The 232359-nt window shown below is 44.0% G+C and overlaps 1 protein-coding gene across 1 annotated transcript; it reads left to right on the top strand.

The window, feature by feature from the left end:
- Positions 1 to 28682: 28682 nt before the first annotated feature.
- TYRO3 (TYRO3 protein tyrosine kinase) lies at positions 28683 to 202636 on the top strand. The gene is made up of 19 exons (XM_066608303.1): positions 28683 to 29346; positions 97191 to 97386; positions 99558 to 99658; positions 103958 to 104131; positions 111640 to 111726; positions 126373 to 126488; positions 140034 to 140211; positions 155137 to 155279; positions 155758 to 155902; positions 163830 to 163959; positions 166286 to 166386; positions 166910 to 167005; positions 167172 to 167252; positions 169121 to 169213; positions 173037 to 173158; positions 174497 to 174606; positions 189233 to 189392; positions 191542 to 191678; positions 195877 to 202636. The coding sequence occupies exons 1-19, from the start codon at positions 29277 to 29279 to the stop codon at positions 196283 to 196285; spliced, it is 2649 nt and encodes an 882-aa protein (XP_066464400.1). The 5' UTR covers positions 28683 to 29276; the 3' UTR covers positions 196286 to 202636.
- Positions 202637 to 232359: the final 29723 nt, after the last annotated feature.

The raw sequence follows: 232359 nt of genomic DNA on the forward strand, positions 1-232359 counted from the left end.
CTGTCGGCCGTGAAAACGCCGGCCGATATACACTAGTGTAAATAATCCCATAGAGAAAATAGGGGTGTGGCTTTGCATAAGAGGCGTGGCCTGTCATAAAAATTTGCCACGGCACTATCTGCACCATTACAGTTGCCCCTGTCTTTTTTGTTCAAAAGTGGTGAGGTATGCATTTATGCTGCGTTATAGACAACTAACTAACCAGGTAACTTTCGTGCAACAAATAAGAAAAAAGGTATCAAGCTTCAGGGATAAATACTTGTTTTCTGGCAGCTAAACGTGGCTTAAAGACGTTCGGAGCGTTATCATAACTTTCATAAATGTGCTGAAAACAGCACTATGAGCAACCTACTAATGTACTGCGCATCAATACCAAAGTCCTCTTCTGTCAAGCAATCAACCCCATAATAAATACTGGGGGGAAACTTATGAAGGCTTTTTGCCAGTTTTCTAGCATTGAAAAGTCACACAATCTTGTGCAAGGGACAATTGCGCAAAATTTTTCAGCCCTTTGTGCCAGACCCATCACTTTTTGTGGGCAGGACTTGATGGGAGGGGTCATGGTCACCCCGGGCCGACAGATTTTTGTATAATTTATGCCACCTACTGTAAAAGCACAGGAGCAATTATTGTTGGGACGACCTGTCAGGCATTTGCACCCAACAAATCATCCTGTATAAAAGGGCCCTTATTAGCAAATTTACAAACTTTCAAGTGTTTGCAAAAAAGAAACTATCAAAGAAGAACAATTTAAATAGTTCAACACTATTTGTATAACAAATTCTCCAAATTCAGCACAAAATGCCGCATATAATGACTATTGCAATCTCAGAATTATTCAACCACCTAATGTAGTACCCCAGAGTTAGGGGCCCACAACACAACCATTGCTACCTCATGTAGAGTGTGTTTGGATATTTGTAAATGTGTGTAATTATCTGTATATTACCTTAAGGCCTCATGTCCACGGGTGGGTCGGATTCCACATGTGGGAGCCCGCAGCGGAATCCAACCCTGCCCGTGGCTGGCGACCCTGCGTACCTGTGCTTGCCTTTTTCACTCAGGAATAGCACATGTCAATGTCCTGTGTTCAGCACGTAGATCGGATGTCCAAGTGCTGCCCAATGCAAGTTGCGCCCGAGAATCTTGGGTACAAATCTTTTCTTGCCCACGTCCAAATAGCCTTATCCAGTAGCCCAATTTGTTTACTTACCTTTGTTTTCCAGCATGTTTAAGAGCGCTCTTTAATCATAGGTAAATGGCACAGGAGTCTTCTAAAAACAGTTCAATTATATATAAGCAAGCAGTGAAGTGCGATGACACATCATTTCCATCTGTGCACTCTCCTGTTAAGTCACAAGTGCAATATCCAATATTAATTGACTACTATAAGCTATACTCATTTTGTTGACACACACACCACTTCCCTAAATCATGATATTGTAATAATGTCTGATTGGAATCATGTCATACTCAACTTTGCCAGCGGAGGGCAGCAGTATCCATAGAGAAGCTAGTGTAGAAATTGCTCACCTCTTTATGTGGCAGTGTCAGCGCTCGGGTATGATGGTCACAGTGGAATAACAGACCTTCTCCATCTACCTGCTAGGGTTCCATTTGCATTATATTTGACTTCTAGATCCTTTTTAACATTTTTGAAATAATCAATACTAATCTCTTTAAGATTCTAGACAGGATCTCAGGTAAATTACGTGAATACTGACAAAATGATTCTAAATACATCTTTCAACCCCAAAAATGAAGATCATAACATTAACATCAATGGCAATAGGTAGAATGTCACTTTAGAACTGTGCCCTCTCCACAGTATCACTGTGATGAAGTTAGGCCCCTTTCACACTTGTGCCAGAATTTCAGTTGTTCAGATGTGTTCTTGGAGCCAAAGAATGACAATACTGGCACCGTCAGATGCACATCGGACCTGTCTGGCCTCCGGCACGCCAGCTGAGGTTTTCCCGGATGAAATATAGCACACTGCGCTATTTTGTTGAGAGTTTTAGGCCAGGTCTATGCCGGAGGCTCTGAATGGTCTTACCTGCTTTTGAGCTCAGCAGACATGCTGGATATACACAGGGAAATCCGCCCCAACCGGCGAGGCAGGATGATCCAAAACAGCCATTCTGGCACTGTTTTTCTTTTTCTTTTTTTTTAATGGAATTCACCATATGGGGTAAATAACATAAGATTTAAAAAACGGTCGTTATGAACACTTTGATACGAAATTTGTGGGGTTTTACATTTGCGATTTGACAATATTAAATGAAGATTTATTGTAAAAACTGCGCTTTTTGGATTTATTTCTTGGGGGGAGGGGTTTATACATGAAAACATTTTTTAGCATTTTCTTTTCTTACATTCATGCGGCTACAAGGAGACCTGACGATGCAATTGTTTTGCACAACATTAGAAGAGGTTTTTTATTGATGGAAATTAAATAAAATGCTGTTTTTATGCAGGAAACCACAGACGTACCGGAGTTTTGTTTCTACTGCAGTTTACAGTGTAGTTGCACCTATCCATGCGCCCGGCGGGAAGCGTATTGATGGGTCAGCTGGTGATTGGAGTTGCATTTGTATTGCAGTATAGACATGAAATCTGGCTTCTTTGTTGGCTGTTATTCAGGTGGCCCTGGCATCCCATTCCCCGACTCTGCTACTCTGCTATGTCACTCAACAGTAAACAAATGTGCCAGTTCCACTGCCTCTCACGGGTCTCTGCAGCTCCCAATCTGTTGCCTGGCAGAGGTGTCTGCAGACTCTGGCAGGCAGCAGACTCTGACTGCAGATACCTCTGGCAGGCAGCAGACTCAGAACTGCAGATACCTCTGGCAGGCAGCAGATTGGAAACTTCAGACATTTCTGGCAGGCAGCAAACTTGAAACTGCAGACACCTGTCACACTTGCTGCCTGCTAAAGGTGTCTGCAGTTCTGAGTCTGCTGCCTGCCAGAGGTGTCTGCACTTTTGAGTCTGCTGCCTGCCAGTGAAGTGTCTACAATTCCCAGTCTGCTGCCTGCCAGAGGTATCTGCAGTTCTAAGTCCACTGCCTGCCAGAGGTGTCTGCAGTTCTGAGTCTGCTGCCTGCCAGATAAGGTTGGGACATCAAAAACCGATATATCGCTAATGCTTTGGCGATACTTTTCATTGATATGGTTATGTCCGATATGTCGGTAACATGGATAGTTTAAGGCGATATAATATGGATTTTTGTAAAGATGAAACATGTCTTGTGGTCTGGTGACCATATTTTCTTTCTTTACATTCTGTCCTTTCCTTTGTGTTGTACAGGATGTAGTTTTGCTCGCGGCACTAATGAACTTATAAACAAGTTCTAGAAACTTTTGGAAAGTGTGAGGTGACTCTTTGTCACCAATAAGGTTTGATCCAGGCAAAACGACTCTCAGAAACAGTGGGGTCTTAGGCCCCTTCTCCACATGCGTTTGTTCATCGGGTTATACGCAGGCTCTGAACGCTTGCGTCTAACCGATGGCTTGGGCAATGCTTTCTAAATGAAAGCATTTCCACATTCAGATGGAGGGCTGCGCTGAATGCACGAAGGTCGCGTCCAGAAAAGGAGATGCGACATGTCGTGTGTTCAGCGTCTAACGCGAACGCAGTGCCCATAGAAAAGATAGGAGACCCATCTAACGCAATTACAATTGTGTTCGGGGCACTGCGTTCGCGTTACCAGGCCTCAATTTTTTTTAGTAATAATATCTTTCTGTAGTTGCTACTTCGGTTCCTGAAGAAAGAATGTTTTCAAGAGCTGGTGAAATTCTGTCTGCTGGAAGGAGCATTGTGAAGGGAGAGCAGGCCAGCAAATTAATATTTCATGGCTCATTAGATAACGATGATTGGGGCAAATGATTAAAAACTGTTTTTCATATCCCTAATTTTAATTATATGTTTTATCTGTAGTTTTTTTTTTCATTTGTAACTGTAATATATTTTCATGTTATTAATAGTTATAGGTTAATAATAAATTCAACAGTTTAAAGTTTTAAAAGAAAACTATAATTTCTTTTGTTGATTGTGTTGCTTTATTAACCCTAGACCTGTTTTATTTTATACAGCATTTTAAAAAGTCGATATATCGAAAGTTTTCCACCGATATTTTACACTAATCGATAGTTTGTTCAGCGATAGTCGATACTATCGACTATCGATATTTTTGTGTCGATATCCCAACCCTACTGCCAGAGGTGTCTGCAGTTTTGAGTCGGCTGCATGCCAAAGGTGTCTGCAGTTCCCAGTCGGCTGCCTGCCAAAGGTCCTTGCAGACTCTGGCAGTCAGCAGACTTAGAACTGCAGACACCTCTGAGAGGCAGCGGACTCAGAACTGCAGACACCTCTGGCAGGGAGTGTACCGCGAATTGCAGACAGCTCTGGCAGGCAGCGGACTCAGAACTGCAGACACCTCTGGCAGGGAGTGAACCGTGAATTGCAGACAGCTCTGGCAGGCAGCGGACTCAGAACTGCAGACACCTCTGGCAGGGAGTGAACCGCGAATTGCAGACAGCTCTGGCAGGCAGCAGACTCAGAACTGTAGACATATCTGACAGGCAGCGACTAAGAACTGCAGACACCTCTGACAGGCAGCGACTAAGAACTGCAGACACCTCTGGCAGTTCCAATTCCACTGATTTACAGAGGTGTCTACAGTTCTGGGTCTGCTGCCTGTCAGAGGTGTCTGCAGTTCTTAGTTGCTGCCTGTAAGAGGTGTCTGCAATTCTTAGTCGCTGCCTGTCAAAGGTGTCCACAGTCACAAGTTCACTGCCAGAGGTATTTTTTACCTTTTAGTGCATTATTGATCAAGTTAAATAAAAATTGTTTTCATGATATTTGACTCCAGCAGCCATAGATCTGTCGCTGGCTTAAGATGTTCAGGCTGTTTGTAATCTGGACTTCCTGATCACTTAATTGGTGGCAGCTGCATCAGATTGTCAAAAAGCAGCAGATTCATACTCCTAAAACACTTTTTGTCTGTGTTCTTCAGCTATGTATGCCACAGATAAATCATATATAGTATCTGATAATAAACCATAGATATTTCATAGATTATGATGAACTCTAGGTCTCTCCATTGTTGTCACATAAATCGTAAATAGTTTGCGGTCAGTGATGACATACCAGTGATTCAACCATCCTTTTGGACAGGTAGTTTCAAGGTGGCATGAATTGCTGAGCCATTTACTAGACATGCTGCAACTCCAGTTAATGCACATACAAGGCTGTGTCCTTCATCGTATGCTGTGAGCTGGGTTAAGGAAACAGCATGGGACTGGGGACAGGCATAGAAAGGGTTAAGGAAAGCGAACGCAGCGGTGGGAGGAGCTAGGACAGGAAGAGAAGAGGGAGGGGAGCGGAAGAAGAAGACCAGAAGACGAGAGACACGAGGAGAAGAAGGAGGATAGGAGCGGAGAAGACGGAGGTGAAGACGAACAACAGAAAGAAAGAAAGCAATAGAAGACAGAGAGAAGAGCAAAAACAGCTGAAGACCAGAGCAGCACAGCAAGGGTTAAGCGGCTGCAGTTCGGGCACAGCAAGTAAGAAGAGGGGAGATCGCAGAGCCGTCGGAGAAAGGGAGAAGCCGCAAGACAAGAATGGAAGACTTACAGTTGAAGATCCGTCAAGCAATCGAGCGTGATGGTGCCGGATGGCTGGAGGACTTGCTCGTCAGCTGCAGGTCAGGGTCGGAGTCCGGGAGGCCGGTGGATTCGGCAGCACGGGAGCCGGAAGCTGGAGAAGGAGCGGCACAGGAGGGGGATGCCAGGCGAGGCCGCCCGAAGAGAAGAAAAAACCCCCTGGCGTGGCTCAGCCCGAGTACCGCCGCAAAGAGAGGCGGCCGGAAGAACAGTCGCGGCGGTGAGAGGATGCCGGGAGCAGGACGCGCCATGCAGAAATTGGCACCAAATTCAAACCGCGCGGCGGGAAGAGTGCCCGCGGTGGAGCCACGGTCACCGCCAGCTGGCAGTCCGACATGAAGAAGGGTGCAGGTGGCAGCATCACTTTCATGCTCCGGCCCAAGGGACCAGCGCGCGGCAAGGCGCACGGCCTCCGAATCCAGCCTAAGGGTGGAACAGCAAGGATGGAAAGAGTCACGCGGAGGCACGCAACAGGAGCGCAGGCATACCCAAGAGGGCGGCGTAAGCGAGCAGCAGGCGCAGGTAGGACCTACAGGGGCGGGTTGCAGAGCACCAGCGAGGCGAGGGGACAGAGGCCGCAACGTTGCAGCACCCAGCCGTAACGTGGCTGGGGGTAGGGGGAGGTATAGCCCGGCCTCTAGTACTGTGAGCAGCATAGGCAGCAGGGCGGACAGCAAGCAGGGTAGCAGGAATAGGGGGGATGCAACGGATGGGAGCGGGAGCATTTTTTCGGACCGCTCACCAGAGAGCCCCACGCCCGCGGGCTACCTTGACCACCCCCCCTCTCAGGGCCATGGTCGTCAACCCCCCCAACAACACCCCAACCCCAATGTGTTCGCACACGTACCTTTGAGTCGCGAGCACAGAAATTATGGGGCACGCATGAACCCCCCCTCGCATCAATTAGATTGCGCGCCCCCAACCTCACATAGGCGCTGCTATGTTAACCCACGTTTCGTGGGGGCTCTTTCCTCGGGGGGAGGAGAGTCGTCTTACAGCTATGTTAGTCGCGCCAGTAGCAACAGGCAAGGCCAGGGCGCTAAGCGGAGACAGAGGGAGAGAGCGAGGAGAGAGAGATATCAGCGCAAGCGCGAGAGAGAGCATGTTAGGCTAGTTGCAGAGGCAAGTAGAGGTAGGTGGAGAGCAAGTAGAGAGAACGAGGGCGACGGGTTCAGTGGTCCGGAGCATCGGCACCAACCGGAAACCTACCATCAGGCAGATGCTTTGCCAACAGCCCCGGATAACAGGGAGCTCATACGCCGCAGGAGGCGGGATGTTTCGCAAGAGCGGCCGGAACGGGGCCACCTTGGAGTAGAACAAGGAAGGAGGGCTCGAGAGGCTACACACGGGAGTGCAGCCATCGCCCGGCAGGGGCAGAAGCCCAGGAAGAAGGCCGGCAAGGACCACGCCCTTGGCAACGCCGGAGGTCGGTCAAGCCGGTGAGTCGAACTATTTAAACGCTTGGAAAAATGTGATGGATTCCGCCAAGGCGGCTGATAAAAGTGATTTAGTTATGGTGTTAAAATCGCTGTTGAGCAAGGTGGATCAAAAAGATGGGTTTTCAGTGTCCTGCGGATCCCCAGGGGGCGTGGGCCCGCCTGCGGGGCAGGAGGTGGGAGGCTCATCAGCCGGTGGTGATGTGGACCCTTTGGAAGGGTTGAGATATGCAGACTCGTTGTTTTGTGGTGTTGCCCCGTTAGAGGTCGGTTTGTCGGACGAGCTGTTGGAAAAAATACGCAAAGGTGTATACGTGGATATATGATCCTTGCTATCGGCGGACCACGTGATGGTTGACAAAGAACGGGTCTCGGAGCGCGGAGCGGATAAGAAGCCCAAAGTCGCTAAGACTTTTGGCAATTGGCTGCAGGCGTATATGGTGCTGGCATATGTTGCATGCCAGCACCAGCCGAAAAAAGGTCCAGAGCTTATGGTGTACCTTAACACGATATTCAGCGCATATAAACTACACGGTGGCGCCGCTTGGTGGAGCTATGACGAAGATTTCTGGCGCCGGGTTTCGGGTATCAATCACATAAGCTGGGCGTCAAAAGCCACCGACGTCTGGATACAGCTTATTCTAGCGCAGCGCCTGCAAAAAATGACATTTCAAGGGGGAGCCGCGGGGGGCGGGCAACAGCCCCCTGCGGCCTCCCCAAGACCGAATAGCTCTTGTTGGCTCTACAACGAGGGCCATTGCAGGTTTTATTCCACCTGCAAGTTCAGACATGAGTGTTCTGTCTGCGGGGGTCAACACGCCGCGGTGCGTTGCTTTAGGAAGCAAAGAGCATCAGCCACTGGGGGCAGTGCCAGTGGAGCACCGAACCCCGGTGAGAAGCCAATACCTCTTCCAGTGGCTCGACAAGTACCACAGGAAGCAGGAGGCAAGAATCCTTAGACAGGGTTTTACCGACGGTTTTGTTATTCCTTTTATGTTCCAGCCCGCGTCCACGTTGTGTCCAAATCTAAAATCAGCGACGGACAACATAGAATTAGTTAAAGAAAAAGTTCAAAAGGAGGTAGCAGCGGGCCGCATGGCGGGCCCTTTCGAGGAACCGCCATTTGTTAATTTGCGGGTCTCCCCGTTGGGGCTAGTCCCCAAGAAGGAGGCCAGCAAGTTTCGCCTGACACATCATTTATCGTTCCCAAAAGGTGAGTCGGTAAATGATGGCATTTCAAAGGAGCAAGCTTCGGTTGCTTATGCTTCTTTTGACCAAGCAGTGTCCCTGGTTAGAACGGCGGGAAAGCGAGCCCAGTTAGCAAAAGCTGACATTGAGTTAGCTTTTCGGCTATTGCCAATTCACCCAGAGTGCTTTCATCTACTGGGTTGCAAAGTGGACAATCAATTCTTTTTTGATATGTGTCTGCCGATGGGTTGCTCCATTTCATGTTATTATTTTGAGCTCTTCAGCTCCTTCCTGGAGTGGATGCTCAAATACGAGTCGGGCATCACAGCGGTTACACATTATCTTGATGATTTTTTGTTTATAGGAACGGAAGCATCGGGCTCGTGCGGGGTCTTGTTACACACGTTCCAGAAACTGATGCAACAGGCGGGGGTTCTGTTGTCTGAGGAGAAGACGATGGGCCCAGTCAGCAGGCTGATTTTTCTTGGGATCGAGATCGACACCGAGGAAATGGTCTTCAGGTTGCCGGTAGATAAAATAGCCCGCCTGCGGCAGACGGTAAAAGAAGTTGCGAGCTGTAAGAGGGCCACGCTGCGTCAGGTTCAGGTCCTGATGGGTTTATTGAACTTTGCCTGCAAAGTGATACCCATGGGCCGCGTTTTCGCCAGAAGGCTATCACTAGCGACAGTGGCAGTAAAAGAGCCCCACCACTTTGTAAGGATCACACAAGGAATCAAAAAGGATTTACACAGTTGGAGTATTTTCTTGGAGTCCTTCAACGGGCAAGTGGTATGCCCCAAGGAGGAGTGGGCTGGACCCGAGCTCTGCTTGTTCGATGATGCAGCAGGGTCGGTCGGTTTTGGTGTAATTTTCCGGAACCACTGGTGCAGGGAACCTGGCCAGTATCCTGGATGGAGAGGCAATGGAATAAAGATATCACGCTCTTGGAATTTTTCCTGCTGGTGGTGGCTTTGGAGTTATGGGGCGAAGAGCTCCAGGACCATAAGTTATCTTTTGGTCTGACAATGCGTCGGTGGTGCAGATTATTAACAGGCAGTCGTCGGCTTCCCAGCCGGTGTTGGCGCTTTTGAGGCACACGGTTTTACGATGTCTACAACGGAATATATATTTACGTGCAAAGCATGTACCGGGCTATAAAAATCTAGCAGCTGATGCACTCTCTCGTTCGCAGATGGAGTGTTTCAGGGAGCGGCACCCACAGGCGGACGCCGAGGGGGTACGCTGCCCGCCTTTCTTGTGGAATCTGGCCGAGCAGAGCTGCTGAAGCTTGTCGAGACATCGGTAGCGGTCGGGACGTGGAACAATTATAATGCGGTCTGGCAGAAGTGGTTGATTTTGGTCGGGGGTTGCATGGCAGGGGGCGATAGGGCCCGCTCGGCAACACTGGATATGCTAGCGGCTTTACGGAAAAAAGGGTCTTCGGTCGACGCGGCTAAAAAACACCTGGCAGTTGTGGCGGTTTTATTGAAATTACATGGTTTCGTTGATGTTACAAAGGATTTCGTTTTCCGCCAGATCGTGCGGGGTTGGAAGAAGGACAAGGTCCGGGTGGACGCTCGGCGTCCGATAACTTATTTGGTGTTGTGTAAGTTGTTAGATGCTTTGGAAGCCACCTGTGCGAACGGTTCGGAAACTTTGTTGTTTAGGGCGGCGTTTTTGCTCGCGTTCTTTGCAGCCTTGCAGATCGGAGAACTGGCGGGCTACTGTGGAATGACGTGGTTACAGTCGACGGGTCGTTACGCGTAAGGATAAGAAAATCTAAGACCGACGTGTACGGCAGAGGCGAGTGGGTGACCATCAGCCGGCTTGGCTCGCAGTGGTGCCCAGTCAACACGGTGGTACATTACATGTCCGCCAGGACAGCCGGAGAACAATTTTTGGTACATGCGTCGGGTCTACCGCTCACACGTTTCCAATTTTCGGCGGATTTACGGGCAGCAGGTTTCAACGCGTCGGATTTTGGAACGCACTCTTTTAGAATCGGCGCAGCCACATCGGCGGATGCGGGCGGTATGAATGAAGAAGGTTTAAAAAAACTGGGTAGGTGGAAGTCTCAGGCATACAAATCTTACGTTAGACCAGATCTGATGGTGCGCGATTTTAGTTAATAGTTGCCTCAGTGCTTAAGGTTATGTTTCGTGTTTAGAATAGGTTTTTGCCCGTGTATTTTTTGTTCTTTTGTTTTTCTCAGCCGCGGAGCCGTGGAAGGCGTGCATCGTGGGGCACTCTTACGTCTATTGGGCCCAAAGGAGGGCAGCGGTGCGGCCATTGGGAGTGGACTTGGGCCTAACCGGTACACCCGTAACCTGGCACGGAGTCCAGGGGCTATGATGGCCCGACATGTTAAAACTGGTAACGGACATAAGCAGGTATACCCCTCGGAGAGTGGTTTTGGTCGTTGACGCCGGGGGAAATGACCTCGGTAAGATGAAGACCTGGCTATCATGAGACAGGACATTTTACGGTTCCGGGAATGCTTTCAAGGAGTGATAATCGCGTGGTCTGATATAGTAGCGCGAAGACACTGGAGAGGAGCAAGAAACGTGGAGGCAATAGAGAGAGTGAGGAAATTAGTTAATATGAAAATGTCGCAGTTTGTTCAGTCCATTGGGGGGGGTGGCGGTTCGTCACTGGGAGCTAGAAGATAAAGAGATGGGGGCATTGAGGGAGGACGGAGTCCACCTCAATGATCTGGGACTAGATACATTTATATCCGGCTTGCAGGATGGTGTAGAGGCAGCTCTAGCTATGGTAAGTGGAGTGGGACGGAATGAGCCGCAGTAATACGGCACATCCTGTGTGGCCTGGAATTAGTCCATGCTGGTTAGGGATTATAGAGGAAGGTTTGCAAGCCAAAGGACCGGGGCTTACGAACGTCTTCGGGGACGGTTTACGGACTGATAAAGTTAACCTTCGGACAGCATGAATAGTTTTTTGAGAAAGTTAGGATTAATGTTGTTACCATATGTTATTTAATAAAGCTGTGGCCTACCCCACGTTTGTTATCAGCAAGAAGTGGTGGACATAATCTTGTTTATTAGGTAAGAGAGCTGTTAAATACGTTATTGTCCCCAGTCTCGTATGCTGTGAGCTGGGTTAAGGAAACAGCATGGGACTGGGGACAGGCATAGAAAGGGTTAAGGAAAGCGAACGCAGCGATGGGAGGAGCTAGGACAGGAAGAGAAGAGGGAGGGGAGCGGAAAAAGAAGACCAGAAGACGAGAGACACGAGGAGAAGAAGGGAGGATAGGAGCGGAGAAGACGCCCACCCACCCGCCCGGAAGGTCTGGGCTAGGGAGGAGAAAGAACTGTGTTAGGTGGCAATTTTTGTTTTTCTTTTTTCTTGTTTTTTTTCAGAAGTTGTCACAGCTAGTGGTTGGCCCGGAATTAGTCCATGCTGGTTAGGGATTATAGAGGAAGGTTTGGAAGCCAAAGGACCGAGGTTAACGAACGTCCTCGGGGACGGTTTACGGACTGATAAAGTTAACCTTCGGACAGCATGAATAGTTTTTTGAGAAAGTTAGGATTAATGTTGTTACCATATGTTATTTAATAAAGCTGTGGCCTACCCCACGTTTGTTATCAGCAAGAAGTGGTGGACATAATCTTGTTTATTAGGTAAGAGAGCTGTTAAATAAGTTATTGTCCCCAGTCCCTAACATCTGTTGAAGTGATTCTATGGCAGGTTCAACAGGAATGTCTTGGCCACACCAGCTCCAACAGATACAAAACTATGCAAAGTAATTAACATAAGAAAAGACATAATGTGATTGCAAATGGATCTGGATAAGTTGGGGGCAGAAAAGTGGCAAATGAGGTGTAACACTGATAAATGTAAGGTTCTGCACATGGGCAGGTAAATACACTTCACCATTACACAGTAAGGGAAACCACTAGCAAACGCTGACAGGGAAAAGGACTTGGGGATTTTACTTAACAATAAACTTAACCCTATAACGCTATAGGACGTATAGTTACGTCCTGCAGCGTCGGGATATTTATGAAGGAAGATCTTGCTCTATACGGCCCAGGTGATGGCTGTTTCTTACAGCCAACACCCGGCTCATCGGAGCTGTTAACCCTTTAAATGCCACTGTTGATTCTGACAGCAGCATTTAAATCCGCCAGCCGATTTTCGGAGGCTCCGTACACCCCTTCCACGATGAGATCGCAGGGAGACATGCAGATGTCATGGCAGCTGGGTGCTTTCTGGAAAACCCCAGGGCTGTCATGGCAGATTGCCTATCAAGCCACATTCTTGGGATGGCTTGATAGAATGCCGGTCCGAATACAGTATGAAGTAATGCTATGGCAATCAAAGTATCACAACTTGTTGTCCCCTTCTAGGACTAAGAAAAAAAGTAAAAACAAGATTAATAAAATTTTACTTATAAATACTTATAAACTTATAATAACTTTTTAAAAAGTAATAAAAGTAAAAAAAAAAAAAAACTTTTGCCATATTTATAATAAAACAAAAATACATATTTGGTATCACTGCGTCCATAAAAGTCTGATCTATCAAAGTAATGCATTATTTACCCCGCACGGTGAATATCGTCCGAAAATAAAAATAAAGAATGCCAGAATTTTGATTTTTGGGTCTCCCTGTCTGCAAGAAAAAATATAATAAAAAGCGATCAAAAAGTTGTATATATTCAAACATGGTACTAACGGAAACTACAGGATGTACCGCATAAACTGAGCCCTGGTACAACGATGTCGACGGAAAAATAAAAAAATTACTGTGGTCAGAAAATGGCAACAGAAATAACTTTGAAAAAAATAAAAGTAGTACAGCCAAAAAAAACTATAAAAGTTTGGTATCGTAGTAATCATACTGACCCATAGGATAAAGTTATCTTGTTGTTTTTGTTGCAGTGTGCACACCGTAGAAACAAGACACACTCAAAGATGCAGGAATTTCATTTTTCTTCCATTTCACTCCACTTGGAATTATTTAAAAGTTTTTCAGTACATTGTATGATACATTAAATAGTACCATTAAAAATACAACTCGGCCCGCAAAAAATAAGCCTTCATACAGCGACGTCGATGGATAAATAAAGAATTATGATTTTTTAAAGGGCAGGAGGAAAAAACGAAAATGGGGGAAAAAAAGGGGGCATGTCCTTAAGGGTTTAATTGTAGAAACCAATGTCAGGCAGCTGTCAAGGCAAATGAGATCATTGGGTACATTTTGGGGACAAAAGAGGTCCAGGGGCACATGATGAGAACATTGTTCTTCCTCTTTACAAGTCACTGGTCAGACCACACATGGAATATTGTGTACAGTTTTGGGCACCGGTACTCAAGAACGACAAATGCAAGCTCCCTCCATGCTTTTCGGTTTTAGCACTGCTTCCTTTAGTTTGTTGATATCCATGCCAGTATCAGCTTTGAAGGTATCAAGTATAAATATATCAGGTGACAATACAGAGATATCTCCCATGATCTATTTATACCTAGGACTATGGCTGTAACAATGGCGCACCCTCTACGTCTAGAGGAAAGAAGGTTTTTACATTGCCATAGAATGGGGTTCTTTACTATAAGAGCAGTGAGACAATGGAACTCTCTGCCTGAGGATGTGGTGATGGCGAACACGATGAAAGAGTATAAAAAGGGGCCTGGACACATTTCTTGAGCGATACAATATTACATGTTATAGTCACTGAATACTTCACAAGGGTTGTTGATCCAGGCATTACTCCGATTGCCAGATTGGAGTTGGGAAGTAATTTTTTCCCCAAAAAAAGGAGAATTGACTTTTGCCTCATTGGGGTTTTTTGCCTTCATCTGGATCAACATTGGAGGGGTATTGTGGGTGCTACACTGTATTAAAATGCTCGTGTGGGAGATAGAGAAAATAGTGAGATATATATTAGACAACAGGTGTTCAGTCAGTACTTGAAATTGATGTGTTAGGAGTAGAGATGACCGAGCGTACTCGGCCACGCCCCTTTTCCGCCCGAGCACCGCGATTTTCGAGTACTTCCGTACTCGGGCGAAAAGATTCGGGGGGCGCCGTGGGTGAGTGGGGGGTTGCAGCGGGGAGTGTGGGGGAGAGGGAGAGAGAGAGGGCTCCCCCCTGTTCCCCCGCTGCTACCCCCACTCTGCCACGCCTCCCCCCCGCCCCCGGCACCCCCTGAATCTTTTCACCCGAGTACGGAAGTACTCGAAAATCGCGGTGCTCGATCGAGTAATTACTCGAAACGAGTAGGTTCGCTCATCTCTAGTTAGGAGCATTAGGATTTGAGCAACTTTGTTAAGGGTCAAATTGTGGTGGCTAAACTGCATCGGAGCATCTCCAAAAAGGCAGGGTTTGTTGGGTGGTCCTGGTACCAAAAAGGGTTTAAGGAAAGACAACCAGTAAATTGTTGAGAGGGTCAGCAACTCCCAAGGCTCACTGATGCACATGGGGAGGGAAGGCTAGCCCATCTAGTCCAGTTGCACAAAAGAGCTACTATAGTACAAATGACTGGAAATGTTAATGCTGGCTATGATAGAAAGGTGTCAGAAGACACAGGGCATCACAACTTGCTGTTTTTGGGGCTTCGTAGGTACAGCAGGGGCATAGCTAAAGGCTCATGGACCCAGGTACGAAAGTTTATCTTGGGGCCTCCCAACTTCTCTTAACGCAGAGGTGTAAGCTTCTGGGCCTCAATACAGAACCTGTAACAGGGACCCCAACTATAATGCTTTATTCATAGTACTGGGCTCCCTATATGGAGAAGAGAGGCCTTATGGGCCCCCTAAGGCTCCTGGGCCTGGGTGCAACCGCATCCCCTGCATCCCCTATAGTTACGGTAGTGGGTACAGGCTAACCCTATCCACTACTGAAAAGGCCACAATAGGCATGTAAGCATCAGAACGCCATCATGGAACAATGGTAGGAAGTGGCCTACTTTGATTAATCACATTGTCTTTAACATTATAGGGACAACTGAATAAGTACGTGTAATTTATCAGGGAAGGAGAAGACTCCAGGATGAACTATGAGAAGACAAGCTAATAGAGGCAGTGTGATGCTATGGGCAATGTTCTGTTGAGAGATCTTGGGTTCTATTCATACAAATGTTACTTTGGCATATACGTTGTTGCAGAGTACAAAAACCACTTCATCGCAATAGAATTTCCTAATGGCAGTTGCCTCTTTCAGCCAGATAATGTATCCTGTGGGATGTGCTAGAAAGCATATCCGATCCATGGAGGCTCCACCTGCCAACTGGCAGAACTCAAAGGAACTGCTACTAATGTCTTGGTACTTGATACCACCAGAGATTTTCAGAGGTCTTGTGGTGAACATGACACTACGGGTCAGAGCTGTTTTGGTGGCACAAGAGGATTTTACATAGAATTAGGGCTCAAATCCATGAGCGTTTCCTCACCCAATCCCACTATGATTATAATCACAAGTACAGCACCCGTTGATTTCAATGAGAGCCATGCTTCTAATTATGGGCGCTAGTCGCTACACAGGGCTTGGAGCAGCGGCTTCCTCTCTGACCCCGATGTATCCCGGCGGGTGCTGCCTGGATAACCCAATTTAAAGGAATTCTACTCACCCTGCCTGAAGCTCCAGCCCAGCAGCGCAGTGCAGAGTCTGTGGACGCTGACCTCTTTTGACTCCTGATGTCTGTGCCGAGGTGAAAGGTCAGCAGTCACAGACTCAGAAGCAGCTGCTGCTGCTGAACTGGAGCTGCTAGCGGAGTAAGTGTAAAGCCTATAGGGGTGCTGCCCGGCCAGAGACCAATATAGGAGTTGCATTGTTGGGACTAGTATGGGGGTCACTATTAAAACTAGGGCCAATATAGGGGACACTGTTACTACTGGGGCCACCATGAAGGTCACTGTTCCTACTGTGGCCACTACGGGAGTCACTTACTACTGTGGCCACCATTATAGGGGTCACTATTACTACTGATATCACTATGGGGGTCACTATTACTACCAGAGCCACTATGGGGTCACTGTTACAACTGTGGCCACTTTTATGGGGCTCGCAATGTGCATTTTCACAGCAATGCAAGGCTGTTTTCTGTCAAAAACACCTCCTAACACTTTAATAAAGCAGTGGTGCTCCGGTGCAACTTTTAGTCACGTAGCAGGATCAGCAAGTGTTTCCCATTGTTTTCAATGGGCAACCTTGTATCCCACTCGCGTGCACAAAATTGCTCATGTAAATAAGTCCATTAAAAAGAATGGAGTTTATATTTGCGCATCCTGCAATGCACAAAACTAGCGTGATATTCTCGCTCATGTGAATGTAACTCAACAGGTCTGAAAACACTGAAGCAGCAAACTTTGTGAAAATCAAAATTTGTGTCAGTCTCAAAACATTTAATCACAGCTGTATTTTCCCACGGTGCAGAAAAATCGCTGGTACAGATTTTGATATGGATATGGGTGCATACGCTCGTTGATGCACAACATATTTGCGCTATGAACAAGGTAGATTTGCGTGCATATCGGCACTTTTTACTGTACTTTTTGCACGTGCAAGACAGGGATTTTTGTGCACAGAACACGCAAATACATCTGTGTCAAATCACCCTAAAGCCTCATGCCCATAGCCGGGTCAGATTCTGACTGCGAAATCTCGCTGCTGAATCAGACCCTGTGCCCCGACATTGACCCCCACGTACTGGTCTTGTCTCCTCTCTCTGCTTTGCGGATGTGCCGGCTCATGCACCGCCACACATTTGCAGTGCAGAGAGTCACGATGGCAGAGATCCACCACGACTCGCCGCAGGATGGACGGCTTCCATTGGCTGCAATGGAAGCCGTCCGTGCGACCCTCCCACTAGAATAGGACATGCTGCGATATTTTTTTCTCAGACTGTTCTTCCATTTAAAAGATGGCACATATAAATAAAACCATTTTAAATTATATGCTTTATTTTAGTTCAATTTTCAAAAATCAGACAGAAAAAAACATTTGTATCCTAAGGCTGCTTCCACGCGACTGAGAAAATCGCACGAGATTTGTTCATTGCGAGAATGGGGTCATACACATGAGTGATTTTTCCTCACATCACAGGACTAAATCATGGCACGTTCTGACTTTGGGCGTTCTCTCGCATCGCCCATTGTGTTCGAAGGGGCCATAAAGCATCACACGGTGTGTGAGGTGCGCGCTGGTGCGATGCATGGAATCTCATCGAAAGTAGGCCCGATATCGCATTCACCCATGTGAAATTAGACTTAGGCCGCTTTCACACAGCCAGGAAAATCATGCAAGATTTGTGCTTTGTGAGACACATAAATCTTGCCCAAATATGAGCCCCATTGTTTTGAATAGAGTCATACATTGGAGTCATTTTTTCCCCGCATCACATCGTGGGAAAAAATCGTGGCATGTCGTATCTTTGGGTGTTCCCTCAGAACACATCACCCATTGTTTTCAATAGGGCCGACAAGAGCATTGCATGGCGTGTGTGATGCGATGTTTCCAATGAAAACAATGGGAACCACCTGCCAGTCCTCCGCATTGCTACTTTCCTGATGCGAGGGAAGTTTCCTTTTTATGGGAGGCAGTTTTGACATAAAAATGCCTTGCATCCATGGTGAAACGATATCACACTCGCCCCATGTGAAATTAGCCTTAAAGGGATGTTGTCAGGTAATCAGACAACCTTTTAATGCAAGAAACTGGGGTAAATTAAAGTGGAAATCTACGCCATCTGGATATCCAAATCTGGATATCAGTTTGAGATGCATGAGAAGTTACACGTGCCTAATCTATTGATACGCATTAATAAATTACTTGCAAATTTCTTGAGCGCACTGGGGGAATATATCATCAGAGAAACTTTTGATGTCATTTTCCTGGCGTGCTCTTTCTTTCCCCTCTCCATTGCAAAATGAACCAAATTTATCATACTGTTGCAGGATGTTGATACATTTGTTGCATTTATTTATGTGTAGATATCTTCCTACACTTTTAGGGCTCCTGTCCACAGGCGATTGTGCATTGCATTACTCGCGGAGATAATCCAGCCGCAAGTAACACAGTGCACGCTTTCCATAGCATTGCTATGGAAGACGCAGCCTCCTGTCCACGAGCGGAGAATCACAGCGATTCTCCACTCGGGGGATTCAAATCGCGGCATGCCGCGATTCTCTGACAGATAGGCTCACCGCAGAGAACTATCAGTTCTCTCCCCTGCTCCCCGGCGGCGGAATATCGCTACTGATACTCCGCCTCGCCCACGCCTTACACCACCCATTTATTGGAGTGAGATTGCTCCAAACTTTTGCAACTGTTTAAAATGTCTCAATTGTAGAGATGAGAGAGCACCAAAATGCTCGGGTGCTCGTTACTCGAGACGAAATTTCCGCGATGCTCGAGGGTTCGCTTCGAGTAACAAACCCCATTGAAGTCAATGGGCGACTCAAGCATTTTTGTATATCGCCGATGCTCGCTAAGGTTTTCATTTGTGAAAATCTGGGCAATTCAAGAAAGTGGTGGGAACGACACAGCAACGGATAGGGCAGGCGAGGGGCTACATGTTGGGCTGCATCTCAAGTTCCCAGGTCCCACTATTAAGCCACAATAGCGGCAAGAGTGCCCCCCCCCTCCCAACAATTTTTACTTCTGAAAAACCCTCATTAGCAAGGCATACCTTAGCTAAGCACCACACTACCTCCAACAAAGCACAATCACTGCCTGCATGACACTCCGCTGCCACTTCTCCTGGGTTACATGCTGCCCAACCCCCTCGCACGACCCAGTGTCCACAGCGCACACCAAAGTGTCCCTGCGCAGCCTTCAGCTGCCCTCATGCCACACGCTGGCCTCATAGCCACACCACCCTCATATCTATTTATAAGTGCGTCTGCCATGAGGAGAAACCGCAGGCACACACTGCAGAGGGTTGGCACGGCCATGCAGCAACCCTCTTTAAAAAGGGCGGGGCGATAGCCCATAATGCTGTACAGAAGCAATGAGAAATTTAATCCTGTGCCACCTCCATCAGGAGCTGCACACGTGGGCATAGCAATGGGGAACCCATGTGCCACACACTATTCATTCTGTCAAGGTGTCTGCATGCCCCAGTGAGACCGGGGTTTTTTATAAATAGTCACAGGCAGGTACAGCTCCGCAATGGGAATTCAGTGTGCACCCACAGCATGGGTGGCTCCCTGGAACCCACCGGCTGTACATAAATAAATCCCATTGCATTGCCCATCACAGCTGAGATAACGTCAGGTTTAATGCAGGTGGGCTTCGGCCCACACTGCATGCCCCAGTCTGACCGGGGTTTTTAATACATAGACACTGGCAGGTACAAATCCCTAATGTGAAGTCCCTGTGGACCCACAGCAAGGGTGGCTCCCTGGAACCCACCGGCGGTACATAAATAAATCCCATTGCATTGCCCATCACAGCTGAGGTAACGTCAGGTTTAATGCAGGTGGGCTTCGGCCCACACTGCATGGCCCAGTCAGACTGCGGTTCTTTGGAAGTGGACACATGCAGTTACAACTCCGTGTGGACCGACAGTATGGTTGGGTCCCAGGAAGCCACCGGCGGTACATAAATATATCCCATTGCAGTGCCCAGCACAGCTGAGGTAACGTCAGGTTTAATGCAGGTGGGCTTCGGCCCACACTGCATGGCCCAGTCAGACTGCGGTTCTTTGGAAGTGGACACATGCAGTTACAACTCCGTGTGGACCGACAGTATGGGTGGGTCCCAGGAAGCCACCGGCGGTACATAAATATATCCCATTGCATTGCCCATCACAGCTGAGGTAACGTCCGATTAAATGCAGGTGGTCTTCGGCCCACACTGCATGCCCCAGTCTGACCTGGGTTTTTAATACATAGACACTGGCAGGTACAAATCCCTAATGTGAAGTCCCTGTGGACCCACAGCATGAGTGGCTCCCTGGAACCCACCGGCGGTACATAAATTTGTCCCATTGCAGTGCCCAGCACAGTTGAGGTAACGTCAGGTTTAATGCAGGTGGGCTTCGGCCCACACTGCATGGCCCAGTCAGACTGGGGCTCTTTAGAAGTGGACACATGCAGTTACAACTCTGTGTGGACCGACAGCATGGGTGGGTCCCAGGAAGCCACCGGCGGTACATAAATATATCCCATTGCAGTGCCTATCACAGCTGAGGTAACGTCAGCTTTAATGCAGGTGGGGTTCGGTCCACACTGCATGGCCCTGTCAGACTGGGGTTATTTAAATGTGGACACATGGAGTTACAACTCCGTGTGGACCGACAGCATGGGTGGGTCCCAGGAAGCCACCGGCGGTACAGAAATATATCCCATTGCATTGCCCATCACAGCTGAGGTAACGTCCGATTAAATGCAAGTGGTCTTCGGCCCACACTGCATGCCCCAGTCTGACCGGGGTTTTTAATACATAGACACTAGCAGGTACAAATCCCTAATGTGAAGTCCCTGTGGACCCACAGCATGGGTGGCTCCCTGGAACCCACTGGCGGTACATAAATATATCCCATGGTCGTGCAGGGCTGGGACAGCACATCGGGAAAAGTAGTGGCGACTGGGAACCGAGTATCGCGGGGCCGCCGCCGCCATCATGTTTTTGAAAGCCTCTGTTTCCACAAGCCTATACGGCAGCATCTCCAGGCTAATCAATTTGGCTATGTGCACGTTTAATGCTTGAGCGTGCGGGTGCGTGGCTGCGTACTTGCGCTTGTGCTCAAACACTTGCGCTAGCGACGGCTGGACGGTGCGCTGAGAGACATTGCTGGATGGGGCCGAGGACAGCGGAGGTGAGGGTGTGGGTGCAGGCCGGGAGACGGTAGTGCCTGCGTCCTGAGAGGGGGGTTGGATCTCAGTGGCAGGTTGGGGCACAGGGGGAGAGGCAGTGGTGCAAACCGGAGGCGGTGAATGGCCTTCGTCCCACCTTGTGGGGTGCTTGGCCATCATATGTCTGCGCATGTTGGTGGTGGTGGCTCCTGGGCTGATCTTGGCGCGACAAACCTTGCACACCACAGTTCGTCAGTCGTCTGCACTCTCAGTGAAAAACTGCCAGACCTTTGAGCACCTCGGCCTCTGCAGGGTGGCATGGCGCGAGGGGGCGCTTTGGGAAACAGTTGGTGGATTATTCAGTCTTGCCCTGCCTCTACCCCTGGCCACCGCACTGCCTCTTCCAACCTGCCCTGCTGCTGCACTTGCCTCCCCCTCTGAAGACCTGTCCTCAGTAGGCTTAGCAAACCAGGTGGGGTCAGTCACCTCATCGTCCTGCTGCTCTTCCTCTGAATCCTCTGTGCGCTCCTCCCTCAGACTTACTGCCCTTACTACTACCTCACTGATAGACAACTGTGTCTCATCGTCATCGTCCTCCTCACCCACTGAAAGCTCTTGAGACAGTTGCCGGAAGTCCCCAGCCTCATCCCCCGGACCCCGGGAACTTTCCAAAGGTTGGGCATCGGTCACGACAAACTCCTCCGGTGGGAGAGGAACCATTGCTGCCCATTCTGGGCAGGGGCCCCGAGAACAGTTCCTGGGAGTCTGCCTGCTCCTCAGAATGTGTCATTGTAATGGAGTGAGGAGGCTGGGAGGAAGGAGGAGCAGCAGCCAGAGGATTCAGAGTTGCAGCAGTGGACGGCGTAGAACTCTGGGTGGTCGATAGATTGCTGGATGCACTTTCTGCCATCCACGACAGGACCTACTCACACTGCTCATTTTCTAATAAAGGTCTACCGCGTGGACCCATTAATTGTGAGATTAATCTGGGGATGCCAGAAACGTGCCTCTCTCCTAATCCCGCAGCAGTCGGCTGCGATACACCTGGATCAGGAGCTCGGCCTGTGCCCACACACTGACTTGGGCCTCCGCGTCCTCGCCCGCGTCCACATCCTCTAGGCCTGCCCCTACCCCTCAGCATGGTGTATTACCAGTAGTGCAGAAACAGAACGCTGTAATTAAATGTGCCGCTTATTGGCCTGTGATGGAGGCTGACTTCGCTTACGGAACGCACAGCAGAGCCAGGAAAGAATTTTGCGCAAGCCTGTAGTGAGACGTAAGTGCCTATCACTGAGCTAGTGGAATTCACAGCGCAGAAGCAGTCAAGTGTCCAAAGGCCACTAGTAGGCCTTAAGTATTTTGCTTCTATTTTTTTAAAGGCTGATCTGAGACAGCAGACAGATACTGTAGGCAGCGTATATATGTATACTGTTTCCCTCTGGATGGGATGATGGCGGTGATGTAACGGGCAACGCAGAGCCAGGAAACAATTTTGCGCAAGCCTGCTGTAACACTTAGCTGCGTATTAATTAGGACTACTACCCCCAGCAGACACGCAGTACACTCAAGACGGTCACAGGCAGCCCAAATATAGTATTTTTCCCAAATTTGTTTGAAAAAGCCCACTGCCTATATAGACAGAATATCTCTTTCACCTTTCCCACTGTCCCTGCCTCACCAGTACTGGCCCTATACTATGTACAATGACTGCAGACTGAGGACGCAATGCTCTGCACGCCCGATATAAAAAATAAAAAAAAATGCGCAACACTGCTAAAAGCAGCCTCAACAGTACTGCACACGGTCAGATGTGGCCCTAAGAAGGACCGTTGGGGTTCTTGAAGCCTGATATTACACCTAACACTCTCCCTATAGCAGCAGCAGCATCAGCAGCACTTTCCCTGATCTATGTCAGAATGCATCTGTGGCGAGCCGCGGGCGGGGCAAATTTAAATACTCGGGTGACACCTGATCTCCCCAGCCACTCACTGCAGAGGGGTGGGATAGGGCTGGAACATCACAGGAGGAAGTTGTGATGCCTTCCCTGTCTTTCTATTGGCCAGAAAAGCACGCAAATGTCTCAGAGATGAAAGTGAAAGTAACTCGAACATCGCGTGGTGCTCGTCTCGAGTAACGAGCATCTCGAACACCCTAATACTCTAACGAGCATCAAGCTTGGACGAGTACGTTCGCTCATCTCTACTCAATTGATAAACTTGCCTGAAAACCTCGCAGCACAAAATCCCGTCCACTTTTGGCACTTATATGCCATAAATGGAAGTTTACCTCCTGCGGCTGGACTAACACTGTCAGATCAGGAATTTCTAGAGGCAATCCCAACAAGTGCAAGAAATGAAAGACCTGATTGATCTGAAAGTTCTCTGCCGCAGGAGGGTTTAATTTGGCCTGAAATTGAGCAAGTGATAAAAGATGGGATCCCTCTACAAAATGGGCCAGATCCGTCAACTCATTATTCTTCCACCACTGGAAGTGAACCAGATCCTGACTCCGTGGGAATTTTGTGCTAGAAATTATGGGCAGCACCCGTGAGGGTTTTGATGATAGATGGTATCTGAAGCAGTTGTTCCTCCAAACCTGCATTAAATAATACGTAACAGGCAAGTTTCACATAAATTGGGGACCGTGGGACCGTTCGTCCACGTCAGGTTTGGGTATGTATTAGGGGCTATTCTGGCTGCCTCTCTGTCTACCTATAACGGGACTGTGGTGCCTTCCAAGGTCTCTATTAGAGATGAGCGAACGTGCTCGGCCACGCCCCTTTTTCGCCCGAATACCGCGATTTTCGAGTACTTCACTATTCGGGTGAAAAGTACTCGGGTGCGCCGGGGGGCAGGGAGAGGCGTGGCGGCGTGGGGGGTAGCAGCGGGGAACAGGGGGGAGCCCTCTCTCTCCCCCTCTCCCCCCCACTTCCCGCTGCAACCCCCCGCGCCGCCACGGCGACCCCCGAATTTTTTCGCCCGAGTACGGAAGTACTCGAAAATCGCGGTATTCGGGCGAAAAAGGGGCGTGGCCGAGCACGTTCGCTCATCTCTAGTCTCTATCCATTGAGCCAATCTTACCGCAGTATAGTATTTTTTCAAATTAGGGACAGAGAGACTTCCCTTACTTTTATGGTAATACATGAGGGAGCTCTTAATCCTAGGGCGCTTATTGACCCAGATAAATCTAAATATGAATAGTTGAAAATTTGCGAATACTTCTCTAGGGATTGGGGTAGGTAGCGTCCAAAATAGATATAATATACGGGGTAATAAATTCATTTTTACTGCATGAATCCTTCCCACCCAGGATAGTAGTGGATCATCCCATTTAGTCAATTCTGCTGAAAGTTTCTGAATCATAGGTGGATAGTTCCACTTATATAGGGTGGCCAGGGAAGGGGTCAGGTTTATGCCTAAGTAGGGGATATATTGGGGTTGATGCTGGAAACCAAAATTCAAATCAATGAGTTTAATTAGGGACGGTGGAGAATATAGGCAATATCACATTTGTCTGCGTTTATTCTAAGCCCTGTGAGATTTGCCCAGTTATCTAGTAACCCTATTAAGTTAGGCAGAGATGTTAGCGGTTCGGTCAGGGTGAGTAATAAATTGTCCGCACATAAAGTTAGTTTATAGTCCACTCCCCCTATATTTACCCCTTTTATATTAGGATTTTGCCTAATTGCAATCACGAGGGGTTCAATTGCCAATGCAAATAGTGCCGGCGAGAGAGGGCATCCCTTGCGAGTACCCCTTTTAATTGAAATAGGGGATTCCTTGTTTGTGGGAAGTTTTAACCAGGTAGGGGGGTAGAGTAAAGAAACCTAATAGCTTATGTAAAGGCCCCGTCAAATCCCGTTAACCTCAGAATATAAAACAAGTACTCCCACAACAGGGAATCAAAGGCTTTTTCTATATCTAGTGCCAGGAGAGTTACCGGGACATTGAAGCCTTTGAATAGTCAATTATATTTAAACCTTTACGTATATTGTCCGGGACCTGTCTAGCCGGGATAAACCCCACCTGGTCCTTGTGGACCAGATCTGGAAAAAAATTGATTGATGGTTTGCTAAAAAATTTTGTAGTCAATATTTAATAAAGAAATGGGCCTATAATTCTTGGGGTTAAGGGGATCTTTATTAGCTTTAGGGATAACTGTATGGTTTGAATTTAAGAACTCCTGGGGCGGGATGTCCCCCTTCATCAATGTCTGAAACAAACTCTGCAAAGGCCCAGTCAAAGTATCTTTATATGCTTTATAATATAGTGCTGTAAGGCCATTAGGGCCTGAAGACTTTCTTAATTTCAAGTTATCAATGGCCTTGGTGATTTCCTCAGAGGTGATATCCATATTCAAGCATTCTCTTTGATCTTGGGAAAGAGTGGGTAGCGGGAGATTTTCCAGAAAGTTATGTCCTAGATTTTCTATGTTACCCATATGTTCTTTATAAAGCGACGCGTAATATTTAGCGAAGGTATCGTAGATTTTATCTGGATTGGTGGTGGTCATATTATGTGGTATATAAAGTTTGAAAACCCAGTTCATTCTTTGTCTCCCTCGCAGTTTTGATGCTAATAGTACCCTGTCCATTGAAGTGCCCTCTCCACCTTTTCCGACAGAAGGGTGTTAAGCTGTAGTTTAACATCTTTGATTTCTTTGGTCTTGGCACTCGAGGGAAGGCATTGGTTATAGGTTTCCAGTAAAAATAGCCTTCTCTCCAGGGCCAAAAGGGCCTGGGACTTCTTTTTTTTTGAGAGGCCAAGCGAATCAACTGACCTTGAATGTATGCTTTATGAGAAAGCCATATCCAGTGAGGATGCCGATTCCCGAGTAGAATTATGACCAAAAAATTCTGACTGGAGATCTGTGCCAAAACATTAGGGTCCCGGACCAGGGCTTCGTTCAACCGCCATTTAAATATGGGTTTGGGAGTCTCTTCACATTGAATCACTGTGAGAACTAGGTCATGATCTGACCACACACACGGGTAGTGCCTGGTGATTGTAAGAACCGGCAGGAGGGACGTGGAGAGCAAAATATAATCTAGCCTAGAATATGTCTGACTAGCTGATGAGAAAAAAGTGTATCCCCTGTCATTCCCATGAACGTCCCTCCAACTATCTTCTGGTGCCAGTATGGACAGCTTGTTTTCCCAATCTTTCCGTTGATGTACTGATAATCTATCCAGGCTATTGTTTGACCTATTCAATGTTACAGAGAAAGGAAAGTTAAAATCTCCCACCCATAAGATTTGATAATGGGAATATGTGTGGAGTTTGTTAGCAATCAATATGATGGTGGGCAAGGGATTCTCCGAGGGGACATATATACGCTGCCCCTTCTTCCGGGACGGAAGCTAGTGCACTAAGTTCCACCCCATCCCGCCCTCTCCCATTGCAAGAAGTGGCGAGGAGTGGAGAGGTAGTGGGAGCTCAGTGCACTAGTTCCCATCCTGCCTCCTCCCCTTGCAGAAAGGGGCAGCGTATATCGGGCTGGAGTGAAAACCCAACCGATATACGCCCATCTGAATAAGCCCTTAGGCTGTTCTCACGCATAGTTCAGAAAACACTGCGCATTTTCCACGATTTTGTGTGGCTTTTTCAAACGCATGTTACAGCGTTTCACAGCATTTTAAATGCACCCCATCACTGTGATGGGTGATCAGGTGTGTTAAAAAGAGCTAAAATGCGTGAAGACAGAGCAGACAGCGGTCTAACGCAATGCTTCTAATGAGGTCTATGAGGCCCCATTGAAATCAATGGCGGCATTGTACCACGGTTAGCTCAGTGATCAGGACGTCACGCTAATCGTAGTAAAAAGTGTTATGTGTGAGTATGGCCCTAAGGGTGGATTCACACGAACGTATATCGGCTCGGTTTTTACGCCGAGCCGATATATGTCGTCCTCATCTGCAGGGGGGGGGGGGGGGGAGGATGGAAAAGCCAGGAGAAGGAACTGAGCTCCCGTCCCCTCTCTGCCTCCTCTCCACCCCCTCTCCGCCCCTCTGCACTATTTGCAATGAAAGGAGGCGGGGCGGGGGCAGGGCTAAGTTCTGAGAATTAGCCCCACCCCTGTCCCACCTCTCCTCATTGCAAATAGTGGAGAGGGGGCGGAGAGGGGGCGGAGAGGGGGCGGGGGCTCTTCCAGCCTCCCCCCCTGCAGAGAGAGACAACGTATATCGGCTCGACGTGAAAACCGAGCCGATATACGTTCGTGTGAATCCACCCTAAAGTTGTAAAGTTCAATACTTTTTTATTCTTTAACAGTCCCCTTCACACGAGCACAAGCCCCTTTGCGCATGCCTTAGTGCTGGCTTAGTGCCTTATTTGCAGGCTAAAAATTTTTTTTTGCATCAGCGTATTATAAAGTACTTTTTGCGCCCTCAATGTATGTTTATTTGTGCGCAATAAACAAAGACGCACTGATTGAAATGGCTAATTAGTCTTAATGAGATCCAGATGTATTCTTTCTCCAGTGGAATTATACAGTGTTGCACGCATCTCCTGCATTTTGTGCGTGTATTTGCACACCCGCCATTGACTTCTATGGGGATCTGCAAATACGCAGAAAAATAGAGCATACAAATTTTTTTTTTTGCACGTGACTGAAATGCATGCGCAAACTATGGAAATTTCAGCAAACCCATTGAAATCAATGGGTTTCATTCTCTTTACATTACGTGCGCAAATTTTGCACACGCAAATACACCTGTGTGAAGCTGACCCAATGCGTTTGATCACAAAAACCGTATATATTAAGATTATTGAGTCGTACAGCCATATGGTTCTATTAACTGCAATGTTTAAAGAAAAAATATGTTTCCATACTTGTTTTGTAGGACAGAAAAGCACAGCAGACTTCGCTTTTCAATCCCACAAAAAACCACACTGAAACCTATGCCTTGCAAAACGTATGCATTTGATACATTTAAGCGCTACATTTAGGCGGGGGGAGGGGTAAAAAACGTGTGCATTTCACATATGAATCAACTATGGACAGGAGCAGCACTGTTTTTGAACGCAACAGCCATGTTTTTCTAATCCTGGACAACCCCTTTAACCCTCTGAGCACCAGTGCTTTATTGTTGGCATGCTTTAACTATGTAAAACTATGCTTTGGCAGCTGATGGGTTAATGGCAGCATAATGCAGTGCAGTGCTGTGTAATCAGCAGCGTCTGTCATCACACAGTGGAGGGCTGGGAATAAGCCTGATATCTCCCCAACCAAGAGCTGCTGTATACATTGTTGCAAGCAGAACTGTAGTTGGTAAGTATCAGTACAGGGTTTTTTTGTAAGTATGTTCCTTTAATGTCTCCTGTGCAAACTGGTTGCAGAAATTCCAATGACTGTCCCATTTACCTGAATCAGACTTGCAGAAATCCATGCACATGCTGCAGAAACAACCCCATTCTCATGTACAGCAGAGATTTTCAATTGCAGACATTTCTGCCACAAATCTGCCGCACGTGATTATACGTAACGCATAAACCCTCTCATCGGCTAAATAAGTTAAGGCACATGCTGGCAAAGTCCTACAGTAGAAATCACGGACTTTGTCAACTCCTCCAGCACTCTAGAGCTGAGCTACTCCTCCTAGTCACGTGACTGATGACATAACGTCGTCATAGGTCCTTTAGCCCACTGGCATCTACCTCGTACAGACAGCACTTTGTATTGCTCAGGAAAAGGAGGAGACGTCGGAGTTCTGTGTGGAAGGAGCTGGGATTCTGCGTCTATTCGTACTGTACACTCGCCTTCGTGGAGATGCCTCGGATCCATTTGCAACGTGGACTGTTGTAGGACTGAGTTAAGGTATAGAGTGTAGGTTCGTTGACAGGAGGCACGATACAGGGTTGTCTCTGCTGTGAGATTCTCCTGCCATAGGTAAAACATGGGGGGCTGCTAGCTGACTTCGACGGTTGCCATGCATCTCTTCTTCTAAGCATTATCATACGTTAACTTGGATATCTGAGATCTCGAGCCTGTAGAGCCGTATACATCAATGAGGTTGCCGACCACCAGTAGCATGCACCACTACCTTCCATGGTTGCTTGTAGGAGTCATTGATCAGCTGGAGAAGTTGATGGCTAGGAGCTGAACTGAAGATCAAGGGTTAGCTGATCCTTAGATCAGGCATTGACTCAAGTGCTGACTTGGATTTAGTTCCTTTAACAGACTTTGCCGGACACGGTGAAGCCCACAGGAGGATGGATGGATGGTGAAGAAGCATGATCTATCCCGGCCTGGCTAGCCTCATCAAGGGGCTCCTTCTAGCTATTGTAACACTAGGATGTGCAGGTAAGATGAGGGCAAGAATTGGGTCAGTTTAAGGGAGGGAATATTACTGGGTTAAGGGATATAATTCTTCAAATTCTTCAGGACTGAGCTAAGGCTCCTACCAAGTGATACTTGGTCTTGCATGTCAACGATTAATTAAATTTCCGTCCCTGCTGTGTCCTTTATTGCAACTTGATGGAGCAATAAAGATAATTCCGTATGTCCAGTTTAAGTGTCATCAATTATTGTTACAATAAGAATGAATAGTGACATTTCATGACTGCAACCAAGTACGAGGTCCTCTTAGCTCCTGGTGATATAGGGCTAGTTACTACCACTACTAAGACATTACAGATTCCTTTCTATCAGAGCAGGTTTTGCAACCGTACAATGGAGTTTACTGGCATGGTGTCTGCCTTAGAGAAGTGTAGTGATTGCTACAGAGAAAAGTGTTTCTGTGGTTTAAGATTACAAAAGAATCCAAGGTCTTAGTTGGAAGAATTGGGGAAAACTGCTGCTTAGAGATTGCATGTGCTTTAGCTGCAGAATGGAGGTTGAACCCTCATTTAAATCTTGGTATTTGTATAGCGCCAACTTATTACGCAGCGCTTTCAGGTAATTATTACTTAATTACCCCCCCACCAAGCTGGGTTCTCATTTTACCGACCTCGGAAGGATGGAAGGCTGAGTCAACCTTGAGCCGGCTACCTGCATGTCGGGATCAAACTTGCAACCTTCAGGTCGTAGGCGAGAGCTTACAATCTGCGCCACACGAGGCTCATATAGGTCTACATTGACCTGGAGATGTTGTCAATACATTTCAATAATGACCTAGAAGTTCTTGTTAGATCTTAACTTAGAGGTAGATTTAAATTTCACCTGTTTCATACTTTTGTGTAATTAAGGCTTTATTGTTGAACCTTTAAAGGGGTTGTCCAGATGTAAACTACTAATGGCCTGTCGCTAGGATAGGCCATCATTGCAAGGATCTGCAACAAACAGCTGTTTGCCTGATTAGTGTTCTACTGTACTGAGCTTATTGCTGCAGGAAGCAAAAGGCTCTGTTCCCACTGCAGTGGCCAGGCTTAGTATTGCATGCAAAGTTCCCATTCAGTTCAATGCTTGCAATACCAAGCCTGACCGCTGCAGTGAGAACAGAGCTGTTAGTTCCTTAAGAAATCCGCTCTGTGCATGAACTCGCCAGTCCAAAGAACAGCTGATCTACAAATGATGGGCTATCCCGTGGATACGCTACCATTAGCTTACAAGTGTACACTCCCTTCAAAGCAGCCCTCTAGTTTTAGGACAAAAGTCTATTCCAGGACTACAGGGGGAATATTACCTGCAGGTCTCGGCCATTCCTTATACTGCTGAATCCAGGTCCCATTTTGGTCATCCAAAATGGCTGCAGTAATTTTCTAACTACATAATGCATACTTTGCACTGCACTCTGGTTATCCAGGACTGCTTGTGTGAACAGTAATGGTCAATCAGAGCAGGTATAGTGCATTGGTAGTCTAACATGGCTTGAAGGGCTGAAAACGGACCCAGAGATGGGGGATTGGAGCAAGTAATGTACCCCTCAAGGATAGAGTTTTGTCCTGAATCTGGAAGGTAACTTATGGGTAAGTTCACTTGTGGCAGACTTGTTGCAGATATTTCTGAAACTGTTTCATTCATCTGAATGGGGATTATAAAGATCCATTTACATGTTGCAGAAATGGCCGCATCAAGACATATGGAACCAGCTTGTTTTTTGCTATATGCAAAAAAAACCCCACAGTTCTCTAGAAAAAAAACCTGCAATCTAAAGGCTTTGAATTTATTATACTTGGAACGGTATTTCACTATAAAGCTGATCCGATCCGCTCATAGTTCACAGTCAATATTTCTGACTTGACTTGTGTGCAGTTCTAGGTAGTGCAGATATACAAGTACACCCAAAAGCAATAGTGGAGATTGATTACTAGCGTCGTGGGATGCATGCATTCATTAGTTGTGGAAATGCCGAACATTGCACTAAATTTATTAGACTTGCGTAAGTGGCAATGATAAATTTGGTGTAATCTGCTAGGCATGTTCATAGCACCTCATAGCTGGCATGCATACCATATTCCCCGGTATGATGCCCCAGAATGTGGTGCACGCCTGTAGTAAATGTGGCACGTTTTATGACTCCCCCTAGCCCCGTCCTCTTTCTTGACATTTTTTTTAAACTAAAATACATAATAAAGTTGGCAGCCAGCATATAGTTAATTTATTTTTGCCCAGTTGTGTCCTACAATGGCATAATGCATGGCAGGCACTTATTGCTATGCAACCAGGCTAGAAGTCTTACAAGAAGAAATGGCTGAGCCAAAACGATGGATACTAACAAATGTATTACCTGTGTTGATATGAGACAATGTTTCAGTAAATATTGATGATAAAAGGTTTTATTTTAGATCCAAAGGGCAGTCGTTGTTTTTGTTTCTTTTTTCTGCTTCTGAGCAGCATTAATTGGAAACACTGTATATCCTCCTTAATAAATACATTTGTAGGTCTACTTAAGGGGCATCGGTATGTTGCCCAGCAAGGTCTCAAGGTCCCATTGTGACAGCAAATGGTTACGTAGCTGCTGTCTAATGATGGCAATATGATAAAATATTAAATATCTTTCTCCTTGGTTAATGCTATGAGTCATACTCACGCTGCGCCTCTGTAGTCAATACCGTATATGTGTTCAGCTTCCTAGGTGAGTGATTTGGAGAGTTGAGGTAGGAATAAGACTAGTCCCTGACCTTTCCGTCTCATGTCCAATAAATCAAGTCCAGTGCTGCCCAACCTGGCACAGCTGGTCTTGAGGTCTAACAAGAAAATGATTAGTCTCTATGGCATTTGATAGCAGGTCTGGCAGCAAGCAAGATTACTAGCAATACATCTGTGATTCTGATTCAAGGTATTGATTTGTGGTGTATGTTTTAGTATAATATAATGGGAACCAAAATGTCTTCTTCACTAGACCCTCAAGTGTATTCAATAACCTGTGTAGATACTAATAACCAGCTATACTAATATAGCCTGAGGGTGCATCTATGGATTATGAGCTGCCTAGCCATACAAGACAATGCTTATGGACTCTTTCGCCTATATATCACTACAGTATACATAAGGTTAAACCATTTCATGACCAGTTTTACCTCTTTATATATTACCAGGCATGGGTAGATTTGTGGTCAGTAACTGGTTAAACAATGGAGATCAGCAGTTTCTTTGCTCTCCACTGTTTGAATGGGAGTGTGACTATGATCGGCAGCCACACTTCTGTTCCTGATCACATGGACACAACAGATGTGACCGGACAATCTTGGTGATGTAATAGTATTTTACTGCACTAACACACACCCATTGGTGAAGTAATACTGTGGAGTAACTGGAATGTGTTCTTGAATTGATCTGATTTCTTACATGAGTAATATGAGCTTGGTGATGACAAATGGAATGGCAGTCATAACCATATCCTTAGGACCCACACTGATGCATACCATTGCCATAGAGAAGGGGTGTCAAACACCCTTTTACCTATATCGGCCTTATAGTTGCCGTCAAAGTACATTACACACGTTTTTACCCACAATACAGACAGCTTAAACACCATTGATTTCACTGGGGTATTCAGACATACGTTTTTGGTCTGTTATAGAATGAATTTACCCATTAAAGTCAATAAGATTGCTTAAACATGCATGATACTTGTCGACTTACACGTGAAAGCAGTAGACATGCCTTGGAGGGTGACTGGGTAGGGCTGTCAGAACTATGCCAGTACCTGTGAGTTGCTGAACAGAGCGGTGTAGAGATCTGTGCCGGAACTTCGACTCCAAGATGGCACCTATTCCCTCTGCTGGCGCCACCCACTCAGCCGAGCACTGGGACAGTAAAACACATTGTATGGCGTGCGATGCGAGGTTTCCCATTAAAAACAGTGGGACACACTTTCCAGTTCCTCCGCACTGCGTCTGAAAGCCACGTCGTAAGATTGCTACTTTACTGGACTGATAGGCTTTTTTTGACACAACTCCTCGCATCGCAGTCAAAGTGCACATAAGCGAGCACGATAACTCGGCCTGATATTTTACTCGCCCTTGTGTAGGTAGCCTTAGTGGGTTGTCTCCCAGCTTTCCACAATTTGGCAGAAATATCTATATTATTAGGGCTCATTTAAGTGGCCTTATGCTTGGGCTGTATACTGTTTGTGTATTCCATGGACATCACATGGCACCATACCAACCTTTTGAGGCCATTCACAGAAGTTGGTCAGTGTGAAAGAAATTGCTGCTTGTTCTATTCCCATCCATTTTCATACATGCAGTGTGCAGTGTCTGTGACTATTGGACAGCATACAGACAAGTTGTGCTTAAAGGGGTTGTCCCGCGCCGAAACGTTTTTTTTGTTTGTTTTTTTCAATAGCCCCCCTGTTCGGCGCGAGACAAACCCGATGCATGTGTTGAAAAAAAAAAAACCGGATAGTACTTACCCAAATCCCTGCGCTCCGGTGACTTCTTACTTACCTTGCGAAGATGGCCACCGGGATCTTCATCCTCGGTGGACCGCAGGTCTTCTGTGCGGTCCATTGCCGATTCCAGCCTCCTGATTGGCTGGAATCGGCACGTGACGGGGCGGAGCTACGAGGAGCAGCTCTCCAGCACGAGCAGTCCCATTCAACACGGAGAAGACCGGACCGCGCAAGCGCGTCTAATCGGGCGATTAGACGCTGAAAATTAGACGGCACCATGGAGACGGGGACGCTAGCAACGGAACAGGTAAGTGAATAACTTCTGTTTGGCTCATAATTAATGCACAATGTACATTACAAAGTGCATTGATATGGCCATACAGAAGTGTATACCCCCACTTTGTTACGCGGGACAACCCCTTTAAGTTTCCTGGTTGGTTGTTTGTATACAGCCTGCAGTAACCTGTCCTGTCTTGTCAGAAGTCTTCACTAAGCTTATGGATTCATGAACAGAATGCCAGAAGTAAAGAATGAAAACTGCTAAAGATTGCATATGCTTGTGAAGTGTGGCCACAGACCAAAGCAGCCCCATTATAATGGCTCAGAGTAAGGGCTCCTTCATACTGTTGATCACAATATTCCGTGAGCAAAACCCTTTTTCTCGCAAAATCATCGCTGCTGCTTTCTCATGGGTGCGTGTTTTGTTTTTTTTTGTTTTTTTTTTCTTTAAAACGTGACAGTCAATAGGACTTTGTAATGTTAAAAACTCATTGCATCAAACGAAAATCGCAAGTTTGTGTGATGCAATATAAAAAAGGCTCTGTAGGGAAGCATAGGTGATTTAGAAACAAATCTGGGATATGACTGGAAGCTGTAAAGAGTTGTGTTGTCACGCGAGTATGCAAGTTATAAATGTGAGTGCAAGAGAAGAGTGAGGGATTCCATTGTTTCAACAGTAGAGTGTGGAAGGAGAATGTCAGCCACATGGTGGGGGTACCTTCAACCCTCATGTGTTGAAAATGGAAGAGGAAGAGAGGTAACCTGATGACCTAGTTCCAGGACCCCTGTTGAGAGAGAGAGAGAGAGAGAGTCTGCTGTGCAGTGTTCAGAAGCCCATCCAAAAGTGAGTGTAAGTGGAGTGATTCATCCTCCTCTGGTGTGTGGACCATGGGCCCAGTGCCATTCTGTGTTGTTCTCCTTGACCTCCGTAATTTGTCCTTCCTGCACTGGTGTGAGAATTTGTTTCCTGCAAGTAGTCCAGTCATTGATCGTTGTCAAGTTACTCATGTGTGGACTCTTTCTTTTCCCATCGGACATCCTATGGAGTAAGTAACGGTGGCGTCGCCCATGACATTTCTTCAAGTTCGCTACACCACCTATTCAGGTAACCGCTGCCTCAGGGTTGCCTGGAAGAGTCCTGGTGGCGCCTTTGCCAAGGTTACACGCGTCCCTCAAGGGAGGAGTTGGTAGTGCCACCGTGACATCCCTAACAACTACGCCCGCCATCTTCTCAGTGGTGTGCCTTGTGTCTTAGTCATTGCAACAAGTTTAGAGGACGCTTCAGAGTCGTCTTGGCCGGTGATGTCACCTGTCAGATGCCATGGCACTGAATCAGTGGCCACAGTGAGCATATTTTATAAAGTTTTGGGCCTGCGGGTCCAAAACTATATGCAATCTAAAAAAAAAAATTACTCTGACAACCCTTTTAAGTCATGTTCACATCTGCACTTGAAGCTCCATATGGAACCTCTGATGTAGATCTGACATAAAAACCTGGACAAAATGGCACAGCATGCTCTGCTATTACATCCTGGAAAATGTCAGGCCGGACAGATGCCAATCGTAATTGGGGTCCATCCGACACTGTTGTTATTTGGCATATGCTGGATCTGGGACTTCTGGCTTATTTTGTGGTTTTCTTCAAGGGTGGAGCTAAAAGATTGGAAATGCCATTGCAAGACTGAAATGGGTCATAACCTGCATAAATACAAGGAGGAAAAAGATTCAAGCTAATTAAATGATCTATAGTCAATGAACCAGAATTTAGCTGACATTTTTTCTGTAAGGTTTTAGGAGTGCAAGCATTAAAGGGAACCTGTCCTCAACTATGAGCGCCATAAACTAAGGTGATGTGGATTCTGGGAGCCTCTTGTCATATTCTACCTGTCCTCCATTCCTGGGGTATCCTCTGGCAAAGTCAATGTGCACACACAGCAAGCTGAGATTCACAGTCATGAATGTGAATACACATTCACAATCCTCTGAAAAGAGCCAAGCTTACTGTGCACGTGCTGACCGCCAGGTGAGTATGAAGAGTCTCTCCTGACTTCATGTTACCAAAGATAAGAAAGTTACCAGCACTCCAATGCAACCAACGAGGAAGGGAAAAGAAATAGAATAGGGCACTTACTTTGCAGGGCACATGCAACCCTAATCTAATTCCAACCATAATATGAGTTGTGGACCTTCCTGGGTTATCCAGTGATTATCCTGGACTGTGACGTACCAGTGCCCTATATGATGGCCCAGTAACGTCGGGTGAGTCAATTGTTCATTTTTCTCATCCTCATATCCCTAATACACCTAACCTCTGGAGCGCTACCTACGTCTTGCAGACTTCATGTTAACTAAACTATAAGCACCAAAACTTGTGTGCATGGTGCTTATAGTTGATGATGGGTTACCCATAAGACTGATTTCACTTCTCATTGGCAAATAATTCAGACTGTATTGGGGGGAAAAAAAGTAGAAAATCACAGTAATCAGGGGTGGGTCAAGATTGGTGGCAGCCCCTGGTCTCCACATGGCTGATGAGAGAATCAAGGAAGTACAGGATAAGACTAGGTATTGGGGCTCTTTTGACAATTGTTCTTCATATTAGCCTATGATAGTAATTGCATACATTAGTTTCTCACTTTCTGACTCGGTTTCTGGGAATCCCACCTAGATCCCCCACTGAAATAAACTCATTCGGCCATTCCCCTTTCTAGCTGAAGTTACATAAATGTGCATGTCAGACAATCTGAGCTTGTGTGTTTACAGATATTTTCTATTTCTGTTATTTTAGAATGGTCTTTTATTCTGATTTTGCTACTTTTGAGCCATTTATCCTGGTGATTGTTGGTTTTGTATGTGTATCTAATATTAATAATGTATTGGCTCCATACTGTGTATGGATACAAATCCTGAGCACTGAAATCCCAAAGAAAAAGTTCACTGTACTATAAGCATTTTTTAAATATGGGTGCATTTACACTCATATCTGAGGATGTATTGGGGTGGGTGTGTTTTGAAGGGGGGGGGGACAATCCATGAGTCAGACGGGCTCAGATTGCCACTAAACCCGCAAGCTTCTGTATACCACAAAGCAAAAATGATTTACTGACAAAGAAGCAGAAAATAGCTGAAAATATCATTTGAAATTCCTCTTTTTGGGGGCAGCATCCTATAAGTTAGGCCGCCTGCAGACGAGCGGAAATCCTGCCGCGGGATTTCCCGCGGGATTTCCGCCGCTGAAAGTCTGCATAGGAGTGCATTACAATACGCACTCCTATGCAGACGGCCGCGGTTTGGCCGCGCGAAATCTCGCGCGGCAAACAAACCGCGGCATGGTCTAATTTCCTGCGGGGCATGCACTCACCTGGCCGCCGGCTCCGGTCTGCGCATGCGCCGGCTGCGCGGCAGCCGGCACATCAAAGAGCCGGGGCCGCCAGGCGCGGGTGAGTACGCGCTCGTCCCTGCAGGCTCTGGGGTCGGATCGCGCGGCGAGATTTCTCGCTGCCGGATCCGACCCGCTCGTCTGCAGGCGGCCTTAGACTACAGTTGTGACAATGAAGAGAGTGCCTAGTTTACAGAAACAATTTCAGATGCTGTGCTAGGGAATTCTGAATTAATAAGTAGGGTCCCCCATTTGGGTCTCAAGCCTGAATGGAGAGCAATTACAAAGGGTGTTTCTATATTGCATGCACAGTCAATAAATGGGGGTAAATGGCTTCACATATGCTGTTTGAAAAAAAGGAGTCTCCCCACAAGTAACTTATGTAGTGTCCCAGAATACCATCCTGGTCCCCTCCATTAATGTCATACATGTTTATCCCATGTGGATGCACTGTGCAAGTCATATCCAGTCTGTGTGTTGCACAGCTTTGGCGCTTGGGAGGTTAACTTTCATAAAATCATAGTCTGCCTGTAAATGTATCAGTCTGTCATGTCATGTGGTATGACTGAAGGTATAAATAGGAGTGCATTAGAGTGGGAAAGGGAGTCCATCTTCTGAACTTTCATCTGGTCTGCTGCCTAACACAGAGCCACATGGAAGCACCTTCAGCTTCTTTGTGGTGAAGATGGAGGAGAAGGAGAGCTATCCAGTAGCAACTGCATCTTGGATGTGAGTAAGCCCAAAGCCTAAGAGAGAGCCTTTGTAAGTAACTATTTCTGGCAAGACCCAGTGCAGAGGTACAAATTCAGACCCACAAGTTTTGCCTGCCCTGCTGTCCAAAATTAGGATCACCGCGCAGAAGTAAGCTTCAGGTCCAACCCACGCATCTCTAGTGCGGGGTGCAAATCCTAGAGTGAGCCCAGTACTATGGATAAAGCACTATAGTTGGGGGGCCCTGTTACAGGTTTTGCATTGGGGCCCAGCAGCTTCAAGTTTCGCCTCTTATTAGCACTGTACCTTTTGGGGAGGCTCTACAATTATGTCAAAACAATTCATTTTACCAGTAAAGAGCCTGGGTGATGAAAATCTCAATTGCACACCACCAAAACTTGAATATCTGGATACTGGTTGTCAGTCTATCTGTTCTTGTTGGTGGTCTCTATCCCAGTAACTACTTGGCATTTGCGGTCAGTGATTGCAGCTAACACATCTTTAGATGATCGGCAGACCTTGCATTGCAACATCTGGGTAGCGAAGTCATATTACCCTCTCTTGTTCAGGAAAACCCAGTTCTCCAGCAGCAAGGGTGCAGTGTACTCCTCACAGGGCTCTTTGCAAAAACTGCTGAATCGCACTATAGCATATGCAATAGGACCTGCCTGTTATACCCAGCCCTTCAGCCAATCAAGAGGCAGCTCATTCCCACTTAATCCACAGCAGCAAAGTTGGAGTTAAAAAGTCATGTGACCCCCCCCCTCTGAAGGTTCTAGAAGAAACGTATATAAAGTTCAGCAATAATGTAGATGTATATGCATGCGTATTTAACCCCTTACCCTTGCTCTGGAGGACCCAGCACATCCGTGCCATACATGAATAGCCTGTTGATATTAATGGTCACCATGTCAACAATGCTTGAGAGAGATAGATAGATAATTTATTATAATTTCACCCCCACTCCTCCTCCTGTGGTTGCACTGCAGGGATATTGAAAACTTGCTTGTGGGAATTCATTCACCGATTGCAACTGTCCCAATTGCCTAGTATCCTGTGATCAACTTGTTGTCTGCAATGGAGTTCAAACAATATCTTATTCCACCCATTCAGATGTTTCAAACACAGAGACTGCAGTATTCAAAGCCATGATGTGGGGGTTGGTGGTGAGTCAAGCTGGTAATACCGAAAGCGGTTGACAACATAAAGATGAAAATCTATTCTTAAATGGGTTGTAAAATATTGATAACTTGTCTTAAGGATAAGCCATCAATAGATTGGTGAGTGTCTGGCATTCGGAATTCCCGCTGTTTACCAAGCTCGGGCACTAAACAGATTTCTGCAGGAAGCAGACGGCTATGTTTTCTCTCTGCAGTTGCAACGGCTGAGCAGCGACTCAAGGAACGTACCATAGTATTGGTGGCAGGAAGGCCTGTTTTGTCACTGTGATGCCAGCACTCCAACTGGACCCTCGGGGGTGAAATGACGATGAAATAAATGAGTCGAGTCCAGTAGTTTATTAGTAATCTGGGAGTATGCAGATTTACTGACTTTGGTATTTTGCAGTCTAATTGAATTCACAATGTTTCACAACAGTACTTTGAACAGGTACACGCAATTGCAGTAGTAAGCAGGCAATTGAACACAATGAGAAATACAGTAACCTTTAACTTCATTAGGACCAGACTTCCAACAATCTCTCCTCTCCTTTACTGAACGAACTTGACAAATTCCCCACTGGTTGATTTAGCTGAAGGATTGATTTGAGTTTAGTGAAGTGTAGATGAAGCAGAGGGCAAAGTGGCTGTAAGGCTAATCCTGGCTTTGAGTTCACTGGGTAGCTATGACTCAATGATAGAAGAAGGCCGACCTCGGAAAGGCTATCCTTCCCTCTGCTCTGGGATGCCAAGGGAACAGGTTCACACCACGCTCAACCTTAAGAGAAAAAGTGCTGCACTGCTGACTTGCCTCTATACGCGTACCTCCTCCTCTCTGACACGACTGACTGCAACCTCTCCTCTCTCACACCTGGCTGAGTCTGCCTAACTGCTCACTGTCACTCCCTTTTATCTCAAGCTTGGCTACTGCAGAGAGAACTGAGCTGTCTGCAGAAATCTGCTCAGTGATATTTTGTGAATGTATAGTTTCCTGACCAGCTCAGTGACTCTCTATAGACTAGCAGATTGTGTCCTTATTTTCCTGTCACTACTCTGTACTCAAAGGTTGTTTCAAACCCTTGATATCTTGCTCCCACCCCCCCACCCCCTTCATATTAACATTCAATACAACATGTACATAACTTATTCTGCACTGCAAGCCATATTTTGTGTATTTGCATTGATTAGCACAAAAGTAAGATTTCGCTTGATTGTAGTGATGTGACATCATTTCTGTACAATTAGAAAACATTTGTGAACCCTTTTAGAATTATCAGGATATCTGAAAGCGCATGTAATAAAAATGCTAATCACATTGGGAAGATCTATTAAAGGGGTTTGTCTCACGAACCTTTCCATATACTCTATTAGGGCACTTTGATATATAGACCCCCCCCCCCCCTAAGAGTCAGAATGGAGTCATATAAGAGTAGCTTCTGTTCTAGCAGACCTGGGCCAACCGGATGGACCCAGCCTGAAACGTGATTCACGGCCCAATATCGCATTCGCCATGTATGTGAAACTCGTGGATACAAGACTTGCATGTGAAAACGGCCTTGCATCACAGCGGGGATGAAAGCAATCCCCACAATGGCTGACACAGCCATGGCAGAGGATTGCAGAGTTCTCCCAGTGCTTTCAATGGTGATATAGCAGAAAGATAGGACATGCTGCAATCTGTTTCCTGCATAGCATTGCATTGCGGTGTCATGCAGGAAAACCTCGCCCATGTGTATGATCCCATTTAAAAGAATGGGTTCCATATTTGTGCATCTCGCAAAACACAAATCTCGCACATTTTTTTTGCCAGGCATCCTTAGAGAGAGTTTGTTCCGAGGGTAGTATTTCCAGTCACCAAACCTGAATGGTTGTTGTCGAGAATTTGACTATTCTGAACATAACCTTGTTTTCCAGGCACTACAAATTAATGTACATTTTGCGTGCTTCACCATTACTCTGACTCCTGGAGCTCCTCCTTCTCACTATGGACAGCTGAACTACGCGACGGACTACAACTACAAGCTTTGTTCGCAGTACGACGGGGTGGGAGTGTAACTATCTTGCTGTACCTTACTGTGATGCCAGTCTACAGAAGGCCATAAGCTACAACCACAATCATTCACTATTTCACCCTTGTAGCGGAGCGGATGGGAGTCAGAATATTTAGCCAACTAAATAGAAGACCCGGACAGGCACGCAGAAGACCTAGATGGAGTAAGCAGTATCCTCAGCTGCAGGCAGGGTTGGATTCAGCTGCAGGTTTCCACATGCGGAATCCGATCCGCCCGTGGACATTGGGCCTTAGGGTAAATCCACATGTGGCAGATTTGTTACCAAAAAAAGTGTAGGTGTCCCATTTTTATCTGAATCAGGCTTGCAGAAATCCATGTACTGGCCACCAAAACAACTGCTTTCATGAAACTGATTTTTCTAGTTGTACGAAGTTCTGCAACAGAAGTGCAAATGAATTTGCCTTTGTACTTCTCCCATTCACAATGTGATACGTAGCAGTAAACTGCTTTATATTTCTGCTGTATCTTAAAAGCTGTATGCCTTTCATGGAGGATTTATGAAATGCTGAAGAATGCTTGTAGGACTCCATGTTAAAACCACTTCTTCTATTTTTTTTTTCTTATAAACCAACATGCTAGAAGCAGAAAATAATTATAACTTATGTAATGCATTTTACCTACCACATTGGCACACCCAGACAAAGCTGCAGAATCAGTCTTATTAAATATAATTAGAACTGTGTGCCTGTCTCTATTCTGCATAGGGCTCTGCTGATATCTCTAAAGGAGTTGATGTACCTCTGATTGTAAACAACGTTCCATATTTCAATAGTGCAAGCAAATATAAGTAACTTGTTAAAGTGGTTTCCATGCAATTTATTTAATTAGTTTTTTTATTCATGACGTAGCTTTGTGTTGGCCCATCAAAAGTTAATCCACCGCTCAGGACCTGGACTAATGCTGTTATGGTGCCTGCTGTCACCAGGAAAACACAAGGTATGGAGTTGGAAGCGGATCACTTTGACCCCCCCCCGTGTAGTGGCTGGCGCTGGTAATTGCAGCTGTCAATGGTTTTCAATGGGAGCTGTGTCTGCAATTTCCAGCACCAGCTACTACAGAGGGGTCAGAGTGATCTGCTTACACTGCATACCTTGTGTGTTTTGCTGGTGACAGTGGGCATTGGAACAGTTGATTGGTTGGGGTTCCAAGTGGCAGATCCAAGCCAATTAGCTATTGATGACCTATCCCCATGATGGGTCATCAATAGAGATGAGCGAGCGTACTCGGATAAGCACTACTCGCTCGAGTAATTGGCTTTATCCGAGTATCGCTGTGCTCGGGTCTAAAGATTCGGGTGCCGCTGCGGCTGACAGGTGAGTCGCAGCGGGGAGCAGGGGAGAGCGGGCGGGAGAGAAGGAGAGAAAGATCTCCCCTCCGTTCCTCCCCGCTCTCCCCTGCAGCTCCCCGCTCCGTGCCGGCACCCGAATCTTCAGGGACGAGCACAGCGATACTCGGATAAAGCAAATTACTCGAGCGAGTAGTGCTTATCCGAGTACGCTCGCTCATCTCTAGTCATCAACAAAAGTTGCCTGGAAAACCTTTTAATAAATCCTAAAAAGAAAAATGCCTTTCTCCACTTACCAGGATCTCTTCCTCTTCCCTCCTGCCTTCATAGAGCGGTATTCCCATAATAAACCTTTACTCCTAAATGATGGGTGATAAATATTTGATCACAGGGGTTTGCGCTGCTGGGATCCCCACCATTCATGAAAACAGGAGTCCTATGTCCCCCTTTCCTGCACCCCCGGCATTGAGGAGGAGCTTGAATGGAAGTGGCAGCCGCGTATGTATGTTGCTACTTGGTTCCACTCTATGTGGCTGCTGAAGAGAAGCAGAAGATGGGACTTTAATATTTCTGGTCTGTGACTGACACTCTGTTCAAGCTCATCCTCACTACAACAAATGCAGTGAGAAGGGAAGGGAGGGCACGGGACCCCCCCCCCCCCCCCCATTCTCATGATCAGTAACGTCCCAGTGACTAGACATATATCGCCTATCCCTTGGATGGCTGATAAATGTTAATTCTAGGAATACACTTTGAAGGAGGCGTGTGGAGCAGGACAGGGACATGAGTGGGGAGAGAAGAATTTTCTCGAATAGGATTCACTTGTACTATTGATTTATGAAGGGTTTATAACCTGAGGTATGATGCAAGTACACCCAGAGGTGAGGCACTTGCCCTTATTTGCTAAGCATAAATTACTACTATGCCGTTGTATGCTGCTACTGACTTGGCTGGTTTGACCAAAGTCTGCTATCTACTTGTACAAAACTACTGTGTATTAACTTCATGAATTTTCCATCTCTGAAAGATCAAAGATTTATTCTTGAGGGGAAAATAACCCAAGATTGTCAATTAAAACCCTTATCTTCTATCACTTGTCTGTTAGAGAATAATTGTGATAAATCTTGGCATAGAATACGATTTGCTTCCCAGTAATTGGAACTTTCATCAACTCCTGTTAGTCTTTATCTACCATTTCCACTAATGAGACTATCTAGCAGACGTGTGTGACCCTCTCCTCGTAATATGCAGCATAATAATGTGATTTTATCTGTCAGAGAAATAGATTATACTGTATAACTTGCCCAGTGCACTTTGTGATCATTGGAGAACAATTGAAAGAAGGCTGCTTGGTTTAATTCATTTCTGCAACCTCAGCACATTTTTGTCAGCAGATGGGGGGGAGCATGTAATGTTATATTAAAAAAAAAACAACAAAAAACGAATGCAGATAAGGTCTGGATTCTGGACCATGGTGCAATTTGGCAAGGTAACAAGTCCAATCACTATTAGGGAAATAAAGCATTGCACAGTTCCATTGACCTAATTGGGTTGCCCATGGGCTTGTTTAAAAAGTCTGACACAGAAGGCAGCTGTAGGGGTATTGTTCCATCTTCTCATTTGCATATTTCCCAGAGGAGCATGGATGGCCTTATAAGTCTCCTCACACCTCCTATGTGCTCTCTGTAAGGAGAAACTAGACCCTTCCTGATGCACGTCTATAGGCCTCTCACTAACCAACCCAGGAACTTATTGCACACTGATGAGGGGCAATCGTCCTGAAATGGCTGTCTGCACATAGATATTCTGGCTTTCGCACACAATTCCCAGTCATTGGTTTTTAAACAAGCCTTATATTGACTTGCAGGAATTCTGCCTTTCAATAGGTGGTGCTGCAGAGGTATCATTCTATCTTCCCATTGGCTGCCCATGTAATGCATGAATGAGCAGTGTCCTTCACGGCAGTGGACACCCTTAATAGCTGCCCCATGCTTCAGCTAGTAGTTGAGTCCCTAGTGAGGCCTTCACTGTTAAGCAATTATGATTTAATAGGGTATTTTAAAGATTTATTTTCCAAAGTAGACGACCCCCTTAGAGACCTTTTCAGATGGAATAGAGTTATTCTGCAAACGCAATGAAATTTGCCATCAGATTCTGAATGTCTAAATGCGGAATTGCGGTCTGAATTGGGTTATTTTCAATTCCACATTGAGATCTTAGACATGCTATTTTTGCTGAGAAAAATGGCTTAATTCTGCATTAATATCTGCAGACTTACGGATTTCAGTGTGGATTTTCACAGTGGCAAATTCTGCTGTGTTGTGGAGCAATTGCATCCTGTGTGAGAGCCTTAAAGGAAGGACTTGGGGTAAGTTCACCTATGGTGAAACTGGAATTTTGGCTGCGAAATTTCACAAAGTACAGTACAATGTAAGTGCCAAACCCCATTCACCTGCCGCTGTAAATGGCAGTGCTGCAGCTTTTCAAATCTACAGCATTCTTTGCAGTAGAAAAGCAACAGAGTTTCACTATGAATTTTGCAATGCAATGAGTGAAATCTGCAACATGGCCATTCTGTTGTAGAAAATTATTCCACATGTGTGATCTTATTCTTGCTCATCTTTCCTGTAAGATCAATTTCTGGCTTTGATTTAAAAAAAATAAAATAAAATGTATGAGAAATTGTCACAAAAAACTATGTGTGCGCCCTCCTTCCCTTCCTCCCTTCCTGCTCTAAGCAGACTTCTATGTAGGGAAAGTGACAAGTCATACTGGAGAGAACTATAGTTTCCTCTAGAAAATAAACTGTATTGTTGGGTAATGTGATGTTGCATAGTCTTCCAGCAAAACACACAAACAAACTGTGGTTCCACCCGGGCCCAGGAGCCTTCAGCCCCATTGACACGCAAAGATGATCTCTCAAAATTCGTTCAAAAGATAGGGAGAATGACAGTTTGAGCGATCATTTTGCATAAGCTGCTAATGGGCACTAATGCCCATTAGCAGCTTATTGCCTTAATTTGCATGTAAATGAGCCTCTTCGCTGTATGCAGAGAACAGCAGGTGGTCTGTTATCTGCATACAGCTGTTTTGTTCTGCCTTGGGACTGCAGCTGAATACAATGTTACCAGCATTCTCATGGAGAACTGCAGCGTGCCGTCTCTGCTATCAGCTCTCCAGCCAAACAATGGATTATAAAAACCAACTAAAAATAATTGTTCGGATTGTATGGTAGCATTTACATGCAACGATTATCACTCAAAAGACATCGTTTGAGCGAATTATGAGCGATAATCGTTGCGTGTAAATGGGGCTTTAGTGGGCCTAGTACTATGAATAAAGCAGGATAGTTGAGGGCCTTGTTACAGGTTTTGCATTGGGGCCCAGGGTGAAGTTACGCCTCTGCATTAAGAGAAGTTGGGACTTCCAAAGATAAACTTTTGCACCCCGGCCCATGAGCCTTTAGCTACACCCCTGTATATGTGGATATTTATCTTTTTATTTTATTTATTTATTTATTGGTGATAATTTGAAAATAACGGGGAAGTGAAAAGTGCGACTTTCTCTGCCGTGCTTTCACAAGACTTTTTGTTTTTTTGTGTGTGTGTTTAATTCCTCTTTTTATATGCAAAATGAATTAATTTTAGTAACTTTTGTCCCATGTAGCTCATTATCTTCTTAAGGAAGTTTATTTTCCTTTTTAAGCTTCCTGTAAAAATGAAGCCAAGAAAAAACCTATTATAAGAACGCATCAGAGATATGCAGCAGAACGATAGACTATGCATTCTTAGCCCATGCACAGAAATGTAAGGCATTCTTTGTAGAAATTTCCTTTTGTGGTATTGAGGATGAAGATAATCTGCTTGTAGGACTAGTATCAATGTACACTTTGAAAACACTTTCATAATTTATCATGAAAGAACTGATCTCTTCTATTGTTCTTGGGGTACGTGCGTGTGGGCTTTTTTCCATCTATTTTTCCTACTGAAAATTCGGATAGCAATGGCACCCATTCATTTGAATGGGTGCATGCACACGGGCTTTTGTTTCATTTGCTCTGACTGGTAGTACAAGTAAAGAAGAAAAAAATCGCAGCATGTCCTATTCTTAGCAATTGTTTTTCTTTTCTTTTTTTTTCCGGCGAGAATAGAACGTGCGGTGTTGAGCACATGGAGAGTACGTCAGATGCGAGTTGCGGCCAAGAAGCTTTTAAAATGTCCGTGTGCAGTTAACCAGGGGCGTAACTATAGAGGATGCAGGGGATGCGGTTGCACCCGGGCCCAGGAGCCTTAGGGGGCCCATACGGCCTCTCTTCTCCATATAGGGAAACCAGTACTATGAAAGCATTATAGTTGGGGGCCCTGTCACAGGCTTTGCATTGGGGCCCAGAAGCTTCAAGTTAAGGCTCTGCAGTTAACCTTAGTTCCTAAAAATATTTGCCCAAAATCCTCTTCAGTGGCCCAAGCCAGTTTTCTTTTTATGTTTCGATAATTCCCAAACAAGCGAGAATTCTTTATACTCTTGAAACGCAATTGTTTTTCACATTCATCCATACTTGTCACTGAAATGAGTATCTCCCCCTCCCAAAAAATAGAATACATTTCTCTGATTCTTTGTGCTGAATGTGTAACAATAGGCTTAGACTGATGAATTTTTATTTCTTTTGTTTAATGAACACTAGCCTAAAATCCCCTATTTATTTTTGCAACTTTGTAGCCCGAGAGAGTTGCACAGAACCTCATGGCCTAAACAAGTCTTTTATTTTAGGAATCCTCTTTATTTTAAAGACTATTTTAAAATGGCTGCAAATTTTAAAAGGGGTGATTACCACATAAATTATCTCCTACCCACAGGATCTCTACTGAGACCCCACGGATCCGGAAAACAGGGGTTCTATGTCCCTCCTCACTGCAGGCTTGCTGCACTCCCCGCAGTGAGGAGGAGGTTGAATGGATCGGATTGCGCGGTTTCGCTCCATTCACTTTTAACGGGATTTCCAGAGACAGGTGAGTACAAGTGCTCTGTAATTTGTCACTCCTATGGAAGTCAACAGAGTTTTTGCCATGCATGTTTTCTAGCTTTCCATTCAGTCTGACATCCCAGCGGCCTGGTTGGGTCAGGCCACTGGGAATCGGAAGCCTGTGAGTTCTGACAGCAGGAAGCCTACAGAGGTCTTTGGATGTAGAAATGCTGCAGAATTTGTTCCCTGCCTTTTTTTTTTTTTTAAACGGCCTTGTCCTTTTTATAACTAGGCAGGTAAAATCATACGTCGTGACAAGCCCCGCCCCATGGCCACACCTCTCTGTCCCACTTTAACTCTGGCAAAATCTGGTCAACTTGCCTACCTTCTAGTCTGAAAGGCTGCATGCTTCAGTGAAGAACAGGCAGGTAGGAATCTCATAAACTATGCTTTGGGTATCAAAACTGAAGTAACAGCGAGTGGTACTTAATACTCACTGGACACCCTGATCCAGCGCTGTGTGCCCTATGAAGTTGGGCCAGGAGAGGGAGCGGGGAAAGGCAGGAGGCCGGTGTTTGCCAATGCCAGTCTCAGAAGCACTATCCGGGGAGGAGCGCAAAAGAGAAGCATGTGGGCACCATGTTGAAGCACTGTATTTGAGCCTTATAGAGGCTTTACATAGAGGGTTAAGCACCCCCACCTCCCAAGCACGCGAGAAGTGTTTTGGCACCACAGGGGTGCGCTATAAATGGAGACAAGCTGCGTTACAGCTCGAGGAGAGCAGAGTGCAGCAGCCGTGTCATGGCATCGCACATTTTTGGGACATCATATCTGGCTGTATCCCCATGCTGGGGAGCAGCCATGGACCAAGAGAAAGACCCAAGGGCCCTGACATCACTGGGGGCTGAAGATGGTGACCTGCCTGCACTCCTGGGGCGTCCTGCAACACGCAGGAGGAGAGGAAGACTTCCTCCCCGTATTGCTGGACACCATGACGGCTGTGGGGGACATTTGCCATAGGCGATGTAGCGTCAGAAAAAAAAAGGTTTTATTTAGCGCAAGTTGACTTTGACCCCTGATAATGTATGAGATAAAATCCCTGGTCAGAGTGTGGGTAAAATGAACTCTGGGGACTGTGATATAGTTAGCATAATGGTGCCATAGTTTTGGGAATGCAAGGCCTTGCATGAGGGGTTATTGTGTCTTTAAGGGGTTATAAAGTGCTGTGTATAAAGTGTAATGTATATGAGGTGTATGAAGTGTTAATGGCGCAGTAACGCGAGAGCGGCAGTACTGATCGTGACTTCGGACATGTAATGCAATACAGAAACTGCTAGAAGATAATGAAACAACTTCTGGATTTCTGTGACCTCAGACGTGGGAATGCGTCTTGTAAGTAGGAATGCTGCTCTTATGGGGCATTTAAGGTTGTGGTCTAAGGCCACATTGATGATGTATGTAGCAGTTACAGCCCAGTAATAAGATGTAAATTATGAAGAATGCCATGAACCTTGCTGCTGCCAGGACGAGCTATAGAGCAACAGAACAAGAAAAATGTTTGGAAGAGATGCCACATGATGAAAAGGTTTACTGTCGCTTTTAAGTGAGGGAGTTTATGCTACCCATTTATTACATTACATTTTCCTTCTGTGGAATATAATTTGTTTGATTCAACTGTTCAGTAAAGTTATATTTTTATGAAATAAGAATGTTGTGCCTCTGTCTCTCATCCCTCCGCCATCCTGACCATGTGTAGTACCCCAGAGTTGTAGTCCCACAGCACTTTTATAGCTACCTTGTGTGGAGTGTGTGCGTATTAACGGTTTCTTGTGTATTGGCCATAATGAGTCATCAAGCGTTCGTGTCTGGTGTCTTCACAATCTAATACTGCATGACTGTGCAGAGTTCACCCTAACTCACTCTGTTACCTGTCAATTACCCATAGCTAGGACTGGGATTGGGTAGTGAGGATACCCTTAGCTCAGGATTGGTTAGGGGGGGGGGGAGAGTGTAAAAGGCAGAGCATGGGTGGGGAAGTCTAGTTGAGTGAGGAGGCGGAGTCTAGCTTAGGCTAGCCTAGTGTGGTCTAGACTCGGTGTGGAGAAAAGGAGCCCAGTCATGAAGGAAGCCTAGTTGTAGTCAGCAGGAGGGGAGTGCAGGAGGCCAGAAAGGAGTCCCCCCCCCCCCCCCCCCCCCCCCCCCCAACCTTGCCAGAAGAAATCTGAGACGGGGCACACCCCATGGAGGCTGTCGAGAAAGCAGACCCCGTAACAGTGAGTTATCTTGTCCCTACAAAGTCAGAAGTCAGAGTGTCACAGGAGAGCCTGCACTATTCCCTCCATTTCTGCACAAATTATCTTTCAGTACATCACCCACTCAACCTAGCCTGGCAGCCTCGTTCAAGAAAGGACTGAAGGAATTAAAGTATGTTGCTTAGCTTACTCCTCAAGTTGTTTGAGAATTCACTACTGCTAATTGAAGATTTTAACCCTTGTATTTAGTCTGCAGATTCTAGTAAACTGTTTGCCTTTGGTTTTACTGGTTCTTTCATGGACTGGTCTCTTTATTTCATCACTGCAACACCCTCATCCAAAGGCACTGGCGTCACACCGAACTTAAACTAGTTATTTTCACCAAGAACTCTATTGCAATCCCTCCTAGTGCAAGAGCCACAATTTTAAGTTGGGTAGCAACCACCATGACAGTCAGAGTTAGCGCACCAACTCGGGCTAGTCCCTCCGACTTCTTCTGCTTGCTGCAGATATCGCACCGCGACTGGTGTCGCAACACTACAGGAGGCTCTGGCTGGCCAATCAAAACAGATATAGCGCCTTATACTAACAATTCCTACTAATGCAGACGCGATTTGGACATCTTTGTTAGCCCCAAACCGGAGAGTTGCTTTAAAGACTCTTGCTTTTGTACTAAGTGCCTGCAGAAGCCCTCGTAAACCGTGACATGGATACATACATATTTTCTGGTTCTTCTTCTTCTTTTCTCTGTTCCCCTCTTAAATCAAAACACCGGCTCTTATTATCATTGCTCTTAAAATATTGCAGATGTCAGTGACAGTAATAAGCCCCCCTGTTGCTTATAACAGGTTGCTGCTCTAGCATAATCTCCAGTCATATTCCCGGTGGAACACATTAAAGATCAGTCATCATCACCTCTTGTCAATGCATGGCAAGAAGCAGCAGAGAGATGTCGGCAGTGCCCAGCTGTAAACTGTGGGTGGCTGCATTCATTCCTTCAGTCCACCCACAACATAATGCAGAAGAGGTGGATGGGATCCTGGGCCTCTGTTTCTGTAATATCCTAATGAGCTACTTTCTAGCTTGAACTGATGGCAGAAGCCCAACAAACTGAAACAACAACACTCGGCATGGTGTTTCACATTGTGCTCCTACATATACTCTGTACAAGAGAAAGTGTGCAGTCTATCATTAAAAGAAGAAAAACATGTAATGAAATCCTCAAGAATGAACTCGAGTTTTAGATGTAATATTCTCCCATCGGTTCTCATCCATGTTCTTCTATAAACGGTGCAGTAAGATGGTGTTTTGTGCTGGTGGAGCAAAGATACTCAACGTTCAGGTTTTTACAACAGATGCTTATGTAATCTTGAAAAGAGACAACCAGAAAATGAGCTATTGTCACTTCCTTCCTTGGCATAGTATGTGAAGTCAACTGTATGTCGTCAGCTCCACCTCAAGAATTGCAAGAATCCGCTCTTTTCTCACCGTGGATGCGCTAAAAACGCTCACTGTTGCCCTCATCCACTCCCGGTGCGACTTTTATTTTTTCATTATAACTCTCTGCCAGTTGGCCTTCTCCGCATCAGACTCTCCCCTCTTCAATCCATCCTGAATGCAGCAGCCAGGCTCATCTACCTGTCCTGCCGCTACTCTGATGCCTCTGCTTATGCCAGTCACTGCACTGGCTGCCGTTGAATACAGAATCTAATACAAACTTTCGACCCTTGCAACAAATAAGATGGCTGCACGCCGGAGATAGGGCCTTATCAATAGTACTTCAAAGACAGCGGTCCGACAGCAACAGTGGTGTATTATCTCCCAAGTGGGACTTCTTTATTCTCCTGGGGTAGCTTGACAAAGGCTCTGACATGAGCCGAAATGTCGCTGCTGTTGTGCATCTTTTGAAGAATAAAGAAGTCCCACTTGGGAGATAAGAATACATCACTGTTGCTGTCGGACCTCTGTCTTCAAACTCCCTACCCTCATTCACAAAGCTCTCCATAGCACTGTGCTGCCCTACATTGCCTCCCTCATCTCAATCCACCACCCAACCGGCGCCCTCCGCTCTGCTAATTAAATCAGATTAAGCGCCCCTATCATTCAAACCTCTCATTCCCGCCTCCAAGACTTCTCCTGAGCAGCACCAGTCCTCTGGAACACGCTACCAAAAACTATGCGAGCAATCCCCAACCTACAAAACTTCAGGCGTGCTCTAAAAATGCACCTCTTCCGGGAGGCACACCATATTCCCTAAACCAAACCCCTCTGTACTGCGCCTGATAACATGCTCCATGTCCTGATTGCAATCCCTGCTAGCCGCAATAAACCCCCCCCCCCCTGCAGTCATACCGATTCGGCCCCTATACGACTCAATTTAACCATTGTCTATATGTATAGCATCCCTCACTCTCCACCTCACCATACCGTACACATCTCCAGCCCCTTTACTTTCTGCATCACCCCATTATTTGCAGTATTTAAGCTTGATAGAGACAGTAGGGGTGAGATGCTCTATCAACTGATAACTAGATGTAACTGTGGTTTTTGTTTCTGTTCCCCCTGTTTTTGTAAGCGCTGCAGAATATGTTGGTGCTATATAAATAACGATTAGAGATGAGCAAACGTACTCGTCCAAGCTTGATGCTCGTTCGAGTATTAGGGTGTTCGAGATGCTCGTTACTAGAGGCAAGCACCACGCGATGTTCGAGTTACTTTCACTTTCATCTCTGAGACGTTAGCGCGCTTTTCTGGCCAATACAAAGACAGGGAAGGCATTACAACTTCCCCCTGCGACGTTCAAGCCCTATACCACCCCCCTGCAGTGAGTGGCTGGCGAGATCAGGTGTCACCCGAGTATATAAATCGGCCCCTCCCGCGGCTCGCCACAGATGCATTCTGACAGAGATCAGGGAAAGTGCTGCTGATGCCGGAGCTGCTATAGGGAGAGTGTTAGGATTGATTTTAGGCTTCAAGAACCCCAACGGTCCTTCTTAGGGCCACATCTGACCGTGTGCAGTACTGTTGAGGCTGCTTTTTGCAGTGTTGCGCTTTTTTTTTTTTGTATATCGGCCGTGCAGAGCATTGCGTCCTGCAGTAATTTTACATAGTCCAGGGCCAGTAGTGGTGGTGAGGCAGGGACAGTGAAAGACATATACAGTCTATATAGGCAGTGGGCTTTTCCAAAAAAATTTGGGAAAAAAAATCTATTTGGGCTGCCTGTGACCGTCCTCAGTGTACTGCGTCTCTGCTGGGGGTAGTTGTCCTAATTCATACGCAGCCAGCTAAGTGTTACAGCAGGCTTGCGCAAAATTCTTTCCTGCCTCTGCTGTGCGTTCCGTAAGCGAAGTCAGCCTCCAACCACAGGCCAATAAGCGGCACATTTAATTACAGCGTTCTGTTTCTGCACTACTGGTAATACAGCATGCTGAGGGGTAGGGGTAGGCCTAGAGGACGTGGACGCGGAGGCCCAAGTCAGGGTGTGGGCACAGGCCGAGCTCCTGATCCAGGTGTATCGCAGCCGACTGCTGCGGGATTAGGAGAGAGGCACGTTTCTGGCATCCCCACATTATTCTCACAATTAATGGGTCCACGCGGTAGACCTTTATTAGAAAATGAGCAGTGTGAGCAGGTCCTGTCGTGGATGGCAGAAAGTGCATCCAGCAATCTATCGACCACCCAGAATTCTGCGCCGTCCACTGCTGCAACTCTGAATCCTCTGGCTGCTGCTCCTCCTTCCTCCCAGCCTCCTCACTCCATTACAATGACACATTCTGAGGAGCAGGCAGACTCCCAGGAACTGTTCTCGGGCCCCTGCCCAGAATGGGCAGCAATGGTTCCGAATCCTCTCCCACCGGAGGAGTTTGTCGTGACCAATGCCCAACCTTTGGAAAGTTCCCGGGGTCCGGGGGATGAGGCTGGGGACTTCCGGCAACTGTCTCAAGACCTTTCAGTGGGTGAGGAGGACGATGACTATGAGACACAGTTGTCTATCACTCAGGTAGTAGTAATTGGAGTAAGTCTGAGGGAGCAGCGCACAGAGGATTCAGAGGAAGAGCAGCAGGACGATGAGGTGACTGACCCCACCTGGTTTGCTAAGCCTACTGAGGACAGATCTTCAGAGGGGGAGGCAAGTGCAGCAGCAGGGCAGGTTGGAAGAGGCAGTGAGGTGGCCAGGGGTAGAGGCAGGGCCAGACCGAATAATCCACCAACTGTTTCCCAAAGCGCCCCCTCGCGCCATGCCACCCTGCAGAGGCCGAGGTGCTCAAAGGTCTGGCAGTTTTTCACTGAGAGTGCAAACGACCGACGAACAGTGGTGTGCAACCTTTGTTGCGCCAAGATCAGCCGGGGAGCCACCACCACCAGCCTCACCACCACCAGCATGCGCAGACCTATGATGGCCAAGCACCCCACAAGGTGGGACGAAGGCCGTTCACCGCCTCCGGTTTGCACCGCTGCCTCTCCCCCTGTGCCCCAACCTGCCACTGAGCTCCAACCCCCCTCTCAGGACACAGGCACTACCGTCTCCTGGCCTGCACCCACACCCTCACCTCCGCTGTCCTCGGCCCCATCCACCAATGTCTGTCAGCGCACCATCCAGCCGTCGCTAGCGCAAGTGTTGGAGCGCAAGTACGCCGCCACGCACCCACACGCTCAAGCGTTAAACGTGCACATAGCCAAATTTATCAGCCTGGAGATGCTGCCGTATAGGGTTGTGGAAACGGAGGCTTTCAAAGGTATGATGGCGGCGGCGGCAGCCCCGCGCTACTCAGTTCCCAGTCGCCACTACTTTTCCCGATGTGCCGTCCCAGCCCTGCAAAACCACGTCTCCCGCAACATTGTACGCGCCCTCACCAACGCGGTTACTGCCAAGGTCCACTTAACAACGGACACGTGGACAAACACAGGCGGGCAGGGCCACTATATCTCCCTGACGGCACATTGGGTGAATTTAGTGGAGGCTGGGACAGAGTCAGAGCCTGGGACCGCTCACGTCCTACCCACCCCCAGAATTGCAGGCCCCAGCTCGGTGGTGGTATCTGCGGCGGTGTATGCTTCCTCCACTAATCCACCCTCCTACGCAACCTCTGTCTCGCAATCAAGATGTGTCAGCAGTAGAACGTCGCCAGCAGTCGGTGTCGCGCGGCACGGCAGCACAGCGGTGGGCAAGCATCAGCAGGCCATGCTGAAACTACTCAGCTTAGGAGAGAAGAGGCACACGGCCCACGAACTGCTGCAGGGTCTGACAGAGCAGACCGACCGCTGGCTTGCGCCGCTGAGCCTCCAACCAGGCATGGTCGTGTGTGACAACGGCCGTAACCTGGTGGCGGCTCTGCAGCTCGGCAGCCTCACGCACGTGCCATGCCTAGCCCACGTCTTTAATTTGGTGCTTCAGCGCTTTCTGAAAAGCTACCCACGCTTGTCAGACCTGCTCGGAAAGGTGCGCCGGCTCTGCGCACATTTCCGCAAGTCCCACACGGACGCTGCCACCCTGCGCACCCTGCAACATCGGTTTCATCTGCCAGTGCACCGACTGCTGTGCGACGTGCCCACACGGTGGAACTCTACGCTCCACATGTTGGCCAGGCTCTATGAGCAGTGTAGAGCTATAGTGGAATACCAACTCCAACATGGGCGGCGTAGTGGGAGTCAGCCTCCTCAATTCTTTACAGAAGAGTGGGCCTGGTTGGCAGACATCTGCCAGGTCCTTGGAAACTTTGAGGAGTCTACCCAGGTGATGAGCGGCGATGCTGCAATCATTAGCGTCACCATTCCTCTGCTATGCCTCTTGAGAAGTTCCCTGCAAAGCATAAAGGCAGACGCTTTGCGCTCGGAAACAAAGGCGGGGGAAGACAGTATGTCGCTGGATAGTCAGAGCACCCTCCTGTCTATATCTCAGCGCGTTGAGGAGGAGGAGGAGCAGGAAGAGACAGCTTGGCCCACTGCTGAGGGTACCCATGCTGCTTGCCTGTCATCCTTTCAGCGTGTATGGCCTGAGGAGGAGGAGGAGGATCCTGAAAGTGATCTTCCTAGTGAAGACAGCCATGTGTTGCGTACAGGTACCCTGGCACACATGGCTGACTTCATGTTAGGATGCCTTTCTCGTGACCCTCGCGTTACATGCATTCTGTCCACTACGGATTACTGGGTGTACACACTGCTTGACCCATGGTATAAGGAGACCCTTTCCACTCTCATACCCGAAGAGGAAAGGGGTTCGAGAGTGATGCTGTACCACAGGACCCTGGCGGACAAGCTGATGGTAAAATTCCCATCCGACAGCGCTAGTGGCAGAAGGCGCAGTTCCGAGGGCCAGGTAGCAGGGGAGGCGCGGAGATCAGGCAGCATGTACAGCACAGGCAGGGGAACACTCTCTAAGGCCTTTGACAGCTTTCTGGCTCCCCAGCAAGACTGAGTCGGTGGGAGCACTGTAAAAGGATGGTGGGGGAGTACGTAGCCGATCGCACGACCGTCCTCCGTGACGCCTCTGCCCCCTACAACTACTGGGTGTCGAAGCTGGTCACGTGGCCTGAACTCGTGCTGTATGCCCTGGAGGTGCTTGCTTGTCCTGCGGCTAGCGTCTTGTCAGAGAGGGTGTTTAGTGCGGCTGGGGGAATCATCACAGATAAGCGTACCCGCCTGTCAACCGACAGTGCCACCAGGCTTACACTCATCAAGATGAACAAAGCCTGGATTTCCCCAGACTTCTCTTCTTCACCAGCGTACAGCAGCGATACCTAAACAATACGTAGGCTGCACCCGCGGATGGAAGCATTGTTCTCTATAACCATCAAAAACGTGGACCTTTTAGCTTCATCAATCTGTGTATAATATTCCTCCTCCTGCTCCTCCTCCTGAAACCTGACATAATCACGCCGAACGGGCAATTTTTCTTAGGCCCACAAGGCTCAGTCATATAATTTTTGTAAACAATTTTTATACGTTTCAATGCTCATTAAAGCGTTGAAACTTGCACCTGAACCAATTTTTATTTTAACTGGGCTGCCTCCAGGCCTAGTTACAAATTAAGCCACATTAACCAAAGCGATTAATGGGTTTCACCTGCCCTCTTGGTTGGGCATGGGCAATTTTTCTGACGTACATTAGTACTGTTGGTACACCAATTTTTTAGGACCCTCGCCTACAGTGTAATCCAATAAATTTTTTGCCCACCTGCATTAAAGCTGACGTTACATCAGCTGTGATGGGCACTGCAATGGGATATATTTATGTACCGCCGGTGGCTTCCTGGCACCCACCCATGCTGTCGGTCCACACGGAGTTGTAACTGCATGTGTGCACTTCTAAAGAACCCCAGTCTGACTGGGGCATGCAGTGTGGGCCGAAGCCCACCTGCATTAAACATGACATTACCTCAGCCGTGATGGGCAATGCAATGGGATTTATTTATGTACCGCCGGTGGCTTCCTGGGACCCTTCCATGCTGTCGGTCCACACGGACTTCACAATAGGGAGTTGTACCTGCCTGTGTCTACTTATAAAGAACCCCAGTCTAACTAGGGCATGCAGTGTGGGCCGAAGCCCACCTGCATTTAATCTGACGTTAGCTCTGCTGTCCAGGGCACTGCAATGGGATACATTTATGTACAGCCGGTGGGTTCCAGGGAGCCACCCATGCTGTGGGTGCACACGGAATTCCCATTGCGGAGTTGTACCTGCCTGTGACTATTTATAAAAAACCGCGGTCTGACTGGGGCATGCAGACACCTTGACAGAATGAATAGTGTGTGGCACATAGGTTCCCCATTGCTATGCCCACGTGTGCAGCTCCAGATGGAGGTGGCACAGGATTGGATTTCTCATTGCTTCTGTACAGCATTGTGGGCTATCGCCCCGCCCCTTTTAAAGAGGGTCGCTGCCTAGCCGTGCCAACCCTCTGCAGTGTGTGCCTGCGGTTCCTCCTCATGGCAGACGCACTTATAAATAGACATGAGGGTGGTGTGGCATGAGGGCAGCTGAAGGCTGCGCAGGGACACTTTGGTGTGCGCTGTGGACACTGGGTCGTGCGCGGGGGGGGGGGGGGGTTGGGCAGCATGTAACCCAGGAGAAGTGGCAGCGGAGTGTCATGCAGGCAGTGATTGTGCTTTGTTGGAGGTAGTGTGGTGCTTAGCTAAGGTATGCATTGCTAATGAGGGCTTTTCAGAAGTAAAAATTGTTGGGAGGGGGGCCCACTCTTGCCGCTATTGTGGCTTAATGGTGGGACTTGGGAACTTGAGATGCAGCCCAACATGTAGCTCCTCGCCTGCCCTATCCGTTGCTGTGTCGTTCCCATCACTTTCTTGAATTGCCCAGATTTTCACAAATGGAAACCTTAGCGAGCATTGGCGATATACAAAAAATGCATTTTGGTGCTCCCTCATCTCTAATAACGATCATTATTATAATAATTTAACCAGAGACAAAACCACCCCATTGAAAGATCTGAAAGTGACTTGTAGGAATGCTGCCTTCCAATAGGTAGTGCTGTAGAGGCGTTGTTTCCTTGGTGGTTCCTCAGCCCTCCATCCTTCCGAGTTCGGTAAAATGAGTACCCAGCTTACCGGGCGGTAATAAACAAAATACCTGAAAGCGCTGCGGAATAAGTTGGTGCTACACAAATAACAAGTCCCCCTTCCTTTCCCTTTTCCATTTAGCTTTGGCTTGCATTCCCAGGCCTTGTTACAAGGCCTATTAAAAGGTGTGACATTGACTTGCAGGAATGCAAGTGCTTGTAACAATGACCGGGAATATAAACCAAAGCCACAGTCTTCTCTAGAAGGAAAAGATATCCATGCACAATTGGACTGTTTTTGGGGGGGTTTTAGGGTTTTTGCCCCTCATCAGCAATACAGTAGGTTGCTGGGTGAAAGGCCTATGATGTGGTTCAGGAGGGGTAAAGTTTCTCCTTGGATACTACACTTTGTGTCCTCTCTTCCTACGTTTGCCTTGGGGCCATTTTTTATTTTGAGAGATGTTCCTCTTTGAACACTTGTGGTCTGTCTCTTGAGCAGTCCCCACCACTTCCTATTGTTGGGAGAACATCTGTTATTGGTAGTCAAATGGAAGAGGGAACCTACGGAATCCTTCTAAAGGGTTGGCTAGTCTGATATGGGGATTTCACCGCTGAGACCCCCACTGGTCATGAGAACGGGGCTTCCATGTCTTCTTCTGTCACTGCTGGGATGCTTCTCACACTGAATGGAGCAATGGCCAGGCATGCACAGCTGACACTCCATTCATTTCAATGGGGCTTATGAAAATGGTGAAGCACTTGTGCCTCAGCTATTTCCAGTAGCCGCATTGAAAATGAGTTGAGCAGCACTATCCGTGCATGGTCATCACTCCATTAAATCTCTTCCTCACTGAGGGGTAATACAGCGAGCTTGCAATAAGGACGGTGGAAACAAAACCCCCGTTCTCAGGATCAGTGGGTGTCTCAGCGGTGAGATGCCTACTGATCAGACTTTTATTACCTATCCTATGGGCAATTAATAAAAATGAATTCAGGTACAATCCCTTTTAATCCACCCCCCCCCCCCCACCACCACCACCACCACCACCACCTTCACCCCACTTCTTCCTTGTCCATGGCCTGTGTGATATTTAAGATCATCCGCTTGTTTCTGGAGGTGTTGCAATGCCAGACCCCCCCCCCCCCGCCCCAAGCAAGAGCAGCCGGTTGACCAATAAGTCAACATATTTTAGATCAGTTTTGTGCATCCTTTTGGCTTTCCATCTATCAAACTGCAACACCCAGCATGCCCAAGGTTTGGAATTGTGTATTAAATGGATGCAAATCATGCATGAAAATAGCAAAAATGCAAGAAAATCATCAAGATTGCGCACTCCCATGTGACTATCAGCCTTACGGTGTCTCATATTGTACTTAATGCATGATTAGGGTGCCATTACACGAGCACTAGCGTTACCTTTTTCCCAACAATTGCTAGGTGGCACCTTTTGAGCGTGTGCTGCCCGGCAATTAGCGCTATTACAGCCAGCGCTCATGTAATAGCACCATTACTTTATACAGCAGCTAATTGACATTGTACATATGCTAACAAGCAATGCAGTTGATTTTCTGTTGCTCGGTATTGTTAGTGGCCTTGAAAGGCCAGAGAGAATTATTTATATATATATTTATAATTCGCTGTACTTCTTGGCAATGCCTAGCCTTCACGAGTGAAGTAATGTGAGGGTAGGCTGTATCATGTAGGTTACAGAGGGCACTATTTGTCAAGTCAACCCAGGTTTCTATTAATATGTTATAATGGTCATTTGCAGTATGTATATAGAAATCGTGACTCACCGAGGTCCTCTGAGGCAGCTTCTATAGTTAACACAATTCAGGCATTTATCCTGAAATCACCCTTGTTGTATGACTACTATGGGAAGCTCATCGCTGCTAAACCTGCACTGGTAGAACTGCCGCTAGCATTTATATTCAGGAAAAGGACTGTCTTTGTTTCAGTGAGATGTAACTGATGGAGAGATCCAGAATAAGTTCTGGCAGATAATCTATACCTAATGCAGTTTATACAAATGGTAATATTGATGGCTTGCGCACGTGTGTGTGTATGTATGTGTGTGTGTGTGTGTGTGTGTATGTATATAATATATAATATATAATATAATTATATATTATACCAGTGCATATTGTAAAGTAAGCAAACACATGGCAACAAATAGCATTTTCTAAAGTAAAAAAACACAGAACTTTAGCCTGACACTCCATCGCATCCCTGGTAAAGTTATATTGTATCACCTTCCCAAATCATATCTTATTGATTCAGAGAGAATGCTCCCACTCCTCCGCATAAACCCCACCCATGAGGGCCTATAGTTAGAAGATTTTCCAGTAAAAGGGCAATATTACCTGTAAACTTCTAGTCATTGGCCCTCGCAGGTGCGGTTTCTGCAGAATGGGACCATACCCTAATAGCAAGTGTAGTCATCCCTTTTTACCCTATTTCACACCAGTCTTAATAATAGAAATGGGGCTGCTTCATGTACAGCCTAAGGCCGCCTGTACACGGGCGGAAATCCCGCCGCGGGATTTCCGCCACTGAAAGTTTGCATAGGAGTGCATTACAATATGCACTCCTATGCAGACGGCCGCGGCATGTCCTATTTTTGTGCGGGGCACGCACTCACCCGGCCGCCGGCTCCGGTCTGCGCATGCGCCGGCACATGAAAGAGCCGGGGCCGCCAGGTGCGGGTGAGTACGCGCTCGTCCCTGCAGGCTCTCGGGTCGGGTCCCCCGGCGAGCATTCTCGCTGCCGGATCCAACCCGCTCGTGTGCAGGCGGCCTAAATGCTACAGAATTTCTGCACCATGTATCGTACAAGCCATGGGGAGGAAACTTCTAAACTCTCAATAATAAATATGCAGCATGCCTATTTATGCTGCAGATTTCATCCCTTGCAATACAAAAGTTAAAATCCACAGCAGGTCCGAAAATAAAATGGAGAAATACACAAACCTCAAACTTACAGACTTTATAAATTCTTTGTGCTGCTGAGGGTGAATGAAAAAGTGGTGCACACTTCAGCTATAGGTCACCCTCCTCAAATGTCACAGATTTCTGTTAATGAGACAGATGGAACAATACCTCTGCAGCGCCACCTATTGCATGGCAGCATTCTTTTAAATAAATGCTTGACCCTTTATACAGGTCTGTAGAGCAATGATTGGGAATTGAAAACCAAGCCATAATCCATACACAGACAGTTGTTTCAGGATTTTTGCGCCTCATCAGTGTGCAATAGGATCCTGGCTTGGCTAGTAAGAGGCCTATGATGTGAGTTGGGAGGGGTAACATTTCTCCTAAAGGAGAGCACCTAGAAGGTGAGTGAGGAGACTTATAAGGCCATTCATGCTCCTCTGGGTAATGTGCAAATAAGGAAGATGGAATAATACCTCTGCAGCGCCACCTATTGGATGGCAGCATTCCTTCAAATAAATGCTTGACCCTTTATACAAATCTGTAGCACAATGATTGGGAATGGATTCTGGCTTGGAGCATGAGCAGCTTGAACAGCTGCTGGCTGTTTGCAATGAGAGGGGGCAGGATGGGGCAGAGCTGGTTGCGAAGCTCTCGTCCCCTCCCATTGCTGGCTGCCGAGAGGGGGTGGGAGCTTAGCACATTAGCTCCCACCCGTCCTGCCTCCTCCCCTTGAAGAGGGGAGGGAAGGTGGGAGGCAGCTTAGCAGAGCTAAACTGTCTTACCCCGCCCGACGACAATGCGGGTTCGGCATATATGCGCCAGACTCGGGCCTTCTGAATGGGCGCAAAAATGTTAAATTTGTGCGCTCGTTCAAGCGTCTTTACGGCGCCACCTGAAAACACCTTCAGCTGTGTGAATAAGCCCTTATGCTGAAGATGGTTCTTAATGACATTGGCTGGATGTTTAGGGTCGTTGTCCTGCTGCAGAATACATTTGGAGTCAGGCAATGTCTATTTTTGGGAAAAAGAAATTACTTTGCAGCATTTATTTCCACACCTGCCCAAAACCTTTACACAGTGCTGTATACAGTCATAATATATTATCACACTGTGGAATGGTGTTTTGCACTGTTAGGCATCAGTTCATTACCAATTTAAAGCCTCAAACAAATTTGTGGTCAAATGGATCTGTCTTGAACAAAACAAATAGGAAGAGCGAAGTGATGACAGATTCGCAGTCTTATGCTCATAAAGAGCCAGGTACAGATGCTGATTGTCAGTTCAGTGTTGACAGCTTGATATTGAAGATAACTCTTTTGCATGTTAATCCGACTATTCTTGTCTTTGATACTGGCATAAATCCTGGAAATAAACATAAAGCATCAAGAAACTAGCAAGACGCTGACATGGTGTATAAATGGTAACGATCTCGTCAGAACATCCTAGAAGATGGGGTCCCATTCATATGCATCCCTCTGTAGTGTTCCTCTTGAAGGCAGCATTGCAAACAAGTAATCTCTTGTTTCAGATCTTTTATTTATAAAGAGTCAATGTATTCTGTTCTAGGGGAACATATCAATGAAACATGAAGATTGTATGGTGCCCTGGTGTTACATACTTGTACAATAGAGCAGTCCTGTTGTTGGAAGGATGGGATTAAAACAGTCGGCACCACTGTCTGGCATTTATGTCCTCTGACCCCTACCAACCACTAATAAAGTATACCTCTCAGAACCAGTTTATAATCCTGGATCTGAAGCTTTGAGGACGGGCACTGAAAAATCTAATCAATGTTTCAAGAATGGTAACTCTCTGAGGCTATTTTAAGGACCATATTCTCAACCGAGTCGAAAATACAGCTGCAAGTGCATAGATTGTCAAAATCAATATACTGTAGTCTATCGTTAACTGCTTATCTGCCATGACTTGTGAAGTCTCTGTTCATATCCCCTGCTTCTGACACCTATGACTAGTCTAGACTCTGGCCCATGCACTCATCTTACATACACACTAGCAACACGTGACTCGGGTGCAACCGCGAAAGGTTAGTCTCTCAGCTACTCAATCTTGGGCACAGCTTCCGCTCGGACTAGTGATTTGAGCATAGATGCCACCGTCCCTGGAGAAAGCCAAGGGACCTGCATACACATACCCACACTGCTCTCCAGCAATTAAAGGGTTAACCCCACTGAAGGCTTAGGGTCACAGCCACAAGGTTTGCGCATTTCAAAGTTTGTAGACTTTAATACAAAAAAATGCAAGTGCTTATAAAAAATAAAATAAAGCTAAAAAGCCAAAATAAAATGGCATACAAGAAATGCAAAACTGTTATGAAAATGGAGAAATACACAGAAACCTCAAACTTTACTGGCGTTCTAAAGTTTGTATTCCTGAGGGTGGATGAGAAATGGTGCACATCTCGCCTGCAGGCTGACTTCCTGAAATGTGACACATTTCTTTTGTACCACACATCTGTTAGTTCTCAGTACCTGACTTTGTTGCCTATTAGTTCATTAAGCAGAACCCTAGATTAGAATTGGACAGTGAGGTAATAAGGGGTTAAAACGATAAAAATTAAACAGTGCATTGTCCTCTGTATTCCCCTTTCACCAGAATGGGGGATTCTCACCTTGGATAAACGGAGGTCTATCTGCCTGTCTTTTTTTTTTTTTTTTCTTCTTCTTTTTGACGTTTGTCTGATCTTCCTCTGAACCAGTTTTAGGCTGCCTGTCCACAGGCGTATTGTCATTGCGTTCGCCGTGGCGATAATCCAGGTGCGGGGAACGCAGTGAACGCTTTCCATAGCGTTGCTATGGAAAGCGCAGCCCTCCTGTCCACGAGCGGAGAATCATAGCGATTCTTCGCTCGCGCCCGGCAATTCGCAGCATGCCACGATTCTCTGTGGTGAACCTATCTGCTCAGTGCAGAGAACCATCAGCTAGCTCCTGCTCCCCGGTGGCAGCTTTCCGCCGCGGGATATCGCTACGCCTGTGGACAGGCAGCCTTAGGTAACAAATATGGTACTCCCCTCCATCGCTCTTTCATGTAGTAAAACTTCATGGCCAGTTCATAGGGCTTGCCAGATGAGACCAAGTTAACCTAGTGGGCACTGGCGTAACTATAGAGGATGCGGTTGCACCTGGGCCCAGGAGTATTAGGGGGCCCATAAGGCCTCTCTTCTCCATACAGAGAGCCCAATGCTATGGATAAAGCAGTATAGTTGAGGGCCCCGTTACAGGTTTTTGCATTGGGGCCCAGGAGCTTCAAGTTATGCCTCTATGTTAAGGGGTTAACAGAAGTTGGGGGCTGCCCAAGATAAACTTTTTGCCCCCAGACCTATGAGCCTTTAGCCACACCCCTGCTTGTGGGTGTTAAGTATGAATAATACATATTACACAAACATACAGTTATGTTGTCATATCTCCATTTTAGTAGGACTTCAACTTTGGTGTTATCATTGTAAAAACAGGACATGGCGTCAATAAGATCTAGTAGAGTATTTGTGAATTGCCCCTTAAAGGAAGCGAGGAAAGAAAAAAGTAAAAGCCAGGAAGCGAGCAAAGAAAAAAGTAAAAGCCCCTGCAAATCTTGGAAAACCTAAAGAGCTGTACTACTGGCATCACTACGCAGCAATGGTAGCTTTAATGCCAGGAGGACAGTACATGGCCACTGATTGGCTGCAGCAGTCATAAGCGGTGTGGATCAGCATTGCTGCTGGCTTATAAAAGAACAAGTGGGGTACTGCTAGAGCTTCTGTACCGAATTGCCAAGGGATGGCACAGGTGAGTACTGTTATGTTCTAGAAGACTTGCCGGATATTCAGATTTGCTTCTTGGATAACCCCTTTAAGAAATTGCCCCTAAGCAGCAAGTTCTTTGCTCCAAAGTCTGCTCCATACGTGGCTGTGTTCTCCTAGACATTTTGTGCCCATTATTGTGTGAAAGTCTGTATATCTTGTTAGAACCATATTGTTCAAACTGAAAGAGTATTTCGTTGTCCACTCCTGTCAAAGTGGAAATGCATACGATTTGTTTCTAATAAAGGTTGTTGACAACAAAAATAGCTGCCATTACTGCTTTATGGGGTTGTCACGTCGCGCTTCTATCGCAGCTCATCTGGATCACTGCAGTGTTGCTGCAACATACCAACCAATCACTCTCATGTCTATAGATTACACATTTGGATCCAATAGTCATAGGACACAAATATGGTGTGAAGCTGCTTTTCAAATGGATTTTTGTAGAAGTAGTCTTCTGTATTTTTGGAAGAATTCCTCGTTTTTGCTGTGTGATCTGGGCCTTGCAGTTAATGTACAAAGCATACATCTAAAGTTATTTCCAAGCCTTTTTTGCTGGTAATAGAAAATGATAAAGTCTGAGAGTAGATCTGCATTGTGGCATAAAGGTTCTGTGTTCTGCCTTTTTGATTCAAGGCGTCTATCTGGATACAATGTCGAATATACACTAGATTGTTTTCATGGTAGGGGAGAAAATATTCATATTGTTCTTGTGTTTTTTGGTTTGTTTTTTTTTTGCAACATGGATTCCAAGTGTGGAGGAGGGTAGTGTAGGGTCCAAAATCAACAGAGATTAGAAATGGGTTGTAAGGTGACCAGATTTTCCCAGGGTCAAAGCTGGACTGAGAGGTGTGTTAAGGGGGGGAGGGGGCATAACATGACGTATTATTTTACCTCCATTATAAAAAGTACAGCGCCTACAGAAGAGGAGGTAAGGGAGAGCACCGCATAATATGAAATCGGCTGCAGATACGCTGCTGATTTCCAGTCACAATCCACACCGATTGACTGACTGACATTCCGCAGCATTTCTGCCATGTGTAAACAAACCCTTAGTCCTCATATCCACAGGGAAATTCGGGCCCTCACTGATGCAGAATCCCGCAGCAGGTCCCTCATTTTCTGCAGACATGAGGCCTGAAAATCATTTATAGTTACCTGAGCGGATCCTGCTGGTCTCCTCTCCGTCGTGGCCGGATCTGCTTTCTTCAGCCCGGCGGATGTGCTTGGCACACCGGCAGCGTGCCGCGCGCATGTGCCAAACACATCTTTTCTTTTTTGAACTCCTGCTTTCCCGCTGTCAGGGTAATTCTAAGTACAGCACCAATCAGGCCCACCCCACTTGCCCCGCTGCCGGCTGTAAAGAAGAGAACACCACACAGAGGTCTGGTATAGTTCCTCACACGGGGACATGACTGCGCTGCCCTTTATTACAGATTACATGAGATCTTCTACCCTTTGGTCTCCTCACTAGAAATGGGTGATGGGCTCATTGGCTAAAATTCACAGCATAACCATATATGGGAAGTCCGGATTTCCGGCCTGAGACAGTGAAAGTTCAGATGCATAGTTGAACGGTCTTCATCTAGATATAGCGCTTCTGGGAAAACGGCCAAGTACACGCGGCCTTCGTGTCTGGTTATTCCTTGTGTTCAAGATACATTTTGTCTTCGCCTTGCAAGGCCTCTTCGCATATCTGATGTAAGGCGACATATAAGTTTTTTCTCATTTTAACTTTGAATAGAACTTGCATACAGGTATAAAAGCATAAAGAACATATGGCAATATATACATATACCCTCACACCGCGGCACAGCACAAATACAGCTGTGGATGTGCCGTGGGACCAGACGGCTCCCCCTTCAATGGAAGCCGTGGGAGAACCGCACAAAATGGAGCATGCTGTGGGTGTTTTCCTGCACGTGCGATCTGCGCGTCAGGGAAAAATGACACCTGCAGGTATTTAATTACCTGCGGTTGTCTAATGATTCCCTATGGGCACAGATAATGCGTGCGGGACACCTGCGCAGATTTAATAGGCCCAATGTCCACGGGTAAAATGAATTTAAGTCCGCTTGAGGGTATGCTGCCATGTGCAGAGTGGCCTCAGTAGTAATAATGTCCCCTATATCAGCGCCAGTAGTAATAGTGACCCCCACAGTGTCCTCAATAGTAATACTATTACCACTGGGACTGATATAGGGGACACTAATACTAAGTGTCCCCTATATCAACCCCAGTAGTAATAGAGCCCCCCTGCAACCCATATATTTGCCCTCCTCCTGGTCTTCAGAGTGCCACTGCTCCTCTTCTAAGTGTGTGCGCCTGCAGCAGCGCCGCCGCTTCTCCTCTCCTTCTGCGGAACCAATGAGGAGAGGTCAGGGGAGGAAGGTCCCGGATGCACACACTGATGTCAGTATGTGTGCATCCAGCAGCGGCGCCACAGAGAGATTACCAGCCGAGGAGCCATGGCACCTGGCTGGTAATCCCTTTAATGGTGATCCCCGCGTCCCAAAGCAGGACAGACATCCTGAAAGGGGAACAAATGGCTGTCCAGCTTGGGACCCTGGAGAAAGCAGGGCACAGGGTCCTGAAGTGGGACTGTTCCACCTAAATCAGGATGTATGGTCACAGAGTTTTCTGAAAATATATGTATACATTTTCCACATGATTAACTGCATGCATATGCAACATGCCGTCAAATAGGCACTGATCTGTTTTGTGTCCCCCCCCCCCCCCCCCCCCCCCCCCCCAATGTTTTAAAAACCCCTTGTCATATACAGTATTGTACTTGTTCTGCAGACTTGGAAGTGCGGAATAACCAACTGTAAACATAGCCTGAAAAGGGAACCTGCTAATTTATTGTGCAATGTGGCTAAAGCACTTCAAAGAATCCCTTTCTGTTAGATTCCCCTGATGATAAATGGATTAGAGGGACGTACTTCTGCTTGTACCTCCAGATCAACCTTTTAATCTGTGGTGCTGGTCAATGTTTTTTTAATGCAACTATCTGGGAAATGAAGCATTATATAGTGGTTATTAAAATCCATACGTTGGTATATTACATGGCCAAGTCCTCCAGGGCAAGAGTCATTCTGCATTAGTTGCTCTACCTTTTTTAGTAATAAAGGTCCTGAATGGTAGTCCCTATCTCTATTCAAGGGGTTGTCCATTTATGAGCTAAATATTCCATCAACAGCAGTCGGCAGGGTCCTAAACTCAGGACCATCGTCGATGAGCTGTATGCCAGGCCACTGCAGTTAAGCATGGGGCTGATTTCTGCTAGAAGCAGACAGCTCTGTTCCCACTGCCATGGACCAGCTTAGTATTGAGGACCAAATCCCCATTCATACTAATTGGAATTTAACCTGCAATACCAAGCCAGGCAATTGTAATGGAAATGGAGCTATCAGCTTCTTGGCAGAAATCTGCAGCCAGCTGGGCAATGTGTGCACCAAGTGGCAGCCTCCTGCTTAGCCTGCAGATAGGCAATCAATAACTCATAACTGGATAACTTTAATTCCTGGATTCCCTAAAAGGATATTTTAAATTGGCTTTTATAATCCAAGTAACCCCTTTAAATTTGACCCCCCCCCCCCCCCAATAGACCACTGTGTGATGTACAAAAACGCGTCTATTTGGAATAAGGTGCTTTTTGCAGCTACTCTCCAGTTTAGCTAATAGTTGAGCATTAGAACTAAATCCTTTACTGAGGATGATGTTTTAGTTTTCCTTTTTTACCAAACAATCCTGGTAAGCAAGGCTATCACATAATTCTAGGGGTGAGCTGGGTGGGAAGCCATGTGCCCCCCTGGGCTGGTCCCGCAGTAGACATTTAGGGCCGTTCTCCCGCTAACCTGTGAATCTTCACTGGAGTAAGCACAGCATTAGCGGGGCTGCTTCTGCTCATGCTGCCATTTCAGGAAAATAGCAGTGCGTGAATCGGGGTAATGGACGCGTTCCCTGGCATTGACTGCCCTGCCCCCCAATATAGCGCATAGGCATCACAAGCCCAGGCCACACTTCTGAGGATCGGGGAAAATTGAGTCTGCGGAGGAAGCTGCTGCACAGTATGCCCTCCCAACAAGTGCGTGCCGCTGATGCATAAAGCAAGGAGCACAGATGGCTGCAGGGCCCTGGTGGTAATGAGTCTAATATTAGGAGTTCAATATTACTGTTAACAAGTCTCAGATCATATAATTTTCTGTGCTTTTATATTAAAACTTTAGGGTTATCTCAGTTTTTAAAAATTGATGCTCTCAGGATAGGCCAACAATATCTGATTGGGGTGGCTGACTCCCAGCACCATCAGCTGTTTGAAGGGGCCCAGTGCTGGTGCAAGCTCCTGTTGGCTCCTCAATGCTTACATCTGATTACAAGCTTAGCCATTAACAGAATGCTGTTTTTTGTAACACTATACTGAATACTGCAGTCCTGTCCACTTCAGTGGAACAATGCTGCAGTACTTCCTACAATGCTGCAGTACTTCCTACAATGCTGCAGTACTTCCTACAATGCTGCAGTACTTCCTACAATGCTGCAGTGCTTAGAAAATCCGCTATGAAAAGTATGGCATTCTGAGGATGAACAAAATCGTAATCTGATATAAACATTGAAGAGACTGCAGTGCTCATACCCGCACCAGAGCCCCTTCAAACAGCTAATCAGAGGGGGTCTCAGGTCAACCTCCCCATCCATCAGATATTGAAGTTTTATATATGCTTTTGTAAGTACTAAAAGAAAACTCATTTGTTCTTGTGTCGCCATATTCTGAGAGCCTTAGGCCTCCTGCACATAGGCGGGTCGGACCCTGCATGCAGGATTCCCGGTGCCCGGACGCATGACCCCCAGCTTATCTGTCCGGCAGCTTCTGCACACGCTGCGGATGTGTCGGCCGGCACTCCATTGTGCATGCGCAATAGCCGCCGGTGCTGGGGGTGATGTGTATCCTGAGATACATCCGCAGTGTTCACTGGAAGTGCCACAGGACGGACAGCTTCCATTGATTGCATGACGCGGGTATAACGGATCTAGGCCCTGTGACCTGACCCAACCACCCGTTTTCCCCACCTTAAAGAAACACGTTACAACTTCTAACTTTGGATAATTTGGCCACAGCAGCCATTTATTATAAAATTATTTAACAATTTGTATAAAAACATCCTAAAATAACAACCCGTCCAACCAACCAAAAAACCCCGTTAGAAAAAATGTTAGGGGGGAAGTCCCTGGAGCCTCAACCACCGCTATCGCCTCACCCACAGGGACGAATTTTGTATTGCCTCCCGCCGCACTCCACCTATCCGACTCGGGAGACCAAAATTCTATCCCGCTACCGCCGACTCAGGAGGGAAGGAACACCCGGTTGCCCCTAGTCGCCGACCTCCCGACTCAGAGACCCGCTAGCCGTTCCGATGCTAGCTCCACCGTCTCTGCAGGGACTCCGGCCTGACAGAGTCGAGAGGCGACAGACTACCATACACCCTATGAACGATGGGTGTGGGGGAGGTAGCTCAGAGCTCCCGCCTTCACCCCACCCCTATTACAGCTGACTCCAAGGATCCCCCCCTTTAAACGCTGCTATGACAGTATAACCCGCTAACCTCCCCACCCCCCAGGCTAACTAACCCGTGAACCCCCCCCCCCCCAATTACTGAAATAAGGGCGGGTGGGTGGGACTTCCTCTCTGCCTGTGCTTCTGCTCCTTGCTGTCGGTTGCTGCCCTGCGGTCTGCTATTCCGGCGCTTCTATAGAAGCCGGCCGGGCGTAAGCCACACAAAATCGCATGCTGCGATTTATTCTCCTTCTCGAGCAGAAAATCACAATTTATTTTCACGCTCGTAGAGATGAAATGGCGTTTTGCCATTTGAATACTATAGGCTGCATTTGCTGCGGAGTTTGGAGGCAGACGCCTGCTGTGGCCTCCGCAATGCAAATACGCATTAGGCCCAATGTCCGCAGGCGGATTTTAATTTTAAAATCTGCACGTGTTTCCTGTGCGGAAGGTCCACACCTTTTGCCGCCCATAGGGATGCATTAGCATCCGCACGGCAAGTAAAAGCATGCTCCATTCTCCTGCGGTTCCCGAAGTCAATGGAAGCCGTCCGATGCACGGCACACCCGCAGCTGTCACTGTGGCTGTGCCGTGGATCTGCAGGAAAGCAGGGGATTCAAAAACAAAAAAAGATAGCTCTGCGCATGCGCTGGGCGCGTTGGCCGACGCTCCCTGTCCCATCTGCCGTGCTGAAGAAAGAAGATTCGGCAAGCTCAGAGGATACTCGTGCTAAAACCGGAGAGGTAAGAAACTGTCTTTTCCTCCCTATGTCCACGGGCACTCTCTAATGCTACTGCAGGATTCAGCAGTGAAATCCGTGCGTGCAAGTGGACATGAGGCCTTAAAAGGGTTTTCCAGGCACTACCCACTGTCAGTACCAGTATATATCAAGATTGGAGCAGAAGCTGAAAGAAGCTGAAATCAATGGGACCCCAGCCTGCAATTACGAGCATCGGCCACTAAACGGGGGTTGGAGCAACAGCTTCTGCTCTGACCCCAGTATGTCCCAGCTCTGGCAGCAGACGCTGCCTGGAAAACCCCTATTATTATTACTTTTTTTTTTTTTTTATTCTCCATTGATGGAGCTATGTGGGGGTATCTTTTTATTGTGTGACAAGCTACCGTTTTCATTGGTATCATTTTTAGGGTGCATACAACTTTTCGATCCCTTTTTTTGTTAGGTGGAAAAAGTAAAATACAGCATTTATGTAAAAGTTCCTTTTCACTTTTATTTTTGTGGGATAATGTGATAAGTTTCATAGCATGGGTCATAATGAAGGCAGTGACACCAATTTAGCATAGCTTTTGTAGTGCAGTGTATTGTGTGTCTGCCTCTCGGCATTTTATCACCAGGTAGCCTAATAAACCATGTCTGGCTCAATTAAGTTCAGGCCATCGCACAAGGATACGTTATCTGCGTGACCTGTGTAATCTCCTGTTCAGCCATGTTCATAGGACAGTAAGGCTGGGTTCACACAGGGCGGATTCCCGTCGGAAATCTCGCGGTTTGGCAGCAGCAAAAACCGCGAGATTTCCGCCGGGAGAACCGCTGCGGTTTAAGCCACGGCGGCTTTGAAGCGGCCCGGCCGCTTGCTTTTCTGTTGCGGCTGGCGCTCCCATAGAGGAGAGCACGGCCGCGACGAAAATAAACAAAAAAAAATAGACATGCTGCATCTTCTGAAACCGCGGTTTCAGCCGGACTTACCGCAGCGGATTGGCCGTCCCATGTGGACGAGGTTTCTGAGAAATCTCGTCCACATGGCTGGCTAATCCCGAGGTTAGCGGCCGCGGGCGGATTAAGCCGCGGCAAATCCGCCCTGTGTGAACCCAGCCTAAGGGTATACCCAAACTGGAATTTTAGGGAGCAGCCAGAGAGTAGCGGTTCTGGCTACTTCGTTGAGTTCTCTTTTTGTAGTTTTTGTGGTTGTAAACAGTTCAATTATATGCAGTCCTAACCTGAAAACACTACCAGCAATGCTGGATTTAAAGTCTTATGTCTTATCAAAGGGAAATGGGTTGAAGATTTCCCATCTTGAGGCCTTGCCCCATCCAAAATTCTTCCTATTGCCTGCTGTTTTAAAGCTCCCAGGGGTGGCTGAATTTTACTGAAATGGCCAAGCAACCTGTGCTACGCTGTTTCTGTAATCCCATAGAAGTGTGTCTCCATATCTCACATGTTATAGAAACTATGTTCACCGCACTATGGTGTTTTACATGACTCCCATTCACTTATATGGGCGTTATGTAAATAGCATGACTCGGGGTGCTCAGCTGTTTCTATACAACCCAGTCACCTCTGAGTGTCTAGATGCAGTGGCCAGTGGAGTAAGTGGCGGGAAGTGCTACAGCCCCAAAATGGGAATACCCCCTTAAAAGATGGGCCACTGTTGTGTGTTTGCCCCCCAGGTTAAAATTTGCCAGCCAGCCAGCCATGCATGATTGAGGCGAGAATGTTGCCTGCCTGATTTCTGGGTGGATTTGTTTTGGAAAGTGTTCTTGCATGGGGAGGAGACCACAACATGATTCATAGAAGTCTTGGATAAGACATTGTAATTAGAGATGAGCGAACACCAAAATGTTCGGGTGTTCGTTATTCGTAACGAACTTCCCGTGATGCTCGAGGGTTCGTTTCGAACAACGAACCCCATTGAAGTCAATGGGCGACCAGAACATTTTTGTATTTCGCCGATGCTCGCTAAGGTTTTCATGTGTGAAAATCTGGGCAATTCAGGAAAGTGATGGGAATGACACAGTGACGGATAGGGCAGGCGAGGGGCTACATGTTGGGCTGCATCCTAAGTTCACAGGTCCCACTATTAAGCCACAATAGCGGCAAGAGTGGGCCCCCCCCCCTCCCAACAACTTTTACTTCTGAAAAGCGCTCATTAGCATGGCATACCTTTGCTAAGCACCACACTACCTCCAACAAAGCACAATCACTGCCTGCATGACACTCCACTGCCACTTCTCCTGAGTTACATGCTGCCCAACCGCACCCCCTCCCCCCCACAGCGCACACCAAACTGTCCCTGCGCAGCCTTCAGATGCCCTCATGCCACACCACCCTCATGTCTATTTAGAAGTGCGTCTGCCACGACGAGGGACCGCAGGCACACACTGCACAGGGTTGGCACGGCTAGGTAGCGACCCTCTTTAATAGGGGCGGGGCGATAGCCCACAATGCTGTACAGAAGCAATGAGAAATACAATCCTGTGCCACCGCCATCAGGAGCTGCACACGTGGGCATAGCAATGGGGAACCTATGTGCCACACACTATTCATTCTGTCAAGGTGTCTGCATGCCCCAGTCAGACTGGTTATATGCACCTTAACAGTAACCGCGTTGGTGGTAATGTGGTGGTGACTGCGGACCTAGTACCACGGTTGTATTTTGTTGGTTTTCGGAATGTGGCCAGGATTAAGTGGGCCGTGGCGGGGGGATGGTGGGGGGGCTCTCTTGTAGTGTCGGTAAAGGTGAAATTCTTGGACTGCCGCCAGACGAACCAATGCAAAGGCATTTGCCAACAATGTTTTCCCTGTTGGAGGAGGAGGGGGATGTTTTTGAGGCACTACGTGTCCTCTCCACGTGTCCGTGGTTATATGCACCTTAACAGTAACCGCGTTGGTGGTAATGTGGTGGTGACTGCGGACCTAGTACCACGGTTGTATTTTGTTGGTTTTCGGAATGTGGCCAGGATTAAGTGGGCCGTGGCGGGGGGATGGTGGGGGGGCTCTCTTGTAGTGTCGGTAAAGGTGAAATTCTTGGACTGCCGCCAGACGAACCAATGCAAAGGCATTTGCCAACAATGTTTTCCCTGTTGGAGGAGGAGGGGGATGTTTTTGAGGCACTACGTGTCCTCTCCACGTGTCCGTTCCATGTAAGCAATAGTAGCACTCAAGACAGGCCCCAGTAACAATTCTGAAGCAGCAGTATAGCGGGAGCGCAGTCTTCGTTCCATGTAAGCAATAGTAGCACTCAAGACAGGCCCCAGTAACAATTCTGAAGCAGCAGTATAGCGGGAGCGCAGTCTTCGTTCCATGTAAGCAATAGTAGCACTCAAGACAGGCCCCAGTAACAATTCTGAAGCAGCAGTATAGCGGGAGCGCAGTCTTCGTTCCATGTAAGCAATAGTAGCACTCAAGACAGGCCCCAGTAACAATTCTGAAGCAGCAGTATAGCGGGAGCGCAGTCTTCGTTCCATGTAAGCAATAGTAGCACTCAAGACAGGCCCCAGTAACAATTCTGAAGCAGCAGTATAGCGGGAGCGCAGTCTTCGTTCCATTTCAGTAGCCTTAGTATAGCCAAGGCACAAGTGACATTTATGTAGCTAAAGTGTAGGCCAACCCCACACACCTTTCTGTACCATGAGTGCAGGCGAAGAACATAGAAATTACTATGATTACACTGTAGGTGAGGGCCCCAAAAAATTGGTGTACCAACAGTACTAATGTACCTCAGTAAAAATTGGCCATGCCCAACCAAGATGGCAGGTGAATCGCTTTGGTTAATGTGGCTTAAGTGGTAACTAGGCCTGGAGGCAGCCCAGTGTAACGAAAAATTGGTTCAAGTTAAAGTTCCAACGCTTTTAAGCTAATTGAAACTTATAAAAATTGTTCTGAAAAATTATTTGAGTGAGCCTTGTGGCCCTAAGAAAAATTGCCCGTTCAGCGTGATTACGTGAGGTTTCAGGAGGAGGAGCAGGAGGAGGAGGAGGAGGAATATTAGACACAGATTGATGAAGCACAAATGTCCCCGTTTTGGATGGTGAGAGAGAACGTAGCTTCCATCCGCGGGTGCAGCCTACGTATTGCTTACGTATCGCTGCTGTCCGCTGGTGGAGAACAGAAGTCTGGCGAAATCCAGCCTTTGTTCATCTTGATGAGTGTTAGCCTGTCGGCACTGTCGGTTGACAAGCGGCTACGCTTATCGGTGATGATTCCCCCAGCCGCACTAAACACCCTCTCCGACAAGACGCTAGCCGCAGGACAAGCAAGCACCTCAAGGGCATACAGGGCTAGTTCAGGCCACGTGTCCAGCTTCGACACCCAGTAGTTGTAGGGGGCAGAGGCGTCACCAAGGATGGTCGTGCGATCCGCTACGTACTCCCTCACCATCCTTTTACAGTGCTCCCGCCGACTCAGCCGTGACTGGGGAGCGGTGACACAGTCTTGGTGGGGAGCCATAAAGCTGGCCAGGCCCTTAAAGACTGTTGCACTGCCTGGGATGTACATGCTGCTCGATCTACGCACATCCCCTGCTACCTTGCCCTCGGTACTGCGCCTTCTGCCACTAGCGCTGTCGGCTGGGAATTTTACCATCAGCTTGTCCGCAAGGGTCCTGTGGTATAGCAACACTCTCGAACCCCTTTCCTCTTCGGGAATCAGAGTGGGCAGGTTCTCCTTATACCGTGGATCGAGCAGTGTGTACACCCAGTAATCCGTCGTGGCCAGAATGCGTGCAACGCGAGGGTCACGAGAAAGGCATCCTAACATGAAGTCAGCCATGTGTGCCAGGGTACCTGTACGCAACACATGGCTGTCTTCACTAGGAAGATCACTATCAGGATCCTCCTCCTCCTCCTCCTCCTCAGGCCATACACGCTGAAAGGATGACAGGCAATCAGCCGGTGTACCGTCAGCAGCGGGCCAAGCTGTCTCTTCCCCCTCCTCCTCATCCTCCTCATGCTCCTCCTCCTCCTCCTGTACGCGCTGAGAAATAGACAGGAGGGTGCCCTGACTATCCAGCGGCATACTGTCTTCCCCCGCCCCCGTTTCCGAGCGCAAAGCAGCTGCCTTTATGGTTTGCAGGGAATTTCTCAAGATGCATAGCAGAGGAATGGTGACGCTAATGATTGTAGCATCGCCGCTCACCACCTGGGTAGACTCCTCAAAATTACCAAGGACATGGCAGATGTCTGCCAACCAGGCCCACTCTTCTGAAAGGAATTGAGGAGGCTGACTCCCACTGCGCCGCCCATGTTGGAGTTGGTATTCGACTATAGCTCTACGCTGTTCATAGAGCCTGGCCAACATGTGGAGCGTAGAGTTCCACCGTGTGGGCACGTCGCACAGCAGTCGGTGCACTGGCAGCTTAAAGTGATGTTGCAGGGTGCGCAGGGTGGCAGCGTCCGTGTGGGACTTGCGGAAATGTGCGCAGAGCCGGCGCGCCTTTACGAGCAGGTCTGACAAGCGTGGGTAGCTTTTCAGAAACCGCTGAACCACCAAATTAAAGACGTGGGCCAGGCATGGCACGTGCGTGAGGCTGCCGAGCTGCAGAGCCGCCACCAGGTTACGGCCGTTGTCACACACGACCATGCCCGGTTGGAGGCTCAGCGGCGCAAGCCAGCGGTCGGTCTGCTGTGTCAGACCCTGCAGCAGTTCGTGGGCCGTGTGCCTCTTATCGCCTAAGCTGAGTAGTTTCAGCACGGCCTGCTGACGCTTGCCCACCGCTGTGCTGCCACACCGCGCGACACCGACTGCTGGCGACATGCTGCTGCTAACACATCTTGATTGTGAGACAGAGGAGGAGGAGGAGGAGGAGGGTGCTTTAGTGGAGGAAGCATACACCTCCGCAGATACCAGCACCGAGCTGGGGCCCGCAATTCTGGGGGTGGGTAGGACGTGAGCGGTCCCAGGCTCTGACTCTGTCCCAGCCTCCACTAAATTCACCCAATGTGCCGTCAGGGAGATGTAGTGGCCCTGCCCGCCTGTGCTTGTCCACGTGTCCGTAGTTAAGTGGACCGTGGCAGTAACCGCGTTGGTGAGGGCGCGCACAATGTTGCGGGAGACGTGGTCGTGCAGGGCTGGGACGGCACATCGGGAAAAGTAGTGGCGACTGGGAACTGAGTAGCGCGGGGCCGCCGCCTCCATGATACTTTTGAAGGACTCCGTTTCCACAACCCTATACGGCAGCATCTCAAGGCTGATGAATTTTGCGATGCGGACGGTTAACGTTTGAGCGTGCGGGTGCGTGGCGGCGTACTTGCGCTTGCGCTCGAACACTTGCGCAAGCGACGGCTGAACGGTGCGCTGAACTACACTGCTGGATGGGGCCGAGGACAGCGGAGATGAGGGTGTGGGTGCAGGCCATGAGGCGGTAGTGCCTGTGTCCTGAGAGGGGGGTTGCATCTCAGTGGCAGGTTGGGGCACAGGGGGAGAGGCAGGGGTGCAAACCGGAGGCGGTGAACGGCCTTTGTCCCACCTTGCGGGGTGCTTGGCCATCATATGTCTGCGCATGCTGGTGGTGGTGAGGCTGTTGGTGTTGGCTCCCCGGCTGAGCTTTGCGCGACAAAGGTTGCACACCACTGTTCGTCGGTCCTCAGGCGTCTCTGTGAAAAACTGCCAGACCTTAGAGCACCTCGGCCTCCGCAGGGTGGCATGGCGCGAGGGGGCGCTTTGGGAAACACTTGGTGGATTATTCGGTCTGGCCCTGCCTCTACCCCTGGCCACTGCACTGCCTCTTGCAACCTGCCCTGCTGATGCCCTTGACTCCCCCTCTGAAGACCTGTCCTCCTGAGTAAGCGTTGCACACCAGGTGGGGTCAGTCACCTCATCGTCCTGCTGCTCTTCCTCCGAATCCTCTGTGCGCTGCTCCCTGGGACTTACTGCCCTTACTACTACCTCACTGCAAGACAACTGTGTCTGATCGTCATCGTCCTCCTCACCCACAGAAAGTTGTTGAGACAGTTGGCGGAAGTCCCCAGCCTCTTCCCCCGGACCCCGGGAACTTTCGAATGGTTGGGCATCAGTGACGATAAACTCCTCTGGTGGGAGAGGAACCGCTGCTGCCCAATCTAAGCAGGGGCCCGAGAACAGTTCCTGGGAGTGTTCCCGCTCCTGAGCAGGTGTCATTGTAGTGGAGTGAGGAGGCTGGGAGGAAGGAGGAGCAGCAGACAGAGGATTCGGATTGGCAGCAGTGGACGGCGCAGAACTGCGGGTAGACGATAGGTTGCTCGAAGCACTTTCTGCCATCCAGGACAGGACCTGCTCACACTGCTCATTTTCTAATAACCGTCTCCCGCGTGGACCCATTAATTGGGCGATGAATGTGGGGACGCCAGAAACGTGCCTCTCTCCTAATCGCGCAGCAGTCGGCTGCGACACACCTGGATCAGGAGCTTGGCCTGTGCCCACACCCTGACTTGGCCCTCCGCGTCCTCGGCCGCGTCCACGTCCTCTAGGCCTACCCCTACCCCTCAGCATGCTGTATTACCAGTGATTTGATTTCACAGGCAGGAAATAAATTGGCGCAAGACTGCAGGCCAAATATAATTTTTGCCCTTTTTGGAAAACGAAAGGCCCCACTGCCTCTAGTGAATGAATTATCTAAGTTTAATAACTGTGCTGTGTCCCTGCTTATGTGTCACAGAACGTGAGGGTAGCAGAGTTATTAACTGTGGCAGAGCAGGTATTTTTTTTCCCAATTAAGGAAAGCAAATGGCGAACCCAGCAGTAAAGCGTAGCTGGGTGCGTATGATTTAGCAATGTTTTTCACGCAGCTCACACGTCTCCACAGGCGTAAGGACGGACAGAGGCTGGACAAATAGATTTGTTTTCAGTTTTTTCCCACCAACAGGCAGCACTGCGTATATTCAATGAACCTGAGAAGTTTAATAACTGTGCTGTGTCCCTGCTTATGTGTCACAGAACGTGAGGGTAGCAGAGTTATTATAACTCTTGGAGAGCAGGTATTTTTTTTCCCAATTAAGGAAAGCAAATGGCGAACCCAGCAGTAAAGCGTAGCTGGCTGCGTATGATTTAGCAATGTTTTTCACGCAGCTCACACGTCTCCACAGGCGTAAGGACGGACAGAGGCTGGACAAATAGATTTGTTTTCAGTTTTTTCCCACCAACAGGCAGCACTGCGTATATTCAATGAACCTGAGAAGTTTAATAACTGTGCTGTGTCCCTGCTTATGTGTCACAGAACGTGAGGGTAGCAGAGTTATTATAACTCTTGGAGAGCAGGTATTTTTTTTCCCAATTAAGGAAAGCAAATGGCGAACCCAGCAGTAAAGCGTAGCTGGCTGCGTATGATTTAGCAATGTTTTTCACGCAGCTCACACGTCTCCACAGGCGTAAGGACGGACACAGGCTGGACAAATAGATTTGTTTTCAGTTTTTTCCCACCAACAGGCAGCACTGCGTATATTCAATGAACCTGAGAAGTTTAATAACTGTGCTGTGTCCCTGCTTATGTGTCACAGAACGTGAGGGTAGCAGAGTTATTATAACTCTTGGAGAGCAGGTATTTTTTTTCCCAATTAAGGAAAGCAAATGGCGAACCCAGCAGTAAAGCGTAGCTGGCTGCGTATGATTTAGCAATGTTTTTCACGCAGCTCACACGTCTCCACAGGCGTAAGGACGGACAGAGGCTGGACAAATAGATTTGTTTTCAGTTTTTTCCCACCAACAGGCAGCACTGCGTATATTCAATGAACCTGAGAAGTTTAATAACTGTGCTGTGTCCCTGCTTATGTGTCACAGAACGTGAGGGTAGCAGAGTTATTATAACTCTTGGAGAGCAGGTATTTTTTTTCCCAATTAAGGAAAGCAAATGGCGAACCCAGCAGTAAAGCGTAGCTGGCTGCGTATGATTTAGCAATGTTTTTCACGCAGCTCACACGTCTCCACAGGCGTAAGGACGGACACAGGCTGGACAAATAGATTTGTTTTCAGTTTTTTCCCACCAACAGGCAGCACTGCGTATATTCAATGAACCTGAGAAGTTTAATAACTGTGCTGTGTCCCTGCTTATGTGTCACAGAACGTGAGGGTAGCAGAGTTATTATAACTCTTGGAGAGCAGGTATTTTTTTTCCCAATTAAGGAAAGCAAATGGCGAACCCAGCAGTAAAGCGTAGCTGGCTGCGTATGATTTAGCAATGTTTTTCACGCAGCTCACACGTGTCCACCGCCCGTAAGGACGGACACAGGCTGGACAAATAGATTTGTTTTCAGTTTTTTCCCACCAACAGGCAGCACTGCGTATATTCTATGAATAATAACTGTGTTGTGGCCCTGCCTATACAATTCTTTCCCTGCAGTATCAATGGAGGGTGGAATGCTCTGCAGAGGCGATTTTGAGAAGCCCAAAAAAAATGCAGCACAGCCAACAGCAGCCTGGACAGTACTGCACACGGATAAATATGGCCCTAGAAAGGACCGTTGAGGTTCTTGAAGGCTACACTCACTCCTAACACTCTCCCTGCCTATGCAGCACTTCTGTCCCTAATGCCAGGTGCAACGGTCTGCAGAGGCGATTTTGAGAAAAAAAAAATCCCACTGCTAACAGCAGCCAACACACAGCTATCAGTGGCCCTAATAAGGACCTTTGGGGGGTCTTGAAGCCTACACTAACTACCAATTCTTTCCCTACAGCAGCTCCGGTATAAACAGCACTGTCCCTCATCTAACTCACACCGCATCTGAGGCGAGCCGCGGGAGGGGCCGACTTTTATATTAGGCGAACACCTGATCTCGCCAGCCACTCACAGCAGGGGGGTGGTATAGGGCTTAAACGTTGCAGGGGGAAGTTGTAATGCCTTCCCTGTCTTTCAATTGTCCAGAAAAGCGCGCTAACGTCTCAGGGAAGGAAGTGAAAGTAACCAGAACACCGCATGGTGTTCGTCACGAATAACGAACATCCCGAACACCCTAATATTCGCACGAATATCAAGCTCGGACGAACGCGTTCGCTCATCTCTAATTGTAATACAATTGCTGTTCTTCTAGTTCTGAAGACCTTGCAACACAAGTTACATTTTTATCACTTTACGCAGCGGTCCACAGCTGCCAACTAGATGGTTTCAGATAACACTGCTCAGAAATTACCAACTAATTGTCAGTTATTTAGCCAGATACTACAGAAAACATTTGGAAACAATTACTAGAGATTTGTCATTTTTTTTTCCCTTTTACTGGAAGTATGGAGAATTTGGAAACCTCAAGACTTCTATTAAATAGTAGCATAAGCAAATCTAATATACTGAATGCATTTTCTAACCACTGGAATAAACCTGCAACTCAATTTTCTGTTAATACTTAAAAAATGAAATTGAAAATCATAACTGACAATGAGCACAAGTGATACAGAAAAGTCCTCCAGAATAAATCGGCTATAAATTCTCTTTTTTTTTTCTGTAGAGTAAATTATTATTTTACTCTGCTGTCATTAAAGAGAAAGCTTATATACGATCAGGGGCGTAACTATAGGGGATGTGTTTGCACCCGGGCCCAGAAGCCTTAGGGGGCCCATAAGGCCTCTCTCCTCCATATAGGGAGCCTAATAGTATGAATACAGCATTCTAGTTGGGGGGCCTGTTAGAGGTTTTGCATTGGGGCCCTTAATCTTCAAGTTACGCCTCTTTATACGGTGTACATATTTTTTACATTGAGACACTGAAAACTCTTACAGTAATAAGGTCTGCATTTGCGCCAATCGTATACAACCGGAGACAGTCCTCTGTGTGCATGCATGGCTGCTACATTCTGCATTCACTGATGCACGGCAGTAAATTCCGCACATCGACTGGTTACATTGAAGCAAATCTATAGAGTACAAAGTTTCGAGTTTGTATAGCTTTTTCAGGCCCTTGGGTAACTCTGCAACATTCTTCTTTATGCAAAAGGCACCACATTGTCATGGGCATGGTCCTTTAGTGCCTGAAGGAGATCTGACTGCAAGGTACATTAATTTAGTCACAGCACATGCTTATTGGTGCTTTGTGACCCAACTACTTCACTTGCATGCAGGCAACTAAAAGTGGACTGCTCCTATGCATGTAGCAAAGTACTGCCAAATGGGTGCGACATTTGGGAAAGTGCTTGTGCCCTTAAATTCTATCAATCAGCAGGGGTACCAGGACCCAGCTGTTCACATCTGGCTCATCTCTATGACATCGCAGACGTTGGATTGCAAGGCAAGTATATTTTTAAATGACTTTCTACAAGGTTAATGTACGAATGGAATTTCTAATGAATAGTCATAAGGTATACTATGACTAAGACATTTATGTGACATTTAGGTGGATCACAGTACAAGATCGACTGCAGATAACCTACTATTTTTAAATATTCATATGTGGCAGAAATTTATGGAATAGTCCCAATCTTGTGCGTGCTGTAAGCAATAACTGCATTCAGATGTAGGGATCTGCTTTTAAATGAGAGCTATGGAAATGGAGTTGGGCTGAAGATCTTGGCTGTTTTTCATATTTACCAGCCGGGTGGCTGGTAACTATAGCAGTGATTTCCCATCTCGGCAATGAAAAGCCAAGGTGATGGAATATATCTGGTGGAATTTTCCTACCATCAAAACTGTGGGATGAAGTTCTCAATTTATCTCCCCTATAAAAGTGTATTGAACACCCAAACTACGAGAGAGATCGATCTGGTCTTGATGATCCTAGAAGCCATATCTCTTAAGAAATGTGTTTTTGGACTTTTTTTTTTTCTTTTCTGCTCTGAGAATGCTTGACCTCAGATTTTGAAACCTAAATGGCTCTCCAACCCAGATACTGGGTGGAGAAATTTTACAGAATTATGTGTGTAGAAGAGAACGCCTCCGATTCAGAGCCTTTCTCACTATGGTCCTCTTGGAATCAGTTTTGCACGTCCCTACCATTTAACGCTTGAATAGAAGTAGTGCCTCTTTCCTAGACTCTAAAGTCTTACTGCTGAGACCGACAGCTTCATTACTACCACATTATTCTCACCAGAAACCTGCTGAAACGGAGACCTATTGGCCCTCATTTATAGCAGTTTTATATAATGGTGGAGATGGCTCCCGTCCAGTGGTTCCATCCTGATCCTATTTTTTTGTTTTTGGGGTGGAGGAATATTTTAGACAAATCCCCTAGATAAAACATAGGAGCTGGGTAATCTTTTTCACAACATGTAGAACAACTATGTAACTTTCTTACCATTCGCCCATTGTCTTGGCACCAAGACACAAGTTGCAACAACACGTCTCCACCTCTTGAAGGTGACCTAAGTTTCATTCAGACTGATATTTTTGACTCCAGTGCTGGTACACCCAGTAAATTTCTCTTAGACCACCTTCACGTGGGCATATTTGCACACGCAATATGCAGAACACATTGATTTTAAATATGTATTACTTTCTGTGCATTTCGATTGCGCAAAAGAACGCAGCATGCTCTATTTCCCTGCGCATTTACGCACCCAAAGTGCCCCCAGACGTCAATGGAAATGCGCAAATGTGTGCACAATACGCTAGGAGATGCGTGAAGCACTGTAATTGCGCATGAAAAAGAAAACCTCTGGGAATTGGCGTGTGGATAAGCTCTGATACCCTAAAAGGCGCTGTTTATTTTTATTTTTTATTTATTTCTTAATCTGTGTGTGGTAGATGAGTTAGGCCTCCTTCCCACGAACGGATTTCCGCCGCGTAATTCGCGGCGAAAATCCGCTGCGTTGCACGCAGCTATTAGGTTCTATTGAACCTAATAGCTCCATGCTCACGATGCGTAATTCCACCGCGGAATTACGCACCGCGATTTCTCCCGTCCTCACCCGCAGCATGCTCTATTTTCTGCGGGTGAGGACGGGCTGTACGCACTGACGGCTTCCATTGCAGTCAATGGAAGCCGTCCATTCACGCTATCTCCCGCTGTAACCAGCGGGAGATAGCGTGAAAAAACGCTTTCCCGCCCACCGCCGAGCGTCATATGACGCCAAATGACGCGGTCCGGCCGCGTCACGTGACACGGCTGGTGACGCGAGAGCGGTGGGCGGTGACGAGCGGTGACGAGCGGTGACGCGGCGGTGGTGGGCGGGGAAGCGATTTCACGCTATCTCCCGCAGGTAAGTATAGGGGCTCTGGGGGGCGCCGTGACGGGCTTCACAGCGGAATATTACGCTGCGGAGCCCGTCACGCTCGTGGGAAGGAGGCCTTAGGCCTCCTGTCCACAGCCGATAATCCACATGCGAGTAACACAATGAACCCTTTCCATAGGATAACTTCTCATCTATAAAAAAACATGAGTGACGTACAGACATGACATGCGTGCTGCACTTTGCGCTGAACATATGCAGCACAAAATAATTTATGCCATTTACAGTGAATAAAGGGAACTTTAAACCTGGAGCTTCAGATCGTCACCTTGAAACTGTTTAAAATCTCCCTTTGTATTCAGAATTAATATTGATGTTACATATCTGAATCATTTCTGATTACGTTCCCCCGGTCCTCTGAGTATCTGAGTAGTCACGAATCTCATTAGAAAAAAAAAGTAACAAACTTCTGACATACTGTGCACAATATATAGTCTATTGGCAAGTGGAAGCAACAATTGTATATGAAATAGTGGAATATTAATTCTATAGTGAGAGGCAGAATGTAGCCAGAGACAGTGACACAGGGCTTGGCCTGTCTTTACTTTGTTGCACAAAACAAAAAGCTGAGCCTTTAGGCCTCATGGCCACAGGTGGATCGGATTTTTCTCCTGCCCGTGGCCATAGACCTTTTCTTACCTGTCCGGATACTGTGCTAGTCTTCTCCGTCCTGGCTAGATCTTCTTTCTTCTGCATGGCGGATGCGTGCCGTGCGCATGTGCAGTACTTTTTTTTTATCTCCTGCTTTCCCGCAGGATCTGCGGCACGTCTGCAGTGTCAGCTGTGGGTGTGCCACGGATCGGACGGCTTTCATTGTCTTCAATGGAAGCCGTCCGTGCAGGATCCGCAGAAAAATGGAGCATGCTGTGATTTTGTTTTTCGGTCCGAAAGGTCAGTAAATCAAATCAGCACACTTTAATTTGCGGATTGCCCATGCATCCCTATGGGCAGATTTTCCACGTGGATTCCGCAAATCGGAATCTGCCCGTGGACATGATGCCTTACAGTCGGGCACAAAAATGCCAAATTTAACTCCTGCTTGTCTGTGCACAAAATACCCTAACTATACAGATGGCATTCTACCAGCAACCCAAAACATCAACTCTCACTATTTACGATCTCTCCAGACGGGCACAGGGGTTCTGGCCTGCATCAAGTGTCCTGAACATTTTCTTCTTTAACAGTCTCACAAAATATAATCTTTCTCCTCCATTTATGAACGAAAGAAAAATTTTAAATCAAACCAGGTGCACATGAACAGTAGATGGGTATTCCTGAGTCCCACTGGTTTCTGCCAGTTCCGAGCTATTGGCATTGCTGGACAACCTCTGATTTCTAAGGGAAGAAAGCATGATGTGCCTTTCATCTGCTGCACTAAGTTTTCTGGGCTGAGCACCGCATCTACGGTCCTCAATCTTGCCCGTTCCTTTTTATTTCTTCAAAAGCCCCAATCGGTTCTGAAATATTTTATCTAGAAGAGACTTTGTTGATGCAGAACTACCTTGTGTCTTGTTGCTGTGCTCAGTGTTGTCTGTGACATGAAACGGTCTTCCACAACCTCACCTTTTTATAGCAGTTTGGCTATTCCTCAACCAGTTTTAAACCTGCTACACAGCTGTTTCTATTTTTGTTAATAGTTGTTTCAACCTGCATCTGAAAATGATGGTATAATTGGCTAATTATACACTTGAATATAATCCTACAAAGTCCCTGACTTTGTACAATTGTACCTAGAAGAATTGATGCAGTTTTGTAAATTACATCAATATTTGTTCATTCACTTTGCATTTAATTGACAAAAATAAACTATTCTGACAGCATTCTTACTTTTCAGTATTTGTTTCCCCCACACACCTGCTTTAAAACTGTTGCACAGTACTGTATGTACATACTGCAACGTGCGACAAGAGGGAAGAGGCCTACACTCTGAGTGGTTTCTAAGGGGGGGGGCTGAGGAGCTGTGTCACAGTAATGAAGAGTGCAGCACTCTCTATACAATCTTGTGCACAGATGAAGGTAGACAACAGGATATGGATGGCTAATGAAATTACGTGAACGTGACACCAGTGCCTGACTTAAAAGATCTTGGTAGAGAAATAAGACAAAGTCCGCCTCAATATGGGTGACACGAGAAAATTGCAGCGATATCGCATTGGCAGTCCGTGCGTTATCGCTGCGGTTTCTCACTGCAATAACCTGATTTTTGTGGTGCTACAAAGTCACATGACTTTATATCACCACCTGCAAAGATTTTCGAGTTGGGGCTTGAAATATAAGCCCTACCCCCAAAATAAGCCCTAGCTGCAGTAAAAAAAATAAAAAATACATCGCCTAAGAGGTGCTGTCATCTCTGGCGAGGGCCTCTTCTTCACGTCCCGCACTAGTCTTCAGTCTTCTGCCAGCCCTTCTTGGATTGGAGAATGAAAATCCCCACCTCCAGGAAGGGCTGGCTATGATTTGGTTCATCAAGCGCAGGCTGATTGGCTGAGCCCCTGGCGCTCATGAACCAATCGCAGGCATTCATTCATTGAATGGCTGTGATTGGTTCATTGAATACATGAAGGGCTTATAAAACACTGAAGATGAGTGCCAGGAAGCTTATGGGGAGAAGACTCGCCGGAGCTGACAGGCTTCTTAGGTGATTTATTTTATTTTTTTACTGCAGCTAGGGCTTTTACAGTAGCACTTCATAGTGTAAAAGTTGCACCGCACAAAAACCGCGTTTTTCACGCAGTGCGATGGAACAAAAAGGAGGGCTCCATAGGGAAACCTGGCCTAGAAATAAATCGCAAATCACAGCTGTATAGAGCATGCTGCAATATTGTAGTCTCACAATGTCAGAGGTTATAAAACATTGCTCGTGTGGAAGAACCTATAGGAAAGCATGGGCTCTACATAAATGCGATTTGCGACAAAATCGCCCACGTGGATGCGGTCTTACGTATTTGAGTAAACTGTAGGCACACTATTTACTGTTGAATGTGGTAGTCTGCAAGAATTTTATACAGTAGAACTTGCATATACACAATTTAACACTTGATACATGGATAAACAAGCCCTGGGGAGGCAACACCTGAGATGAGAGAAAGCTATAGAGAGACTGACTAGGACTAAAATAAAACTCCTATCAGCAGACTAAAAGTAAATTGCCAACCATGAAACATGAGCGAAGATTCTCCAGTACTCACTCCTTGGTAAGCATGGCTTGAAAGGATTTCAGGTCTTGACGACAAGCACAGGTTTCTCTTAGCATCCTGAATGATTGATCAGCTGCACACAGGGTTCTTGAAGTTTTGAGAAAGCTTCTCTAATTACAGATCAGGGGAAAACCAGTAACACTGCTTTACCTGGTTGCAAACATCCCCCCCACCCCTTCCTTCAATTGCACATTGTAAATGAAGATGATCATGCACAGAGCCAGAAGGAAATTACAGGTAATATGGCTGTACTGTCTGGGAAAACTTTTTCTTGTGTGCCAGAAGCTGACTGCACCTCATTATAATTACCTGGGTCCATTCAGAATCGTCCGGGTTTGGCATATGCGAGGATGGAGCCAAACAGAAACCTGTGATGACCGTGTGAATTTAGCCTAAACCGTATGGCTCCATCACAGGATTGTCTCAATGCTATTTTTCAGCATTTGAGGCAGAAATTCGAGACGGAAACAGGGGCATAGGAAAAAGCTGTATGAGGCCTCACCACGCTAGAGCTCCTACTGGAGCTTGTATTCCATATGTGTGACAGGCAGCCAAATTATTAGCATGGTCCCAGAGCTGTGCACCTCCGCATCAGCCCCGCTACATGCAAATATTCATGATGCATAACACATTATACTACTTGCATTGTTCTTCCGCCTCCACCCGCCCCTGTAATATCAGCAAGGCATATCTGACTTTCCCCGCTGTACAGTAGTACATTCTGTGCCCCGTAACAAGTGTCCCGCCCTCTGCAGCAGACTCTGCATACAGTACACTCTCTGTGCTACCAGGTCACTGGCGGCCTCCCGGCAGGTACGCAGTTCTCTGGGGTGTACGGTGTGCAAGAAAGATGGCAGTCGCCGAGGGTCAAAGAGTATACTTCTCCTGCAGCCTGTAAAGTAATGGGCACGTGCTGATCTTTAAGGAGCAGGCTTCAGCTGAAAAACAGTTCAAGTGCTTTAATGTCCTTTGCATTACATACATTTGTTTGGAGCGCGGCTGACATGGAGGTACTGAACAGGACTGTGGGGTCGGTAAGCCAAACCCCAGACTCGTTAATTTTTTCCGACTCCTTCATATATGACTCATGCTTTTTAAGTGATAAATGTGCTGTATTAAAATACCAGAAGCTGCTGGTAAATCTGAAGGTTGATCTAGATCTCTAGAATGTGTTTTTTTTTTTTGTTTTTTTTTTATAGATAGATCATTATTACTATTTTCCTGTATTTGAGAGGTTAGGAAGCAGTTTCCTCTTGTATTCTCTGTACAGTGTATCAGGGAAGCTAGCAGCTCACCTCTAATCATCAGCTCCGAGAGAAAAGCAAACTAAACCTAAAGAATACAGAGGGAACGTGCACTAGATTGCTGATTTATGCAAAGTTTTATTTAAAGTTTTTAGATATGCTTTTACTTGCTAGAGAACAGGAATTAATCAATTCTGAGAAGTGCAGACATGCCCACTGCCCAGGACCTTCTCACTCTGGCCTGTAGAGGAGGAGCATCACTACTGGGCATGTGCAGATGGTGCAGCACAGATTCATCACCACTAAAAGCTTTGAAGCAGGAGACTTGGGCTGCCTGCACACAGGCGGGTCGGACCCCGCATGCGGGTTTCCCACAGTGGAGTCCGACTTAGTGGCTGGCCAGTGACCCTAGCTCACCTCTCTGCTGCTGATGTGCCGGGCGGCGCCATACAGAGGAAGCCAGGCCATCGCTATGGCGATGATGCGGCTTCTGCGACAATGATTGCAGAATGGCTGTGGGACGGACGGTTTCCATTGACGTCAATGCTGTGATTTCTCCCCCGCGAGTGGAAAATCGCAATCCATTTTCAGTCGTGGGCAGGAAATCACGTTTTCTTATAGCATGCTATGGGCTGAATTTGCTGCAGAATCCGGAGGCGGAATCCTACTCCGGATTTGCAATGCAAATCCGCCCGTGTGCAGGAGGCCTTAGTCTAATGGAGAGAAAAGGCAATAATTGACTTTCTTTTGCTGCTTCCACATCCTAATTACCAATGTTTGTGATAAATGGGGCTTAAATAAATAGAACATATATTTATAGTAAACTAAACTTCAAAACTTTCCTAAATTCCTGTGAAAAGAAATATGCAAAACATTCTACAATGAATTATACCATATTTATATTTTTATGAGACTCCGCTAAAATTGGACTCTGACTCTATCACTCTGACTTCACAGCCCCGGTATTGAATAAGTGCTGACCGTAAACATGGCCATCTTAGGCACGTGCTCTGGGATGTGTGGTGGCAAATACAACCTTAATCATATGGAAGCATTAATTAGACTTATTTGTTTTCACCCAGCTTTCTGATCATCATGGTTTCAGCTACTGCCACTTCCAGCAAATAGTTAATTTTGCCAGGGTAAGCCATGGCCATCCAAGCATTCAGATGAATGTATTATATGAATGGATCGAGATTGCCAGAATGGGAGCTGCTCTTAAATAATGCTTTCTGTTCTGGCTCATGGAAAGGAAAACCAGACCCCCATGACTTCAATAAAACACTGGAGTTGCCTTCCTAAGTAACCGCATTAATGATGCCTAATACCCATAATGTTAAAAACTTGATAGATGTTTGCGTACCACCTAAATGGTAAATGCCACACAACTGGCAACGCATTATGTAATCTAGCACTTTAGTAGATGAACGTGTTAATGAAAAAGTGTTGTCAGTGAAAAGCTGAGATTTGCCTCATTAAGGCCTCCCGTCCACGGCAGAAGTGCAATATTCTGCCGTGGGGGAGCAGAGGGGAGAACTGACAAGTCTCAACGGTGAGCCTATCTAATAGATAGGCTCACCGCGGAAAATCGCAGCATGCCGTAATTTGAATCCCACGAGCAGAGAATCGCTATGATTTTCTGCTCGTGGACGTCTGGCTGCGCTTTCCATAGTTCTCCTATGAAAACCGTTCACTACGTTACCTCCGTCTGGATTATCGCTGTGGATAACGCAATGACAACTCACCCGTGGACAGGCAGCCTTAGATGAGCTTAATAAAGTAGTAAGATGTAATGAGTGTGATCACACTGTAAATGGTTATATGCTCAGGAACGTGCTACATGTATTGACTTGTCCTCATAATAGGGGAATGTAGAGAAATCCTAAATATACATTGTGTCTTTCATATGTAGTTATAGAACTATGAAAGGTGGTCCCATTAGAGCAGGGGTCCCCAACTCCAGTCCTCGGGGACCACCAACAGGTCATGTTTTCAGGATCTTCTATGGTAAGAACACCTGTGGTAATGTCTGAGGCACTGACAATAATTACATCACCTGTATAACACTGAGGAAATCCTGAAAACATGACCTGTTGGCGGTCCCTGAGGACTGGAGTTGGGGAACACTGCATTAGAGCATATGGACATTATTGGGGGAAGTTTCCCATTTGAGATCCCGCTTTATGAACCAGACTTGGGAGCTTCAACAGTGGCAGACTAAATACATCCGCTCTTTTCTGTGGGTACGATGTAATGCTACATTTGCCCTGCGTGTTCAGAAATGGTTGGGTAAGCCTCAATGTCCATGGGCAGATCTGATTTGCGGAATTCGCACAGGTCACTCGCTAATCAAGCTGCCCATAAGGAAGCATGGGCGTCTGCACATGAATAAAAGCATGCAGATTTGTTTTGCGGACCTTTTGGTTCCGGAAAACAAATCGCAGCATGCTCCATTTCAGTGCGGTTCCTGCATGAATGGCTGCCATTGAAATCAATGGAAGATGTCCAATCCACGGCCCATTATCAATTGAATTGCGGATGGGCCGCTGATTCCACAGGAAAGCAGGAGTTTAAGAAAAAAAACTCCACTGCGCATGTGCAGCAGCGCACCGACGCTTCCGCGCACATTCGCAGTGAAGAAAATAGAAGACCCAAACAGGTACACAGAAGACCCGGACGGGTAAGCAGTTTCCTCGGCCGCAGCCAGGGTCGGATTCCGCTGCGGGCTCCCGCATGCGGAATCTGATCCACTCGTGGACGTTGGGCCTTAGACTGATATTCTCAATTTCTGGGCATTCATTCTCTTATGGTCTGATCATTTAGGTTGGAGGTCTCCAAGCCTTTTTATACCTTGTCAGCCATATTCTACTTTGACTAATGGTTGGGAGCCAAGTCCAACTCAAAAATGGACCTATTGGATGTAGAGAAGGAAGACCTTTTGAAACTGATAACGTTATATTCTACTTTTGAACTATTTGGTGCTTAGAATATATCTACAATAACGTCAACTACCAGTGCATCTGCTCATAACTCAACATTGCAGCAGCCAACCAAACTGGGTCATGAACCAGATGTGGCTTTAATGCCACTGGTTGGACTACTGATTAAGACTTTTAATTTGGTTCTGCCAATGCTAAACTATTGTATAACTGTGCAATTCTGTTGGACGTTTAAGAATGATAGAAAATGCAGTCCCCCTGTATAAATCCTTGCCTTATGGGGCTGTACATCTGGTGCAGCATTTGATAACACAACATCATATTCACTATGCTTTAGCAGTAGCTTCAGGACCCAAGGTTTTTAGCATTATGGTATTATTGTGTTTAGCCATAATTACTGTGGTATTTTTCTGTAGCTAATTGATATGGCACTTTCATCATATTTACATTTGGCACATTGTGCCCAGTAACAGACCTACGTGCCAACAGAAGAAAACAAAACAGTCTTCAAAGATTGTCTGCTGCATAAGATATAACACAAGGCAATATTGGTAACGGGGACCTCTAGTCTTACTACAAAAGTCCAGGTCATTTACAACAGGCTATGTACACTACATACTAAACAATGGGCAGTGACATTAACCACTCGGATATCGAGGTCAATGGCAACTGCAACATATAAATAGTTAGAGGGAGGGGGGGCTCCCTCTATAAACTAATCACTACCGCCATGCAGTCTCAGCCTGCCTGTCAGTTATATGGCGGCCTAAGAATGGCTTCCAGGCCTACTGTGGTGGAGGATTATGAAACCATGCTACTGAAAAAATACTACTAAAAAGTAAACCTAATTGGTATTGCCATATCCATAAAAGTATTAAATATTGCAAACTATTAAAATATTGCATTATATAATGTGTTGAAAGCCAAATAAAAAAAAATAACTCTAAGCCATAACTGCCTTTTTTTATGTTGCCCTGCCTCACAAAGAAACTGAATAAAAAGTGCTTAAAGTGATATGTACCCTAAAATGGTACTAATAAAAACTACAGATTGCCCCAGAAAAAAATGAGTGCCCACAAAGCGCCGTAAACGATAAAATACAAACATTAGGGGTCTCTAACTTTTTCTAGCAACTTGTGCTTGTGTGATAACTAGTAAAAGCCATTTATTTGATTTACCTAAAATTGTTTGTGCTGAAAAATCACTTTATAGAGTTAACATGCAGGAAGGGAGAGCCCGTGTGTCCATAAAGTGTGTTACTGGAGACCCCCATAACAGAACTGGAAGTGGAGGACAAAAAATGAGTCACCCTATTCACTGTAATCTGAGAGCAGAGGGGAGGGAGAGACACTGGCACACAAAACATCCTGCTGGAGTGAATGGTGAGTTATCTGCTGCTGTTTACATCTCTACTACCTAGTCCTGCACTTTACTGTCCTACATATTATGTCCCTGTCCGTTACACACAGGGATCAGAATCTGACTTCTCTGTGTACAGTCTCTAAAACACAGCACAGCAGCCTCCTCTCGAGTGCTGAGAAAATTGAGAATCAGGTGTATATCCTGCAGAGCGGAAAAATGATGAAATATGGACATACAATGGCCAAATGTAGCCTTACACTTCATGTACACAGACGTGGATGATTCTTCTGGAAAGTTAGGTGCACTTTAAATATTTTTTAAAACTAGGAAAACCTAAACTACATAAATTTTGTAGTTTAGATGTTGTAATCCCACTGGCCCACAGAATTAAGTTGTCCCTTTTACTGTACAGTGAATGCTGTAAAAACAAAACCCAAACAATGGTCTAACTTGTTCCCCCCCCCCCCCCCCCCCTTTTCTCACTGGATTGCAATTAAAAACGAGAAAGAAATACACTATATGGTACAGCTTAAAAAAATATGCCTGTAACACCAAGGGTTTTAATGAAGATAATGTATGTACAGAGACAACATGCACTGGGTGACTAGGACTATGCTCAAAAGTATTTGCAATTGACTTTCCCTCTCTTGAACTGCAGTACGAGCTCCACACCCTACTCAGCTAGCAGTGCTTATACAGTAGATATACTGTTTGTAGAAGACTATAACGTAACCCCGAGTTAAGTGGACTTCAACTCTACGTGTCCCTTACTGTGGGGGTGCTTGGGACAGAATGTGCCCCTTGGTGCAACCCAAGCTATACCTCTGCCTAGGCACTTTTTGCCCCCATTACCACTCATACTCGTCTGGCCTACGGTATATGGCATTCAGCACTTTATATTTGGTTTATGGATAGCTATGATTGAATTCTTGCATATTTTTCTCATTTACTAACTATTTACTACAACATACTGCAGATTGACTGCCAAATCTGATTGTAAAAACTACCCATTTCACTTGTATATAGAGTACTTTTTGAATGGGATTTTCATAGACCCTGCCTGCAGAGGAACTGGGTTGTAGCGCTGTAAAGCTAACTGGTTTGAGACTCTGATTCTATTAAAGGGTGCAGAAGAGGCCTCATTAACAAAACCGTTGTCCTTGTCCAAATTCGGGATTAACCACAGCAGACAATGGCTAAGTAAAAGTATCTCCATATCTGGCAGACTTGGTCTGACTATGCATTCCATGGTTTGGCTAGGAAGCCCTCCTGATATATACCTTTCTCGCCTTTTTGTCTCTGGTTCTGTTCACATGAACTATTACATAGCTGAACAATGGAAATGTATAGAGCCAAACAATGAAACTGAGGGAAGTACAAGACCTGGCATATCGCTGACATGAACCCTACCTGACTAAACCCCGTTCACTATATTAAGGTCCACCAGGCTTCCATCATCTTTTGCTGCCCATCTTTGTGCGGCAAAAGAGTGCTGTGCTATTTTGCTGGCATCTCAGACCGGATCTGCGACAGAAGCTCTGAATGGAGCCTCCGACGCAGATATGAGCACAGCCTTAGTGACGTCTTTTAGGGTTTTTGCTGTTAATTTGTAGGAGTGACATCATTGTTTCTAGTGAAGAGCTGTGATAGAAATGGTAGGCCAAAAATATACAGTGACTAATGGAATCCTCTGTATCCCCACCACCTACTTTCCCCGGTAATGACAGTCTTGTAAAGAACAGAGAGGGGGAAGACTGTAATAAACAGATCAACATGCAAATGATCACTGACTGAGCTTAGATTCTCAATTGTGATTTAGATAGAAAATTGCTAAATCCTTTATGAAATACGAATAACATTTTTATTTTTACTTTTTTTTCCAGTTCTGAACTGGGAAGTTTCAGTGGATCTATCAGTATAATATGTGGTCTTAAATAAAGTGAAACTCCAGGACCTACCGTACTAGGGTCATGTAACCTCATACTTTTGAGAAGGAATACAAGGGAGAGTCTGAAAAGTAGCATTCAAAGCACCTTGCCTAATTTTATAGGACATTTGAAGTATAAATGGTAACCTGCAAGCCAATAGAGTCCTGAATAGATCCACTAAACAAATGCAAACCCCATCTGGGTCTCTAAATACAGACCCCCTCGAATAAATACAGATTTCCCTACAGAGTGATGTAGTTTTGGTAACTTCTGCAGCACAGCCTAGTACATTGTAGCCATTTGGTTGTTTGTGGCATTAAAGGGATTCTAATGGAATCAAATTTAGTCACCTATCCCTAGGATAGGTGATAAGTTGGATCGGTGGGGGTCTCGCCGCTAATACCCCCACCAATCCCAAAAAACAGGGGTTCCTTGTCCCTCTCTCCTTGTCACTGCAGGATCACTAGCGCCATCTGCAATGACCTCATATTGAATAGATTGGTGGCTGCACATGTGCAGCTACCACTCTATTCATTTCAATGGGGCTGATGGAAATATGCAAGTACTTGTACTTGGCGTGGCTATCTCCGGTATTCCCATTGAATAGGAATGGAATGGTGCTTAACAGGTGCGACCATCGCTCCATTCAATCTCACGATCACTGTAAGGAATGCAGTAAGCCCACAGTGAGAAGGAGGGAGGACATGGGATCCCCATTCTCTGGATCCGTGAAGGTCTCCGCAGTGAGATCCCCACTGATCAGACTTTTATCACGTATCCTAGGAATAGGTGACAAATTGCTTCTGGTAGAACTTCTTTTAAGGATCTAAAGTGCATAGAGAACCTTGAAAATTTCCCTTTGACTATAGTGAAAGAATTAACGGGATATTCCAATCATAGGCCAAGTAGCCAGGAATATCGAGAAGGCCAACAAGACTATTATGTGGTTTCTTTAACTCCCACATAAGTAAATGGGAGTTATAGAAACCGCCTTATCTCGTTGTACAGCCTGCTTGGAGGCAGGGAAGCCAAGTTCTTGAGAAAGACTTTTATGTCTTTTGTCTAGAAGTCTGAGATGAACACGCCTTTTTAAAAGAGACCCTCTAGTCCTGGAAAAACAAAGATGGCCAAACCGCTTCTGACTACCTATTGCATACTAAATTAGTATGCATCATTAGTTTCATACTGCTTTGATTGACCAGTGCTGCCCACATAAGCAGTACTGTCCAGTCAGAGCAACATGGAGATTACTGATGCACACTAATACACGGTGAGCATCAAGTAGTCAAAGAAGCAGTTCAGCCATATTTGTTGCTCCAGGATCGGTGGGTTGCTTTAATGGCCCTGGTATGGTACATCAGGCTAGTACATCCAGTTTACTAATTGTGAAAATCTGCCTGGTGTTTAATTAAGGACCGCATATATATAAATATAAAATTGTGCAGTCTATTTAATATCCCTTTACAAAACAAAGCCCTGTCTCTGCCTGTCCCCGCTTCCTCCTACCCACCTCACTGCTGAGTGACGCCAACCTCTTTATACTGCATACAATGGCTTCCGTCTTTCAAATTTTGATGAGAGCGTTAGTAGGCAAAAAGCCTTTTGTGAAGGGTTAATTGACAAATTTGACAGTATTTTATTTTCTATGGTTTGTCCAATGAACGCTCTGGACATCTAATATGCTGCACTTCAATGAATTGTCTTACGGAGGTATACGTACATGATAGCGCAGGGTCCCTCACTCCGGATCTTCCTTTTATTAGTTTTTGTTGTAGATAAAATTGAATCTCGGTTTAGTGCTCTTTAGAGAGATTATCTTCTGCCACTTCACTATGGAGAGGTGAGCGAAGAGATGGCTCTTGTTCTAAATGTGTATATAGGGAAGATTGCCTGCAGTCATTGTGCATCAAATATTTGCTTATTTTATGCTTCTTTTTCTCCTTCTCTACTTAGGAAACACCTCTGGACTGCAATTTATAGGCCGTGGGTACAACCTCACAGTTTCTCAAGGACATGAAGCCAAGCTGAACTGCAGTTTATTGGGCATGGAGTTGCCAGAGATCCAATGGTTGAAGGATGGCATCGCAGTGCAGAGCGCTGACCAAATGTACATTCCAGTGATGGAAGATCATTGGATCAGCTTCCTCAGGTGCGGTATCCGGCTGCTTCTGGAAATAATGGTCTGTGTATTATTAATGGATGTAAGCAAATGATACAAATCTCTCCTTATATAGGCACCAGCTTACCCGCAGCACAGTATTCAGTACTCTTAAAATAGATGCAGATATAGCAGAGATCGATTATACGGCGGGTTGCTTTTGATATCCAAGGAGGGTTCACTTGGCGCTTTACAAAGGCATTCTGTACAATATGTACTGTAGTGGAGACATAAGAATCCTGTGTTAGGGGGCTTTTACACGGCACAATTATTGTGTGAATAATTAAGTTAGGTGTTTTTTGCTTTAATAATTGTTAATGTAAACGTGCAACGACTGAATGATCTGCAATACATCGTTAGATTCTCACTGATCACATCTTGCATGCGAACCTAAAAATAGTTTGTCTGCGGCAAATTCTTAATTATTAACGGGCATCGTAATGATTTGCTGATTAGAGGTGTGATGTGATAATATGTGCTGTTTCCTATTAGTCTCTTAGCCCCTCTGGGACTGGGTGGGACTAATATTTTTGTTAGCACTGTTTTCACATATGTTAAAACTACCTCTGCCAGCCTCCACCCTCATGCCCGTTTTAACTGTTGTAAACACATAGGAAGTGATCCATTGAGCAATCAAAAAACCACAACTGCAAGTATGGTAAATGGCCAGTTCTTAGTGTAGATGCATGTCAAGCGGATGATATATGATCACTGCTTTACTGCTTGTTCCAATTTATATTGCCATGTAAAAGGGTCTTAACTCTGTCACGTATTGGATAGTTTTCTGTCTCCTCCTCTGTGCTCAATCTATTGTTTTCTAGATTAACAAAAAGCATCTGCTTACATTAGCCTAATCTAATAAAGGGAAGCCTGTATAGAGCAATGGAATTAATTAATATATAGGGTTTCACTACCAATTTTGTTCTTAGCTCCGAGGCCTTATGTTATACACAGCAGTCACAACTATATGCTAAGGTATGTCTTTAATGGTCAGGGTCAACCTACATCAAGTTAGAATGTGTCTTGATATATCTTTTCCACTCCTATCAATTAGATATCCTAAGAGTCTGTTGGGTGAGCAGCAATAGAACAGTTGGCATAAGTCTGTTAACCCTTTCCAATCCACTATCTGACCTGTGAAGACATTATGATTTAAGGCTATACAGCTCTGATGTTGGAAGACATCTGTCGGGGTTCTCTTACTGTATATTGCCAGCCTCTCTGCTGTCGGAGCCTATCCAACGTGTCACTTCATACAGTACTGGCTTTAGCCAGCATATAGCGCCATTGTATAACGGCAGAAAGAGTAAGCCCCCTAGAAAAACCAGGATACAAATTGGATTAGAAAGGGTTAACAGTCCATTAAAGGTGTTGTCTAGCTTAGAAAACATTATTAAGTACCCTATAAGGGAGTTCTGAGTTAATAGAGCAGAATCTGTCATTCAGAACCTCCATTATTTATCTGGAGTAAAGGGTGGCTATGAAGAGCATCTCTGGAGAATCGGACACTAGCTGATGCATAATTCTACCTGTGATGGCAGCAGGAATACGATTCCTCTGCAGTGCCAGGTCCCTCCAAAAATTATGGTTGATTGCGGAGGACCCAGCTAGCGTATCGGTTACATGGGTGGAATTGTCTGACCATGTAGAATCCATTTTTGTACAGTCGCTTGTGGCAATCAACTCATTAGAAGCTCTAGCAGTCATAAATGTTGTATAGGATTGATCATTTTTGGCTGGAATATTTGAACAGCTTCTTGTCTAATGACCGGTCATCCGACGGAAGAAGCTGAATTTAGAAATGGCCATCTGTAGGATACAGTATCTCGGCAGATATGTTATGCTTTTCTTGTACAAAAAAATTAAAATATTTAAGAGGCTTGTTCATCGAGATATATTGAGGCTCTGCACAGGGTTGATGCATTCTATCCCATTTGGGGGTCTTTTATACGGTGATGTGCAGCTTCCTGCCTACCATAGGAGCATTCAGTAAGGCCATCCGTTTACAAAGAAAAATTATCTTGACAAGCCAAGCACTAAAAAGAAAAATGAAAACGCTGAGCAGATAAATCCTATGTTGATATTTTATATACGGAAATGTAGTTACTGAGAAGCATAATAAGTCGAGCTCGGTTAACACTCTTCTGCTACTGCATTTTCAGCTTAAAAAACGTTGAGCGTCCAGATGCTGGAAAATACTGGTGCGAAGCTGAAACTATTGGAGTGAAGGCCGTATCGGAGGCCATCTGGATCATGGTGGAAGGTAAGCCTTTATTGATGGGAATTTCACCACATTTATCACAGCTTTTATTGTGTGGTTTTTGAGCTGTTTTTGCTCAGAGATAAGTAGTTCATACGGTGTTTCTGGATACTTTTTGTGTTGCTTGATGATCTATATTGAAATGGACTATTCTTAAATGAAGTTTTATAAGCAGACGTCTGAGTTTGCTATTGGGTTATACCTACTTTATAGTACATAAAACCTTTTATAAGAGATGTTTAGAGTACTTTATCCTGCCATTAGCTTACTATAACCTACATGCAAAGGCGTAACTTGAAGCTCCTGGGCCCCAATGCAAAACCTGTAATAGGAATAGGGCCCCCAACTGTAATGCTTTATTCATAGTACTGAGTAATGTTAGGCTGCAGACAATGTCCATCTGTTCAGCCTGTTTTAACCTCCCCCTTGTTCATCCAGAGGAAGGCAAAAAAAACCCAGAAAGACAATTAGCTCCTATGGAGGAAAAAAATCCTTCCTGACTCCATAGTGGCAGCCAGAGTAATCCCTGGAGAAGAGAGGCCTTATGGGCCCCCTAAGGCTCCTGGGCCCGGGTGCAACCGTATCCCCTATAGTGACGCCAGTGCCTACATGTCTCAACTTGGAATACGCCTAGAATTGCTGTCTTTCAAGTGCATATGGTTTTGCATTCTACCATTTTTAGTAAGACCCTCAAAGGTTAGAGACCCAAGTAAAGGCCTTTTATGTGGCTGCAATGTGACGTAAAACTGCTGCTTGAGGTGGTTACATCTTGATGGATCAAGCAACTTTCAACAGGACCTGCCAAAGACCTAATGTGGTATCCGAAGCATAGCCAAAGGCTCGTGGGCCCGGATGCAAAAGTTCAGCATGGAGGCCCTCCCACAACTTTCTGCTGCATCATTGGATCTCTTAAGTCTATCGATGCAACGCCAGTAGGCAACTACACTGCTAGAATTTTTTTAATTAGGCAGAAGCTAAATATAGGGGGCCCTAATGCAAAATCTGTAACATGGCCCCCCAACCATATGCCATTTATAATACTGGTGTTTTTTATGATAGAGGGGCTTTTGGGCATCCTAAGGCTTCAGGGCCCAGTAGCGGATGCTACCTCTGCAAACTCTATAGCCACGCCCCTGTGTGGCATAATGCAAGGCAAAATCTAACTTGGCACTTTGGATTCTGGTGGAAAATTCCTCTTGCCCCTTTCCAATGAAGCCACGCGATAGAAATCTAGCAGCTGCTTTTCCCTGCTGCCTCCATACCTCTATTCATATCAACATGCGCGTTCCACCATGCTGAAAGTACATAATTCTACAGGTAGGGTTGTCATTAGTGTAAGTTGCTAGTCAGTGATCAAATCCTATTATCTGTAGATTTGCATTAAACGTGTTAGAAAACAACGAGTGATAGGAAAGATCTCCGTGGGCCACACCAGAACTTCCAGAGCTGCTGAAAGCAACTATTTTGAAAAATGATCTTGTATTAAACTTTTTATGTCCTTGTTTACCTGTCAAAGCAAGGACATATATTAAAGTTTAGTGAAGTGACCCCACTGGACCTGAAGAAACAAAGATGGACGAACCACTTCTGTGCATTAGTATATATACATCAGTAGTCTAAAGGTGCGTTTACACTGAAGTATTATTCAGAAAATCGTTCAAACAAGCAAAACCGGACAATATAATTGTGTGTCATTCAGTCGTTACCTGCGTTTTAAACTGAATGCGAATTGTGAGGTTCTCGCTCATCGTTCAATTTCATCTGGCATAAAAATCAGCGTCTGCTCGTATACTTGTCCAGCAGGTTAAACCCGGATCGTTAAGTGTTTTACATAAAAATGTGCAAATAAGGAAGAAGGAACATAAAAAGGGGAAACGCTGAACGAGAACTGCATGATTGTAAACAAGAATCGTGCAGTCTAAACAGGCGGTCCGACCATTGACAAGCTGGTGATGACGTTACCAGTTTGTTCGCTTGGGCAAACGAAATTCGTTGGCAAACGAAACGTGTAAAAGGAGCATGAGACACTACATGCTGCTCTGACTGGCCAGAACTACTTATATAGACAGCATCGGTCAATCAAAGCAGGTGTAGGGTCTTGGACTAATAATACATACTAAGGGCTCCTTTTCACGGGCGCTGCGACTTCCGGCCACCGGTGTCGCTGCCAAAAATCGCTTGAAGGAAAGGCAGCCATGACCAAGTCGTAGTTGCATCTACCGTTTCAACGCCCATTCAGACGACCGGGCTGTGGCGTGTATACACTGCAGCCTGGAATACAGTCGGGCGGTGGGGAAGAGTTGAGTTCTGCTAAACTCCCTCCCCTTCTCTGCCCCTTGATAGCTGCCGGGGAGGGGTTAAGATGAGGTGGGAGCTTACCAGAGCTAGTGTGCTAATCTCCCACCCCGCCTTGCCCCCTCCCTTTGCTGGTGGGGGGGGGGAGTTTAACAGAGCCACTGCTAAACTCCCTCCCACCTTTCTTTTCCGGTAGCTCTCGTAGCCTCCCATAGAAGTCTATGGGACTGTCCGGTGTATTTCAGCAAAAGATAGGTCCAGACCAGCTCTTCCAGACAGACGAAAAAACAGCCAACCAGAATGCACACCGTACGCACTATCTTTTCGGATGATTTTACTCACCGGAAAATCGCCCATCTGAACAAATGAATTGGAATGCAATGCATCAAATGGTCGCAATTTTCGGCCTGCGTTTTATCGCGGCAAACTTGATGCGATAAAACCTTTGTGTGAATCTAGCCTAAGGTTACCCACACACAGGTGAGCGCGATATCTCGCTGAGAAACTCTGCCCAATATCACGCTTGTCAGCGTGGGTTTTACCCACAGAGGCGAAGCGATTTTCATGCAAAAACTCCTTGCATCATTTTTTTGAAATTTTGACCCTCTTGCATGAGTGATAGGGGATCGAAATGTTTCCTATTGCTTTCAATTGGAAACCTCGCAAGCACATTGCACAGCATGCAAGAGCCATGTAATGTATTTAAGGGCCCATTGAAATCAATGGGCGATGCGTATTAAGGAATGCAAAAAAAATAAACATGCCACGATTTGTTTCCTCGCAGCATCGCTGTGAGGGAAATCATCGCTCATGTGTATGACTCCATTTATAAAAATGGAGTTCATATTCGCGTAAGTTTTGTGCAGCTCACAACATACAAAACTCGCACAAGATTCTCACCTTTGTGAAACTAGCCTAATGCAGTGTGCATAAGGCAGTCAGAAGCGGTTAGTCCATCTTTATTTCTGCAGGCCTGGAAGGGCACTTTAACTATGAGTCAGGCCTGTATCCAGGGATTCCCTTTAACTTCTACAACCTTCCTATAGCCTTCCAAACAACAACTCTGCTGAATCACCCATAACAAGCGTTCTCTTCCTCCATTTATCTTCTCTCCTGCTGGCTGCTTCTATCTTTCTTCCTCCCACACAACAGACGGCTTTGAATACCTTTTCTTTAACCCCATCCTCCCCATTGCAGTCGTCATCTCCAACTAGAACTGCTGGGGCTAGTGTGTAAATACTTAGTGATGCCATATCCACCCCAAGGGACAGATGATTTGGGGTTATGTCTGCTGTAAGTATTTTCTTTTCATTGTGCGTGGACCTAATGGATAATAATAAGCCATGGTTTAGTTCTCTTTTCATTAGCTTACTAAGCATGTGATCTAATTCTTCGTGTCAACATACTTGGATGCAAACAAGAATTATATGTAACTGAGTAATGTATGTGAGACAATGTGATCACCTGATCACCCGTTTCTGTTTATCAAAATTATAATACATGGTATTAGGGCCACCCGGAATGTCTTCTAAAGGAAAAGAGATACAAGTAGGAAACTTTATAGAAGACTTAGATGGGTGGGTGAAAACGTTTTGGTGCTATCGGCTATCTTGGAGGCTGCCATCTTGGAATTGGCCCAAGAAACTTCAATGAAGAAGGGGTCCTGGGATACATGATTCAAGGGTAGAAATTTCAGCAGAAATTGATAGGTGCAGTCATTTTTTCAAAACAAGCAACCATTATCGAAAACCGTGCTGCTGTTTAGGTGATGTGAATCGCCTGCACAGCAATGCGTTGTTCACTAGATGCCGCAGGGTGAAGGGTTACACTGACAGTGCACAGAAGTGTGATGTGAGAGGGAGCGTTTTAGCTTCTGAAATCGACTGTGGATTTTGATTATTTTTCTTTTGCAGAACTGCTGTAAATTAAAAAAAAATGCTGTTTGTGACTGAAGCTGGATGCTATCTGCAGATAATATAATATGAACTTATTGATTTGTGCCAATAGGTGTCCCATATTTCACCATGGAGCCAAAGGACATGGCTGTGCTAAGAAACACCTCCTTTAATATGACTTGTGCAGCAGTTGGACCACCGGAGCCCCTGACTATCATATGGTGGATGGGTGATTCCCCTCTTCAGAGGAAGCCAGAGGGCTCCCCTTCTTTTCTATTAGTACCAGGTTAGTCACTGAGCTACAGTAAGTTCTCTTGTGTCTTTAGTAGAAACAAAATGTTGTGATGTTGTATGCAGTATTGTAGATCTTTTTAAATGGTTGGATTTTTGCCTTTCTGATAAAGCGCTCTAAATCCTATGCACAGATCTAGTATGGAAAACTGATTGCAGCTGCCACTATAGGGAACTTGCTTATACGGTTTATACCAAGACTGCACAACCTGTGCTCTAGGGGCCCCATGTGGCTCACAATGCCATTCTGCGCAGCCTCTAACACAAGCTTGTCTGTGCCTGGTGGATTCTCACTTGTACACTATCCTACTAAAAGTAATTGGAAACCTGAGCAAGAATTAAAATTAGCACTTATTTTCAGATGTTAATACTTGGTGCGGTCTCCTTTGGCCTTAATGACATAGGATACTCTCTGTGGCATTTTTTCTACAAACATTTGAAACACTTCAGCTGGTATTTCCCTCCACTCATCCTGAAAATGTCTGTGAGTTCTCTGAAAGGAGATGCATGCTGTTCATATTTCCTGACTCGACGTTCCAGTTCATCTCAAAGATGTTCAGTAGGGTTCAGGTCAGGATGCTGTGCAGCCCATCCAATTGTAAAAACCTCTAACAGAGTATTGACATATTGTTAGCAGCAGGTTATTGTCTAGAATGCCAATGTACACCTTCGTGTTCATGGTTCTTGCCACTAGAACCAACAGACCAAGATTATGGCCTCATGCCCACAGTCGGGTTGGATTCCAACTGTGAAATCTCGCAGCAGAATCCGACCCGGTGCCCCAGCGGTGAGCCCCAGAGACCCCATACTCACCTGCCCGGATCCGCCACGAGTGTCTCAACCGGCAAGGCAGCACACGTGTTAGTGCAGGGCATGACTTGCCAGCAATGGCTCAGATCTGCGACGACTCGCTGCGGGACGGACGACTTCCATTGACTGCAATGGAAGCCATCTGTGCAATTTTTCTGCACCAAATAGTGCATGCTGTGATATTCCCCCGCAAGCGGAAAATCACAGTTGATTTCCGTTCGCGGGCAGGGAAGAATCTTTTAACGTAGCATGTCTATGGACGGACATTGCTGCTGAATTCGCAGCAGGCATCTGGCCGCGAATTCCGCAGCGAAAGTCTATCTGTGGGTATTGGGCCCTAGTCACATAAAACATCCCCAGACCATTTACAGTACCTCTTCCGTACTTAATTGTTGGCATAACACACTCAGGCAGGCATTCCCCACACTCAGGTACATCTGATTTGAAGATTAAGTAGTGTAATTCATCACTCCATATAACATTCTTCCATTGCTCAACTGTCCAATAACCATGCTGCCTGCACCATTGTAGACAGGCCCATGTATGATGGAACAGCTTGTAGGCAGCAACATAATCCGTATATTCAATAGTGTTCAGCTCCCATCACCAACTAGGGCTGATGCCTCCCAAGGGTCTGCATCCTATGTAGTGTGGTTTAGGACACATAACCTGCTAATAAGACACAACTCATTCTACAGGTAGGAGCCTCCAAATACTTTCGGCAGGATAGTGTATCTTTTATGGCATAGAGAAGAGGAGTGGTGAGTAGTATAGGAGCAGAGACGGAAAAGTACTAATGGCACACTGTGTGGCCATCTGAGGCCTCCATATATTGGCAGAACAGGTTCTTCTGATCCCTGAGTGACACTCCAGAAAAGCGTAGATGAGGTGGAGAGAGAGCCACACATGTATGGCCATCCTTAATATATTTTATGGGTGTTTGAAAATTCTGGTTGTTTTAGCAACTCGCATAAACTACATGGAGAGAGCTGCATGCATGGTCTTTCCCATTCTGCAGTGTCATTGGGAGAATAGGGGTCCACTGTTCCCTTAAGTGGGAGTTATAGAAATGGAACCAGCACCTACTAGACATTTTATGATATTATGTTAAAGTCTTACATAGTGATGCCCCTTTTAAGTTTTATTGCGACCCTTGGGATCAGGTCTAGCTGATAATGTGGCCCTTGGACCAGCTAAAGCATGTGGAACCCTGATTTATACTTTGTACTCAATAATAGCATAGTTTCAGCAAGCTCTTAAAGTCCGACCGATGGCTCTCTACCTTAAATAACACCTCCCACCATGCCCTTCTGGATCACCTGTACAAATCTTTGATATTTCGTTGCAATGTAGTCTGTAGTCAAGGCTGATTAGCTCACAGATCATTGGCTTGACTGGATACAATTGTATCTACTTTAGCAGCGGAGTCTGACACGGCGCCCCCTAAAACCCATGTGCTCACCACTCCAGATCCGCTGTACACGTCCCGCCTGGCAGGCCGGCGTGCATGCACAGTACAGCATGACACGTCGGCAGAGATGGGCGGGGACGCGTATTCACGCGATACTTCCGCGGTGCTACAGCGGAAGTATAGCGTGACGGACGGCTTCCATTGACTACAATGGAAGCCAACTGCACATATTCCCGTGCCAAATAGATCATGCCGCATTTTCTTTCACGCTGTAGAATTCCGTGGTGGAATTCCACAGCGTGAACATTGAGCTATTAGGTTCAATAGAACCTAATTGCTGCGGGACAATGTCCTGGATTTCCCATGGCAGAAATCCGGCTGTGGGCATTAGCCCTTAAGTGGGGAGCAGGACTAGCTATGTACAGCTTTGCAGTCTCTGAATGTAAAGTAAATAAGAATGTCTTCATTCACTGATGACAAACTTGCGTATATTGTTCAATCTTGTATCAAGCTGCTTGGTGTTCCATTTATGCAGTGAATAAGCTTCTTGTATAAAATTGGAAACCCCTATTTTCAAAGGGGTATTTTGGTAACCTTATTTCCTATCCACAAGATGGGGGATAACTAGCTGATTGGTAAGCGTTCCAGTGGTTGCACCCCCATTAATCACCAGAAAAGGGGTGCCAATTTCCCAAGAGACTGGCAAAATGAATGGAGCAGCAGCTGCTCCATTTATTTTGATGGGGAGCACCGAAAATGGCCAAGTTCAAGTGCTTGGCAATCTTTGGTGCGCCCATTGAAATGAATGGAGCAGTGGTCTGGTATGCACGCTGCTGCTCCATTCATTTTCTAGTCTCCTGGGGTCACCGTTCTAGCCATCGATGACGGTCTCAGCAGTTGGTCCCTCATCTTGCGGACCGGAAATAACCTAATGTCACGGAATACCCCTTAAATGTATAACCTACCTTTTAAACCTTGGATGCCCAGATTCCAGAAAGACTTCTTCCACCTGCAGATATTTATAGCTTTAGTTATGCTGCATCTGTCTCCTACTCTGTTGGATATGTCTTAAAGCCCGTAATAATTGATGCAGAGGAGACTTAGGCAGTTTATAATTGTGGTCTTTGCAACATTACCTTTGGGGAGAGCACTAAATAGGTAATTAAAGACCAGTAATTACAAGAGCTAATTTCTATTTTAGCACAGTGGCACAATTAACTTGTCAAAATCAAATATCAGTCATGTTAATTAGTTGTAAGACTATCACTGAATTTTTATTTTCCATATCAAATGTGTCATCTTCAAACTCATCTTAAGGGATATATTGGGTTGACGCTGGCTAGCATATAAGAATCTTTAACAGTCTATTCACTCGGAGCCTCAGCATTGTACAAAAAGATGGTAAATACATTATACTACTTACAAGGTATGCCTATCAGGGGCAGACTGACTATTTAACCAGTGCTGAAGGTGTCGTGGTCAAAGGTAGCCCACAGCCCCTTGGTCAGAAGAGTACACTTTTGTGATTATTTTCCAGACCCGAAACTTGATTAATTGAAATACATTTGAGGATCAATTGTGATTAATATTTATCCAGAGATCAAGATTTTATTGCCAAGCTTTAAGGGTATAGTTCCGTAACCATATTCGGACTGAACCCCACCAACACAATGGTCTATGGCCGAAGGATTTTGCCAAGAAAAAGGCAGTATTATCCGCAAAATCTTCAGCCATTGGCTGCTGTGGGTGGATGGGGTTTCGGGATCCTGGGACCGTACCCTAAAGAATGATGCTGCATCGTTAGGTTATGTTATCACTTAATGATCCTGGGGGTCTAATAAAAGAGCAGCAGCACTGGGTAAGACCTGCTGCTCCTCCAGTTCTGGAATGCATACTCTGCATTACCCTAATTGGGGCTGAGTTGAAGTTGGCTGGGAACCCCAGTGTACAGGGAACAAGCCTGTTTAACCTCATACATAAACTAAAGTCCCCCATACACATTAGATTTTAGTCACCTGAACCCACTGGTAACGGTGAATTCAGACCAGATGCCTCTGAGGTTTATGGTGGTGGTACAACTTTCCCCTGATATGTGATGTTGAAAGGAAAAGAAGGATAGGGAAAATTGAATTTCAACACTCAATCCTTTTGTTCCCTGGGAAATCAGCTGTCTGGCTGCAGCTTATCTCCCTAGACGCGTGAATGTTCGGTTCGGCCCGAACATTTAATTGTATTGAGTAGCTGGGGAGATGACTGTAAGATTAATGATCATTCAGCCAACAGATGTTGGTGTATGGATACATTAGAGGCCATACACATTCTATAAAAGTAGGTTGATGGTTGAGCGATTTAAACATCTGACCTATTGTTTCCAATGTGTGTGGGCACCTTAACTCACTGGCATCACAAAAAAAACAATTCTGAGTTTTCCGGTGTACAATATACCTGCCAACTCTGCAGAAGTGAGCAATGTTCATACTAACTAAACCATATAGTATCATTGCTTCTTATTAATCTTTCAGTAAAGTGTTTTTTTTCTTGGTGTTCTCCATATACTGTGATTTAACAATGCACTGGGGACCTCTTTTGCCAGGAAGGTAATCGGGCATATAAAGCCTGAAATTTTACTTTTGTCCTTGTTGCAGTTCTTACTGCTCCATTTATTCCATCATTACCATTTTGCCCCCTTTTCCCTTCTATATGACTGCTCTGTCACATCCAAGAAGATAACCCTTTGAAAAAAAAAAAGCTAGCATTTCCCCCCCCCCCCCCAAAAAAAAAAAAAAAAAAATACTGGCTATTGTAGTATTAGTACTAGTGTGACTCACTTCCTGCATTTTTCTGTGAGTGTTGTAATGTGGTACAATAGTATATATGCAGAGAACCATATTTCAGTATATGTTTACCCTAGAGGACAGTAACACATAGGTCACCAACTATGAGGGCAAGAATGTCTGGTAATAGTATGGCTTGTGTTAAATGATGTTGGCAAAATACATTAAATATGAATCTTAAGGCCCATTTCGGCACAATGATTATCAGAATGAATTTCAGTTTGGTATGAAATCCATCCTTCATCAGAAGAGCTGATAAGATGGACTGCACGCTGTCTTCTGCCCGGGGAGCACTGATCTCAGCTGTCAGCCCAAACAGCACAGAACAAAGTGAATGTATTCAGAGAACAGCGGGTGGTCTGTTCTCTGAATACAGCTCCCAGCAGCTCACATGCTTACTTACTGGTACTAATAGGCATTAGTACCAAGTAGTAGCTCATGCAAAATGATTGCTCAAAAGCCATCTTTTGAGCGATCATCTTTGTGTGTAAATGCACCTTTATAAATACTTCATGAAATGCAAATGACACAAAACAATAGGAGGATCATGTATTTTGTTACCTGGAGTATTTCCATATCTTTTTTCATACTGCATATTAGCAGTGGTGTTGGTCTATTGGTCTGTTGGCTTAAAACTTGATTGTATGTTCTGTTCCACAAAATGTTATGCATATGTTATTCCAATCATTTAGCTAAGACTTGTTTAGCGTTAAATTGTAAATATTCAGGTGCCAAGTTCACACTATTGCTCAATGGAACAATTTGGATGGGATCCATTGCTCTGCTCTGTTGAGCAAAGAGGACAATGGACATTAACTCAATTGCTCAGAATCTATTGTTTAGCTTGTTTGTGTGCGCTGGTGATTACAGTGACTAACTAAATATTTTTAGTTATGGTACAAATCCTGGATTTTCTGCAGGCCATGCTAATTATCGTGCTGCTATAGGTGACATTTAAATATTGCATTAAGCAATGATTTAAAGTGTACCTAACTTTTCAGACAATACGTGCTGATTGAATAGCCTGTGTCTCTCATCAATATTGTTATATAATTTCATTAAATGTTTATTTTACCACTGTAAATCAAGGCTGAAATGCAGCCCCTCTGGAATCCACTGCCTGCTGTTAGGAATTGAGCTTCTTAAGCAACTAGGACATTAGGACATCTTCTTGGCTTTACAGGTTGGGCTCCCCGTACTCACTGAGTTCTTAGATCTGCAGTAAATGTTCACACAATCTCTGCCTCTTCCGATGTTTTACCTAACCTGGTATGTGCAGCTATCTTTATATTGTAATCAAAGTAACATAATAATTTTTTACTGGACTGATCTTTATTAGCTGCTTAAGTAGGTCCTGTGTGTTTGAATGGTCACAACATATGCCACCCAGCATATGTTGTGGATATGCAAACGCACAATACCTAGTAAAGCAGCTAATAAAGATCAGTCCAATACGAATTACGGTGCTTTGCCCTCAGCAAACTGGAGAGACCTATAATGCCTACAGCATTAAGATAACTACACATAACAGGAAAGCTGAGCCTGTGAAGATTGCTCCCCACCCCCACAGTTAAATGTCATAATGTCCCAGTTACTACAGAAGCTGTATGCCTAATGACAAGCCGTGGATTACAGAGGGGCTGCACTTTAGAGTTTCCCATGCACCAATCCTCGTGCTCTCCAGCCCCCTCCCTAAACAGGTAGTGTTTTTAGGATTTCCATTGTATTGCACAGGTGATGTAATTTGTCGGTGCCTCAGACATTACCAAGGTGTCTGTCCTATAGGATATCCTGAAAACCTGACCTATTGTGGATTCGTGAGGACTGCAGTTTGGGATACACTGATTTTAAAAAAAGGCTGATTAGGAATTCTTAATTTTGTCATTGCCTATCAATTAGTCAAAGACAGAAGGGCACATTCTGCTGCCCTTTTCCCCTGCCTTAATATTTATATTGACCCCATACCCCTCTCTTCGCCAAGGTAGATGATGGCGGCTATTCCTGATAGTAGGCATGCACTTTTTTTACCTTCCTGCACACATCCCTAATGCAGACAAGTGCATGATATTGATGTTCTATGCAGTTGGTTTTTCAAACTTTTGCACAAGACAAAGCCATTAGTGCCATGTTATGCATCTGTACAGCACTAATCCATAGTATGTGCCATGTACGTGACCAGAACCACCAACAATCTAATATCTAAAGACTATTAGATCCACACACTAGGACCAGCAGGCTGGAGTTTTTCCTGTCCACTTCTTTTGCTGTCCCATAAAAAAGTGGTGGCATCTGGCAGCTGCTTATCTCCCTTGCTGTGCTAAAAAAACAAATTACTTCTTTGTCGATTTACTATATCTTGAATATATTGGATATCACCGTCAACTACAGACATTTAGAGAACTTAAGGTTTTGACCACTGCTAATAATCCTTTCTTAATTTATGTACAGGAATCCTCCAAACTACTGTATTCTCATGTGACGCTCACAACTCTAAGGGGGTCGCCTCATCCAGAGCTGCTGTTGTTCATGTCAAAGGTAAAAGTGCTTTTAATTTTGTCAGGTACAGTGAAATATTGTTATATCAAAGTAAATGCAGTCTTTTCCTGCGCAATTTATAATTGTATTTTATCAGCAACTATTACATTAAATTGTAACGCATTACACTGTTATAAAATGGGCATGGAGAGAGAGATAGGAGAGGGAGATATGAGAGGGATGGATAGATAACACATACACACCTGGCCTTCATGGCACCATGCTGGCTGAAGAAGGATAACTGGTCTACTGTCAAAGCACGATGGCCGCATTGCAATATACCTGGTTACAGACAGTCATGCTCAAGCAGGATTGTAGAATGTTGTGTTTCTGTATGTGTGTACTACAAGCAAGTGGCTTTATTTATACCACATTGGCATATTTTTGTCACGTGACCAGGGGTATAGCTGTCATTTAAAAATTCTATCTAAAAAGATAGTAGGGAGTCAGTACGTAACAGCAGTATGGTAGCACAATTGCTCCTCAGCACTGGGTTAGAAGTCAAGCATGACCTCTCCATTGTTGAGTTTTAACCCACACTCTAATGCCATAATGTAAGGCCCATTGCCATACTAAAAAACTGGTCCTAGGGTATATTGGAGATACATATCTAAATAATACATTGACCTAAAAAAAAGCTGTAGTCTTGCCATCTGACCTGGAAGCCCTTACACTGTTATTTGTATGGGATCAAACACAGGTTCGTGTTGGGAAGAACACACATGTGCAGTCACTACAATCCACCTTGCTGGAACCTAAATTTCCAAACTGTTAACTACTTCTTGATGAACACCATACATGTAAAGCAAACATTGGCTGTCATTGTATGGAGCTGGTGTAAGGCTCCTTGCTTCCTCCACAGCGCACTCAGGGCAACCAAGCTGGTCCAATGGCCGACAGCTGTAAGCCACATCATGGCTTGTGATGCGGCTAAGGGAGAAAACTTGGACGTAGGGTGAAGGGAGACCCGCCTCCCTAATGACCTTAGCAGTGACGTGGATAGCAAGTAACCACTCAGAAGATTTAGCTCTATGTAGAAAAAGTTAAGAAACTTAGCCCTGCCCTGAGATGTGGTGGCAAGCACATCAGTGGAGAGAGGGATATAAAAGAGACAGGCACCATCTTTTAGGCCAGTGTAATGCAGCAGTCTGAGGAAGTAGCAAAGGCCACAGAAGGGGAAGTGCCATATGTAGACCAGCATCCCCATGCTTGATAGCCGACAAGAGGCACAAAGCATGCAAAGCCAACAACTTGAGAAGGACCATATAAAGGTCTGTGCAGTGACGCAGACGAATAGGAAGAGCTGTGACAAAGGAACCGTGAGGTCCCAGATAATCAGGGCCAAAGATGGCGTGTGAGAGGCGAGGGAGTCTCCCTAAACACAGTTCCCTGGACAGCAAGAGACAGCGGGCATCGCAGAGGTCTACGCACTAGGCCCTGGCACACAAAAAGTAAAGTCTGAGTGAGTCTCCGCTAACAGAGACATGGTTAGTGCTCTCATGTGATCCGTAGGGAGTCATTGACAGCCAGTGGTTGGTGTGTGCATGCCAATCGTAAACATGAGAAGAGGCAGATGTTGAGAGACAATGCTACAAATAAACTGAAGTAAATTGTGGAGAACCAGTACCTAAAGAATGGGTTCTTGATAAGTGCTCCTGTACATTGGACTAAAAGCAAACTAGAGTTCCGTGTGTGGTACTTTCTCTCCCTCTCTCTCCACTTCCTCTGGCGTTGAGTAAAGTTTAAATGCTCTTGAAGTTTGCAAAGGGCATCTTGAATTACCCGCACCTTAGAAAATTAATGAATATGTTCTAGAGCAGAAATTTGCGCTAAAATAGAATCTTTCTTTTTGCATTTCCCTTGAGCCCAAGCCGTTAAAAAAATCCCTTTTTCATGTATGCTTTATGGGTTTCCTACAACAGTGGGTGACTGTTGTCAGCAGTGCAATTTATATCGAAAGGGGTTTGGAGGTGTGTGTCCTTATGTGATGTATATGTGATTCCATATCTAATAGTGATTCATTTAATTTCCAGTTCCATTCTTTCTGAGGTAGGTGGCTCAACAATAGCTCACATGTACAAGGGCGTGATTCGAAATTCTAATGTTCCCTATTGTAGCATATTTTGAGGTAGGGAGAAGTGCAGTCGAGATTAGCACATAGACCAGCTTGTGATAGGATTGGTGTCTGTTAGTGTAAAAGGAGAAATCTTTTACTGACAGGTTGAGATGCCTCCAGATGTCTATTAGACTCAGGTCTTGTAAGATGCTTTTTATCTTGGCCAGAGCAACGTGTGTTTTGTGATTTGCTTGTGGAGGAGTCTAGAAAAAGGTTTAAGGTAAGACTTAAGTCGGATCGAGTGATAATTCGGCCCTCTGTGAATAATTGCCTAAGGCCTCTAAGGTTTTTATTAACCATGTGGTTTGCCCTTTTATTTGGGACGTAAAAATTTACAAAGGTAAGTAAACCTTTCAGAGCCGATGTGGACTTTTAAGAAAAGTATTCTTCCCTCAGAATCTGAGTTTTACGGGGCTACTTTAAAAGGAACGGACAAATGAATAGCTTTTTGATGCTGAGCAGGGATGGGGGTTCTGACACCATTCATTGAAATAGTTGGAAGTTTAGAATTATTGGGTTTCTTGGAGAAAAAAAATTACATTCATTTATAGTGTAGGTAGAAGTATGATGTGGGGTCTTTTAGTTTGGGAATTGAGACCTTTGACATTAAAGGAAGTGAAAACTAGGTCAGCCATTTGGATACCTGTGGAAAGGGTATGTGGGCTAGATGGATATGGAAAGTAAGGATTACTAGGTGAAACTAAAAAGAAAAAAAAGGAGTGCATGGAGATATATAAAGAGTGCTCTTCAATTAGCGACTGGGGAAGAGGGGATGAAATGGTATAAGATGAACAATGAAAAAAGTAAAAAATGTAAGGCCCCTTGTTTACCGCCGGCAAATCGCGAAGGCTGAAGCTTTCTATAGCGTTGCTATGAAAAGCGCCAGCCCCGTGTCCATTAGCGGAGAATCATTGCGATTCTCCGCTCACAGCCGGCTGACCTGCGGAGATCTGTGTGCCGTCTCCTGCTCCTGGGCGGCGACTCCTGTGGCTGAGACCCGCCGCGGGATACCGCAATGCCCGTGGACAGGGGGCCTAACACTTCAGTTAGTATAAGGGTGATGAAATCGTATTTCAGCTGGTAAAAGTAAGAATCAAGATAACATGTCAGTGTTACTACACCATGAAAGCTTATAAATAACCCCCCTCCTATTCCTAAAAAATGGCAAAATTGCAGGGTTTTTTTCCATTCCATCTCATTTAGAAATGTTTAAGTTTTTCAATACATGATATTGTATATTAAATGGCACCATTGAAAAATACGACTCGTCCTGTGAAAAGCAAGCCCTCGTGTATCTTATGTCATGGGGAAAATGGTTATTTTTTGACAGTGGTAATTGAAAAATGGAAACAAAAAAGAGCTGCAGTAGGAAGGGGTTAAAAAAAATCTGGTCTATCCTTAAAACGTTTGCCAGTCTGCTTCTAATTTGTCTACTATAGATCTAGATGAAAGAAATTGAATGTACATTTCCTTTAGGAGCTACAGGCATCTCTCTGCCTTCACGTGAATCGTTATGTTTCTTAATTGAAATCCTTTATTGTAGGCATCCAAGGGGAAATATCTTAGTGACTTCTCGTGGATCAGTGATTGTACCGGTTCTGGAATTTCTCCATTTTACCAATGATATACATTTCCAGAAAAACGTAAAACTTTTCCACCCACATTTTTAACACAAAATGGAAGTGCTGGTAAAACTATTCCCAGCTCACACATTTGTGCTTATTGAAACTTTTCAGTTGTCTCAGCTGCACTTCTAAGCCAAAAGCTGAAAATGTTATATTTTCGACTACTTCACATAAAAGCCATGGAGGCTCCTGAAGGAGGTGCCTTGTGTTGTCTGATTTGCCATCCATTTTTTGATTCTTCTTCTTCTTGATCATGGTAACCTAAAAATACAACCAGCCAAATCTTGGATATTTCTAACCTTTACCACTGCACAATGCGTTGCACTCTCCTTGCATAAACTAGGCGCCACTTGAATCTGACATTCCTCGGCTTTCTTTTTTTTTTTTCAACAATTTTTTTATTAAATTTTGAAATTTTTAGTAAAGGGGTATATGCCAAGTACAACATAATGTGATTGCAATGCAATCAATGTGCAAAATTAATTGGAATGATGATTCCATAAATGTTGTTCTGAATGATAAGAATTCTTAGGTTAAATATGAACATCTTCATCCAAGAATCAGTTAATTCGGTAATGGCCTGGCCAGGGCCAACCTGCTTAAGGATGAAGAGTGAGGGAGGGAAATCAGGATTGAGGGGGAAGGGGGGTCCTATCTCTGGGGGTCAGTGTCCAAAGAAGTAGTACAGGGCTATGTGGTTGTGTTTATAAATAGTAACATAGGCCCCGTGCACACGGGTGGAAATTCTGCGGCGGGATTTCCCGCAGAATTTCCGCCTGTGGAAGCTGCCATAGGATTGCGTTAGAAAACGCAATCCTAGGCAGACGGACGCGATTTGTTGGCGTGAAATCGCACGCGGAAAACAAATTGCAGCATGCTCTATTTCTGTGCGGGTCTCGCAGAGGCCCGCAGAGAAATGTCACTCCCCGGCCGCTGGCTCCGCTCTGCGCATGCGCCGGCTGGACGGCAGCCGGCACATCAAAGAGCTGGAGCTGCGGGAGAGCTGAGTGCTGCGCTGGTCCCTGCAGAGGCTCGGGTCGGGTCCCACTGCGAGAATTCTCGCAGCGGGATGCGACCCGGCCGTCTGCAGGCGGCCTTATACAGTGTTTGGGGGACTGCTATTTTGGGAAGGGAGGGTGTAGTTTATCAATGGGGTCCAAACTTTCTGGAAACCTTTGTGTCTATCTTCGATAATTGATGATTTTTCATTAATTAAGTACTAATCCATTCATTGTTTTATGCCGAGAAATCCAGGGAAGCCTTTTTCCACTCTTCCCCTTTTTTTATGTCTACCCCTAACACCCCCAACACCCCAAATAAAGTTAAAGATGCTTTGTGTAACTTTTGACACCTGTTGCAATAAGTGTAAGGCCCCTCTCACACAGCCGTGTTTTTTCAGCGTTGAATGCTGTCGGGGGCTCTCATTGTTTTCAGTGGAGCCTTTCAGACATGCAATCGATTTTCTAGCTGGGTCTGTTCTATTTTTTGCGTTTGCTAAACCCCGCTGTTGGCCACAGGGAGCTGCGACCGAAAACAAAAGTAAAATCACAGCACTTTGCCGCGCTGCTGTGTGCAAGCAGCCTAAGGGTATGTTCATGGAAAATCGGGCATTTATTGTACCATCAGTGTTAAGGTTTCAAGAAATCTCATTCATATAAGTAAGAAATATGCATCCTGAATTGACCTGCGGTGCAGATATTAAATCCGTAGTATGTCCATTTATGCTGCACATTTTGGTATGAATTTAATGTCCTCAAATAAGGGTTTTGAAATCCACATAAAAATCCTTGTTACATGTGGATTTTGATGCAGATGTATACCAAAATCAGCAACAGAGTTTCCACTGTGAAAAATCTGGTTCATGTGAATGTAGCCTAATCGCTTACTGCCCCAATAGACATCGGCCGCTGTTGCCTTAATCTACGTAGTCAGCATGTAGGAGCGCAGAAGAGAAAAATAGCAGGGTTCATTAATTTTAATGGGAGCTATCTTATTCCGTTCCGCACCCTGGGTTTTGTCGGTGACAACTGGTGCTTGGCCAGCTGATTGGTCGGGGACCTTAGTAGCGGACTCCAGCTGATCAACTAGAGGAAATAAAGATGGGCTTGAAAATCCCTTTAAGCAACACTCACTTTGTGTAGGGTGCTGGAATTGTTAGCTACATCACTGTTGAATGTACCGATAGATATTAGTCATGCACAAAAAAAAATCGCATGGGTGAATGTATGCAAGCAAGCACCTGGGTGATATGTGAGCAAGTGTATAGATTAATGGGCATACGGGTGGATGTGCATGGGTTAATCATGGTAGTTTGTCTGTGTACAAGCATATGGATGCATAACCAGTAAATTCTGGATTTTTTATTTTTCTGTTTAGTAGTATTTTTTTCCCTTCCAGTCTGTTACCGACAGATTTTTTTTAACATTGAGTTATTTGGGAGCATTTTTCAGGCAGTGTTTCTAGTTGTTTTCAAATGGCTTTTGTCTATTTGTGACAGGACAACGCTAGACAAGTACAAGCTAATACGTGAATACACTTGGGAGATTTAGAAGACAGTTCTGTTCTTGTATCTTGCTGGGCTAAACATCTAATACTATTGCAATCACAGAGACCTTTACCTTGGATCTCTTCTGTCAATACTGTATATCACATCCTGAACAATTAGAGCAAATACACAAAGTATCTGTTTTGGTTTTAATAGGGTTTCAGTACATTTTGTCCTACAAATAAGAGATGATAAAGTCTAGGAATAGAAGGAGATCTGCACTGTGGAATAATTGATTTGTTTTTCTCCTTTATGGCGTACCCTTGAGTAGAAAGCCTAATTTAGACAGTCATGAGTTTTGATGTGATAATCAGCATATTGGGAGGGGTTCATTTAAAATACAAATTGATTTTATTTTGGAAATAACAATGTCCTTTAGGTACAAACTCAAGAAGACGTTCTCAGACACGTGTATTTATTAGTCATTATGCGCTAATAGTTTCATTTGACAATTCTGTAATATTATGGTTTTTTAAAATCTTTTTTTAAGTAACCCTATAATAGAATGAGATTATAATGCAAAGACTGATATAGTAAAGAAAATTTCAACCATTTTGGACCTTTTATCTTTGATCCCCCAGCGGTAGCCACTGCATATCTAGTTCTGGAGGAAATGGTGTCAAAAAGTTCTGTCCTAAAGCTTTTTTTTTTTTTTTTTTTTTTTTTTTTTTTAAACAACTGGAACGAACATTGGTGATTTACCCTGGCAGGCCATTTTGAAATAAGACCAGCTACCCTTCTCAATTAGTAAGAACAATGGGGCTGATTTACAAATACTGTCTAATAGTTAGGGCCATTTTACACGGGATCACTGTTGGGCGCAATCCACTTTCGGGCAAGGGCATGTAACAAGCCTACCATTCTGACTATAGTTTACAGTCCTGTACTTCCTTTCCCTCATTTCCCATTCTGCATTATTCTGTCTCTGGTCTAATCCACATCATGGCCAAATGGTTAGTAAATCCACTATAATGTACACACACTCTATAACAGCAGGAGAGGCAGTGTTTGTGGAGATTGCTGACACTGGTGTTAATTTCATAATACTGTCTAAGAGTTAGAAGGCGCAAACCAAGACTCGACAGTCCTAAAATGTGCCATACTAATCTCAGTAGCTCTGCTGAAAGATTAGAGTCCTAAGGCTTGTTTACACGGCCGATTATCGCTCAAACGACAGTTTGAGTGATCATTTTGCATAAAGTATTAGGTAGCTACTCAGATACTTTAAATACCAATTAAGTGTGCAAATGAAGCCTTCCCTGAAGGCAGTTAATAGCCAGAGGCTATTATCTGTGCTCAGCATTGTTTCTCCATGGAGAACAAAGGATCTATTAGCATTCCCTGTGGAGAACTGCTGATAAAAGTGAACAACGATTTTTAGGTTGGACTAAATTTAACAATCAGCTACCAGTGCACGAGAAGCACGCAATGGCCTCACATTTACACGCAATGATTAGCGCTAAAACGATCGCCGATTTGGTTTTTTTTTTTCTAAGCGATCATCAGCTGAGTGAGAGGCAGTTAGAGGAGCTGTGTCAGGAACTGGAATCCTGATCCATAAAGACCAGTTTGGGCCCGTCGCCCTGTCTGACAGAGGATGACACCCCGGGTGGGGGTTAGTGACTGGGACCCAGTGGGTTGTGGACATTTTAAGCTGTATATGACCAGTGTTACTGCTGTGCTGTGGAAAAAAATGCTGGCAGGCGCCAATTTTAAAAGAAATGCTGTCTCTGGAGCATCTGTCTACACATTTGGTGGCTATTTCCAGTCTAAGTGGTCGGCGATCTGCAGGCAAGGAACCCCACTTGGCACACCACCTATTAGTTGGCTTAGTTTAGGCCAAGAATTGTGCCAACATTTTGACTAATTTAGTCCATGCCATTTTTTTGTACAAGTTGGAAAAACGTGCAAAACTTTTCTAAAGGCACAGTAAATAAGGCGCAAATGTAAGACCATTTTCTGGTGTAGTTTTCTATTGTATCTTGAATTGTAAATCTTCTCCACTGTGTCTGCAGATCTGTCAGCCTGTGAGTGCATAGGAGCAGCATATGAAATAGCCCCTCCCCAACGCCCTAGCATCCCAGTAACTACAGAAACTCCATTCCTAGCAACACACAGTGAATTGCAGAGTGTCTAGAAAGGCGATTCCTAGTGGCAGCCACTTCAGACTTAATTTAAAGTGGTTATGTTACGGTATACACACCCTTGATATGCCAGCCCGGGTGCCCTAGATCTCGCCCACAACCCCTGTCCCTGCCTGCTTGCCTCCACTCCTGGCTAACCCCAGGCGGGCAACTGGGCGGCGGTCCCTACTCTCACTAGGGACTGAAAAAGGGACGCTGACTTACCAGGATGGAAAGGGTAGAACACCGACAGAAAAGGCAGATGTAAATAACCAACACTAACAATACTAAGCAGAACTGAGGCAGATGAAAAAACCTGGCAGATAATAGCAAAGTATAGCAGACAAGATGACAGAAGCAGGAGACCAACAGAGGCAGACTAGCTAGCACACTGAGGAAAACCAATAACTGGCAGTGATTGCAAGTCTCTATCTGACCTTTAAGCAATAGCCTCCGCCCAGGGGCGGAGGGAGGGAGACAGCCAACTCCCAACAGAACACGACAAAAGGGAGCTCCTGCATGGCAGCTGCACTCACAGGTTAACACCTGCTGGGTATGGCATGAAGCAATAAAAGTCTGTTCCTGGCAGCATATATCTATATTACACTCAAGTTCAGCACTATGGAGCAATTCCAGCAACCTCATTGGTTCTGATTCACAATTCCAGCAATCTCATTGGTGGTTTGGCTTGACTGATTCAACCTCATTGGTTGTTTGGGTTCCCTGACTTAACCTGATTGTTAGTGCCGAACTTGAGTGTAATATAGATATATGCTTCCTGGCACACTCAGGAGGGAAGTTACAGCTCAGGTGAACTGGAAGGGCTGCAAGCCTAAGGTCCAGTGTGGACCAGTGGAAGCGGTTGAGAAGCCGTGTCAGGAACTGGGAGCCTGATCCATGCAGACCAGTTTGGGACCATCACACGTCTGATAGAGGAAGACTCCCTCTAGACACCCTGAGCAGGGTTAGCGATGGGACCCTGTGGGTTTGTAAACCCTGAACTTATGCACATTATAAGACCTTGAGTTTGACAGGGAAGGACGACCCTAAACTCATACCCAGGTGGGGTGCTTATATGGCCATTGTTTGCTGTTATGTTTAAAATGCTGATGCTGCGTTCACTGTGACCTACAACAGTGCAAAGTGGCATATGATATGCTGGACTGTGTTTGTATGCTGAATATCTTTGCTGTGCTAAAGTGAAATAAACGCTGGCAGGCACCAGTTTTAAGGAGAATTCCCGTCTGCTGAGTGTTAGCTGCCCAGCAGGTGCGCCATTTCGGGTCCGAGAGTTTGGCGATCCACAGGCGAGTGACCCCCAACTTGCCACAAAGTGTATTACACGATTGATAAGATGCACAAGCCATTACATGAGCAGGTGTTGTCTGAAAGTTTAGCGCCCCTTTAAAATTTTACAAGCCTGATTTTGTTGTCTGTTACAAGCAGGCATTAAGGTTGATTTCCAGTTTAATAAAATTGTTCTATACAGTGAACATAGAAATGGAATTTTTTTAATAAAAGATGTATGTTTTAGGACAACTGATCTTGTAGACTCATGACTGATGACCATTGTAAGCTATGACACAGCTTATAGTGATCATGGTAGAGTGGGACTCCATTCCAGGTTTCACTTCTGGGACTCCAGGTTTCCAGACACAATTTTTGTCTTTAGCAAGATATTGCACTTCTTTCACCTTTTTTGTGCGCGTGTGCGTGTTCCTTACAGGTCCCCAAGCAGATGATTTATAAGGAAAGGGGTTTCCAACTTTCTATTCTCTGGCCGCTGATGAAGTTGGGTTAACCATTTTGAAATCTGTATTTGAAATATAAGCTTGTGTTTGGGGTTTGGCTAACCTACTGTTATCAGATTTCTGCTGTTTAGCTGTTAATACATATTAGATAAAAGTTGAGAAAATTCAATTTTTACTGCAACCAGCCTCAAATTTTAAATGTGTGGAAGTCTGATATCTGTGGAGGGGGAAAAAATATTTGAGTATGTTGTATTCCAGAATGTTTCTGAAAGACCCCAATTAGAGGCAAGACCCTTGGAAGATTCCTTACAGGGCTTACCTATAATGAGGTGGTTGGAGGCTGAGCATACCCCTTTCCAAAAGACTGCTTTCTGCTGAGACCCCTGCTAATTGGTGAGCACTGCATCTCCCTCATTCTAGCAGAGTGCTGTGTCCCTATGGCTGCCTTACCTGCTCTTCGGCTGCCTCTGGCAGCTTAAGATGGCTTGCATAGAGGTCTACAGAAAGCGCTATACAACTCTAGAAGGCTGTCTTCAGCTGCCGGAAGGAGCTGAAAAGCAACGAAGACAGCAGAGAGGGCACAGGACTTAAGTGAGCGCTTCAGCCACCTTTTTCTAGTGGTCAGCAGGTGGTCTCCGTAGTGCGACATCTCCGGATGAATATTTTTGACTTGTCAAAATTTAGTTGAAGGTCAGCTACTCTTTAACACGGAGCCATAGTAACCAATTTGGCCAGTGTAGGTCTGGCCGGATGAAGGAGTTGGTGAGCAGCTTGTGCTGGGATACTTTTGTGGCTATCTTCCCTCCTTGTGCAGCTTTCTGACAAGCAGTTATTCTAGTTGACCTGAATTTCTGGTGTGTCATAAATCTACTCACTCCCTCACAGACCTGCCTTATTCCTACCCCCCCCCCCCCCCCATCCTTCTTCCCCCAAAACTTTTGGTGAAAAAAAATACTCTGCTACATTCTTGTACATGGTTGCATGGCCATCTCCATCCACTGTCCCCTCTTGCAGATTGTACCAACATAATAGAAATAAGATCTAGAACATTAACCATAATGGTTAAGCAGCCCCTTACATTTTAGCAGGAGGTAGGTCACTGCCAGACGCCATTTTTCCCCATTTCCTCAATAAAACAAACCTTCATAACCAAGATGCCTACATGCTATCTAAGGACACAGGTTGTATTACTGTAATTTGAAAAGCATGACGTTGACGAAGTAAGGCAATATTTTATGGCAGCTGATATAATTATATTTGGGGGCCATGGATTTATTATCTGCAGAGATTACTGAAGAAGAGGAGAGATGTAGACCCAATTAGTGTGTTTTTTTCCTATGAGTTATGACCCAAGGATATGAATACTGCTCTCAGCTGCTAATGGCTGGGAAAGAGTTTCAGAGATGGAATGCAAGTCTGAGAATACAAAACTTCAAGCATTGCCTGATTGTTATGCAAGTCCATGCTTCTACTGTGTGGTTATGGATGAAGACAAAGAGAATCTAGGTCAGAGCTAAAGAAAGTGGGTGAGCCACTGATCTGTGTAACCATAAGCACATGTAGACATCCATCCCCTAGGCATAAAGCTAACAATGCCGAAAGTTTGATGTCTTCGCTTTCTAGCGACACCCTGCGTGTAATGTGAAGTCTGAGCTTGTATATGTAACACAATTATAGGACGTACTATTGTTTGCCTTCCTCTGGAGTTTTATTGTATATGTTACATTATAGTTTGAAACACTTGCATATAAATGACCTATAAATCTGTTCATCCTGATCACTGATGACTATAATGGTAGAACAACTCAACTATCAAAACTATCATGACACATAGAGTAATTGAAGTACCAAGGGATAAAGAAGGGATAAAGAAACAATCTATATGCTGTCTTGGCTCTGGGGAAAACTGGATGATAGAACTGTGATGGTTGTCTATGAATCCTGCTTCTTTTTAACCTGCTTTTAGTGCAAAAATGTCACTAGGAGTCCATAATTATGGCTACCCTATAATAAAGATTTGAAAACAGGTAATTTTTTTTCTTGTGGCCCTTGACCCTAACTCGGGACCCCACTCAAACTTTGCACAGTAAGGAGGCTGACACAAAGCAGTTCAACTGAAGCACTCTATCTGGGGGAGCTAGGGTAATGGTTACTAAGGATATGTTCACACAGTAAAATCTGAAGCAGATTTTTATTTTTTTTTTGCACTGATTCCGCCTCTAAAAACTTTAGCAGAAATCTGCGGGTTAGCCATAAATTTCTGCCTAGGATTTATACTCTGCAGAATACATAGCAGACATTTGCAGCTTAGCCATGGATTTCTGGTTCGGTTTTTAGAGGCAGAATCCAAATGGAAAAATCCATGTTGGATTGCCACGTATGCACATACCCTAACTGTGCACTGTTCTTGGTGGTTACAGCATAAGTCTCAGATGGCATGGGGGTTGCTAGTAGTAAGTTACAGTTTCTATTAAAGGGGTTGTCCGGCCATAAACATTAGGTCTCATTACTTCTGTTTGCCCAATACAATGCACTTTGTAATATACATTGTGCATTGTAAATTAGGCAAACAGAAGTTATTCACTTACCTTTTGGAATGCCCCCCCCCCTGTGTTGCTCCTCGGTTGCCATGGGTTCCGACAAGTCTCTTGTCCTCTTCTTGTCGGGACGACGGAGACACGCTTCTCCAGCACAGCTCTGCGCATGTGCAGAAGAACTTCAGCCGCTGGGAAGCTCAGTTCTGCCTGCAGGGGAGGCGTGGCTGCTGGCTCTTCATCTCCAAGGTAAGAATGAGTGGAGGGGCGGGCTCTCGCGGGGGGGGTGGGTGGAGAGGGAGAGATGGATGGATGTGTGCAAGGGGGGGGGTGCAGTGGTGTGTGTGTGTGTGTGTGTGTGTGTGTGTGTGTGTGTTCGTGTGTGTTCGTGTTCGTGTTCGTGGTGTCTGGAGACCCGGCTGTCAGAAGTTCCGGGGGAAGGGGGAGGGGGGGTGGAGAGGGAGAGATGGATGGATGTGTGCAAAGGGGGGGGGGTGCAGTGATGTGTGTGTGTGTGCAGGGACCCGGCTGACAGAAGTCGGGGGTCACTCTGGGAGGGGCACTATGAGGGCATGTGTGTGTGGGGAAATGTTTTGTTTTACTTTACTTTAGCAGGGTGGGGGGGCAGTAGGTAGCCTTGCAGTGGGGGGCTGCAGGAGAGTTCTCTCTCGACTCTCCCCAGCCCCTCTCCATTCACTATACACTCATGCCAAGATTTTATCCTGAACCATGAGTGTATAAGTGTCCCCTGGCTACAACCCCTCTGAGTATAGTATGCAGCAGGGGGCGGGGCCTGGGTGGGGAGAGACTGTAGAACAGTTCAATAGAGGTGGGCATGTCGTGGGCGGGGCTAGGACGTGAGCTGAGGGAGGCCATGAAATCCTGCCTTTTCATGTCTCTTACTACCATCGGGAGCGCGCACACAGAAGAGGGAGAGCGCAGAGCATTGTGGGAAGGCAGCACAGAGGCGCCATCTTTGAAAGCTGCAGTGAACATCAGATTCTAAGGTAATAAACTGACATTGCAGCTGATCTGCCGGCCGGTTTGAGCCCCTGTATGCTGTGTGCTACTATCCTTACTGAAAGGGAAGCAGCAGCATTATAAAAATTTTTACCCTGTGTGACCGGACAACCCCTTTAAGTTTACAGTACAGTGGTCTCAGTTCCTGTAAAATTCAGATTGCAACTCGCAATTAATGATACCCAAGGCTTAACGAGCTGGCTGAATTTCAGTCTCTGGTCACACAAATCAGCCAGGGCAACATGCTCCACTTAGACAGGTCCAAACCCAACCACAGGAGCACAGATAAGTTTGTCTGTTGATAACTTCTGGCCAGTACACTGTCATTCCCTACCTCTGCCATACTGATCATAAAGACACCACCTTATATCAAGTGACCCTACCTAGTAGAGAAGCCATGGGGCGCCACATTACTGCGTCAAGACACATACCAGAGACCCTGCGCAACCCATGCATTGCCACTTTTAATACTGTGTGGTATTGTAATTGCAATTACATGGATGCAGTACCTAAAAGAAAATGCATGTTTATAGAGCAGTTTGCTTAAATACAACATACAATAATATCACATTGGCTACCAGTTAATGTCACTGGTGTGGAACAATACATTTTACAGAAGGTATAGTTTTATGTATGGTTTGTATTGGTGCACCCCCTTACTGATCACACCTTAATAGCAAGATCAAGTCAGAGATGTTATTCAATACTGTGTATTCATATACTTGATAAGCCCTGGGAAGAGGAATTTTTAAATACGTACACCATACCTATAAATATGCATTTGGTAGGTACATCCACTGCACCAAGGTCTTATTACTTCAATTACTATGCATTGCTATTTTCAAACTGGCAAATGTCTTGGCTAATATTCGATACGTCTTGTGAATTATAACAAAATATTATATAATGTGCTTTCCATTTTCATTTTTCAGGGCTGCCACATCCACCATACAAACTGACCACAGGTGAGGTGACCAGCACAACAGCAGCTGTGACCTGGAGTCCAGGGTTTGACAACTATTCTCCGCTTCTCTCTTGCACAATGCAGGTATATTGCCGTGTTTTACTACTGAACTTTTAAGACGATACCATTTTAAGATTGTGGTTTTGCAACCATTAGAGCTTATTTTGTGCAAAGGCAGCAAGAGCTCCAGAAAGCAACTGAAGGTGTGATTAATAACATTCTTAGTGTTTAACAAAAGGATTGAACAATGTATCTACATTAATCCTTTATATGTGAAAGAGAACCTGTCTCCACCATCTTCTCCTAAAACTGGCTTTACTGGCTGGCAGGGCATGAAAAATCAATCATTGCTAATGCCTTCTCTTTTCCTAATGAGCCCATGTGTCTCTGCAATTAGGTTCCAAAGTTATCCTGTGCCGTATACAAATCAGCAGAGAAAAATCATCTGGCCAAGAAGAGCCTCGCTGATTCATGAGCTGCGGAGCTAATCACAACCCTTTCTTTTAATAGGCAGTTTGTTGCATCCCCGATACACAGGAAATCCTGTCGATCAAGACCTAAGAGGGCAATGACTTGACTCTTCTTGGTTCATTTGCATATGGTGGGGGATAACTTTGGAACCGAATCGTGGAAGTATATAGACTCATTACTAAAAATTGATTTTTCAACCCATGCTAGGCAATGAGGTAAATTTTAGCGGTGAGATTATGGTGAGCAGTTCCCTTTTAATCACTTAAAGACCTTCTGATAAAAATTTACTGCAGGCAATCCAATTCCTTTAACCTATATTATGAGAGTGTGTGTGTGTGTGTGTGTGTGTGTGTGTGTGTGTGTGTGTGTGTGTAAATAAAAATAGTACACAAGCTGAGTGGTCTTTTTGGACCTTAAAAAGAACATAACGTAATGTGTGATCTCAGGAGGTAGCTACGTCCAACCTGTGGCATTGGTGGGTGCCCAACCGTGACAGACTTTCATCTTCCTACACCCATAAATTGTGAACATCATGTGGACACCTCCTCAGGATCAACCAGCACAAACAAAAATAAGGGAAAGTGGTGGAAAGGATGATGGCAGGAGGATAGATAGAGAGGATGGAAGTTCACCACTTTCTGCATGACTTGCAAGAGAAAATTTTGAAATTCAGGGATGTCTTGGTACAAAGACCACAGATGCCAGAGTATCGCGCCCATTGAACAAACCTTTAGATTTAAGAATGTTGGGTGCCCAGCTGTCGAGACTGACGGGAATCCTGGAAAGGAAAGCAGAAGCAGCCAAACCCAGTTGACAATAGAGACAACCATGAAAAGAGTAGTTCAACATTGCATGAGCTTTACGACTTGGGACTACTACAATTGGGATGTGAGAATGAGAGACTAATTCCCATATGAAATGTCAGTCTGCTATATCCGTAATAGATTTTGATGAGGCTTACCTATGTATGTTGGATAGTTTTAGGGTGGTTTAAGATTTGTTTATAGAGAAAAGAAAATTAGGCCTTTAGAGTTGGGATGAGAATCGTAGATTCTTTCAAAAATAGAGAAAGATGGAAGATCACGTCTCTTACAATACACAGAGAAGATCTTACAAAGGAATGAGATGGGATCACTATGTGACATATGTTGCTAAATCCGTTTTACTAGAAGTAGAAGGTAGCATAATTATCAGAACCTGGAGGAAAAAGGGGACTATGCCAGGGAGATATTAGAATAAGAATAATCTTTATATAGTGCCAACATGCGCTTACAAAACAGGAGAACAGATACAAGAAACAAAGATACAAAAACCACGGTTACATCTAGTAATCAATTGATGGAAACAGTATCAGTGAGGAGCCTGCTCTAACGAGCTTACATACTACAGATAATGGGGTGATACAGAAGGTAAATGGCTGGAGATGTACAAGATAAGGCGAGATGGAGAGTGGGATGCTATACTCCTAGACAATGGTCAGACTTCAGCCGTGTGGGAGCGGAATCTGTATGACTGCAGGGGGCGGTTGATGGCAGCTAGCAGGGATTGCAGTCAGTAGGTCAGGTAGCATGTTATCAGGGAGACTAGAGGGGTTTGTTTTGGGGTATGTGGTACGCCTCCCTAAAGAGGTTCGTTTTTAGAGCATGCCTGAAGTTTTTTGTGTCTGGGATTGCCTGGATAGCTTGGAGTAGCATGTCCCAGAGGACTGGTGCTCTCTAGAGAAGTCTTGGAGGTGGGAATGAGAGGTTTGGGCTAAAGGGGCACTTAATCTGATTTCGTTAGCAGAGTGGAGGGAGCGGGCTGGGTGGTGTATAAAGATGAGGGAGGCAATGTAGGGCGGCGCGGTGCTATAGAGAGTTTTATGGATAAAGATAGTGAGTTTAAATTGAATTCTATATTTGAGGGCAGCCAGTGCAGTGACCGGCACAGGGCAGAGCTGTCTGATTAGCGGCTAGTCAGGAAGATGAGCCTGGCTGCCGCATTCAGGATGGATTGGAGAGGGGAGAGTCTGGCGCAGGGGAGGACGGCCAGCAGCGAATTGCAATAATCGAGCAGAGAGTAGATGAGGGCAATAGTGAGTGTTTTTAGCATGTCCACAGTGAGAAAGGGGCGGTCTCAGGATTATATTAAAGAATCCTAAACCCCATGAGAGTGTTGTAGGGTTGGGTAAGGGGACGGAGACTTAAATGCGTAGGGAGCCGCAGTAAGACAAAACACTGGATTGGAAGGGGATGGATCTTGGGGATATTCAGACACCTCCACATGGGTGTCTTTTGACAATGAATATGTTTATAAACAGTGTAGTGTTTTTTTGTATCCAAAAGCCCTTTGTCCTTATGTGACTTATAAAAATCACCCGTCCTAAATAAATTTATTGTCCCCAGATCTTATTGCTGTATCTGTGCAATACCTTTCCATTGAGAAACCTTTCTTTCACCTCCCGGGCAATGCATACTTTTACACCATGACTTGAGCAAGGTAAAACGCATCTCCCGAGTCTCATAAAAACTCCAGGTTACTATAGTAACTTGCAGGGTGCCAGAGATTGGAAGATAAGACTGTTTGACATACGGTGAACAAAAACGGCTATAGATAGATGTTGCAGGCTCTTCATCCCACTGTAATGTACATTAATAATACAGACATGTTGCAGAGGGACATTCCTGTTTTCTGCCTTTTTATAACAAGCCCCTTTTTCTTGTGTCAGACAATAAACAAGCTAATGTCCTTGATTATTTTTGTCAGTCTGCCTGTGGTTCAGTAGTTGTGCTGACTCAAAGTTTTATGGGTCTGACTCATGCAGCATCTTGAGGATAAAAATACTTATTTACTTTACATTGCATAATCCTTAATATTTAAGTAGCCTGGGGTGTTATTTTCTCTGTTTACGAATGCTTCTAACAAAATTCAATTTTATAGATTTTCAACCTTTTTAGGGCTCATGCCCACGGGATACGCCCACGAATTTATGTCGCGGTAGTACCGCGATTAAAAACAAAGTGCCTGATGGTGATCGCGGAATTCTGCGGTCTCCATTAATGCTATATTAAGGGTGAATCCCCACAGATGGATTTTTACCGTGTTTTCCCTGGCGGAAATCCGCAGCTATTAGGTTCTATTGAACCTAATGGCTTTCCGCCTGCCAATGCTCACATGCGGAATTCTACTGCAGATTTCCGCAGTGGGAATTAAATTGCGGCATCTTTGATTTGCCGTGGATTTACACCGTTTGTGGAAATTCACCCTTAGGTAGATGCAGCTCTGGTAAACTAAATTGACTATATTAATAAACTTGATGTAGTTTGGATAGATTAGTCATACTGTGTCCCAATTGTACTTCACACCTACAAGCCAGTAGTTTTCTTTCCTTTAACACGCAAGCACTTAAACACAGTAAGGATCTATTCATACTATTCACTAGGTATGTGCAACTCAAAAATCTCCCAACATATACACCACACATACTGTGAAACCTCTTCAAAAGGCCACATCATTGTCTAAACTAGATTTCTTGTAACATGCTATGCAAGGCTGAAAAAAGACAAATGTCCATCCAGTTCAGCTTGTTTCCAACCCCCCATGTTGAACCAGAGGAAGGCAAAAAAAAAACACGGTAGAAGCCAATTTACCCCCTTTTAGGGGAAAAAAATTCCATTCTCACTCCATAATGGCAGTCAGAATAATCCCTAGATCAATAATCTTCAGAGAAAAGTTCCTTCCTAACTCCAAATCCGGCTGTCGGAAGATCCCTGGATCAATCCTATTTGCACAAATCTCCTATTCAATGCTGACCATCCATCTTTAACCTTTTAAATGTGGACATGTAGCCTCATAGACCATTTCCAAGTCTAGATTTCAGATTTGCGTACCCCCCTCTTCATTATGAATTATGCGACATTAGTAAATTTTATAAGTAAACATTGATTTACTTCTACATGTTTTTTTTAACCCCTTAATACTGCAGGGCGTACATTTGCGTACTCCAGTGTCTGGGTGTGTATGAAGAGAGATTGCGGGGCGATCTCTCTTCATATAACATGGGCGCCAGCTGTTTCTTGCAGCTGACAGCTGCCGGCAACAGCTCAGAGAAGCCACGCGGCTTATCGGAACTGTTAACCCTTTAAATGCCGCTGTCAATTCTGACAGCGGCATTTAAATTCCCCGAACGATGTTCAGGGGTACCAAACGCGTCCCCTGCAATGAGATTGCAGGGAGCCATGCGGGTGTCATGGCAGCCAGGGGCTTTCTGATAGGCCCCAGGGCTGTCTTGGCAGAATGTCTATTGAGCTATGCCTGCTCAATCGCAGTATAATGTAATGCTGTGGCATTACATCATACTGCATGAGCAATTAAAGCATTGCAGGTAAAAAAAAAAAAAGTTTTACTAATTATTTTAAAAAAGTAATAAAGTTAAAAAAACAACCCTTTTTTGCCATATTTATAATAAAAGAATCTAAATAATGAAAAAAAATACATATTTGGTATTACTACATCTGTAAAAGTCCGATCTGTCAAAGTAATGCATTATTTATCCTGCATGATGAACATCGTGAGAAAAAAAAAAATGCCAGAAATTTTCGCTTTTTTTGGTCACCCTGTATGCAAGAAAAAGTGTAATAAAAAGCATTCAAAAAGTTGTATGTATTCCAAAATGATACCAACACAAACGTCCAGCAAAAAATGAGCCCTCGCACGACTACGTCGACTGAAAAAAAAAAGTTATTGCACTCAGAAAAAGGGGCGGCAGAAAATAATTAAAAAAAAATTAAATACAGCAAGATTAAGTACAGCAAAAAAAGTATTAGAAGTTTGGTATCGTAGTAATCATACTGACCCATACAATAAAAGTTATCGTGTTTATTATGTTGCAGTTTGTGCGCCATAGAAACAAGATTCTCCAAAAGATGGCGGAATTTCATTTTTGTTTCATTTTACTCCACTTAGAATTTTTTTAAAGTTTTTCAGTACATTTTATAGTATCGTCACATTACATTAACTAGTATTACATTACGTTACATTAACTAGTATCGTTGAGCAATACAACTTGTCCCCAAGAACCAAGCCCTCATACAGCAACATCAATGGATAAATAAAGGAGTTACAATTTTTTAAAAGAGGGGAGAAAAAAACTAAATTGGGGGGGGGGGGGCATGTGTTTCAGGGATTAATTATGTATCATCTGCAATTTAATACAAACAAGTTATTGTAAACATGCAGTTCATCATTGCGCAAAAAAACTCCAGCACAATATATAGGAGACTGAGACCCCATGTACACGGAAATGTAATGAATAATGCCCACAGTTGAAGGTTAAAGGGAGTCTGCCACCATTTTTATGTTGTCATCTGTGAGGGCAGTATAATGTAGTGACAGTCACGCTGATTAGTGATAGGTCTGCAGCAGTAGTTTGGGAGAAACTTGCATTTTATTCATATCAGACACATAACTACAGAAAGTAGTTGTCCATATATTCATTAACTTTGGTTAGCCCTGCCATCTGCCCACTGATTGACAGCTGCACAGTAATTGGAAGATTGCTGTCAATCAGTAGATGGAGAACCTGATGGGTAGGGCTAGCCTACAGCTCATGAATTTCAAGGACTAGTCTTCTGCGTGACTTCTTCAAGTGGAATGCAGGTTTCTCCCAATGAATGCAAGCGTTCTGAATGTAGATCTATCACTGTAATCGGCATGCTTGTCACTGCCTTGTGCTGCCCTCCAGAGAGGTGGTGAGAGATTTCCTTTTAAAACTACATCTTAGAAGACCATTTTTTCAATGGAATTTTGGATGGTTGTATCAAAGATGTTTATCTTGGACATATGCAGCTGTATACTGTGCAGTTGCTTACTTTGCTCATAGACTGCCATTGTAGAAACATCATATACTGCACAGTGTAGTGGCCCAGAGTTAACAGGGCCCCTCCATAAGTATGAATGCATTTGCCTTCTGCCTATGTTTTGTCAGTGTCTTTTATGTTGCACGAATTCGATGTGTATTGCACCTCTGCAGCACTGAATGGGTTAATATCTGAGCTATGTCTGGAAAATGTATCTTGTGTGTCACGTGACCAGTTATATATATGTGATTGCAAGATGTATACAAGTCAGTCAAAAGGGAGCCCAAGCTAGTCTGTGCAACGTGGAGAAGTTGGAGAGCGTGGAGACTTTTGGTGACTAGGAGAGACTGCCTTGTCTTACAAGGGACCTCAAAATGGAAGAGGCTGAGTGATTGCCTTGTGTGTGCCCTTGGCCCAATTCACCCAGGTTTTCTCCCTATTGACCTGGAGGACAGAGAGTTAAAGGAACCACCATGCAGCATTGAGTGCCCGTCTTCCAAATGTGAGTGTTGACCGGTAGAGAGCTGGAGAGAGAGTGAAGGAGAGTGGCCGGGAACAGAATCCCGTAGATAACTGGGACTGTGGATTTGTCTGTTATCCTGTAAATCCTGCCTGTCACACCACTTTTGTGTTCTGCACCATTTTTCCTGATGGCGTGTGTAAAAGTTGGACTGGAACTAGTTCTGCAAGTAAACAAGCGAGGAGATGGTGGAGCTCTTTGACAAGGCCGGAATCTACCACACTATCTTCTCGGCTGTGGGCCTGCCCCTCGGACGCTGCAACAGTATACAGTTTTTTGGTTTTTTTTGGGTGCCAGGCTACATAAAAAAAGCACAGCAGGCTATATTTTTCTATGCTCAGAATATTTGCCAGATACATAGGAGTCTAGCCGCTGCACTAAAAACTATTGTTAGCTTGGCTTGCGTATTGAGCTAGAATAGACCCCAAGATGTGGTAAGGGTTTGTTTTTATGATATTGCTGTTTTAAAGAGCAATTAAATTGCTATTCGCCCCTGGATGGGTATACTGGCATGTTAGTTAGACCACTATTTGGAATATACTAAAAGGTCAGTATTGTAAATTTCCTATATCACGGCATTGGTGCGGAGTATCGTAATTGCACAGCACCTGGAAGGGTGCTGAAGACATATTGAATGTAGAGGTCTATCCATAGAGAAGATTGGAAAAACCCCTTTTAAGTTGTCAAAAAGATACTCTTTTATGTTTGCTTTTGCCTATAGAAGTCTATGTAGCCAATATATAGATGTCTTCTCTTGGCTTAACTTTTTCCGAGGCGATTCTTGTTGACAGGCAAGTTAAAAAAAAACAAAAAAAAAACACACAGACCTGCGATGGATGGCTTCAATGGATGTCATCTACTGGCTCCCATGTTTTGTTTTTTTTTGTTTTTTTTGTTTTTCTTTACTGGATGACTGAGTGTTAGCTCAAACATATTTGGTCACTGAGCTATAGGTTCCCATTTTAAAGAAAAGTGCACCTTTTAATATATTATATATTTTTTTATTTTTTTACTGGATAGAGGAAGAATGCATCAAATGTGTTTCCTAACGAAATTCAATATTGGCTAAGGGTGGTCACATCTGTATGTGGTGTGAGTGGAGCCTCTGTTGTAATATTGCCTTAATAGAAATTTTTGTGCAAATTAGAACTATATGCCAGGCTCACATGAGTGTGTGGTGACAGCGTATTACGCACACTGGTTTTGAGCATGTTATACGCTGTATCAATTTACCATAGGCTCCTATGTTGCTGTGCTCACACACATTGCTCAGAATGCGCATGCAGGAAAAATCACGGCATGTTCTATCTTGGCACGTAATACATGCACATACATGCTAAGATAGTGCATGGCAATTGGCGTCGCACAGTTAATTACGCCTTTAAAAATTATTCTAGTAGGAAGAAGTTATGAAATCAAGTAATTATCATAATTTTCAGCTAACCTTTTCTCTAATCTCATGTTCCTTTTTATCCTGTTCCCCAATTCTTCAAAGCTGGTTTCCGGTGTTCTATCCCCGAACACCTTACTTGTAAGTCTTGCATGTAAGAGATTGATTACTCTACCCTAAAAAAAAGTTGAAAATTATTTCATGGCCTTGTACAAAGATGAAAGCTCTAATCGTCCTCGAACTAATATTTCACCCAGAATAGATTTAAACTGCCATGCCTGATTGGGCCTTAGATGTGACTACTGCTGTAATTTCTCAACATTAGTAAGTCTGTTGATTCAGCAGCCTTACAAGCCAGACACTTCAAATGAATGAAACAGACTTGCAATATCACACTCTATGGCCAAGTGTCACTGTTTCTAGAACGGAGAGACCTTTCTTTTATCCTCTCTGCTTTATAAACTTCAAAGGGGTTCTCTGAGACTATAACATTGATGGCCTATCCTTATCCATCAATAAGATTGTCAGGGTAGGGCTCTTGCAAGCCTCCGACAGTCAACTGATTTCAGGGGCTGTAGTGCTCTAGCCCCACCAAGTGCCATGTCCCATTTTAGTTGCTTGCCAAGCAGAGCTTCGTAGTTTTCGTAGCAGCTGTTCGTTACTACTGTTCAGACTGAGTTGCAGTACCAAGCACGGCCACCACCAAAACTATGGAGCCATGCATGGTAAATGGTGCAGGGCACATGGCACTTGCTGGAGCCTTGTGGCTCTTTAATATCAGCTCAGTTGGGTTTGGCTCTTTCCAGCCCTTCCTGATTTTAATCGTCTATTTAAAGGATAAACCATGAAATTTGTAATCCAGAAGAAAGCCTATAAAATTTAACTCCATCTGGTGAATTTTAAGCAAACTTTTGGTTATTAACCCACACCCACAGATCACTTATAATCATTTCATCTTTATATGATTTTATAATGCGTTGGAATTGGAAACGATCTGACTAATTTGCCAAACTGCAAGTGCCGCCCTGGCATTGAACAGATGGGAATTGTCAAGAATTAGAACTGCATATCAAGCACCGCGCATGGATAAAAATGGAGTGTTGAGATTAAAAAAAAACTGACACTTTTTCTAGTCCCACACAATCACTTTAACTTTTCTGTTCCTGTAATAAAAGATCTGGAGAACCTATTAAAAATTTAATTGCGTTTGTGTAGATTTCAGCCATTCTATGATAAATGGTGCTTGTCAGCCCGTATTTTAAAATATTCCTTCAGGCATTAAAACTTTATATTTTATCTCACAACTTCACATTTCCCATTACCCAAAGGGTCATTCCTGCATTCTTGAAATACCCTTTTCTCCACAAGCAGATTAGCAGTTTAGTGCCGTTTATCGTTCCTCACGCTTTACTTCCTAGAGTAATATAATAAGTATTTCAGCTAAATCCCTTTCCTACAAGTGACTTAAACTGAAAACACATGCCAAAGGCATTAACCCCTTTACCAAGTTCCCTAAAATATAACTTTTATTAGACAGAAATTTAAATTCACATGCTAAATGTTAAAAATTCAGATTCCAGCTGCCTGAAACAAATACTCATTAGGTAAATCACCCGTATAAGATTATAGATTTGCCCTATTTTCCAAAGACTTGAGTGGAAGACTCAAACTCTCTCCTCAGTATAGGAAACTGCTTGAAATTATATGATCACAATCAGGGGCAAGGGATTACATATGAGAAAAATCATCAGGTGATACACCAAAATGCAGGTGAAAACCTGCCCTAAGCTTTCTATGAATCAAGTGGAAGACTCAAACTCCCTCCTCAGTATCAAGGGGAATCCTTAAACAAGCACTCATGAGAGAGGGCAAAATGCAGCCAAGCAAACTGTGCTGAAAACACTGCTGTTGGCGTCCCAACATGTTTCGCCAGCTCCCTGGCGTCCTCAGGGAAAATCGAGGCTAATGCTTTTCCTACAAGTGCGCGTTGAATTTAGGCTAAGCAACAATGCTTTTCATATGGGATGCACTTGATACCTTTTTCCTGCTGTCTGCAGTGACTATTTAATATCTGGTTCATTAAATTTTAGAAAAAATATTTAATTTAAAATGTCTTGAATTGTGTTTTAATTAAGGGCATGTGGTTGAGTATTAAAATGAGTTAATTTTGTGATTTCTACCAATTAATTCACCATTTTACAAAGCAGCAACAGAACACATTCTTTTAAGCCAGTAGTCTCGAACGTGGTACTCAAGCTACTGTTAAACCTCAAGTCTTGCATGCATAATTAAGATAAGCCATCTGCCCTTCTACCATGCCAAGCCTTCATGAATTGGGTGGCGCTATGGCATTCTGTCCTTAACATACGACCATGGTAGCCTGCAAAGTAGGTGAGGTGAAGGGAGAGCCTCCACCCACCTTCGACCCCTAAAGTTCTAAACATTGGGGGTGTTATTGTTTTATTGTTGAATAAAGGTACAGTGGAATGCCTGATATGTGAAAATAATAGCTTTCTGCCCTAGTACGGTGGCCATGTAGAAGGTTCAAATAACCGAACAGCAGTCTAATGGGAACGCTAGCTCGGTATTAGTGCTTCTTGACGCCACCGGAAGCTAGGGGTTTGACAGAAGAAACGCCCCTGTCACACCCCCAGCCCTCAATTAGCAGAATACCTAAAGGTCCTAGAAGCTGCTGCAGTGGATGAGGGGAAGAAGCTGGCTGCCCATGTCAGTAAACTGCGGACCCTGTGTCTTCCTCGCGGCTCTGCTGCAGCCCTGTTATCTATAACCTTCTTCCGTCGATGACTGTCTGATGCAGATGGGCAGAAGCAAAGTGGCATGTGAGTGAGGCGTGAGTGTTCAGCGCCGCACTACCATCCCTCTTGTGCTCCTGCAGTGCCGCCTGTCAGTGTCGCTATGCCCCCCGCGGTGCTGCCTCCCTGCTGGCGCCCGCTATCTAACAGTCACATTGGGAGGAGGCTGGACGGCTTGTGGTCTGCCGCCGGGAGAGGCTGGCCGCCGCTGTTGCCTTGAGGGAGCGCAGCTCCCTGTGTGTTACCTGGCAGTGTGCTCCGCCGCCTACACAGCGGAGTGTCCCGGGCCACAGTGGGATCCATCATGTCCTCCTGCACTGTGTCGGCGGAGGCCCTTACTCTGTCTCTGGGCCCGGCCCTGTTGCCTCCCTGCTGCTGGTCGGTAGCTTGCACTCACATCGGGGGCTGGGTGGGATGCTTCTGTTCTGCCGCCGGGAGGGGCTGCGTGTCAGCAGCCCGGGCCGCAGTATTCTTTTGTATTCCTTCATTAGTGGCCTGCCAGGACCTGGCTACTAACAAGCTGTGCAGCCAGTCAGCTTCAGGGGGCGTCAGCCCCCTGTCAATCTTGACTCCACCTGCCGTTGCTGGTGGCTTCAAGATACACTATATGGCTGATGTGTGGACCACCCAGTTGGGTGCAGCATGTGTCACAGTAGTAATTGCATTGCCAGAAGTTGTAGGTTCAGGAAGCAAGCTGGTCAAATCCGTGCAACCAGCTACCCCAAAATTTCCAGGCTGAGATCGTCCTCTGAAGTATGACTCTGTGGGCTGCCCAAGTTGTTTGAGAGAGAGCCACACCATACCAATTTGCCCAGTGTGTTAAACTGTACTTGATCACCCTGTGGGCCATAAGATTGTTGAACTGTAACTTTATAAGTCTTCTTTTACACAGTGATAAATCGTTAGCACGAGCAAACAATGACAGTCTGGCACCATCATAACCCCTAGACAATATGCCCACTGTCTTGACGTCACTCTGACCTCTCTTCCCCCCCCCCCCCCCCCACACAACCAATCTCTGGCCCGAACATGCCCCCTGCACCTCAAGAACATTGCAAAAATCCGACCGTTTCTCACCACAGACACACTAAAGACACTCATTGTCGCCCTCATCCATTCTTGACTCGAATACTGCAATTTGCTGCTAATTGGCCTTCCCCTCGCCAATCCATATTAAATGCTGCAGCTAGTCTTTTCTTTCTCTTCAGTCGCTTCCTGGACGCCTCTGCGCTATGCCAGTTGCTGCACTGGCTGCCTATCCACTATAAAACTCAATTCAAGCGTCTCGCCCACAAAGCTCTCCATGCTGCCGCACCACCGTACATCGCTTCCCTCCTGTCCATATACCACCAAACCTATGCACTTCAATCTGCCAATACATTTAGATTAAACACCCCTCTAATTCAAACTTCTCACTCCCGCCTCCAGGGCTTCACCAGAGCAGCACCGGTCCTCTGGAACTTACTACCCAAAAATATCCGGACAATCCCCAACTCACAGAACTTCAAATGCACCTGATCTCCTGAACAGATTCTCCCACCTCACTTCCACCATAACACGCCCCATGCCTGCTCACACATGTCTGGACCACTGCCTACCTACGGCACCCCACATTCCCTATTTTTGCCTCCCTTTTACATCCCATTCCCCTATACCTCCTGCAACTCCCTGGTGCAGATTCTCCCACCCTTATCTCTAATTTGATTACCACATGTAACTGTTATACCCCTGTGTTGTCAAAGCGCTGTGGAATAAGTTGGCGCTATACAAATGAAGATTACAATTATTATTATATTTGCTTGTGTAGCCTGTTTTATACGGGCAGATAAGTAGTTAAGAATTGCGTTCGCAAATTGGTGTGCCAGTGAATGTGAACAGCTAAGTGATCTCTATTCACAAGCAACGATATGCGAATGAGTTAACGATTATTTTTATGCCTGCACAAAATGAACAATGAACAAGAAGCAAATGAATTCTCATTCATGATTCGTTGGCTGTGATTACACTGAACAATAATTATCATTCAAATTCGCATGATCAAACGACTTTTCTTTAACAGTTGTTCCATGTAAAAGGACCATAAGTGGTTGCTCTGGATAGAATAAAGTTTCATGTGAACAGCATCCTCTTGTCCCGTGTCCTGCTTGAGTATTTCGGGAACCAACTCGCACTAAGCCAATCAATGTCTAGACTCATAATCACTTCCCAGTTTAATGCCGTCTGTTTTATGGCTTTCTCAAAGCTGTTATTTTAATTCAAACAAAATTGCATTTTACTGCAATTGCCAGATACGCAAAAGTATCATAGGGTTTGAGATCATGCTTCATTTGTTTGAAATCCCAGCATCTTCTACGTGTGGCACAGCCATAGAGGAGGAGAAGCCACAATATAGGAAACCTTCATGTACCAAGACTTCAGTCGCTATGGCCTGGCTTTCAGTTCCCCTACGAATAGTCTTATCTGTACCTTTTTTCAAGAGAGCATTTTATTATCAATTTACAAGAAAACTGAATACTGTCAATGCCACCCCCTTACTACAGCCTGTCTTCTATATTTTCTGATGTGTTTCATTTGATTTGTGTTGCTTTAACATTTTAGGTACTGCTGCTTCAGGACCAACGGGAAATGTATTCACAGAATATTATCGTACCACCCTACAGCGTTGTCTTAGATGAACTTAAGCCACAGAGCAATTACAGCATTCGTCTGCAGTGTGCTAATGAAGTAGGAAATTCAGATTTTACGGATTGGCTACCTTTCCAAACGATCGAGTCCGGTAAGTTGTGATGTGTTGGTTATAAATGACTTATACACTATACACACTGCTATATTTCACATAAAACTGCAGGATGATGTATAGTGCTCCCCTAACTTCCAGTAGTTCTTTCTGACTGATCTATATTGGAAACCAATTACCAGTTTTCTATAGTTACCGTTTCATTGCATAAGCAAATGTTTAATTTCTCTGTAGCACTACCAGAGAGAGAAATTGGCGAACCAGCCTGCCTAACGAGTGAAGCATCTGCTCTGAAAAGAGCAACTCTGCAACAGGATCCTGGGACTTACTTAGGGCGCCTACCCACTGGCGTTGCCGATTTTCGTGCGTGAAAAACGCAGCGCTTTTCACGTGTTTTCCGCGCCTTTTTCGCGGCGTTTTTAGCGCCTTTTTCGTTAATTTACATTGACAATCATGGGTGCATTAAGAGAAAAATAAGGAGACATATGCAACTGACAGTTCCTATGTGAAAAATTGCAACGAAACGGAAAAAAAACCCCAAATGGACAAGAACGCATTCTATGCTAATTGCTCTTCAGAAAAAACGCAATTTAGCATCGCAGGAAAAAAAATCGCCAGTGGGTAGGCACCCTTAGATGGAATAAAGGATAGAGACTAGCACTTGGGATGAAACCTATTTGATAGCCCCAGTAAGCACACAGGTACACCTGGCAAAAGGCACAATTTTGAAGGAAAACCACCCAAGGAAATAAGGAAATAAACTGATGCAGAACTAGGCATGGAACAGTACACAGACGAAGCATTATGCAGTCCACACTACCTAACAGAGCAGAGATACAGAGGAATCCTCTGGTCAGAGGAGCAGATTTAAATACCTAAAACAAATCACTGACTGGCTGGCTGTCATCCCTGCCAGCTTATCAGCCGACAAAAAGCTTGTTTCCCCCTTGGCATCTACAGTTTTGAATGATGCTGCGGCATAAGCATCATGTGGTCCGGGCCTGATGCTGTGATGTCACCTAATACCCATCCCTGAACTCAGAAGCAGCTGGTATTTTAAAGTGTATTCTCTAAACCAGACCATCCCTTTAAAATTTTAGTGACACGTTGAAGTGTATGACAAAACAGTGGGGGGCATTTAAGAAGGCTTTATGTCAATTCTCTGGTCTAGAAAGGTAGCTACATTGTGCACAAGGGTCGGTTGCGGAAAAATTCTGCAACTTGCTAGCTTTGTGTGTCGGCCCCAACAATCTTTTTGAAAAGTGGGCAGTGCTTGTTGGGAGGGGATGTGGCCACCCCAGACCAACAGGTTTATATAGAACATGTTCCAAAAACTGGCGCAAATTATGGCATAAATGTACGCCTGGTCGGGACATTTCCATGAAGGCACATGGAGGTTCAGGAATGCATGAAGAGGTGTGTGCCTCTTCATGCATTCAGTGTGCCAGGGTGAATCTTACTAAGCCTGGTGTCAGAAATAAACTTCCTCCAACGAGAACACTCTGTCTAGGGCCAGATGTATGTAAAAGTGTAATCACTAAAGCAGTACTTTTTTCAAATTGTTAAACTATCTATATTTTTGCTGTAAGGGTAAATATTGTGTGCTGCTACAGATGGAAGATGTGTGGATATTTCTGCAATATTCTAAGGATAACCTCTGTTGTGTGCAATGGTAGTGGAATGAGCCTACGTAACCTCTGTTTGCTGAAAGAAGAATTAATGGGATTTCCTCTGTGCAGATGCAGGAAATAGGTCATATTACCCTGGGGTCCTTGTAATTCCAGTCTTGCTATACCCTCATACCTTTTTAGTCTCTTGTTAATGTATATAAAGAGGTAAATATGTTGTTTCAGGATTGTTAAAAATGACATATTTTAATAGTATTTACACAAAGAAAGACATATGCTCTTTTTGCTTTAGTTAGCTTTCTTACAGCTGTTTTACCTAAAGGGCTATTCCCATCTGGGCCCCCGAACCCATCCTGCTTCATTTCTTCTGGCTGCTGCATCCAGGGACCGATATGTGGCTGGATTTTACGGAAACAGCTGAGCCTTTTGTGCTACGCTGTTTCCGTAACTCTCATAGAAGTAAATGTGAAGTATGTTGAGAGATTAAGTTTGCTTTACAGAAGACTGGAGCAGTCCTTAAGTGTATTCTATTTTGTGCAGCTTTGACTTAAGATTAAGGCCTGTGTCTGACTAAAAATAAAATATTTTGCCAAGTCGCAGTTCTTTTGCATACTGCAGCATGTTTTTCCTGTATTTTACTCTTACACAGCACTTCCACCATGTTTAACAATGGTAAAGATGTGTTTTTGCTAGTGGCTTTTTCTCATACGTGGCACATTACATAGGGTCTTTGATGACCAAATGGCTCATTCTTGGATTTCTGAAACCAAAGAACTGTATACTACTTTATTGCTAAACCAAAATTATAGGTGACGCTACTAAAAATAAGCAGGGGTGCAATTATTGTGCCTATGCCAGAATATTACAAAAGCAGGAAAACTAACACAAATATCTAAAAGCACACAATCTGATACCAAAGAGATATACAAAAATTCATTTTATTGATATGCAGGAACAAAAAAATATAAAAACCATTAAAAAGCACACAATTTCAAAACAAAGCCAGTGTTACCAGTACAATAAGTGTCAACACGAACCACGGCCAATCCTGTAAATAAATACATATATATGATTTAGATAAATACGCCCTCTGTTCAAACGTCATAACTGAATACAAAAATGCATCCAAAAGCATACTCCAAAAACAAGATGCAAGAGTTAATACATAGAAGGTCATAGCAATGTGACATCTAGAATATGAAAAAGAGCCCCCAAGTGAAAATTGCCACCAGGGAACTAAGCAGTAAGAAATGAGAAAACGAAGGGCGGCCGTTGTTCCTACATGTAGCAATAAAATTACTTTTTGGTATCTGGTTGTGAACTTTTACATGCTTTGTGCCGCTTTTCTTAGCTTTTGTAGTACTCCTTGATTTCTGTCTGCTGCATTTCTTTTTGAAAATTGCTGTAAATATGTCATGAGTTTTTTTTTTTTTTTTTTTACTACAATCAGCTTTAATTTGATCTGTAGTTCTTTCATAGTGAAACTGAAGTATGTTGGTATACTCTTAGGCAGGACTATTCTTTTTCTGTCTCTGTGAAGCGGAATAATATAGCCTAATGTAGCTTGGAATACCAAATGCATCTGAGAACAGCCTGAACTTTCCATTCTGTGTACACTGTACTCGGTGGGATTGTGCTCTGTAACAAATCCATGTAGTCTGAGACTTGTCTTCTAAAAATAAATACTATTCAGTCAGGATGAGAACGAAGTAGTGTATGCTACTCTCCTGTGATTCTGCTTCTATAGCTGTGATAAGGACGTTGCATATTTCTGTATGTAAATCATCATAGAACGTACTGGATGAGTATGACATGTAGACTGATCTAGGAGCTGGTAGCATCTTCACTATTCTGCTGTCGGAGCAACCGGAGATGTGTAGTCTCATAATAACTGTATAACTACAGCTTTAGCTTGGGTGCAGGTTTCTTCGAAGAGATTTCCCAAAAATATGCAAATAACTGGGTGTTTTGTCTAATTCTTACCTTCTGTTCTCTCGAGATCTCTAAATGACAGCACTTTTTGTTTTACAGAAATATGGAAGGATATGCAACTAGTACTGAGATCTCCTTTCCTGGGGTGGGAGTTTATCGTGACATTTTCCGTTTGCTTATCTTGCGTATCGCTAACTTCTGTTAACATTAGTGGAGATTAGAGATGAGCGAGCATACTCGCTAAGGCAAACTACTCGAGCAAGTAGTGCCTTATGCGAGTACCTGCCCGCTCGTCTCCAAAGACTCGGGTGCCGGCGGAGGAGAGCGGGGAGGAATGGGGGGGAGAACTCTCTCTCTCTCTCACTCCCCCCCCCCCCCCCCTCCCCTGCTCACTCCCGCAACTCGCCGCTCTCCCCCGCTGGCACCCGAATCTTTAGAGACGAGTGGGCAAGTACTTGCATAGGGCACTACTCGCTCAAGTAGTTTGCCTTAGCGAGTACACTCGCTCATCTCTAGTGGAGATGTCTCAATCGGTAGATAAGCATAAAATCGTTGGCCCTGGGAGGGTTCAATTTCTCCCTGAGGTAACTTTTATAGGTCATGTAATGCTCTTTATAGGTAATGCATTGTTTCTCAAGTGGGAGATGGAACAATGCATCTGCAGAGCCACATACTGGAAGACTACTTCCCTATAAGTCAATGTCCGACCTTCTAACAGGCCTTATAACATGACTAGGAATTTAAACAAAAACCAGAGTCTTTGATGTAGCCCTCATACACTTTAAAACTATCATGGAGCTCTTGGCCTTCTTGTGATGCTGGGTTTTCCAAGCATTTACCATTGACTAATCTTCAGACTAGTTGATCAACGGGAGTCTGCTGCTCAGGTTCAATGGGAAATGGGAGCAATGCTTGCCATTATACTTCCAGCACCTCATTATGGTCCGAGCCAGAAGGCTTTGCTCCTATTACACTTCTGACTTTGAGCACACTGCGGCTATACGGCTAAGATGCACTGACAGAAGGCCTGATGATCACATCATTGTTGGGGATCCCAAGTGGCAGACCCCTGCTGATCAACTGTTTTAATAACCTTTCCTGAGGAATACCCTTTTAATTACATCAAGATTCCTCTGCAGAGTAAGCCCTGTCATGTATTATATCCTGTTCTATTTATGCTGTACATCTGTGTGATACATCATTTTATAAAGCCACAAAACATGGTTCAGCTAAACTCTAATGGGTTCTAAAATAATCAATAATCTCAGGGAGGCTAAGGCTCCAGTGGCATTGATTTGTACTATGGCCTAACAATGCATAAATCTTTCACTTGCTGAGTGCTGCCATTTGTTGGCAAAACTGCTTTAGGCAAGGTGACATTTTTACTGGAAAAAGTTCCTAAAGAATCTTCTGCACTTTAATCAAAATCCCAGCAAAACCTCTTTTCGATGACCACCCAAAATTGTATTAAAAATTGGTTGAGGGGTGGGGGATAGTTTTTTTAAGAGGATTACCAGTATGTATAATAGATGGTAGAACTAAAAATCTGCCATAGAAAAAATGGTCTGATAAAGGGATGGTCTTTTGGAGAGGCTTCACTGTATATAATTGGGCTGGTAATGCAAAGTGCTTTGGTAAAATGAGAAATGTCCTGATTACTTGAAATGATGTATCGCTTTTGGCTCTAACAATAAGGTTATAAGAAGGAAAATGCTCAATATTGCTGCTTCACTTTCTTTAATATTAGATGCAGTTCAGAAATGAGCACTGAAAAGATCATAATAAAAATGCCAAGTTGAACCTATCGTGCCAAGTTTTCTAGAGCTGTTTAACACCTTAGTGACCACTCATATGCCTTTTTACAGTGGTCACTAATTCATCATTCCAGTGGGAATGGGGACCTGGCTGTTCGAGCAGTGGGGATCAGAGAAACAATTGATCCTCACTGTTTAACCCTTTACATGCTGCGGTGAATGCGACCGTGGCATGTAGAAGGCGAACAGGAGGGGAGCTCCCTCTGTCACCCATTGGACACTCGTGATGTGATCACAGGGTCCTGATGAGTTACCATGGCACTCAAAGGCTTGAACATAGCTTCTGGGTATGCTAAAATGAAAACATTTTAGCACATTATTTAACCTGCATATTGCACGCAGGTATATATTTTTAAAAATTTCTTAAATAGCTAATTATGTATATCTCGCCTCACAAAAAGATGGAATAAAAAAGCGATTCAAAAGTCATAAGGATCACAAAATTGTACCAATAAAAAGTACAATTTCCCCCAGCAAAAAAAAAAAATCCTCAAACAGAACTGTGGACAGAAAAAAAATTGGGAATTTTTGAATGCAACCATACAAAAAATACATCCTTTAAAAAAAAAAAAAAAAAAAAAAAGGGTTTGAATGGTAGTAAGCTTTTTTTAAAATATCAAAATTTCTCTCCTTTTTTTTATCAACATAATCCTACTGACACCTCAAAATAATAATAATTTTACATACTGTTTATACTGCATTGTGAACACTGAAAATAATATAACAAAATCTGAAATTCTTTTTTTTTTTATATTGCCTCCGGGAAAAAAACAGATTAAAAAAATGTGTTTTGTTCCTAAAAATGGTATTCATGTAGACTGGAGCTCATCTCGCAAAAAAAAATAAGCGCTTTATAGAGCTCTGTCGATGGGAAAATTAAAAATGTTATGGCTCGTGGAGTTCAGCGACGCAAGAAGATCTTTAAGTGTACATGAATAGCATAACTTTGAAAAATTGTATAAACTCTATAGCTGGAAAGGCACTTGTCATATAAATGAATCTACTGTGATGAGATATATATATATATATATAATATATATATATATATATATATATATATATATATATATATATATATATATATATATATATATATATATACACGATAGATGGATATGCAATAGGTAGGGTATATATTGTGATGTAGAAGCTGTAACCTGTCAGACATCTTGGTGTGTGTCTCAGCATTCATTTTATGTTGGCCTATTCAGTATGGCGCAGCTACCTTTGTCCCACGTGGTTTTGCAACACTGCTGTGTAGCTTGTAGGTGGAAGGGTTAAATGCTTTTCAGCATCTAGGAAAAGCTGGATAAATTCCAATGTTCTAATCCCCCTTCTTCTCTTGTATTTGATAAGCCTTTGATGTACAAGAGGACAGGAAATCCCTTATCCCGGTGGCCATAAAACTAGCTAACCACAGTTCAAGGCAAAGTGCCTCTTTGGTGTGGAATTAACACCTTGGATGGTTCACGCAGACCTCCTGGTGCTAGACTCACATCAGAAAAATCTTTTAATAAAGAATATTTGGGCATATGAAGGTCTCAGCCCGATATGAATCATATTTTCAGAATTTTGGCGGCCCAGCTGAACAAAGCACATCTACGCGCATTGAGGTCCACGCCCAGAACACCCAGAACCACATATCTGGGAAAATATGAAATTGAATACAGCCATGTGTAGACTCGTGTAGATAAAATCATGACTAAAAATGTGCCGAGCCTATATTCCTGATCAGATAACCTTGTGTGGAGATATGACTAAAAATAGGAAAGTATGATTTTTCAGAGTTCCTAGAAACCCAATCCACCCTTCTCTGTGTGACGTCAGAGAGGGCGGGAGAAAGAGTGTTCTGAGGGACCCTTTATAATGTGGGACCCCACAGGTCCCAATTGGCAATCCTGGAGTGATACTACGGTATATGGGCTGTCCCTTGTTCTAGGAACTCTGCCGAAATCGGACCCATTGGACTGAGATGCCAGTCTGGTAACTTTCTTTTAATTTCTCCTGTTTATTTTAAATCTGCTGAGTGTGTAGTCATACTGTATTCCTTATACAAAAAAAAGTTGCTACATGGGAGAATATCTTTGCAGAGACCATATTTTGGCACTGCTAGACCTTTTCTAGAATAAATCTAGACTTTATCAGTCAAGCCTTGTCCGTTTTAAAACTCCGAAGATTCTGTTTATAATTCATAAGTCGGGTTCCAATTTACATATAAAACTGGTGGTGGCCATGTTTAATTTGTATGCGTAGTGTAGAGCTCTGGACTGTGTTTGAACTGATCAGGTGGATGATTTGAGCTTTTGCTTCGCATGTGTAAAAAGGCTAGGAAAGCTGGGTATAAATCGGCCTGTATTCTAATGACTTCAAGCTTGCAATACTGCAGAGTGATCGAGGACAGAGGTGGGATCAATAGGTATCATCCCTTCTCCTCTCTCCTCCTGTCCAGTATGTCACAAATTGATTTGCAGAGCAGGGCTAGACGGATTGCTGTGGAATAATAATAATATAATAATAATCTTTATTTGTATAGCGCCAACTTATTCCGCAGCGCTTATTGTGGCAGTAAGTGATGGTCACTTGTCTGGTTGACGTGCAGAGTCTTGGAAAGTTGGGTACCAATCACTTCACCATCTAAGGCCTTCTCCTGCCCCCTTGCCAGGACCTGACAGTACTAACCCAGAGAATGTGTTTCATTATTTATTCTGCATGCTGAATGCCATAAAAACTTTTTAATTCTTTTCTTTTTTTTCTCCTAATACCCCCCTCAAAAAAATGAATAAATAAAACGTAAGTCCTACAAAACATATGTACCCAAAAATTATGCAATTAAAGATTTGTTTTGCAAAAAGCAAGTTGTCATACAACGAAGACAACAGAACAATTTAAAACATTATGGCTCTAGGAATGCAGTGACGAAAAATACCCCTGAAAAATTGGTTGATTATCAAGGTATAAAATGGGTTTGTCACTAAATTGTTAAGAGTACATTGCAAATGACTTCTGTGAGTTATTTGGGGTATTAAGCCAGCAAGAATCAACTGTGCAGGGTATATACATTCTATTTCAGAAATATACACAACCAAGAAGGTGGTCTGTCTGAAATGCACACATCTCTACCATACCACCATGTTGTTTTTTTCCTGCCCATCATTGGAAAGCATGATGCAGATTATTCACTGGCCAACTTCCCTGTTGTGAATGTGCATTCACTGCCTTTCCACTGAGCTATTACAGAGCAGAGAAAGCTACTATGACAGTGGGCGGTAATACACTCCACATGAATGTTTCTACTCTTAGCAGTGATAAGGAGACAGAATCTCCCTCACACCCCAGCCCTGCAAATGGGCTATTGTTGGCAGCGACATGCTAGCCACATTACTACCTGCATCATATATGATCATATATGCCCCCACCCCCCAGCAGCTCCACGCTGAGCTTAACAAACATGGCAAAATAACTAAAATGCTTCTGTTAACCCCTTCCCTGTCGTGGTACTTGGCTAGAGGAGGGGAGCCTTTACATGGTGCTGGTAAGAGCTGTACTAACCCAGTGCTTGACTGTTCTCTGAACTCCCCCCAGAGACTGGAGGGAGGCAGGGCTTAATGCCACAGACATTAGCTGCATGTTAGAGTGACTGTAAGCTCCGCATCTCTAAGGGGGAAGTGGGGTACTGCTCGCTCCCTTTTACACAGTCATGAGAGAGACTGATCATTGCTGGGAATGCCCTTGAGCCAGAAACTCAAAATTAGAAGAGCCTGCAAACCAAGTCTGAGACTTTCTAAATGCATGAGAGGGAAAACTCAATGCAACCCACCCCTCCCCAAGTCTGTAGGGACTTGGTAAGATGTGTATTGATTTTTTTTCTTCATGCACAAAGGTTACATAGCCTTTGAGGGTGTTGTCCACAATTTAATAAAATAAAAAAGACTTGGAGTCCTTTTAGATGGCACGGAGATAGGGGGTAACTTTACATTTTGGGACAGTCCACTTACAGATATCCCATGGAGAGAATAGCTGTGGCAAGGACTGATGCACTGACAATACCTGTAAACCTGACCTGTTGGGGGTACTGAAGTTCACAGTTTAGAAATGCTTGTGAGAGGTTGGATTCCTACATTGCGGTACTGTATACTGTACTGTATCTGAGATGCACCCATGATGGGGCCAAAATCACACTTGCATGTTGATTACACTGTTTTCAAATTAACTGGAGTTAAAAGTAGTTTCATTGTTGATGACTGTATGATAAACTGCTGCATAACCACGCAGTCATTTTAAAAAAGGAAACTACTTTTTAGCTTCAGTAAATTTGAAAACTCTGCTGATTTCACAAGTCGGTGCCGTTTAAGCCGCATCACGGACGCACTTCAACTACGCTACTACCATATCGTATGAAATCAGTATAAGGCTGGAGGACTCTGTTGAATTCATGAGCGCAGACAGAACGGATATTCTCCTAGGATTTTTCTTTTGCTCACATTAGGTATTTTGTTCATTTTACCCTTAAATTTATGCTACAAATAATATAATCTGAACAGACAAACGTCTCCTAATGTGACATTCAAAGTTCCTCTGTCCATCCAAAGTCCTAACAAGTCTGTCCTGCTTAACAAAAAACATCCTAGTGTCAGGATCTCATGGTTCAATTACTCAATTCATGCTAATATTTCCCCTTGTGCCCATCACAATTCTCCACTGTCACAGCTCGAGTTATGTCACAAACAGATGATTGTTAGCAGCTTCTGCTGGGTGTCGTCTTGTTAGGCTGAATTTTCACCCTTTTTTTTTTTCATTGCCTGAATTTGGCAGTGCATAGCGCATGAAATCTAGTTTACCTCAGTTTGTGTTTCAAGTGCTTTGAAATTTCCAGTTATACAGTTTACACTAGATCTAAGTTGTTAAGTAGACAATAGTGGTTTGTATTTATTACATTCATAATATTTATGACTTCTGAATGTCAAACTGCACCGACTCATCCGCAGCAGTGTTCGGCATTCTCTTCTTGGCTGCTACTCTGTTGCTAGATACAGCAGATAAACCAACGGATAATCCAATATCGGTGTGAGCCAGCCAGGGTTGCCAAGCATCTGTAAATTCCGGGACAGCTTGAAGAAATAACAGAATTTTTTTCCCAATACCTATTCAAAAAGTTGTTTTGTGGTTTTTTTTGTTTGTTTGTTTTTTTGTTTTTTCTTTGTTGTTTTTGTACAAGATATTATAGAGCTTATACAGGATATTATACTTTTACAGTTGACAGTAAATACTGCTAATGTATTCATATCATACTAGCTTGTTTAAGGACCATTCTCGCAGAACTCTAGAACTGAACAATAAGCTCATTATGGTTCCTGCTGTCTGAAAAGGTGTGTTTGTGCTCCTGCTTTTTTAAAAGCTTGTTTATTTGACCATGTCTCGAAGGTTAACAACCGGACTCTAACTTGTCTATAGTTTAAGGACGCCTTTTTACCCCTTTGATGTACTGATTTGATTTTTAAAAAGTTTTTTTATTATGTTTTAAGGCTTTTACATCATGCTGCACTTCTTTGATATAAGTTACAAGTTTCAAATACTGTAGTTTACTTAGTTTTAAATTGCTTTACATGGTTTTGATATCTCGCTATATAATCCCTCTACAAGAGTAATATATTAAAAAGAATAACACTGACCCCTGTGTTACCTCATTGGTAACGATGACAGAATTGGAGTATGTAACATTAATAACACTCTTTCTATCACTGAGCTAGTTACATACCCATTTACACATATTCTCATTTTATAGACCAACCTTTTTTGTGGCACAGTATCAAATGCTTTGGAAAATGTTAGATAAATGACATCCAATAACTACAACTTGCCTTCTCGTAGAAGCTGATCAGATTGGTATGACAGGAGCAATCCCTCATAAACCAATTCCGATATGGAGTTGTACCTCAATGAAAATAGTCATATTTCAGGATAATCTCTCTGAGAAACCCTTCAAACATCTTACAACAGAAGTTAAACTTACCGCCTATACAGTAGTTTGCGGGTTCACAATTTTTTACCCCTTTTTGAATTTTGGGATCACATTCGCTCTGTGTCAATCCTATGGAACAGTCCCCATCACTATAGAGTCATTAAGTATGAAAAAAAAGATTTATTTCATTACTTAATTCCCTTGGAGCCCAGGGGTGTATGCCATCGGGACCAAGTGATTTTTTTTTTTTATTACTTCTTTTTCCCATTTTTATTTCTTTAAGGCCACTCCATACTTCCTCCTGCATTAAACTGGTGAGATTAATGGAGACTTTATGTTATCTCTCTGCATTTCACCTAAGATTCAACTTTCCTATTTCAATACAATGAAGAAAAAACTATTTAATAGATTTACTTTCTCCTCATCACCTCCTAGAATACTTCCCTCATTACGTTTGATTTATTAAAAAAAAAGTTTGCACAGTTTTTGTTGTAAATTAAACCTAATGATAAAAAATTGTTTTTTTGGGGGTTTTTTTGTCACTCACCAATATTAAAAAGGACCAATGAAGGTGGCTGTGGTTTACTAGAAGTAGATGTAATATATTACTAAAGCCAGAAAAAGGTACAAATTTTGGAGCAAATCTAAGTTTGCTCACAGATTTCATTTTCTAACTTCAGAACAGTCTAAAATGCACCAAATGTATTAAGAAGCATGCACCTTTTATTCACTTCGTTGATCATTTTCTTTTTTTGACTGGTGCATATAATGCCAGGCTTAATAAATTTGGGACTTTGTTCCAAGGATAGTAGATCAGTAACCCAAGCAGTAGGTTTCAAGCTCAAGAGACCCTAGAACAGTAGTATATTGAAGAAAAAAATACAAAACTGCCATTGTAGACCCTCAAACCGATAGAAAGCTGACTCTTGAAACGTTGGAAAAATACTTAAAGGGGTTGTCTCGCGCCGAAACGGGTTTTTTTTTTTTCCATAGGCCCCCCGTTCGGCGCAGGACAACCCCAAAGGATGTGTTAAAAAAAAAATTTTTATTACTTACCCGAATCCCCGCTCTGCGACGTCTTCCTTCTTCCTTCTTCTTCCTTCACCAAGATGGCCGCCGGATCTTCACCCACGATGCACCGCGGGTCTTCTCCCATGGTGCACCGTGGGCTCTGTGCGGTCCATTGCCGATTCCAGCCTCCTGATTGGCTGGAATCGGCACACGTGACGGGGCGGAGCTACGAGGACCAGCTCTCCGGCACGAGCGGCCCCATTCACCAAGAAGAAGACCGCACAGCGCAAGCGCGTCTAAAAAAGCAAGAAGACATCAGAATTAGACGGATCCATGGCGACGGGGATGCTAGCAACGGAGCAGGTAAGTGAATAACTTCTGTATGGCTCATATTTAATGCACGATGTACATTACAAAGTGCATTAATATGGCCATACAGAAGTGTATGACCCCACTTGCTGCCGCGAGACAACCCCTTTAAGCTTCTTGAAATTGTGCAACAAGGGCACCCAAGGTTCTTGAAACTATTGAATGCATATAACTATTAGTGGAAAATAGACATTAGAACCACTGGAAATGGTGGGACACTAACACTGTAGATGTGAAGATCGATATATATTGACATGTCAATCTTTTTTCAGTTGTATACCAATAACTGACATTCTCCAAATAAAGCACTGCTACCACCTGAGGCTCTCAGAGATGTGAACTTCTCAGGACGGTAAGCTGAGAGCTGAGGTTCTTGGAACTGCAACACCCAAGACCTGGATCAGTAGAATAACGAACGCTCTTGGAACATTTTTACTGATTTTAGAGATTTCAAAGATTTTTCTGATGGTACAGGCTATTAGTTGCCTTCAGTTAGAAACGAAAACCTGAAGATTCCTTTTAAAATCGGTGACCTCCATGATGCTTCTGTTCTCATCCTAAAAATGGATTAATCAAAAGCTGAAGCCTTTAAGCAGAAGTGAATAGACTCCAATAAGAATAGAAATGGCCTTGCGTGCAAATACAGAATCGATGAAGAAATTCGTATTATTACCCTTTGTCCTTCTTTAGCTTTTCATTGGTAATCTCAAGTTTGTAAAAGTTGTTACAGTCGTTCACAAATAATTTAATGAGTATTTGTGTTAGGATAATTTAGGTCACAATCAATATGGCTGCACTTCCTGCTGTCACTTTTGTAAAAACTGCCTTTTAAAAAATGGTAATATCTTGAAGTAAAGGCAGACAAAAAGTTACCAAATGTTAGTTATCGCTCTAACATTTGATTTGTCATAATTAGATGGCCTTTGTGTTTTGAGTGGTCCTCTCAGGCTGCTGCTTGTGTTCTGTGTTAGAGGGTCTACCAGCTTACTGTTATGCTGGGTGGACTCTATAACCTTCGATTTCACTGCTTTTTATGTAGTTATTATTAGTTTATATTTGTCACATCCATAGAGAAATGTACTGAAGCAATGTGTTTGCTCTATATACCAAATGAAACGATTACCCTGATCATGTGAGGGGCAGTTATGCATAAGCTTTGAAGATATCTGTTAAATATTATATTATGGATTCAGGTATCTCGAAGACATACTGCATGTACTTACAGGTTTTATAGAAGGTTTGGATCACGCAGTCATTTTTAAAGATGACTCAGAGCACATTTTTAAAGGCTTTTTTGTATGGCCTGTCTTTTTTTATGTCTTACTGAACATTTTCAAGGCTGTATTCTGTACTGTGTAAAATTTACATACATGTCTCCGAACCCTCTGATGAGGCCTGTTACAGCAGAGCTGGAGCAGCTAGAAGAGGTTTTTATTTTGTGGGAACCTGAGTCACTCCTCTATTGTCTCATTTCTCTCCTGTGTATAACCTCAAGATGTTTTATTAGCAAATGATATAAAACTTTATGTAAATATTATTCTAGCTGGGCTATGGACCCAATAAATCGGTCCTGGTCACTGGCGTAGCTATAAGGTATGCAGCCGGGCCCAGGAACCTTAGGGGGCCCATTAGGCCTCTCTTGTCCATATAGGGAGCTCAGTACTATATTTGGCGGCCCTGTTACAGGTTTTGCATTGGGGCCCAAGAGGTTTTTTTTATCTAACTTGTAGAAATAGGAAGAAGGGATAATGCCTCTGGAGTACCACCTAAAAGAAGGTAGCATTTTTACAAGTCAATGTCAGACCTTTTAACAATCCTTGTAATAATGACTGGGAATATAAGCCAAAGCCAGAGTCTTCTTCAGACGGGAAAGATAAGTAGAGCACCAAGTAAGTGTGAGGAGACTTGTAAGACCATGCATGCTGTTCTGCAGCGCCACCTATTAAAAGGTAGCATTGGTTCTGCATTGTTTCATCCTATAATTTGCATACATTTCCAAGAGGAACCTGCATGGCCGTATAAGACTCCTTATATCTACTAGGTGCTCTCCCTAAGGAGAAAGTTTAGCCCTCCCAACCTAACTTGTTTCTAATTACAGTGCCACAAGTCCCATTCTGTGCAGCCATTTAGCACATTATAAATTACCCAGTGGTACTTGCCTACCTGGCTCCTGGAATTTACTCAGATGTGTATGTTATCTAATTTATGACTAAATTTGATAAAATTCTAAAAAGGATTATTTTGCCTACAGTTCCACTGCTTGTGCCACAAAATATCCATCTGACAAGGACAGGCTCGGGCTTATTGCTAGAATGGGAAGAAGTTCCACCTGATCTGCAAAACGATAGTCTGCAGGGATACAGAGTACAGTGGAAACAAGACAATATAACACAGGTCAGAAACTTATCATTAAATCGTAAAGTGTTCCCTAGCGTGGGTGTATTCACAGCAGTAGATTGTCTTACAGGAATGACTGCGACTACCATCCATCTGAATGAGCATTGCAAAAATATATGCAGCAGAACCAACCCCATTCGGATGTATGGAACTGACTTTGCTGTAGAATACACTTAGGCAGGATTCACACATTGCAGCCATGAAGTACTGTTTGCCACAGGTTTCCGAAAACTTTTTGAAAACTACAATTTTTGAAAATCGCAGCAAAAAATGTACCCCATTTTGTGAACCCATCATTTAACTGTTTTTGTATGGAGTGGTAATTCAAAAAATGTAGCTCATGACTAGCGATACATTACTATCTATGTCACAAAAAGTTTTGTTGGATGCAACTCTCATGATCATTTTTTTTTTTCACCATTGAATGGTTCATCGGATTTTGTTTCTCAGAAGTTGGCTGTTGCTCTTTTTACAGGGAGAGTTGATTGTTCAGGGAAATCAAGTCAACCTGACTTTCTGGGATCCTCTGAAGGACCTAACTGTGAGGGTCTGTGTGGCAAATTCTGCTGGATGTGGACCTTGGAGTGACTTTCTACTTGTGGCCTCTAAGGAAGAAGCTGGTGAGTAAGCCCAGAGTTTCATTAAAATTTTTGCACCATTTTGCCTCTGCATAACTTTCCCTTCAGATCCCTCAGTGAAGCTGGACTATTGGTTTATGCTGTGTTTACATGGAATGGTTATCTTTCAGAAAATGTATTCAAACAGGCGAAACTGAATGATAATCATTCAGTTTGAGTGAGATCCAACGACTGAACACCGAAGAAGAGCCGTGCGCTTCTCGTTCATCATTCAGTTTCAGCCGGCATAAAAATCATCACTGGCTCATGCAATTCTTGTGCAGTTTATACACTGATCATTCAGTGTGTCCCATTGGAATGTAAAACACTGAAGATCAGTGAATGAGAACTGCATCATTCTCAGTGAGAATCGTACGGTCTGAAGACACTGCCTGAGCGCGAACACGCTGGTGATGACATCATCAGCTCGTTCGCTTCAGCACATGAAAATCATAGGAGTCCCGTGTAAAAGGGGTATTGGTTTACTCTCTTCCCCAATAAAATCAACTGGCATACTGCCTTAAAAGGGTGCGCAGACATTCACCTATAGTAGTAATGCCCCTACCACAACCAAAAAAAAAGATTCCGGTTTCCTTTGGGAACCCCATTGTATGATCATGATCTAGCAAAAATATATTTTGTGAAAGTGCAAAAATACTTTGTATTTGTGTTGGCTTAATTATTATTATGGCATGATCATTCATGGAATTGTGTTTCTTGTTCTTGTGCTATGACTAGTGCGTTTGAGATCCAAAAAATGATACAACTTTAAACATTCTCCAGTGCTTAGTGGGTGTGGGTGTATGCAACAAAAAATTATGCAGTGTAGTTAAAGGCATTTTGAGAGCTGGATAAAGAAAAATACAGTTGACCGTGCCTAAAAAAATAAAACTGACTATACTCCCCCATCTCCAGTTTCTGTATCTCCAGTTCCACCCAGGGGCGTAACTATAGGGGAAGCGGTTGCACCCCGGCCCAGGAGCCTTAGGGGGCCCATAAGGCCTCTCTTCTCCATATAGGGAGCCCAGTACTATGAATAAAGCATTATAGTTGGGGGCGTGTTACAGATTTTGCAGTGAGGCCCAGGAACTTCGAGTTACGCCTCTGGTTCCGCCCCCTTATTCCCTGCCAGTGTTCGGTTCATGGGATCTTGCAGGCTGCTGCAGCCGGTCACAGACCTCAGCAGTCGGACCACAGCAGTATGTCCCTTTTGACAAGGGAAATGACACCCGTGTCAATGTATTCATACATTTCCAGGAGGCATAACACAGGAACAGCACAATGCATAGCATTAAATAAACATGATTTGAGAATTCTTTCCTGGTTAATACAAAAATTAAATACTAAATGGACATTTCAGGAGAGCGGACGTCCTCTTTAATACCCGCAATACAGGAAGCCATTCTATGATAACCTACTTAGGTGCAGTAAATGGATACAGATCTAAAAATACACTTTTTCCGTGACACAGGTGCATATTCTCCAGCTAGATTCATTTTTAGAACTGGAATAATAACATAAACTTAACAAAGCACGGCTGCAGATGGTGATCAGAATGGTTGCCAATGTGACCAAAAATCTGCAAATGGTGACAAGATTACCCTGTCTTGCAGACACATGCGACCAGCCCAGTTGCAGCACTATCTCTTTAAGAAAAGAAAAAAATTCTACTTGTATCTGATCTGGAAGGCGTGCCACACACTAGTCACATCTGCTCGAACCACCCTTGATGCACATGCTGATTGCTGCCCAACAGAGAGAAGCATGGGATGAGTGGGAGAGAATTGCTTTAACCCCTTAATGCTCCAGGACCTACAGTTGCGTCATGGAGGTTCAGGGTTTGACAGTTGACACCCACATGCACCAGTCACAATTCTGCTCATGGCTGGTAACTCTTTAAATGCCCAAATGCATGAGAGGGCAGGGTGCTGTTCAGTTGCCATGTTAGCTGGGGGCCTTCTAAAGGTCCCTAGGTCTGCCATTGCAGATTCTCTATGAACCCATGCCTGTGGTGTGGCTTGGTAGACTGACTGTAAGGCCTCCTTCCCACGAGCGTGACGGGCTCCGCAGCGTAATATTCCGCTGTGAAGCCCGTCACGGCGCCCCCCAGAGCCCCTATACTTACCTGCGGGAGATAGCGTGAAATCGCTTCCCCGCCCACCACCGCCGCGTCACCGCTCGTCACCGCTCGTCACCGCCCACCGCTCTCGCGTCACCAGCCGTGTCACGTGACGCGGCCGGACCGCGTCATTTGGCGTCATATGACGCTCGGCGGTGGGCGGGAAAGCGTTTTTTCACGCTATCTCCCGCTGGTTACAGCGGGAGATAGCGTGAACGGACGGCTTCCATTGACTGCAATGGAAGCCGTCAGTGCGTACAGCCCGTCCTCACCCGCAGAAAATAGAGCATGCTGCGGGTGAGGACGGGAGAAATCGCGGTGCGTAATTCCGCGGTGGAATTACGCATCGTGAGCATGGAGCTATTAGGTTCAATAGAACCTAATAGCTGCGTGCAACGCAGCGGATTTTCGCCGCGAATTACGCGGCGGAAATCCGTTCGTGGGAAGGAGGCCTAAGATTGAGATGTAATGCTATGGTATTACATTATACTGCAGGAGCGATCAAATGATTGCAAGTTCAAGTCCCCTGTGGGGACTAAAAAAGGAAATGTGAAGATTAGTTGAAAAATTTTATAAATAAAAGGTTATAAAAGTTTTTAAAAATGCACCTTTCCCATATTTATAATAAAGAAAAAAATCAAAGAAAAAAACAAATATTCACTCTTTGTCAAGAAAAGCTCCTTAGATGGAGTTGTTTTGCTGCAAAACTCTGCATGAAGCTACATCTCAGACAGATATGCAAATGATTGTAGCTGTGGTGTGATTAGATGAACAGTCTTACCAACTGAGGCCCTATAAGTGGTTACACTCTTGACCTATTAAAAGGCTCTTAGAGCCTACTCGTGTGTAGTGGCCTCTTTTTCCACTTGTGTAGAGCTTGTTGACCACTAGACGCCTCTATGGTACAATCAAAGAAATTTTGCCTTAACAGTGTGTGCGAGGAGGCGGATGGTCGTATAGACAAATTGCCGGCCACCTGGGCTGTTTTGACCAGACTGTTATGTGATGTTGGGACCAGTGCATCTATGAGAGCACACACAAGGCAACTGGACTCAAAGTTCCATTGACAAACCACCAGCAGAGACGATTGTCTGATTGTTTGACAAGCACGAGCAGCTCCAACGATTTCATTGTCCGTCATCCAGAGACAGATGGGGCAATCATTACAGACCCCGGTGTCTGTCGGAACCATTTCCAGGCACTTAGCTGAAGGACATTTTAGTCTCGCTGTGCCCATTACATGTACTGCCCTTGACACCCATAGTTGCCTTCGTTTGTAGTGGCGTTCTGAATGATAAAACTGGACTGCTACCAGGTGGAACAGAGTTGTCTTCAGCAACTAATCCAGGTGTAATTTTGGCACTACAGTTATTGTACACTCAAGGGTGAGAGCCTCAATCCTGTCTTTGCTGTGGAGCTGCACACTGCCCCCTGCTGGTGTTATGGTCTGGGAGGACATTGCATATAACAGTCGGTCACCCCTAGTAGTGGTACAAGAGACAATGACAGCCCAGCGATATGTTCAGGGCATCCTGCAGCCACATGTGTTCCTCTCATGGTGGCTTCCAAGAGGCATTTTCCAGCAGGATAATGCTCGGCTATACACAAGGGTGTCACACGAATTCCTTTAACATTTCCACAATTCTGTGGCCTGCCCCTTCTCTAACCAAATATGGCAGAATTGCCCTTTTTTTGGGGGGGGGGCTTTTTTCATTCCACGTGAATTCTTTTAAAAGTTTTTCAGTACATTTTTGTGGTACATTAAATAGTACCACTGAAAAATACAACTCTGTCCAAAAAAACAAGCCCTCAGACAGCTACATGGAAGATAAAGAAAAGCTTTTTATGATTGGTTAGAGAGGGATCACTATAAAAACCACTCTACCCCTGCCCCCTCTCAAGCTCTGCCCCTGCTTTCAGGAAAACCCACTAGCCCCGCCCCTTATCTCTCCAAATATGGGGAGATATGTCAGAGATCCCCTGTAGCTCTGCACCCCTCCCCCCCCCCCCCTCCTCTCTTGGGGGATTCCTAGCCTGATTCGCAATCTTTTCCTATTCATCTTAATGGGGCCAGCGCTGCTACTGCCAGCACCATTGAAAACAATGGTCGATCTCGCACATTCTTCTTTGCGATGCGAGGTTACAGTGAAAACATTGCTAATGAAAACGAAATCATTGAAAATCATTGGTTTTATTATCATGTGTTTTCACTCACTCTCGCATCGCAGGGAAGTTGTATCGCCGGTGGGTAAGAGCCCTTAAAAAGCAAATAAGAGAGATGGAACAATGCCTCTACAGTGCCACCTATTGGAAGGCAGTATTCCTTCAAACCAAAGTTAGCACTGTGGCGGTATTGTTCCATCTCCCTTATTTGCATATTACCCAGAGGAGCATGGATGGCCTTTTGAGTCTTCTCACTCACCGTATAGGTGCTCTCCCTAAGGAGAAAAGATAGATTTTGTTTCTTAATTCCATCAGTATGATTTAGATAAAAAAGTGGGTTTTAGTTGCGTGACACTAAATGTATGTTTTAGACCTCTTTCGCATGGACTACAAAATCTTGCTACAATGTGAAGAAGTTATATTTAACCTCCTATTACTTAGTGGTAAAGTAAAGATTTACATTTTTCATATCGCCACACCACATTTTTATTTGCAAAGTGAAGCTTGTTAAGGTCACATGAACTGGAAATAACTGGGTTATATGGTTAATAAAATGAATGCATATTTTATTGAAAATTCCTTGTAGCAATCTACTTGCAGCCTGAAGGGTTAACCCAATTATTTGCCCTAATCATCTCCCGGAAACATGACTTGCATTAATGGAACTCTGCACAGTTAGCCACTAATGGTTTTAATTATTTTTAATCTTAAGACAACGGAATTGTGATTGGCCCTCCTTCCCTTTTTAAGTCCATTCTGAATAGCCAGCACTCATTTAAATTGGAAGATTGTTATAAGGATTTCTTGATGGGTTTTCCAAAAATAACTCCTTGGCAGTCAGCTGGGTTATTTTATTATTATTTTATTTTTTTTACTTCCTTTGTGCCCGATTTGGCTGCCAATCGGTATCGGCGTTCGCTCACAAAGCTGAACTCCTATATGCACCTGCAGCTTCTATTTGTGGAGTCTTAATAGTGATTATGCTAAATTTTGAGTGGGCGACTGATTTCTGTGCCATGTTCAGCTTGGTGTACCCTTTTTAGACATTTGTTTTATGGTCTCCAAACGCTCTTGGGTAAATCTCCGCCTTTCCAAAATTCTTTTACATTCAGTTCATCTCCCACGCAATACATCATCTTGTCTTTTGCTTATACTGTTGAGATTACTTCAGAAACTAAACTGCCTAGAGCCTTCGAAGTCAGCAGTAAAATGTACAAAAGTCTAATGTATATAAACGCCTGTAGTATCCATAATATCTTTCTAGTTTACATTTTATTCATTCATCCTGACTTGTACATAATTTCACTTCGGAAGCTACTGAAACTACAAAAGTTATACGAACTTATATATGTCATATATTGCTCTTATAGTTACCTGTCTATCTGTCCTATTATCTGAACTTGTAGCTTTGTATACCATTAAAGCAGAGACCTATCTATGGGTTTAGCACAGGGAAGAAGCAAAATGTGTGTGGGCCTGTTTACTACTGCAGAGGCACATTGTAATCATAGTGATTATACATGGACCACCATATATACTGACCACATAGAAGAATATACCAGTTCTGCACAGGAGCTCTGCAGACCATACAAAGTGATTACATATAAAGTAACAAACTGGTGATGTCCATTCTAACTGGATTGTACACCCGTCTCCTCTTTTTCCATCTGGCCCAGACCGCCAGGATTTCTTTTTCCAGCCATAGAGCCATATAAATAAGGGAAAAAAATACCCTGCCCCGCTACTTGTATGGTCCAGTATAAGAAAAATGCTTTTATAAAATTCTAAAGACCTAACGAAATGGGTTTCAGGGTAAAAAAATAACCCTTGCTCAGATCAGGATATGCACAAAGAATGACAGTCATGGCTTAAAGAAAAGTTAAAGGTAAAAAATGGCAGGGTAAAACGTTACAAAAATCAAATACAAGAATATGTGCAACTATTCACTGATTAAATAAATACCCAGATAGTATGTATACTAGTAAATAACAAAAAATATTAGGAACAGTAAAAAAGCCCATTTAGACACAAGAATTATCGCTCAAAATTCGCTCAAACGGCATTTTTAGTGACAGTTTTGAGCGTTCAATTTGCATAAGCTCTTAAGTATCTAATTAGATCTTATTAGCGTTTAAATGAAGGCTCTTGTTGTATACAGAAGACAGCTGAAGAGCTGTCTTCTGTATACAGCTGCTGTGTTCTTGGAGCACTCAGCTGGTATCCCGCTGAGCGCTCCAAGTGGGGTATGCAGAAGACAGCTGGAACGCTGTCTTCTGAATACTCCTGCTGTGTTCACGGAGCACTCAGCTGATATACAGCTGAGTGCTCCGAGCGGGGTATACAGAGACAGCTGGAGCGCTGTGTTCTGCATACTCCTGCTGTGTTCTCCGAGCGGGATACCAGCTGAAACATTAGTATCAGCGGTATCCCACTGAGAACTCAGCGCGCGGTCCTAATAAGACTCATGGTTGTCTTTCAACTAGCTAAAAGGACAATGATGAGCGAAATGTTAATGAAAACTGCATGATGGCCGCGCGTTTGGACACAACGATTATCGCTCAAAAGATGGCTTTTGAGCGATAACTGCTGTCTAAATGGGCCTTAAAATATGTACTATTACACATGTCAACATTTTATGTGGACTATAGCGTGTTAGTAGCCAGAGATGCTACTTCCTACATCATATGAGCGTGCGTGCATTGTAATATTAGAAGGGACCTGCATAGTTCATAAATTGCTAGTTCATTATTGGTAATGAACTACGATGCCCGTACCCAAATTTGGGCACATGCATGTATCAGAGGGCAATTTTCCAGCCGTCGGGATGCACTCTCCCTCCTCTACCTTACTATGGAGCTGGAGGTTATACTTTTATAGATAATACTAGGGGAATACAAAAAAATAAAAATGTAATTTAATCGCTTATAATATAGTATAGCTACATTTAATGTAAAAGTGTATATAAAAAGGGAAAAGTACAGTAATATGCTAAAATTTAAAAAATACATTTCCCTTCATTTAAGAACTTCCAACCTGTTAGTAATTGAGCATAGATTGTGGTCTATAGGGGTGACATTAAAACTAACAAAATTGTGTATAATCCCAGGATGACGGGCCCATCTTTAAGGTATTCATCCATGAGTCACATTTGATCAATGTTCGTTAATATGCACCCTTGGAGCCATAATTGTTCTGCCAACATACTTGAGGCCACAAGGACACTCCAATGGATAAATGATGCATGATGGAGCACAATTTAAAAGCCTTCGATAATTGCATATTCCTCCCTTTACTCATAAATATGCTGCCATAGGTCCTTTTGTTTATATTATGGCAACATTTGCTACTGCAACACTTAAAGCAGCCATTTTTCCCACTTTTATAAGGCAATCAAAATAGGGCTCGATTGAGGCAATTTGCACAGTTTACTGGAGGCTATTACACTTTTGTCTTGACCTGCCAAAGGTAGGGGAGGAAATATGAAAAAGGGAGAAACGCAGTTATGACTTTCCTGTAATAGCTTTGTATTGGACTAGTAGATAAATCATTTAAATGGTGATTTAAAAAATGTACAACTTTTGCTAATTTAACATTGGAAAAAAATAAATAATTGTAAATAATATGCAAAACTGTTTTATTTCCATGTAGACCGACAAAGACGCCCACATACAAGAATGTCCTGGGTCCCTCTGGTTTTAGGTATCCTTACTGCCTTAGTGACAGTTGTGGCTGTGGCCTTAATTTTTCTGCGGAAAAGAAGAAAAGAAACAAGATTTGGGTGAGAAACCTGTTGACTATGTAATAAAATTGTGAAATCGAATGTGAAATTGATTTTCAAGAAGGAAAGTTATATACAGGGTGCCCTCTACCCATGTAGAAGCTGTATTTGACCCCTTCATTATAGTTCTCCTAACTCCACACAGGGCTTTGTTTAGGCACCATGGACACAATAAACTTAGGGCAGGTATGCATTGTGCGCCTGTATATATCTAATTCTGAAAAGATGGTGCCTCTCCATCTGGATCACCTAGAGTGATCACTCTTTTTTTCCTATACAGAAACAGGGAGAGAGCTGTCACTTTTTAGGTGATCTGGGCAGGGAGAGTCTGGGACGGCACAGTCCTTGTGACTTGGGGCTCTACTTGGAATCCATCTTCAAAGTCCGATTATTCTGAAATGCCACAGAGTTCCATAATAAGACCTACATGGGCTTACAATACATAATTGTCCCGGGTTAATACTGTCCTTGCTTCAAGAAGTATGGATCTTGTAACAGGTGCCTTTTAACAAACAAGGAACATGGCCAATTAGGGTTCATCTGGCCGCAAGAGTACTAGAGGATCCTCCAGTGCATCTAGGCTCCAACGCATTAATGAACTTCTAAAACAGTAGGATCTCAAAGGTCCAGCAGACCACCACATTTGGATCTGACATTAAAACCAATCACTTGTAAGGCCTTAGTCAGACTGGCGTTTTTAGCCGCGATTTGCGCATGCGCATGCGTCCGGCGATTTTATAAAACCATTGCTTTGCAATGGTATCGGACACATGAGCGCTTTTTATGCGCTCGTCCGATAAATTATAGAACAGAAATCGCAGATCGCACCTATCTGCGATCTGCGATTCCTGTTCTCTTCTCTATATGCGCTCAATGGGGCCGGCGGCAGCAGCGCCGACCCCATTGAGAACATATAGAAGACAAATCATTCTTCTCTGCCACAGCTGTAACAGCTGTGACAGAGAAGAACGATGTTTGCCCATTGAATTCAATGGAGCCGGCAATACAGCCGCTCCATTGAAAGCAATGGGCTGCCGGCGTGCGCGGGGTGAATTGTCGGGAAGAGCTTAAATATATAAGCCCTTCCCTGCAATTCATCCTAAAATGTGTTAAAATTTAAAAAAATTGTATACTCACCTTTCCGCTGCAGCCGGAGTCCAGCCGCAGCCGCTGTCAGTTCTCCTGAACTGCTTCTCGGCACTATTCAGCCGGCGGGGCTTTAAAATACCCGCCTGCTGAATGATCTGCCTCTGATTGGTCACAGCCCTGACCAATCAGAGGCAGGTTTCACTCACACACCCATTCATGAATTCATGAATGGGTGAGTGACTGCTGCCTCTCAGCGCTGAGCCAATCAGGGGCAGGTCTGACTCACATCCATTCATGAATTCATGAATGGGTGTGAGTCAGACTTGCCTCTGATTGGCTCAGCGCTGAGCCAATCAGGGGGCAGGTCTGACTCACACCCCCTTCACACCCACTGCAGGACGGCCGCGCGAAGCTCCGGCTGCCGGGAGAAGGTGAATATATATATATTTTTTATTTTTACACATTTTAGGATGAATTGCAGGGAAGGGCTTATATATTTAAGCCCTTCCCGACAATTCATCCCGGGCTCGCCCGCAGCGCATTGCTTTAAATGGAGCCGGCTCTATTGCCGTCTCCATTGAATGCAATGCGCTGGACAGCTCCGGCCCGTTTCTAATGAAACGCGGCTAGGAGCAGATTTTCGGGCGATTTGCGGGCGACTTGCGCGCACCGGTCACGCGATTTGCCCGTGTGACTAAGGCCTAACTCGGCTCTATTTCTAAATGGTTGAATTAGATAATAACGTCTTGGACCATATTGATGATCTGTCCTATGTATGCACTGATAATAAACTAAGTGGATGTACGCACTTTCTATATAGATGGATTGCGGTTTCTCTGAATAGTGTGCTTTGAGTAGTCAAAGGGAACCCTGGACCCAACCTTCTTTTAATGGGAGAGAAAAGTAAAAAAGCATTTATCCTTGAATGTAGAAGCAGCAGAATGATGTATAGGAACCATCAGGGCTATTTTTTTTTTTTTTACATTTTTCTTTCAATGTGGACCCTTTATGCTCCTACGTTCGATGATTGGAGCAATATCACACAATGCTTAAACCTGGACTGTTATGACTAGAGTAGGCATGTAGTACAGTATCTACTTCTGAATTATCCTTAGTTTTTTTTTTTAACAAATGCATCTTATAGGTTTATAAAATCATACAATAGTTGACCATTTTGAATTGACCAATATTCACAACTTAATTTTCTGTTTTTTCGTTTTTTCAAACCTTTTCATAGACACATGTTTGGCTCAATGCTCGGTCGAGGTGATCCAGTCATCCAGTTTACTGCAGCTAGGTCTTTCAACCGGAGGGGAACTGAAGTCTTGGAGGCTACATGTAAGTCAAAATGCAAAGTATAGTGACAATATATCATAGAAAAACTACATAAACTCCTAATTCTCTTTTATTTCTCTGTAAACACAGTTATTAATAGTTATTTACTCATAGCCAAAAATGTTTTTGTAATGCGGATACCAATTTTCACCAAAATGTCAGCGATGAGTTTTGGTTTTTTTTTTAACTCTTCAATCATGAAAGCAACCAGAACAAATTTTCGAACATATGGAAAACACCAGCTGGAAACGCCTTCATATTCTACATAGCCGAGCAACTATGAACACAAACTTTCTTTTTAATCCTAAAGATAGACATGTTATACATCAATACAAGTTCTGAGTTGTACAAAGCTATAATAAGGCACCGATAAGAATCGAGAGGCCTTATTGTACTGCCATGTACCTCCTGATTACATACGTATTGTGTACAGTACGGTGGGTCACCGTGAAGGTACTGTTATATTCATAGAGTGAGTCTATGAATTTGCATAAAATTAACATTCTTGTGTGTGTTTTCTTCATAGTGGACAGTATCGGCATCAGCGATGAGCTAAAATCCAAGCTTACCGATGTCCTTATTCAGCAGCAGCAGTTTACTTTAGGACGGACACTAGGAAAAGGTAGAGTGAGATTTGCTTTAATGATTTTGATGCCAGTAGGGTGCATTGCTCTTTTCCGTTGGGTATTTAAAAACAAGCATGTTCATACACTGATGTGGCTTTTGGTGTGCTTATGCTTTTATTACGCTTCTTCCTTGCTGAAATGTCTGAATTCGTAACCCATTAGGAGAATTTGGCTCTGTCAGGGAAGCTCAGTTGAAGACCGAGGATGGCTCACTGCAAAAGGTTGCTGTGAAGATGCTGAAGAGTGAGTATATTAACATTCATATTCATTTTATTAAACATACAAGTTAAACGTTAATGGAAAATGTTTCTTTTTGGCCATATATTGTGCATACAATACTCTTATCTTAACCATTATACCATGAAGACCCTTTTACATGCAACGATTATCATTCAAAATTCGTTCAAACGGCCGAAAATGAGCGATCATCGTTACATGTAAACGCTGGCATCGTGCACTTCTCGTCTGAACAATGGATTTCGGTTCACTTAAAATCTTGTATCATGCCATCTATAATTTATGAAGCACTCAGCCTTCTCTTAGCTAGTATAGAATTTAAATGGGCTTTCCCACTGTAGTATCACTAGGATATGCCATCACTTAATGATCAGACATCTGGGACTCACGACAATCTTTAAATTCAAGAAGCAGTAGCATTGGTTAAGGGTTGTAGCGCGGACACAGATTTTCCTTGCATAGTGACACTCGCAGCCACCCGCTGTACAGGGAAGTGCAACAGTCTGATTTGGGCTTCTGCTACATTTGCGTATTTGAGGCTTTGTGCTATGTGTTAATCCATGGACAGCCCCATTATAGCTTATGAGGCTATATACATGAAAGCTTTTGCACATGGACCAATGGTCTGCATGAAATCTTACAGCATGTCCTATTCCTATCCATTTCTCAGACGAGAAATAGGACTGCCAATACATGTCAATATGGAGGGTCTGTGTATATGGGACAGCATATGGACGAGTGTCTGTGTGCTGTTCGATGTGATTTATGCCTGAGTCTCTTGGGTGCAATTCACTTTATGGCTAGCGTGCACCTACCTTACTCAAATGGAGCACATGGCAAGGGAGCAACACTGTGCAGGAAAACCGCTAAATGAACCTCAGTCGCTTCATTCTTACAAACGTGCTAGATGACCATGCTCCTTTCAGAACAACCTACATAGACCATAAGTTATGGAAAGCAGATTTGGATGCATGATATAATCCAATCAAAATATGAGCAACTCTGTGCAAATTTGCACTAACAGGTTTTACCAATTTAAAGCAACCCTCCGATCCCGGACAAACAAAGATGGCCACACCGCTTCGCAGAGTGCTTGATTCACTCCGTACATTAATATGCATTGGTAGTCTGAGACACTACACACTGCTCTAACTGGCCAGTGCTGCTCACATGGGCAATATTGGCCAATCAAAGCAGTATGTAGTATCTTGGACTAATGATGGATACTAAGGGTTACTGTGCATCGGGTAGTCAGAAAAGGGGTATGGCCATCTTTGTTTGTCTAAGATCAGAGGGTTGTTAAGTGAATTTCCAATAACGGAGCAGTATCTACTGTGGATAAGGCAATAGAAGCTGAAATACAGATCTGCATTTAGGTATTTCAGTCTCCCCTCTCTTATATGTGGTGATATGGCTCTGTAATTGGAAATGTTCCTGTCTGTAAAACAAATTCCAGAAATTTGCTCATCTCTTCTAACCAGCAATACAGGATATATCTGAGTCATTTTTTTCCCTTCTAGCCTACGTCAAAATTGTCTATTTATACAGCCATAATGAATGTATTGGCAAATTTGTGTCACCCCATCTTGCAATTTTGAGGAAACCATATAATAAGTGCCTAATAAGGAAATATTATACCTCCTATACTACCGCAGGCATGAAATTGAGCAGCAGAAGGTCATTATGTACTGGTCTTTAAGTGAGGTCTTTAAAGCATTGCTAGCTTCTACATCATAAGAATCTTGTTAGAAGTGATTCCAATAGACAAGCACAGATTCAGTTCCAGCGTGGATATAATGAGCCTTCTGGATGCTAATTTCAGAGCTTGTTCCTCCGCACTTTGCCTCTTATAACATTTTCCTTTCTCCTGCCAGCGGAAATTTTCTGCTCCAGTGATATTGAAGAATTCTTGAGAGAAGCTGCTTTTATGAAGGATTTTGACCATCCAAACGTTTGCAAATTAATAGGTAAAATTGTTTGATATTACGTATAGTATGTGCTGCATGCTCTGTCAATTAGGCATTGTTATAGGTTGCCTATTTTAGTATATGCTTCAAAATGTGTAATATTTGACAGTTAGCTTTATAGACAAAGTTTTTGTTCTTTTTAAAAATGGTAATTATATTACCTTGTTAAAGCAGGAGTCAGTTCTTTGAAAATGTATCCACCCCTCACCTCCTAACCTAACCCCATCATAATGCTGCTGTAGTTTTTTACCCAAAGTTAATCTAAACTGCTTAATATTTTAACCCAGCTTCCACTTGTCAAATTGCTTCTAGAAATCTCTCCACAGGATAAAAACCCAATGCTTGCTCTATGTCAAAAATCTGGGGAAGGACGGCTGCTTTGTGATTATTGGGGTTCTAGGACTGTATATCGGGAGCTACAGATGCCGAAAAGTTGTGATAACTTTTCTGACAAGTTATCTTAAACCATTAAAAACTATTGTTCTTTTATATAAACACAACCGAACCCATTGTGAAGCAATTAAAAGGGTACACAAGCTGTAGCACAGAAAGTTATAACACATTGTCATTCAGAACGTTGATTCATCTGTAGGCCTTGTCTACATGGGACAGAAAGTGATCTAGAAGTTAAATCAGCAAGTTACACCGCATAATGGAAATGGGCCATTACCACTTAAAGGGATTGTCCAGTTTTAGGTCTATTGATAGTCTGCCTCAATTGTAGATCAGCAAGGGTCCGCTACCTGGTATCCTCGCCAATGAGCTGATCATTCACTGCACTGATTTATGCAGGAAGCGGACAACTCCATTCCCAATACAGTAATGAGGCTTGGTACTACAGGCAAAGTTCCCATTAAAGTGAATAGGTACTTTGCATGTAATAACAAGTCAGGCCACTGTAGTCGGAACGGAGCTGTCTGCTTCCTGCAAAAATTGGCTCAGTGCACAAACATACTAGCCTATTCTAAGGACAGCTCCTTTTAATGCATGAACTTGCTATGCAACGGCCTAAAATATGTGCTTTAAGATTGGCCGATTAAAGCATTGGAAGATTGACCCAACAAAGGTGTTGTATTTCTGTTACAAATTGAGGCCATAATCTGATTAATTACTATAGTTGTTGGTACAAGCTTTCAGATCCTCTGTTCAAGGTTTCAATGAACAGTTGTTCAAAAGTATTAAGATATAATAAACCTTAAATGTGTTATCCCATTCTAATCCTCATCTAATATCTCATAGACCAATGTGAGCAGATCACATAAGTGAAGTTTGGAATCTCTAGCCATCGTTGTTTTCCAGAATGAAAAGGCTATAGCAAGTGGTGAAAGGCTAAAAAAAAGTTGTACTGGAAATTGGAGTATTACAAAAAGCAGTTATGAATTTGAATGGACTTTGACGAGTGTGTATGATTTGGAGTGACCTCAAAACGGTTTGCATGCTCTATCGAGCCCTTTTTGTTCTGAAAATCGGTGGTAGTCTATAAATTCAACTCCACCAATGTAATCTCACATACGTACCCATAATATCATAATAAGATCATTCTGTCTGGATTTTCTTGTTTAACACGGTTGCATACAGACCTACCTTGCATACCTTGTTAGATAGAAGGTTGGAAGCCCTGCCCCGTTCATGAAAACTATACCTCACCAGTAAAATGCTTTTTTAGCTACCTATTATTGTCAAGGCTTGTGTATGTGATGTGTTCGCTAGCCTGAGGGAGATTCCTTAACTGTGATCGACTGTGAAAATGTTAAGTACAGGGATTGTGTTGTGTTTTTATGCTTTTTTTAGAAGCTAATAGAGTGGCTTCATTCTCTATAGGCCCCGATCTGAATTCGTGGCTTAAAGCAGCTTTCCGACCTTTCAGCGCTGCCGACCTTGTCACCCTCGGTGCAGTTCCTGTTGAAATAGGAAATGATAACATCTCATTCATTGCTTACCTGACCCCTTCAGTAGACGAGTCAGTGAGCAGATTGGACAGAGTTAGTGACGCTGGGCCAGAGGCACAATGGAAGGGCGAGTAATGGCCATTTCATTTGACTTACACCATTTCCTACCCTGGAGCAAGTTTTTTTTTAAAAGTTTTCAAACCCCATTAAAATGGTCCAGCTTTAGAGATGCCAGTCATCAACTGTAATAGAAAAGGAAACCTGTGTTTGTCCGCTGCAGAAGAAAACTACATGCCTTGCAGTCAAATGAACGACTGTATCTACTACATGGATGGGCTGGGTCTGTCAGAACAAGAACTGCCCCAGTTATAAACACCCACCCCCAAGGTGTCCCAATAGCTCCTAAGCACATAAGCGTATTCTCCATACATATAATATGCATAGATACAGTTTTAGTTTTTGTTTTGCTTTTTATTAGTTTACTTTTGTAAAGTCGTGTTAGGTTTTACTACAGTAGTTTCAGTACTACTGTGAGATACATTGGCATTATAGAAGGCTTCTCTGCTGTATAGTAGTATGCAGCCTTTTGGAATGGCTCAAGATCAACATTTGCCAATGGTTCCCAAGCTCATCTGATACTGCATGATGCTTTTCAACTAGTTGCCTAACTGATGTTACACTTTTGCTTCATTTATATGGATTATTTGCTAAGCCTGTGAATTCACTTTACTCAATTAAGTCTTGGTTTTAACAGCTATTCGTGTTCTAGTTAGATGATTTATGGCCATGTTTATTTCCTCTACTGCAGTTATGTCTATGTACAGTATTTTGCTGTGATTAATGAGGTAGAGCTAGTCTTTTTCCCTTCTATTTTCACTTAAGCAGTTTCTGCAACAGTCTTAAAGCGTATTAAAACTAAGATGTAGGGTTGTAAAAAAAAAATGGTTGCAACACTGAGCTTTCAATGAGCTCTGTAAGAAACATCTGCAACAAGAGCTGGCATCAGGATCTTCATGCATTAGGTTTCCATGGTCAAGCAGCTGCCAACAGGCACCACAAATGTCACTTACAGAAGCCTGTATGACCATCACAACCCAACAAGTACTGGTTGTAAGCAAAGTCTGATCAGCCATCAGTTCTCAACATCACTGATGCTCTCTTGTGGCTGAATAGTCACAAAGCTCTATAGCCTTGTTAAATAATCTGCTGCAAAGGCATCGAAGAATAATGGAGGATGCTATTTTGGGTTGCCACATATTGATGTGATATTCCTGGGGTGTTCATTACACCTATGGGTGCTATTGCATTCAAAATATTCAACATGAAAGGATATCAACATTTTGCACCTGTGTATCATGTAAAATTTTGGTGAGTCGGGACAATGTCTGCCCCCTTTCCCTGGCTCTTTATTGAAAAATCATATAGTTTAACATTACTTTACAATGTAATAACAGTCCTACATGATGAGACCATACTCGGTAAATGATGATGATTTATCCTTTCAGTCGTTGCCGACTTTTGGTCACCTTGAGAATCCGCATACGCCATGCTTCCCTGTCTTTGGCCACTTGCTTCAGATTTTCCACGGTCGTGTCAACCTTGATTGTGTCTAGCCAGCATGTTCTTTGGCATCCTCTTCTTCTGGACCCATTGACTGTGCCGGGCATCAAAGGTTTCCAGAAAATTGTCTCGTATGACATGACCAAAGTATTAAAGCCTACTATCATATTGGGAATAACCTTAAAATTAAACTTAACCAAAGACAAAAAGTTCCAAGTTCTTGTCAATTCATGTCCGTTTGTGCATGAGAAGTGCCTTCCTGCGCATGTGATGCCTTCGTGGCCAGGGTATAGCAATGTGCTCAAGCGTTATGACTGCCCAGAAGACTTGTGTTCTCTCAATTCTCATTTTGAATATTATTTTTCTCAACTTAGGAGTGAGTTTAAAAAGTCGTACCAAGGGAAGACTGCCTGTTCCAATGGTGATCCTGCCATTTATGAAGCATGGTGACCTGCACACCTTCCTACTGATGTCACGCATCGGGGAAGAGCCCATTGTAAGTCTATGGAGGGTTTTAGTGTTTTATAGTCCAGTTTTTATGCTTGGTTATACATTGTTGATCTTAAAGAGCTTGTTCCACTTCTAGATGTTTTCAGACAGCTCTGTACATTGCACAGTGGTGCATGTTGGTATTGCAGGCAAAATCCTATTGAAGTGAATGGAACACGGCGTGCAGTACAAACCTGGGCTACAGCACACTGTATGGAGCTGTCTGAAAGCAGAAGTGGGATAACTTTGTCAAGACTATAATACTGTACATTGACATGTTTTGAAGACTGAGCAAAAAGTAATGACCCCAGTAAGAACTTTAATTTCTGCCACACAAGTAGTTTACTTAAAGTCAAGCTGATTTACTGTATTTGAGCAAGTTGTATGCCATGGTAATTAAAAGTTCCCTACTCCCACTCGACATACAGTGTTTCATCCGGCTGGAAGTATTATCAAATTCAGTTAACTTTTGGCTGAGTGTTGCTGTGCTAGCAACTCCTGATCTAGAGAACAGCGAGATGACTTGTAAATTGGCCAAACTTTTTGTGGTGGAACAGAACTCATTTGCAGACTCTGCGTGAGGCTGTCTTTGGTGCTTCCAGCTTGTTTGTAGTGAGACTAATATTGCATTATTTGGTAGCTTTTGCAATATGTTTTTTTTCTGATACTAGGATATGTTAACCTGAAGTTTTTTTTAAAAAGTCATTTTGTGCCGGTTTTCTACTGCACACATTGCTATAGACGCCAATTACTTTGAAACTGATACTTGCAAAAGGTTTGACCAGAAATTGTGTATGTATCGATCAGTTCAGGGTTTCCATCTTTTTTATTTCAGTTTTTCTACTACCAAAAACTGAGCAAACGGATCTGTTCTTTTTTTTCCCCCATTGATTTCAATGTGGTTTAAAAAAAATGTAGCAGAGAGACAGAAACCCTGAATGAGCCCTAACGCAAATGTGAAAGCAGCCTTGTTTAGGCTAAGTCCACTTTGGACTTGGCATTAAAAAAATTCTGGTTTTAATTGGTATTTTTGGGTGAACATATAGTCTTTCGTCTTCATTGCAGTCTAATTGCTGACTGGATGTTGAGTTTTTGCATCGCTGAATAGCTAAGAATAAAAGATCACGCTTTTGCTATAAAGTCTCAGATTGTATATGTTGTTGTGACTGTTGCTTTTATGTCAACATGATGCAGGATATTGTTTTACTACTTTGTTATATGTGTCTATATTAGATGTATTTATGTGCATAGCTTTATAGGCCTATATTGGTAACATTGGTTTCAGCTGTAATTTTGCAAACCTTTGTGTCTTTGTACACTGACTCCAATGCATGTTTGTTCACAGACTCTGCCAATCCAAACCTTAGTCCGGTTCATGATTGATATCTGCAGTGGAATGGAGTATCTTAGTTCAAAAAATTTTATACACAGGGATCTTGCCACCCGCAATTGCATGTAAGTACTCATGTATAAAGATGAACCCTAAACACAGGTAACTGGGTGACAGGTGTTTTGTTTGTATGTTGGCTATACTAAGCATTTTAAGCAAGCGTGAACACTGGTTAGCATCTTATTTTGGAATTGAATAAACTGGGAATATAGTGCAATTGTACTATATGATATTCTATTTTCCTGCATGCCAGAACTACTGAGCTAGGAGATGTGTACCTAACTTTTCAGGCAACTTATGCTTATAGCCTGTGTTGCCTGAATTTTTTTTGTTTTACCACTGTAAATCAAGATTAAAGTGCAGCCCCTCTGGAATCCACTGCCTGTTAGGCATTCCGCTTCTGTAATAACTGGGACATTAGGATATCTTCTTAGCTGTGGGGGAAGGGCTGTCTTCACAGGCTCAGCTTCCCTGCACTTGCACAGCTCACAGACCTGCAGTCAGTGTGTACACAATCACTGCCTCTCCTGATGTTGTTTTTACCTAACCTGCTATGTGTAGTTATCTTTATGTTGTAGGTATTATAGGTCTCGCCAGTTTCCTGTGCGCAAAGTGGAATAATTCTTATTGGACTGATCTTTATTAGGTGTGTCTTTGGTCACAGCTTATATATAGATTTCTACATATCTATTTTTATGCTATTACCATGCAAACACAACAGAGTTAGTAATGCAGCTAATAAAGATCAGTCCAATAAGAATTATGTTGCTTTGTTTACAGTAAACTGGAGACACATAATGCTTGAAACATAAAGATAACTGTACATACCAGGTTAGGTAAATATAACATCAGGAGAGGCAGTGATTGTGTACACACTGACTGCAGGTCTGTGAGCTTTGCAAATGCAGTGAAGCTGGGCCTGTGAAGACTCCTCTCTCACAGCTAAGAAAATATCTGACTGTCCTAGTTTCTAGGGAAGCTAAATGCCTAATATCAGGCAGTGGATTGCATTTCAGCCTTGACTTATATTGGCGAAACAAAAACATTTTTAATGAATTTATTACAAGGTTGATGAGACATACAGGCTATTAAATGAGCATACGTTGTCGGTCTGAAAATTTTAGGGGTTTTTTTTGTTTGTTGTTTTTTTTTTAAGATAGAAAGAAAGAAATAGGGGAAAACCACATGGCAGCACTAAACAGGAAAATCTGCAGTTCCGATCTCAACATTTTTTTGGTTTTCCTCACCGAAACCTTCAGTATAACATCAAAGAATAGAGTATACTGTAGTCTTCGACAACTGCAGCATGCTCTGAAAACAGCTCCTCTTTAGCTGCTTAGTGTGACTGGGAGTTCATTTTACAGTATGCCAAAAAGTACTGTATGTTACTGCAGCCCCAATAAGATGCAAAATTGAAGTATAGAAAAGCACCCTAATACAATTAATAAAGACTGTGTATACGTGCAGATGCTGTTTTTTTTTTTTTCTGACAACCCAAAACACATTGGCCAAAAGGTTAAATTACAGTATACATAATGACCGGTTTACTGCATTACATATGGAAGGTCAAGCAGGATAGATTTCATAGCATTCTGCAAACCCCAATGGCGGTAAGACGAAAAATATTTATTTTGTTATAATATACAAATATTTTTGTACATATTTACCAATTGCATGTAATTGAAATTGGCACAAATGGCTTGTAATTTCACATTTACAGATCTTGGTAATAAAAATGAATGTGAAGGGTACATTCCGAACTAATGTACTAATTTATTCCTCTGCAGGGATGATAGCATATGGGACTATGTAGCACAGTAAATCAATGTGCCACAAGATAAAAATATATTTTTCCGGCATCAGAGTAGATGTAAAGGACCATATTTACTGAAATATGGAATACCATAAGGCAGCTGATCTGTACGGCTTTAGATTTTCGTTGTATTTGATGCATATGTATGAGGCCGTGCCTTCCTTGATGCATATCTATATTCCTGAGACAAAAACATGTGACCGTAGATCCTTAGTCTATTACACAGAGGCAAAAAGATTACTGTGGTCTGTTTTCTATAGTTCTGAAATATGTATATGAAAGACATAGTGTTGCTGGGAAATGAGGCACAAATGGCGTTTCAGAAGACACCAATCTCTTGTCTGAGACAAGTTGGCACAGGGATGCATGCCATGCTGATGACTAGAACAGCAAATGTTCGATGAAATGCAGAGGGAAAGGAAATTGGCTGCACCGAAGCCAACAAAGTCATTAACCCTCTTTTCTGTTGCTTGTCCAAAGCCATGCTGTGCGGAGAGCCCCAGGATAAACAGTACACCTGGACCCACAGTCATGGCCAGACCGGGTCAGTCAGGTAATATACAATATACTTCCCCATTCCACGTAGGAATCAAATGGATGTGTATCCTTTTTCCAGAATCACCTCCTCTTCGCCACACATGGAAAATGCCTCAGAACTGCATCCTTGAAATCAAAACCTGATAGAAACTGGGATGAGGTTTATCATGAGAATCCCATAGGAGTCCCCAACATCGCACTGAAACACTATCCAAAGAAAACTCACCATATTGTAGTAACTTTTTTCAAAATCGGTAAAGAATTCTTTAATAGACTCTCAAAAAAATAAATGGCATCAACATTAAAACATGCCCACTGCAATTGTCACCACATCGGACAACAGCCCAACCTTAGAAGAAGCCATCTGACAAAACCTATGGTTGGGCTGTTGTCTGGTGTGCCAAGGATTGCAGTGGACATGTTTTAATGTTGATGCTATTTACACTTTTGTGAGTATGACGTAGAGTGTTAAAGCAGCAGAATGCAGTCCTAAGCTCTCACTCACAACCTGAAGGTTGCAAGTTCAATCCCCGCGTGGTTCAGGTAGCTGGCTCAAGGTTGACTCAGCCTTCGATCCTTCTGAGGTTGGTAAAATGAGTACCCAGCTTGGTGGGGAAGGGTAAAAAAAAAAATTTTAAAAAGTACCTGAAAGCACTGTGGAATAGGTTGGCACTATACAAAAACAAGATTTTATTCTCTTATTTATTCTTTACGAATCTTAAAGGTACTACACTATTGTGAGCTTTCTTTGGAAAGTGTTTCAGTGCTGTCTTGAGGACTGCTTGATTTCATATAGATGGCGTTCTGATGATAAATATTCAGTGTCTTTTTCCTCATGGTTTGAGTTCAAAGATGCAGTTCTGAGGCATTTTCTGTGTGTGAAATGATTCAGTAAGGATACACATCCATTTGATTCCTATGTAGAGCGGTGAAGTATATTGTATTTAGATTTATCTTGAAATTAACTGGACTCCTATTTCCTACTCAACTTGTTCTGTGGGAGTGTGTGCTTAATTTTTAGTACTGCAATTGTTCTTTTTTGGGGGTCAATCAAGTAGAACAGGAAAGGATTAAAAAAAAAACATATTTGGTACTAGTGTTGAGCAAACCTTTGAATAGTTCCGCTTGTTTGTCAAATTTCAGTTCTGTCTGATATGGTTCAAAACAAACCGGAGCTTCACCAGTACCCCTAAAATTGATTGATTGTCCTGTGGCTAGCACTGTTGCCCTGCAGAGCTGGGTTCCTAGGTTCAAATCTAACTAAGGACCATATCCGCATTGGAGTTTTTTTTTCTCCCTATGTTTCATAGTAATCACCTTTTACTTATATAGCACATAAATATTATGCAGCAATTTACGTTACTTGATACTTTCTGACCCATTGAGACTGGGTCTATATTCAACTATTAGTATGTTTTTTTGGAGTGTGGAAGGAAACCCACACAAACACTGGGAGAACCTACAAACGCCATGGTTAGATTTGAACCTAGGACCCTAGCACTGAAAGGCAAAAGTGCTAACCACTGCGCCATCATGGTGGTCCTTCCTCCTTCTGAGGAGTAATGACGGTTAGGCTAACTTCACACTGGTGAATCACACGCCGTGAATCCCGCCCACATATTTCGCTCTCCATCAATGTGAAAGCCCCGTGGATGTGAGGTGTTTTCATTTGACAATGGCCTTGCATCACTTCCGGGATGCAGGGATCCTTCAATGTGGTTGTCGTAGCTGCAGGAGAGGATTGTGGAGTTCTCAAATTGCTTTCAATGGGGCTGCGATGTGAGATCACGCAGCCAGATAGAACATGCTGCGATTTGTTTCCCGCATCGCGGTGCCATGCGGGAAAACCTCACTCATGTGTATGACCTCATTCAAAAGAATTGGTTCATATGTGTACGAGACTTGTGCATCTCACAATGCACAAATCTCGCGCGATTTTCTCGGCCGTGTGAAGCCGGCCTTGAAGTGTAGAGGTATTTTGGGTTATAACCATAAATAATGGATAGATCTCTGCATTCTAAAAGATGATTTCATTAAGTAATACAACAAAAGTCAGGAGAAACCTTAATAGGAGGAGATAATGGCTGTGCTACTTTTTTACTATTAAGCTGCTGCTACATATTCTGCAGTGTTTTACACGCGGTTTCCAGCTGGACTTTGATACACACACGTACTTGTTCCTGCCATAATACTGGTTTAGTAGCCAGAAATATACTCTCCTATTTAAATACACTCAATTTGCTGCAAAACTTGGCATGCAGTTACATCTTAAGCAAATATATAAACAATTAGAGTTGTAGTGTGATTTAGATGAACGGTCTTATCCCTTGAGACCCTAAAAGTGGTTCCAGCCTTGGCCTATAGAAAGGCTTGCAGAGGCTACTTGTGTCTAGTGGAGCTCTTTCTCTGCTTGTGTGGAGCTTGTTGACAACCAGACGCCTCTACGATGCAATCAGTGATTTCACCCAGTTAACTGAGTTTGAGAGGTGGTGCACTATTGGAATGTGAGAAGCTGGATGGTTGTATAGATTGACCACCACCTATGGATGCCTGAGGACGTGCACATAAGGTGGCTGGGCTCAGGATGCCTTTGACTGACCACCAGTAAAGAGGATTGTTTGATCGTCCAACAAGTACGAGCAGCTCCAACCTTTTTATAGTCCGCCATCCAGAGACAGGTGGCCCTATCATTACAGACCCCAGTGTCTATCAGAACAATTTCCAGGACTTTTGGTCTCACATTGTCCATTATGTGTACTGCCTTTGACACCCATGCACCATCACCTCCGTTTGCAGTGGTGTCGTGAACAGTGAAACTCTACTGCTATGTGGTGGAACTGGGTTGTCTTCAGCGACAAATCCAGCTTTAGTTTGGGCACTGATGACAGCCGTGTTTGTGTACGCAGACCTAGGGGGGAGCATATGATAGTTACCCCAAGTACTGGTACAAGGGACAATGACAGCTCAGCGATATGTTCAGGACATCCTGCAGCCACATGTGTTCCTCTCATGGCGGCTTCCAAGAGGCATTTTTCATCAGGATAATGCTCAGCCGCACACAACAAGGGTGCCACAGGAATGCCTCCACAACATTGTCACACTTCTGTGGCCTGCCCAGTTGCCAGATTTATCGCCAATAGAACATGTATGGGACTATTTGAGGCGCCAACTTCGACAGCCTACGAGTTTGCACAAACTAGAGTCTCAGGTAACTGCAAATGTGGACTGATATGCACAGGGTATCATATGGAACCTGTATGTCTCCATTCCTGTCCTTATCACCTCTCGTCATCTAAGCTGGAGGTGGCTCAACAGGGTACTAGTGCCCTTCCTTCTAGGCTTTAGTTTTCCATAATAAATTATTCTTTTGCTCTGATGTTGTAATCACTTCTATCAATGTTACAATCACACATAGAAAGTTTCATTCGAATCTGATAACTCCTTCTAGGTGCTTGACTTTTTTTTTGACAATGAATGTATATAATGACCAACTAAAAGTAACAGTTTTTTGGCCAGGCTGCTTAACATAAGCATTGAACAACTGAAATAATGTTATTTTACCACATTCAGGAGATGAACAAGGAGGAAGAACTTGGTACTGGCTGTGATGTTGAAGTATGCATGGGCAACATCTATAATCACTCTTACTGGAAGGCTGAATTTGTTTAGCTGTATTACTGTATAGCTTCCTGAAATCCGGGACACTCGCACAATATTGCTAAATTATGTGCCATACTAGGAGAAGACCATAGGATTTAAATAAAAGACCCATGCGAATGCACCCTGCCACCAGATTGAGAGAGCAGAATTTCTCTACCTAATTGATGCAGATCCTAAGCAGTAAACGACGGAGGCCAAGAAAACAGATGGCTCACATTTAATTTTTTTATTCAAAATTCTCTGGTGTTAAAAGAAGTGTTTTTGTCCTTGTACCCAAACTCTGAGATTATCATCTTGCCTTCTGTGTGGGCGTTATGCCAGTAAGTTTTTACAAAAATATTCAGATAGTGGTCAGTTTCAGCTAGTGGATAGTTGTATGGTCAGTAGCATTGCATGTTATAGTTGTTTGATTGCATGGAATGTGATTTACAGTTCACATTGGCACATGCACTTTTCTTGTGTTTGATATTTTTTCAGAAATACATCTCAAAAGAATATCTATCTATCTATCTATCTATCTATCTATCTATCTATCTATCCAATAAACAGTTTTTCCATCCCCGCCCCCTCCCCTGTTTACCTATCACACTCTGGAGGTCTCTTTTTTTTTTTTTTTGTATATTCCAGTCGCTTTCATGCAATGCAGCCTCCTGTCTGATGCTTATCTGATACCACCTTGTTGGTGAGATTTTTACTTTCACAATACGCACTCCTATGCAGACGGCCGCGGTTTGGCCGCGCGAAATCTCGCGCGGCAAACAAACCGCGGCATGTCCTATTTTTGTGCGGGGCACGCACTCACCCGGCCGCCGGCTCTGGGCTGCGCGGCAGCCGGCACATGAAAGAGTCGGGGCCGCCAGGCGCGGGTGAGTACGCGCTCGTCCCTGCAGGCTCTCGGGTCGGGTCCCGCGGCGAGAATTCTCGCTGCCGGATCCGACCCGCTCGTGTGCAGGCAGCCTTACTGAGAGCAATCACATTTTTCTCTACTGGCTAACACTGTACCAAACTTATATAATTTGAATATTTTTAAATATTTCTACTTAGCATTTGTAGGAAAACTGCTTCAGAATTATATATACAGCTGTCATAGAAACAATGATTCTTGGCACATTCACCGCTGAAAGTGTAAACTGACTATATTACCAGCAATAGTTACAACACACCACGTTTTGGAGAAAGAAGGTCAGCAGGAACATTTCTAATGTTTAGTGCCTCCCTAGTACATTCCATATTTTATATGAATATATTGCCATAGTATCATACCTTTCCTAGCTTAATTTAGTACGAGGAGCTGCACAGTGCCCATATAACTCCACAATTTACCCACATAGTCATTCGGTGACCACATAGTTGTAAACCTGTATCCACACTGAGCCAAATACTGTCCACATAGTACTACACTTTGACAGTAGAACGCTAATTTAATGCTCAATGTTCCATACTTTGCTCTCAGTCATGTACACTGCACAGAGTGCTTTGCTTTGAGGGTTAGAGATGATTCTGCTGTAGGTTTCTTCTAGCTGACTAGTCAATCATTTAAAGAGTTGTCTCATGAAGAACTACCTCTTAAAAATAAGCTGCTGCAGTGCAAATACTACTTCTGTAACCCCCTGGCAAATTGCTGTTCTTGTCAAAGTAAGCTATCTTATGGCATACATTTCACCCGTTCCGACCACTGCAGGGAAAATGTAGTATTTCTTGGCAACCATACCAATGTCAGATGGATCACCATGTAGAGTAGAGTCCCAAGCAAGGGAAACCTTCCTGAAATTCATATTACCTAATGGCTCATATGAACAAGGGTTCTTAATGTAAGTCCACCCCTTTTTAAGGAGTCTTGTATAGTGGGTATATCTTAGTTTATCTTGTGGAATAGTGGATTGCTATCAGTCATCCTGAGAGTCATAGTTTTACAGAGAGCCATGAGTTGGAGATCACTATTGCATACAACATCATGCTCAATAGTCTCACTTCTCTTACAGTAAAGAACTTCCACCAATGATGGTGAAACATTCTTTTCTCTATACACAGAGAATACCCTATGCTATGGCTACAGGCCTAGATATAGAAAATTATCTGTACTGTCCATTCATATATTTGTACATTGTAATTAGATCACTCCAAGCAGTCTTTTTCAAACTGAGTAATCCCAAGTTTGACAAATTTTTTTTTCTTGGTACTTCAATCCCATTTTTTTCCTGTAAAGATGTCAGCACACTTGTCACATCTGTTTTAGGGAATGGTCGTATTCCCCATAATATAGGAGTTATGGAGAATATTTTCTTAGAACCCTGCATTGTGCCATTTCTCTGTTCTATTAGAAATTTCTGAAAAAATTGACAAGTGGGTGTTACCAATTAGGAGATTGTCGATATTCACCAGTCACTGTCCAGCCATGGCTGACATTGCCAAAGGGATGTGCCCCTACTGTCTGGCATTAGGAATGGTGTCACATACACAATTGTCATTCGGGTGCAGCCACCAGGGGTTGATCTAGAACAGCGACTCAATCTTGCGCACACTTTGCACTCAGGCTGCCCATTTAGCATAGATCACACCCCAATACAGTTCATACAACCCAAACTCACTGTCACCACCCCCTGGGAAAGGCTAAGAACCTGCATACTCACACTGCTTTCCAGCAATCAAGGGTTGACATCACCAAAGGCTTCAGAGTCACAATGACTGCAGTTATTAAAGTTTTTAAACTCTAATACAAAAAAATGCAATGCTTGTAAGGGCTCCTACCCCATGAACCAATCCCTGGTTCAGTTTGCAGAAGTGCACATTAGTTCATTAAGCAAATCCCTGAGTTGGGATTGGACAGTGAGGTAATGGACTGTTTAATATTAGTTGTATTTCTCCATCTTTCTGTACTTCCTCCGCCAATATTAGTCTGCTTTCCCCCTTTGAGGTTTGTCCAACCTGCATCTGGCTTCCTTTGAAACAAGCTTTAGGTGACAATATGGCACCTCCTCCAAAGATGACACCACCCGCACATAGATCTTTTCTTAAAGTAAGACCTCTTGGCCAGTGTAAAGAGCTTACCAAATAAGACCAAGTTAACCTTGTGGGTATCCAGTATATACAGTAGTCATATGTTGCCATCACAAATGGTAATGCCCAGTTCTCTTTTTTTTTTTTTTTCAAAACATTTTCTAAAGACTAAGGCAGGGTTCACACAGGGCGGATTCCCGTCGGAAATCTCGCGGTTTGGCCACAGCAAAAACCGCAAGATGTCCACCGGGAGAACCGCCGCGGCTTAAACCGCGGCGGCTTTGAAGCGGTCCGGCCGCATGCTTTTCCGTTGCGGCCGGCTCTCCCATAGAGGAGAGCGCGGCCGTAACATAAATAAACAAAAAACCGACTGTAAACAGACATGCTCAATCTTTTGAAACCGCGGCTGCCGGATTTACCGCAGCGGATTAGCCGTCCCGTGTGGACGAGGTTTCTGAGAAACCTCGTCCACATGGCTGGCTAATCCCGAGATTAGCGGCCGCGGGCGGATCTGCTGCGGCAGAACCGCGGGCGGATCTGCTGCGGCAGAACCGCGGCAAATCCGCCCTGTGTGAATCCAGCCTAATAGAGCAGCACAACACAGTGTTCTAATAAGATGCTCCAAAATTTCATGGGGAATGCAAGTATTCACTAAAACAAAAGTCAGGACAACTGAAAGGCTCTGTCTAATTACTTTTATCTGAACCTGCTCAAGTTCAGCTATGTCCTTCTTCTTATGCACAGGTGCCTAAAGTTGTACAAAGTACTCCATGAGCGGGTTGGTGGCACATAAACTAATATTTTACAGGTTATCTCCAACATGTTTTAGATTTGATACTAGATTTGTGGTGTTTTCCAAAATGTTTCACAGTGACACGTTTTCTGGGACACTCGAGCAGGTAATGCTATTAATATACTTGTTTTTTATAGTTTCCGTTTATCACTAAAAAAATTTAAATAACGACGTTCTAATGATGTGACCATTTTCATCTCTTGGCGAAGGCTATTTTTTACCTTGTTGTCTGGAAACCTCTAGTTTTCCCATGCTAAACTGCAGCTACGCCATAAAAAGATTTCTATTTTTTCCTTTGCTACTTTTTAATATACTTTTACACTAGTATTATACTGTTGCCTGGCAACCAGTAAGCTCAGTGTCTGTGGAAGAAAAGAAAGCCATTTTATGTCCTTTTTAGTAATAATGGATGCAGAAAATGATGAGGTGGATCATCACTGTAAAATAGTTTTCTGGACTTCGGTTTTAGGGTGTTCTTTGTGCCTCTAATTTAGTTATATATTAGCACAAAAAAGGAAAATGGCAATGATGGTGGATAATGTGTCAATTTTTTTATCCATAATATGTGATTCTAGGATGTTCTTTCTTGTTTTGTCTGACTAATAAAACAGTACATACTGTAAAGCACTGGCGTATGTAGAAGAGAAGGGGTATCATAAAAATATCAAAATGGCCGCTTTTATTTAGTTGCTGGATTTGGGCATCCAGAACACGGGGGTCTGGTATTTGCTTACCCCTCTACTCCCTTACTTATAACCCTTAACATAATTCCTAAGCCCCTTGTTTTCGAGTAATTTGGTTTCTCTGGAGAGGGGAATCCAGCACTGGTTCCAGCCAACCAGTAGGGTGGGATCAAACTCTGCTAGCCTCCCTCTCTCCATCGGCCCATATCAGTCACATAGTTTACCTCTATAGTTCATACAACCTTATTGTAAAGGAGAATGGAAAGACTTTCTGTATACTCTGACTATAAGGCCTTAGTCAGACGGGCGTTTTTAGCCGCGATTTGCGCATGCGTCCGGCGATTTTATAAAACCATTGCTTTGCAATGGTATCGGACACATGAGCGCTTTTTATGCGCTCGTCCGATAAATTATAGAACAGAAATCGCAGATCACACCTATCTGCAATTCCTGTTCTCTTCTCTATATGCGCTCAATGGGGCCAGCGGCAGCAGCGCCGACCCCATTGAGAACATATAGAAGACAAATCATTCTTCTCTGCCACAGCTGTAACAGCTGTGACAGAGAAGAACGATGTTTGCCCATTGAATTTAATGGAGCCGGCAATACAGCCGCTCCATTGAAAGCAATGGGCTGCCGGCGTGCGCGGGGTGAATTGTCGGGAAGGGCTTAAATATATAAGCCCTTCCCTGCAATTCATCCTAAAATGTGTTAAAATAAAAAAAAAATGTATACTCACCTTTCCGCTGCAGCCGGAGTCCAGCCGCGGCCGCTGTCAGTTCTCCTGAACTGCTTCTCGGCACTATACAGCCGGCGGGGCTTTAAAATCCCGCCTGCTGAATGATGTGCCTCTGATTGGTCACAGCCCTGACCAATCAGAGGCAGGTTTCACTCACACACTCATTCATGAATTCATGAATGGGTGAGTGACTGCTGCCTCTCAGCGCTGAGCCAATCAGGGGCAGGTCTGACTCACATCCATTCATGAATTCATGAATGGGTGTGAGTGAGACATGCCTCTGATTGGCTGAGCGCTGAGCCAATCAGGGGGCAGGTCTGACTCACACCCCCTTCACACCCACTGCAGGACGGCCGCGCGGAGCTCCGGCTGCCGGGAGAAGGTGAGTATATATATATATATTTTTTATTTTAACACATTTTAGGATGAATTGCAGGGAAGGGCTTATATATTTAAGCCCTTCCCGACAATTCATCCCGGGCTCGCCCGCAGCGCATTGCTTTAAATGGAGCCGGCTCTATTGCCGTCTCCATTGAATGCAATGCGCTGGACAGCTCCGGCCCGTTTCTAATGAAACGCGGCTAGGAGCAGATTTTCGGGCGATTTGCGGGCGACTTGCGCTCACCGGTCACGGATTTGCGGATGCGCATCCGTCATGCGATCCGCAAATCGCGTGAAAAAACGCCCGTGTGACTAAGGCCTAAGAGTGCAAGGATACAGCATTCCTGTGTACACAGACCATGCACTCGGAGTCCCTATGGGGTTCTTGTTACTGACTTGCAAGCACTACATATTCCACTTTAGGGTGCCGGAATGAGGCATTTTGTTGTCCCTTAGAAGCAATGCTTCCTGGGAAGAATACTTGTATATGACGGCATTTGTTGCAGCATTTTTTTTTTTAAATAAAATTGTGACCAAAAGGAGGTACAATAGTATATGGGCCTACGAGCAGGTTATGGGCATCGGAACGATCTCCGCGTGACAAACAGATGTCTCTTGGTATGAACTATAGATTTCACCATGGATGCTAATTAAGATTTGTGTAACCATAACTGCAAACACTTATTATTCAGCCATTTCATAGTAACATGACATTTTGAATATGACAATAGTTACCTTATTAAACTGTTGACTTCTTAAATTCTTTTATCTTCTATAATGTTTCTGCTGTGTGCTCAATTACTTAATATTAAACCAGCAGAAGACATACTTGCTCGCTTCTTGGTTCCCTCGGTGCCAGTCACTGAAAAAAAAATTCAGATTTTCATCCGTTGCATAGACTTTAGAGTCCCATACACGTGCCGTGGTGCAAATATAATTGGCTATTTGTAGCTCTCCATCTTGTATCCAAATAGCCATAAATGTTCAATGTATAAATTATAGGGATTGTATAACTGAGTATTATAGACCTGCTGGAACCAAGTAAATATCTGGACTTAGTGTCGCCATTGTCTTGTAATTCTACCACCATTGTCTATAAAGTCTTGTGATCTATTATCTAATTAATCATGCAAATCTATCATCATTGCCTTAGTACTGAACTAGAGCCTTATTGCCTGCTTAGATAGAAGGATTATCGCTCAAAAGCCATCTTTTGAACGATAATCGTTGTGTGTAACTGCACGGACATTGTGCAGTTTTCGTTAACAAGTCGCTGATCCTTGTCTGTCAGCATGCTAAAAGAGAATGATCAGCCTTATCAGTAATTCACAGCAGGAAACAGCTGATACTATTGTTTCAGCTGTATCCTGCTCCATAAACACAGGCGGGGTATGAAGAACACAGCGGTCCAGCTGTGTTCTTCATACCCCACTTGGAGTGCTCGGCTGAGCAGAGAACAGCTGGATGCAGAAGACAAGCGGCCTAGCAAACGTTAGAGCAATCCCCTTGCCCTGTAAATGCACACAACGATTATTACTCAAAAGACATCCTTTGAGCAATAATCATTGTGTCTGAATGGGCCTTTATGTATATTTGAAGCCTAATGCTGTCATTGTTTAAAGAATCAGTTTTGTTTGTATGATCTGGTTAATGGTCACTTCAGATTGTGACCTTTTCGGACAAGCAACTCTATGCATTAATATTTGCTATGCAAGTAATCAAGCAATAGATCATACTATTATAACGGACAGGAGAGTGTTTTGGGGTGTTAGATGCATTTTGGACCTGTGATGGGGAATGCCCTCTTACATTGTCGTCCCCCTGTTCTCTGACTTTTTGCTGTTGCATCTCCGGTTGATGCACAAAGTATACCTAAGGCTCTTGGTGATGTAAGTATTAATAAATTTTGTTGTGTTATTAATGTAACTATTATTTAAGAATTGTTTGACAAAACACTTTTGCAATATCCCCTATTTTTATGTAAATTTGTTTTACTTTTATAACCCATTCATTTATATTATTAAATTTTGTTGTATCAACCCACTTGTCCTTCTTTAAAGACGTATCCAAACTTGTTGTTTTCCAGTTGGCAAAACACACGTTCTACCATAGACTTGTTCCAGTACCGTGTCCTCGTGAAGTTTGGGAACGCAAGCAGCTTGACTCTTTCTGCATGTATTCTTTCCATAAGCATGAGTGGGAGATGCATGCGCAGAAAGAGTCACACTGCAGGCACGTGCTAATTCCTCAGGGACATGATACTGGAACAGGGGGACTGGTGAGTATGAAACCGCTCCCCTGACTCCCAGTTCCCCCACCTTTTGAGCACCATAATAGTTTTTGGGGTTAAAAGGTGATAACAGGTCCCCTTTGACAACAATAAGAGTTCTGTCACACATGCAGAGTTTGTTCAGGGGTTTGTTCTTTTTTTTGCTGCAGTTTTTGGAGACAAAACTAGGAATGGATTCAAGAAAGACTTTGCATCTGTCCTTTTATACTTCCCTTCCTCTTATGATCCGCACATGATTTTGACTTCAAAAACTGTATTAAAAAAATGTTCTTGTATATACAGTAGGCCTAAAGCAATTAGTGTTCTCGTTTAGTTGCGAGTGCTTGACAAACAAGTTTCCCTACAAGATTCCTTTGAAGAAAGCTAGGCACAGTATACAGCGCCCCCACGACCCTTGGAGTTGTATATGGTTCGCTCTTAATATCCACTAGTTTTAACCTTTTTTTAATGTGATCTTATAAATGGAGATAACTGCGGAGTGTTATATGTGCTGCACCTCATTCTAGCTGACGAGGATGGTGATTTGCATCACACATTGTGGTGGATATTTCATAATGGCCCAACAGACCATAAACGAGGAAGTGTGATGAGTCACGAGAGCAGGGCGGCAGCGAGCATTGAGGCTATAACAAGAAGCAATTACAAAAACGTAATCTTTATATTTTGAAATCAAAGGGACTTCATATCTATCAGTTATTGAACTTCAAAATTTGACGCCTTCAATTAGCGATGTAGTTTTTATCCACCTATACTTATATAAAATGAACTTGTGATGGTTTTCTCTATCCCCTGTCTTAGGTTACATGAGGACATGACAGTATGTGTTGCAGACTTTGGTCTCTCCAAAAAGATCTACAGCGGGGACTATTACCGTCAGGGATGTGCATCCAAGCTTCCTGTAAAATGGTTGGCATTGGAAAGCCTGGCAGACAATGTTTATACCATGTACAGTGATGTGGTGGGTGCTCTCTTTGAATCGTTATATTGTACTCCTCATTTATGTCTGTACTTTTAGTTGTGGAAATAGTTTCTGTATGTACTGTGCCCATGTTTAATACTGTTTGTTTTTCTACTTTCTTAGAATTGCTCTTGCAGTACCTCCTTTATGCCATTCCAGGGGTTGTATCAAGGGTGCAAGTTATCCCCTACTCACAAGATAAGGGATAACTTGCTGATCAGTGGGGATGCTCACTGTTGAGACCCCCACGATCTCAAGAACAGGGGGCACCGTATCCCTGTCTGCCTGTCATTACAGGGGTCGCTTCTCGCATCTCCTTGTAGTGACATCAGAATAAATGGAGCATTGCCTGAGCATGCACCGTCAGCGCTCTACTCACTTCAATGTGGCTGATGGAAATACCCGAACGCTTGTAGCTCAGCTGTCTCTCCAGTCGCATTGAAAGTAAATAAAGCATCAGATCGCTTGTGTGACCAGTGCTCCATTTAGTCTCTTCACTGCAAGGGGTGCAGTAAGTCTGCAGTGAAGCGGATAGAAACAAAGGACCCCCCCTTCGTGGAATTGATGCAGTGCTCAGTGGCGAGACCCTAACTGATCATCCTGTGGATGGAGGATAACTTGTAACCTTGATTACAAAACCCTTTATTGTCTGTTTGCGGGGGTTCAGTCACTGTAATAAACTAAATTGACAGTAGCACCTGGAAAACACAGTACCAGCCTGGCTCCAATCATTTTTGTTTGCTTTTGTTTTTTGCATGCAGCATGGTTCTGCAAGCAGATCCCATTAGAAGCTGCTTTATTGGCCACTTTGCTCTAGTGATGAGTGAAATCGATAGAAGTCAACTCCACAAATCAGACACAAATTGCATACTATATAATGCATGCACAGTATTGTGTAAAAGTTTTAGGCAGGTGTGGAAAAAGCTATAAAGTTAAGGTCCATTTACACAGGACGAATGTTGGGCAAACGATGCCCAACACTCGTCCCTGTGTTTCCTCGCTCCCGTGCTCCTGCACGGGAGCTAGCAGAGCTGGCTCACTAACAGAGCGGCCAGCATGGGGGCGGGGCAGTGCAGGAGATTTCTCCTCTCTCGCTCCCTCGCCCCTCTCCATTGAGATAACACAGCGGCCGTTAACTACTGAACGGCCACTGTTTAAACTGTCAATGGAAACTGTCGAATCCGTGGCACTTCCGCAATAACATTGCCTAGCGACGACGCGGGAAAAGCCAGGATTTTAAAAGAAAAAAAACCTGTACTGCGCGTGTCCGACAGCTCGCCGTGCAGACAATCTGCAGTACAGACTGCAAAAGAAAAGGCAGGTACGCGTGAATGCCGGCTGCGCACAGGGTTTGATTCCGCATGCGGAATCCAGCCCACCAGTGTGCAGCCGGCCTTTCATATAGAATTACCATTACTGTCTTTTGGTCTATGGTCACACAGGGCCGCTTTGCTGTGAACTTTCCAAATGCATTCCATACTATTAATTCTCAGCAAATTGTAGTGCAAGCTAATGGAATAGGATTACTGAGATGGAGGCGGGGGTTGGAATGTAATACGAATGCTGGATTTGTGTACTTTTTGAAAGTGAATGGAGTTTTCAAAATCCCATTGATGCATTGGAAAAAATTAATTGCACAGATTTTAGCACATTCTGGGGATTTTTTAAGTCTCTCGAATGCCCCTTCTGCAGTGGAAAGGTGAATCTGTCTTCCCATCACAAAGTGTGAACAATCTACTACATTAAAGTTTGCACAAGTATGTTGCAGGTATTAATTGTGGAATTGTTGCAGATTTTTCCACAGCAAACCCATTTCATGTGAAACTAGCCTTAAACGGGTAATACAGCATTACAAAAAACATGGCTGCTTTCTTCCACAATCATGCCAAATCTGTCCCAAGTTTGGGTGGGGTATTGAAACTTCCCATGGACTTCATATGGCTAAACTTACAACTGCTAGATGGGTTAACATCCAGCTTTCGCAGCATCGTTTGCATATGTCTTCTCTGATCTCTGGAAAAGTAGTGTGACAGCCCATATTGAATCTTTTAAAAGAAGTAGGAAAATGCTCTTAATAGTATGTTTACCCTAATGGGAAAAAATTGCTTACTGCCCTTGTAACAGTTTTTCTATGCTAATTATTTCCTAGTGGGCATTTGGCGTCTCCCTTTGGGAGATAGTCACACTGGGACAAACCCCCTACGCCGGCATTGAGAATTCTGAAATCTACAGCTACCTCCTTGCTGGAAACAGACTGAAGCAGCCGCCGGACTGTCTGGATGAGCTGTAAGTAATGTACCCTCCTACATAGTAACATATGCAACGTGCAGGGTGGGGGGAATTATGGAAACAGAGAGTTGATGTAGTGTATGTGCGTATATGTATATGTGTAAAAATATATATATATTGTTCTCACATCGTGACGCCACCGTTCCCACACCGTTATTCTATACAGCAGAGTAATAAACACTGAGACCTGTGTGTCATACCTCGGGACCTCAGGAACAGTTGAGACCCGGTAAACTTTACTTAGATGAACTTGAATATACAGGCAATTACAGGTATCATTCATGGCAGTAGTTACAGGCAAAAATTCAGAGGTGGGAGGAAAAACAGAGCTTTCACTCTGGTGTGCAGCACCAGCAGCTGCTCCTGTCAGTGCTGCGCAGAGCCGGCCAGCACAGCACCGCACAGAGCCGGCCAGCAGAGCGCCGCAGCAGGTAGCCAAACACAGCTGTCAGTGCTGCTCCTGTCCTTCCCGATCAGGCAACCCGACTGACAGTATCAGCCCTGCCCCACACCTGCTGCTCCTGTCCCCCCAATCAGCCGGACCTGCTGACAGCGCACTCCTGGGTGTGCTCCGCTGACGTCCAACGCTGTAACTGTGCGCTCTGCGTCAGCGGCGATGCAGGAGGACCGCAGCACAGCGCTGGCAATACCCACAATGCCACAAGGGAGACCACACAGGAGGCGGGAGGGAAACTGCTGGTAGTACGGCAGCCAAAGTCAGAGAAGCTGGCAGTGGGACACTTGCAGGAGGACCTACATCTGTCAATCCACTGCTGGGGGCGTCTCCTGGCTCTTCCATGCATCAGCCAATCCACTGGTGGAGGCATCACCTGTCAGTGAGCCAGGCAACCCATGTCTCCACCCCTAATTCCAGTGGAGACAAGATACACCAGTACCCCAGTCTAGAACTTGCCTCCTCGTAGAAGCTGAAGCTTAAGGTTTAACAGGAGTGATGGCTCATAAACCCACGCTGATATCAAGAGGGCTAGCTAAAGGCTTGTCAGCCCAGATGTAAAAATTGAGCATGGGGGTCATCCACAACTTAAGAAGCCCATCGATGCAGCACTAGCGGGCGGGCCATTGCTAGAATCTAAAAAAAAAAAAAAAAAAAAGATTAGGCAGAGGTTAAATGTTGGGAGCCCCAATGCAAAATCTGTAACATGCATCCCCCCCAACCATCCATATGCCATTTATAATACTGGTGTTTTCGTAAGATAGAGGCACCTTTTGGCCTCCTAAGTCTCCTGGGCCTGGTATCAACTACTACTTCTGCACCCCCTATAACTATGCCCCTGCTGATATGAAGTTATACAGTTATTTACCTTGAGGTACTCTATGATAGCATTTCTTATCAACAGTTCAAATATTTTACCCCATATTCCCACTATGTCATAGTCACCTGTGCCTCTTCTTGTAGAGGTTAGAACTAGGACATGCTGTGCAAGCATCTTTTTTGTGAGATGTAGCTGAAAGATCTAAAGACGAGATGATCAAAAATAAGCTATAATGAGAGCATCTGCTGTACATTTAGACTGGCTCGTGCTGCTCATTAAAAAGTAAATGTATTTACAATGTGTCTGAGTGCCAGGGAACGATAATTGCGTAAATGCATCCCTTTATAAATCTTATTTCTCTGGATGCTACCTAGAAGCAGCTATTAGGTCGGACAAGGCCATTCTAGGACAAGCATACATAATTACCATTTAAAGGGGTTGTACCAAGACTACAAATTATACCCTAGCCACAGAATCCCCATGTCCCCTGCCCTCCTCACTATGGGGTCACTTCACAGTGAGGAGGAGACTGAATGGAGCGCTGGTCTTGCGAGGGCACTGGCACTCCATTTACTTTCAGTGGGACTGCAGAGAAGACTGAGCTACAAGCACTTAGGTATTTTCATCAGCCCTATTGAAAAAATGGAGCACCAACCGTGTGTGTTCGGCCTGCACTCCATTTATCCAGGTGTCACTCCAGGAGGAGAAACAACCCCCGCAGTGAGAGGCAAAGGGGCACACAAGACCTTATTCTTAAAATTGACGAGGTCTCCCCTGTGAGACCGCTACGGATTACCAATCTTGTGGATATGAGATAACTTGTAATCTTGGTACAACCCCCTTTAACAGCTACTTGGGGTTGTAGCAAAATGTCTGTTCTTGTATTGGGTGTATAGTCTTAGGGTGCTCCTACACATCAGACAAAAGTTACAGCAAACTATTGTTTTAGCCAACTTATTATACACAGTCCTCGTCAATTGTCCTACGCCTTTTTGTGAATGTACTTAGAAGGAAAGGTGCTTTATGGATCAAAGATCTTTCACAAGAAGAAAAGAACTTTCGTCTGACTATTGGTTGGAAATTGCATACATGACCAACATCTTTCCACTCCGCTAAAATGATCGTTCATTGTTAACTTTCACCTGACAAGCTTTTCCTATGGTTGAAATGGTGCATTTAATATAGAGACAGTTTTCTTTTTTTTTTAAGGTGCCCATACACCTTAGACTAAAGTTTAGGAAAATGGAACTACAAAACTCCTTCCTCCCCACTACTTTATTATATCTTCAGCTCTGATAATCTAGCCTTTACATTCCTATCAGTGACTAATATGACTTATTTTATTCTAAGAATTACTTTATAGGCTTTGTTTTCTGTGTCTAGTGTTCATTTCACAAATCTTTCAGCTGGTACTGTACATAAAAGAAAACCAAACTCTGTGCGACTCTGCAGCACCGAACAGTAGGACCTGATACTTTTTCCCCACTTATCCCCCTATAGTATAGTGAAAACAATGTACATGGATTATTTTTGGTGATCTAATTTCCCCAGATGATGCAAAAAAAGCCATTAAAAATTACATCATCAGCATGCACAAAATCATATTCAAACTTCGCCCACATCCCTATAGGAGTCAGAAGTGTTAATAGTAATAATCGTTTTTTAAAGAACATTTTTAATCCCATGCAGGCCTGACATTGGAAGGTGGGTGGAAATCTATTATGCCTCAGACATACAAAGCTACAAAATTAAAGGCGCAGAATGCTCCCAAGGCAAACGACTAACCAATAAATTAGTTTAATCACTTTCATTAATCTAGTCAATAAGCTGAAGTCATTTATGCAAATGGGTTTTTTTATCACTTTTGCGGTAATAAACAGGCAAGTGATTGGAATATGTAGGCCTGGCTCAGTTTTAGTGCAGCTTTTTTGGCTCAGAAACGGGAGTTGACCCATAAAGGGGGAATGTAGACATTTAAAATATGTATACTACAACTTTTCTGGATTCATTCCCGGTTTTAGCTTAGAAAAAAAGCTGCATTAGAATGCAAAGTGTGAACTTTGTGTGGCGAGGGAGTTGGTGATGCGGCAACTAATGTTGTAGTGACACCCAGTGGTTACAGAAGTATACAGCAAGTAAATTGTATTTTATTTTTATTGTGTCCATAAGACACACCCTGCAGTTCTGATACTGTTGTTGCTGCCGCTGTTAGTAGTATTATGCCAGAAGCAGGAGTGGTGATATTTCGGATCATCTTTCTCAGTGAGATTAACTATTAGCATTATGTGTATGGCTAGGGTATCTGTATAGTGTAAGGTTTTTTTTTTCTTTTATCTCCATGACGCACAGTAACCGATGCTCATATTTACAGATTGAGGTACTTGGGCCAGACTCATACGAGCGTGGGGTTAAAAGCTGCGTTTATAACACAGCTCTTTACTGCTGTGTGGGCTGGCATATGGCAGCGATTCTTGACTGCACATAACAGCGTTTTTTCCATTGCGTATAATATGCAAGTGTAACAGCAAAAATCTATGTATTTGAATTGCTACAATGCATCACGTATGTTGCACTCATAAAACGCAATTCAAATATGTTCGTGTGAGCTTGGCTAGTAAGGGTGGTCTCCCATCTTCATGGGGATTCCGTTTAGGGAGCAAGAAAGGGGAATCCCCGCAGCCAAACGTTCACGGCTCTTGACGGAACTAAACAGCACCAGACGGACCTCATTGACTATAATGGGGTTTCCTCCCAACATGCAGGGCTTTTTCTTCTGGTATTTTGAGCCGGATCTGTGATGGAACCTCCAACCAAAGGGTCCGACCAGATATGTAACCGGCCTTAGTGCCAGCATATTTTATAGTGCAGGACTCGGTGTACGAAACAATTGCATAGAGATTAAATTATTTTTTATTTTGCAGGTATGAAATGATGTGCCAGTGCTGGATCACTGAGCCCAAACGGAGGCCCTGTTTTTCAGATCTGAAAAGACGTCTGGAAACGATTTGGGGACGTCTCTCCGTACTTTCAGGAAGTCGAGATCCACTGTATGTAAACCTCGGGGAGACTTGTGGAGCTTCCGCTGCAGACTCCATTTTGCACTCTGCTTTTGACAATGATGACCAATGCTGCGTGGACACTTATCAGACATGTAGTGCAACAGCAGGCAGTAGTGACTATCGCTATATTGTGAACCCTGGGTGCCTTAGAGAAGCAGAGGAGTGGCCTCCTAATGTACAAACTGCTGAAGCCAGAGGCCTCTTGAACGGAGATGAGGAGGATGAAGAAGAAGAAGAAATTCAGGAAGCTTGTGTTGTCATTAACGTTTAGTACAAACCTCTTGATAGGAAGGTACTCATAGACTTTAGATTACGGGCACGTGATTTTGTATGGTGAGGTAACTCTCCAAGTCTACGGGCCCTGTGAGACAATAACTAGGAAAACTATTCTAGGGGAATGGGGAGTAGCAGTCAACAGAGCTATTTCAGGTGATCCCTACTAAATCCCTTGGGATGGCTTCGTACATAGCATTTTTAGAAAATGTACTTGCAGTGTTTGCAGTTTTTTGAGCCAAAGCCAGAAGTGGATCCGGCAGGAAGGAGAAGTATAAATGCTCCCTTTTTATAATTCTCATTCTTTCTTTTTTTAATCCACTTCTGGCTTTGGCTCAAAAATGCAGCAAACACTACAAGTATGTTTTCCAAAAAAATGCTATGCGCCAAGCCAAACTTGTGGTACACTAACAAGTGGCAGATGTGTTACAGACATTTCTGTAATTGTTTAATTTGAATGAGGTTTTCAGAAATTCATGTAAAAAAGGGAGATGGATACCTCTGTAGCGCCAGCTATTGGAATACAGCATTCTTCAAAGTCAATGTTAGACTCTTTATACAAACCTTGTAACAATGACTGGGGTTTGAAAACCAAGCTAGAATCCATACACAGACAGCTGTTTCGGGGTATTTGCCCCTCATCAGTGTGCAGCAGGTTTCTGGCTTGGCTAGCGAGAGACCTGTGATGTGCACATGCTGTAGAAATAACACCATTCACATCTATAGAAAGGATTTTACTTCTGCAATGAATCTACATCCTATAAATACACCCTTATGGAAGCTTCCCACATAGGAGTTTTTGGAAAATGCACTTCAGATTTTGATGCAGTTTTTTTTTAGCCAAAGCCAAAAGTGGATTACAAAAAGAATTCAAAAAATGCTGTGTCAAGCCACCCTAAAGGATTTAGTATGGATCACCTGAAAGAGCTCTGTTGACTGCTATTCTCCACCCTTGGAGTACAGCCACACAGACATTTTCCGCAGCAGAATGTGTTACATGCAGATTTGTTCTGGATAGCGATGAGCAAACTTTTGAAAAGTTCGGTTTGGCTAGTTTGCTGATCTTTTGCAAAAAGTTAGGATTGGTCTGAAATGGTTCCAACTGAACCAGAAGTTCACCCAACCCCTTAAAACTGAGCATATTATACAGGGCTTTTGTGGCTCTTAGATAGTGTTATACACTAGTATTTAGGACTAGTGTTGAGCAAACCGAACCAGTAGAATCCTGTTTTGGGTAGAACTTTTGCTAAAAGTTCAATTTGGCACAAACCCGAACTGTTAGCAACTTTGACCCAAAACGGGACTCTACTGGTTCAGTTTGCTCAAAATTAGTGGTGGAACTTGTTACAGAATTCACCCTATGCATTGCAATGATTAACCCTTTGCAATCCAATATTGGATTCAGGGTTTCCTAGGGGGCTTTCTCTTTCTGCAATTTTACAATGGCGCCATCTGCTGGCTAAAGCCAGTACTGCAGTATGTGACATGCCGGAGAGGCCCCCGACAGCAGAGCGACCAGTAATATACAGTAAGAATACCCTGCCGGACGTATTCCAACATCGAAGCTGTACAGACTTCAATCAGAATGTTGAAAGACGTCAGACAGTGGATTGGAAAGGGTTAAAATCCATAATGAAAATCTGCAACATTAAATTGACAAGCTGTGGGTTTAAAATGCACATTGCAATCTTGCTGCAGATTCTGTGCATATTTTTTTAATGCAGATACTGGATAAGATTTGATAAAATCTCACCCACTTTACTGCTACTGTAATGCATACCCTGCAGATTTTCCATAATGGATTTGCATAGGGAAAATCCTCAGTGTATCTGCCCCTTGTGAACATACCCCTAGGATAACAAATAACTTGAATGCTCAGGTGATCCAGTCAAGCATGTCTAACCTCCTAATGTGTATGAGTACCTCTTGAAAGCAAGACTCCTAATAGGCTCTGATACCTTTTTATAGCCTCAAGACTTCAGAAGGGCCTTTCAAGCCATTTAATAGATGTATTAGCCTAAAAAAATAAATATATAAAAGAACCCGATGGTCACTATTATGTACAGCCATGAATGAACCTATCAAGTAGTGTTTTTTTTCATCAACAAACCTACTAACCTTTTTAGTTTCTCACTCCAAAAACACACTGTATGGCTTAAAAAAAAAATCGGGGCACGCCGTAGGCTATGTCCTCTATATGTTCATATTTAGGATTAGCGAATTGGCCCTTGCATAGAGAATGTGGAAGGACAAATAAAGATGTATATATTTTTTTATATTACTAAAACTCCTAGCTAGCTGTCTCTTACTTCTCCCAGGTGGAATGTTATATAAGCCGTAGCACACTGAACTTGTTGGTGAGACATTCTCTCTTCACATTGAGCCCTGAATCTACTACTCAATGCAATATATTGGAGAAAGCTCTGATTTCTAGTTGGGCACAAACACTTTAAGCTGCTTCTTCAAATAGGCTTGAACTACAAGGATCGGGATTCAGAAGAATTATGATGTCCGCTGAAAAATGTTGGTTTCATCAAATTGGAATTCTGTCACTCTAAAACAAACTGGGTTTTGCATGTGTCATAATTAGTTCATATAATGTATGTGGTTTTTTTAATTAGCTAAGCGAACAACTGTTGTACTATTATGCTTCCAGAACCAAAATAATATTTTTCTAGAATGTGTGACTTTGATGTTATTTGCACCACTCGGTGAAGTGACCAGAATACATGTCTTATTTTTTACTATGATGTTTTTAAAATGTACCTCTCATTAGGTTTACAGATTATTCCCCACCCCTAAATCGACTTAAATAGGAGCTTTATACAAGACCAATCTGATCAAATCCCCATAGTGGCTGAAAGGTGGACAACATTTCTGGGAGAATAGCACATTGGTGTTTTCAAGTAACAAATGAATAAATATATTGAGAAAATGCTTACAATCCTTTTATAATGTTGAATTCTTAAAGGGGTTTTCCAGGGAAATGCTATTGATGACCTATAATCAGGATAGGTCATGAGTAGTTGATCGTCTGGAGTCCGTCGCTTGGAACCCCAACCGAACAGCTGAGCTGGTGCATGTTGTCAGTGCCGCAAATACAGAGGTTGGAGCAGAAGCCTCCGCGCCGCCCTTTGTGTAGTGGCCAATGCTTGTAACTGCAGGCACAGCTCCAATTGATCTCAATGAGAGCTGCTCCGGCCACTACATGGAGGTCGACACAGAGGCTTCTGCTCTGACCTCTGTGTATTTGCGGCGCAGAGAACATGTGCCACCTCAGCTGTTCGGTCGGGGTCCCCCTTTAAAAACACTACAATGGGAGGTACACTTTAAAGTTCCTCTGTCATGACATAAAACTTCTATTAATATGCACATAAAAGGCTAAACTAATGGGTTTCAAAAGCTCCCACTATACAACTAAAAGCAGAGTTTTGGAATTGTACACTATGCCTAACATCCAACTGAAAAGGACATTTTGGCTACCTTGTCAGTCAGCTGCCTTCAGCTTATGATCTTTGCTGTTTTCTCACCATGCTCCTCCCTAAGGTCCAATGTCCATGGGCAAATTTGATTTGCAGAACTCAAGCTGTCCATAGAGGAGCGTTGGCGTCCGCAACTGAATTAGAGCATGCGGATTTGTTTTGCGGATCTTTTGATGCAGAAAACAAATTGCAGCATGCTCCATTTCACTGTGGTTCCTGCACAGACGGCACCCATTGAAGCCAAGCTATCTGTATCCCAGCTTATCCGTAGCCCAACTGCGAACGGGCCGCAGATTCTGGTGGAAGAGCAGGAGATTTTAAAAAAAAAAAATAATCTGCACTGCACATGTCCGACGGTGAGCCGTGTGGGCCATCCACAGTACAGATGTCCCAGAAGAATAGAGATCCGTGCAGATGCCTTCGCCTGCAGACACAAGAAAGTAGAGTTGCTGGCCGTAGGTAGGGTCGGATTCCGCTGTGGAGTCCGACCCGCCCATGGACGTAGGCCTAAGGCCCTTTTTAGTTGGATGCCCAGCACAATATACAAACTCTGGTTCTGGGATTTATATAGTGGAAGCAAGGAGTGCCAGTTAGTGTAACCTGTTACATGGAAAAATCGTTTTCAATCTGCCGGCATAGCGCTAAGCGGTGTAACAGAAGCTGGACAGACGTGAATGTACACGAAGCATTTTTGCATTTGCAGGAAATCTTACTTGGAAGGTTGCATGCTAATTATGCAAACTAGATTGACGTGATGTTTGCTACGCGAACATAAAATGGGTTTATTCACATCTTCGATGTTTCCCTGCATAGCCCCGGCGTTGCGATGCTATGCAGGGAAAAAATCGCCTATTGTTTTCAACGGGACTGGCGGCAGTAGCGTCGGCCCCATTGAAAACAATGGGATAACAGCGCAATCCCCTGCTGTGGCTGTGACAGCTGTGCCACGGGATTCCTTCATCCCTGGAGTGATTCAAGGCTCTTTCTATGTGAAAACACACCCGCATCTAGGGGTTTCCACATCGATTTCAACAGTGATATCGCCCTCACCAGTGTCAAGGAGCCTTGACTCTCCCTAGTGGCACTGTTGGCTGAAGCACAACAGCACTGCTAAACTTAACATAGGAACTTTGACCTGGCTTGACAGGTCACTCAAATTTTATGATTGTACGGCGCGGGGAAAAAGTTACAAATCTAATGACCCCAAAATCATGCACCAAAGGTCATGCAAAGAGGTCAAAATGTGGTGCAAGAAAAAGCCTGTAGGCTTTTTTATATTAGATGCACCGCCTCAAGTAAGAGGCAGCACCATGTGCCCTCTAAGTCAGCATGTCACTTCCTAAGGGTCCATTTACACTATGTGATATATTGTTTGAATGAGTGAACGATGTCCGAGTTCAGTCTTGGGCAGCCTGTTTATAAAGGCATATATATCATTAGCTCATTCAAATGAGAAATCGTTCTTATTCACTTATACAGTGAATGTGAACGACTGAACAACTGACCGATCGGTATTTAAACTGAGCGATTAGTGAATGAGCCAACGATGATTATGCCCGCATACAATGAACGATGAACAAAAAGTGAACAATATCATTCAGCCTAAATTCAGCCAACCACTGAACAATGATCGTTCCATGTAAAAGGGCCTTAAACTCTGCCTCTATTCTTACTTCGTGACACTCCTTTTGGCTTAACATCAGCACTTCTATCGCTGATATTTTCCGCACTTTCCATGAGCCCCTCTAACCACAACTGCCAGCGCAGTGCATCTGTGAAGTTAAGGTGTTATACATGCTTCACTGCACATGTATGGAGAAGAAGCAGCAGAAGGGGTGCACAGTACCTGAGCGAGATTTTGGCGCTAACAGCACTTAGATAAAGACAAAGTGGGTGGCAGGAGAGAGCGCTGAAATCCTCAGTATGTTCCGTAGACCCCTCCAAACATGTCTGCTGGTGCACACACAGTGAGATGGTGAAGTATATACACCTCACTTCACAGCCCATATGCAGAGAGGATGCAATGGGTGGGCACACGGAATTTGCACGCGATTTTGACACTACCTATTTTGACATTAAGACAAAGAGGACGACAGCGAATGTGAGGAGAGGCTTATTTAGACAATGATGCGATGACTTGGAGGGATCATGGTGCCAGTTCTTTGGCTTGAGGCGGTACATTTGCATAATGGAAGTGCAACTTTCAAACATTTCCTGCAAATGCAAAGACACTTTTTTTTTCTTTTCGGCTTACAGTCATTTCTGTTCTGCTTGTGTTACGCCACTTAATGCTATGGTGGCAGACTGAAAACAATTTTACAGGCGACAGGTTCTCTTTTAATGGGAATTTAGATCTCCTATCAGGTCATTTCTATGTAGTTGATGTTATAAAAGTGAAAAACAAATATCTGTAGTTTTTTTTATTTTCCTCATTTAAAGAACGTTGCAGCTAAATGATTTCTCTTCCTCCCAAGAGATTACTAGGTAAATTAAAAAGCTTGTGGTGCATAGGAATGAGGGGTCTCTAATTATTAGCATGCGGGTGTCATTTGCTCTCACTTTTAAAAGAGTACTGGGAAATGGACAGAATCTTGGATGTTTCTTTCAGGGTTTATAGCTTTCATAAATGTCCTCAGTTTATGAGGGAGACTTGTATACATATTGTTTAAATTTAGCTAATGTTTAGTATTCTAATACACTTTTCAGCTTGCATGAATTTGGTATTTACAGAGCAATAAACTGGGAGGCTCCTATGGTAAGGTTACTCACCGAACATCTTAGTCAGGTTCTTTTTGGGGTAAATCTGCCTGCTAAATGTAAATAATGTCTTGAATTAAGAAATAAAAACAGAAGCAAGTTTTATGTAACACTTATTGATACAAGAGTTGCTTGGTAGTACGATATTTAAAGTACAGATTGTTGCAAAGATCCTCAATAAGTAAATACCGTAGTAGGGATTTTTATTCCTGGTGATCTGCAAATTGTTCTCTGTTTGAGTTTTCAATGGTGGTTTCATTATTTCTGTGATTTATATCCACTAAGCCTTTTCCACATCTGTGATACCATATTCCACTGTCCAGCTCCATCGGAGGGGCAGAACAATGAGTCTAGTAGAACATGACCATATCTCGTTGATGGTAGCCCTTTTACTCGGAATAGTTGAATGGAAAAAAGGGGGAAAGTCTAAGCATTTCTAGTAAATTGGGCATTAGAATTATAAATTGGTACAGTTGGAACGGACCTCCAGGGTCAACGGGTCCAACCCCCTGCTCAACACAGGATCATTAAATCTGATTTGCACAAATAATCCCAGGCATGTCTGTCCAGTTTCTGTTTGAAGACTTTCATCCTTATGTTTAAAATAAGATGTCAGCAGACGCCTACAGAAAGGGATTTTTTTTTCAATTTTTTTAGGGACATTACTCCCAAGTAACGAGCTCTTCAGGTATATTCACACATAGCGTACATGTTGGATATTTTCTGCCATGGATTTGTGTTGTGCAGCATAAAACAGTACAAGCCAAGCGCATGAGAACTCAAGGAATCGTACCTACAGGAGTTAGAAAAAATACACAGCATAAATTGACCTGGGATGCGGACTTTAAAGGGATTCTGTCATGGCAATAGGCATACTTGTCCCGTGTTCAACCTATGGCCAAATGCCCAAGGACGGATTATCGCATCAGAAATCGCAGTCAGACACCCACTGCGATTTCTGCAGCAATCTTTATCCATAGACATGACATGACTTGAAGCTCCATTGCCGTGTCAAACTTCAACGTATGTGTTTCTGGGTTTTTTTTTCTGAAAACGCACAGTGTTTTAGAATAAAACTATACCCATGGGCAAAGGGCATATCTGTCCTGGGTTCATGCTGCCCAAACCTGAACATGATGACAAAATCACTTTTTAATTCAATTTTCAGCATGTCAATTTATGCTGTGGAATTTCATTGTGGATTTCACCCATTCAAAATAAAAGGTGAAATCCGCTCCAAATCTGCACCAACATCCATGGCAAATCCGTCCCATAACACATTCCATGTGGATATGCGCTTTAAGGTGTCGATGTCCCTTTATCAAATCCTCAAAGGAACTGTTGGAGGCTTTCTGGGTAACCAGTGAAAGAGGATGAGAATTCTGGCAGTACCAAATGTGACTACAGTGTACATTATTCAGGAGTGTTGAAAGTATTTAGATGTTCTACATAGGCGCAGCTAGGGCACGAGTCAGAGAATAACATATGATTCGTCACAACATTAAAACCACCCGTCTAATATAGTTTAGATCTCACTCTTGCTACTAAAACAGTACTGAACCATTAAGTCTTAGACTAGAGAAGACCTCTAAATGTTTCTTGTGGTTTAAGGCACCAGGACATTAGGAACAAATCCTTTCAAGGGAACCTGTCTCCTCGAACATCCTGTCTAAACTGCTGGCAGTATATTGTAGAGCAGGAGGAGCTGAGCAGACCGATATATAGTTTTATGGGAAAGATTCTGTATAACTTGTATTTTATTCATTTAAAGATATGTTCAGTCTGAGCTTAGTAGTCCAGTGGGCGGTCCTATCAGAGGTCCTGATAGGACCACCCATTAGCCTGTTCAGCTCAGGATGAGCAGAGATTTAAATGAATAAAATAAGTTATACTGAATCTTTCCCATAAAACTATATATCAGTCTGCTCAGCTCCTCCTGCTCTACAATATACTGCCAGCAGTTTGGACAGTATGTTGTAGCTGATGGGTTCCCTTAAATCCTTTAACAACCACTCCTACACCTTTTTACAGTGGTCATTAAGGGGCCTTATTCTGATGCATGTGCCTTTTTACAGCACTGCAGTAGAAGCCTCCATGCCAAGGTGAACAGGTACTCAACTGTCAGATGACAGACTGGCCTTTGCTCTAATAACTAGGAGTAGTGAAACCACCAATCCCTGCTGTTTAACTCTTTACATGCTGTTGTCAAAGGGCTGCTATGGCACCTGGAGGCTTGAAGATGGACCCTGGGTCTGCCAGGTATGGTGGCCTATAAGGCTTAATCTCTGGCTGAGCTTCATAGGCTTTATAAACCAGTATATTATATATTATAAGAACAATCAAACTGGTAAAATTCAAGTCACCTAGTAGGGAAAAAATAAAGTCTGAAAAAAGTAATAAAAAATTAAGTCAGAAACGGTCTTTCAAAAAATAAATAAGCAAAAGAATTTTTTAAAAAGCTAGATAAATGTGCTATTAAAATAATCATACTACCCAACAGAATTAATTCAACACATTATTTACACCGCATGGTGAACACCATCAACAAAGCAACCCGAATTTCAGATTTTGTTTATCTTCCCTTTAGAAAAAAATAGAGTAAAAATTGATCAAAATGCTGCATATTTCCACAAATAGGATAAATCAAGACTAGAGAACATCCCACAGAAAACAAGCCCTCAGAGTTCTGTTAATAGAAAAATAAAAATTTTATGACTCAGAAATGTGGCGTCAGTGAAGCATATCTTTAAGAAAAGTGTTTTTAGCTTACAAGAGTAGAAAAAGAAAAAAAACTGTATAAACTTTGTGTTGCTGGAATTGTGTTGACCCAGAGCATGTTATCAAGTTAGTTATTCTGCATGCTGAAAGCCATAAAAATGAAATCCAAAAAACAATGGTGGACTCCCCCCCCCCCCCCCCCCCCCCCCCAATCGTCTCTGCGACTGGAGAATTGCGTCTTTGCTGTACTATCAGGAGCTGGCAGAGGTTTAAATATCCCCCCCTTCCACCACCCTCAGTGGAGCTCTTGAGAATTCCTGGCAAAGAAGAATACCTCTTTTTTTTTTTTACCCTTTCTGATTGGAGGTAACAGAGGCCGTTTTATCCCTTCCTGACTCTTTTTAAAACCGGGTAAACTGCCCCTGCAGCATCTTAGGGAACAAAGTCCTCATCACTGTCGCCAAGGGCATTTTCAAGTGAGGGTAGCAATCGATGTCGCTGTGCGCTCCTGATTCCCCTCCTAAGAGGGTGCCTGTTGGCATCAGATCGCTACATTTATAGTGGTGTTTATGTGAGACCAAACCAAGTGTCACCTGGGGATGTCATAATGTTGGCGGAGGAGGGGGGGTGGCTGTGTTTCGGTGATGGAACTTTGGCGGTCAGTAAAAAAAAAGGACGGAGACAAGTGGGAAGAAGCCCCCAGAGTCCCATTTTCGGCTAAATAAAGTTTGACTGCAGTCTCCTCAAAATATGTGCACTCCAGCATCTGATAACCCAGAACTGCCTCCAAACCCTGGTATTGTAAGTAGCCTTGTTTGGATGCATTGTACAAATTTTATCCTTTTACGAATATTTTGTGATCATTTTCCACGCTGCTCCCTTTTGTTATAGGGATAAGCTAGTTCTGCTAAATTCTGACCGAAATAAAAAATGTGCTTCATGGATAAAAAATTTATCTCCAAAATCTGGAAATTTTATGAATTATATTAAAATATTGTTTAGAGATTAAATTTGATCTTCTTTAACATCTCTAAATCCTTTACCATCTACTTCTTCTGTGAAAAGAACACGATAGTTGTGGGGATTACTCTGATGCTGATAAAGAGTGTGATTTTCTCTGAAGATGAGGATGGTGAAAAAGTTAATTAAGGCAATTTAGAGCCAATCTTATTGTGGATGAGCCAAAAAAAAGACTAGAACTATTCAAGTTGAAATCATTGGTAGTATTGGAGAAATATTTAAAACTTCTTTGGAAGTCCCAGTAGCTAAGGTTCCAAAATCTTACCTCCTTACCCTTTGGGAGGCTATGAAGCTAAAAGATCTCATGGATTGAAAAGTAGAGTTTTTTTAAAGGACATGTGAAGTACCTTCGACCTTATTTAAACCAGGAGTTGCATATGTGTGGCTGGAACTCTTAATGTCTGGCTAGATCAACTAGAATTACGGTATACATTTTAAATAAAACCTCATGTGAAGCAATTTTAGATTCCCTGCAAATTCCTAAAATGGCCACCAGCTTTTTGACATTCGCAAACTATTGGCTCGTAGGGTAGCCCGTCTAATTCCACTAGAAGAGTTTTATGGCTTTTATCCTAGTCAGGGAGTATAGCTTCAAAAAATTAGTTGTGTTCAATGCCTTTTGTATAGTCAGTTTGTTCGGGCCAGGCCTAGATAAGTTCTTGGAGAAGGTTTTCAGATAGGTTTTCCTGAAGAAAAACTGCACAAACCAAAAAGAGGGAAAAAAAACTTTTTTTTCTGTATCTCAGGGCAAACTCAAAAGCTAGCAGGGGTAAAGGTAAGGGTGTAGAGGAAAAAACTATTTTTCAACCCCAAGCAAAAGGATGATCAGGGATCAAAACTACCACCATTACAGTAGCGGGTAGACTGTAGGTGTTTATAGCCCTCGCCATCCATCTGAAATCCCTGGATGCAAGATGTTTCCACATGGACACAACTTTGCATCACTGCAGGGATGAAGGATTTCCCCGCCGCAGCAGAGGATCACGAAGTTCACCTATTGTTTTTAATGGGGCAGTCGCTGCTGCCACCAGCCCCAATGAAAACAATGGACGATATTGCAAAAAGAAAGGACATGCTGCGATGTGCTTCCCGCATAGCATTGCAAAGCGGTGCTATGCAGGAAAACATCGCAAATGCGAATTAACCCATTCAGAAGAATAAGTTTCAGATTTTCTTGCCAGTGTGAAGGCCTCCTAAGGCTGGGTTCACACGGGCCGGAATTTCCATGCGGACCTTTTGCACGGAAATTCTGCTACATTTATAGTAGCGGCAAAGTGGATGGGATTTTGAAAATATCGTCCACATGCAGCTGGAAAAACCCACACAAAACCCGTGCGGAATCTTCATTGTGGCACGGAATTCAAACCCGTGATATGTCAATTGTATTGCCGTCTCTGCTGCGGAACTCACTTCCTCTAAATGAGGGGGTGAATTCTGCACAGGAATATGCGATGAAACCCGCACCAAATGATGTGGGTTTGGAGACAGGAGTTCCGTGGTTGATCTGCAGCGGGATGTCTGCTGCAGACATTCTGCTGGACATGCTGCTGGCAATTCCATCTTGCGTGAACCCAGCCTAACAGTGGTCTGATGGGGCAACCGCCGTCCCAATCACCCCTATTGTAATCCGCATTGCTAAGCATCCAGGTTCAGGTAGAGGAAGGGCTTAAGCAACTTCCTATTCTCACGGCCTTCTATCTCTGCTGCCTGCTATCTCGCTCCAGTGCATAAGGACAGGGAAGGCTGGATGTAGTTATTTAACCTCTTCCTCTCTCTGCATCTGAAGAGCATATCGGCAATGGGGGACCTTATTACTACTAAGGCGGCAATGGGGGGCCCTATTGTTACTGCGGCCAATATAGGGGACACTATTACTACTGGGGTCACCAATATAGGGGTCACTATTATTTGCTGCAGAATTTACTGTAGCTGTAGAAGCAAAGTGGATAAGATTTTGAAAATCTCATCCACATGCTGTGGAAAAAGTCTGCACAAACCCCATGTGGATATTGACATGTGCTGTGGAATTTAATTCCACAGCATGTCGATTTTAAATATAATGTATATCAATAGCCTAATAAGTGCTCTAGTGTTCCTCCCTGTTTTAGTTTTTTCTTTAAACTGCCCTGTCCTTTTTAGAATGACTGAGGTAAAAATCCTATGTCGTGATAACCCCTCCCGTGACCACACCCTATGTTCCATTTTGGGGCTCTACGGATAACTTTAACTTCAAAAAGGGCTTCATGGCTAAAAAAGTTTGGGAACTACTGCTGTAGACTGTCTAGAGAAGTCTGTTTCTTGTCCCCCTACAGAAAGAATTGCTTAGAGATGGTAATAGGGAATATTGTAAATTCCTCTCTGTGCTGGCGGATATTTATCAACAATTTGACGAGGGGGTTAGTTGGCCTCAAGATCCTGTGAATCAGATCACGACAGATACCAGTTTTAAGTTGCGGGCTCTGACAGATGACCTTTATTATTAAGAAATTTGGTCTCAGAAACTTGAGGACTGCTGCTTTGCTGTTCTGAGAACTTTATGCTAAAAGAAAACCCCTCAAAGTCAGTAGACATTACCAGGGAGAGGCATTTAAAAATATTCTCACACAATATCACAGCAGTAGCTTTTGTTCACCAGCAGGGGGAGAACAAGGCATACTTCTCTAGAGGGCCTTGCGCAAAAGATATTCAGTTGGGCAGAGCAGCAGGTTTCCATCTCCGCAACTCTCATGAAAGGAACTCTAAATACAAAGGTGAATTTGCTCAGTCACCAAGCACTGGATCCATAGAATAGTTTCTTTCTTGGGAATTCTTTCAGAGCCTGATAAATGGGGAACCCCTAAAATAGATCTCCTCGTAACGAAAAAAGACTGCAACATGAACAAATTTCACTCACTCAATCCACGAATCATCCTGTTGCTGTGGATGCATTAAGACAAAGGGGCCACAAGCTAGTATATGCATTTACCCCAATTTCTCTGATTCCCAGAGTACTCAAAAATGTCTTCACGAAAATTGTCCTATTTATTTACTGTAGTCTTGTTTTGACCCGGGAGAAGCTGGTTCTCTCTTCTGAAGAACTTGAGCATCTAGGAATCAATAAATCTTCCAATCCTTCCAAATTTATTGACCATAGAGCAAATAACCTGTCAAAATGTATATTTTTCAGTATAGATACTGAGGTGTCCATGCTTTATAGTGGAAGGCCTGTCAGAAACGGTGATTCAAACCTTGGTGTCTAGCAGAAAAGATAATATTAACAAGATTTACCATAAAGTGGGAGAAAAAATTAGAATCATGGTGTGGCAAAACAAGGTTCTAATCCTCAACTCCAAATATTTCTTCAATTCTTGACTTTTTGCAAGATGGACTGGGCATAGGCCTGGACATTAAGGGTCTGGATAACGGCCTTCAGTGCTATCTTCGATACTACGCTTTTGGGGGTAAATGGATTTCTAGGGTTCTGAACGCGGCAGTGAGATTAAAACACAATTAAGAATCTATTTCCATCTTGAAATTTAACCTGGGTCATTTAAAGTTTTTGCTTAAGCTCTCATTGAAACTTTAGATTCCATCTCAATTGAGCCTTAAAGGGCTTTTCTCATTAAAGAAAAAAAAATCAATACTTACCTATGCCTCCCCATGCAGACTCCTTACAGTATCTTCTCTTCGCTGATCTTCTCCAGTCCCCCGGGTCACCTCACAGCAAGCCAGTGGGATCCTCTTCCTCTTGTTATGGTGCATCCATTCCTCGCATTATTCTTTCAGCCGGGCAATGTACACTACGTCCCTTGTGACGTAGCATTCATAGCCTAGCAGGGAGTATCGATCTATTACTGAAACTGCATGCATGCGCAGTCTCTGCAATAGCTCGGCACTTCCTGCTAGGCTATGAACGCTATTTCACCAGTGACATAATGTTCACTACCTAGGAAGGCGTGCCAATCTATTGCTTAGACTGTGCACATGTGCAATCTGTGCAATAGCCGGGCACTCCCTGCTAGGCAGTGACTATTGACGTAGTGTACATTGCCCGGCAGGAAGAAGACTGCCTTTGAATGGACGCTTCGTCACCGGAAAAAAAGGATCGGGCTGGTTTGCAGTGAGTTGACCCGGCAGGACTACGAGAGACAGGAGAAGATAGGCAGGGAGAAGATGCAGTTAGTAGACTGCCTGGGGAGGAATTGGATAAGTATAGATTTTTTTATTATTTTAATGACAGAACCCCTTTCACACTAAAAAATTTTTTCTAGTTCCTTTAACCACAGCATGAAAAGTGAGTAAAATTCTGGCATTATCAAGTCAGGAGCCATTTTGTAGGGTCACTGAGAATAAAGTTGTATTGAAATGAAACCCATCGTAACTGCCCTAGGTCGTATCTTTTCATAGATCTCAGGATATTTTAATATCCTCCTTCGGTGATAACCCATAAAAAGACCAAGAACGCAGTTTTCCACTTTCTTCATAGTAGTAGAACAATTCTCCCATACATTGAATTCACAAGCCGGTGGAGACCTAACAAAAATGTATTCAATTCCACGGTCGCAACAAGGTAAAAAAGTGTCTAGGAGCTACATTTTCAGATGGGGGTTATCTAGCTACTATTGATGCATATAAAGATTTCAATAAACCAATTCCTAAAGGATCTAAAAGTGCATTCCACCAGAGTCATGTCTACTTCATGGGCAGAACAGACCCCAGCATCCGTTGAAGAAATATGTAAAGCGGCAAGGTGGAACAATTTATATACCTTTTACTAAACTGAACAGACTAGATGTTTGGGCAAATGAGGATGTAGTCTTGGACGCAAGGTCCTTTCTGTAGTAGTTCCTCCCTAATTTTATTTTGTTGGTACTGTTGTGGATACGACTGGGGAAAAGCGGAATTAGACTCAACGAAAATCTGGTTTCCTGGAAGTCTCATGACAGCACACCTTATATTCCCTCCCTTTTTATGGCACATGTATGTGTGCTGTAGATATGGTTCCTACTCTTGTCTGTATGTTAATTAGGCCTTGTTCATATGGGCAACAAAGTCACGTTGCTACAATGCTACAAAATGCCTGTATGTAAAGCCCATGCTTTCCTATGGGTTCCTTTACACATGCGATGTTTTGTAGTATGCGACAACTCAACACAAAAACCTCACGTGTCCGGCGATATGCCCGCGATTCATGAGGTTTTGTAGCCCATGTTTCCCTATGAAGCCTTACTCTCTGTTGCATCGCATCACACGAAAACGCCATTTTCGTGCGGTGCGATACAGATTTGACAGTAGGAAATTCTACTGTCAAAGCCCTAAACTAAGGTCTGGCTGCAGGGAAAAATAAAAAATGCACATACATCACCTTACAAGCTTTCTCCGACGCCACAGCTTCTTCGCGGTCCCAGAACTGTTTCTCTTCATCATCTTCAGGCTGAGGATTGAAAAATCTCTGCCTCCTGGAAGTGCTGGCTGTGATTTGCTGACGCTTAGCCAATTACAGCCAGTACTCGATGAACCAATCACAGCCATTCGTCGAGTGCTGGCTGTGCTTGGCTAAGCATCAGCCAATCACAGCCAGCGCTTCCAGGATGCGGGGATTTTTCAATTCCCTGCCAGAAGAGATACAGATAACGACTGCCAGAGACCAAGAAGAAGCTGCAGCAGCACCCTGGACAGTGCGGGAGAGGTGATGTATACTTTTTTTTTTCTTCTTTAGCTATGGCTTATTTTCGAGGTAGGGCTTATATTTCAAGTTCACCCACCCACCCCCTTTCCCAGAAAATCCTTGCATGTGGTGCTACAAGGTCTCGTGACTTTGTAGCACCACATGCGACTTTGTAGCGCTACAAAGTCGCGGTATCACAACAGGCAAATGCAGCGATATCACATGGGCCAGCGATGCGATATTGCTACGATTTTCTCGCTGCGATGCCGTGGTGCCCGTGTGAACGAGGCCTTACTGAGGAGGGTGTGAGCGGGTTGGAGAAAGCTTTAAACCTCTCTGCCTCCTCCTGATAGGACTGGAAAAACACAATCTAAGCTGGTGCTGTTGTGGAGATTTCCAGGAAACTGGATAACCAGTGAGTCTAATTCTTTTCTTTTTTTATCCCCCCAATTCCTCACTTAAAAAAATTACTAAAAGTTTTATACAATACATTGTGTACCCCAAAATGATATCATAAAAGAACACAACTTGTCCAATACAAAACAAGCCCTCGTATGGCTATATCAATGGATACATTAAAAAGGCATGGCTCTGAATGTGACCATGAGAAACTGAAAAAGTAGCTGCTCATTAAAGCCAGCTTTACACGGGCGTAAGTGTATTTATGTGTGCATTTGGGCTGCGTATTTTTGCGATAGGCAATGCATTTTTTTTTTACGTGTGTGCGTAGTTTGCTGTATTGTTGACTGACTTCAGTATTTGAATGGCTTGAGAAAGGCAGGGAACTCCTTCTGTCTCCCAACTGCAGGATGCCGCTTAGTTGCGATGGCCGCCTGGGAACCAGTAAATGCTCCCAACCTTGACATGGATTTTGGTGTATCAAGCCCTATCTAATGAACTTAGCAAGATCACATGAATGTAAGTTCAAATCCCCCAGTGGGACCTAAAAAAAAATGTTTAAAGTTTACTTTAAACTAAAGTAAAAAATAAATCACTATTAGTATTTTGTCCACTCTATTAAAATATTGCATTATTTATCCCACACGGTGCACGCTATCAAAACAAATATACACAGTGCCAGAATTGTGCCTTTTGGTTTTCTGTCTCCAAGAAAAAAATTAAGGAAAAAAAAGCAATCAGAAAAACTATGTATTTTCTTAAGATAGTACCAATAGAAACCACTGCAAACCTTGCAAAAACTAGACAGATGGGACATTCCTCGATCCACAGTGTCACATATGTACTGGGAATATGTTACTGAAGGCATTAGTAACAACAGTGCAGTTCCCGTCCATGGGTGCTTAATGATCGTGACTGGTGGCATCTGGCAAGAATTGTCCATAGAAACAGACAAGCGAATCCAGCAGAAATCGCATATACATTCAGTGCAGGAGATTCCACACACATACCATAAGTCAGCATTCTTTAGCTTTCATGCGAGCAGAAGATCCACCAGAGTGTCTCTATTAACACAATGACATTGGACACAGTGCCTCACCTGTGTTCATGAAGTTGCTAACTGGACCTTTGAGGACTGGCAGCATGTTGTGTAATCCAATGAGTTACTGTACTAATTGTTTTGGGCTGGTGGTAGGGTTTATTTGCGGTGCAGACCCCATGAAGCCGTTGCCTGTAGTTAACACGGCACTGAGCAGGCTGGTGGTGGTTCCATACTAGTGTGGGTTGTGTACTCATGGTATGGGTTGAGTCCACACGTCTACCTAAACACGTCATTGTTAGCGGTCTGCTAAATTTCAGTTAGGTGATCATTTGAAGCCCTTTATAGTTTTCATGTACCCCCGCAGGATAATGCACCATGTAATCAGCCCAAGTTTTTCCGGATTGGTTTGAGGAGCGTTCTGGAAAGTTCCTACGGATGTTGTAGCCTGCACACCCAATCAAGCATTTGCAGAATGTGGTGGAGAGGTCCATCCGCACCCAACATCCTGTACCTAAAAATGCCACTGAGCTGTGGGTGGCTATCCAAACGGCATAACTCAATATAAAAATGGCCTTATCCGCAAGGGATTAAACAAACTTCGCAAACTAATTGAAAACCGTGACAGAAATGTGGACTTTGGAAGAATATTTATGAAAAAAATCTCTAGTGCAGAAAGTGACATACTGGTTTGTTATGTCATCTACATGGATTAGGTCACCAATCTGAACAACACAGACCCATCTGTTAATACCGGAAGATGACTATGCAGAGTCATACAAAATTCATTTAGGAGTCACATAAACCCTTATTTGAATTCCATCTATGCATGGATTCATCGCCTGTTCCTACAGAAGTGGTCACCACTAGCCCTAACCTAAGGAAAGCAAGCTGTCCAGCCTACATTTACTAGATTAGTAATTGGACGGTGTTTAGGCAACTACCGGTATATTGCAGTATGTTTTGGATCCTGTATGATTCAATTTGGGCACTACTGTATAGGATACAACATAAGGGGGGTGTAATGTCATTGTGGACTTGCTGTGTTCTCACACGCAGCTAATTACAGCTGTGTGAGCCTGGCATAAGTTGCAGTCACATGCCTTGTTTTGTGGTCTATGCTGGCAAAGTCACATGCAAGATGTGACCAAATATCCAACCGTGTTGAATATTTTATGATAGTGGTGTCGCAATCAGTTAAGGCTCACTATGTAGTCCTATAGTCTAGGGCTACATTCACAATTTTACCAGTCGTTACAAAAAGTGGTAACTCTTTAAAGAGTTACTTTTATCTTATAAAGTAATAGCATTTCATAAGGAAAGTGATCCCCAACCAGTTGCACGGGCGCTCCATGGGTGTTGTGACCCCCTAACACTGTGGCTCACCATAGGAGCCCTTGGTTATGGCCATAAGAACTGGATACAGTATGGCATCTACATTGATAGCATTGTAGACACATCCTTACCGTTTTAACCCTTTCCAATCCAAATTTGGATTCAGGGTTTTCCTAAAATGCTTTCTCTTTTGGCTGTTATACAACGGTGCCATCTGCTGGCTAAAGCCAGTATCTGTGTGCCAGAGAGGATCTGACAGCGGAGTGTCGAACATTTTCTGACATTGGAGCTGTACAAGCTTTAATCAGAATGTAGGAAGACAGTGGATTGGAAAGGCTTAATACAGGTCTGCACAACTTGGCAGTAGGGGCCAAAATGAAGCGGAGTAAATTTTCTTGGGCCGCAGATAGGTTTTTAGTGGCTTACTTCAGAAGATAGATATATATTTATTATATAAGTATAAGAAGCTTCTTACTACAGTTGTGAGGTTAGGCCTCCAGAACAACTTTTATCATTGGGCAGCATTCAATTCAGAGAAGACCCCGGGAGTCGTGGCACACAGAATCTTTATATTTATTATATATAAATATTCTGCACACCGCCATTCCAAGGGCCTTCTTTGAATGCTGTAGTGTAGTAAGTAGCTGTAGTAGGATACTTATACTTACTATAGTAAAGATACTATAATAAAGATAAACTTTTATAGTATCTATATAGTAAGTATAAGTAGCTTTATATTTATACTATAAAGATAAACTTAGTATAAGATTCTGTGCACCGCCGCTACCGGAGCCTTCTCTGAACATAATGACAGTTGCATGACCAGCCACGCGGCGGGTCACATGACTGTTATTCATTGAAGGTCCTTTTAGTAAAAGAGTGCCTACACAATCATGCCATGCTAGCGGCATGGCTACTGATGCCCATGAGGAACTGGTAAAGTTTAGGGCAGCGGTGCCACTAGCGTGAAATGACTGTGCTGCACACTGTGACATAGCGATAGTCCTATTACAAGCTGCAGGCCACAAGGAATCTGATGCCGGGCCGCATGTTATGTAGGCATGCTTTTATAGTACCAACTGGATATTATAATGTGTGTACTACTAAGGTGTCAAACGTTTTACACTAAAATATTCATAGAATCATGGAATGGTAGAGTTGGAAGGGACCTCCAGGGTCATCAGGTCCAACACCCTGCTCAATGCAGGATCACTAAATCATCCCAGACAGATGTCTGTCCAGCCTCTGTTTGAAGACTTCCATTGAAGGAGAACTCACCACCTCCCGTTGTAACCTGCCCAACTCATTGATCCCCTTACTCTCCGAAAGTTTTTTCTAATATCTAATCTGTGTCTCCTCCCTTTCAGTTTCATCCCATTGCTTCTGGCCTTTCCTTGTGCAAATGAGGGGCACCCCTTCAGATATTTGTAGACTGCTATTAAGTCTCCTCTCAGCCTTCTTTTTTGCAAGCTAAACATTCCCAGATCCTTTAACCGTTCCTCATAGGGCATGATTAGCAGACCGCTCACCATCTTGGTAACTCTTCTCTGAACTTGCTTCAGTTTGTCTGTCTTTTTTTAATATTGGCAAAGTTTTCATGATTTACATCTGTTATATATATATATTTTTTTAAATTGAACATTCAAAGTTGAATGTGGCTAACAGCGTACAAAAGGTTGGGAAGCTCTGTGCTAGTATAGGCCATCACTTTACAAGTGGTGGGAATGTGGGCTCTGGGACCCACTGAGGGAGAAGGGGATGCAGTGCTGATACAGATTTCTGCTACATTGCAGCACCATGTACATTGATGCGACCGGCGTGTCCCTAACCCAGAAGATAAGGGGGCTCAGTAGGGGATAAGTACCCCTTGCTAATCATATGACCAGCAGATCACCATTAACACTTATAATAAATATGGGGACTGACATAAAGAGCTCCGACGAAAGCCATTTTCTCCAGTTGTGGCGCAGCAGAGAACAAAGTGCAGTGGCAGAGGCCGCTTGTGTGGCTGCATCTCCACACTGGGAAGCGGCCAGTGACAAGTGATGACTTGTGAGTACTTAGAAGAGACTAAGCCAGGACCATGAGTAAAGACCAATATAACAGCTGCTGCCCAGTGAAGCCAAAGTTGACTGCGAATAATCGTGCGGCCAGTTGCCAAAAGGCTTCAGTATGTCACAAAGGCCCAGCCAGCAGATAAAGATGTTAGTGATGACCAGGCTGCAAACCAAGCTGAGTGCAGGAAAAGGCCATGTTGCCTTCTGATGGGTGGGACAGCCAGTTGCGACTCCGTAAGGGTAGTTTCACACCAAGCTAGGGATTCTGCTTTCCTGCTTCGTTTGGGAAGCAAGAAAAGGGAATCTCTGCGGCCGAATGGTTCCGTCTCTGGACAGAACCGAACACTGCCAAGCAGATCCCATTGACTACATTGGTATAAACCAGCTTTACGGCTTTTGGATCGAAGAGAAAGCCATGCATGCAGCGCTTTTTCTTCCGATATTTTCAGCCGGATCTGTGACAGAACTTGTGCGCCCACGAGTGACAATGTTTGTTAAGGCCCAGTGTTGGCGCAGCTGACATAGTGGTGTCATCCATGCAGAGTGCACAGCCATCCACCGGTATGTGTGAGACAAGTAAGAGACTGCTACATAAGAGACCATCGTCCCTGTATAAGAGAGGTTTCCCATGAGACTGAATAACGGAAAGACTGTGGGGCAGATTTATGAAACTGTCTAAGAGAAACACTGTCTTAGTTGCCCCTAGAACTCAGCTTTCATTTAACCAGAGCAGAATACAAAATGTGAGCTCCACTGTTCTGTGCTAGGGGCAGCTAAGATACTTTTCCTCTTACACAGTCTCATTAATCACACTCTGTATCTTTTTGGATGGTAAGCCCTAGTATGAGAAACAGAAGGCAGGACCGCTTTAACCATAGGGCAAACAAAGCACTTGCAGTAGGCCTCATATTGTTCACCAGCTGTGCTGTTCTCAACTGTGTTTGTGTAGTGCCCCACAGCGATCAAGACATGAGGCCCACACTGAGGAGCTGGCGGGGGTAGAGGTGTCACTTGTCACGGTAGCTCTACCAGAGTCCTCCCCAGGGGGATGTACGGAACCTTGGCAGAGGCACAGCTAGGCCTCTTCCAGGCAACGCCAGGTGGCAGTTACCTAAATAAGTGTGGTGAACTTGAAGTTCTCACACGTGATGCCACAATTTCTTCACACCTTGGAGTATTCGGCGGTTGATTAAAGAAAGTCCACACACACGATTTGAACTTGATAACCCAGTCACTGGAAATGACTGGTGAACTTTACTGTAAATCAGGATACAATACAGCTTACTCACGCGTGCAGCTTTTTGGGTGATTGGTCAGGGAGGAGAACTCAGGATGAAACCAGGCCTACAGTCTCAGTTATCTGCAGTGCTCCGCTTCTGGACACACACACACTCCAGGGTTCTGAATTACTCCTGAGGAGAAACGGGACACTGTACTCACACTCACTCAGAACTCTTGAGGATGACTCTGCATGGCGGACTCCTTACTCCTTTCTCTCCTACGAGGTGGTTCCTGGCATGGAAGGACTCAAGATACCTTTCCTCTTCCTCTATCACTTCACCACATGAGGGTTGAAAGTACCCCCACGTGGCCGGCATTCTTACTCCACTCACAACCGTTGAAGTTGATGAAAGACCCTTGACATGTCTCAATCACTCACATTTATAGAGCGGAGACATCACGTGACTAGACAGATTTTGATACTTTCCTAGACATATCTCAGCCACTTTCAAGCTGTGCAATACACATAATAGCAGACAAGCCATGTTGCACAGCGCATCCACATAAAAGACATGACATGTATGACAATTATGGAAGGGCCAGAAATAGGTGTTTTGGGCCACTACATTTGCATCGTCTGGACAAAAGTTAAAAACCTGCAGACTGGAGGAAAGAAAGGGGTAGGTGCAAAAGGCAGTCTGACTGCTGCGCTAATAAGCCCTGTCCTGATGCTGTCACTCTTTATTTAGTGAAGGCATATGTGACATCCCAAGTGCTGCGGAATAAGTTAGAGCTATACAAATAAAGATTATTATTAAGTGTGCCTCTACAGTCCTGCTCCTCTGCACCCTTCTTTCTGGTTCCAGTGCTAGAGAGACTGCTATAGGGGAGCAGAAGTGTGGATGCGCACAGCTGGGACGTCACTCTACGATCTATGCAAGACGATGGAGCTTGAAACAGGGCAGTCAGGGATTAACAGGGGAAACGGAGGGGGCTTCTATAACAGTGGGCGCTATTCAGGGACGTATATTACTGTGGGAACTACAGAGGGGCTTATATTACTGTGGGAACAGAAGCAGGCATTATTTTGTGATGGGCACATAGGGGAAATGGAATTATAACAGTGTGAAAGCACCTATTACAGTGTAGAGGACACTCTGAGGAGCATTAGGGTATGATCACATGTGATGGCTTAACACATGGAAGTTGGTGCGGATTTCACATCCTCATTTGAAGGAGTAAAATCTATGATAAATCTGCACCAAAAATCGCACCATATAGTGTGGATTTGCCACAGAGTTTCTACTGCGAAAAATCCAAAGCAACTTGGCCACATGTAAACATTCTCTTAGAGATAGCAGCAGAATGAGGAGAGTATACTGAAAGAAGTCTTGGGTTAGATAAAGAGCTGGGCCTGTTCAGAGTGTTGGGGAGGAGTGTTGGGTAGTGGGATCCCTTTTATGTTGGGATTAGAGTGGACAGATTCAGCAAACGGCTCCATAACCAAAACAAATAAGAGAGGGGATATCCTTGATGAGTTCCATTATTGATGTCGAAAGGAAGTTCACCTCGGATCAAAATCTCATTGAAAATCTTAATGAGAAAAGGGGTGTGGCATGAGCTAAAAATTTGTTAGTACTCATTCGAGAAACCTTCCTGTCCCAGGGCCTTATCTTGTTTTAGTTTCTTTTACAGCCTTAAGAACTTCTTGTTGTGTGATGGGGGAGTAGAGTAAATATAGTTGGGAAGAGATAAGAGAGGGGAGGGTAATATTATTGAAGAAGTCATCTAATATGGTATCAGTGGGTTGAGTTAGCGTAGAGTCCCTTTTAAGGTTATACAGTTTTGCATGAAATTTACCTAAGGCCTCTGCTATGTCTTGGGGCTTGCTAATTTTGTAGTTCGAATCTGGCAGTTAAACAACTAACTTGGAAACCTGAAAACATACCTTTCTAAGCAAAATCTTATTGCTCTCACTAACATGATAAAAATGGAACTCTAGATTTATTTTTTTGTATGTTTGACCTTGCACACCATGAGTTTGCTAGATTTATTGTTGGCTATATAATAAAACATTCAAAGTGATTTAACCTGTTTGTCAAAGATCTCTTAATTGGTGTCTCCCCTTTAATAGAGCTACATGAATTGCGTCTGAGGGATTTATCTGAATTTTAATTTCTAAATCCTTAATCTGAGATAAAAGAGTGCTTAAGTTGTTTGTTTTTTTTTTCTGTTTTATAAATACATTCCTGTTGTATCATGACCCCTCTTATAACTGATTTATGAGCATTCCAAATTACAAAGGGTTCATTCCTGGGGTATTATTATTAAGAAAGTATTCCTGTAAGGTTCTCTTAACAATATTCTGATAGAAGGGAAGTTTCATTAGAAAAGTGTTATTATGCCAGATCTTAGTAGTATGGAGAGGGTCAGAGATAAAGGCATATGATCCAATTATGAGGTAGTCCCAAAGGTTGCTTGCTTAAGCTAAGGAAATAAAGAATAATCTACCAAAAACACACAAATTCTGGAAAATATTCTGTCTCATAGAGTAGAATGAATATTCTCTAAAGAAAGCATTTAACCCCTTAAAGGGGTTGTCCCGCGATAGCAAGTGGGGTTAAGCACTTCTGTATGGCAATATTAATGCACTTTGTAATATACATTGTGCATTAAATATTGGCCATACAGAAGTTATACACTTACCCCCTCCGGTGCTGGCGTCCCCGTCTCCATGGCGCCGACCAAAGCTGCCTTCTGCCTGGATTAGACGCGCTTGCGCAGTCTGCCCTCTTCTGTCCCGCTCCAGGGTGCTCGCGCCGCAGAGGTCTTCTGCGCAGGCGCAGAAGCCCTGTGCGGCGCGAGCACGCCGGAGCGGCCCCTTCAGCGCAAGCGCGTCTAATCCAGGGAGAGGGCGGCTTTGGTTGGCGCCATGGAGACGGGGACGCCAGCACCGGAGGGGGTAAGTGTATAACTTCTGTATGGCCAATATTTAACCCCTTCATGACATGGCCTATTTTGGGCTTAAGGACGCAACAATTTTTGGCGGATTTTCTTCTCCGTTTATCAAAAGTCATAACTTTTTTATTTTTTCGTCGACGCGGCCGTATGAGGGCTTGTTTTTTGCGCGGCGAACTGTAGTTTTTATCGGTGTCATTTTTGGGTACATAGACTATATTGTAAAACTTTTTTTTTTTTTTTTTATGATAGCAGGGAGAGAAAACGTATCAATTCTGCCATAGATTTTTTTATTTTTTTTTTACAGCGTTAATCATGCAGCATAAATGAGACATTCCATTTTTTCTGCGGACCGGTACGGTTACAACGATACCAAAATTCTTACTTTTTTTAGGTTTTCCCACTTTTCTGCAATAAAAAACCTTTTTTTTAAAAAATCTTTTTTCTATTCTAAATTGCTGCATTCAAAGTCCTGTAACTTTTTTATTTTTCGATGTACGGAGCTCTATGATGGCTTATTTTTTGCGAGACGAGCTGTAGTTTTTACTGGTACCATTTGGGGGTACCTATGGCTTTTTTGATCACTTTTATTGCGTTTTTAGTGAGGCAAAATGCTAAAAATTAGCATTTTGCCTCAGTTTTTTAGCGTTTTTTTTGGTGTTTTTTTCCGTGCACAGTCAAAAGCATGTGCAACTTATTGTACGCGTCATTACGGATGTGACAATACCAAATATGTGGGGTTTTATTTTTTTTTACCTTTTTTTATGCTAATCTGAGAAAAAGCATAAACAATGGTTTTTTTACTCTTTTTTTACATTTTTTTTAATTCATTTTTTTAATCTTTGTTTTTTTTACACTGTTTGTGTCCCTCTGAGGGACTTTAACCACTGCCCTGATGATCGCTGTCATAAGGCATGGCAGAGCTACTGCTCTGCCATGCCTTATCGCTTATACAGCGATCATAGGCATAGGCAATACAGGACACCAGTGTCTGGCGTCCTGTTGCCATGATGACATCGCGAGAGCCGGCCGGAGTCACAGAGGGAGCGCGATCCCTCTGTGAACTCTTTCCCTGCCGCAATCTACTTAGATCGCGGCAGGGTAGGGGTTAACAGCGGGGGGCGCATCTCCGATGCCCCCCCGCTGTTGCAGAGGGACGCCGGCTGTGACTGACAGCCGGCTCCCGCTGCGGGATAGCGCGGGATCATATGTGATCCCGCGCTATCTCCAGGACGTAAGTTTACGTCCTGTTGCGGGAAGTACCAGGCTCCCAGGACGTAAACTTACGCCCTGCAGCGGGAAGGGGTTAATGCACGATGTACATTACAAAGTGCATTAATATGGCCATACAGAAGTGCTTAACCCCACTTGCTATCGCGGGACGACCCCTTTAATGACGTGGCCCTTTTTTCCCCCCATTTTCGTTTTTTCCTCCGCCTTTTAGAAAAATGTAACTCCTTTATTTATCCATCAACGTAACCGCATGAGGGCTTGTTTTTTGCGGGTTGTATTTTTCAATTGTACTATTTAATGTACCATATAATGTACTGAAAAAATTTTAAATGGAGTAAAATAAAAAAAAAGAAAACATCTGCCATCTTTCGGTGCGTCTTGTTTCTACAGCACGCAAACTGCAACAAAAATGGCATGATAACTTTATTCAATGGCTCAGTACGATTACTAAGTTACCAAACATATACAGTTTTTTTTTTTATGTGCTACTTTTATTTTTTTCAAAGACATTCAATTTTTTTTATTATTTTCTGCGTGCAATAACTTTTTTATTTTTCTGTCGATATAGTTGTGTTAGGGCTCATTTTTTGAGGGATGTCCTGTAGTTTGTGTTGGTACTATTTCAGAATACATACGACTTTTTGGTCGCTTTTTACAGCATTTTTTTCCTTGGAGACAGGGTGACAAAAAAAGTATATTTCTGGCGTTCTTTTTTTTCGGACGACGTTCATTGTGTGGGGTAAATAATGCATTACTTTGTTAGATCAGACCTTTTTTGGACGCAACGATACGATGTATTTTTGTTTTATAATTTAGATTCTTTTATTGTAAATATAGCAAAAGGTTTTTTCTTAACTTATTACTTTTTTTTTTCAACAATTAGTGAAACTTTATTGTTCTGATTCCTACTCTTCTTTTTAGTGCTCACAGGGGACAACAACTTGCAATACTTTGATCGCTCCTGCAGTATGATGTAATGCCATAGCATTACATCATACTGCTATCGGGTAGGCAGGCAGTCTATCAAGCCACACCACCCACACAGCTCCCTGCGATCTCCTCGCAGGGGAACATACGGGACCCTGAACATAGTTCGGGAGATTAAAATGCCACTGTCAGAATTGACAGAGGAATTTAAAGGGTTAATAGCTCCACTCAGCTGTTTGGCTGAGTGGAGCTGTTGCCGCTGGGTGTCGGCTATAATAAACAGCTGGCGCCTGCGCTGTATGAAAGGAGGTCGCCCCACGATCTCCCTTCATACATACCCCAACCCCGCATGACGTAAATGTACATCCTATAGTGGGAAGGGGTTAAGCACCTGAAAGAGTCGAAGAGTTACTCTTTGATCTTCCATGGAGATAGAATGGGCGCAGAGATCCTGACTAGTGGTATCTAATCCATGATCAGAGATGATAACTCATAACTTTATTGAAGAATCGTATGTGGGAAGAATTCAGTGCACAGATATTTACTAAAGTGTGAACCATTCATTTTAAAAGACCAGAACAAGATATCTGCCACCCTCATCAACCTCCGAGTCTAGCAACTGGAAAGCTACAGAGTTCTTGATTGCCACGAGGACCCCAGTTTTTTTCCTCTTCGCATTTGCCATAAATATCTTAGGGAATCTTGGATAGGAGAATTTGGGACACTTCAGACACTCAACGTGAGTTTCTTGTAAACAAATCACGTCTGCATTCGCAGCCAGAGTGTCTCTCCAGACCGATGATCTTTTAAATGGAGTGTTGAGGCCTTTCACATTACTAGATAGGAGATTCAAACCCATCATGAGTAATTTTTGGTAGAGTTCCAGAATCCAACATATAGTAGGAAATCGGCAAGCTTGTCTGGGAGATATGCCAAGGGAGATGGTTCGGCACTCTGAGGAGAGAATTTTCCACACCTGGTGGAGCAGGGTAAGCAGGGAAAGGTAGATAAGTAACGGAACGGCTTAGATAAATTAGCCATATTCATTCACAGGAGGATTCTGTCTTTTAAATCTGCCATTTTGTTTTCGATATATTCAAGTTCCTCTAGCACGCTGGTAGTGCACATCAATTAGTTCATTATGCAAGCTGTTACTGGAATAAATCATATTCCAGAAGATTTCAATGGTTTGCTCCAGATTGGTTATAATGAGAAGCTTCATGTATGAATATATGTATTTGAACTGACAGATGCTCTCCGTCAGCCCCCAATACTCTTCTGCTTTATTCAAAGGAAGTACAATACAGATATACTGAATATGATGCACCAATTACATGCACGCCTCCAACATCATAACAATTTATGATTGGCCAAGTATGTAATGACGCTGATGATTAATATATGTTTACGCCCCAGGTGTATGTTGCTATGTGAACACGTAATTCCTATATACCTAAGTAGCATAGACTTTTTATTAATATTCCAATCTGGACCGAAAGTATGCAGTCAGAGATAAGAAGTTCCTCCCATTGCTAGCTAGCTCTCTGGGAACCGTATGTTCGAGCCTCAACTTTTACTTGTACATACCAGGGTATAATATTGAGCTTGGTAACCATTTAACTGCTAGCTATTTCCTATGAAGGAGGATATATGAATTTATATACATATGTTTGCCTAGGCTGATATAAGAAACACATTTATATTATTACTACAACAAAGCCAATAATCTTGCTCATCTTATTCTCTAGATGAACTACCCTAGCTCCCAGTTCTGTCAAGAAGGAGTTAACTGAGGCTGTAAATGTTGAAATATCCTTGTAGATTGAGCCCCTTAGTGCAAGGATCATTTCCTTAATAAGGGATTCAGATGCAGCCTGGTCAGTGCAGGATATATCCAATATATGATTGCTGGCGTTTCCAGCAGAAGCATTTGGCTCCTATTGTACCCCGGATGGGGCTAGGATTATATTTTACATCCTAGACCTCTGCTTCTCCTGGCTGCCGTGTGGAAAAACAGGCCCTCCACTGCGGGGCTCTCGTTATTCCTCCATGCTGGAAGCGCTCGATGAGGCCCTAGAGCTTAAAGTGAGATTTCTCTCCCTGAATCAGGTTGGAGAGACTCTTCACTCAGAGAGCGGGGTACAAGGAGAAGTCCGCTTACCCGGTTCAGATTGCAGAGAATCCGCCAAGCCCGCCGCTCCCTTAAATGCTTCTTTTGGGAGCGCAGTCCTGGCAATAGCCCGGCAAAAAATTTGAGATTCCCTACTAGGCAGTGAACGCTACGTCACTAGTGACGTAGTGTACACTGACCTGCAGGAAGAAGAAAGCTGTGAATGTACGCTTCATAACAGGAAGAAGAGGATCCGGGCAGCTCGAGGTGAGCACCCGGAGGGCCAGGAGAAGATCGGTGAGGAGAAGATGCTGTAAGAAGACTGTCTGGGGAGGAATAGGTAGGTATTGATTTTTTTTTCTAATGACAAAACTCCTTTAAGGCACAAACAGGCTTCATTGCTAAGGGGTTAAACTGTGCTGTACAAAATTATTTATTTGCCATGTGGACACACTGACGTATTATATGCCTTGAAACTAGTGGCTGTGTAACTCACACAAAGACTAATAATTGTTCATTATCATTTTTCCCATATAAACAATGAAATCAGCTGACGAATAAGCACTTTGCCAGGCCAATCATCAGGAACGAATGTTGGTTTGCGATTAGCCTGTGTAATGCTGCTATTACATGAGTGCTAGCAGCTGTCAGTAGCGCTCGTGTTTTCCCGACATTTGCCGGGCACAATCTAAAAGCCCAGATGCAGGCTAGCAACTTGTGTTATTAAACAAGTGTTAACAGTGCTCGTGCAATAGCCACCTAAACAGGCCTTAAAAGAATTTTCTGGGAGTAAGTTGTTGAAAGAGCAATAGTCAATCGGCGGGGGGTCCGAGCCACTCAACTGACTTAAGTGACATAGGGACGTGGGTGAGTACTGCAGTCGCTTCAGTCAATACCGGGCACAGCGCTGTACATTGTATAGTGGCTTCTGAGTGGCATAGAGCTTAATCCCATTCACTTGAACGTGACAGAGCTGCTCTCAGGCTATGTGACCGATAAGCTAGACATCACATGCCTGAGAAGAAGCTGCAGACTGGTGATCAGTGAGGATCCCAATCAGTGGACCCTCACCACAGTGATGTAATAATAATAATTTTTATTTCTATAGCAAAAACATATCCTGCAGCAGTTTACAAGAGAGAACATATACAAAATAAGACATAACATAGAGTATTTGGACCAATCGACAGTTTGAACACTAGATGGTGAGGGCCATGCTCACAAGACTATACAGACTATTAGGTAATAGAGGTGACACAAGAGATGCAAGTGCTTGATCCATGCAATGGTCAAGCTATTGTGTTTTTATTTTTAAAGAATAGGGAACTATACAAATATACATACGGCTGGTGAGCGGCTCATATAGTTTTATCTGTGTATATACAGAAATGAAGTGCATTAGGGTGTATGGGATATTGGGACACAAAGGGAAGAAGGAGTCAGGTTTCCAAGGGAAAATATAGAAGCAGGGTACATGGAGAAGAGTAAGATTAGAGAATATGATACAATTCACTAAGATCTGTTTTTAGGGCACACTTAAAACTGTAGGTGTTGGAAATTAAAGGAACTATCCGGGATTTAAATTTCTTCCTGGCACCTTGGAGTTGGGCCAACTACTTTCGGCTACATACCGACTAGTGGTCATGTGGTATTGCGGGCGCTAGGTGACGTTATGGGTATTAGACAGGCTGTCGGCTCATTATAATAATTACGCAAGCCTCTCTTTCTATCACTGCATTAGTGGTGATAGAAAGCGGGCTTGCTTAATTATTATAATGAGCCGACAGCCTGTCCCTCTCCCATGGCATCACCGAAACTAGGCAGCCACAAAACCATGTGACACTGTATAGGGACTCAGCCGGAAGTGGCTGGCCCGACTCCGAGGTACAGGTAAAAAATTAAAATTCTTGGATAGCCCCTTTAACTTGATAGTCTGGGGTAACGCATTCCAGAGAACAGGTATCACTCTAGAGAAATCTGGGAAACGGGAGTGGGAGGTTTAGATTAAAGAGGAATTTAGGGCCCTTTCACAATGAATGATTATCTTTCAGATTCTCGCTAGATCTACGGAATCTGAGCAATAATCGTTCAGTGTAAATACTGTGAGCGACTAAGAGACAAAAAATAATTTGTTTGTCGTTCATTTTTTGCAGGCATAAAAATCAAACTACCGTCTGCTTATGTAAACAGGCCGTCATTCATCTATAAGCGATGGCCTGTTTACTATGAATGGAGGTGAGTGGAAGAAATCTCTGGTCCACTGCGCCTCCGTTCACTGAGTGATCATCGCTCCTGTGTGAAAGTACATGAGTATTGCTGGGACGACTGTAAGGTGCTTCAGCACACGACAGTCTTCCTATGTATAAAGACCCTAAGTCTGAGGTCATTAGCAGAGCAAAGAGCACATGTAGGGTGGTAGACAGAGATAAGGGTAAAAAAATAAGGTGGCACAGCACCGTGGAGAGCTTTATGGATGAGAGTGAGGAGTTTGAATTGTATTCTATAGTGGACGGGTAACCAGTGCAGTGACTTGCACAGGGTGGAGGTTATCAGTGTAATGACTGGCATAGGGTGGAGGCATCAGTGTAGTGACTGGCACAGGGTGGAGGCATCAGTGTAGGGACTGGTGTAGTGGCCCGAAGTTAGGGCCCTGACAGCATTTTTGTTAGCCACCACATGTGGTGTGTATGGATGAGTTTACTGTCAACTGTAGTAAGTAGTGTGTATTGGTCTTGTCTTGGTCAACCTAAGTTCAATGTCCAGTGTCTTTTCTGTCTAACCTGGGTATGACTGAACACAATCCACCCTAACTGGCCATGTCACTTGTCAATTTTTCCTCCTGGGATTGGTCAATCAGATTTCCCCTTTTTCCCGGATTGGTTGGAGGAGTACAGATAAAAGGCAGCTCAGCAGGAAAAAGAGAAGGAGGAGAGAAAAGAAAGGAGAACCAGGGGGAAGGGAGTCAGGGAGAGTAGTGTTGGAGGTTGGCGAAAGCGGGTGTGCGGCCGAGCAGCTCGGGGAGACGGATTAATCCAGAGGGAGAGGAGTGCGGAGTATCGGGTAGAATCAAGCACCCGCCAGCACCTAACAGGAATGCTGAGTCTATTTCATCCCTGCCGGAAGAAACCAGATCCAGGGCAGACCCTGCGGAAGCCAGATGGAGAGTAGCTAGTCTAATCGTGATTCTAACCCATCCCTGCGCAGTTAACAGTCAGAGTGCCCTTCTGCAGTCCTAAACTAATTCCTCAAATCCACCGCAGATATCTTTCACAGACAGTAAAGACATAATTCAGTCTGGCAGCTTCAGTTTACCAGAGAGAGGGACAAAAGAGTTCAGGAATCACTGTATGTTCTTTGGGTCTTGAAACCAAGTTAAAGTGTCTACTACTTGTCGAATCTGCTAATTGAACTTTATTCTGTAAATCTGCAAGAGTTAGTAAAAACTGTGTGCCTTCGGTTTTACTGCAACCAGTGCGGACTTGCTTCTTTATTTCAAACTGACATTACAGACAAAGTAGAGATGAGCGAGCACCAAAATGCTCGGGTGCTCGTTACTCGAGTCGAACTTTCAGTGATGCTCGAGAGTTCGTTTCGAGTAACGAACCCCATTGAAGTCAATGGGCGACTCGAGCATTTTTGTATATCGCCGATGCTCGCTAAGGTTTTCATTTGTGAAAACCTGGGAAATTCAAGAAAGTGATGGGAACGACACAGAAACGGATAGGGCAGGCGAGGGGCTACATGTTGGGCTGCATCTCAAGTTCCCAGGTCCCACTATTAAGCCACAATAGTGGCAAGAGTGAGACCCCCCCCACCCCCACCCCCCGCACTGTCAGCATAAAGATCGTTCTCCTCTGCCACAGCTGTAACAGCTGTGGCAGAGAAGAACGATGTTAGCCCATTGAATTCAATGGAGCCGGCAATACAGCCGGCTCCATTGAAAGCAATGGGCTGCCAGCGATAGCGGGATGAATTGTCGGGAAGGGCTTAAATATATAAGTCCTTCCCTGCAATTTATCCAGAAATGTGTAAAAATAAAAAAAAATATATACTCACCTTGTCCCAGCAGAACGATGTTAGCCCATTGAATTCAATGGAGCCGGCAATACAGCCGGCTCCATTGAAAGCAATGGGCTGCCGGTGATTGCGGGATGAATTGTCGGGAAGGGGTTAAATATATAAGCCCTTCCCCGCAATTCATCCAGAAATGTGTAAAAATAAAAAATATATATTTACTCACCTGGTCCCGGCAGACGGAGTTCAGCGCGGCCAGCGGCAGTCCTCCTGAACTGCTCTGAACAGCTGTGAGTAGTATTCAGCAGCCGGGGATTTAAAATCCCCGCCTGCTGAATGAGCTGCCTCTAATTGGTCACAGTGTGACCAATCAGAGGCAGATTCCACTCACACACCCATTCATGAATTTATGAATGGGTGAGTGACTGCTGCCTCTGATTGGCTCAGCGGGACCAATCAGATGAGCAGTTCAGGAGGACTGCCGCTGGCCGCGCTGAACTCCGTCTGCCTGGACGAGGTGAGTATATATATATATATATATATATATATATTTATTTTTTTACACATTTCTGGATGAATTGCAGGGAAGGGCTTATATATTTAACCCCTTCCCGACAATTCATCCCGCGATCGCCGGCAGCCCATTGCTTTTAATGGAGCCGGCTGTATTGTCGGCTCCATTGAATTCAATGGGCTAACATCGATCTGCCGGGACAAGGTGAGTATATATATATTTTTTTTTTTACACATTTCTGGATGAATTGCAGGGAAGGGCTTATATATTTAAGCCCTTCCCGACAATTCATCCCGCGCTCGCCGGCAGCCCATTGCTTTCAATGGAGCCGGCTGTATTGCCGGCTCCATTGAATTCAATGGTCAGTGCTCGTTTAATCGAGACGAGTACCATGTGGTGCTTGTCTCGAGTAACGAGCATCTCGAGCACCCTAATACTCGAACGAGCATCAAGCTCGGACGAGTATGCTCGCTCATCTCTAAGACAAAGGCACTGGCGTCACATGGACATGATGCTGTTGTTTTCGCAAACCACTTTTGTGTAATCTGCTTATTGCACGAGCCCTGTTCTATGCAGAGTAGCCACCACCATGACTAGGCTTGAATTATAAACATCCACTTGAGTTATTTCTGCCAACTCCAGCTCGCTGCACTGGCACAGGGTGGAGGCATCAGTGTAGTGGCTGGCACAGGGTGGAAGCCTTGGTGTAGTGAGTGGCACAGGGTTGAGGCATCACTGTAGCAGCTGGACAAAAATATATATCTAGCTGCTACATTCAGGGTCGATTGGATGAGGGAGAGTTTAGTGAGAGGGAGACCAATCAGTAGCATGTTGCCCTAATCAAGCCCAGAATGGATCAGAGTAACAATAAGAGTGGTTGAGGTCTCTGCAGTGAGTAAACGGACATTTCTAGAGATGCTCTTGAGATGCCGGTGACATGGGTGGGCAAGTCATTGAATATAGAGAGTGAATGAAAGATCAGAATCAAATAAACCCCCAAGACAGCGGGTATAGTACTAAGGAGTTATGATTATACAGCAAACTGAGATGGAGATATCAGGTTTAGGGCGGTTAGTAGATAGCCAAAATACAAGAAGTTCAGTTTTTGAGGCATTCAGTTTTAGTTAGACAACACGGTGTTAGAGACTGCAGACAGACAATCACTGGTGTTTTGTAATAGCGAGGGTGTAATATCACAAGAAGAAGTATATAATTGAGTGTTATCAGCGGAGAGATGGTACAGAAAACCAAATCTGATAGTTTCTTTAATAGGGTTTGTGTAGATGGAAAGGAGGAAAAGACCAAGGACTGAACCTTGAGGGACCCCCGACAGCAAAGGGAAGAGGAGAAGTAGAGCCACCCAATTATACACTGAACCGTTCTGTCATATGAACCCAAAAGTGTGAATGAGCCACTAATAATGGCACTTTGACACGGGCCGACAGTTGTTTTACCCTTTCCAATACACTGTCTGACGTCTGAAGATATTCTGATTGAAGGCTGTGTGACAGACATGATGATTAGTTAGCGTAAAATGTCTATCGATTTGTACTAAACTAGATGTATTACGCAGCTGTAGTGACTTTAACTCTTAGAGGCTAATGACTGCATAATTTCATTATAGTAATTGCTGGACAATGGCATGGTGAAAGATGTGTGGTATAATGTTAGCCTAATACATAAGTTCCACAAGCAGCCTCTGAGAGTTAAAAGTCATAGTAATACATGTATACCTGTATTCAATACTGAGTGTTTTCCCAGTCCTTTCCCATCCCCCACACAGAAACTTCTCCAACAAAAGAGATACTTTCAGTTTTGACCGCATGTTGATAAGACAAAGGCTCCTATGTAGACTGGACTTGAGAGAGAGGTGTGGGGAGGGGGAGGCGGGGAATTCTATATAACCCAGCGAATAAGAATATATATATGTTACTGATGTAATCTGTTAAACGCCCATAAAGGGCAGGTATTATGTGTTTCAATAAATGAGGCTTCCTGGGCGTTTCTGTTCAGAGCCATTTTGGACATGAGACTGATACCTTACGTCTAACCTGGCCAGTGTGCGCATACTGTTTTCTATACAATTTGGAAGCTACAGAATACCCCGAAACCTGCTGAAGGAAAACATATTCCAGCTCATCTGTACAGCTCCGATGTCAAAAGACGTCCGGCAGGGTATTCTTACTGTAAATTACTGGCCGCTCTTTTGTCGGGAGCCTCTGCGGCATGTCACATACTGCAGTGCTGACTCTAGCCAGCAGATGGTGGCATTGTATAATGGCAGAAAGAGAAAGCCCCCTAGGAAACCCTGAATCCAAAATTGGATTGCAAAGGGTTAAACGACTGCACGAGTGCTGGCGTCACGGCGAAGGTTGTCAGCGCTCGTGCAGAGCTTTCCACTGAAAGACATCACTGCGTTGTCGCTCAGCGCTTCACCTTCTATGTGAGGCACGAAGCTGAAAGCGTTTACACGTAGCGAGAAGACTTTTTTTGCAGACTAAAAGGCCACTCTCACACAGGCGCTTGTAAAAACGCTGTGTTTTTAACGCGTTAACTGCATTTTCAGCTGTGTTGACGTGCGTTTTCAGCACCAATATTAGCGCAGCCAAGCAAGCTGATAATGCCAGAACTAAAAAAAACG

Source organism: Eleutherodactylus coqui, chromosome 6 (assembly GCF_035609145.1).
Source record: "Eleutherodactylus coqui strain aEleCoq1 chromosome 6, aEleCoq1.hap1, whole genome shotgun sequence".
In the NCBI taxonomy this organism is placed as follows: domain Eukaryota; kingdom Metazoa; phylum Chordata; class Amphibia; order Anura; family Eleutherodactylidae; genus Eleutherodactylus; species Eleutherodactylus coqui.

Coding starts and splice junctions, on each gene's coding strand:
- TYRO3 (XM_066608303.1), top strand. CDS start 29,277: ATGATCTATCCCGGCCTGGCTAGCCTCATCAAGGGGCTCCTTCTAGCT. Junction 155,280..155,757: donor AACAAGACAATATAACACAG/GTCAGAAACTTA, acceptor CTCTTTTTACAG/GGAGAGTTGATTGTTCAGGG. Junction 167,253..169,120: donor TGCTGTGAAGATGCTGAAGA/GTGAGTATATTA, acceptor TTCTCCTGCCAG/CGGAAATTTTCTGCTCCAGT.